The 245,759-nt window shown below is 38.4% G+C and overlaps 8 protein-coding genes across 17 annotated transcripts; 4 read left to right on the top strand and 4 right to left on the bottom strand.

The window, feature by feature from the left end:
- The first annotated feature begins 3,952 nt into the window (after window positions 1–3,952).
- vip (vasoactive intestinal peptide) lies at window positions 3,953–7,056 on the top strand. The gene is made up of 6 exons (XM_081351987.1): window positions 3,953–4,284; window positions 4,696–4,800; window positions 5,493–5,597; window positions 6,124–6,255; window positions 6,347–6,455; window positions 6,542–7,056. Coding segments are annotated over exons 1-6 (462 nt in total). The 5' UTR covers window positions 3,953–4,282; the 3' UTR covers window positions 6,551–7,056.
- Window positions 7,057–21,323: 14,267 nt separating this feature from the next.
- On the bottom strand, window positions 21,324–26,925 carry fbxo5 (F-box protein 5). The gene is made up of 5 exons (XM_081350417.1): window positions 26,711–26,925; window positions 24,937–25,598; window positions 24,753–24,843; window positions 24,103–24,279; window positions 21,324–21,906 (listed from the first exon to the last, which is right to left on the bottom strand). Exons 2-5 carry the CDS (start codon window positions 25,572–25,574, stop codon window positions 21,655–21,657), a joined length of 1,158 nt encoding a protein of 385 aa, XP_081206543.1. The 5' UTR covers window positions 25,575–25,598; window positions 26,711–26,925; the 3' UTR covers window positions 21,324–21,654.
- A 1,139-nt stretch (window positions 26,926–28,064) lies between these two features.
- Window positions 28,065–32,374, bottom strand: mtrf1l (mitochondrial translational release factor 1-like). The gene is made up of 7 exons (XM_081350514.1): window positions 31,790–32,374; window positions 31,631–31,710; window positions 30,723–30,906; window positions 30,424–30,587; window positions 30,002–30,119; window positions 28,661–28,797; window positions 28,065–28,315 (listed from the first exon to the last, which is right to left on the bottom strand). The coding sequence occupies exons 1-7, from the start codon at window positions 32,199–32,201 to the stop codon at window positions 28,106–28,108; spliced, it is 1,305 nt and encodes a 434-aa protein (XP_081206640.1). The 5' UTR covers window positions 32,202–32,374; the 3' UTR covers window positions 28,065–28,105.
- Window positions 32,375–37,252: 4,878 nt separating this feature from the next.
- On the top strand, window positions 37,253–92,902 carry slc29a1a (solute carrier family 29 member 1a). Of its 2 annotated transcripts, none has more exons than XM_081350813.1 (13): window positions 37,253–37,384; window positions 79,651–79,732; window positions 79,817–79,898; window positions 80,794–80,963; window positions 81,608–81,747; window positions 82,075–82,209; window positions 83,626–83,723; window positions 83,841–83,922; window positions 84,908–84,993; window positions 85,093–85,201; window positions 85,284–85,369; window positions 90,408–90,607; window positions 91,392–92,902. In XM_081350813.1, the coding sequence occupies exons 2-13, from the start codon at window positions 79,704–79,706 to the stop codon at window positions 91,501–91,503; spliced, it is 1,329 nt and encodes a 442-aa protein (XP_081206939.1). In that variant the 5' UTR covers window positions 37,253–37,384; window positions 79,651–79,703; the 3' UTR covers window positions 91,504–92,902. The 2 variants fall into 2 exon arrangements, with proteins under 2 accessions (XP_081206939.1, XP_081206938.1); XM_081350812.1 differs by lacking the exon at window positions 37,253–37,384 and adding an exon at window positions 59,599–59,662.
- Window positions 92,903–94,599: 1,697 nt separating this feature from the next.
- Window positions 94,600–96,312, top strand: LOC308682135 (uncharacterized protein; the record flags this gene model as incomplete). The annotated part of the gene is made up of 1 exon (XM_081351625.1): window positions 94,600–96,312. One exon carries the CDS (start codon window positions 94,600–94,602, stop codon window positions 96,310–96,312), a length of 1,713 nt encoding a protein of 570 aa, XP_081207751.1.
- Window positions 96,313–97,271: 959 nt separating this feature from the next.
- On the bottom strand, window positions 97,272–104,787 carry LOC308681767 (zinc transporter ZIP9). 2 transcript variants are annotated; one of them, XM_081350883.1, is made up of 8 exons: window positions 104,529–104,787; window positions 103,501–103,674; window positions 102,858–102,963; window positions 102,510–102,683; window positions 100,835–100,903; window positions 100,369–100,454; window positions 99,749–99,883; window positions 97,272–98,007 (listed from the first exon to the last, which is right to left on the bottom strand). In XM_081350883.1, the coding sequence occupies exons 2-8, from the start codon at window positions 103,594–103,596 to the stop codon at window positions 97,747–97,749; spliced, it is 927 nt and encodes a 308-aa protein (XP_081207009.1). In that variant the 5' UTR covers window positions 103,597–103,674; window positions 104,529–104,787; the 3' UTR covers window positions 97,272–97,746. The 2 variants fall into 2 exon arrangements, with proteins under 2 accessions (XP_081207009.1, XP_081207008.1); XM_081350882.1 differs by lacking the exon at window positions 104,529–104,787 and having other exon boundaries at window positions 103,501–103,813.
- A 474-nt stretch (window positions 104,788–105,261) lies between these two features.
- Window positions 105,262–146,825, bottom strand: tmem63ba (transmembrane protein 63Ba). Of its 3 annotated transcripts, none has more exons than XM_081351032.1 (24): window positions 146,577–146,825; window positions 136,072–136,296; window positions 127,681–127,760; window positions 126,124–126,162; window positions 123,352–123,442; window positions 119,705–119,742; window positions 118,545–118,687; window positions 118,355–118,406; window positions 118,159–118,267; window positions 117,022–117,092; window positions 115,950–116,030; window positions 115,517–115,640; window positions 114,722–114,855; window positions 114,454–114,591; window positions 113,393–113,546; window positions 113,178–113,284; window positions 112,979–113,065; window positions 112,466–112,531; window positions 112,182–112,344; window positions 111,901–112,006; window positions 111,607–111,774; window positions 109,393–109,508; window positions 109,232–109,294; window positions 105,262–108,232 (listed from the first exon to the last, which is right to left on the bottom strand). In XM_081351032.1, the coding sequence occupies exons 2-24, from the start codon at window positions 136,264–136,266 to the stop codon at window positions 108,086–108,088; spliced, it is 2,472 nt and encodes an 823-aa protein (XP_081207158.1). In that variant the 5' UTR covers window positions 136,267–136,296; window positions 146,577–146,825; the 3' UTR covers window positions 105,262–108,085. The 3 variants fall into 3 exon arrangements, with proteins under 3 accessions (XP_081207158.1, XP_081207159.1, XP_081207157.1); XM_081351031.1 differs by having other exon boundaries at window positions 105,274–108,229; window positions 146,577–146,812; XM_081351033.1 differs by lacking the exon at window positions 126,124–126,162 and having other exon boundaries at window positions 146,577–146,812.
- A 764-nt stretch (window positions 146,826–147,589) lies between these two features.
- On the top strand, window positions 147,590–238,804 carry ate1 (arginyltransferase 1). 6 transcript variants are annotated; one of them, XR_014029084.1, is made up of 14 exons: window positions 149,167–149,303; window positions 155,383–155,446; window positions 156,050–156,112; window positions 156,662–156,777; window positions 158,450–158,635; window positions 168,638–168,843; window positions 173,048–173,176; window positions 183,381–183,413; window positions 190,508–190,689; window positions 194,530–194,629; window positions 215,117–215,237; window positions 227,105–227,327; window positions 235,459–235,595; window positions 237,951–238,804. XR_014029084.1 is itself a non-coding variant. In XM_081351206.1 (13 exons), the coding sequence occupies exons 1-12, from the start codon at window positions 149,204–149,206 to the stop codon at window positions 227,281–227,283; spliced, it is 1,479 nt and encodes a 492-aa protein (XP_081207332.1). In that variant the 5' UTR covers window positions 149,167–149,203; the 3' UTR covers window positions 227,284–227,327; window positions 229,739–230,606. The 6 variants fall into 6 exon arrangements, 5 of the variants coding, with proteins under 5 accessions (XP_081207333.1, XP_081207334.1, XP_081207332.1 ...); XM_081351206.1 differs by lacking the exons at window positions 173,048–173,176; window positions 235,459–235,595; window positions 237,951–238,804 and adding exons at window positions 176,156–176,284; window positions 229,739–230,606; XM_081351207.1 differs by lacking the exons at window positions 149,167–149,303; window positions 235,459–235,595; window positions 237,951–238,804 and adding an exon at window positions 147,590–148,014 and having other exon boundaries at window positions 227,105–228,604.
- Window positions 238,805–245,759: the final 6,955 nt, after the last annotated feature.

Raw genomic sequence — 245,759 nt, 5'->3', positions numbered from 1 at the left:
CAGATCAATGAGGCCTACAATCAATCAGTTCCAAAAAGAAATACAAAACCTGTGCTAATTGAAAGAAAAGAAGTTGACAAAAAGATTGAATCCAATAATTGGTGATAATATGGCATAACGAGCGATTTTCAAGCAATTTTTTAAGAGGCCGGTCATTTTTGACTGGAAGCATCACAGGTGTTACAGGGTTTTCAACACAGCGTAAGGGTTAACATACTAATAGGCTATATTAGAGCAGATTTAGCAGTTTAATTAGTTAAATCTTTCATATTTTTTTAAGTGTTCAATGTGTTTTTAAGACATTTTGAGCCCTCATTGGAAGTTTACTACCCTATAATAGCCCACACGTCCGTATGAGTGCCTGTATAAAGACATTCATGTAAACACGGGACAGCACAGATATTGATTTATTTTTAATGCACTGATGATTACACTTCTCATGTTACTGCCTCTTAGGATTAATAACGACTATGTTGTTGTATTCTTCATTTGTAAGTTGATTCGGATAAAAGCGTATGCTAAATGAATTAAAGTAAAAGTTTCTTTCTGATGTTCAGAAAGTTCAAATGTTCAAATCTGCTTTACAGCTAAATGATAATGACAAAAGATTTTGTATGTAATGTTGATAAAATAATAAATATTTTCATTGTATAGCTATGATTTTGAATACCACCCATATTTATTCTCTGAATATTGGTGATTTCTTAATCATGAACAAAATAACTGCATAGCAACAAGCACACTAAAACCTAAAGCCACAGATTATTAATAACACTTTTCTATTAGCTCTCCAAGGCTGCAGGTCTTAATAAGTTGAATTTGAATTCTCATGGCTCAGAAGAACAAGGTAGTGACTATGGAGCCCTGAGACAATGAGATATGAGATATGTATGCTTGGAAAATCAATTTTTAGAAAACTTGCTTGGCATTTGATGCAAGCATTGTACTGGATTTTATACATGCTGTATAAAAGCTATTCATATTTTGATATGTATATTTGTTTTGCAATCAACAGAAAAATCGATTCTGTTTGAGTGAAACCAATAGAGGTTCTGAGGTGGTATTGAATTTCAGGCATTTTATTTCCCATAAACTCTGACACAATAGAGATGGATGTGTTGAGATCAATATGAATTCAATAGAGACGGAATAAAGGTTGCACGCTTCCTCTATAGACTTGCAGAGATTCTTAATGTAGATAGTGTGTTCCTGAATGAATGTGTCGATTATTTTTCAATAAAACTCCTCCCTCTCACACATATGGGAAGCATCACCTCAGACTGTTTCTGTGTATTACTAAACCCAAGTCTTTCCACTGCGTGCACAACTAAACTTCAGCTAGTTAAATTGGCAATATCGAATGCAGAACTTCACAATATGTCGTGCAAAGAAAATATTTCGCCAAAGACTAAGAGCTGTCACATCCATGTCTGAGTCGAGAGCATATACATGGGCAATGGGAAGAAACTGCATGATACTCGTGTGTGAGATGACGTACGGAAAACAGTCAGTGTGCAAAGATGAAACTATTAGTCATAGGACAACACACAGGCTTGAAATATTCTAGGCAATCATCATTAATTATGGAGTTGTGCATAAATGTGTTTGTGTACAATATTTTTAAATTCTAGATAGATAGATAGATAGATAGATAGATAGATAGATAGATAGATAGATAGATAGATAGATAGATAGATAGATAGATAGATAGATAGATAGATAGATAGATAGATAGATAGATAGATAGATAGATAGATAGATAGATAGATAGATAGATAGATAGATAGATAGATTTTTTAAATGCATTTCTAAAATAAATATAATTTAGATTGAAATGGATGTGCTACGCTAAATAAACCCCCTAATGCGATTGGCCGAGTGGAGTGACGTCTCGGGAGGATGATGCTGTTGTCTTTAGCTTTGATTACAGATCTAATGATGCTCTGATGGCATTATTGAAGCTAATGTCCTCCGTGTGGCCAGATATACAGATGTATTTACTGGATTAATCTGGATGCACTTAAGGGTTTGTCTAACTGATCCGTCACAGGGTTTTTGGGCCGCAGTATAAAGATATTGACAGATCAGAACTTCCTCTATGAATTTCAAGACAAATGAATAAACTAAATATTACAAACCTAACATCAACATTTTGATTCATTTTAAATGTTTTAAAACTCTCTCAGTTTGTTAGAGCTCCTTAAAGACATTATATTCATTTTGTTTTGACAGTTTATTGAGAAGTAACGACTTGAACCTGCAGCTTGTTAAGTCAAGCATCTTTATTTCTATTGCTCATATTTGGTGTTTCAGATTTGAACAACTCCCTAACACTTTATTAAACTTCATCATCTAATTGATCCAGATAAAGGAAATCTCAAGCTTAGATTCTGTCTAGATGCTACGGAGTGAACACAGCACAGAGACTGAAATTGTTTTTGTCGACTTGATTTATTGGCATCACGTCTGCAATCTGCTTCCCTCATTAATCACTTCATCCACAAGGATCCAGTCCCAGAAAACAGCCTTCCAGATCAAATCATTAGAATGCTGTTCAGGTCACAGGTCGAGTGGTCTCTGTTACTGCAGAGAAATGTGTAAACCAGGACTCTTCGACTTCGTTCCAACTATGAGGACAGTCCTAATGCCAGGCCAACGGCTAACATAATATTACTGAGAATAAATGACGACTTTTCAAGTGAGTGATCAGGACAACCATCTCTAGGGTCTTAGTGGACACTTATGCATATAAACATTTCCTGTGTTGATGCTTTAAAAGAGTCTGGTTTATGTCACTATAGCGGCTCTCCACGACTGAACATGTTTGTTCATTACTTTGGCAGTGATGTATTTAATGCAGAGAATGATCCTGTTAGCAAAGGGATTGAACCGGGGTTAAGATGAGGGTAGACTACAGCTGTGCAAAGATATCCTTAATCATATCCATTCACTTATGTTTGTTTAAAATAATCTTTCTGTCTATCTATCTATCTATCTATCTATCTATCTATCTATCTATCTATCTATCTATCTATCTATCTATCTATCTATCTATCTATCTATCTATCTATCTATCTATCTATCTATCTATCTATCTATCTATCTATCTATCTATCTTTCTTTCTTTCTTTCTTTCTCTGTCCATCATTCTGTCGTTATATTTATCCATTGTTCTGTCTATCATTTATCTATCTATCTATCTATCTATCTATCTATCTATCTATCTATCTATCTATCTATCTATCTATCTATCTATCTATCTATCTATCTATCTATCTATCTATCTATCTATCTATCTATCTATCTATCTATCATTCTATCTATCATATATCTATTGTTCTGTCTATCATCTATATATCTGTCTGTCTATATCTATCTATCTATCTATCTATCTATCTATCTATCTATCTATCTATCTATCTATCTATCTATCTATCTATCTATCTATCTATCTATCTATCTATCTATCTATCTATGCATCTATAATTCTATCCATTGTTCTGTCTGTCTGTCTGTCTGTCTGTCTGTCTGTCTGTCTGTCTGTCTGTCTATCTATCTATCTATCTATCTATCTATCTATCTATCTATCTATCTATCTATCTATCTATCGTTCTATCGTTCTATCGTTCTATCGTTCTATCTGTCCATTGTTCTGTCTATCATCTATCTATCTATAAAAAAAATTGTGTAGAAATCCATATAATATTCCCTTTAATGTTTTTTTGATCAGTTCCAAATTTAGGGGAAAATTGACAAAAGGAATTTTGTGCAGGAATTATTCTTTTACCTTGGGAAGTCCTGCTAGGTTTATTGTTTCATGTTTCATGCTCGCATCTCTTCTTTGACCAAAAAATGCATCCATGCAAACAAATATCCAAAGAATGAATCACCAATGACAAAAAAACATTCTGAGCAATCACAAACTTGATTTCACCAGTGTGTGTGTGTGTGTGTGTGTGTGTGTGTGTGTGTGTGTGTGTGTGTGTGTGTGTGTGTGTGTGTGTGTGTGTGTGTGTGTGTGTGTGAAGTGTGCCTGCCGACCAATGACGAACACATCCATCCCAATGGGACTTTCTTCGTGACGTATTAACACAAATCAAATCTGATTGTCTTCCTCTCTGATGGAAAGTATTCAGACATATAAAACGGGGCGAGGGGTGAGACTATCAAAGAGACACAAGACCGCGAAAAGGAACTTTAAAAACCACCTGGTCACTTTGGGAGATTTGACTGGAGGCATTTCAGGACCCCTATCAGCGCGCGGATCACATCACCATAGCACATGTAAGTTCCTTTGATTTTAATATTTGAACATTTACCATAGTCACTTTTTACTTCTGTGCATGTTACATTCATTTAGACTAGTTTATTTTACAAACTCAAGAAATTGCATGACATATAGGCTACATTAATTTATGTCCACTGAAACAGTTTAAGTAATATTTAGTATTTTCAATACAAACTAATCATGGTTTTAGGCAAAGCAAAAAAATCTTATAATTAATCAAATAGAAATATCTTCTATAAAGAAGCCCCTTTTAATTATAATGTTTGCGAAAAGAGTGCACATTTTAAGTTAGTTTTTGCAAATGCATTCAAATGCCTTTACAATTGCATTCAAGCTATAAAAAGCATTTACATTTGATTGTTAATTAATGCAATGTTAAATTACAGTATGTATTCATGTATGCACAGGTTTAAAGCAATGCTCGTGAGGAACGGCTCTCAGATTTTGCTCTTCATAACTCTCTCCAGTGTTTTATATGCCCGGACCTTAAGTTTACCCTTCGCCTCCATGAGGTAAGAGCTTTATTCTATGAAAGCACACGAATTAAACATAATTCCTAACTCTTTTGTAAGGTTTTAAAGCATTTTATATATCAGAATACGAGCGCGCGCTGTCCGCGCCATCAGAGCTGTGCGCGCGCAGGTGACTGAATCGCACCAGAAAAGAAAACAAGAAAGACGATTTAAAATAAAAACACAGGGAAAGAAAGAGAAGAAAGTTATTTTTGTTGTCTTATTGGATATTTAAGTAGGTAGATTACAATTTTGATACGCTGTATGAACCGATCAATAGGGAAAATCCCGATTTAGTTTTCACACCGTTTCAGTGTAGCCTAATTTCAATAGGCTACCGAATTAAAATTGTCATTTAATTGTCATTGAGTTATTTTAATCACCTCCAAATGCTTGAAATCACAAACATGCAAAATGTACCATGTTAATCATAGTTTCCGGAAAAATAGTTCTTATTCTTATAGAATGTTAATACGAGTTCTTCTAGAAGCTTTTAGAATATTTACGTTTTTAGTTTAACTGGAATTTTGATGGAAACTGAGACAGACATTGCTCGAAATCTTAATTGAAACAAGCATCTTTTATTACAACTCAGTGCTATAAGAGCAACTGAAATAGACTGTCATTCACTGGTTTCTAGAGTAAAGTTGGTTATTTCAGTTGTGAAATGATTGGTTTCTGTGTCTGTGCAGAGATACAAGACACGCAGACGGGCTCTTCACAAGCGGATACAGTAAACTTCTCGGACAGTTATCTGCCAGACGGTACCTGGAGTCATTGATCGGAAAGCGAGTCAGGTAACCCTTTTTTTTTTATGCCAATGCATCCGGGTTTAGTGGCATTTGACAATCCGGCAGAGGTGAAATCCTTGACATGATCCATAGCCATGCTGGAACCAGCCTTGATGGTTTTCACTGGTCATCCAGGTGGTCCCAAAACCTTCTAAAACCATTAAACCAGACCTGAATAGTGGAAACCAACTTGGTGGCGAACTAAAACCATCAATTGTCTCAGACTGGTTTTAGAAGAGAGAGTTTTTAGATGTTTTATTAGGGAGAGGAGAAATCAGATCCTCTAATTAGGAGACAGATCAATTGAACTTGGTGTAACGGGGATTATATTTTGGTAATTTTAGATGCAAAGAAAGTTGTTTTCTGCTTCTTCCATATGCAGACTCTGATCAATCTCAAAATGTCCATAGGATTATACCGTATAATCTTATAATCCTGTAAGACTGGTCTGCCAAATGAATAAAAGTAAATGTTTAATGTCAAATGAACTGTTAGGAATGTATATCTGACGTGTTTGTTTGTGCAATTTTAGTGATGATTTGATGGAAGACCAGGCGCCGATGAAGCGTCATTCAGACGCAATATTCACAGACAACTACAGCCGCTTTCGCAAGCAGATGGCGGTGAAGAAATATCTTAACTCTGTTCTAACAGGGAAGAGAAGGTATAAAGCTTCACGTTCTTCACCAAAGAACATGTTTTGTGGTGTTAAACAATGAAAAAGGTATTTTACTGGTGTTTTTTCCTTTCTTCAGTCAAGAAGACCCACCCAGCATGCAGGAGGAATCGGCTGGCGGAGAGACCTCGTATCGGGAGAGCTACGATGACGTCACTGTAGACCGACTTCTGAATCATATACCGTTGGTAAGTTAGACGGAGACGTGCATGGCTTTGTATTTCCAACAGTCTGGTTTTCAAGCACATTTAAACACTGATCTTTTCTCTTCTAGCCGCTCTGAGGTGGGTTTGAAGGCAAGAAAACAACTCTCCTTGACCATCATAGGTTTTCCATTTACACAGTCTAGTATAGGACATCAGCATAATACTAAAAACAACGTGTTGAAGAAAAAGAAAACGTAAATGTTTGCACTGTACATAGAAATTAAACTTTGATGAGAGATGTTAGCTTTAAGATGCACATAGTGTGCTTTGGCCTTGGAACCGACACGTTTGCTTTGACATGTTTCCTGTAAATTGTAGATCAATAAATGCATTGAAACAAGCCCCGGACTGGTACAATAAGAGAACCACATATTTGGACCTGAAGACTGCTGATTGGACCCGTGAAATATCTCGAATGATGATGTATCTCCGTGCATTTTGTAAATTGAATTATTTTGTAAAATAATATTGATGTTGCTTCTGTGTGAATTCTAACTCTAGAGGGATCATTTGGGTTTGGGAGGGTCAGGCACTGGAAATCTTTATTTTTGCCATTCAAAGTATAATAAAAGGTTGAAGAGCCATACAATTCTTGAGTGCGCTCAATTTCAATGTTGCTCTTGGTCCGGCCACAAGCGTGAAACAAACTTTAACCATGAACTACAATTGATTCATGGTCATGTTTGGTTCCACCGACAGCCATTCAGAATAATGGGCCATTACTTTGAAGAATGTTCACACTGTCTCAATTATATTTCTGTGACTTATGACTGCCATATGTTTTCATCCCTGAAAATACAGATAAATTGGACTTAAGGAGCACAGGTGCAGAGCAAAACAAAAATGTTAAATATCGCATAGCACTCACTTTTTTAGAAAAATGTGGTAAATATACAGACAGCTGGAGTAATGATGTATGAGTGTCATAGGATGATGTGATTATGATGCAGTCTGAAGACAGATATATTCAGAAGGGTTTGTCCGCTCTCCATTCTTCCACCAAATCAAACAGCAAAAGGTGTGCGATCATTCATTCTTGTAATTCCAGAGAAAGGTCTCATTTTGTGAGTCTTATTTTGAGAACTTCCGAAAGGAAACGGTCATTAGTATTAGCCGGCCTGTGACTAAGCGTCTACAACGCATTAAAGGCAACTCTGGACATTGAATCATAAATGTCAGAGGATATGGAATGCCAAAGAAGCCGTTATATAAGATGACATGCACTGTAAGATGGGACTCTGGTCGCCAAAATTAGGCTTGTCTGTCAAATTAGATTTATTTTGAGTTGTCTTTTGGCCTGGAAATGTGGTTTGGTTTGTACCAATTAAACTATAACTGATATAAATATCTAAAAGAGAGACAGCTAAGTGGTCAGAGCTCAAAAATAAGGATGGTCCAGTGCCAGTGTGAGAGTGTTTGAGCCAGCAGATTAGTCAACAATGCGTTGTCACGAAATATTACGTTTGTTTTTCATGTGCATGTTTTTTTATGCATTGCAAGCCATTTATAGCTATGATGAAGGTTTGATATGTATATAATAAATAGGTTAATAGTATACATGCATATATATATATATATATATATATATATATATATATATATATATATATATATATATATATATTATATATAATAGTTAGGTTTGTGTTTTTCTGTTGGAAATACAAATGGAGTTAGGGTTAAAGTCAGGGTTAAAGTTAAGGTAACCCAAACGTTTGATTCTTAACAGCGTGGTTAAAGCTTAGTTAAGAATAGGTTATTATCAATGAGTGCCCTATTCTTTTGATTGGTCAGCCAGGTTGTTATTGTTGAAGTGTTCTACTTGGCTTAGGTAAGTGAAGAGGCTGTTATGTGTTCTTCTGTGGCCGTGCTTCTCTTAATGCATGTGTCATTTTAGCCTGTCATTTGTAATGTCAGTTGCACGTCCCATCTTTCCTGGAAATGCCAGAAATCAAACTGAATGGAAAAATAACAAACAATCAGAAAAAAACATGCACTAAATAGCATGTGTTTGGTCTTAATTTGTCACATTGGATTTATATCATTACAGCACTAAGTAGGAGGAAATGTAAAAACGGAGATGACTAATTGAAAATTACTCATGCACCAAAACTTTTATTTACGTAATATGCTCTATTTATATATGAACATTTATTGTTAGCAATGGGCTTTATATAGCCAAATGCTAGCAATAAATATTCATTTATCCATGTTAACTCCATTAAGAAACATTATGATTTTTCTAATTCTATTAAAGGGGTGGTTGATTATGATTTCACTTTTCTAACTTTAGTTAGTGAGTAATGTTGCTGTTTGAGCATAAACAACATCTGCAAAGTTACAACGCTCAAAGTTCAAAGCAAAGGGAGATATTTGCTTTTAAAGAAATTGCTTTTTAAGGACTATACAACAAACGACTGGTAGGGACTACACAACATTCCTCCCGTCCCTAAAATTTACATAAACCCCGCCCCTGGGAACGTGATTTATAGATTATCAAGACAGGATATGCTAATCAATGACTAGAAGATAACTACATAAATTCACCAACTAACCATTCAGAAAGGTTGTCTACATGTTATCACTTCTTCTTGAGTCTTTCAAACTCTCCATCTTTCTGACTTCGGTTTGAACATAAAAGGCTAAAAGTTTTTGAAATTTTCAGAGCATGTCTGTGAGGTAAAAGGACACAAGTTTTGAAGTTCCGACCCCTGTGCCGGGAGCAGCAGCTCATTTACATTTAAAGGAACAGACACAAAAACGGTCCATTTTTGCTCACCCTCAAAAATTGACAATTTTAACATGCGATATAAAAATATCTGTTGGGTATTTTGAGCTAAAACTTCACATACACACTCTTATTTTACACCTTGTGAAAAGGGCATTATACCACCCCTTTAACCCTGTAAAGCCTGAAATCTGAAATAATAGTAAAAAAATATTTGTATTATTTTTTGAAGAGGGACAGTTTATGTTGTGTGCTTTATGTTTTGTTTCATATTTGATACACATTTGAGTGGTGATACACTATTTTGTAATGTGTCGTCTTATTTGTGTGTAAGGCATCAGGCTTTTACAGTATATAGTATGGAGTAAAAAAAAAAAACTCAATTTTATTCAGAGGCCCAAACTGAGCAAATATTTGCAATTTTGTGCATAATATGCTGATATTTATGTACAGAAAGTATGGACTTCTGATAGCTTGTAATTTAATCAATGAGATCTTTATATCAGTAACTACTGACATAAAATGCATACAATTATAATTTGCTCAGTAAGTGTTCATCTTAAAATAGTATTAAAAGCTATTCTTGTGTTTTCTTTATAGAAATAAGATTTCACAGCAAAAAGACACGTGATCCAAGACCTGAAGGTGGAAATTTTACAATACTAAAAGGCCTTTCACTTGCAAAAAAAGGTCAACTTTCGATCAGATGACAGAAGGCATGTAGATTGTGCACAACAGATTTTTCAGCAACGATTTGATCATTTAGAGGCCTTAGAAATTTATATATCAAATATTATACAGTTGTCAAGATTACCTTGTTCTCATCAACTAATTTCTTTTGTCTTGTGCCTTCTTCCGTTCCTGTGTATTTAGTTGCTGTTTCCTTGGTCTCCATTGCTGTCTTATTAGTTTTATGCATCCGGAAACTTAAAAATGCTGCTTTCAGAGGTAAGAAGGCATCAAGGCACGTCCGAATCCAAAGTTAGCTTCAACTTGGATGTGTCCTTCGCTGCCTTTGATATCCCACAATCCTGTGCGTTCCATGACAGAAATAAAGATGGCGTCTGAAAGTTGCGGTTGCTGATCAGTTTGTGTGTAAATGTACATTTTTGCCCAACGTTTTCCACTTCTGATATTATATAGTGAGAAATTACAATTATAGTCATTAAATATTCACTTAGTTTTCAACAAAGCTCTCTGTATTTTGCTGTAGATCATTAAACCGTTACGCTTCCTAAGAAGTCTGTCTGAAATCAGTTTCATGAGGTCCCTTCAGGCAACAAGTCAGCTAGGTTTTCAGACATATTTACCCTGGTTAATCTCCAAGTCAACTAATCACCTCCCCCTGTTAGTCAGTGCATATCAGTCATCCTCTGTTCAGAGTCTGGTGTTACATTTAGTGCTGGTGGTTCCCGTTATTGTTCCTTGTGTTAAATGTGATTTCACCGTTCATCAAGCATCTTGAATCTGGATTTTCAAATCAAGGCACAAGTACATGACAACAGTAGGCTTTACACACACTCAAAAAAGGTACAAAAGCTGACACAGGGGCAGTACCTTTTCAAAAGTACACTTTTGTTCCTTTAAGGTACTAATATGTACCTTTAAGGTACCAATGTGCGCCCTTAAAGGATTAGTTCACCCAAAAATGAAAATTCTGTCAGTAATTACTCACCCTCATGTTGTTCCAACCCCATAAGACTTCCGTTCATCTTCGGAACACAAATTAAGATATTTCTGATTAAATCTGAGAGCTGTCTCACTCCTCCATAGGCTTCTATGTTACTGAAACTTGCTGGCCCAGAAAGTTAGTAAAGACAATGTTTAAAATAGTCCAAGTGACTACAGTGGCTCAACCATAAGTTTATCAAGCGACGAGAATACTTTTTGTGCTAAAGAACCCCCCAAAAAACATCTGAGTGAGTTCCAGTAGTGTTACAGCGCAGTGCTTCTGGGTTGAACGTCAGAACGTAGGCTCACTATTGGCCAGCATCACACACATGACCAGCGTCGGCCAATAGTGAGCCTACGTTCTGACCTTGCGATGCACTGTTACACTACATGAATTCACTCAGAGGCCCACACAGAAGAAAATGAATAGTTGAATAAAGTCGTTATTTTGGGAGGGGTTTGTGCACAAAAAGTATTCTCGCGGCTTGATAAACTTAAGGTTGACTAACTTTCTGGGCCGTCAAGTTTCAATTACAGAGAAGCCTATGGAGGAGTGATCCAGCTCTCAGATTTCATCAAACATATCTTAATTTGTGTTCTGAAGATGAATGAGATGGGTTGAAACAACATGAGGGTGAGTAATTACTGACAGAATTTTCATTTTTGGGTGAACTAACCCTTTAAGGAACAAAGTGCCTTTGTTCCGACACGCCCCAGTGTCAGCTTTTGTACCTTTTTCTGAGAGTGTACTATACCCTAACAACAGTATACCCTAACCTTAGGTTAATTCTGCTAAATAGGATGGTCAGTATAGAACAGACTAGTTGCTCTTTTCCTAAATCCCAATAGGCCTACAGATTTTCCTAAATGCAAAATATGAATTTCTCGATCTGATTCCACAGCTCGTGAATATTCAGGACACGTTTTTGAACGTAAACGCTTTTCCTTTGTGTTTTTCGCGCACAGACGACAACGTTTGCAAAATGGTCCCCTCAAAAACGACTAAAAACGCTGTATTCTGCTGCTAGGCCAGTAGTTGGCAAGGTCAAGAAACACCATACATACCAATAGATTGAACACGTGATTACGCATGCACATGATGTCATGCGTTTTTAGGCCCCCAAAACGTTGTTGTCTTGTAAATGAACGGCCAAAACGCATAAAAAGTTTTTAGCTGAAAACGGTGTATTGTAAATGGCCCCTGAGACTCCGGTGACCAGGCTTAATCTTTGGCTATTGAATTGTTGTGGTGCAAATCAGATGCTATGTGATTTGCCCAGGGCTGTGTGGAGAGGGCCAGCTCATTAGCTCTCATTACCGGATGGCTAAATGGGCCTGCTGACCACAGCAAGTAAAAATAGATGGATAGACTCTACACTGACCAGCTCCACTCTGATAATGGGTGCATTACCACTTAAAATGATTCAACATAGAAATGGCTGGCCAGGAACCACTTGTTTTGAGCATTAGTGAGCGTGTCTGTTTGTGCATTGCACTTTTCCCACATGCCACATTAGTCCTGTACACATTTGTAGGCAGTTTTGTTGCTCTAAGAATTCAGATAATACCATATACAGTGTTACTGAATTTTTACAATATTTAGATATTATGTTACTCCAAGGTTCTATAGGACATGTCCAAAAACACAAGACATTACCATGGTATCATGTCTAAAACATGGTACTTGCTCATATACTTGTTAGCAGGTAAGGATGATCTGAACACGCTTTCACAGGACATAAAGGAATTACATTCCCGTTCAAAAGTTTGGTGTTTTTGAAAGAAGTCTCTTATGTTCACCTAGGCTGCATTGATTTGATCTGAAATACAAACTGTGAATATTGTAAAAAAATTCTAATTGAATATATTTTAAAATGATCAAAGCTGAATTTTCAGCATCATTACTCCAGTCTTCAGTGTCACATGATCCTACAGAAATTATTCTATTATGATTATTTGCTGCTCAAGAAGCATTTCTGATTATTATCAGTGTTGAAAACAGTTGTGCTGCTACATATTTTTGGGGAAACCATGCTATATAAATATATACTATATATGTATGTATATGTATATATATATATATATACACACACACACACACACACACAGACGTGTGTGTGTGTGTGTGTGTGTGTGTGTGTGTGTGTGTGTGTGTGTGTGTTAGGATTCTTTGATGGATAAAATGTTCAAAAAACAGCATTTATTTTTGATAAATTTAATTGCATCCTTGCTCAATTAAATTATTATTTTCTTTCGCAAATATAAATATATATATATTTTATTGATCCCAAACAACAATACTAACCAAATTTTGGAAAAAGCATGATTTGTGTTTCTCCATTTTGATGAGAACAGAGCACTGCATCTTTAGAAAAAAATGAGAGGTTTCATTTTTTTAGTTATCATGCACAAAAACAAATCTTAACAGAATCATCCAGCCATGCAAGACAGTCAATCTATTAATCTCTACATGTTCCGCAAATCACGTTATGCTAATTTGGGGAGGAAAGGGACTGTAGCGATGAAATTTACGCTAGTGGATCACAACAATGAAGGACAATCGTTATTTCATATGGAAATGACTAATTTCTCACTTCAACATCTGTCCTGCATGCTCCTGACATCTTCTGCAGAGTGAATTTCTCAGTCTCACACTCTTCTGGATGAGTGAATGTGAGCATCAGAGCGGATCTGCTGTCCTTGGGGCCGGTGGCAGTGCGAGTTGAAGACCATCGCAGTGACAGGAGTCGACCTTTGGAGACCTGATGTAGTCATATGACAGATGCCAGTCATTCATAATAAACATCACACGTGCCCCTCACTTCACAGCTCCAATATAGGACACATGACACATTTAAGAAAACTGAAGGGCAGAAAATCTTATAGACGTACACTGTAAAAAGTGGCAGCCTGCCATTGTTACCATAAATAGCTATTTCCTGATTTAACCTATAAGAGTTAGATGTTACCATTTTTAGGTTATTATTTCTTCCAGTGTAGAGAAAAAGGGTGATATAACACAAGACAGCAATGATTCAAAAATAGGTCAACTTAATGATCAGAATAAACATTCTTCTGTCAGGTTATAATGTGGATTAGGTTGCAAATGAAAGTACAGTATTTTCAATCAAAAGTTTTGCAATGGTTTCGAAAATGACTAACAGAATTTATGAGGTGAACCAGAAACTGGCCAAGTAATAGTATACACACACATTTTGATCTCTAAAACTTTGCAGACCTTTTACATTCACAAACAGCTTTATTACACTCTGCATGAAAGGTAAGATTCTAATAATAGGGTTAGTTCACCCAAAAATGAAAATGCTGTAGTTTCACCCTCATGTCGTTCCAAACCCGGATCTTCGGAACACAAATGAAGATCTTTTTGATGAAATCTGAGAGTTTTTTTTGTCTCTCCATTGACAGCTACGCTACTGACAGTTTAAAGCTTCAAAAAGTTCATAAAGAGATCTCAAAACTAATCCGAATCAGGTGGTTTACTCTAAATTTTCTTAAGAGTCTCGATCACTTTATATCATGAACAGATTGAATTTAGGCTTTTATTCACATATAAACATTGATCAGAGAACATAAACAGAAGCTCAACCGAACCTGCTTCACACATGAGAACAAACCTCTTGCAGAAGCTCAAACGTGCTGTGAAACACGAGAATGAACCTCATTGGTTCTTGCTGAAGCTCAAACGTGATGCGTAACACGAGAATGAACCTCATTGGTTCTTGCTGAAGCTCAAACGTGCTGCGTAACATGAGAATGAACCTCATTGGTTCTTGCAGAAGCTCAAACGTGATGCGTAACATGAGAATGAGCCTCATTGGTTCTTGCTGAAGCTCAAATGTGATGCGTAACGTGAGAATGAACCTCATTGGTTCTTGCTGAAGCTCAAACGTGATGCGTAACACGAGAATGAACCTCATTGGTTCTTGCTGAAGCTCAAACGTGATGCGTAACACGAGAATGAACCTCATTGGTTCTTGCAGAAGCTCAAATGTGATGCGTAACATGAGAATGAACCTCATTGGTTCTTGCAGAAGCTCAAATGTGATGCGTAACATGAGAATGAACCTCATTGGTTCTTGCTGAAGCTCAAACGTGATGCGTAACATGAGAATGAACCTCATTGGTTCTTGCTGAAGCTCAAACGTGATGCGTAACATGAGAATGAACCTCATTGGTTCTTGCAGAAGCTCAAACGTGATGCGTAACATGAGAATGAACCTCATTGGTTCTTGCTGAAGCTCAAACGTGATGCGTAACACGAGAATGAACCTCATTGGTTCTTGCAGAAGCTCAAACGTGATGCGTAACACGAGAATGAACCTCACTGGTTCTTGCAGAAGCTCAAATGTGATGCGTAACATGAGAATGAACCTCATTGGTTCTTGCTGAAGCTCAAACGTGATGCGTAACATGAGAATGAACCTCATTGGTTCTTGCTGAAGCTCAAACGTGCTGCGTAACACGAGAATGAACCTCATTGGTTCTTGGTGAAGCTCAAACGTGATGCGTAACACGAGAATGAACCTCATTGGTTCTTGGTGAAGCTCAAACGTGCTTCGTAACACGAGAATGAACCTCATTGGTTCTTGCTGAAGCTCAAACGTGATGCGTAACACGGGAATGAACCTCATTGGTTCTTGCAGAAGCTCAAATGTGATGCGTAACATGAGAATGAACCTCATTGGTTCTTGCTGAAGCTCAAACGTGATGCGTAACACGAGAATGAACCTCATTGGTTCTTGCTGAAGCTCAAACGTGATGCGTAACATGAGAATGAACCTCATTGGTTCTTGCTGAAGCTCAAACGTGATGCGTAACATGAGAATGAACCTCATTGGTTCTTGCAGAAGCTCAAATGTGATGCGTAACATGAGAATGAACCTCATTGGTTCTTGCTGAAGCTCAAACGTGATGCGTAACACGAGAATGAACCTCATTGGTTCTTGCTGAAGCTCAAACGTGATGCGTAACATGAGAATGAACCTCATTGGTTCTTGCTGAAGCTCAAACGTGATGCGTAACATGAGAATGAACCTCATTGGTTCTTGCAGAAGCTCAAACGTGATGCGTAACATGAGAATGAACCTCATTGGTTCTTGCTGAAGCTCAAACGTGATGCGTAACACAAGAATGAACCTCATTGGTTCTTGCTGAAGCTCAAACGTGATGCGTAACATGAGAATGAACCTCATTGGTTCTTGCTGAAGCTCAAACGTGATGCGTAACACGAGAATGAACCTCATTGGTTCTTGCTGAAGCTCAAACGTGATGCGTAACATGAGAATGAACCTCATTGGTTCTTGCTGAAGCTCAAACGTGATGCGTAACATGAGAATGAACCTCATTGGTTCTTGCAGAAGCTCAAATGTGATGCGTAACATGAGAATGAACCTCATTGGTTCTTGCTGAAGCTCAAACGTGATGCGTAACACAAGAATGAACCTCATTGGTTCTTGCTGAAGCTCAAACGTGATGCGTAACATGAGAATGAACCTCATTGGTTCTTGCTGAAGCTCAAACGTGATGCATAACACCAGAATGAACCTCATTGATTTTCACACGTCAAGTGAACATGCTTGAGCTTCCGTTTATCATAAATGATGTGTGAGCTGATGAATGTTTATGTGAATAAAAGTCTAAATTCAATCTGTTCATCATATAAAGTTTGGACTAAACCGCTCAATTCATATTGATTAGTTTTACAATCTATTTATGAACTTTTTGGAGCGTCAACGTGTCAGTTGCGTATAGACTGTCAATGGAGGGACAGAAGATTTCATCAAAAAGATCTTCATTTGTGTTCCAAAGATCAATGAAAGTCTTCCGGGTTTGGAACGACATGAGGGAGAGTAATTACTGACAGAATTCTCATTTCTGGGTGAACTAACAGATTTATGATTCTAAGAAATTTGAATCTATGCATTTTGAAAATATATATTATTTTTAAGCCTAATATATGCAAATAGTTGATAAACGTATTCCTTGTTTTTTTTTTTTTTTAGTTTGACTGACAAAGTTTGTTTATGTTTAAACTGTGTAATCCAAATTGATGGACTTTTTATAGGCAATTCAAAAACATAAATCTTAAATTTAGGCCTAAATATATATTTTTTGAGTTGGGCCTAAAAGTAAGACATTTATGGTTAAAAAGCAAGTGTGCGTGCATTTGACAGTGAGTCAGAACTATCTGTTTTATAAGACAGATTTCATAATAATGCATTCCTTTAGAGCCAATAATCTACAGTCCACATTTCCAACGAACCCACATGCCCTTAATTCAAATTTAAACCCAGATGTGACTAAAATAATGTTAAAACATCACCCACCCACATACTCAGAGCGCTTTGCATCTAGTCTGAAAGGTTAATCACAGCAGAAAGCTTCCAACAGAAAAATTAGATTTGTATTCCCAAACAGAATGACTCATAATAAGCAATATGTTTTGTGTGTGCGTGCATGTGTGTTTCAGTGTAAACACCTGTTTTGCTCTCCGTATCCTCCGATGATTTGGAGCTTCATTTGTACAGGCTGTGGTTTAATAAATCAAATGGAAATACAATAATACACGCTCGCGCAGAGGTTTTCTCGTCCAGAAAGGTCAGCTCTGAGATTAATTATACTGAGAGGAAGACCTTAAAGGGACAGTTCACCCAAAAAAATTTAAATTTTGTCATCATTTAACTTACCCTCAAGTTTTTCTAAACGTATGAGTTTCTTTGTTCAGTTGAACACTAAAGAAGATATTTTGAAAAATGTTGGCAAGTGGCAACCAAACAGTTGCTGGACCCCATTGACTTCTGTATACATTCGCAATGGGGAAAAGTTTGGATGCCAAAAGTCTTTAAGTTGTTCTAAACTTGTAAGAAACTCATACAAATGACAGAATTCTCATTTTTGGGTGAATTATCCCTTTAATTATGGAATATTTCTCTAATATGACATAACCTTGCTTTTACGATCCCAATAATTCACTCCAAATCTGTCCTTTTTACAATTGCACATGCATGCAGGCTCCTATTTTTTGTCTTTGTGCATGCAGCGACTGCAACCCCAGTGTATGTGTGTTTACAGATGAAGGAATAAATGTAATGAGGAAAGCGGGGGTGTCGTTTAAGAGCCTCATTCAGCCTTGGGGAAATGGCCGCTCGTCACAAGAGTCTGTGGGACAGTGACAGCATCATCAACTACACACTGATGGTTCAGCCTTTAGAGTGAACAGACAGACAGGTCCCGTCTTGTCTGGTGGTTCTTTGTCAAGATTTACATTTGCTTTTATTCATTTAGCACATGCTTTTATCCACAGCGACATACAAATGAGAAAAAGCAATCAATTTATATCATAAGCTAAAAATATTAGCAATGGAGCCATAGTGCATTCCAAGAGTAAATCAGGAAAACTTCTAAACGAAACAGCAGAAGAGAGGAAATTCAATTTTATGGTTATGAATTAGCTGAATGCTGAGAAAGGATCAATAAAACATTAAAGCATTTAAAATGTTAAATGCTCAAAAACTTTAATGCTTTTCTTTTGCGGTTGTTAGCTTTTGTGAGTTTTGAAAAGTGTATTTAGTGTTAAATCTGTCACATTAACAAAAAGTATTAACATGTTTTTTTACATGGTACCATGGTAAACTGTATATCAAAATTACCATAGTCTGACATCTTCACTGTACCGTGGTATTATTTTAGTATAATTTTTATACTTTGTTTTATTTTCATTCTAGATAAAAGTTTTAGTAATTTTGTTGCATGTTTCATCATTAACAGGTTTTGTTTTTTAAGTAGGCCTATGTATAGTTTTGATGAATTCTTATTTCAGTTTTAGTTATTTTAGTACAATGAAAATGTGAAATGTTTTCTTGGCAACTAGCTGAAATAAAATACACTTAATTTTTTATATATATATTTTCAGATAACATTTATTTTGTTTCAAGAATAAAATTGCAAATATATTTCAAGTTTAAGTTGTGATTTTTTTTTTATATATTTTTTTTTTATAAAGGCATGCTTATGATTTTCATGGGTAAGAGAAAACAAATGTCTATCAGCATGCAGTGAAATCTATACTTATAATATTTCAATCAAACATTGACATGGTTTTTACTTGTCTACAGTTTGGTTTATATCCTCTCACAGCATTTTAAACAATATTCAGACTTCACAGTAATCAATCACATTTATATGGATGTTATATGGTTTAAATTTGTTAAATGGCATGTGAGGAAGCTGCATTATTGCATCACAAATAATAATAATTTTGTTATTCACATGTGGACCAAATATCTATCAAGAAAAAGTTTTACTTAGATGCTAAGGAGTACAAAACAACTGGGAAAAGAAACTCTTTGCCTATTATTGCAATCAGTGTTTTGTACTCTGAAAATACACACCTGAGTCCATATGGTTGAAACGTAATGGAAATGAGAAAAGTGGCCACATAATTTATATGTTCTGCTATAAATGAGATATTTTCTCTGGGGAGACACTAATTCAGATTCCAGCAAGTAGTGAGGTTAATTGTGTTTCAGGTTTAGCTCTGTTTTCTGTCTGTGAATCACATTAGACATTGAGTGATTGGTGTTAGTTCAGTGGAAACCCTTCGGTCTGAGATCTTCATCCGCTGCTCCTTAAGAAACACTATTGTGCTTGATACTGTAAAGCACACACACACACACACACACACACACACACACACACACACACACACACACACACACACACACACACACACAACACATAACTGAGTCTTTCACAGAATAAAATACATTAATTTTAGGTGGTGAAACTGTGGATTAAACAGCACAGGAGGAATAGGTGTCAATAGAAAAGCTCTCTGGTGCCATCTAGCTAAAAACAAAAACGCGTCAGAAGTTTCTGGTCTCCATTTTGCGTCTTCATCAGCCCACACTACTAACAGGAAACCTAATGATTGACCAGTTGTACACAAACTCAAACAGCTGATATGAGTCATGATGTCTTTATGAGTTCATGAGAGCAATATAGATGTTATGAAGAAATCAAAATAATGTCAAAATGGTTCATATACTGCCATACTATACGGAGCAGACCATAGCATGTTTATTGTGCTTAGTGTGTAGACTATCATTCTAAAGCTTGGGGTCAGTTTTAAAGATTTCAAATTAATATTTTTTTTTCAGCAAGGATGCATTAAATTGATCAAAAGTGACAGTAAAGACATTTATAATGTTACAAAAGATTTCTATTTCAAATAAATGCTGTCCTTTTAAAACTTTGTTCATCAAAGATTCTTGGAAACAATTATCAAGGTTTCCACAAAAAAGTTTTCAACACTGATTAGAAATGTTTCTTGAGCATCAAATCATCATATTAGAATGATTTCTGAAGGATCATGTGACACTGAAGACTGGAGTAATGATGCTGAAAATTCAGCTTTGATCACAGTAATACATTACATTTGATAATGTATTAAAATTGAAAAAATTGCCATTCTGCCGTTCATAAATCCTCTCCTGTGGCCTCATGGGATAGTAAAGTGTCCATCATATCAGAATCTCAGTGGAAGCAGTAGATCATCCGGAGACTGTTTGCCTGAGTACTAATTATACTTTTGTCACATGCTGTTTTTCACCTACTATAGAAGTATGCGATTTCAGCAGTGGACATTTCATAAAATGTGTACTGGGAATTGGATCCCATAATGCAATGCACTCAACCTGAAGTCATCTCAAGAATGCAGGGTTTCTGCAGGTATCTTCAAATTAAATTTAATGCCTTTTTTAATGGCATTTAAAAAACAAATGTATGCTGTACATGACCCATGACTAACCATGGAAATTATACATACATAATTGTTATAAAAAAAATATAGACATGTCCCAAATTCTGAATTGAAACCATTCAGTTTGACAATGATGTAACTATACCAAAATTACAATTACTAAACTGGTTCCGCATGTTTATCACACGAAAGTACATATTTTGTGACAGCAAATTAAAACATTATGAAGGCTATATTCAAATAAATTGATAAATTCTTCAAAACTTCAATTTTTAATGCCTATAGGATTAAAATCTAATGATTTTTAATGTCATTTAAGGCCTTAATTGTCACAAAATTCATTTAATGCTTTTTAATGTCCCTCAGAAACCCTGGTATGACTATTTCCAATACCCAGGGTTTGTTTGATTTGAAGCGTTGCTGCACACAGAGTACAGCGAGAGAGCAGATAGTTATATAAACACCTATAAAGTTAGCATGCACAAAGTCATGTGACAAATGAAGCACACTGCAAAAGTATGCAATAAGCAACTTTGGTTCTAATAGCCAATAAGGAATCTCAATAGTCAAGCATCAAGCAATTAAACTGAAAAAAAAAATAAATAAAAAAAAAAAAACCCTCCTACATATTTGGGAGCTCAATTAAATTGCCAGTCAATAAAGCATCAAAATGTAAAAATATACAGGCTTTTATTTAACCATTTAAATATGTACATTTGTGTGTGAAAATCTGTGAAAAGATAGACAAGAATGGTTCATTTCATCATAAAACATTCATAATTTTTTATAAAATCTTATAAAACAACATTTACAAAACAGAAGAGGCTGTTTAACCTCCTTGTTGAATCTTTTTGGCAAGGGATGATTGTAGGTATTCCTCTTTGTGCACAATTCACTTCACATTTTAGGAGGATAAAACATTTTAAAAAGTCTTTCAAAACAGTTAAGAACCCAAAGGCATTTTTTGTTAAAAGTTCTTGTAACATTTTCCCTTGTGGTGCTCAGAGGCGACGGACGTTTCTCTTGCTTCGAGCGGAGCCGGCGACGAGCGTCTTCTGGGAAGGGGTGAAGGCTCGGACTGATTTCCGGCACGGGTCAGAGTTGTGGAACGCCGACTGGCACAGTGTGCAAAACTCAAAGGCACAGCTGATGCGTGTGCACACGGCCTGCTGCATGTCTGAGTCGAAGCGTGCCGGAGAGCCACAGAGAACACACGATCGCAGAGACTCGTGCTGCTTGAGGGATCTGGCCGCCTGGAAGAAGAAAACCGCATTCACATCAGCTGCCAAACACACAACTAAACTCATGCATGCATCCGAAGAGAGACAAATTGACCCTGTTCTCATTCCCCAGGTTCTCAGAAGCTTAAGTCATATTTGGGGAAACCTCTATAGTGGTGAACAGAAACTACAAATAATTTGTGTTTTAATAGGTTTAATGGGGGGGGGGGGGGGGGGGGGGGCTGAAAACAACATTTGAAAACTGGTTTCAAGGTTCAAGTTTTTGAAACCAATACCATTAGTCTGTAAATAAAAAAAGAAGTGAAAACTGTGACATCATGTGCAGGTGTATTAGACTTAGGGCCAGATTTACTAAACAGGGCAAATTAGCGAGAGAGCAATTCCAAAAAAGCACCAATGTGATCTACAGATGACACGCAAATTAAAGAACAGACGCAGCCGGATCATTTCCAAAATGACCAACACAATCTACCAGTTAGGGTTTGGTTTAAGACGTGGGTTTTTGGGGTGGTAAATAATGGCGCAAACCTTAGTAAACCACCTTGTGTGATTAATTTAAATACTCTTCTCCAATAAATTTTGCATCTGAAAGGGAAACTCCTACAAGTGCGCATGATGTCAGCCGCAAAAACAACCCTGTTCAGCGCAAATTTATTAGTGCATGTCTTTAGGAAAGCCTGAGTTCAACACCAAAAGAGGGTTTGCACTGGCGCAAGCGGTTAGTAAATTAGCGATTGGTGTTTCTTTACAAAGTCACATCGCCAACTACTTGCCTGTCAGCAGAATACAATGCTTTTAATCATTTTTAGTACATCGTTGCCGTGAAAATGTACCATAAGAGGAAAAATTAGAGACAGTATGTTGCAGGGATGGAAATTAACTTTTTTGTCCACCGGCCACTGTGGCTGGTGGATTTCAAAATCTACCAGCCACTCAATGTTTTTACCAGCCACTTTCTTGTTTTTAACCGACAATGTGTAACTGCATGTGAAAATTAATACTACAAGATCTACAATACTTAAGCAGTTTATTTAATCTCAAGTCTCAATGAAATACTGACATTTTCTCTTTCTCTCTTATATATATTTATCTTTTTTACCTGGATGTGGCATTTGAATGATTCGTGGTCTTTTATGGCTTCCAGTTTTAGGTTTTTAGTCCCAACAATGAAACTATGGCTGGGCGATATGGACCAAAAGTCATATCCCGATTATTTAGACTGAATATCGATATACGATATCCCAATATTTTTTCCGCAAAGTGAGAGCAAATGTTCAGTCAAAGTCAAAGCCAAATATGACATGTCACAAGTAGTTTTATTGAAACCGGCTATTTCCACACACACAAGTACTGTCCCCCTTTACTTAACATGAATTGTAAGAATATGACTAATGGTAAAGACTAGTACTAATAAATAAACATTAGGCCTATGCTAAAGATATTAAATAGCAGTCCCAAACTAGTTTTTGTTAATACAATGTTGGTATGAGCCACTACAGTCATTTAAAAATATAAAAAATAACACAAAGAAAAATAAAGTGGCATTTTGGGGTTAATATGGAAACGACAGTTACCATGGTGAATACACAATATTAACAATAACTGTTAATGAACCATGGAAACTGCTCCTGGTGAATAGTATGAAAATCATCCCTGCATTACTTTTATTTTGTGTAATTTACAACGTAACGGCGTTGCATGCTCGTAGTTTATTTAGCACTTTATACAGTGAGGGGATACACAGCGCGCGCCGCCGGATGCGCGTGCAATTGAAGAGTGTTCGCTACGAGAACAGGATAACGGCTGACGTGACAGGACAAGAAAGTCCGTTTTTCTGAGGTGAAAGACTTTATTTCAGCGTACACTTATGTCCTCTAAAAGTGTCCGCCGTCTGTGTGAAACAGTATATTTTTATTTACCCGCCACGGTGGCCGGTAGGTGAAGCGAGTTTACCCGCCACAACACAAAATCACCCGCATTTGGCTGGTGGCGGGTGCTAATTTCCATCCCTGGTATGTTGGTCAGAAGAAAGACAAATTCATCCCTCCCTCGGCCAATCATGCAACAGTACTGATATCTTCTGTCGTTTCATGCCAAAGTATTATAGTATTATAAAAGTACACTTAAAAAAAAAAAAAAAAAAACACATCACAGTGTGTGAAAAGGATCCATAATTTAGTGTTATTGGAGGATTTTTTTTAAATTTACCTCTTGAAACTGTTGGAAGCGACTTGATTTGGAGGAGTTTTGCGCTCCACCCGTCTGGCACTGCGACTTCTTAACAGTCTTGTGAACGGGCGTCGAGGCGACGGTCTGCATGCAGGAGAACACCACCCTGCTCAAGGTGAAGTCTCGTGATAATGATCCCATGGGGCGGCCCGAGTCCTGCAATCAAAAAACAAACAATTAGAACTGGAAGATAGCAAAACAACAATTCTGAAGGCTGTAATCATGTTCGAACCACAAATATTCACACTTTAAGCGAAACTTAAGTTTGGAAGTTGTTTTGACACAAACGGCAATTTGGTTTGAGTATTGAGGGTTTTAGTGTGTGTGAATACAAGATTGAAACTAAACTCTTGTTGTGACTCTTTAGTAAAAGAAAACCCTAACATTCAAATCAAAGCATTGTGGAAAGAAAAAATGCTTTTTTGTGTGTAACTGGTGGTTTTTGCTTTGAGCTATCTAGAGGTAGTTATTTGACAAACTTAATTCTGTTTGGCGCCTGAATTAACCAAATCAAGTTTATTTAATTTAGCTAAAAACTAAACCATTACAATGTGAACTTTGCATTATATAAATGTTAATAAAACAGCACATGGGTGAATCAGTCCAGTCGTCATCTGAATGTCTCTTACCCTTCGCGTTCTTTCGGCTTTTTCGCAGCGCTGAAGGGCCACATGATCCTGGGAAATGATTTTCCGCCACGTCCGGCTCACTTTTTTACAGCTGCAATAGACCAAACAGACAGTCAGTCAATCAGATCCACATCAGTGTTGGATCAAGCCACAGGAAAAATAACGAAACTAAACAGGACTTTACCTTACTAAGTCGCAATCTCCCAGCAGGCCCAAGATCCTGGCGAGAATGTGCCTCATGTCTTTCTTCAACAGGTCACAAAGGATGTCCACAAACTGAAGTCCCATCTTCCCACCGATCACATTATGCAGCCCGAAATTCACAGCAACCTTATTGACGACGGTCCAGTCGTAACTTCTGCTCTTTTTATAGCTTTTGACCAGTTCTCTGCACACCTCCTCCTGGAAATTCAGCACGGGCAGACAGGTCGCAGAATGACACTCTGCGTCCAAGGATTTAGAGGACACATTTTCCACTTTGCTCCTCTCCAATGAGTCGACACCACCCACGTCCCCGTGATCCACCCGGCTGTTTTGGAGGGAAAGGTACCCACTGTCCTCAGTTAGGCCACAACCGCTGATAATCACCTCGTCGTCGGACGCCACCTCCAGAGAATGACGCTTATTCTGGTAGTTTTCTTTATTGTGCGGGCCTTTGCTTTTGGCCTCTATTGGGGTGGAGATGATGGCCTTCACCGGTGAGCTTGGGGCGGAGGTTTTCCGTGGAGAAACGGTGTGGCGCTTCATCTCACCGAGGTCCAATTTAGCTTTCTCCATGTGGCTTAAAACAGTACAATCGTCACTGTAGCTTGGACACTTCATACTGAGGCCGATTCAGACCGCAAACTAGAGGAAATGAGAAACAAGACACGTTAAAGTATGTTGGACAAATTGTTATATGTCATTACTAACCCAATAACGTGAACATTTTATAAATCCACATTAGCCAAACTACTAGTTTGACATTTACAAACAGTAAAAGTAAATATAAGTATTAAGTACACACAGGAAAAATTATTTTTCCCCTCTTATCTCCTAATAAGAAGTTCTAAACACTCATGACGGCTCGAACACTCTTAAATCAAGATACATTTGAGATGCTAAACATAAGGTATGAAGCCTTTTTTCCCTCCTTTTTGCTAAAAACAAGAAAAAAAAATGTATTTTTCCATTTGAATTAAGTTCTCATTTCTAACCTAATTGGCAGATTTGACTTGTTTTCGGCAAAAACTAACTTCATTTTAAAAAATATTCCCAGAACACATGACTTAGCATCACATTAACACTCACTTAAGAAGCTTAGATACACAAATACCTAATATGGAAGTCATTTTTTACAAAGTAGGCCTATATTGGAACTGCATTAACTAATTGCAGATCATATTGATTTGTTATATGTCCAATACTTTTATATAAAGAGTTACATAAACTCATGTAGAAACACAAAACACAAGGTCCCTCCTTTTTTAGGCTCAAATGGAAGCACATTAGCCTGGCTCTCACGTCTTAAACATTACAGCCTTAATATTAAAACTACATTGATAATGCATGTTAAAATAACGTTACATCATTCTGGTTGCTTGATATTTAATGTGTTCAGATGTTATACAGGGGATGCGCTTATTTGTACTTTTAATTTTGCGCGCCTAAGTGCATGCATCCCTGACGTGGCTCCTCATGATGCACACTACTGAGGCCACATACTAGCTTTAGGACAACTAACAATCGATGTTCTTAAGCGAAAATGCTCATAAGATGTCTTTGAACAGTCTCTATAATACAAATAGATAAATTGCATTTTACAAAAATACAATACTAGCAACTCAAATCTGAGACCATCACATTGAGGGACCGCAAAAATGGCCGGACAACTAACAACAATTTGTTCAAAATCCTATTTAAAGGCTTATATTTTCACGAAACTACAAAAATATAACATTAAAGTAGTCATCTCTTACCTCTAAAAGATAAAATCACGTTTGTATAGTCCTCATATGTCGTTACAAACACGTCCTGGTCGCTATTGCAGTGGCAGTGCAAGCATTTAAGCGGCAACACAATGGTTAGTGAGTTTCAGGAAAAAGCGCCACTTGCAAATGCATTTGAAATTTGGCGAAAAAACCTCTGGCCAATCAGAGCGCAGTGGAATACCTTTAAATGACCCGCAGCCAATGAAAGCGCTCGGCGGACGACTGAAGTGATGTCATGACGCAGATAGATCCTAAACGTCAACATGCATAAAGAGCGCCACCCAATCAAAGGCTCGCCTGAGGAAAAAAACGCTTTTAAAACAATAAATAAATAAAGTGGACTTTTAAAATGTTTATTATTATTATTATTTTTTTATTGTTGGTTTAACAGAGATTATATCGGGCGAACGTTTGGAAACATTAAGGTTTTTTAATGTTTTTAAAAGTAGTCTCTTAATCTAACCAAGGCTGCAAAAAATAAGTAATTTTGTGAAATATGATTATAATTTAAATGAACTGGTTTCTGTGATCAAGGCTGAATTTTCAGCATCATTGCTCCAGCCTTAAATGTCACATGAATGATCCTTCAGAAATCATTCTAATTTGCTGATTTGCTGCTCAAAAAACATTTATGATTATTATTCATGTTAAACACTGTTGTGCTGCGTAGTATTTTTGTGGAAACTGATTTTTAAGGATTCTTTGATGGATAGAAAGTTCAAAAGAACAGCATGTATTAAAAATAGACCTTTTTTTCCTAATATTTATCAATTTCATTAATGTCTTTACAGTATTTTTTTTAATCATTTTAATGTGCCTTGGCTAAATAAAAGTACTAATTTCTTTTTCTTTTTAAATCTTACTTACCCCAAACTTTTAAATGGCAGTGTATTATGTTTTTAAAAAATAAATAAAAATGTGATAGTAAGAAATTATCTTAGAATAATTTCTGAAAGATCATGTGACACTGAAGACTGGAGTAATGAAGCTGAAAATTCAGCTTTGATCACAGGAATAAATTACATTTGAAACTATATTACATCAACTTTTATATAAAAGTCCTGTGGAAATGTATGTTATACTCAGCTCTACATATTATTTTATGTGCTAGAAATGGCTCTTTGTGAGTTAAATCTCTACAAAATTATTTTTAGAAATCTCAAACAACTGTAAAAGTCAAACTGGCTGTAATTAGTCACCTCACCAAAGCATTTCACAGCGCTGTGTGAACTTCAAGAGAAAGCACAGAGTGTGTGTGAAGCTCCTCAGAGTGATGGTGAGATATACTGCGCTCTTTTCCTTAGACCAGACGGCTCTGCTCACAATTCAATCTGACACCCATGAAGCCAAACTTTTACACATTATCTTTATTGCCACAAATAACTACTGATTCTGATCACTGTCCTCGAGAACGTCCATGAGGGATTCCTGTTCAGAAAACTGTTGCAAAAACACAATCATCTCCTCTAGCAGTTCCTCTCCTTGTAAAAATCCACGCACGTCATGAATGGTTTTTCCAATCCTGTGATCAGTGATCCGGTCCTGTGAGAAGTTATACGTCCTGATTTTCTCTGATCGGCCTTTGGTGCCAATCTGTAATAAGAGAATTAACATAAATCAACTAAACCAATCATATCTGATACTAGATAGTCACTTATACATCAACACTGACAATTCTACAGTAGCCTTATTCTGTGCATTAATAAAGTTAAATTCAATTTGAATTGATGTTTGCAACTGTTAATGCAATGTACTTCCAGGTAAAACAGGATATTCAGAGAAACTAAACGTAGGGCGGGAATTTATTGGATCATGAAATGTGTGAGTTACATGCCAGAATACCAAATTGATGTGGCTAAAACAGCAAGATTATGAAGTTTTTTTTCTTCTTCTTTTGAATAACGTGCACTGATGAATGACTGTCAGGTTTTCATGTACCTGGAGTTTGCGAGCCTGGTATCTCTTGCTGGTCTCCTCCTCCAGCCGGGCGCTGTAGAGTTTGGCTCGCAGGAGGGTCATCGCCGTCTCTTTGTTCTTGATCTGGGAGCGCTCCTGCTGGCACTCAGACACTGTGCCTGAAATCAGGACAAATTATGAATAAATTGTGAAAGTATTACAATCTAAAAGAACTGTTAAAATGCTATTTATTCCTGTGATGCAAAGCTGAATTTTCAGCATCATTACTCCAGTCTTCAGTGTCACATGATGCTTAGTATTTTTGTGGAAACCGTTATATCTATTATTTATGATATTTATTATGGTTATTATGACATTTATTATTATCATCTGACACTGAAGACTGGAGTGATGATGCTGAAAATTTAGCTTTGCGTCACAGGAATAAATTACATTTTAAAATGCATTCAAATAGATTTTTTTTAACAAATATTTCACAATATTACTGTTAATATACACAATACAGTAAATATATAATAACAACATATTATATATGTTGGGGACATAAAAGCACTTTTGACTGCAATTTCATGTCATCTAAAGCCTTAATTTATAGATATGGTAGTCAACCCACTCATAACTCATAACATAATTTTGATTATGTAAACCAACAACATTACAATTTAGCTTTCTGTACTTCATGATAGAATATTTAGACAAGCATACATTCATATCAGCAAAAAACATTATTCAGGGATTGACATTAATGTTTTTAGTCTGTATTGACTTCAATTATGTATGTAATGTTATAAGTTAAAGGTAATGATGCAAGGAGACTTTTACTTGACTCTGTCCATAATGCAATCGTCAACATCTCTCATACATTAACATAATCAGTAAATATTGCATAATGTATATAGAGCACTTTCTGCGAATTACACAGTGTTTTTTTGTTTCTTGATGACACTGCGCATCACTTTATTTTAATATCAAAAATGAACTAAACCGATGACTCTGAAAGAAAACGCGTAGAAACACACAACTTCTACATGCATCTCATTAACGGCACGCTCTTATTTTAGTGTTGTTTTTAACTTTAGCTTTGTACATTCAGTTTAACACATTAAGTTAAAGAGGGTAAACTTTACCATTCAACTGAACTGTGCACATACTTACTAAATATATAAGTACCTAAAATACAACTTGAAGTTTTCAAGCGTATTTACTTTGACTTCTCAGATGTGGCCAAAATTACAACAACAGTGGTTACATAAAAATATTTGTTTAATTGTTTGATCAAACTTATTGATAGGCTGGATATTGGTAGGGACATGTCCCTAGCGTCTCTACTAAACTCTACACCCTAATCTCCATCCTGCTGACCTGTGGGTAGATGGACGATCCTCACAGCGCTGTCGGTGGTGTTGACGTGCTGTCCTCCTGCTCCACTGGCTCTCTTCGTCTCTATCCTCAGATCTTTGGGGTTGATGGTAAATGAGATCTGTGAGGGTAAAGAGAAAGTCAACAATGCAATAAGATGAATAACCACTTATACCTGAGTACTGCTCAAAGAACAAGGCTTTCTCATGAAATACCGATTCTATTTTTTAATAATAACACCTAATTTACACATGCACTTACTTCGTGCATGTGTATAAAGCAACACATCTGATGTGTAATCAGATAATTTACTTGTAACGTTATGGACTTTTATTTTGAAAAAAGAAAAATCACCCAGAAAAAGAAGCTTCGTACAACTGATTTACACATCTGAATTGCCATTAGAGCTGACGTTTTGTGTGTACCTCAGTGGGTTGAGGAAGTATGGCCACGGTCATCGTGCTGGTGTGTATGCGACCTTTACTTTCTGTTTTCGGGACCCTCTGGACACGATGGACACCAGCTTCAAACTTTAGCTTTTTATAGCTGAGTGGACCACTGATACTGGCTGCTGCATGTCTGATGCCCCCTAAACAAGCCAAAAACACCACTGGACATGAGCGTTCAGGGCACATGATAACAAAAACACAATCACTGACACAAATTATTAAGAGTTTATAGAGTCTTTGCCTATGACAGGATAGAAGTAGACGAATGTGTCAACCTAGTTCACTAGACATGACCTCCAGGATTCCAAAGTCCCAGCCATGGAAAGCAGCGAAAGACTGATACATATCGAAGATCTCTGCGGTAAAGAGCATAGCTTCTTGACCTCCGACCCCCATAGTGACCTCTAGGACCAGGTCACTCATGTCTGAGTCCTCTTCTGGGATCAGCAGAGATAAAATCTGGAACACAGAACATTAAGTATTGAGTGTCTGTTTACATTATGTTTATAACTTGTTGTTTTTACAGCATTTTTACTTGGTTTGACTTATTATCAAGTCATGCTATTAATGTTATTTGTATATTCACTGGTTATATATATTATAACTGGGTGTTATTTATTTATTTTTAAACAATACAGTGAATGTACACTATAAATGAATTAATATATATATATATATATATATATAATTTTACATATTTATGTATTCATTTCTAATTTGTTTACTGGATACATTCACTGTATTGTTTAAAATTGCATAAATTATTAGCTTGTACATTTACTTATACATATGTATATATATATATATATATATATATATATATATATATATATATATATATATATATATATATATACACACACACACACATACATGCAGTATATAATATTTTCAATTAAATATTAAATTAGTTCCATATATTCATTTCTAGTTCATGTACATTTACTGATAATGTATAATAATATTGTGATAATAACATAATAAAGCAGGGTTAATCTTTTTATAAATATATATAAAACTTGTGAGACCCATAAGGTCTGTAAGTGTTTACATGTCCTCCATCTCATTCCTTGGTATACTTTAAAAAAGATCTGTGACTGTGCAAAGACTGTATGACAATCAATAAGGGTAATTTATTTAATAAAGGAGACTGACATGTTAATGAGAGGATTTCACACCTCACCTTTTGTTTGAGATCTTGAATGGCTGCCAGACAGGTTTCCTTCTCAGACTCGGCAAGCTCATGTAATTCTGGGTCATTGTCTGAAATGAGATGCAGATGCAAATGAAATGGCACTCTAGAAAGCTCTTCAATTTAAGTACATCTTTCACAGTTCACTACCTTTCAGCAAGTCCTGTGTTTCCTCCAACTCCTTCTGTTTTTCCTCCAATTCCTTGATTTTTTGTACCAGAGGCGCTAGTGCAGAGAGATTAGTCCTTTTAATTTTTATATTATCATCATCCAGTGCTTGGTTTTCAATGCTGATGGAGTCCAACCATGTGTTATACTCCATTTCCTTCTTCCTCAGATAGGCATGTAAAGACTTCTTGTTGAAGATCTCATCCACAGACAGTATCTTAGTGACCAGCACAGACTGGGATGTATGAAAGTCTCTTTGAGTGTGTGGTATTGTGCTTTTAACAGTCCTGTGAATGGCTGGACATCTGCATACTGCTCTTCTAATGACTCCTGCACTCCTGAACAGTGACACATTCAGCAGCTGAAGACTCTTACTAAAGCAAACGACTGCCATCTCCACTCAAGTGCCGTATTTAAAGGAGGATAAAAGCATTTACCATTCAAATAGTTTTCCAAACACAACTTTATTGCAGCCTTCAGTTGACATCTATGAACCACAACATTCACATGTACTGTACGATGCTTCTTTTTCCGGGTGATTTTTCATTTTTCAAAATAAAAGTCCGTAACGTTACAAACATACTGGAAATATATAGATTCAGGACGTTCTGACATTTATGTATTAAAAACATTTAGTAACATTATGTAAAAATAAATGTACACAGATTTTAAATCAAAATTAAAGTTCATCACGATAGTTCGTCAACATAGTTCGTGTTTATTGGAATCTAGAGCACATTACTATTTAATTTGTTTTATTTATTTTAATCATTTTAATTACTAAATTTTATTAATTAAAATTAATATTGTTTATAAAGGCTTTTTATTTAGGCAGAATTGCCAGCGTTGTTTATTTTAGGTAAACATCACATTACATTTAATCTATATTATGTTTACATTAACGCGTTTTGTATAAGCATTATATTAATATAATAGCCTATTTTAAAATCGGGACGATCTACTATTTATAAAATAAGATAATTATTCTTAATAATGAATTGGATAATGTAGAAATACTACAATAAATTCCAAATCGTGTAAAAAACAGTACCACATTAAACCAGGAGATGGTAGTATTGGCAGGGTTATTAATAATATTATGTATTTATATTTTTTACACACACACACACACACACACACACACACACACACACACACACACACACACACACACACACACACACACACACACACACACACACACACACACACACACACACACACACACACACACACACAACAACAACAACAACAACAATACTTTATTTATAATAAAGAGCACACTATAATAAATTACTATAACAAAATTTAGAAGAACCAACGACAGTATAACCAATAACCAATAGATGGCAGTATTAGCAAAGTTATTTATACATAACATTTATAAATGTAGATAATCAGTTTTATTTAATTTTAAATTTGCATAATTGTGTTGTTTTACGTTTTGTTTCTGTTTAGTTGATATTTAGTTTAGTCTATGTTACTATGTAACATACATATATAATGCATAATATATATATAGTCAGACAATATATAATGACTGATATATTTTTTTATTAGACCACAATATTCACTCAAGTGATTCATGAATTCAGTTTGATCATATACACACATTTGCCATTTACTGCAGAGATTTTCAATTTTTTACACAGATATCATATATTTCCAAACATTTTTACAACATTTTGCACCTCATTAAACAGGTCTAAATTGATGCTTTACCCGAAGAAATTCTACAACAACAGTCCAACACAAATTCCAGAGCGGTTTAGAAATGTCAAGTTAGTACATGTGGCTGCAAATGTTGTCTCTAAAATGAATGTTCTGTTAGATCTAATCTTTGCATTCTTTAAAAGTGTTATGTGAACATGGACTAATACAGTTTTTGCCCGTTGCTTGAACACTATAGACCCATGCTTAGACTAAAGTAACACAACTTGAAGCTTTTGTTACCATACCTCAAACACATGTACCCATACCTTAAACAAAAGCGCTGCTTTGCACTCTAGTTGCAATTCTGCAACACACTTACTCCTTTATGCAACACACTTGGTCCTGCATACTACACTCTATTTCATACATAAGACACTTAGTTCAAAAATGAAATCCCAGGGTGCCATTTGGAAAACACATGTATCCAAAATACAAAACACATCGGGTAATTGCAACCACTCAAATACACACCTGAAGACACTTTCTTGCAAAACTGAACACCAATCAGCCAGCTACAAAAAGCCCTCAGTTTAGCCATTTCAAGAACTTTGCAAGCATGGATGGAGGGAGAGCAAGAGCAAGAGGAAGAGGAAGATGAGGAGGACGAGGAGGACGAGGAGGATGAGGATGACGAGGAGGACGAGGAGGACGAGGAGGATGAGGAGGATGAGGAGGATGAGGAGGACGAAGAGGACAAGGTCAAGGTCGAAGAGGCCATGCACGGACCCCTATTTCTGATGATATAAGAGCAGCTTTGGTGGACCATGTCATCAACCATGGCCTGACTATGAGGCTGGGCAGAGAGTCCACCCACATCTAAGCCGCTTCACAGTGGCATCTGTAAGAACATTCTGACTAGAAAACAGGTATGTCTTCACCTCTCTACCTTCTACTCTACTCAGATGGTATTTACAGCACTGTACTACAGTATATCACATTACCACATCATGTAAAACAACAGGGTATTGCAGGGTGCTAATGCTCCTTTTGCAGCCAAAGTGGTAGTTTTTGTGAAACATACCATGATTACTTATATTGAGATGTTTCAGTACAGTGGATGATACAGTATACAGTAAAGTACTGTAAGAAAAAGAAGCAAACCGATGACAATTTGTGGTTGTATTTCTCTAGAATGACTAGAAGACCTTCTGGGGGAGGACGCCAACGCCTGTTCACACAACAGCAGGAACTTGCCGTTGTGGACCTAGTGAGGGCAGACAATGCCATCCGTCTCCACCAGATACGACAGAAAATACTTGCAGACAGGCAAGTGTTCAACAACATAAACCCTGTGAGCATCACCACCATCAGACACATCTTGGGAAAACACAACATCACCATGAAGCAGCTCTACAGTGTCCTATTTGAGAGGAACAGTGTCAGGGTCAAAGGACTTCGAGCTGAATATGTACGGGCAAGTGTAACGGTCCTTTACATTTACAATACATTATTGGTGAAATCCAGTAGCAGCTGAATATGTACCATATCAGTACCACATGGATCCATTCGGAGAGCTACACGGGTACCTGTGTGATGGGGTGAGGGTTCTGTATGTGTACTGTAGTACAGTAATATGTTTTTTTTTTTGTTACAGAGAATCTTGGCCATGGATGGAGCTGCACAGCCTCATGAATTCATTTTCATTGATGAAGCTGAATTCGACCTGGGCAAAACAAGACGACGGGGTCGTAATGTAATTGGCCAAAGGGCAATTGTAGACAATTTTTTTTTTTGCACAATTTTTGGTTGTTTGAAAATGTGCCTCCTGAAAATATGCCTTCTGAATAAACAGTGAAAATCAAAGACTGCAGTGTTTTATATAAAGTAGACTAGTGTATTCCCCCTTATCTGAAAGTGTATGCATATGATGCAAGTATGTGTCATTTTGTCATCAGAGTTAAATTTTGGCAAGTGAATGTTAGGTTTTGATAGCAGAGTTTAGGTTTTGATAGTAGAGTTTCAATGTGACACAGATGTGAATGGTATATTTCCCAGTGTTGTGTCATGTTTACTTGTGTGTAGAGTTTTGGCACAATGAGCGAAATTTTGCAAAATGTGTTCAAGCAACGGGCAAAAACTGTAAAACAGAGCCATGTGGATTGTGTAATTCTCACTGGAGGCCGAGATTTGACATTATGTGGCCCAGAGAAAGAGAGAAGGGTTATAAAAAGTTTAATCCTCTGCAAAGGATTCAAATTTCACAAATCAAAGATTGGGTGTGCAGGGGGACAATGAGTATACGTCATTTCTAACCACAATTTCACATCCAAATAAGAAACATATTAAATTCAAGAGCTCTTTGTTATTGTAGTTATGACTCCAATCTGTCTGCAAATAATAAAAATATCCTTGCATGCCCCTGAATAGGAGAAGTGAACAAAAACACTCGGTGAACAGCTGGAAACCCCTGCCAATGAAGTTTGTCTTCGTTAAGAAGATACTAACGGACAATATCAATATCCATTTGTTAGACAAGCACTCCAGTGGCTATTGTCTTCGGCTACATTGTTCTCTGATTAGTTCAGATTGCACATAACACACACCCTCAAACGTCAGACAACCTCTGAGACCCCAAAGATGCAATTAAGATTTATAAGTGACGAGAAACACTTTTTAATTGTGTTTCAAAAAAGTTTCTCAAGAATGCTCTTATTTATCCAGAATATAACCTATAATAATTATGTTATAGAGCATCCACACTATTTAGGCTAGAATAACACGCATAATATTTATAAATATCAATATAACCCTATAGCAATGAGTAAGAACGTTTGCTAACATTTCCTTTAAGTAATGAAAACCTTATTTCTGAATTGTCCCTGAATGTTCAAAGCTTTTTAAAGTTTGATTTTTATTTTGGCCATTAAAGGTATACTTCACCCATAAATTATAATTATGTCATCATTCACTCACCCTCATGTTGTTCCAAACCTGTATGGGTTTCTTTCTTCTGTTGAACACAAAAGAAGATATTTTGAAGAAATATAACAAGTTGATGGTAGCCATTGATTCCATAGTATTTTTTTCCCTATATGGAAGTCATTAGGGTCAACAGAACTAAGAAACTCATCCAGGTTTGGAACAACATGAGGTTGAGTAAACGATGACAGAATGTTCATTTTTGGGTGAACTGTCCCTTTAAGGGAACATTCTATTCTATAATTTTGGGAATGTTACATTTGGAACATTATGTTACATAAGTAATAGTAACATTTAAAAAGAAAAGAAAAGAAAAAGAAAAGACACATAGAGGGACGTCCAAATAAAACGTTTCAGGAAAACGTTTAATGAACAAAGTATAAATAATGTTTTTCTGCCAACATTTTAAGAACATTTCTAAAAACCAGAACCATCAACATTACTGAATGAACGTATAACTTTGAGAGAACCTTGTCAGAAAGTTCTGAGAACGTGAGCTGGAAAGGCATTTTTATTTTGCTTAGCAAAGCCAGTTTAATGAGCTCAGATTGAACGACTGAATTATTTCACAATCACAGCACACTTATTAATTTATATAAATTTAATTAAAAAAAAATACATATATATCCATGTTATTTTTTCATCCACTCGCACGGATTGTTACAACCTCCTGCACTGATGCGTTGTAATTCTTTACTTGTCTAAAATGTATCAGTTGTAATGACGTGTTTCTGACGATTTTTAATCCAAACGGATAATGATGTAAAGCATGCAGCGCTTAACCAGGCTGAAATCCACTGACATAGCCATTGATTCAGAGAGGAATTTGGAGCAACTTCAACTGACGCAGTCATCACATTCAGAGCTGTGACAACAATCACAGAGCACATTCTGCAAACTTGCGCGATGACATGCAGGACGTTTCAGGAAAACGCGAAGAACCATGTAAGTAATAACACTGCAGCACTGTAGAACGCTTGTCAATGTCAATGACAGTATAATCCAGCTGTGCACGCGCGCAGGAACACTGTCTGCGTCACGACCTGGACTGTTTGAAAACGAACACGGTCGAACTTCTAATTGGATTTCTGCATACTGTATATATACACTACTGAACATTTTTGTACATTTGATTTTTTTTTTTTGGTACAATAATGCGTTACATTTAAATAATAATACATTTAAATACATTTATGCTAATTATAATAAATACAATTAAGAAAAGACTAACGGTAAGTGCTTTGTCAGATTTTGAATAAATTAAGCGACTGAATAAGAACACTTGTCTGTTGAATGTGGGCGGATTTGTACGCAGGACACATGCTGATTCAGGTCAGACCTCCTCAGGCAATCCCGTGAGAAAATCCCAAAAATATCTGGCAGGCAGATTCTCATGAATGTGTTGTTAAAGCTTCATTCGATGCAGTGTATTGAAATGCAAAGAAACGAAATAGCAGTGTTTCACTGGTGCCAGAGAACGTGACCTCAGATTCCCCAGTGGTTATCAATGCCAAAACCAGAGTTCTGAATGAAGCCAACTTCTTAAATACATACCAGCACGTCTTCTGTCAGACTCAGCCATCTGCATTCACAAGCAGAGCCTGGGTTAGAAGATGATGTGGATTATACTGCACACATTTATGATACTTATGGTGCTTTTGCTGTTTTTTTGGAGTGTTAAAGCCGGCATGCAACAGAAGTTGCGATATATTCTTCCATATTGTCTTCTCAAACAAGAAGAAATGTTGGGCGGGACTTGATTTTGTCCTTGAGGAATTGATTGGATGGTTGTGGTTTGCTATTGGTCAATCTCATGTGAGTGACAGTTGCCCCGCCCTCATGCCAGTAAACAGAAGAAAAGAGATGTCACTGCAAGAGGGAGGGGAAGTTATTTTAAGTGAAGATTAGAGAGAGCACATGCATTAAAAAAATAATGATATGCATGAATAAATCATTTTATATTATAAATAGTGCAATATTCCATAAAAAATTCATCATGGGCTGTGTCCGAAATTGCCCCCTTTACTCTTAAATAGGGGATTTTTTGAAGGGAAAGCCATTTGTTGTGGTGTACGAAACCATAGTGGACGTTATGGAGTGCACTCTTTCAATCCCACAATGCACCGCGATAACGAGTGTGCAACCGATGTACGCTCAACTGAATACCCATAATGCACTGTGAATGCACTGACCATAAGATAAATCATTCATCCATCCATTTTCACAAACCGCTGGTCCAATGTGGCTACAGCGTAATATCATACAAGTATAAAATCCTTTTTAATTGATTATTTAATTGTTTAATTAAGTTTTGCATGCTATTTTCTGACAAAGTTAAAGATAAATCTTTTCATTACTGGAGCTGCCAGTTTGCTATAAGTTTCAAATGATTATTAAAATATAAGCTCAAACTATGCATAAGCGACACTCAGTGTCGTTTTCATTCACTCCTTCAAGTGAACTATATTAGTGGAGTAATGTAGGGAATAGTGAATGAGGGTAAAAGAGGCGATTTTAAAACACAGCTAGGTGACTTTAAAGCATCTGTCCTCAATCACTTTCATTGCGGGTTTGGTTACACTAATATTGACTTTAAACTGTCAATCAAGCATGGGCATTGTTTGCTGTGGCTTATGATTAGAGACCTGTTTGTTATTGTTTGCATAAGTGCTGCATAGATTTTACGCTTCACCTTTAAATTTGCCCACCAATATTAGTGGAGGCCCACCCAAACAGTAAATCCTGCCTTCGCCCACGAGGTTGAGGCATGTAACACATGATGCAGAGATAACCTTCCACTGCCAATAGCCTAAAATGAATTAGCTAGACATTCTTAACCTCCTCTGACCTCAGTTATCCCACTCCTCCCAATGCACTTTGTTCTTCGAGTGTTGAGAAGACACACATGACCCGTGTCTTTTCTCTGGGAACGAGCCAGGAGACCCCATTGCCTGGCTGTTAAGTGTTGGAGGGATGAGAGGAATTAATCGTCTTAAGGAACGGGCCTTAACGGGCGAAAACAAGGATAAACCCTGCAAATATTTGATGAATGACGGCTATGCAATTCATTTTTGACTCTCTCTAGAATAATAAGCAGGGGTGTGTTTTGATAGATAAATGAGGCCTGCAGGAATACGAGGTTCAAATAAACTTCATCTCAGAAAGTTTGCTGTTGGAAAGTTAAGTGCTCAGGTTTCAGTCAGAGAAGAAACAGTGAATAGTTATTGGGTTTACCAAGGCAAACATCGCTGTTGTTTTTTGCGTGAGATGTGCAAATCCATCCATCCTGAATTTATTTTCGTTTCATTTACACCTCCTTACATTCAAATTGGAATTGCAATTATTAGGCTATTTAATTCAGTTAATTCATACACATTCAACAGTGCTTGATTTAATCCACATTTGGCATTTACTGTGTTAATTTTAGACCCTGAACATAAGAACATAAGAACATACATTTCCTTCGCAAGATAAAAATGGCCTTTTTGGGTTCCGCAGTATACAAAGATTTCTGAACATCCGTGTTTATAGAAAACCGTCTCACATAGAGCGGTACCTACTGTTTTGATTCCCATCGCTCACTGGGGGTTACGAAAACATGACGTGACAGAGTGAAAACTACAGAGCGACTGAGAGTTCAGGGCCGAGGAAGCCGAGCATGTGAAGGAAGCGCCGAAAAGCTGCAGATTCCACAACTGGGCCTTTATAAAAACATCTGAAATGTCCAGCGGAGACTCCAGACCAGTGAGCAGAGGAACGGAAGAACAGATGGAAAAACATTGTCATTCCTTATAACTATAGCATCAGGAAAACACCAGACAATGTTAAATAAACAAAACATTTTAGTTCACTTTAAACATATGGATACAAAAAGTCAAAACACCATAGAATCAAAGCAAAGAACAAAGCAACATAGTTCATGCTTGTGTGAGAAAGAATGAGCATGCATCAGGAGAGCCGCCTGAAGAAACTCATGTACCTGCGTTTATAGATCACTTGATTGAACAAAAATATATAGATTTTGAAGAACAGATAGAACAGTAAAAGAGGCCCTTTATGTGAAACTCATGATGTTGAGTCTCATGATGTTGAGCTGTGATGTTTAACCCTTGAGTAAGAGTTAGTGTTTTACCCATTTTCACAAGTGTGTGTGTACCGGTATATACATTATATATATTTATATGCAAATATCTTATTAGCCGATCACATGGCAGCAGCTCAATGCATTTAGGCATGTAGACATGGTCAAGACGATGCGCTGAAGTTGAAACTGAGCAACAGAATGAGGAAGAAACGTGATTTAAGGGACTTGGAGCGTGTCATGGTTGTTGTTGCCAGACGGGCTGTTCACGGAGTGTTTCAGAAACTGCTGATCTACTGGGATTTTCACACAACTATTTGTTTACAGAGAATGGTCTGAAAAAGAGAAATATCCAGCGAGCGGCAGTTCTGTGGGAGAAAATGCCTTGTTGATGCGGAGGTCAGAGGAGAATGACCAGACTGGTTCGGCAACAGTAACTGAAATAAGCACTCGATACAACCGAGCTCTGCAGAAGAGCGTCTCTGAACGCTCAACATGTCCAACACTGAAGCAGAAGAGCTACAGCAGAAGGAGACACACACCTGTGACACTTCTGTCAGATAACAACAGCAAACTGAGACTACAATTCACACGGACTCACCAAAACTGGACAATAGAAGATTGAGAAAACGTTGCCTGGTTTGATGAGTCTCGATTTCTGCAGCAACATTCAGATAGTCGGGTCAGAATTTGGCGTAACAACATGAAAGCATGGATCCATCCTGCCTTATATCACCAGTTCAGGCTGCTGGAGGTGTAATGGTGTGTTATATATTTTCTTGGCACACTCTCAGTACCAGCTGAGCATCATTTAAACACTACAGTCTACCTGAGTATTGTTGCTGAGCATGTCCATCTCTTTATGACCAGTGTATCATGTTCTGATGGATCCTTCAGCAGGATAACATGCCGTCACAAAGCTCAAATCATCTCAGACTGGCTTCTTGATCATGACAGTGAGTCACTAAACTCAAACGTCTCCACAGTCACCAGATCTCAGTCCAGTAGAGCAGATTTGGGATTTGCTGGAACGGGAGATTCGCATCATGGATGTGCAGCCGACGAATCTGCAGCAACTGTGTGATGCCATCATGTCAATATAGATCAAAATCTCTGCCACCCACAAAGAATTAAGGCATGTAGTACACACATACAGTATACACATTATATTTCTCTCTCTGCCGCACCACAATGTGACAGCACTCAGAGATGCATCATGGGACTGAATCCCTGCACAATAACAGACAAAAGGGTAAAGCAATGTCAGTGACAATGCCAAAATTAGCAGCAACAGATATTCCCTGGGCCAGTAAATCATAGCAGAGACGCACAACATCACATAACACAGTAACATCTGGAAGAAGAAACTATCAGGGCGTCTCCTTCACTAACCTGCAAGATGAGATCGTGTTGAGGTGGATTCATGCGTGTATATATTCCACTGAATGATGGGTATATATATATGCACCTGCTCAGATTTCATGTGTATTCATGTCTTTAATAATGTCAAGCACTCAAGCCAAAGATCAGGATACAGAACAACGCCAGAGGTTAAAGAGTGTTACACAAATTAACTTGCAAAATAAAATAAATGTCTCTGCAGCGTCCAACCATATAAATAAAAAACACTTTTAAATGAGATAAAGACGCACAATAAAAGTAACTTGTACACATAATAAAAGTGGCGATCACTTTATGCAACTTCCAATGTTAGTGAAGACAGTGGCGGACAACTGTCAAATGTGGATATGGATAAAAATAGAAATTTATTTGAAATTGGTTGTTTGACATGAAATATGTTTGCAATGTTGATATGTCCTGTGGTGTGTGTGTGTGTGTGTGTGTCATTCAAATCCATGCAAAACTATTTTAAGAAGCATTTTGCTGATTATTATGCATGCATCTTTTAAGAACTCATTAATTGAAAGACTACATGGAAAAGTTCATTTGTCACACCGCAGGACAATTTAAAATGAACGGATGAAGGCAGAAATAGGATTAAATGGGACCTAAAATGTATTTTCCCTCATGTAAACCTGAACAAGTTGGCAAAACTAAAAAAAAAAAAAAAGACTAATCGGTTACATCAAAATGTTTAAGAAATTCAAAGTCTAGGTAAGCGGAACTGTCGGAAGATCTTTATTTTGTACTCACACATTTTAATTGCTCTTAACTTGAAATATTTGAGTAAGCTTATTTGTACATTTAATCTAAATTTAAATCTAAATGTAATTCCAACTAAAATATTTTTCAGGAGTGGAACTGGAAACTTGGCTATCTTAAACTAGCTAATTTGATGATAAACTTTGATGATAAACGACAAATATAATCAACTACAAAGCAAAACAAACTAAACCCAAAATCCCCCTCCAACATGGCAGCACATGGTATGGCTTACAGTAATTGGCAGGCCACAGGATATCGCAGTCCTCCACCCTTGGCCACGCATTTCTTTCCCCAGGACAGACCGCTCTCCAACATGGTAACAAAGAAACAATGATTAATAGAACAGAAAATGGTTTACATAACCCTACAATGTAAAAATGTGTGCACTCCATTTAAACAGTGTATGGTTAAAGCAAATAAATGTATATTATACCTGAAATAAACTGTGATCTGTGTATTCAAATCATGAATTGTTGGCTAACTGCAAAAATAACTTTACCTGTGTACCTGAGCACCTTTACCTGGTATAGGCTTGTATGCGGTATTACCATTGCTGGCTGTTACCCTGCCTTGCCTGTTATTCATCCTGTGTGGTTTGGGCCATCACACTATGTTAATTTAGAAACTCTTCTAAATTAACATAGCTAAACATTAAACGCTACTAATGCCTCGTTTCCACCGAAGGGTATGGCACTGTGTATTGTTAGTATAGTTTTGTTCAGTGTTTGTTCAGCAATTTTTGCTGTTTCCATTGTCAGACGTTGTGAATGGTAGTCTGAATTCCGAACCGTACCGTACCACTTTTTTTGGGGGGATCTGCTGAAATGGGAGATATATATATATATATATATATATATATATATATATATATATATATATATATATATATATATATATATATGTGTGTGTGTGTGTGTGTGTATAAAGTACACAGTACACCCATAATATAAAATAAAATATAACACTAGCTGCAGAAAGTGTGGAAAAATATAATCATAGCCTCAAGAAGTGAAAAATGCATGATGCATTTTATGTTATTTTTAACGCATTCAACCACCAGTGTTAACTGCAGAATACGTGCTACTTTTCCCCAGCTCTATAATATAAACCCAAAAATATTTGACATTTTTTTAAATGTATCATGCCTTTAAATATTGAACTGATAAGAAAGTAAATGTGTACCTTGAAATGCAATGTAAGTCGCTTCTGCCAAATGCATAAATGTAAATATAAATATCACATATTGTTCTCTAATGCGTCTTTTATTCATAATACACTTAAAGGCTTTTTTGCTTAAGTTGGATTTTTAGTTTCATTGTAACAAGATTTTCTTTAGGAACATCAATGGGGCTCATATTTGACCCAAAGTGGGGGGTCTTGTCAGTAATTCATACCATCCCACAACTAATTAAATAAAAGCCAGATGCTCCTGAATACATCTCTGCACGATTTTCCAAAGTGTCGTTTCTAATGAGTTTCAGAACAGCCGGCACACTGTGTCCAGTCATGAGGCAAAGAGCACGCTTCTGAATAAAGGTCTGTAAAAGTTTCCAAAGTTTGTGTAGGCCTTGTTTCTTAGGTCATCTGGACTGCCAACAGTGCGGACAGGGCAACTAGTCCAGATTAACATAAGGATGACGATACAAATTTGCATCAAATTTTCATTAGTGTACAATGTTTTTAAATTATAATAATATTAAACATTGATGTTTCAAGCAAACTGCACTACAAAACCAGCATGTGCTTTCCATTTTGAACAAAGTTTATCTGAGGTTTTATTACAAAGTGTGTTTTTTTTCTTCTAATAATCTCACATAATCTCAATGTCAATCAAGATTGGTGCTGATCCCTCTTACTGACAAAATCCATGAAAAGATGATTTGAGACATTGCATTTCATTCAAACTAAGGTTTTAGGTTTTCAATCACCTTTCAAACTCATTTGCAACGAAGCAACACAGTTTATGCGTAATTGTGTGAGAAAGAGTGAGCCGTCTGAAGAAACTCATGAGCATCTAGAATGTGTTCAAACTGAGCATGAGAATGTGTCATGGTTGTTGTTGCCAGACGGATCAGTGAGATCAGTGTTTCAGAAACGGCTGATCTACTGGGATTTTCACACACAAATATCTGTTTAATGTTCCGAAAAAGGGCAAATATCAAGTTCTGTGGGTGAAAATGCCTTGTTGTTGCCAGAGTTCAGAGGAGAATCAGAGAAAACCATAGTTAGGTTCTGACTGAAGACACTGACTCATATTATTGTACAACACCCCCTTCATCTGCAGTGGATGCAACTTTAAAAGCATCTTCACTATGTCAATACGGATGTTGCATGAAGAATGTTTAATCATTTCTGACGTGGGTGGTTTAAATGGAAGGTCATAAGACTAACCTAAGAGTCAGGCTGTTGTGTTTCTCTGGTGAATTGGCCTAAAGGGCAAAAGTCATGTGATCTATTGACGTTAGACTTAAAGTCAATGATGTTGTGTGTTTATCATGCCTTATTTGCAACTTGATTCTGCATGTGATTTTACTGCTGAGACCTTATTTCTACCACTTTATCTCCCCATTTTGCCTTGTCTAGTCTGTATTACGTCAGAACTCAAATCAAATCATCCTTTCCCATCATCTTTTCTTATAAGCTGCATAGAGGAAAGCAGATATGAAGCTATAGTTTTGTTTTTACCTCACAAAGGTCTTTCTAATATCGACACTAATCAAGGAATGGAGGTTAGCAGAAGTATTGCTGCAAAAAAAAAAAAAAAATTTTATGACAAAAAGTTCTAAAACATTTTAGGCTGCTCTGTCTCAGCCGATCTAACAGTGCTCGTCGATGTCAAAATGATAGAGATGGCCAATCAAATCAAAGAAAGCGGGCTTTACTGTTGATAAATGCGAAGTCAAATGTGATGCTTTATTTTTAATGGTGAAAGTGTGCATGGTAAGATGTAAGTAACTAAACATTTAATATTTGCCAGCTGTTCTACGAAGGAAATGTTAAACGACCCGCAGTAATATCCAGTGATGAAAACTATTGAACTTTATCAAATGTTGCCATTTTAAAGTGAAAATATGGTATCATACACATGATTCATGCAATGCATAACTGAATGTAAAGTGACCAGAAACGTTTTGTTTTTGACATATTAGACATACGAATAAGATTGCATGTGTGCATATTTTAAAATAAAATATTATTTACAAATAGTTTAAATTGATTAGTTCACACCTATTAGACCTATAACTCATCCGTTTCTTCTTTATTCCCTTAAATCCTTTTTACAGTTTTTCTCGATTGCTTAAACACATTTCTTGAAACTATGCCTCGTATTCTCAAAACTATAAACACAAATCCATAACGTCTCACCCAATTCCCCAAACATCCTATTTTCAGGTCAAAATGAAGCTCTACACTCAAAACCATTCACTCTTGCTGAAAAACCAAACTTTGCCCTCAGACAGGACACACAAGCCCTCAAAATCACACACACTACAACATAGTCTAACACACTGGTGCAATAAATTCAAAACAACATTTCCAAAACTGGTAAGTTATGTTGCTTGTAGTTCCCCCCTCACAAACCTTTTCACATGATGAACACAAAAGACACAACCAGTGGATACATTGGCACATTTTTATTCATACACAGAAAACACACACACAAAAATATTTTTTTTTACTGGTTTACTCTTTTTTTTTTTTTACTCTTTTTTTTACTCTCTCCTCTATTTTTTTTATTTATATTTACTTACAGTAAGATGTGTGTGACCAACATATGACAGTAAAAGAGCACACACAAACCATATTCTAATATGGAATTCGAATTGTTTTGGACTGGTAAAGAGTGTTGGACGTGACAGGAGGGCCTCCACTCAAGGATACAATATGATGAACACGTCTATGAATGTTCCACATATGGTTGAAATACCATCATTTGCCTAGAAAGATAACATTCTGGTAGTCAAGACTATAAAGGAGAAAGGATGCCCTCCCTTCACTGTCACACTCTGCAGCCACACTGTGTGACTGTATGACTGCTGGCCTTTTCTTGCAAGAAAATACACCTCATCAAAGACTATTGGAAATGTTTGTCTCTTATTCAGTGATTTTGTTTGCCACCACTCCTCCCTGAAGGCTCTCGAGGCGACGGTAAAGCGACTCAAATTTGGCCTTACTCGTAGCCCAGCCTCCCTCATAGTCAAACCATTGATAAAGACATGGGCAACTAGAGTGGCTTGAATTTCATCTGAGACTGCTTGTCTTCTTGTCCTTGCCCTTCCTCCTCCTCATTCTTATCCCTCTTCCTTCATGTCTTTCTGGATCCATTGTTCCAAAACGCAATAAACTGATTTGGGCCCTTTTATCTATTGAAGGTTCTGATTGATGTGTGTTAAATTTTGACTCTTAGTGTTTCCACCTGGGTAATTGTGTGCTAACTGAGCTGAAGCTGTGCTGACTTGAGTGAACAATATTGAATGCTAGTGCTTTATACATGACAACATGGTCAAGGCAATGAGAAATTAAGGGATTTGTGTGTAGAGTTTTGCAGTGAAAGTTCGTCAAATCTGACTCATGTGTCAAAACAGGGAATAGTGTTTATAGTTTAGTGAAATGGGTGTGCTTTTTGATAAATGGCGTTATGGTTTTGAAATTTTTGTTCAAAAGCCTGGTTATAGTGTTTAAGCAATCGAGAAAAACTGTAATTCTTTTAATCCACCCCCCAAAAAAAGAACCTCACCCCACCAATGTTCAAGGCATAAACACGCTTAATTTTGTATACTCTTTTATGAGTTGCATACTGTGAATTTGGACATAGTTCTTTTGTCACATACACCTGTCAACATTTGGGTACCAAAATACAGGAGACCTGGGGGGGTTTCAGTTCTACCACATGCGGTTTCATGTCATCTATGCATTACACACCCCATCGCCAAATCATAGAAAAAATTCAGTTAAGACAGTTGTATTCATCTTAACAATACACAACAAATCAATATACAGAAAAAAAGATTTCTAAAATAAGGTATAGGCCACAAATCTGTGAGTAGGCTACAGTTTTCAAAACTGAACAGGTAATGTTGTGTAATATTCAGTTACTGTAAGAAACTGTTCCAGCGGGTGGAGTTTACTGATAGGCCTACTGAATATTACACATCACCTGTGTATAGCCTACTCCATTAACTGGAACAGGTTTTCACTGGAACTGAATATTACATCCAAATATTGTTAATCAATCAGTATATTGTTGTGTAACTTCACCTATTGGAACAGTATTTCAAAAATTTTAACAGTAACTGAATATTACATACAAGTATTGCGAAAGAACGATTTACAAAACAACGTCTGCGAAAGCGTGCACGGATCGTGAATTTGTTCACTGTCACCATTGTACGTGTTTTTTTTTTGTTTTTTTTTTCTGTATAGTTCTATTTTGTTAATACATTTTGCATTCTATTTTGGCTTTCTCGTGTGTCCCTATTTTTGTTGTGTCCCTTTTGAGCCACGGGGCGAAACGGGTATGGATTGAAAAACCAAAGCAACTGTAGGCCTATAGCCTACGGTTTACAAATCTGAGCACAGCTGAGAGTTTTTCTCTGGTAGCCTAGCCTACTTTTGGCGTAGGATATTTACTTCCGTCAAGGTCAGGCTACAATGTCAAATGTATTCCCAGGAATGAGTGATGCGCTTTCCGCTTTTAAAATTTTATAAAATAAGTAGCCTAGCCTAAGATATGGCTTGAATGGTTTAAAAGCATTAGCATAAATAAAAGCGCATCGTATAATGTAACGCCATGCAGCCAAAGGATAACAGAAAAAAATGGATGCTGCGTTAATTGAGTTAAATATTTACTTAACACGCAGTCTTTTCCCATTTCTACCAGTAACGCTTATTCAACTTCCCGCGTCTACTACCTGCGCAGATATCGACGGCACAACTGGGTTGTAGGTTGCCAGGTTGAGCTCACAAATGGGTTGAAATTTGTATGACGTGATTGCGCGAGTAGGATGGGTTTCATACAAGATCTGGCAACTGGACAACCTTGGAATAATATATTGATGTGATTATTCATATAACGACGTTTGGGCGATACAAATAACGGGAGTTTCACGGGAGAAATAACAAAACGGGAGGGGGGCGGGAGATGGGTGTGAAATACGGGAGACTCCCGGGGAAAACGGGAGTGTTGACAGGTATAGGGAAGTGTGATTTTGGATGCAGCCTTGATATTTTATGTTATTTTGCTTTTCAAGTAAACGTGTGAAACAAAACAAAATATGTTGCTTTTCATGTTAAAGTCTTTGTTTTGATTTAAGAATGTTTAGATATTTGTATTGGAAAACAAGATAAAAATACTGAGGAGGAAAATATATATTTTTTTGTAGAGAGAACTGGACGTGAATGGACATGAGTTTGTGTTTTTTGATGAAGTCATCAGGCCATATTTTAATGATCTAAGCGCATTGTCTAAAGCTCACGACGCAAGTGCACTTAGGCCGTGTCCGAATCCACTTTTGCTAGCTTAGCGACGGGAAAAATGGTCGGCGCTCCCGGTGCATGGTCTAAAAGGGTTGTTCCTATTCTCTTAATGAGTAATGGGTGTGTTTTGGGCGTAACGTGCAATAAACCAATCAGAGTCTCATCTCACATTCCCTTTAAAAGCCAGTTGCACTCACGCCATGGCAGATTCGCTATTTACAGGGTGGAATTTGCAAGTGGAAAGACTGAACGGAAGAGAGGAAACTCGTGCGCGAGGTTAAAGAGCGCAAGCAGACTATCTACGGGACAAGCCGGATTCCACCATATCTTTATGTACACAATATTAATCTTTTACATTGTAATCCTTTTATTTTTAATATTTGGCTAGTCTTGTGTGCTGTTGCGCGTCCCTGTGTGTGTAATAAGCAGAGTGTACTGCGTTGTGGACCCACCTATAGGCGCACATTACTAACGCGCTCTTTAAATAAAAATAAAAATTCTGCGCCATTGACTTTAGACCAGATTTCAGTCGGTTTCAAAATAGCAACGCGCCAACAATGCGCCTGAACACACCTCGTTCTCAGACCAGCAATCCCATGGGCGCACAAATGGGTGCAAATGCATTTGCTATTTAAACAACGTGATGCAGGACGTGAAAATGATAACTGCGTCGGGCTGAAACTAGCAAAAAACTCTTGCGTCGCGCCTGGCGCTGCATTGCACCGGTGTATGATAGGGCCCATGGTGCGAAAGAGGAGTGCTGATTCTTTTCTAAACGATTTGATGTCTGATTTTTGATTTTATCAGATGGCCCAGTAGGTTCTTTGAGCCTGGATGATATGTTGTCCGCTGGTTCACCAGGCTGTCTGAGCATGGGTCAGTGGGTTGTTGCACCAAGTTTCCTCTTGTTGTCTTTGGCTGCTGTGCCTCAGGTGATAGTGGGATGAGGACAATGGAGCATGGTGTGTTTTGAGTGGATGTAAGGATACTCCTCCCTCAGAAGGTTCAGCAGGAAGACCCTGGTCATGCCTGGAGATAACAATCATTGATGTAGGAATGGTCCGCTTCATGCTTGTGTGCTTTCTCCTATATGTGAGATCTGTGAGATCTGCTAGTTTTACTAATCTTGTCTGAGTAAACATTTTTATCTGACAATGCTTTCGTTCCGGTTTGTAAATTTCTGTTGACATTCTGGATTTAATCAGATTTTACAAATACCTGTCCAGAACTATTAATCAATTACATTTCAATGCTATTAAATTCAAATGAATGCAAATTTTAATAGATAATTTAATAATTGCACCACAAATTCTATCTGATCATTTAGAATTGTGTTAATAATTTTGTGCTACAGCATGAAGTAACTCTGAAGTAAAAAAGTACAAACAGCATAATAGAAGTAGGAATAACATGGTCAGCGAGCAGGCACTACACATTTAGGCTATAAATCTAGGAAAACAATGTCTCATGACCGAAACTTGTAAGCTATAGCAGTGAGCTGGATTCATCTAGTTTTATTAGATAATTTGTTTATTTATTCCTAGGCACCTGCTGGATTTATGATGAGCTGCAATGTCATTTAATTTATAATTGAACTATAAATCTTGAAAATGGTAACATTATAACATGCAAATTTTCTCTTTCTCTTTATCTGCAAATACAAATCAACTATGAACGCACCACCTAAACCTGTTTTACACACCTTTATATTCCTAGCAAGCAATCAGCTCAAACTCCTTCTTATATGAGCACAACCACAAAGCATGCTGGGTAAACAGCAGTACCACAGTATGAATGTTTGTTACATTTTCTCAAGAAAATGTGAGTGGTATTGTGGTCAGTTAGGTTGGCAGGTTTTGATATGCATTTCCTAGAGTTTGTAAGATGTTTGGGGTGTCTCCAAGATCTTTTTAGAGTTGCTAAGGCATTTTTAACGCATTGTCATTCAGGCGTAGTGTGTTCTGGTTTAAATATGTCCTCTAAGTAGACACAGGCCGAGGGGTGACCGAGCGGCTCTGATTTCATTTCGCATGACACAGAGACTGCTGCCCTGCCATGTGCTCAGCTCCTGTTCCTCTGTCCTGCCAGGTATATACGTCACGATTCAATGTGCCTTTGGGCACGTAAGAGCTCCACATCCAAAGTCAGAAATTCATTTACAACTCCTAAACAAAGCTCCATGCATGGCACAGATATTCAAAAGATGTAATTTTGGGGTGAATGACTATATATACACAGTACTGTGCAAAAGTCTTAGGCATGTTTATATCCCCCCAATTTTTTTTTTAAGTCAGTTATTTATATCTTTTGCTGTAGTGTGTCAGTAGGAAATATCAGTTTACATTTCCAAACATTCTTTTTGAATGTCTTTTTTAACTGTAATAATCCAGTGAGATTTGTGTATGCACAAGGAGTCTGACAACAGCCGGTATGATCTGATCTCACCATCATCGAGTCCGTCTGTGATTACATGAAGAAACAGAAGAAACTGAGACAGACTAAATCCAGAAGAACTGCGGGAACGTCTCCGAGACGCTTGAAGAAACCTTCGCTTCCTGAAGAACTATATGCGTAAGTGTACCTGGACAAAAGCCGTTTTAAACGCAAAGGGTCGTTACACCATATATTGATTTGAATTAGTTAATAGAAGTTAAATCATAAATAAATTCAATTTGTGATTTTATTTTTGAAAGCATTCTCACTTTACAGCATTTTAACACAAGTGCCAGTACTTTTCACAGTACTGTAGCTTTGCAGGAAGGTTTCTTCAAGCGTCTCAGAGATGTTCCCGCAGTTCTTCTGGATTTATTTTACACAAATCTCACTGGATTATTACAATTAATGGCAAAATTAATGTTTGGAAATGTGAACTGATATTTCCTACTGACACACTACAGCAAAAGATATAAATAACTGACTTAAAACATTTTTTTTATGGGGGGGGGGGGGGGGGGTATTAACATGCCTAGACTTTTGCACAGTACTGTATATATATATATATATATATACACACACACAGTGGGTATGGAAAAGAATCACCCCCCATTAAAATAATCTAATTGTGTTGCTTTGAAGCCTGAAATGAAGACAGTTTTTTTTATAGCTGTATTCATTCAGTGCAAATTATAACATAAAAGTGAAAGATATAACACCAACATGCCAGAAAAAAATAAAATAAAATATAAAAACAGAATCATTGAGTTGGAAAAAGGATTATCCCATTTAGTTGGGGGCCTTAAGCACATAAATAGGTAATTTCGTGCAAATTCATCTAAAAGCGCCAAATTTGGCACAGATGTAGCTCAGGTCATACCGAAATGATTTAGCTAGGGCGCCGGAGCCAGCGACCTTTGGGGCCAAGATGGCGGCCAAATCCAATATGGCCGCCGCCCGAAAAGGGTTCCGGCTTTAACTTTTGAACCACATGAGTTACAAATACAAACTTGATATGTTTTTCAGCTTAATTGATCATGAGAAACACATAGGAATGTTTATATTTATGACCCAGTATATCTGTACCCCTCGATCCTCCAATTCCAATATGGCCACTGTCCAAAAAAGCAGTTTGGGCTGTAGTATGGGGCCTTACACACCATTGTTCGCGCAAATGCATCTACAAGCACCAAATTTGGCGCAGATGTAGCTGAGGGGATACTGAAATGATTTAGCCAGGGCGCCCGAGCCAATGGTCCCTGAGACCAAGATGGCGGCCAAATCCAATATGGCCGCCGCCTGAAAGGGTTTCGGCTATAGCTTTTGAGCCAGATGAGATACAAATACAAACTTGATGTCTATTTTACCTTCTTTGGCCATGGGAAACCCATAGGAATACTTACATTTATGATTGGGTATATCAGGACCCCCCAAATTCCCTAAATTCAATATGGCTGCTGTCCGAAAAACGGTTTTGGCTACAAATTTTGAACCAAATGCGCTACAAATGAGGATGTGGTGTCTATTTTATGTTTATTGACCACAGGAAGTCCATTGGCATATTTATATTTATGCTTGTGTAAGTCTGGAACCTGTATTCTTTTCAAGACTGGTTGAAAATCCTTTTTTTTTACCACAACTTTGAAGGTTATTCTCAATGTTGATTCATTTCCTTATAAAAGTGAAATGGTTTTCAGTTTACCACAGGTGAATACATTTCAAAGTGTAATCATATAAGAAAGAATAAGACAAGTATTATTGCAAGGCAATATTTATATTATATCAAATTGTTAAAATAATAATATAGTCAATTTTTCCAAAACTCTTTTGCTTCCAAAAGGTTTGCTTAGCATAACAAAAAAAAAACAGCAATAAAAAAAAAAAAAACAACAGTCTCTCACATGAATTATCATTTCACTCACAATCACTGGATCTCTCATTGTCTTCACCATCATTGTTTGTACAAGCACCCTCACATGCACATATAGAAGTGCAACGAACTCCGGCTTTACAGCACTTACAGTGCCCTCTACATGCTGTCTTGCAGCCACAGTGGAGGAGAATGGTGCAGGCTTTACTGGCGTCGCCGAGATTAGTCCAGTAAGGTTCCCAAGTCTTGCTCGTAGAGTCCCGATACCATCCCCATTCATTGAACTCTAGGATATCTTGCTGGACAGCGGTTGCCTGATTCCAGTAGAAGCTGGCCTGCAGCAGTGCTCTTTTGATGTGCTGAATCAATGCAGCTTGGGTGGGTGGCAGGTTCTCGAGAGACTTGGTACCATTCGAGAAAAGGTGATGTCTAGCTTCATCTACACGGCTGGAACCACAGCTCTTGCTGTACATGATGACGACCATACGCTCCAGTCTTTGGACATGGACGTCATTGTTGATCTGTTCAGGCTCCAAGGTGAGGGTAACCAGAGATTCTGTGAGATCTGGTGTTGCCTCCCAAGCTACCCATGCACTCTTTTTCCCATGGCACAGGAAGGCTGAGGTTGTGTCACAGCCTGTTAAAGCGTGGAAGAGTGGTAAGGCTAGTGACTTCTGGGGACCAAGATCCTTGCTGATTTCATGAGCAGGAATGTCCCTATAGTTTTTTCCACCTGCAAAGCCGATCCAGAGCTCTGTGAGGCCGAGTGTGTTGAAGAAGCGGATGGCAAGGATGACAACATCGCTGTCGACAGTCTGGACAAATGCCTTTTTATGGCCATTGGCCCCAGCATGTGCAAGATGCAGGATTATTCTAGTGCTTCTGGATGATTACAAGGCTGAAGGGCAGACATGTCATACCCTGGTCTGTTGGAGAGTACAGCATCTTTCTTGGTGGAAAGGAGGAGTTTACCTGACATGTAATGCTTGGTTATCTCTTCACTGATTTATCCAAATAGTTAGATATATAACAATATATCCAGTATATAATGTATATAATAGATATATCCAGTTACGTTTTGGAATTGGAGTTCTCCTATGTACTTTAGTTCTTGATCCGGTTCCTCTGCGTTGGTGAGTTTGTGTTTTGAGGTTCTCCTCTGGATATGTGTCAAACACAATATCCAATCACGTGACAGATTCATAGCTCATGTGTGACCTCACAAACCCAGCAATACTGGTGTTAACGTAGTATGGAATGTTTTTTCAGTAGTTGGCCGGACCATTTGGACCATGAGCTATGAATCTGTCACATGAGCTCATCATGTACAGCAAGACCTGTGGTTCCAGCCGTGTAGATGAAGCTAGACATCACCCTTTCTCGAATGGTACCAAGTCTCTCGAAAACCTGCCACCCACCCAAGCTGCATTGATTCAGCACATCAAAAGAGCACTGCTGAAGGCCAGCTTCTACTGGAATCAGGCAACCGCTGTCCAGCAAGATATCCCAGAGTTTAATGCATGGGGATGGTTTCGGGACTCTACGAGCAAGACTTGGGAACCTTACTGGACTAATCTCGGCGACGCCAGTAAAGCCTGCACCATTCTCCTCCACTGTGGCTGCAAGACAGCATGTAGAGGGCACTGTAAGTGCTGTAAAGCTGGAGTTCGTTGCATTTCTATATGTGCATGTGAGGGTGCTTGTACAAACAATGATGGTGAAGACAATGAGAGATCCGGTGATTGTGAGTGATAATGATAATTCACTGTTTATGTTATTGCTGTTTTTTTGTTATGCTAAGCAAACCTTTAAGAGTTTTGGAAAAATTGACTATATTATTATTTTAATATTGCCTTGCAATAATAATTGTGTCTTATTCTTTCTTATATGATTACACTTTGAAATGTATTCACCTGTGGAAAACTGAAAACCATTTACTTTTATAAGGAAATGAATCAACATTTAGAATAACCTTCAAAGTTGTGGTAAAAAAAAGGATTTTCAACCACAGTCTTGAAAAGAATACAGGTTCCAGACTTACACAAGCATAAATATAAATATGCCAATGGACTTCCTGTGGTCAATAAACATAAAATAGACACCACATCCTCATTTGTAGCGCATTTTGTTCAAAATTTGTAGCCAAAACCGTTTTTCGGACAGCAGCCATATTGAATTTAGGGAATTTGGGGGGTCCTGATATACCCAATCATAAATGTAAGTATTCCTATGGGTTTCCCATGGCCAAAGAAGGTAAAATAGACATCAAGTTTGTATTTGTATCTCATCTGGCTCAAAAGCTATAGCCGAAACCCTTTCAGGCGGCGGCCATATTGGATTTGGCCGCCATCTTGGTCTCAGGGACCATTGGCTCGGGCGCCCTGGCTAAATCATTTCAGTATCCCCTCAGCTACATCTGTGCCAAATTTGGTGCTTGTAGATGCATTTGCGCGAACAATGGTGTGTAAGGCCCCATACTACAGCCCAAACTGCTTTTTTGGACAGTGGCCATATTGGAATTGGAGGATCGAGGGGTACAGATATACTGGGTCATAAATATAAACATTCCTATGTGTTTCTCATGATCAATTAAGCTGAAAAACATATCAAGTTTGTATTTGTAACTCATGTGGTTCAAAAGTTAAAGCCGGAACCCTTTTCGGGCGGCGGCCATATTGGATTTGGCCGCCATCTTGGCCCCGAGGGTCGCTGGCTCCGGCGCCCTAGCTAAATCATTTCAGTATGACCTGAGCTACATCTGTGCCAAATTTGGCGCTTTTAGATGAATTTGCGCGAAAATGTGCTTAAGGCCCCCAACTAATTGTGTCAGTATTTTGTTGAACCACTTTTTGCTCTAATTACAGCCTTTAATCTGTTGGTATATGTCGTATATGGTATACGCACATCTAGACTCTCTTCTTCACAGAACGGCTCAAGTTCAGTTCAATTTGATGGTGACCGTTTGTGGACTTTTTCCAACTCAGTGATTCTGTTCTGTTTTTTTTCTGACATGTTGGTGTTATATCTTTCACTTGGATGTTATAAGTTGAGTAAATACAGCTGGATAAAACAAAAACTGTGTCCGTCTGCGTCTTTATTTCAGGCTGCAAAGCAACAAAACGTGATTGTTTTAAAGCTGGGTGATTCTTTATCATGATATACTTTTTAATGATTGAATCCAGCTTTCTTTTGCAGCACCCCTCTTTCCAGATCAACTGACCTTAGAAAAATAGTGTCAGTAATTTTATTTCATAAAGATGATGACTCATATTTATCCTTAAAACATTCTATTTTCTTTCATAACAATTGCTTGTTTTTTAACAGATTATTTCCATCCAAAGTGACTTACATTATTTGAATTTCCCTAACACTCATCCTGGAGCAAACAGAGCTTATGATCCCAGTGAACGGCACAATCACGGAGTCATTTCATTCACCCTTCATCTCCTGGATCGGTGTGAATTGATCTGGTACACGTGGATTCCACACGCACCAGATGTGGGCCGGATCTGGGCCGACACATGTGTTGTCGCTGTCTGGGTTATGACTGAATGGAGGCAGTGTATAGCGGTGAAGCCTCTTTGCCATCAGTCTAAATGCGACAAGTTTGTTGCACTCATTTTAAAGCCGATGGTATCAAACAGTTGTCCTTCTGAGTTTTATTGCCCAAGAAGTGCTTGTTTTTGTCTCCTCTCACTTTCTCTGGATGTTTACTTGTTAAACCTCATATCCATGGAGGGACTGTCTCACTCAAACCACGGCTGGTTTTAGACTAGACAGGGTGTAGGTGGAAGCGGTCGGGCTGTATAAGTGCAAACAGAGTCTAACCTTGTGGTTACATTCAAGCGGCAGCCCAAAAGAATACAAAACGCTTGCCAGTTCTATTTTAAACATACAAATTCTTCTGACACAAGACCCAACCTACAGACGTAAACAAGACAGAATGCATTTAAAGTGCTTTGAGAATGAACACCAACTTGTTTACTGGACTCGTCTGTTAAATTGTATTTTAATTACACAGTGGGTCTAAAACATGAAACTGCATTGCGTAAATCCCTGTATTTTTGCACATTTAGAATTGAGTGTATCATGAAAAGTTCCTGTTTGTAAACAAGAATGGAGCCAGACCTCATAGTGATTTTATTAAAACGGTGACTAAATTTAATCAACGTTACGTTGTTGAAAGATTATGTCAAACACTCTCTTTACAATAATATCCACTGAGGAATCATGCAAAATAAGACCATGAATGTGTATTGAGTGTAAAAATATCAGTATTGAAGTCATGTTGATTTCAAATGGACATTTGCAGCATAGGTCATGGAATTCTTCCATATTATGTCATGCGTTATTCACGTAGGAAGACTTTTAGTTTTAAATAATGCTTGCCGTATTTTTAGTGCCAGGGTGCAAAGATAAAATAATAGCAATTATTGAACATGTAATTTTGCAATCTGAGTTCAGTTTTGAAAACTTCAAACTTCTTCAGCACATGATAGTGGCAGAAAACTAAAACTGTAGCACAAAACATGTCCTTGAAAATTAGACATTGTGAGCTCCTCTGGCAAAGTCTGTAAGTGCAGCTGTGTTCTGATGGGAGCTGTGGAATCTCACATGGAAGGAGTGCATGTCCACACTACAACAAACAGCAGATGTTTGTCACTGTCAACTCATTCATGATGAGAGAGAGAGAGAGAGAGAGAGAGAGAGAGAGAGAGAGAGAGAGAGAGAGAGAGAGAGAGAGGGTAGATGTCTAAAGAAACACATTGCTTTCAGTTCGCTGAGAGATAGAAACACATCTAGATTTTACAGAAGAATGTATTTAATGAATATCTGGATTTCATATTTGTGTGCAAATGTGCAGTTTGTATTTCACTTCAGTTAACAGATGATCAGTATCTGATAGGAAGGAATAATTATTTGTGTTCAGAGATTTAGTCACCATGAAATCATTATTTTGACAGTTTGTATTTTTATGGAATATTGCATTATTTATTATAAATTATTTTTTGACATAATTTTTATTCATGGGCCCTCATAATCTTGAATCAAAATAACTTCCCCTCTCTCTTGCAGTGACATCTCTTCTCTTCTCTGTTTACTGGCGCCCTTCTTGTTCGACAAGCCGTTTCAAGCCGACTTTAACTTATACACACTTAAATGTTGTACATATGTAATCATTTAGAAATAATAAAGTCAATTAAACTGAAATAACATTAAAAAACTCAAATGTAAGAGAGTTTTGAATCTGTGTAGATTTCAGGAATGAGTTCTCTCAATGAACCTCATTGGATGCTTTATTATCAGTCATATATTCTGGACACTTGCGCTGCTTTTTAGTTGCTATCTTCAATCTCCATTCCAACTCAGGCATTTATTTATTTATAAATAATCTGTTACAGAACAGGGCATTGATTTCATAAACGTACACCAGGACTTAAAGCATGTTTATCAGGCATTTTGAGAGACACAAGAAGTGATAGGGAAAGAATTTATATATCAATATTCTTAAATATCAGGTATTATTATGAAATTGTTGCCAATTATTACTCCCATTATTAGTTATTTTTTCATGTTGCCCCAAGAACACATTAATATGCAATTAGATGAATATAATTGAATGGGATTACCCATTTATTGCCATTTTACCCATATATTGCATAAAATATGTTATCAATTAATTCCTTTGTATCTTTCTTAACATAGTTGAAAATCATCTTCATACAAAGTTTGATAAAAAAAATCCTGAAACCTAAAAATTGATTGGTGAATAAAAAACAAACCCCATTGTTTTTGTCTATACATGTCATTTTTTAACAACTTGCAGAGGACATAGCATAACATATGAAAAAAATATAGGTTTTTTTTTCAAAAATGTTTTCTTTTTTCATTTGTTTCTTATGCTCGAAACAATTTAATGGCATGAAAAAAATAATACAGTAAAAAAAAACTTTTTTTCTGGGTCTCAGGAAGATAAAAAGTTTTAGTCCTATTCCTTAAAATTTAAATAATAAAAATGGTAAGGAAGTACTATTAAAAGTGTTGTACTCTCACCATCATAAGAGAGACTGCGTGACTGCGTGACTGCGTGCTCCTCTCTCTCTCTCTCTCTCTCTCTCTCTCTCTCTCTCTCTCTCTCTCTCTCTCTCTCTCTCAGTTTCAGTCACACAATCTTCTACTCTGCGCACGTGAAGAGGTAAGTGCTTGATTTTGTACTCCAACTTACTTCACGTATCTGACGGTAACTTACACGTGTATTACTTGAGTTACTGTTGTTATAGTTCTCGTTTGAATCCTGTATTTTCAAAAACCGACAGTAAAAAGTCTGCGGTGTTTTTAGGCGCAATTTTCAAGCTCACGCACATGGGTTTACAGCATTGTATTGTTTTAGACTTTTTTTGCGCGGGAGAATTAAAATGTATTAATTTTAGCGCCAATGTATTCACGACACTACATTGGGAATATTCTTAGCGAAACTTTTTGTTTTAGTGGTTGGTTGCCACGTGTGTCGGGCATGATGTATTTGGCGTGGGCATCATTCATAAGTTAGTAGCCTAGCCTGTTCTTGTCTGTTCTGTTGAATATGTTTAGTGTAAGGTGAAATGTAAATTGGTCTGACTGTGACTTGAAATGTACATAGAGCCAAGTGAAATGATGCTATGATGTTTACATGATTCTTTGACAGTTTTTTCAGACGCGCCTTTTGCCGCCATATATAGGCTACAAAGGGAAAACAAGTAGTACAGGATGACGTCATGTCGCTTTGAAGCATCGTCCGAATACCACGTGTGCCAATTTTTATTTATTTATTCTGTTTTAATAATAGCCTAGTTATTGTTATGTGTAAAGAAGAACTGAGATCAGTTGTTCGTTACTGAAGAAACTACAATAGCGTTGTGCTTGTTTCACTTCTATATGACATACAGTAAATATTTGTTACCCTCATGTCACGCATGCTGTTAGTTTTGGGGCCAAGCCCTGAAAGGGCGCGGGCACCTCTTGAAATCTTTGGCGTTCTTATTATTCTTCTGTTTTTTTCTGAAAAGTTATGAAGTTTGGCACACTGATAGAGGACAGTCTGAACTGTCACCATAGCAAATTTGGAGTCTCTAACTCAATCCCTCTAGCGCCACCAACTGTCCAAAGCAGGGACGCAGCTACCCAGTGTCAGAGGGGTATGCAGCAACAATTACCCCCCCCCCATATATATATATATATATATATATATATATATATATATATATATATATATATATATATATATATATATATATATATATATAATTTTTTTTTAAACAGTGTTAACAAATAGTAAACAGTTGCAAATTGGCAAACATTATCATTATAACCAATGCGACATAATGCCTTAAAATGCAAAAGTAAGCCTACAAAGATCCTTTAGAACCCTCTCTGTTAACTATAATGTAGTTTATGTAACAATTAGGGTTGGGCATCGTTTTGATTGTAACAATTCTGATTCCAATTCAGATTCTCATTCTTCCTTTTGATTCCGGTTCTGAACGATTCTCGATTCTGATTATTTGAGTGGTGGAGTTGAAACGCATCACATGCTTATTTCACAGATAAGAGTAACATTTTATTTTGATTTAATGGTTATTTAAAGTTTCACCGGGCTTTTTCAGCCACACTTTAGAGCGCTGCTTACTGTGCTCTCCATGGCTGTAACACAACAAGTGCCTGGACCCTATGCGGAAACCAAAGCTTCCGCGTGTTAAATTTGGAACAGATGATCAGATTCCAATAAAGAAACATCCTACATGTTGCCTTTCACCATCCACTTATTTAGCTGCTTTTGCATCCCTTGACATGCCATCTCCTTTTCCATTTTCCCTCTTTCTTTTTCTATTTTTAGCCCCCGGCAGCTTTTTTGCTTTATCCATATTTTTTGACGACAACTCACTACTCACCTCGCACTACTCGCTCAGCGCTCACGGCGCCCCGCCCACCCGCCCCCATGTCAAAATTCTATGATTGAATCTTATGAGGGTGCCTACTCTAGCCTGTTAGTCCTCTAAAATGTTATATAACATTGAGGAAATTCAGAAATGATTTAGAAACGCACAACAGCAGCTACAGAAAATACCCAAAAAATAATTTCAATTTTTTTTTCAATTTTTTTTACCATCGCTTTGGCGCCCTTATGGTGCTACGTCCCTATGCGCTGCATATAGCGCATACCCACTTTTCATACCCAGCGCCACTGGTTCAAAGTTTCTCTCATGTTTATGTTAATACCTTTTGAACAAAAATCTTGCTTCCTCTGATTACGTGGATCAAGCCGATTCGATTGCACCCTATGACGTAGGGCTGCACGATTAATAGCAATTATTTAATGCGATTATTTTGAAGCGCAGTAGGGCTGTCAAACGATTAATCGTGATTAATCGCATCCAAAATAAAAGTTTGTTTTTACATAATACATGTCTGTGTACGCAGTATAATTATTTTCTATATATAAATACACACACATGCATATATATATTTAAGAAAATGTGTTATTTATATATACAATATTTTTATATAATATAAATTATATATAATATAAATATATATACACAGTATATAGTATACATGCAAATATTTCTTAAATATAAACATGCATGTGTGTTTATTTATATATAGAAAATAATTATACACCATACACACACATGTATTATGTAAAAACAAACTTTTATTTTGGATGCGATTAATCGCGATTAACCGTTTGACAGCCCTAGTGCGCAGCTTGTCAGTGGAGTGCGGCTGACTGGTAGTAAATACTGCCCCATTTGAATGCCAGAGGGCGCTCTCACGCAAACATGCTAAATATGCCCTGCTGCAGAAGTACAATAATGTGCATCAATCCATTAAATCCATCTCGCTGTAGCTGAATAAACAGAAGATTGAAACGCTTGGATTAAAAATGACTTATAAATACACGACTGCCTTATTCTGTGTAAGAAGCACATCATCTCACAGCAGGAGGAGCTCAGCTGTCGTTATGAAGTGAGTTTGGAGTAAATGCATGTTATTAAATGTTGCATGTTATTAAAAAGAGGTTCATAAATGCTTCTCATGTTTTGGAAAGATGTTTGACGCGTATTGTTTTTTTCAAATGCACGTTATAAGTGACTCAAACCCACAGTGCTTTCAGATGGAGCAGCGTTTACAGAGCCGTACATCAATGACAAACTGCGCATAAGCAGCCTTTGCGATTTGAAAATCGTGATAAGCCATCTCGATTTAAGTGCGATTACATGTAAATTGCAATTAATCGTGCAGCCCTACTATGACGTCATTTTCTCTTATGGAAATCTTTCCGCCATTTATAATTTTCAGAAAAACCTACTTTTTCAAACTCCTCCTAGACGGTTGCTCCGATTTTCACGAAAATTGAACCAGATCATCTTCAGACCATGCCAACAAGAATTCAAGTTGATTCGTCGAACCGTTCTCGAATACCGTGCAAACTAATTTTACGTAGCGCTTGTGAAAACAGACTTTAGGCTGTATTGTCCGCAAAGCTTTATCGTATTCAGACAAAACTTGGTACATGTCATCACAAGCATGACCTGAGGCGACATGCTGCGTTTCGGCGCAGCGCCACCTACTGGTCCGGAGATACGAAAAAGGGCTATTTTTGCTTATAACTTCTGAACGACTTGTTCAAAAATCATAAAAGTGGTCTCGTTAGATTCAGGGCATCATGCCGAGTCGACTAATATCTAATTTTTTCATATCAGCCATGTTGGACGTCGGCCATTTTTAATTTTGTACTAAAATACTGTATTTTATGAACACATTCTTTATCGTTACGAAACTCGATATGGGTCATCAATGAGATTCCCTGAAGGAGCCTGAGAAGTTTTGAACCAGCGCCACCTAGTGGTAAAATTTATTTTTCAAATGCTTATATCTCTAGGTGCGGTTGACTTATTTTAACGCAAGTCATCTCCTTAGGTTCCTGAATCCTTGCCGAGTCCAACGACATCAAACATGCTAGCTTTCGCCTTACTGTTTGTGTAGCGTTGTGATTTAGCGCTTAAAAAACATTTGCCAATATCTTCGAAACTGCTAGACAGATCGAGATGAAACCACCGTAGGAAGTTTAGAAACATAGGCCATTGGCTAAATGCTAATACTCAAATTAGCAAATTAAAATTAGTTTAGTTTAGTCAAAAATTTATAGTAAGTGGCAAAAAAATCCAATCAAAGTCGTCCATGGGTCATTTTTTTATGCTCTCATGTCTATAACTCAACAAAATGAGATATTTTCACCAAATTTGACACACACATGAATGGACTCACTCTGAGAACACGATGAAACTGCACCATTTGGTGGCGCTATAATAGAACAAAACAATGACATTGCCATTAATTACAATATAATATCATGATTTTAAATGCTACACTTTACTACAAAAGCATCATCTGTATCTCATTCTCTAATCCTGTGTATTCAAACTGCTGCAATGAAGTGGCATTTGCAAACAAATTATGCGAGTTGACTTTTAAAGACCCATGAAATCAAAATAAGAGATTTGACGTTTGGTCTATGTCAACTCTAACTTTGTGGTCATCTATGAGCTAGTTAATGCTTCTTGGGACTAAAGTTTTGTTGTTCTTTGTGAAATGTAATTTAGCCAATAAAAGATAACTAGTTTTGATTTTGCCACATTTACACACCAGTAGGAAAGGGTTAGTTGTTGATGTTTGGGTCCTGATGGGGAATGTTTAAGATTAAAAGAAAGCACCTGCTTTGACTCAGTTTTAATGACAGTCTTGCTTTCTGTGGTGTTTTGTTGAATTTCCTTCAAGTGTCATGGTGCTGATGCATTTGCTCGTCGTTTGGACAGAAGATGTTCCTGCACTTCTCATGCACTCTCACAGATCTTTAGATGAGATTCATGTGAGCTGTATCATGGATCGAGACAGTGAGCTCTCAGTACTAGGCTATAGCCGGAAAATGTTTTTAATTTAACTCATGTGCCGTGCGTGCATGGCATGCAACTCTGGCCACACTCTCGCACTGTGCAAAAAAAAAAAAGATCAAAATCTAGTTTTGATTTCCTAAGTGGTATTTCAGCTGCCTGATGCATTAAAAAAGGTCAGCACAAGGTAATTCTCTGTAAATATTGTCTGTTTTACCAGTAAGAAAACTTCTCTTTAAAGTCAACCAAATCAAAAATGACCCAGTATAATTTATCAATGCACAATCCTGTTTTTATTGTAAATGATTCTACAGGGTGGGCCATTTATATGGATACACCGTAATAACATGGGAATGGTTGGTGATATTAAAGTCCTGTTTGTGGCACATTAGTATATGTCATGGTCACCACTAGGGCTGGGTATCGTTCAGAATCTTTCGATCCGGTGCCAATTTCGATACCTCAGTTTCGATACCAATTCCTAACGATACTTTTTTCGATACCATAGCCATAATATGTTTTAAAATTAATTTCAACATCAACAAAAATACATTAAACACAAAGCTTTTATTTTCCACCTTAATTGTGAATCAAAACAGTTATCAAAATAAAAAAAATTCTGGTAAAACTGCTCACTCAGTAAGGCCATAATAGCCTACGTTTTCGTTTGAAAATTATATATTTTATTATATATATATATATATATATTTATATATTTATTATAAATATAAAAATCATATATTTTTCTCTCCGTTTTGGCCTTACGTCCACACTAAAAACCATTATGTGACGCATATTGTAGGCCTACCATTATACCAGTATTGTGCCTGTTTTGTGCTATTAACTTTTACACTGTTGCTAACTTATACGGTATTAAAATATTCTACATTGCACACTCTTCATATCAGAGTCCTGCAAAGATGACAGAATTTAGGCTACTCACATGCTGTCCTGCGGCAATACATGAGAGCAGTTGCGTTTTAGACCAACATGGTGGCTGCGTGCGACCTGGACCGCATCAGTGAATGGTGAGATATTTTACTAAATAAAATTATCCTGTCAGAAGAATTGCGCGATAACTTAGGTTTCAGGCATGCGCTGTAAGGTGAATTTGACGTTCTCTTACGAGAGTCCTCTCGTACTGCGTTTTATCAAAACGCTACGGGAAAAGTCTCTTTTCACGAAACACTGAAGCAAAAAATTATCCTTTAATTTTCATATATGTAAAACGCGTTGCGGCAGCAGCAGACAGCTATGGCGAGACGGCTTGCTCGCTCATTGGCTGCTCTGCGGCAACTGCTTAAGCCTATCGAGCGAGGCCTGGGATGACATCAGGCCAAAGAGGGCGCTTCGCGCCCTCCTCGCCACTTCCCGCCGAAACGGGCGTGGCTTACCTCTATAAAAGGAGCTCGAGAAGGCTGACTCACTTGATTTTAATCTCTTAAGCGAAGCGCACGCATCGCTGGATCACGGAAGCAGCGTCGTTGAAGCAAGCACATCAGCGGGACGAGCCCTCGAAGCCGCTGGCCAACGCCGCCTTCTACAGCCGTACCTGCTGCGCTTTCCGACGCCTATATCCTTTCATACTATTGCTTTTCTGTGTGTGTGTGTTCTCTGCAACACTCACCCCTAAAAGAGCTGCGTCTTTTTAAAGATGCCTTCCTGCGGCTCGTGCCGAGCCCCACTCACCGAGGGAGACAAGCACGTCATCTGTGTTTCCTGCCTGGGTGAGGACCATGCAGCGCTCGCGCTCGCTGACGGCGGATGCCCTCACTGCGAGCTTTCGCCGATGGTGACTCTGAGGACTCGCCTGGCATCCTTTTCCAAGCCTGCATTCACCGCCGCGATGCCGCGTCGTAAGAAGCGCCACTCGCAGCGGGTCCCGGAACCCGCTCCAGCCCGACCAAGCTCGCCGGTTCGCCCGCCAGCTTCACCGGCCTCTCTCGAATCACTTCCTGATGCCCAGCGCCCGCAGTCTGCCGCCGCTTAATCAGAGGAAGTCGGTTCAGAGGCCGCGTCGGGGGAGAAGGATTCCTGCTCTCTGCTAGCTTCAGGCAGCGAGGATTGGGCGAGCTTTGAGGATCTCGCTCCTCCTGCCCGCAAGCCCTCAATGAGAGCCAACATAGAGACGGAGCTCATGCGGGTACTCGCGCTGGCCGCGGCGAGCCTCGGCCTCGAGTGGTCTGCACCGGAGCCCCCCTCTCGAACCCGGCTGGATGGTAGCTTCCTCCCTGGTGAGCGCACTTCTCCGGAATCTAAGCCCGCTCCTTTTCTTCCTGAGTTACATGAAGAAGTTGCGAAGGCTTGGAACGCGCCCTACTCTGCGCGGACGCGCTCATCTGTGTCACCCGCATTTTCCTCTCTGGATAATGCCAGTGACCGAGGCTACCTCTCTCTTCCGCCGGTGGAACAGGCGATAGCGACCCACCTTTGCCCGCCCTCTGCTGGACGGCGGACTAAACCGGTGTTGCCTTCCAAAGCCTGCCGCATGACGTCGACGCTGCTCGCGCGAATCTTCTCCGCCGCTGGGCAGGCCGCGTCATCGCTACACACCATGGCTACGCTGCAGATTTACCAGGGTGATCTCCTCCGTAAGCTGGACGAGATGGGACCTGACGCTATCTGCATCGCGGATTTAAGGAGCGCTTCAGATCTCACGCTCCGAGCTACTAAAGCCGCCGCACAAGCCATGGGACGGTGTATGGCTTCCGCCACTGTCGCTGAGAGGCACTTATGGCTGACGCTCACGGAGATGGCCGATTCCGAGCGCACTGCGTTTCTCGATGCCCCGCTGTCTTCCACCGGCCTTTTTGGTTCTTCTCTCTCCGAGTTCGTGGAGAGATTTACCGAGGCCCAGAAAGCGTCTCAAGCCTTCAAGCACTTCCTGCCGAAGCGCTCCGGTTCTGCAGCGGTTCGTGACAAACGGAGTCCGCGGAGCTCTCAGCCTCAGCCCCCGCCTTCGGCCGCCTCTTCGCAGCAGCCACAACAGCGCAGCTCGAGGCCCCGCTCTCGGTCCAGCGCCCGGCGCCCCTCTTCGCGCGGGCCGCGATCGAGGGTTGTGGTAAAACCGGAAGTGCCGAAGAAGTCCTAGCAAGCCTGGGAAAGCGCAGGTGTGTGAGTCCCGTTGCGGCCGGCCTCCCACCCAAGCGCCCCGCTGTTTCAGTCCCAAGGTTCGCGACTGTTCCAGTGTTTTCTGCAGAGAGCAAGCCTGCACTGCCGCCCGCTTGCCTGCACACAAAAGCCGTTCTCACGGCTACCCAGATAAATCTCAAAAAGAGTGTATTTTCTGGTGTCCCGGCCACGGCCGATGGTGCTATAAATGTAGTCTCGATGCCCACTCCTCAGTGCCCATCACTACACATAAGCACAGCCCTACACGTAGGGCCCGCGCACATAAAATCGACTCAGGTCGGTTGCGCTTCCAGCATAGTGAGAGTGCCCACTTCCCAGTGCCCACGAACACTATGTCTAACACATCACAGGCTCTCTGTAAAAACGAGATCTGTGAGCGCGCGCTCTGCTCAGGCAGACGCCGCGCCCAAAGCAGTAAATGTGCCCGCTCCCAGCCCACATCTACTCGCTCACATGGGTCCTATGAGACTTTCTCAGTCCTCCCTCACTCAGCTAAGCACTGTAGTAAGGTCGAGGACGAGCGTCTCGCCCGCTGTATTAAGCGCGCGCCCCGCCTCAAATGCCACAGGCATAACGCCTATGTTTGTATCCCCCGAAGCGCCTCTGTCGCACGGCGATTAGAGCGCGCTCCGTATCCAGCCCCTAGCCAGCCATGCAGAAGCATGGGCAGCGCTCCCAGGGGTTTCGGACTGGGTGCTAGGCATTATAAAGAGAGGCTTCTCGCTACAGTTTTGTCGACGCCCTCCCCGCTTCATAGCGCGCGTCGAAACTACGGTCTCGTCGGAAGTAGCTCACCTACTTCGAGCCGAAATATCAAAACTGATAAGCAAAGGGGCGATAGAGCGCGTTCCCCCAGCTCTAAGCGAAGGGGGACTGTACAGCAGATACTTTCTAGTCCCCAAAAAGGACGGCGGTATCAGACCCATACTGGATCTAAGACGGTTGAACAGAGTATTGGTGAAACGCAGTTTCAAAATGCTCACAACCAGCAAAATTCTCGCGCATGTTCGCCGAGAAGACTGGTTCATGTCAATAGATCTGAAGGACGCGTATTTTCAAATACAAATAGCGTCACACCACAGGCGATACTTGAGATTCGCCTTCGAGGGTCAGACATACCAGTATACAGTCCTGCCATTCGGCTTGTCCCTAGCACCCCGTACATTTACGAAATGCATGGACGCAGCGCTCGCTCCTCTCAGACTCAGAGGCATGCGAGTGCTGAACTATTTGGACGACTGGTTGATCCTAGCTCAATCACGATCACAGCTCGTGGAGCACAGAACCATTTTACTCGATCACCTCGAGAATCTTGGTATCACAGTCAACTGGACAAAGAGTTCATTGAACCCCAGTCAAACGATTTTGTTTCTGGGCGTCGTTCTGGACTCACAGTCTATGACAGCGCGGCTGTCACCACAGCGCGTGTTGATCATTCAGCGCGCGGCGAGGTCTTTCCGCCGCGGCGCTGTCACCCCGCTCAGGAAGTTTCAAAAGATGCTGGGTCTCATGGCTTCAGCATCGTCAGTTCTCCGGATGGGCTTGCTCCGCATGCGCCCGCTGCAGTTCTGGTTGAAAACGCGGGTACCGCGCAGAGCGTGGGCGACCGGTCGATTACGCCTCAAGGTCGATCAGAGCTGTGTTTCAGCCCTGGCGCCTTGGACGGGGGACGACTGGTACCAATCAGGTGTAAGCCTGGGGACTTCCTCGAGAGTGAGGATGGTGTCGACAGACGCATCCACCTCGGGATGGGGAGCTCTGCTCGAGGGCAGACCGTTCTTCGGCCTGTGGTCGGAACGAGAAAAGCTCCTACACATAAACTGCCTAGAAATGCTGGCAGTGCACAACGCGATGACGCGTTTTTGTCCCCACATCAAGGACGAACACGTCATAGTCCGTTCGGACAATATGGCTGTGGTGTCCTACATAAATCGCCAGGGCGGTCTGAAATCCATATCCCTGTACAGGCTGGCGAAACGCCTCCTATTATGGGCTCAGCACAACTTACGCTCGCTGAGAGCAGTGCATGTACCTGGGCTTCAGAATGTGGGCCCAGACAGACTGTCCAGGAACAATGTTCCCCCGGGCGAATGGTCTCTACACCCACAAACAGTCCGGCTGTTGTGGGAGAGATTCGGCAGAGCGGAGATGGACCTTTTCGCGTCCCGCGAAAACGCGCACTGCCCCGCGTTCTTTTCAAAAACCGACAGCGCGCTGTCCCGGAGGTGGCCGCGCTGCCCGTTATACGCTTTTCCCCCCGTCTCCCTCCTGCCACAGGTGCTGGAACGGGTCAGGGAGACGAAATGCCCAGTCCTGCTTGTAGCTCCGTTCTGGGAGAACCAGATATGGTTCCCAGTTCTGATGCAGTTGGCAGATATCGCTCCATGGCCACTGCCGTTGAGGAGAGATCTCCTCTCGCAGGCCGGGGGCTCGATTTGGCACCCACACCCGGAACTGTGGTCCCTTCATGTGTGGGTGCTCAACGGATACCCGTTGGTCTCACAGAGGGAGTCGTGAATACCATCACTCAGGCTAGAGCACCGTCGACACGGCGGCTTTATGCTTCGAAGTGGTCGGTTTTCTCCGGCTGGTGTACAGCTCGGAGCATTTCACCCCTCGAATGTGAGGTAACGGAGGTTCTCTCCTTCCTACAAGAGCTGTTGGATAAGGGCAGATCCCCTTCCACGCTCAAAGTGTATGTGGCGGCTATTTCAGCGTTCTTTGGTTCAACGCTGGGTCAGTCGCTGGGAAGGAATGATTTAGTCATCCGCTTCCTCAGGGGAGCTAGGAGACTGAATCCGCCCAGACCTCCTTCAGTTCCTTTGTGGGACCTTTCTACGGTCCTAGCGGCCATGAAAGGTGCCCCTTTCGAGCCTATCCAGTCTATTAGCCTCAAACATTTGTCTTTCAAAACAGTGTTTTTGATGGCTCTCCCTTCAGTGAAGCGCATAGGCGACCTGCACGCGCTCTCTGTGAGCCCGGCGTGCTTGGAGTTTGGTCCTAATGACTCTAAAGTCATACTCAAACCTAAGCATGGCTATGTGCCGAAATCCCTCAACACGCCTTTTCGGGCTCAGGTCATATCCCTGGCTGCCCTGCCGGCATCGAGTGAGGAAGGGGACTCGAGTTTTCTTTGCCCTGTTAGGGCTTTAAGAGCTTATATGTCCCGCTCTGCTGTCTTCAGACAGACAGAGCAGCTCTTTGTCTCGTTCAGCGGACGTTCCAAAGGAATGGCTGTTTCGAAACAAAGTCTATCCAGATGGATAGTTGATGCCATAGCGCTGGCTTATACTGCCAAGGGCATTCCATGCCCGTTGGGAGTCAGAGCGCACTCTACGAGAAGCGTTGCTTCTTCGTGGGCTTGGTCCAGCGGGATTTCCCTACAGGATATATGTACGGCGGCAGGCTGGGCCTCGCCGTCTACATTTATCAGGTTTTATAACCTAGAGGTTCCCGCCTTGCAGGCTAAGCTTTTGTCGGTGTAATCTGTTCGGCCGTCTAGTCAGACCGCTGAAACTCATGCGCTATGCGCTACCGACTCTCTTGGGCAGAACTGTGTAAGACCCACATTTTCCGCATTAGTTCAGGTTCCCTACCCTGTCTATGTGATGATTATACTTGCGTCTGTGGACATGTTTATTCTACGACGCTAAAGTTTAGGGAATTAAGGCTCTCACCCTTATTCCCTGACTCTGTGTGAGTCAATCTGGTGATTATGCTCTGTATGCCTGAAAAAGCTTCCGGTGATCAGTGTTTTTTTATCCCAGCACGCACGGCGTTTTGCAAGGGGTTCCCGTAGCGTTTTGATAAAACGCAGTACGAGAGGACTCTCGTAAGAGAACGTACTCTGTTACTAACGTAACCTCGGTTCTCTCTAGAAGAGGGAACGAGTACTGCGTTCTCTGCCGTGCGTACGGTTCACTCTGGTTCGCTTCGGCGATCAAAATCAAGTGAGTCAGCCTTCTCGAGCTCCTTTTATAGAGGTAAGCCACGCCCGTTTCGGCGGGAAGTGGCGAGGAGGGCGCGAAGCGCCCTCATTGGCCTGATGTCATCCCAGGCCTCGCTCGATAGGCTTAAGCAGTTGCCGCAGAGCAGCCAATGAGCGAGCAAGCCGTCTCGCCATAGCTGTCTGCTGCTGCCGCAACGCGTTTTACATATATGAAAATTAAAGGATAATTTTTTGCTTCAGTGTTTCGTGAAGAGACTTTTCCCGTAGCGTTTTGATAAAACGCAGTACTCGTTCCCTCTTCTAGAGAGAACCGAGGTTACGTTAGTAACCGAGTACGTTTCTCAAAAGTTTTTCATCCACACTGAAACGTCCGAAAACGCTAGTGTGGACGGAGAGCGTTTATAAATGAAAACGCCATTTTCAAATGTATCCGGATTAATGTAGACGTCGCCAAACATTAATAAAATGACTGCCTGTCAGTCAGTCAGTCGGTCATCAGGGCAGAGAAACCACCATTGTGGCTGCTTGTCTAGTAGTCGAAGAGGAAGTGTAACGTCAACAGCACCGTGACCGCTTTCGGCTCATATCGCAGCAAACGCTGTCTGCGTGAAGTTTTAAAAAAAATGTTACCACACTTGAGACCAACCGTGACTCTCTGTGACTTCAACAAAACTGCAACAGTTTGATCCGTCCGCACCTCTCCGTGTGTGTGTGGGTCGGAGCTCCGCTCTTTGTCAATATAGGCTACAGAGAGGACAGATAAGCTTGCGTGCTCAGATGCTTTTGGAACCGAAATTTGGCACCGAAAAATAAAGAATTTTTCGATACTCATAGGATCGAAATATTTTTTTCGATACCATAAAAGTATCGACGTTCGGTACCCAGCCCTAGTCACCACCCATCTTGAGGAGTTTGCCCCCTCACATATACTAATGTGCCACACTGCCACAAACAGGACTTTAATATCACCAACCATTCCCATGTTATTACAGTGTATCCATATAAATGGCCCACCCTGTACATTATTCCAAACGGAAAAAAAATGTAGTTGTCTTTCTAAACTTAAATCATATTGCATTAACCCTTACATGGCTTTCCTTTTCTTCTGACAACACAAAAAACACTTCCAAACCTTCACCTCCAACCACCTGTGTTCACAATCCAATAACGTCCTGGGGCCGGTTTCACAAAGATAGACTTTGACTATGGCTTAGATATAGTAGATAGTCAGACTTCAGATAGACATCTAAATCAGACCGTTGCACAAAGCACTTAAGACTCTGACTATCTTAAGTAGGACTACACTGCAATGCATTCTGGGTAAAATAAGACACTTTTCAAAACAAAAAACATGGCGGATCGAGTAAGTGCATTCAACTGCTCAGTGTAGTTTACCCCAGCGGAAAACGTGTTTGTTGGAGGAGTATAACAGTTACAAGGACATTTTACTTGGGAAAATTAGCGGAGAATGTAGTAACAAGAAGAAATGTTTAATTTGGAAAAAGATTGCTACGACAGTTAACAGCGTTAATCCAACCGTTGAGCAGAGCGTTAAAGACGTACAGAAAATATATAAAAACATGGTACAAGATGCCAAAAAAGAAATATTTAAGAGGAAATATTCCCTTCTCATAGCTCTCTCCATAACGTCGTCAGCAAACCACAAATTATGAGCCATTTTCTCTTTTCTTTTGGCTGTAGGTAACAGAGTCTTAGACCTAAGTTAGCCTGGGGGTAAGGTGTCTAATTTTTTTGGTCTAAATTAAGTCAGTCTTCATTTTTGTGAAACAGTCTAATTTGTATTAGACTAGTCTATGAACAAATTTTAGACTTGTCTAACACTAATGGACCGGTCTAAAATAGCTTTGTGAAACCGGCCCCTGTACTTTTATTATCATTGAATATCCTGTCTAACTCAGAAATGCATCATATTAAGGAAGTAAAGTGGGTCGTGAAAGTTGTTTAAAGCAAACTAGAGCTGTGGATTTCAAGAGATTGGAGTGGTTTTATAGAGTTCTGCTTTTGCAGGAAACATGGCACAAATAAGCCAGCATGTGTTTATTTCAATTGCACTTAGTCAAACTCATGTCTTTCTTGCTTTCATAATAAATTCCTTGCGGATGAGAATATAGGGTGAATTAAATGGCCTTATGCCTTAGCCAATAGGAACTTTCTGACTCCTGAATGTTATGCAGAAGAGAAAGCAGGCCTGCCGTCCAGCTGCCTTGAGGCGATTTGAAATGAGTTAGGGAAAATAAATGTAATCGTGGTCTGCTGTTTTTCTGTGACCGCCTTAAACCCATGAGTTTCTTATTGTTTGGCACAGCCAGGTTTTACAAAGAGGCTTTGATTAAGATTATGCATTTTTATGGTGCTCATAGTAACAATTGTGAAATTTTTCCAGGTCTTGGTTGAGGAACTGGGAACGGTTTCTTATTCTCAACTTAGAATTGTTCAAATAAAAACAAATGAACAATTGCAGCACAATTATATACAATAGAATAAAGAGACAAATAAAATAAACATGGCTTTAAGTTTTTTTAGGTGAGTCTAACAGTATTCAGGTTAGAAATACTGCACAAATGAAAGTAATCAGATGTAAAATAACACTGGATAGTTTTCATTGTAAAAATTAAATACGGATTAATGCTTATAATTAAAGTTACAAAACAAGATCAGCGAGTGATTTTCTCTTTGTCATTTGTTCTTTGATTAACATGAAAGACAGCGGTAGGTTTATTAGGCTGCTGTCACTTTAAGAGCTTATGCACGGATCCAATATAGAGACAAAGCGCAACGCGTCATAATCTGAAGACCACGCCCACCCAGGGGGAAAACAAACCAACCGTCTCCATTGACCTTGCATTGCGAGAGGCTGCCTCCTTGTCATTTCTTGCTTCTAACAAAAGACAGAAAAATGCCTAAAAGCTGATGTGTGACAAGGTGTACAGCAAACAAGCTAAGGAACCCAGAAATAAATTTTCATAAGCTGTCGACCCCAAAAAACGAGCGTTTGAGGACATAAAAGTGGATACAGGCTGGAACAAATGGGTAAATTGTGGGATCCTGACACTCAGTATGCACTAAAAATACACTACGTGTGCAGTAAGTTAAACATTTGGTCACTGGTGAGTCAAATATCCAAATGTCTGTTTTATATATTATCTTACAGAAATATAAACTATCCTGTGTTGCCGATTACGGTCTCCTCCAGCAGGCGTACGTTAGTTCTCAGAGTAATGAGACACGTGACGCTCTGTCTCAACTGCCTGTATCCACTTTTATGTCCTAAACACTCGTTTTTGGGGGTCGACAGCTTATGAAAACTTATTTCTGGGTTCCTTAGCTTGTTTGCTGTACACCTTGTCACACAGCAGCTTTTAGGCATTTTTCTGTCTCTTGTTAGAAGCAAGAAATGACAAGGAGGCAGCCTCTCGCAATGCAAAGTCAATGGGGACGGTTGGTTTGTTTTCCCCCTGGGTGTGGGCGTGGCCTAAATGCGCTCTGTCTCTATACTGTTAAACGCACAATATGCGTTTTCTCTCAAATATTACTGATACACTATAACTGAATACTCATCAAGATTTTGAAATCATTTTCTATGTTTTTGACCGTCTAATTGCAATAAGCCACAAAAACTAAGTCAATTTAGTGCTCTCGATCTGTTTGAGGCGGCTTTATGGGAGCACCAGTATATAGATCAGTGGTGCGCACGCTTTTGGTGAGAGCTCAAGAGTCAAAACCTGCGGGAATTACTGAAATTATGCGCAATACAAGCACTATTCAACCGGAGTGTATGAGATGAGTGAGTGACAGGAGGCGGGGTGTGTGTCAGCTCGCCGTCGGAGAGAAGATAGAGAGAACGTGCAGCTGGTATCGGTGTATCAATACTGCAGAAAAGGAGTATTACTGTTTCGGGTATTTCAGTATCGATATGTTTGAAAACACTATCAGCCTCCTACGTTTATCCTACACATGTTGTTAAAAAGAAAGCATCTGTATTGCAAACCCCTCCATGTTGCTCTGTTGTTGTTGTTTTTGGTGTATACCTACCAATGCCATTGCCATATGCAACCAATGCAGATGTTCTAGAAAACGAAAGAGCACCATGGGACACACAAATCGGATCTGGGGTGCGTTTCCCAAAAGCATCGTTAGCCAACTTTGGTCGCGAGTTCCATTAAACTCTATTGGCAACGACGGAACTAGTTTTGACCATAGTTGGCTTTGGGAAACGCACCCCTGAATGGTTGCAAAACACAATGTGGACAGTCAATAATTTTACAAATACACAAACAATCAGATTTGGACTGTCAGTGTGAATGAAGCCTTGGAGGATTGATTGACCCAAACCTTTCATTGCTTCCTTAATGGTACTGAAAGAATTGTGATGAGAAAGGATCATTAAGTGGAATTGGAATCTGCACCAGAATGATTAAATTCTGATTTCCATCCATATTCATATTCATATTCATATTATAGTCTTCTTATTCTTGTGTTGTGAAGCTATACGGCTAGAATTGGTTCACAGTGCCTCTTGACTTAAACACAAATCTGCTCCGAGCTTATTCTTGGATGCATTGCTGATGTTCTCAGGTTTCAGGCCCCTTGCTGAAGCTGAACCTCTCAACACCCCAACTGACAGACTATTTCAGGACACTGGGTTTCCCAATGCTGCCTTGCACGCAGCACGATTTTATTCACGCTGCTAGGCAGCCTGGACACCATGGACCAGATTTTCCCCTCAAAAAGGGAACCAATCACAGAACGGGGAGGGAGCAGCAAGACTATGACGACGTCAATGCAACACACCGAAGCAGTTTGTTTATATAGATCCAACATGGCATCAGACGCGAAGTTACCTTTCGATGCCGCCTTAGATAGTGTTCTAAGAACGCAAGTTTATTTCGTCGTCTTCCTCGTCGAATTTTCTGTCGCTTTACATACGTCATCTGGTATAATTGAAACGATTGGCTATGAGCTACGTACAGGCGCATTTGATAGACATTCGTATCGCCCAATAAACGGCTCTGGGCATTCGTAAACCCCGCCTCAAATACGAGAAAATTAACATATGGTTCCCAGACCACGTCTCAATGAGAAAGAGGTCTGACGTTAGCCAGTTTAGGACCCTGCAGCTTCGTTGTGAAATATTGCGCCTCTGAGGGACCTTTTAGAAGCACAGTCCCAGGAAGCAAAGTCAGAGGACCGTCCGGAAAAACCTGCCAAAGGGCTTTTTCAGGACGGGAGGTGAACCAAATCACCTGAGTGATTGTAGGCTGCTGGGATTAATTTGTGGAGTGCGGCTGACTGTGACTGTGTACCTTGGCTCATGTAGAAATGGGAGATTTGGATGATATCTTTCAGATTTGGCCCATGAGCTGATCTGGGAGTGATTGTACATTGTAAATTAGAGACGTTATTGAGAAAGACTTGTAAGAAAAAATGTAAGAACTGGATGTTAATTGTTGGCATATAAGATATTTCAACAATTATACAGGCTTTTAATAAATAAAGATTGATGACTTTCAAATATTGCTATACATATGAAAATAATTACACTAGACTTAAAAAACACTTCAATAAAATGACATGGTTTAAAATGCATATACTTTCAATATATTTCAGGTTCGATACGATTTTTTTAAAGTAAAATATTACTTATATTCAGCAAGGGTGCATTAAATTGATCAAAAGGGTCAGTATGATTATTTATTTCAAATTAATGAACTTTGTAATGGTTTCCACAAACACAGCAGCACAACTATTTTTCAACATTGAAAATAATCAGAAATGTTTCTTGAGCAGCAAATCATCATTAGAATGATTTCTGAAGGATCATGTGACACTGAAGACTGGAGTAATGATGCTGAAAATTCAGCTTTGATCACAGGAATAAATTACAGCTTAAAATATATTAACATAGAAAACAGTTATTTTAAATTGTAAAAATATTTAACAATATTACTGTTTTTACTGTATTTTTCATTAAATAAATGCAGCTTTGGTGAGCATAAGATTGAAAAAATCTTCTGGAAACCCAAAACTTCTAAATGGTAGTGTGCACACATGTACAATAATTTTTAATATATGCAAGCTTGCAAAACACTTTTTTGTTTAATGCACTTCATCAATAACCAGGTTTATTGTAATTCTGAGACTAGTGTTATCACACCATGTCGTGTTGGCATGCCTGTGTATACAGTGCTAATCTGTCCATTCCTGGAGTTCCACAGACTCTCTCACGCCTGCCAACCTTAGGGCAGATAAGTCCGGTCAAGGTGGATATGCTTTGTTTGGTTTCAGCCGTTATCAACTAACCATGGCATTTATTGCTTCAACTAAATTAATGGTCCTGTTTATACCCTTTTAACTTTGAAGTAAAATATTGAGTTTCTACAGCTGAATGTCAGAGGTCATCTTGACCTGGTTCAAGTGGTAAGATGTTTACTGTGGTTGTTTTATGAAAGAATAAAGCGGATGTATTGATAAGAGATGATTGTTTCTGTTTTAGACTATAGTGACAGTACTTGGGTCATGTGAACAAAGGAGTTTGGTCAATCAGACTAAAATAAAATCAGATTCCCTCAACGAGACTGAGATTTCCAGTGGTCGTAACACAATTTGGCCAAATCAGATCAATTGTGTCAAGTGGCTGATTTAAAGGTCTTGTGCAACTGGCCCGTTCATTCATGATGATGTATTGAAAATGCATATGGATTTGTGTTGAAATCACAGACAGCTGGAATACTATTTAAAATGGTGAATTTGTAAGTATGTGTTACAGAAGAATCAGCTTTTATAGTTGTTGTATTCAAAATGTCTATAGAAAGTAAGTTTTTTTTTTTAAACCTGTTTGCCACGGTCTGATTATTTAATTACTGTGCAGGTTTTCTAAAATAAAGTGAAATAATTACTTTTCTTCATTTCCAGAAGAGAATAGACGGGAAAAAGTGTGTTTTAGTTTCTTTGGAAAATACTGTTTACTTTATCTTAGTGAATACTGCAAGAGCGATGGAGCATGAAAACCTTCATTATTTGTTATTGTTTTCAAGAAATGGTAGAACATAATATGAAATGCTACTTTGAAATTTCTTTCAAATTAAATTTCTCCATGAGGAATATTTTTAGCATACAAAAGAAACCATAAAACACATAAAAAGGACTGATAATATGGCGAACCAATAAATCTCTTAACTAAGAGGACTGTTTTGCATATCCTGACAGTTGTTTGAATGTGTGTATAGAGTTGTGCTTTATTGGACTGCTGAAAGTAAACTTTTTGGAAAAGGATAATACATCAGGATCAGTATGTTTTCAAGCTCATTGTTGTCAGCACCATAAACAGCATATTACAGTCTGCCATTATCATCTTAGTTTTTAAACAGTTTATCCAAAACCTCTTACAGTGATTTGTTGCCTCTGAAGCTCCTCATTTAAGAGCAACATAATCCATTTCCAAGCCTTAAAAGTATAAAGCACTATGCAGGTTCACTACATTTAAAAATTGATTTCACAGGTATCAATAATATCAATGGAAAACCCAGTATTAGTAAGACAGAGGATGTCTGTCCTGGAGTCCATTAAGTTTCTCATTCACTGTGTATGTTTATTCTCAAAGGACTGCAGAATTAATCAATATATTTTGCCATTTCTTGAGTGCAGAGGATTTTGTGATTCATTCCTTAAGCTGTCGCTTGAGCTCAGGAAATTATTTTTTTGTTATTTTATAAACTCTATACCCAAGGCTTAATAAAGCACAGTATGTGATCTATTCAAAAACATTGGTTTAGAGATGTAGGCTAATTGCAAGCACATGTAAAATGACGTTTGTTTAGATATTTTAATGTTTATGTTGCTGCTGCCAAAATATCCATTGGGAGAATCATATTTTTGAACGAAATGCAGTAATAATGAGGGATGTTTACACAGTAAATACCAAAACCCTCAAGTGTCCTCAAAAAACATTTAGACATTAAGCCACACTTAAAAATGTCTGAATATCATTACATTAGCTAAGAGAATTTCAAAACATAGATTTTAAAGAAAGACAGCATAAATATACTTCTCAAGCTGAATGTTTCTCATCAGTTTCTCATCATTCAGTTTTTTTATTGGGTTTGAAATGATAGTTCTTCGTTGATGGTTGTTTCCATGTGATTGTAATTTCAGATTTGATGCCAGATTGTGAAACTGCTCAGTGACAGATCCGTCAGACAGACACCATGACAGCCGTGAACGCCCCACGAGACAGGTAAATGTGTGAGCGTAACCTCCTCACAGGACGACAAAGGCTCAATAGTGAAACTGCACGTGGATAAAATGACATGTCTTCCAGGTACAATGCTGTATGGATCATATTCTTCATCCTGGGACTGGGAACTCTCCTACCATGGAATTTCTTCATGACTGCAACCATGGTAAAAATCGTCTCATTGAGTTTTAATGACAAGCATTGAGACTGACGTTTATAACAGTCTTTATTGGCACATTAGGAGTACACATTTTTTTTTTAAGAGGATCTATTTGCATTTTTACATTTAAAAATTCTTTAGTGTGTAATGTTCCTGTTTTGAGCATTAAAAAGGTCTGTAAAGTCCCTCCAGTGGGAGTTCTTCTGTATATCAGTGTCACTGTTTCTGAACTCCCTGAAACGCCTCCATTGTAGTCTTGAGTTTCTTCTGGAAACGTAACAATATTCCTAATTTAAATAATCCATAAGCAGAATAAAGGGGCGGGGCATGGTTGACTTAGTAGTGTGTTGAAACTGGCGGTTATGGTAAGGGGCGGGACATTTCCCAAACACATTCGAAGCACTTGACCAATCACAACACACCGGTTTAGCTGACCAATCAGAGCACATTAAGCTTTTCAGAAGGAGGGGCGTCATAGAGACAGGAATTGAACAGAGTGTTACTGACAGACTGGGAAGAGAGGTGCTGCAAAAATGTACAATATGTGAATTATTTTTTTTTTTTACATTTAAGCATGAAATCGTCTTCTAGTAGAGTCTTGAAACAGTCTTGAAAAGGGCTTAATAGGTCCTCCTTAAGTTTCCTACAGTAGCTTTAAATGCTTTAGTAGAAATCTCTTCATTACTCTATATTGTTATATTAGCATAAACAATGATTAAATGTCAATCTTGTGTTTATTTAGTGAAAAATAGTAGAATCAATAGAAAAAACATCTTAAGATTTACTGTATTTTAGGTCTTGCATTAAGCATGATTGATTTACAAATTACTCTTTGATGTTTAATGTAACGTCACTTTCACATAAATTGCCGCTCAACATCTGACTTCTCCTTGTTCTGCAGTATTTCACCCAACGTCTGAAGGACCCACCAATCAATGGAGAACACAATCAGACAGCCAATGAGACGGATGGTCGTAACGTCCTAGAGTCAAAGTTCAACAATGTGATGACGCTGTGCGCCATGGTACCGCTGCTCATTTTCACTTGCCTCAACTCCTTCATCCATCAGAGGTGAGACAAACTCTGAAATTACATGTAAGAGGGATTTACAAATGTACATAGATTAGAGCTGCCACCAATTTAACTTAAAAGATAAAATATGTAATGAACACACAACTAAATTGACCTAACCAGACATTGAAACTCACTGAAATTCTGTTCTGTGATTTTAAGGATATGTGATGAACTTCTTTACAAATTACAATTTATGGATGAATTGGACCAAATAATGAAGGAAGAACATCCCTCGTGACTTAACACACTCCTATGCTCCACTTGTTTCATAGTTTTGTTGACTTGACTGTTATTCTACAATGTGGGAAATCAGTTGTAATAGAGAGTGATACTAAATAACATTTGTGACCCTGCCTGGACCACAAAAAAAGTCACATGGGTAGATTTTTGGAAAATGAGATGTGTACATCATCTGAAAGCTGAATAAATAAGCTTTCCATTGATTTATGGTTTGTTATCATATGACCATATTTGGATACGATTATATATACAATTGCTATTCCCCAAATATACCCGTGCGACTTGTGACTGGTTTTGTGATCCAGGGTCACATTTGAGATTACCAGGAATCTTCCTAATAACCACTCATGAAACCCAGGAGAGTTGACCTTGTGTGATTTTCTGCTGCTCATTTCTCCCAGGATTCCTCAGAAGTTGAGGATCTCAGGCAGTCTGTTTGTCATTCTGGTGGTGTTTGTCATCACAGCGGTGCTGGTGAAGGTGGAGATGGCCCCCCTGCCATTCTTCGCATTCACTATGATCAAAATCATCTGCATCAACTGTGAGTACCACATCATCATCTATTCCAGGCCTCTTTGACCTCAGTGCAGTGGTCTTCTCTCCTCTGGGTCAGGTCACAAGGTTCAGTTTCATAATGAGCAAAAGATGGCTTGAGTTCAGACACATGATCCTTTGATGCTGATATTAATACACAATATGTTGTGAAAATCAAGCTGGGAAAGGTCCTACTTGAAAGAGCAGATCTGAAAGTAGTGAACTCTCATAAATGTTTCATTATGTTCTGTGTTGTCATGACCTTTATGACTTTCCATGTGCGCTATCTCAAGTCTTAACTAACGTTTTTCTTCTTCTCAAACTGTTTTTGCAGCATTTGGAGCAATTCTGCAAGGGAGTCTGTTTGGTTTGGCCGGAATGCTCCCAGCATCCTACACTGCGCCCATCATGAGCGGCCAAGGGCTTGCAGGAGCGTTTGCTGCCTTCTCCATGATCTGTGCGCTCGCCTGTACGTATTCCTCCTCCGTATCGCTCTCTTTACGTTCTTCTTTTCCAAAGCGGAGGAACCAGAATTTGGACCAAACCAGAATAAAGCTGTTAAAATACAGTAGTGAACATTTGAAGTGGATGAAAACCTTTCATCAAAGTTATACTGTACATGAATTTTAAATACCCGTTCAAAGACAACTTTGATGAACATTTTTGATTCACTTCAAATGTTGCCTACTGTAGTTTCTGTAAATTGAAATAAAGCTGAGATCAAATAAAATATAAATATTGTATGAAAAACAAAAAAAAAAAAAACTTGAATGAAAAATTAGAAATGTTTAATTTAAATAAAATAAGTTGAAGAACTAAAAAAATAAATCAAAATAAAGCTAAATAGAAAAAAAAACAAAGCTAATAAAAATGAAAAACACATAACAAAATAAAAAATTAAAATGAAAGATATTAATAAGTACTATTATCATACAGTATATAAATAATACTAAATACTAATACACAAATAAATAATGAGTAATATTAATTCACAACATGTTCTTTAGAGTGTTATGGTTGGTGTTAATTACTTAGTAGTAATTTACAGTTATTATTATAGTAAGTACATGCAGTAACGTGTAAGTATTTCAACTCAGAATAAAGTGATTCCCAAAATTACAAAAATAAACAAAACTATCAATAAATACTATAATAGTATAAAAAAAATATTAAAATAACACTGGACCAAACAGATTCAAAGTAGATGTTAAATGTCAGAACTAAAATGCTACTTTACACTAGTTGATAGTTGTTTATTTATGTGCCAATAACACAATTCCACTGCGACTTTCATGAGTAATTTTAAATGATTGAATATATGTTTTTTAGCAGATTTATTTTGTGGAAATGTTCGTTTATTTCTAGATTAGGGTTGTCAAATGTAACGGTACTATCGGTACCAGTCGGTACTAAATAATTTTTTTATTGTACCAATATTTCTGCAAACACTCACGTTCATGTTAGTTTCTATTTCCAGCACAGAAGAGGTTCTAGTCAGTAATTTCACTGAACAATTATGACAGCTTTTATTTATCATAACAGGGGTATTGGTGAGAGCGCAGAGTTCAGTGAACTTGCTCTTTAGAGATCGACAGCCTTAGTGACTGTAAATGGAGGCTCTGCTCTTGCTTTCTGTTTATTACCCATTCACAATCTGAATACAAGTTTTTAAATGCGCAGAAAACTACGATGATTGACAGTGATAACCAATGGGTGAGACAAAATGACACAAATTTTTAAAATACTAAATTCAACAGTTTTTGCTCTGGTACCGAGAACTGCAAAATTTTCCTGGTTTTGGCACTGACTTCTGACATTTTGGTACAATGATGCCAACCCTACTCCAGGTGCTTCCAGGTTTTGACCTTCGTCTTGTGTTTTCCAGCGGGCTTTGCTTTACAGGACAGCGCTTTCGGCTACTTCATCATTGCCTGCGTCGTTATTCTCCTGGCCATGGTTTCTTACTTCGCCCTGCCCAAATTGGTAAGATGTAAAGCCCTGACTCTTGAGATTCACATCTGTGTCCCATTTCCTCTAATCAATGCAGAGAATTATGATTTGATGTTTACATTTTGAAGACTAAAACTATTTGTTCTGCAGGAGTTTTTCCAGTATTACTCTGAGAGCAATGGCTCTCGGTCCATCGCAGACGAGGAAAACAAGATGGATTTGCTGAAACCAGGTAATGCCCAGCGTTCCATATTTAGCAAAATGTCAGTGACATCTGATGCTCCGTCATACACTCATGAACAAATATATGGGACTACTGGAATATATATATAAGACCACTGAGAAAATGTGCAGAACTTTACTGCCCGGCTTCACAGACAAGGCTTTAATCTAGTCTTGGACTAAAATGCATGTTTGAGCTGGTTTAACTGAAACTTTAATTGAACTAAGGCCTAATCCTGACTTGATCTAAGCCCTGTTTGTGAAACTGGACATAATATGGCAAATTCTCTGAAGGTTACAAATCAACAATTAACTGAATTAATATTGAGACCAAATACAGATGTCTCCGGTCAAGACTGTGAGGTAATTTATTTGTACCTCAGAAAATCTGTACTTTTTTTTTTATTTTGTTTTGTTTACGTTTATTGCATTTTGTTTTGTTTTATTATATTTGATAGCATTTTTTGTTTTATTTTATAGCATTTTGTTTTATTTTATATCTTTTTTTATTTTATAGCATTTTGTTTTATTTTATAGCATTTTATTTTATAGCATTTTGTTTTATTTTATAGCATTTTATTTTAATTTATAGCGTTTTGTTTTATTTTATAGCATTTTTTTATTTTATAGCATTTTATTTTATAGCATTTTATTTCATAGCATTTTGTTTTATTTTATAGCATTTTATTTTATAGCATTTTATTTTATAGCATTTTATTTTATAGCATTTTGTTTTGTTTTATTTTATAGCATTTTATTTTATAGCATTTTGTTTTATTTTACTTAAAATGCTATAAAATAAAACATTATGCTATAAAATAAAATAAAACATTATGCTATAAAATAAAATAAAACAAAATAAAACGCTATAAAATAAAATAAAACAAAATGCTGCTAAATGACAAATACAGCTTTATGACATTGTGTCTGACTCATATCACCTGTGATTCCCTGCATAGAGAAATTGATTGTGTATTTTTGTTCTTGGCTTGCAGAAAGTGTAGCAGAGAAGAGGCCCGTCCTGAGTCTGACTGATGAAGAGACCAGACCCGAAGTGTCAGTGTTTGCCATCTTTAAAAAAGTATGAACTTCTGCTCACATCTCTTTTCTCAGTTCTCAGTTTTTCAGTTCTGGAGAACTGAAGGCCTCAGTTTATAATAACACTTGTCTCCTGACTTAGATCTGGGTGATGGCTCTTTCTGTATGCTTTGTTTTTACCGTCACCATTGGTATTTTCCCTGCTGTCACTGTTGAGGTCAAGTCCACTATTGCTGAAGGGAGTGCATGGGGTGAGTGTGTTTGCATGTGTGATGTTTCACTGTATTGATGTTCTCTACAGAAATGTCACAGCTGTCCTGTCTCTTTTCACAGAAAAGTATTTCATCCCTGTGTCATGCTTCCTCCTGTTCAATTTGATGGACTGGGCCGGTAGGAGCCTGACTGCTGTTTGTATGTGGGTACGTATGTATGTGTGTTAGTCGGCGCATACGGGGACTCTTCAAACACGTGCTCTGAATGCTTTATTAGGGCTTCAATCAAATGGAGCATCTGCTTTTTCTATTTGACCTTCCCCTTCTGGTGTTTTCAAGGTATTCCTATGAAGATGTTCTTTCTGAAAAAACTCAAGAGCCTGTTTATTGTGTAAATGTTCCAGAAATTATCATAACAGGGACAACAATAAAAAAATTCTCTGGAATATCTTACATCATGTCAAACAGATAGTTCAGCCAGAAATGAAAATCTGTTCCAAAACATATGACTTACTTTCTTGGACAAAAAAAAAAAAAGTACTAGAAAATGATCATTAAAGTTGTCCAAAAGTGGTTTTGCTTTAGTAAGTTTCATATTAAATCTAAAAGGGGAATCTATTAGACTGTGACTCTCAAATGTGGTTTTGCCAAGTTCAACGGCTCTGGCCGTGACATAAACTTAACGGTATTGGCTATTTAAAAAAAGGGGGAGGAGCTGTTCGATATGCCCCGCCCTGTCTTCCTGTTTCAGTGGAAATAAGGTCAACACATTGAATAACGCTGCTCGCTTCAAGGCACTTCAGTGAGACAGAGTCTCCATGCAGTTTTCCACTTAAATAAAAGCTCAATTGTTTAACTTTTGAAAATACGCATCTTTTTCGGCAGCACTTGATCCAGTAATACTAACACTTTCTCTTCTATTCATTTTTTTTTAATACAAAAAAATACAAAAAAGACATGCACTGCATTAGATTAAACTGAGAAGGGTCATAGCACTTGCATATTGTCGTCCTACTGTTAGTTTAACTGCTTCTATTGTTCTCATTTGTAAGTCGCTTAGGATAAAATCGTCTGCTAAATGAATAAATGTAAATGTTAATACTAACATTAAGGCTACCATTAATGTTAGTGTTGTTATTTCACTGTTGTTCTGTAAAATAAAATTCATGTTGATTATTAAATACTCGATTTTATAATTTTACAGTACAATAGTATGTATTGCAGTATCTTTTTTAAGTTTGAGAAAATATATATTCTTTAATAATAATAATTGCTGGTTGGTGTGGTTATGTTTGATCACATGCCCACTGGAAGCCCGTCTGGTGTGCAGTCAGCTGTCTGACGCTCATGTGACCACAGTCAATGTAACGCTTGTTTCTGATGCGCTTGAGGATACTTATAGTTTGACTCGATTATAGCGTCCATCTGAATGAGAGATTTGAGCATCATGGGAGAAACTTGGCTGCAGTACATCAACTTGTTCTGGGGTAAATGGAGACGGAGATGGTGGATGAACTGAAATGTCACGTCCAGGCAATCGCTTTAAATTCGCTGTATTTAGATTTGGTATTATCATGGGGTTTGAGTATTTTAGAGGCGAAACCACGTTCACATGATCCCAGAATGTATTCAAGATGCCAAAGTCCTGTTCTACGTCTTTCTCATGCACTGATTGGCTGTTTAAGCAAAGGGATTGCAGTAGTTGACCAGCAAGGGTTTTATAATGACCGATGCCGTCCTGATTGACCTTGGTAGTTTATTTGATGATAATGACAGCTTTATTGTTTTATAATATAATACAAAATTAAGATTTGACATTTGACAGATTTGAAGATGTGACATTATGATACTAAATTGATTGAAACATTTACACAATATTTGTATTAATATTCATAAATGTTTTACTTATTCGTTTCAGTGTTTAGTGTTATTCATAGTATTGAATTATCTATTGTATTTATTAATATTTTGAATGAGCTTTTATTTTTATATTTATAATTTTTATTTTCAGTTTAGTTTTAACTTGTTTAATTTTATGTTTTTATATTTCTATTTAGCTTTATTTTATTTCAGATGTAGGTTTAGTAATTATTTAGTACTTGCATTTATTTTATTTCGGTTAGTTACCATGTTGCCAATGTAATATTTATATTTATTATATTTTATTTCAGTGAATGAAAACAGTTTTTAATTCTTTTAGTAAACAAAACTATGCATTTTATTTATTTGCAAACACTATTGATCAATTTTGAAATTGACAACAAACAGTTAAAATACACTTGACAATAGTTAATAGTAGTTAATAGTAGTAATATAATATAGTTATTTGATGATAATGACAGCTAACTGTGTATTATAATACAAAATTAAGATTGAATACAGATGTGACATACTAAATTGATTGAGACATTTACACAATATTTTTATTAATATTCATAAATGTTTTACTTATTTGTTTCAGTGTTTAGTGTTATTCAGTTTTGAATTATCTATTGTATTAATATTTTGAATGAGCTTTTATTTTTATATATTTAATTTTTATTTTCAATTTATTTAACTTGTTTAATTTTATGTTTAGCTTTATTTTATTTCAGTTGTAGTTTTAGTAATTATTTAGTACCCATGTTGCCAATCTAATATTTATTTTTTATTTTATTTCAGTGAACAAAAACAAGTTTTTAATTGTTTTAGTAAATAATAATAAAAAAAACTATGCATTTTATCTATTTGCAAAACTATTGATCAATTTTGAAATTGACAACAAAGAGCTTTGAGTTAATAGTAGTAATATAATATAATCTGACCAATACATCAATCTCTCACTAATAGTGTCTACAGCAGGGGTCGGGAACCTTTTTTGACCAAAGAGCCATTTTTTCATTTTTGGATAATGCATTTTTCCAAAAGAGCCACAGTAGGAAAAAAAATTGCCTATATATATATATATTATTAAAGTTAATATTAAAGACGTGCTTTTTTCAATAAAAAATTCAACCGTAGTAATTATTATTAATATTATTTAATTATTAATATTATTAACAAATATTCAGCAAACAATAAGTTGGAATATGGAATTAATTCTGCAGGGCTTTCACTGTGAGGTTGAGTACCAAGTGATGAGCATATACCATTTTGTGTGCGTGTGAGAGAGAATGAATGCACACAGTACTATCTGCTGTGTTTACGTGAATACTCGACTTAGCATTTTGATATATTTCTGTGTTTATTTGGCCGTTTAGGCGCGCAACCGAAGACAAAGGCTGCTTGTCCGTGTTGCGCTCGGAGCGCGCGCACAGTATCCTGTCAGTTCTCTTTCGCGACTTATCGCACTTTTAATATTTCTTTTCAATATAAAGCACATCCTGTTCTTTTCTTTCTCATTCATTCATGTTTTGTTTTTAATAACTTTAAACAGAATCGTCAACTGAAATCTGCGCGGATTATCAAAAACAGGGCCGGCGCTAGCCATTTGGGTGCCCTAAGCACAAATGCTTGGTGGTGCCCCCCCCCACCCACCAAGGGAATAACAACCATTCAGAATTTCTTAGTTAGGTTCTCTTTACTTCCAAAATAACGGCTGCAAATAAATAATTTTACATTAACAATGGCACCAAACATGAAAAGAAATAAATAATATAAAGGTTAAAATTATAAATACCAAATACCACCACAATTACTAAAAACACAGATTTGGAACTGAACAATGTAAACACAGAAAGTTAAAAGTGCAAAGGTCAGGCACAATATAATAATTCTGTACATAATTTGACAACTCTGTGAATATGAAAATATACAAACACTGAGATTGTGGGGTTTTTTTTATTCTAATTGCAGTTTCAAAGTAAAAAAAAAAAAAAGAAAAGATTTTAGCCATGCAGGGCTAAAGCCTCGGATCTTTTGCACTACAATAGCGACGCCCCTGGACATGCATACGCATAGGCGTAATTTGCGGGTAGGACATGTCCCCACCACTTTTGAAACATCTCGCGGCACGAATGTACCAATACAAACAAACAAAACATCTCCAGTTAACCAGCAGAGCATTCATTTCATTCGTTTTTTAAATAAGAGTCGATTTAGCGCTGAAATGTGTTGTTTTTTTAAATCAACTGATCAAAGTGCTCGTTGCCGAGCGATCAGTGGCGCGGATACTATGTTTGTTTCTGGCTCGCGCACAGCCTTCACTCAGACGCGCGTTTCAATCCGTTGTGGAGAGACTCTCTATTCGCTCCGGTACAATTAGAAAACAAAAAGCACAAAAAGTGTCCCTGCCTGATATACAACCACTAAAAAACATAATCGGTTTTGATGAGAAAAAAAAAAAAAAACTATATGAGTGCGGATTAGAACTCAGAACCTCTGACACGCTTGGCAAAAATTCTACCACTGGACCACTTAAATACACACATAATTTTCGTCGGATCAACATATAATAGGCCTCATTGAACGACCACTTAAACCCAATATTAACATGTTTTAGACATATTTTATTTGTTATTTATACTAGTACCCTATTGTGATGATTTTTCACGACCCAGATTTTTTGGTGCCCCCCCAAGCACTTGGTGCCCTACGCGCAGTGCGTGATGTGTGTGTGCGGAGCGCCGGCCCTGATCAAAAATACGACACATTTATAGGACATAAAGGGTCTCTGCGGCAAAAGTGAATGTAGCCTACCAGCGGGTGAAATGTCTCTATGCGCAGCAAAGCACCCGTTTCAATAAAATGTTATATTAAAGTTTATAAAGTCTACTTTTACATTTTTGCTGCTGTTCTAGAATGGTTTTCGCCAGCTTGAATCCCAGTGCAGGAGCTGTAGGTTACCACAGAAACGTAAGCGGTTAGTTGATTGCTGTGGTGACTCGTGACACTCACGAACAGCACTGAACACGCACTTTTGCCGGTACAACTTTAATATTATTATTATCATAAACTTTTCATTAACTTCAGTAGGCTGTACTACAACAAGGGAATTGTAATTGGTTGCTTTTTCTGCAGAGAGCCGATCTCTGTTGATGTGTTTTAATTGTTTTTCATCGATGGTTTGTTGGTAAAGGGTTAGAGACCTCGCGAGCCACATGATTTTTGCCAAAGAGCCAGATGTGGCTCGCGAGCCATAGGTTCCCGACCTCTGGTCTACAGTGTGTATTGACTAATGAAAGGTCATTAATTTCTCTTTAGTTTTGGGTGATGATGATGATGATGGATTGATGAATGTCTTGTCATGTGACCTCTCTCTGTTCAGCCCGGTAAAGACAGCGTCTGGCTGCCCATCCTGGTCATCGCTCGCGTGGTGTTCATCCCTCTCTTCCTCCTCTGCAACGTTCAGCCCAGACACATCCTGCCTGTGTTGTTCTCTCACGACTCCTGGTACATCGTTTTCATGATCCTCTTCTCCTTTAGCAACGGATACCTGGCCAGTCTCTGCATGTGCTTCGGACCAAAGTACGTATAAACAACTACATCAACGTGTGTGCAAAATATAGTGCATATGTGACCCTGGATCACAAAACCAGTCACATGTCACACGGGTATATCTGTGGCAATAGCCAACAATACATTGTATGGATCAAAATGATCGATTTTTCTTTTATGCCAAAAATCATTAGGATATGAAGTAAAGATCATGATCCGTGAAGATATTTTTTAAATTTCCTACCGTAAATATATAAAACATTTATTTTTGTGAGTGAATGCTGCACAATCGTGAACATAAATGAACAACTTTAAAGGAGATTTTCTCAATGTTTCGATTTTTTTGCATCCTCAGATTCCAGATTTTCATATAGTTGTATCTCGGCCAAATATTGTCCTATCCTAACAAACCATACATCAATGGAAAGCTTATCTATTCAGCTTTTATCAGTTTATAAATCTCAATTTAAGAAAATTGACCTATGTGACTGGTTTTGTGGTCCAGGGTCACATATTAGACTTTATATTGGTCTGCTAGAAAAATAATAGTCTTTATAAATTCATGGTGTTTTCTCAGTTCATCATTATCTGGTGTTGTTTGTGTGATCCAAGCTCTTCTGTTTGGATTATGCACTTTTTTTGGTTAAATAAACACACTGCATTTAAGATCCTCTGTGCCTCATCATCATCATCTGTCCATGACAGAAGAATCATTAGTTACATCTCATCTGTACACACTGAACATTGTCCTGATGATGTTCATCTAACAGTTCAGTCAAAGTTCTTCACGTCCTCAATTTGTGTGTTCCCTCAGGAAAGTCTCCCAGCATGAAGCGGAAACTGCAGGAGCCATCATGGCATTTTTCCTCTCTCTCGGCTTGGCTTTGGGAGCCGCGTTATCCTTCGGCTTCCGGGCCATGATCTAGTTCTCAGTATGAAGACGAGGAACTTTAACCCTAGTTGTAGACAGAGCCAGAGAGAAAGTTTTCATACTGCACATATAACCATTTGTCCCTCTTGTGTCTCCTGAAGAACTGCATGTGGCATCTGGAATAGACTAGATTCACACGGGGATAAAAAGATCATCATGATGTCAATGGCGGCATCATCATCATCATCAAGCCAAAAACTGTCTGCATTGTGTACTTCTATATTGTGCCAATTTAGTATTTAGCAATAATGTATAGTTAAGGTTAACACCTTACTGTTTTAGTTTTTAAAATGTTTTTGTAGGTATTAACAGTTTTAATTGCCGTTTTAGTTTTGTTTAGTGAGACTTGCAGCTATTAGGGCAGTAGTTTACTGCAAACAAAGATTTTCTTGCTTAGTATTTTTGCCTTTTCCATTAAAAATTGAAATCAGGATGAATTTATTTGAGAAGGTATATTGCTTAAGCTTTAAAGTCCCCCTGTAGGCAATCATTTTATCCCTTAAAACTCATTGTTGTTGTGAAAAATTACATATTTTAAAGTTTTAGTTTTTTAAAGTCTTAAAATAGCTTGAATGTAACTCTACAACCATGCCTCATTTAGTAAACGTGGTTCTGTGAATATGTAAATGAGCCCCGCCTCCACTCACTCACACCAGCTCATAGATCCACACGTTGACGATCACACGTTGACCAGATTGGTTGCAAGGTAGTTTGTGACGTCAGAAACACCAGCGAGACAGACATATAAACTTTAAAAACTTGATTTCCACCATGGGGACTTTAAGTCTTGTTTTCTAATGAATTCATCAAAAGTAAGTTTATGCTTTTTCCCCATGAATTAAGTTTATTTTTCTGATACCATTGGCAGATATTCTTTTTTAGTTTTAAGCATGAACTCAATTAATTTTGATAGATCTTTCAGAAAACAAGACTTTTTATAAATGCATCTTGATTTAAGAATGTTTAGATATTTCTTCTTGAAAACAAGACAAAAATACTGTAAGAAAATCACATTTTGCAGTGGTTCTAGATCAACCGTACTGTATCACACATTAAAGGGCCCCAAATGAAGTTTATAGTGGCATTTTGAATGTTAAAAGAAGTTCAGATGTCTGCTGTTCATTTTGTCAGCTGCATGTATTTGATGTGAATGTTTTCAAAGAGTGAAGGCCTAAAATTGTTACATTTGTTATTATTTATACCATTGTTTTTTAACAGCTTTTTGTATTCTATATTTTAATGCAGCCTATTGATAAATTCTAACATTGTTAATGCATAACTTGCTTTTTGAATGAGATGTTTTCCAAAAAATTGGCAAAATGGAAATGTTTGGCGAGGGGGTGGGTCTGTGACTGGACGGGGTAAAAATAAACACACTTCTGTTTGTAATTTGATGATGATGTCTGTTCACTACGTGAGCTGGAGCAGAAGCACAACAGCCCTGTCACTCAGCGGTCTCATAATGGAGGGTTGTCAGGAGAAACTGTGTGTAATCACAGGAAGTTTGCTTGGTTAGTGGCGTCATTCCTGTGGCAAACCAAGAAGCCTTCTCATTAATGCTCGACGCAACAAACAAGACTTTAAGTCATTTAGCCTCTCAAGTAAATGTATTTTGATTTAAGAATGTTTAGATTTTTTTTCCTGGAAAATAAGACAAAAATACTGAGTTTATGCAGTGAGCTAATACTGAATCCTTTTTATTAACTGAATATGTTGTTTTTGCTTATTCAAGGGTGGAAATCTTCTTTATTCATGCATATTCTGTTTTATGTCATACGTATGAGGTTCCGATTGTGCCAAAATTATGTCGACATGCTATCTGTCTATGCTATGTGTTGTCTTCCATGTCTATGTGTCTGTTAACTGTCTATGTCTATGTGATTGCCCACATGACTCAACTTCTGTCTTTGTTAACTCAACTTACTCCTGTCATCTGTCCTTGTCGTTTGGCTGTGTCGTCTTGCTGTGTCATGACTGTGTGTTGTGTCACTGTCGTTGCTATGCGTCATTTCCCTCTGTCATTACCATGGTCGTTACTATGTGTCGTCTTCTCTCTCTTGCTTCATATTGTTGCTTTGTGTCGTTGCTATGCGTCATCGACAAAAGTTGAGTCATGTGGGCAATCACATAGACATAGACAGTTAACAGACACATAGACATGGAAGACACATAGCATAGACAGACAGACATGGACATAAACAGTGAACAGACACATAGACATGGAAGACGACACACAGCATAGACAGATAGCATGTCGACATAATTTTGGCACAAATGGAACCCCATAGATACGAGCCAATGCTTTCATTGCAATTTGATATACTTTATAAGAGTGTGTGTGTATATATATATATATATATATAATGTATGTATATGTGTGTGTGTGTGTGTATATATATGTATATACTCTTAAAAAGTATATAACATTTTCTATATTAAAATAACCTCTTATATAAAATATATATTATATATAGTATATATGATATGTATATTATATATATTTTATAAGAGTTTATTTGAATATTGCATTAGACAAAATATCGACGCAAATGTGCAAACAAATGCTTGCAGTTTCTCTAGAGATTTGCTGTTTTAGTAACACGGTAATTTTGTTTTAGTAACACGGTACTCCTCAAGATCACACAGGTATCAGGAGTAGTTATCAACATGTTCCACTATAACACCTTTGTCTTCATTTTCAACACTTTATCTATTGTTTTGTAATTTACAACCAAACAAACGTACGGTATTTGCTTGAAAAGTCCCGGTTCTGTTGCTGAATGTCGTGGCAATATAGATGCCTGGCCAGCAGATGGCGCTGTTTTGAATTTGAATTCCCATAGGCTTGAACACGGCCTGTTCCTGTGACGTGCCTGCGCTGCTATGGTGATCCGAGAAGCGTCCGTTGTTTTGAAGAGCAGTTTCAGGCGCCAATAAGTATTACAAAAATCAAAAACGTAACGTTAGACAAAACATGTATTAAAACACGGTTTTATTTTTGTCTGTCAACCGGGGGATTAGTATGACGGATTAGTAAACCAGCTGTATTCTCGATCAAATGCACTCATTATATTATTAAACACGGGTGTTAATGGAGCATATCAGATCAATTTCACCGATCCAGCATTTGGATTTGAATAATTTTAACTCTCCCGAAGCTAAAGACAGCAGATATGTTCTGACAAGTCCACGTTCACTTGAATCCTGTGCCAGACTGGGAGTGAAACCTGTTGATCTGCTGTTCAGATCCCTCACAGATGTCATTGATGAAAACCTGGAGTCCTCTTTGGAGGAAGTGACAGCATTATATGAGGAGTACGAGAGAGGAAGAAGAGAACGACTGCGCTTGTGTCGAGAGGAGAGAGAGCGGATCATACAAGAGGGCTGGAATAGAAAGTCATCTGTAAAACCCTTCACGGCCCTGGAAACCGTCCCAGAACAAAAAGCTGAGAGTCAAAGCACTGACTCCAAAGCCAAAAGTCCCAGTGGTCCACGGTTCACAGATGACCGTGTTCATTCAAAGTCTGCGGTCACCATCTCAGACAGGTTTACGACCACGTGCGCTCAGAAGTTCCCCTACAGTTTCAGTCTGGCCGACCTCAGACGCTCTCCTGCGACGGAGCGCCGACTAAAAAGCCTCTCGCAGGAGATCAGTCGCAAACTATGCATCACAATCCCGGAAAAAGATCATAAGATTGCCGCGTTGATGCTGGCCAAGCATGAAGAGGAGCAGTTTCGTTTACGGCAGAGCACTTTCGAGGAGAAAAATCGTGAGGAGGAGAAGAGGCGTGAGGAGGCGCGGAGAGCTCGCTTGGAGCTAAAGAAGCGAAAAGAGCTTCTACGACAAATCCGTCGCTGGCATGAGGACTTGGAGGAGCGAAGGAGGTATCGAGAGGAAGAGGAGGCCGTTCTGACGGAGCAACGCAAACGAGAGATGCTCCAACAGGAGGAGCGCTGGAGGAGACTCGCAGAGGAGCAACAAACTCAACGCAGGGTCAAGCATAACGCGGCAAACAGGGAAGCGAAAGAACGCAAGCGCTACCAGGAGAGGCTCCTGCAGGAGAAGGAGCGCGATGAGGAGGCGCAGCGAGAGAAGGAGGTGCAGGCGGCGCGTGATAAAGAGCAGCATGCGATGAGGAGCAAGCGAACGCAGGAAAAGAGAGAACTGAGGAGAATCAAGCAAGAGAATGAGAGGGAGCTTCTCAAGCACCTCCTCCTAAAAAAGGAGGCAGAGGAGCAGGAGCACGCGGAGAAGGAGATGAAGAGAAACGGACTAGAGCGGAAGCTGCGACGCTCCTGGGAGAACCGGGAAGTGCTCGTGGAAGCGCGCGTGCAGGAGATGCGACTGCGCGCGATGAAGGAGGAGGAGCAGATGCGGGTGGCGCAGGAGCGGGTGGAGAGGGAGAACAGGGATTGGCTGGAGCAGAAGCAAACGCTGGTGAAGCGGTGCCAGGTGAGGATGGAGAACGCCGTGCGCCAGGCGCAGGAGCAGCGGAGTCGCAGAGCTCAACGTGTCCGACGAGAAAACCAGGAAAAGGAAATGAATCATCGCAGACTACAAGACCGAGTCCTGGAGGAGGAGAAAGCACAGTGGGAGCAGAGATACGAGGCCGTGACGCAAAAGGACGAGCGCAGGGAGAAGCTGCAGAGAGAGAGAGCCGAGGTCATGGAGAGGAGCCGAAAAGTGGCTCACGCCTCCTGCTACATGCGGGACAGGGTGAGGGAGCAGACGTCCCGGCGCACCTTTGACCAGATGGCTCGAGAAGCCGAGCTGAACGCTCTCATGGGTCGCCTGAAACCATGAAGAGTGCTACTAAAATAGTCAAATTACAATAGTATTAATGCAGCCAAACAATAGACACAAATCATAAGCACATTTGAAATGTAAATCCAGCTTCCAGCAGAAGTATTAACTAGTTGTATGAATGTTTTTTCATACACGAGGTGCTGATAAATGTATTTATCAAGTCAAAAGACGATTAATACGCTTAGACTTCACCAAAGACAGGCCATGTATTTATTATATAGAGAATTTATTTATTTATTGACTTTTATTTGAACAAATAATGTGATTTCTGAATGCTTTATTAACCAATAAAGTTTTGGAATATTTCACAATATTTCTCAATTTTTTATTTATTATATAGACTTGTGTTGCAAGTTGAGACCAAGTTGGTTAGAAATAGTGCTGTCAAATCAATTAATTGCATCTAACATAAAAGTTTGTTTACATAATGTGTGTGTACATGTACATATACATATATATATATATATATATATAGCCTATATATATCCTCACAGGCACACACACACACACACACACACACACATATATATATATATATAAACAAACTTCTATGTTAGATGCGATTAATCGATTTGACAGCATTAGTTAGAAACCTTCACAATGTGCTTGGCCAGTACTATTGTTAATTGTAAATCGGCATTCTTGTGTCAAGTTACTAAAAAGATCATCCCTAAAATGGCAGGTTTAAGATTAATATAGTCTGTTGCACATGTATTGGTGTCTCAATTGCTATTTATCAGCAACAAACCTTTTAAACAAGTTCATCTTTGTTGATCCTGGAACAACATTCCAATCAACCAATCAGATTTGAGGGTTTTTGTCAAGTTTAGGCTTACAACCAGGGTTAGGTTACGTAAGATACGGGTAGGGTTAAGTTTAGGGCTAGGGCTGTTTTTGGACAGGAATGTTGATCCACACAAAAGATTTGCAAAACACAAAAAATGCACACAAACAGTGGCTTTAAATGGCTTTTAATAGATTGTCACGTACCATAGAGACTGTCGTGCCATCTCAAGATTGCACTGGATTGTAATTCTAAACATAAATATTGGTTTATACTAATATAAGGCATTCTTGGTTTAATACAAAATGTAAAAAAAATAAGCAACTCATTAGAAAAAGAGCACTAAATTATTGCAACTTTATGTCTGTGAGAAAAAATTACTTCAGCTGTAATACAAAATAAAATTTGATTATAGGTATAAGAACGTAAATATAAATCTTTTTGTCTTTGATTCAATATGACAGTGTGGAGGCGACAAATGACCCAGAGCCGGATCCTAACTGCACATAAATACCACCGGCTTGTGTTTTGTTTCCCGGCAAAAAACAAACCAAACAAAACTCAAAAGAGCATCTTTATAAAAATATAAACATTTCAAAATGAATCATTACACGTCACATATCTGGCTGTTGGATTGTTTTTACAGATTAATCATCCGGCAGTCCGAGGGCCAACAGCACGGGAAGTCCCATGCCCAGGATGAAAGTGAGGCTCTCAGTGATGGTCAGACCGCCCGGATGCTGGTAGGATCCAGATCCTGCATGATGGTAGAGGTGAGTGGAGCTCTGCTGTCCTCTGCTGTTGATTTCAGGAAGAACATGGACTGTGGCCACATACAAGAAAGTCCCAGCTGAGAACAGCATTCCAATGCCTGTGGCGCTCAGACGGCTCTGGGACGAGCCATTAGACTGCAAAAGATAAAAAAGTATCTATTACTTATTATAAAACGGATAGTTCCGGTCATTGATTCTGATTGGTTGAGCCGCGTTCGAAGCCGTTGTAAATTACTCAACAAACACACACCTGAGACCGCATTACATTAGTATTACTGCGCAACTGTGAGGCTGCATGTGTTGCTTGGCAACCTCTTTGGAACTACATTGCTTGGCGGAAGATTAAATGTGTTATAATGTTCTATTTATTGTTGCTGGTGTTTATTTTATGAATAAAATCACTGGTGTAGTGCAGGGTATATGCAGGTATATGACGTATACCCACTTCTTTTTCAGTCGGCATTGCGTAGCCTACTTCTAAATCCCCTCTTATATGCATCATTTAGTAGCTAATCCAATCACACGTGAATAAAAAACACCCAGTAAAGACAGTGATCCCTTGAATAGTTGTCCAATTTTCATGTGTGGATGGACTAAGGAATATTCACTCAAAATTCATAATTACTTAGTTGTCTCTTCCTATAGTCTGTGGGCCAGAATAAATTGCAAAAACTGCACCTCTTCTGTGGCTAATATTAATTTCATAATGATCCTTTCTCTGTTAAGTCATGCAGCAAAAGTTAAGTGAGAATGTGCAAATACTACTGGCCCATTTTGGGGTGAACTATGCAAGGCTAGTCTTACATGTCACTGTTTATAACATAGAGCATTCATCATTTGCTGGGACGCTTAAATATTGGGGCATAAATTAAGAGTATACCCACTTCTCTAGGCACCACTACATCACTGAATAAAATAAATATTAAAATGAATATTTTTTTACGGAGTAACCGTTTTATAAAAGCAATAAGCCCCTTGAAGTCGTGTTCATAGACTCCGCGTCGTGCCTAACGACACCCCTTAGCTGTTCTAAATTCACGGCTTCGCGGGGCTTATTGCTTTATTTTAGATCAGTCCAAAATAAATAACAACAGAAGAATTAAATAGAAAATATGGAACATCAGTTGCACTACTGTAACGTTCAGAACATACATTCTCTCTCCATGACACACTCACACCCCAAACGTTCTTATCTAGAAACAACCATAACAGCTTAAAAAATTCAGATTCATAAACAGGGTCTAAAACGTTTAGAGTTTGTCCACTTTCGACCTCTTCCAGAGGTAGTCAGAGGTAGCACAACTCGTCTTTTGTAGCTGTTCGACCGCATGTACGTTTACACTATGAAAGCAATCCGGTCGAATGTGTCTGAACAGCCACAAAAGATGCTTACTCTCCGCCAACTGACCTAATGAGTAAACATTATGGGAAGGGTCTAGCCAGAGGGGTTTTAAACTGTCGGCTGGAGACCCAAGTTTGGTTTGAAGACGAAAAACATACCAAACACAATGTTTTCTCACCATTCCTGATTTCTAACACACACACACAGCGTTCGGCTGGTCTTGTGGCTGTAAGAGTAGAAACTAAAGCTGATGCTCTCCGTGTATTTCTGTTGTTTCTGGTCGCGTTCATATGTAAATTGCGTGAGCTTATTTTGTCCATTAGCACACATTTACCCGCCCATAGACCCTCCCCTCGAAGAAATCAGGACAGAAGTGGTTAAAGTGGACAAAAGAGACAGATTAAAACACCAGGTGTAAATGGGAATGTGTCTCCCTCGCCTACTTGTGATCCGAGAAACCAAAACACATCTTAATGCCAGGTGAAAACAGAGCCTAAGTTTCAAAGAATGAATAAAGAGAACAGGGTCTCTCACCGCACTAAGGATGAAGTAAGTGCTGATGGCCATCAGTGGCGCAGCAGCAGAAAACGCCAGTAAATGAGTCTGAATAGTCTTCCTCTCCAGACCTGCATGCATGAGGAAAGACACAAGACCAAACGCGGCTGGAGCCTAGAGAGAGAGAGAGAGAGAGAGAGAGAGAGAGAAAGAGAGTTGTGAGTTGTTCAAAATCTTTCTTTTTAGTAAACTCTGTGTACACAAACAATGTTCTTAATGCTGGAGTTCATGTGTAGAGCCCCTGGTGATAGTTCGAGCAAAGTTTCATGTTGTGTCGAGCATGTAGTGTTTAAAAAACAGTGATTTTGATGCTATCAAAGTCGTGTCCCAAGCACTCCCATTCAAAAGGCAATTTGACCGAAAACAAAAATACGGTCAATCTTAAAAGTGGCGTTTCCATTCTAATTATGCTTTTATATGAAAGTTTGCCTCGGGTAGATTAACAAAAGACTCTAGGTTGCATTTTGGAGAGAGTTACGCTTTAAGGAATAGATTTAATCAGTTCATGCTGGGAATCAAACCCATAATCTTGGTGTTACTAGGGTCACTTGACTCAGCAGTGTTATTACAGAAAGACTATCATACCATTGAAGTCTCACCTTGTGCAAAATGACAGCAAAAAACACGACAACCTGCACGGACACCTGCGATGAGGCGGCAGCTGCACCCAGAGCGACACCATCAACTGAAGAGAGAGAAACAATGTGAATGTCATGCAGATAAGTTCCTCACAAGCTGTGGGCATCTCTTCACACCTGATAAAACACTGCAACCAAACGATCTGAGGCATCATTATTCACTTTGTGTGAAAACAGAAATGCAACACTAGCCATGAAGTGTTGCATTGCCAGACAATGAGTTCAGTCTGTTTTTAGTCCCTAGTTGTGTCCCTTTTTGGTAATTATAGGACAGATGCTGTGATAAACACATAATGGAAGATTATTTAGAAACCCATTGTTCACTGACTTGAATAATCATCCTCAGGACAAGCACTACTGGCATGATTCACTGTAATGTAATCTGTTTTATCTGGGAACACAATAGTGGCACTGAGGCCCTTGTTACCTGCGGCGTGAATAAGCAGACCCAGGGTGGCAGTGACACTGTTTCCACTGTGCATGCGCACTCGGGGTTCTGGGAAACAAGACAAACAGACATGTTCTCAAGAGAGCATTCGACAGCATTTCACACTGGGTTGTCTTTCCGCAGACTTTATTGTGTCTGTGTGCGGCCAAGTGGAATACATTAAATTCATGATGCATGCTTGCAGTTGTGCTTTATATTTTCAATAATATACTAAGAATTTAATTTGACACATTACATTGAACTACTGAGAATTGAAGACTTGTGCGAATACAAGACTTGTGCTTGATGCACATGCAAAAGATGTTAAAGGGATAATTCACCTAAAAATTACAATTCAGTAATTAAAAGTGCTCTAAGCGATGTCACACGTTTTTTAGGCTGAAACGTTAATTGTCACATACAGCAAACATCTCCTCGCTATCCGCTAGCTGCCTGTCCCCTGAACACACTGTAAAAAAAAGCGGTCTCTGTAGACAGCCCAGGCTCCACAAACGGCAACAAAAACAAACTGGCCCAACCTGGACCACGAAACATAACAAACAGTGTTCCAGCCAATAGCCGAGAAGAATGATTTGGGGGTGGGGGTTGAGGGAAGCATGAGGAGGGAAGTTAGCTAGAGGAGAGATGTCCTAGACAACGACAACGACTAACGTTAGAATTATATTCTCTTGAATTTTGATATGGCCGACACACGACCAAAGAGACGACGTTCCGATGAACAGATAACAAAGAAGAGGGAAAAGGAGAAGGAACGCACAAAGTCCTGAATTTACATCGGAAAAGCGTTCAAAAGGTGGTGAGAACTCCACCGCAGTAGGGCTTCCGATCCGACATTCAGGCGGCTCTGGTTTTGCTGGACCGGTGTGTAATCCAGTTTGGTTTTTCTAAATGGTTCATGACTGTTTCAGGAAGCACGGAAGGGAGGGAGAGGGGACAGGATGAGGAGGGGGGAGGGTCGAGCTAGCCTCCGATTTGTTTGACAATACTTCGAACGTCAACAAGAAGTGACTTCACCCAGCATCGCTTAGAGCGCCTTTAATTACCCTCATGTCATTCCAAACCAGTAATTGTTTTCATCTTCAGAACACAAATGAAGATCTTTTTGACGAAATCTCTGAGCTTTATATTATTTTTATGATCTCTTTGAAGCGTCAAAGTGGTAGTTGCGTAGCTGTCAATGGAGGGACAGAAATCTCTCAGATTTCGTCAAAAAGATCTTCATTTGAGCTCCGAAGATGAACGACATGAGGGGGGGTAATTAATGACAGAATTTCATTTTTGGGTGAACTAACCCTTTAATCAGCTCTAAAAAAATAGGCCTAATCTTTATGCAAAGTGCAATTTCTTATAATTCTGTTTTGATTTCAAGGTGAAATATGACCTAGATATTTCTCAAATTTTTTCAAGAGTCACCCCAAAAGTTAGGATATTTTGTTTTACAAAGAAGTTGGATAATGTTTTATATCTAACATGATAACTCATGAATTAAACAATACATCATTCTACAGTTTGAAATCTTTTGTTGTAAATGATTAAAAACAATATAAGGGAACCTACACTATACATTTCTATTCCGAACACAGCCTATGTTTGGAAGAAGTGAGTATATAATCATAGAACTGTGTTTATGATGATAAGTTTATGATTGAGGTACCGTTCATGGAGCAGTAGTTGGCAATCTGATCCGCCACAAACATGAGCATAAAGCCCAAGACGAGAGAGACTCCTATGAAGAAATGAGGACGCAGACCTTTTTTTTCGACTAGATGAAGTGTTGAATTTGATCCAGATATATTTTGATTCCATTCCATTGTGGAGCAATACCAGTCTGTATGTGGAGAAGGAGAAACATGTATTCTCAAACATGGAACTGCTGAGTATGGGGTTACCATTTAAATGACTTTACATAAAAGTAAACAAAGACAAAAGGTGTGCATGACTCTACATATCCATTCCCTGATAGAGAAGTGAATGAATAAAACAGGAAGATGGCCAGTCTTACCTTTCCATGACTCCTGCACTAACTCCACCCCCTCTGGGATGATGATTGACAGGGCAGTGCCACATAGAAGCCCCGCCCCCAACACAGTAATCAACTGCAGCTTGTGCTGTAAGGGTGGAGAAAATGTCTTAAAACAACTTTAAACTTGTATTTCAATGTCAAAACACACAGTTACTGCATTAGCCGTTAATAGTCATGGACTTACATGGTTTATAGTATGACACTGACAAAAAGTGCCAGAGTGTTGCAATGTTTACCATGGTAATATTTGAAATACCACATGGACGTGGTAATCTTGCCATATACCACAGTATCGTTACGTTTTTTTGTACGATGATATTCAACTCAAATATATAAAGTTGAGCTGTTTGCCACAGCACAGAGAGATTTTTTAGATCTAAATATCACGTGCAGAAAAACCAGCTAACGTTACGTGACTGAACGCAAATCCACAGGTTAAAGTACAAGGTATAGTAAAAACCTTAATGATTCAGCTTAACTTCATTTATAATTCCTGCAACAATGTACATATAGTGTATTTAAAACTTTGTTTGTATCTGCATTTGATATATTGCTTTATCGTCTGTAACGTTATGTATCCCGTTATGCATAAACAACACTTGTTGAATGTGGATCATCTTACCTCTGATAAATTGATCAATAGTGGAATTATCCCGAGCGCGAAACATCCCACGAACATTGCCAGAGAAATGAGAATAACACCCCAAGCTCCGTCCATGCTTGCTTCTGTTATTCAGCCCTTCCGATTAAACCTCTTAACGCACATTCAAGCTGCATCACGTGTAACTTAAACACCCTAAAATACAAAAGGATGACACAATATCCTCTTTGAACACTCAGTGAAAGGCATAGTGGAGAGTTCTCCACGTCTAAACACCCTCCATAGCCTTCCACAACCCTAAACAACACCCCTAGAGTTTGAGAAACTGAATTACATGAAACTAATGCTTAGAACATGTAAAAAGGCTCAGAAGAGAGTTCGATTCATTTGAGAGAATCGGTTCTTTTCGGTGAACTGATTCGACATCACCCAGAAGTGTCCTCAGTCGGTTTATTTTTCATTACGTTTTATTTCTGTAGTAAAATTGCTGTTTATTGGTATGTTATCACTATTATGTTATGAAGATACACGTCTAAATTACCTCAAACCATTTAAAATATCTTTTGATCGACTACATTTTGTGTATATAACCACAATACAACGTTTGTGGAGCATTATTTGCTTACGTTAGGGGGAAAAAAACTTGAAAAGACTTATTTTCAACTGCCAAGAAAGTCACTTAAGTATACTGTAAATATTCATATCATTTAAATTTTGTGAACATTATTAGACATGGGCACGCGCAAAAGCCGTTGAACTAATTGGAGAGCGCGCGCGCACCGCTAGAGCGTCTGAGGTAAGAGTCTTTTCCCTCACGACGAATTACTTCAATAACTTTTAAAATACATGAAAATATTCTGTGAGAGTATTGTAATAAGAAGATTCAGGTTATATAGGTAATGCGAATTTTAAAATAACACGACTAGAGCGCTGTTAAAATGGTTATCATATCAGCTTCATCATGCCGACAATTTGAATTCAGAACGGCGAGTTCATTACTATAGCTATATAAATATAGAAATATAACAATGGAGTCTAATATACTTGACCTCTATGTTATCTCTTTGTCCCTTCAATATTATTGTTGGTAAACAATCGCTCAATCGCCTTGCCGAGGTCAAATGCAGTCGAATGATTCGACTTTACTATTGAAAAGAATCGGTTCAGATGAAAGATTCGGTAGTGAATCAAACACCAGAGACAACGTGAAAGCTTATGACTCTCAGTTCCTGTTTTTTCTTGTCTGGAGACATATCACAAGACTCCGCCATAAGACCATGACAGGTCAAAGATTGTACTCACTGTTTCGTGTGCAGAGGGAAGTAAGCTGCCATAAAACAATATCATGACTCCTCATAGGAGATAAAGAGCACTTTAAAACAATATTATTTAAACTTTAAAATTATTTTTTTTCTTATAAAGGGTGCACAATTGTTTGTTTTAAGTTAATTCACTCAATAGTTGAAGTCATTAGTGTTCATCAACAACACAGAGTCAGTAATTAAACACATTTGGTCAGAAAGGGAATGGAACATTGCTTTAACATCATACCTTTTCATTTCTGTAGCCTATAAGCACAAAATACTAACTCAATTCTGATATATTAATATAAATAATCATACTATTCACTGTAATCTAAACTACGCTGCTTTCTTACACTAAATTATGTTTTAAATAAGTAGAAAGAGTCAGTAAAGTGAAACAATTCACAAGTGCATTTCTTCGTATAATTTATAAATGACGTGTCCACAAAGTAATAAAGAATTTCTTCACACTTGATATGGTTTTGTCAGTAAATGTCTATTTTATTGTTCAAAGACATGTAAGAGATTGAAGATGACACTGTACAAAAGATCATTTGAGGGGAGGTTGAGATACAAAACTATTAAAAACAGCAATCGCAAGCATAGTATGATCTTAAGGGAAATCTGAATGGACAAAAAGCAAACAATTCATGGTCGACTGTACATGGTTTTGCTGTCTAAGCTGTACAAATGTAAATACAGTTTAGTTTTCCAAGAGCAGCGCAATGCTTCTATTTACAAAAATATTACACCGATTTAACCTCTTCATTCCAGTTCAACAGCCAGTTAATTCATAAGATGGAAAAATAATAGACAAATGAAATAAATACTGTGGACAACATCTGTAACAAACAGGAAAAGTCATAAAGATGCATAAATAAATTATTGCCACTGCATCATGCTTCAAAACAGTGTTTTTCCTTAAACAGATCCAGGATGCAGTCATACGGACATCACCTACAGTATCTAAGCAGCAAGAGCGTCAGACGTACAAAGCACCGCAGTTACTCGTTGTCCAAACAAGATCAATTAAAAAAAAAAAAAAAAAAAAGAAAATGGCTTGAAATTGTTACATACACCATGATAATGTTACATATTTCACACAAAGTGCATAGCCTACAGTGTTATTTGCATTTAAAAGTTACAAAGCTCCTCAGTGATTGATAGATTAGTGTGATATACATAAATTAACTAAAAATCTCACTGATTAGCTTCCTAATGTTCTAATTCACAAGCTTACATACTGTACACCCGACGACTGTTTCAAGTCAACATTTGTTGCAGAAAATGACAGTTTAAACACTGCATTGCTATTCGTGTAAACAAATGACACAATGAGAACTATTTAGGTCCACTAGCAGGAAAGACTAACAAATTAAGGGCTGGACAGAGAAAATAAAATGATGTTAAAGCAAGTACTCGGGCACAGCCTTTGTCTGCTCCAATAACTTTCTTAAAAAATATTTCATTTCCAGTTCTGACTTGCATTTCAACAATGCACAGAGAGCAAAAATGCAATATGTATATAATGGACAAAGTAGCAAAAATGTCTGAATATGGCGACGACTAGATATAAAGAGTGTAGTTGTCAAAAAAACTAAACGTTTTAATAGTGGTCAATAAATAGTGGTCATTGTACTAGTTTTTGTATTCTTTTTTTCAGACTTCAACCACTAAATGATGCATAAACCCAGTCAAATGATCTCAGAACTGCAAGTGTCAGTGAACAGCTTGTAAATGCACACAGGTAAGAAGAACCATAGCATGGATTCTGTTATTTCCAGTTCTCTTGTAAAAATGCAAAGGAACACACCACAATAGCAACAAAGTAGGCCATATGAAAGACGCATATGTTTATATGACCCAGTGAGATTTAGCTATCATCATTACCCAATTTTTATGGTGTTCAGGGATTCTGGGCATGTTTCAATGCACTTTTTTTTTTTTATACAGTAATTTATAAGTAGTAAAATATGTTTAATGGTTAATGTCTACATCATCATTTGTTAGCGCCAATAAAAAATAAAAAATAATCTGATGAAACCATCATTTCATACCCATGCATAATAAAAAGAAAAATTCCACCTTAAGGTCCAAATAGGGAATCTGCTGTGCGTTTAAGTTCAATTTGTTACAGTATCAGTTTATTGACAGAACATTCCACAGTAGAGCAACACAAAGTTGGTCCATTTGATGCCTGATTCAGAAAGTAGTGTCATATCACGCATAGCGCAAGTATGGATTAGTAATGCAAAGGTTTACATTTAAACTCTTTGAATCATTGGATGGACCTTGAATGGTTACAGGGATAGCGAATTGCCTTCGAGTCTGTTAGTCTGAAAGTGGCTTTTCCAGTTGAGACAATTAGTGTTCGGTGACTGTTTTCCTCACAATCCGTTAATTCAGCAGGCTTGTGTGAGTTTTCCACTACTAATGGCCTTTGTGTTAAATACATTCACTTTGGTAGAGAAGAATGGAAAGTTGCGTGAATTAGGCTAATCTGCATGTCTTAAATATATTGTGCTATAGTGCCATTTCAGCAGGGCCAAGAAAATAATATTTGATTCTCTTGCCAAACTCAAAACTTCAACTCAACAGTCTGTCATTCTGATTGATGTTTATTCAACAAGCTTTTCGAAGATATGTTCGAAGATAAATTATCAAATCCACCTTCACTGAAATGTTTTGGGCCTCAGATAGTAAACATGGAGAAATTGGTATTGTAGATCATTGCCATATACGTCTTTTTTTGTACTTAACAGTTGCCAAACTGTATTAATTGACCATTATCCTATGCAACCAATGAAGAAATATCCAGATTTGGGGGTAAAATTTGACCTGTCTTTGTGAAATCCGCCCTTATATACAATTTTACTGCCCACCTGAGATAGCACTATAGCGGTTTCAATTCATCATAACATAGGTGAATTAAAATTTGAAATGGCAAATTAGTGATCATTACTATTTTTGGTATTATTTACTTGACATGCGCTTGCAAGGGCAAGAAATTTGGTACTGACCAAATGCTGTACGAACAGGGCAAACGATGCAAAGACGAATTATGAAACTATGATGAGCCAGTTTCTTATAGGTGGAGTACAATCACAAGCCACTTCAGATTCTTGACAATTGGCCATCCTGTCTCCAAGCCTTAATAATAAAGGAGTGTTTTAGCTGTCAGCTGTGATGGATTCACACACACACACACACACGCTCACACACACAAGTGTAGTGTAGTGAGGTGTAGTGGATCTCCTGCTAGTTTCTCTTAAGTTCAGTACATGGTGTGGCCCTGGCATGGGTCACTGATGCACCTCGTTCTCAATAAGGCTGTCCTCTCCGGACTGGAAATCGCCCTCCGTCACCACTTCCTCATCCTGTGAGGACGCCTGGCCCTCGTCCTCGCCAGTGCTCTTCTCGTCCTGTAAGACTTGAGCGACGTACGTCTGCTGATAATAGAAAGAATGTGAAGATGTAAAGCTGAGAAAATAATCAGAGCTGACAATATAGCAATACATCAATGCCATATGAACAACTACTACATAACTACTGTTGACAGTAAAAACTGTATTTGTATACAAACATTAAAATTACGCAAAGACGTTTTTCATAATAATACATTTATAATAACTTTTTAATGACATAATTACGTTGTTTCTACTCTTTCCTTTTTTGAAATATATAATTTTATATATTTAAACTTGTTTCATGACGAATTTATTCAAATATACACTAAATATTGAAAAACAGGTTAAGTAAAAATATAATGAATATGTAATATAGTGCATATATTAACAAAATACACCTCTCTAAAGCAAATTGTTCCAGCTGACTAAAGAGTTAATGGTCCCTGAATGGCTTTTCTGAGGTAAACATAACATCACGTGACATTGTTTACAAGCTGTTTTATTGAAGTGTTTCCGCGGTTGAACACTGAGCGATTGCATGAGACATCATGATACGTATTTGTACTGTATCTTTCAACATACCTTCAGATGTTCATTCATGCTTATTTTGAGCTTAAACTAGTAGTAAAGCAGAAGAGATGATCAGTTCAAGTGCCGCTCGAATTGAGGAGTCTACAGTATTTTGTCACACCACATTAAAGTGTGCCAAAGCAATATTTATTGTTTGAATTTTGTAGAAAAAAAAAGACAGAATTTAAAAGCTGAGACTTTCTTTTATATCAAAACTAACAAAACACAAAGCTTTTTGCGATTTATTGGATGGGAGGTGCTACAAAGTTTTGTTCATTAATGAAAACAGCATAGACTAAAATAATTGATTCTTGGAATTTAAGAATCGATATCATCGGTTCATCAAAATGAGAATTGATTAAATTCAATAATTTTTTTAACCCAGCCCTGCTAAAATCTAGGGATGCAAAAATTCTTTCTTGCTCAATATGATGTGACACAGATACAGCTTTCATGATTATGAAAACTTACCACAGACTTGACAGGTGGGGATGAACCTGGTGGTCGTCCATTGTCCACACCGTCCATGTCAACCTGTTGTGAATACAGGAAGATCACTTTGCTGATTAGAGAAAATGTTCTAGGCTAGACTGTGTATGAAAACTGAAAAATTAGATAAAATGGTTTCTGACCTTATAATTATGCGCACTGAGGTATTTGAAATGACCGAAGACGACATGGCAGAGGCAAATGATGATGGTGATGATCAGAACCACAAAAGTAAACATTGACGTTGGAGCGCTAAAGCCTTTAAAATTTAAAAAGCAAGAGAGAAAAAACATGTTAGAGACATGACAATCTTTGTGCAATTAATCTGGAGTAGTTTCTAAAGCCCTATTTCAATAGTAATCCTTTCTGACCACTGAAATGCACCACATGGTAACTGTTGCACTTTGTGGTAATGTGCACACATTTTAAATACGGACACTTTTATTACTGAAATGCTGGAAACTGTTTACAAGAATAATATTACATTCACCACTCCAATACTGTTAGTACTGTATATATATTATATACATTAAATTATTTAATTATATAGATAAATGAGGGCTTTTTTTTTATCTAATTAGTTAGACAAATTTGACTGAGAAATTACCCCCAAAGATAATTTAAAGCCATTATTGTGTACAAAAAGTAGCTTTATCATTTTTTATTTGATTCAACATTTATTACACATAATCTTTTATGCATCAACGGCCATGAGGGTGAGTAAATGACAGAATTTTCATTTTTGGATGAACTATACCTTTAATGGATTTTTATTAATATTATGGATTTTTTACATTTTTTTATGAAATGATACTCTAAATAAGAACCTAAATTGCCAGTAGGTGGTGGTAAATATCTAAATGAGTAAGTCATTGGGCCCTATCATACACTGGTGCAATGCAGCGCCAGGCGTGACGCAAGTGTTTTTTGCTAGTTTCAGCCCGACGCAGTTATCATTTTCACGTCCTGCATCACAATGCTTAAATGGCAAATGCATTTGTGCCCATCTGTTCGCCCATGGGATTGCTGGTCTGAGAATGAGGTGTGTTCAGGCGCATTGTTGGTGTGTTGCTATTTTGAGGCAACAGAAATAGACTGCGAAATATTTTTTTTGTTATTTAAAGAGCGCTTTAGTAATGTGCACCTATAGGCGGGTCCACAACGCAGTACACTCTGCCTATTAAACACACAGGGATGCACAGCAGCACACAAACTAGCCAAATATTACTAATAAAAGAATTACAATGTAAAAGATTAATATTGTGTACATAAAGATATGGTGGAATCCGGCTTGTCCCGTAGATAGTCTGCTTGCGCTCTTTAACCTCGCGCACGAGTTTCCTCTCTTCCGTTCAGTCTTTCCACTTGCAAATTCCACCCTGTAAATAGCGAATCTGCCATGGCGTGAGTGCAACTGGCTTTTAAAGGGAATGTGAGATGAGACTCTGATTGGTTTATTGCACGTTATGCCCAAAACACACCCATTACTCATTAAGAGAATAGGAACAACCCTTTTAGACCATGCCGACCATGTTTCCCGTCGTTAAACTAGCAAAAGTGGATTCGGACACGGCCTAAGTGCACTTGCGCCGTGCGCTTTAGACCATGCGCTTAAATCGTTAAAATAAGGCCCACTGAGTCATTAAATTTATTCAAATGGCTGATTCATTCAGGAATTAAGTAAATGGCTTTCTTTATGAATGGGCCATTTAATCATTGATTCACCCGATTGATTCGCTCAAAACACAGATTCATTTAGAAAGTACAACAGTTCTGCTCTGGCTTTATAGGTAATATTTTCATAAGCAAAATTGAGCAAACGCAGACAATATTGTGTCTAAACTATAACACAATATTAACTTAGTTATTGAACGGTTGTATAAAATCACATTTGCTATTCGGGACAAAAACCTCACTCGCGTGATATTGCGCTGCATCCATCATTTTGAGAGATAAAGTGCAAGATAGAAAACCATTTAAACTATAGCGTGTCAATTTTACAGATTTTTTCAAATGGGATATTTTAATAAAAAAATAAATAGGAAATGATTTTCCTATTATTAAATATGATTTTATTCATCGTCAAATATGATTATATTCTGACGATCACATGACTGATCACATAAACAGCAAGCGTTCCCGGGTTTGTAGAATCACAGAACTTGTTCCTCCGCCGTGAATAAATCACCATCCGAATGCACAAGTTTTGTCACTGAGGTGCCATGCAAATTTATTTTTACAGACGTCCCCATGAGAAACAACTACTATCCGAATAGGACTTTTTACACCTAACAAGGCTGTGTAGGAAGGCAGCTCATTAGTGTTTAAAACAGAGCCACTGTTTGGCGGTGTCTTACTTGTACGGACAGTAGAGAAGAAGAGCAGCCAGAAGAGGCAGAGGATGGGTGCTGCCACCACTTGGTTGACAGCTCCAGAGTGGATTTTCTTATCCAGTTTGGAGGGCAGGTAGGCATAATACATGTTATACCTGTCCACCAGGTGCTTCAGTAGCATATACATCAGGCCTGCAGACAAAATTAAAGTCAGACTGGTTTTAACACTGTTTGAAGATGATGTGAGTGGTGTTTGCCTGTGGAGAAACCACCACCACAATGCAGGAATTCTTCTTCAGTTAGTAATGCGCCACTCACCAAATGGTACAATAATTGGACAGGTGATGCTGTAGGTCATGACCACAGTGAAGACGTTCATCATCCAGGCATAAGCAGCTCCAAACTGGAACTCATAAGCTTGATGCTGTAACAAAACACAACCACACGTGAATCACAACATACGAGTTATTGAGCATAATGAGAGGAATTCAGAAAACAAAGGATTAAATACATTAATGGATGAGATATATTGAGTAATCATGTTTATATGGTTATAATAGTAAGGCTGATTATCGTTTACACTTGCAAACTACACAGACCTTCTTCACGTTGCGCCTCTCGGCAGCTGAACGTGCCAGGCACAGTCGGATCATGTACATGAGAAAATAAGGAATGCGTAACAGGTCCATGGCGTTACCGATGAAAGCAGACGCGATAACATAGTTCACAAAGAAAGCTCCGTTATCTGGAAGGAAGACACACCTAAAGGAAAAGAAATCAAGCCTTAAAAACTTGTATCTGCAATCTCAAAATGTATGTGCATAAACCAAATGTTTTGTAAATCCTTTAATCAAAACAGGATGTTAGAACTGCAAACCCTTACTCGAATCGGACTTTTGCCTGGTCAAGAAATGTCTTGTCAAAGAGCCACCGGAAGAAAACATCCAAACTGCATTTAGGAAAAGATCATATGAAATGTTTAATGCAAATGAAAAGCAGGTCAGTCCAAAATTACCTGGATCAAACAGTGTTTTTTTTTTTTTTTTTTTTTTTTTCACAAAAAGGCAATATTTGTATTTGAAAAATAATTTTCAGAATATACAAATTACTATAATTTCAAATTGAAATATACATATCATTATAAATTAGCACAAATTTGCATGCATCAATAACTCTGTCAAAATGTTGTTTATTCAGGATAATGTTGCAAAATACAAAATTGGGGCTCAGTTGCTATTGTGAAACATTGTTGAAGGATACAGTCAGTGTTCTTTAAAGTTATATGAAAACTTACACTAAAAAGTAACTGTATTTGGGATAACTGGGATAACTGTATTTTCTCATCATAACATCTGTAGTTCTAACTTTTCAATGTAAACCAGGTATGATAAAATACCTGCTTAAGCCCAGAGATGGCAGCAGCAGAACCATAAAGATGAGGAAGGTGTAGCATTTGTGCATGGTGGTTCTGTTCTCTCCAGATCTGAGAAGCAAAGGTCACATACTCTCTGAGTCCACCATAATATTTAGCTTAGCATCTATAAATGATGAAAGCATTAAAAAAATACATTGATATACAGGGTTTGGCATTGTACCGTGTCCAGTGGGCCTCAAAGAAGGCAGAGTAGTAGACGATGGTGGGGAGAAGGGCCGAGAAGCACCACAACAGCAGGGTGGGGAAGAACTGAGTGATGATGGGGTTCTGGAGGAACAGACACAGAGGGAAAGGAGGGAGGTGATGAGTGACAGAGTCATGACCCCCATAGTCACACTGCATTGTGATGTGCATGATGTTTAACAGTCTCCTTACATTTAGGTACTCCACGGGTTTGGTGACGTTGAACTTGTCCATGGTGGAGATGATGATGGCAGGGGTGGTGAGGAAGAAGAGCAAGATGAAGAGAAAGCAGTTGATGACAAGGCAGCGGAGCCACCAGTTGAGGCCACCAGTGGACAAATGCTCCCTGTGGAGAACAAAGTACAGGGTACTTACAAGATATATAACAATTTATACAACTACTATAAGTATATCCAACCTTACCTTGATGCATACAGTACATTTACGTTAAGCAGCATTTTCTATATAGAAAATCTGACCTACTTGATATTGTCAAAAAATTTAACTATATTATTGCCCAGTGATGTATATAAAAAGTTGGATAAATAGTACAACCTACTATTGTAATATTGAATATATTACATCCAACTTTATTCTCTTACATACAATACACTTCCAAAAAGGGATGTATACTACAGTATATAGCAATTCTCAGCTGCCTTGATTTTTTTTATTTCTTTGCAAAATGTAATTATATCCTTGGCCAGCTCTTTTAATAAAAGTGGATATACAAGTATGTCCAAATACATACAGCATATCTCAACTGCTCCATTGCTTGTATTGTCGCAAAATGTAAACTGTAAAAATGTATATTGTTGCCCAGCTCTAATCTGATAGATGCGACTACAGGGCATGAAGATATTAAAATATTATGAACATTAACATCATATTTGTAAAGCTGCTTTAAAACTATGTGTATTGTAAAAGTGCTATACAAATAAATTTGACTTAACAATACTGTCCAAAAATAGCCTAGTTACATAGTGCATATTAAAAATGGCAAGCCCTAGTCAATATCATATAAGTAATAATAAAATTAATAATTATATGCTTTATGCAACTTCCAGTCCGCAATGAAATATTGTTGTATCATCGATTTCAGATTTTCCTGCATGTAAAACAAATAGATGTACGGTTTATTCTGGCTAAGAACCGCCTATTAACACAGGAAGAAACTGACCAAAGTGGATCCTGTCTAGCACTTTGAAACTACAATCATAATAAATTCATGAGATTCAAGATGAGGATGTTACCAGTAAACATTCTGTGGATTTGGAGCATATGTGACTGTCCAGTTGAATGTGTTGAGCCCGTTGCTGTGGGGGGAGGACTTCGGCTCTCGTCGACAGTGGCAGCCATGACACTGACACGCATTAAAATCTTTCAGGATGCTGGGAAAGGAAAACACCAAACAAACAGATATTATGGTACCTCAAAGAATACAATGGTACTACCATAATCATTTTCAGTACTTTGGTAAGTGTCAACACACACAGATACCAAAATGTCTATTAGACTTACAGGGCTGTCATGGCTTCATTCTGGAAGGTAACAAAAGCCATTCCCAGAGGTTTACTGTTGACTTTCTCACGTTCTTTTCTGTATTCTTCCTTTAGTTTGGCCTCAAGGTTAGTGTAGTAGTTGACAGCCTCTTCCTGCAGGGATGGATTAACATTACAAGAGTTAGACATCACTACTAAAATACTTTTTGTTGTAAAGACCCCATGAAATAAAAATATATATGATATGATATTCTGGTCTCTAGATATGGCACAGGTCCCATCCTCAATGCAATGTGATTTTCTGGCCTGTTTGATCAACTGACATTGCATTTTTGCGCAAAAGGAAAGGTGCTTTAAAGGGAAAAATGTCCTCCCTGTAACTTACTAGAGAGGCATTACAGTCATCGTCCAGAAGGGGGGGATGTGTGCTATGGAAAAATGTCTCTTGTGATAAACTGTAAGTCTGCTTATCTAATGAGGACACTTGGGAGCTGCTTAATACACCCGCGCTGATGTTGAACATGTCTCACAGCAGCAGAGCGTACATCATCCTGACTAATATGACTGTAAATACAATGAAGCGGAATTACAGGCAGCAAGACAGCGGCTCTGACATCCTGACTGCGTGTCTAATGGGGAAAGGTTATGCATTCATGATTTACATTTGAATGTGAAGTGAAATGCATGATGGTTCATATACTAATACGAGATCTAGATACCCGCTGCTATTCAGAACACTTTGGGCAGAGTGACTGGAGAGGTTATACATTTATGTGACATGTGAAACTCCCATGAGCCTCAGGGTGACACTGACCTGCTCGCAGCCATTGATGATGCAGCAGCAGAGGTGGCCGCAGGGTTTGGGGTTAATCATAGTGGGAATGTGCTCCTTGGCCTTCAGGTCCGTGTAGAACTTTTTGCTGCGTTCCGCCTTTTTCCTGTAGCAATTTACATTAAAACATGATAATGTAAACAAATAAAATAAAAATTTCAAAGAAACAAACACATAAATAACTGAATTATGAACCTGACTGGGCAAGAGGCCTAATTTACCTGTCATTTACTATCTATCCAGTACATATCAATGCCATTTGATGCTGTCATTTTTATGCTAATTTTCTTTTATTTATAAAAAAAACGAAAAAGGAATGGACACAATTCGGCACCTTATTTATATAAAGTTCCTTGTGAACAATACTTAAAATAGTGACTGAAACTTGTCTCAACTCAGCTTGTAAAATTTTTACCTTTCAGACTCCAGAGACATAAGCTTGGCAACATCGTAACAAATGCGAGCATCCAGAACTATGCAGTTTTCATATGCTTTCCTGGATATTAAAACAAAGAGATAAAAAAGTGAGAACGTGTAAGAGACATAAAAATAAAATAAAAAATTCACACGAGGGGGACAGAAAGTATTTCTACTATTTCCCACTTTCTCATTTTAACGTGGCACTTGAACACAATGTTGATAGTGTTGCAGGAGCCAGACTTCACTATTGTCTGGCGCTCACTGTAGTTTCTGCTAGCCAAGAATTGCTCACTTAGTCAGAAAGCGACTGACCACCAAGTAAAATGAAGCCACTGCTTTTTTATGTGATGCACAGAGGCGAGTAAATCTAAAATCAATGATACCAAAATAAAAGACTGGCATGCAACAAATTGGTAGGCTTTTCAAATAATGACACAGCAGACTCTGTGAGACGATGTACATGCTGAAGACAGGAGTGGTACATTTGTACACTATGAAGTCAAAATTTCCATCAGTTGTATGGGAGTTCTATGATTTTTTTTCCCAGTTGGCTGCAGTAGGGCAGATTGCAATATGCTTTGAGATGCCTGTGAGACTAATGCTTAGGTATCAGTTCTACTTTATTATGTGTTTGTTCTACACATCCTCTTTATCCTCCATCTACACATCCTGCCTTCTATCTCTCTCTTTCTCACTCGGTCTGGTGGTCTGGACCCCATCTGTGTTTTCCCAGAAATCCTTGACATAGACACTGAAAAAGACATGTATTGTCCTGACACATTCTTCAGCAGTAAATGAGATTAGATAAACCGAGTGGATGGACACACTGAACGTCTTGTAGCCACATGACCACTTTCGAACAATTAAAACAGTTAAGGTTGTAATTTTCTTACATGTCTCAGGACTAAGCCTAGGCATCTTAGTGTGCTTGAATTTAGTGTGGGTTGGGATAGTTCACACCAAAAATGTAACAAATTATAATTACACACTTCATCTTTACTGATAATGAGAAGGTAGATCCTAATTTGTGTTGAGACATAAAATTTGTGTTTTCAGCAAGAACTTACTCAAAATGCTGCTTTATATCATTCTCTTCTGCATATTTTGCGATCCCGTTAATGAATAAAGTGCGTTTCACCTGTGAAAGGAGACAATGTGGAGACATCAGAGTACAGTTTGTTATCATTAGAAATATTATTTCAACCATAATATTGATTGATGCTCTATGTTGATCTCCATTAAGAGAGCAATTTCATGCAGCACTAAACTATAGACCTTAATCAGGATATACATATTTAATTTGATACAAAGGACAGCGAGTCTGTGAAGGGACATTTATCTGTTCTTATCATATCTGTTCACTTTGTTAAAAATCAACATGAAATGGCCAACCAAGTTTACATTCTTTGATGATTCATCTGTGCACATTATAATCATGTATTTTCATCATTCATGTCATTTTTCATCAAAACATAATATGCCTGTGAAACGACTTAATTGCCAAGCTCTCTTATTTTCAAACTCCTTTTTCACATTTTTCAAATTCCTAATGGATAAAACCAAGTCCCACCCTTCATTATTTTCAGGTTGAATATCCCGTTTCAAAAAATGTGCCAGATTACGCAAGAAAAGTGGGTTGCAATGGGCTATTTACCCTGATTTAGCTCATAACTCTCTCTCAGGGAAAGTGAAATATTTGAGTAATGAGGGTTTATGCCAAAATAAAATCTGAAAATAAAGAAATGTCCCTGGCTCAATTAAAATGGTTGTTACCGTAAGTAACTGAATTAAAACGTTAAAATTGGCCAGTGTTCTTCAGGGTTTAAAAGCAGAAATGTGACGCTTATAAGTTATGAGTTATGTTACAATTATTTTATGTGGTACAGAACATTATTGCTAAATATGCTGTGTAGGCTATCATTTACTATTATAGTTTTTATTTATATTTTGAATAGTTTTTATATTTTTATTTGAGTAGATCAAGTTAAACTAAATGAAAATGAGAAATGTTGCCTTGGCAACTAGCTGAAATAAAAAAATATATATATTTTTAAATCATTTTTATTTTATTATTAACGTTTACCTTATTTCAAGTAACGAAAATGTTGTTGTAATTAACTTTAATAACCCTGGCTGTAAATAGAAACTTGTACTGAACCCAGAGCATTTCTTTGAAGTGTTTTGTGTAAGTTGTCTCTGCTCACCAAGTCATCCTCTTTGTAGTGCATCTTTGATGTGTGTCGTCTCATGCTGTACACAGTCAGTAACAGATATAAGCAGGCAAATGTAGTGTGCAACCATAGCAGGTTATTACTGAAACAGAGAGAAAAAAAGAGCTGATGCATTCATCAACAATCTTTCAAAGGTCAAGTAAGTGCCACAGATAATACCCGCGCTTACTCAGAATATAAGTTGGCTATTGTAGTTCGCCCAAAACTGTAGGCATTATTTTCTGGAGGAAGAAAAGACAAGAAACAGGTTATAGGGTGTCTTTGGTCATATACACTCTAAAGGAAGAGAAACTCGAATGGCTGCATTCAGACACGCTGTATAATCCCAGATGACTCACTCTTAAACTTTCCTGACTCACCTAATAGGTCTCCTGAGAAGTTAACGGGCAGGACAATGCCCACAGAGAGCACGCCCACCACCACCAACAGACCAATGATGTGCCGTTGGAATGAGAGGTAGTGGACGGCATCCTCGCCACACTTCTCCCTGATCTCGTCATCTCTGGAAGGGTGAGAGAGATGTGTTAGTATACCATTACCATTTTTATTCATAATTGTACTGATAATTAAATTAACAATAAAATAATAATAATAATAATAATAATAATAAAATCTATACATTGTACAGCTGAAAAAGTAAACTAGACATGTTTAACAAGATTTCATCTTTAATATTAATTAGTTTGTCTGAATTTTTCATAGTTTTTTCTTCCATTTCTTCCAGTTCCATTTATTTGGTGCTTTGTTCAATCTCAAACCATTATTTTTATTTTTATTATTAAGATGTCTGGACAAGAGTTAACTGTAATCTGGGCAAACATTAAACTTTGCTGAAATTAAACATCTCACTTTGGTCTACACTTTAAGTGTTATGTTTGCTCTGCTAAACTATAATTACTAAAACTAAAACTGAAACTAAATAAAACAAAAACTAAATAGACGGCATCCTCGCCACTCTTCTCCCTGATCTCGTCATCTCTGGAAGGGTGAGAGGATGTGTTAGTATACCATTACGATTTTTATTCATAATTGTACTGATAATTAAATAGTTAACAATAAAATAATAATAAAATCTATAATTTATTAATATTATTTTTAATAAACAAGCACAATATTTAGTTCACGATATAAACAAAATAGCACTATATTAATAAAATATTTGAAAACATTTGATACACTACATTGAAGTATTTGACATTACAGTGCATTACAGTTACAGACATTACATTTGACATAATATAATATAATTTTGGCTAATCTTGTTATATACTTGTTATAACTGGAATAATTGGACTAATCTTTTTCTGGTGTATCGTTCCTACTTCCTAATTTCCTCTACTTCTAATTTGAAAAGGACCATAGACACTGCTGGAGTTTTGTGATAAAAAAATCACACTATTTTGGATAGTTTTTGCAGCATAGTTGCTATAGTTAGTAAGTTTTCACATTTCGAAGTTACAGTATGTTGAAATAAACAGAAATACAGTATGTTCATAAAGTAAAAGCAGAAAGGACTCACTTTATCCTGAAGATGGCAGTTAGCCAGGAACAGAGACCCTACAAACAAAGAACATCAAATTCAATGTACTCTCTCTAACTATTGTCGGTCAATCACCTCAACATTCAGAGACATTGACAATGTCTCCAATGCAGTTTCAGGAGTTGTTAGAGGCTGCCTGGGTGCACGTGACACCTGTTTACATAAATGCAGTTATTCCAGATCCCAGCAGGGAAGGGAGAGGCAAACAAATGGCTGTCAAAAGGCATATGTGCGCCATTATGAAACCCACAGGTGTGTGTGCATTAAGAGATAGAGCTGTGGTAGATGGCAAGAAATACTGCCTGAACTGTGTGAACATTAGCATGAGAGAGTGCATATAGAGAGTGAGCAAGGAAGACAAAGGGATTGTTCAGAATGGCAAACTTTTATTGCAGGTTTACTACTTTTTTCATTATGCGGTATGAATACTGTGAACAGTATGCAAATTTTGCACAGAAAACCGGATGATCATCTGCTTTCGAGAGTGAACCGTTTCAAATGACTCATGCCAGGGCTTGCACCTCTCAACATGTGTCATGTGCTACTTTGAAGAATCAAAAATACAAAACTGGTATGCACATCCCAAACACCGAGATTGGGCTCAGCTGCAGGACATCAAAATAACATTCTACTCAAACTACTCAAGATAAATTTATTAAAAGCACAACGTTTTGAGATGAAGACCTGATGGTCGAAACGTTGTGCTTTTAATAAATTTATCTTGAGTAGCATGCAGTGTGCGGACTTCACTCTTCTTTTTTTGTTCATGTGCTACTTTGACCTTCACAAAAAGCATTGCACATAAAATCGTATTTTATTTATAAGTAACAATAATGTTTATTTTTATGCTTTTATTTTTAGCTTTAACTATTGTTGTAGTTAACGATACTAACCCTAATAAAGACACATAGGAACAATATTGCTGAAATCACTTTCAGAACGGCTTTCTCTAGCTGATGAACGAAAAATATTGACAGTCTGAGCCAATCAGAATTAAAGAACTCAAGCATTATGCAGTGTACACTTGCAATAAACAGAAAATTATTGGTCATTGGTGGACGCTAATGTAGTTATCGTTATACAACCCCATTTCCAGAATGGTTGGGACATTTTGTAAAATGCAATAAAATCAAGAATCTGTGATTTGTTAATTCTCTCGAACCTTTATTTAACTGACAAATGTGCAAAGAAAATATTTCCAGTGTTTTCACTGACCAACTTAATTTTATTTTGTAAATATAAACACACTCCACAAGGGTGGGACAGAGGTATGTTTACCACTGTGTCACTCCACCTTTCATTTTAACTACACTTTTTAATAATTTGGGAATTGAGCATACTAATTGTTGCAGTTTTGCAAGTGGGAATATTTGCTCAATCTTTTCTGATACAAGACAGCTACTCAACAGTCCATGGACGTCATTATCTGATTCTCCTCTTCATGATGGGTCATACATTTTCAATAAGAGACAGATCTGTCTCGCAGGCAGACAGTCAGGCACATCCCTTCTGTGGTGCAGAGTGTCTAGAAACCACTCAGATTTAGCATGTGCAGAACGAGGCCTGGCATTGTCTTGCTTCCCAGGGATTGTCTTGCTTCCCATAAACTGATAGCAGTTTATGTCTCTGTACAATCCAAATATATGCCTCCATGTCAGTGATACCTTCACACAAATACAAATCACCCATATCAATTGCACTGATGCACCCCAGTACCAGGACAGATGTTTGCTTTTGCACCCGTCACTGATGAAAGTCTGGTTGGTCCCTTTTGTCTTTGGGACTGAGAACTCGATGTCTGTTTTTCCCCAAAACAAGCTGAAACATGGACTCATCTGACCACAGCACACACTTTCACTGTCTTCTAGACCATCTGAGATGAGCTCGGGCCCAGAGAACTCACCGGCATCTCCGCATAGAACTGATGTATAGCTTTTTCCTTGCGTAACAGAGATTCTTTATGCAGCGTCAGACTGTTAAGTGAAATTGGTTTTCTAAAGTACTCCTGAGCACATGTGGCTGTATGATGGTTTCTCATGCAATGCTGTCTGAGGGCTCAAAGGTCACGCACATTCAACGGAGGTATCTGGATCGGAAATTTCTCTGGATTCCCTGAATTTATGTGTGGTAGATGGTGAAAGACATAAATTCTTTGCAATCTTGCATTGAGATAGTGTTTTTTTAATTGTTTGACAATTCTCTCATGATATTTGGCACAAAGTGGTGAGCCATGACCCATCTTTGCTTGCAAAGACTGAGAAGCTCCTCTTTCACCCAAACATAATACCCTCACCTATTACCAATTCACCTACTCATTGTGGACTGTTTCAAAAGAGTTGGATAATCTAACCTTTATAATCTTTTCACTTTTATTTTGCCCTTTGTCCCAACTTGTGTTGCAGCCATCAATATAAAAATTCAAATTTAAAAAACTTTATCTATCAACCAGTGATAGATATATGTCTTAGATTAAAAGGCTCACATATACACAGTACAATCACACACATCACAAAACACAATTAATCCAAAGAAAGTACCTTACAAATATGTCAATTATTAGATGCCTGTTTGATTACTCTGGATAATTTTTTCTTGTTTTAAAGCAGAAAGAAAATTAAACCAGGATGCAATATTAAAGGTCATAGAAATGCAATATTAAAGGTCATAGAAATAAGCACTGTTGAGCCTTCTTATAGACGCCATTCCCATGCTGAGGAAAGGATAGATGCCTATCGATCTCAGTGCCCGAATATGTGAAGGTCTCAACTTGTCCCTCTACCTGCCCCCCCAGCCTAAGTGGTTCAGATAGTGAATGTAAGGTATTTGATGAACGAAACCTCCCACAACACAACTCCTTTGTACTAATATTCAACTCCAGAAAACTTTCTTGGAACCTTTGGACCATAGAATCAACATATTGTCTATATGTGACCAGGGATTGCTCATCTGTTATGCAAGCCACCAAAGCCATGTCATCAGCATATTTCAAAAGTGACACACCATTAATATCACACTTGATTTCATTCGTATATACAGAAAATAAAATAGGCGATAATAACACGCAGCCCAGAGGAACCCCCGTATTACCAATAATACTATTAGATTTAAAACCATACATTCTGACATGTTGGGGTCTATCTTTTAAAAAGTCCTTAATCCATAGAACAAGAGTTTAGTTAACTTGTAGTCTCTGTGTTTATATTTACAAAATACAATTATGTTGGTCAGTGAAAACATTGGAAAACTTTTCTTAGTACTTTTGTCAGGTAAAAAAAGGTTCAAGAGAATTAACAAATCACAGATTGTGAATTTTATTGCATTTTACAAAATATCCCAACTATTCTGGAAATGGGGTTGTAGTTATCGCTCTTAGTGTGAATGGAATGCAAATTTACACAGAATAATTATATTATTTATTAATGTGCATAGAATACCGCATAGCGCTTCATTCATAAATCCGTAAGATGAAAATTCAAACCGGAAGACAGAACATGAGCGCAGCGCTGAAAAAGGACTGGCCTACACAATGTACGCTGTCTATACAGGATTATACTGTGCAGTATGCTAGTATTCCATTCTGAACATAGCCATAAGCATTCACAAAGATGACATTGCAAGCTACTTACGTTGTCCCTTTGGTCAAAGTCGACCGAGCTGGACACAGAGGTGAGACGCTCGTATCGGGAGTCGGCAGGCGTCTGCATGGCGGAGGCCACACTGAACACAAACACACATTATCAAACACATGCCCTCTCTGAGCACTGAACTCAAGCTAACATATAAGTGCACGGTCACTTAAAGGCATGCCACTTCATTCAGCAGTTATTACAATAATGATTAGATTGATGTTGATAATGGAAGATCTGTAATATAAAGTGCTATGATCATTTTAAAGGACTAGTTCAACCCAAAACTAATCATTCACTGAAAATCTTCCTCTCCGCTGCAGTTCTCATTTCTCAGTTAAATTAAAAAATAAAATTATGAGGATTGTCACAATTAATAATGACGAGACAAACCCGGTGTTACGCACTTTGATACATTATTTAAAATTAATCAATACAAATGAACAAGATTTCTACACATAAGATTTGGGAACTAATATTTCCAGCAAATAACACATGCTAATTCGTTAATAATTTTATGTTTTTTTTGACAGTCAAGTCAAGATAAATTTATCTGTATAGTATATTCTGTATATTCACAATACACATTGTTTCAAAGTATCTTTACAGAAAATCATGATGTTAATTTTTATAGTATATTAATATCTTCATGCCTTATAGTCACATTTAGCAAATTAGAGCTGGGAGAGTATACTATATGTATGGGGATACAGTTGGACATACTTATATATGCAACTTTATATAAAGAGTTGGATGATAATATAGTTACATTTTGCGTCAAAATACATAAAATCACGCAGTTGAGATTTGCTATATATAGTACATATCGCTTTATGTGAGTGTACTGTATATGTTTGCGGATAAAAATGCATACAACGGATAAAAGTGGATTATATTAGATATTATATTATCTAACTTAATATACACTTTACATTTCGTGATGATATAAACAATCACACAGCCCAAATTTACTATAAAGTATATATTACTTTATGCAAGTATATGTATGCAGGTAAGTAGGATGTACTAAATATCCCAATTTTTCTATGTCTTGTCTTAATCCAGTGGTGATACATTTTTTAAAGCTGTTTATATGTCTATGTGGTGTTTTTAATATGCTTTAGCACCCTCAAGCGCCCCTGTAGAACCGAGCCTGTCTGTAGAATTACTTTTCTTCTAAAATCTGTTTCGGGTTCAAACATATATGGCTGAATATTTCCACTTGCCATTGTGTAGCGTTTACTATAGTTGACCGAGTGGATTAGGTTGTTCAAGCTGAAGTGCGAGGTGGAGACTAATTTGCACATTCATGGCCCCACGTATACTAAAAGCAAGGGTATAGTTTTACTTAAGCTATTTTAAGGCATGAAGAAATTATTTTCACAGGAAAAAAAAACATTTAAATATGTCATTGTAATTATCAAAGATTAGGTTTAAGGGATAAAATTATTGACCCCAGGTGGATTTTAAGTGATGGGCATGGCTATGCCTTCCAGGCTCAGATTACCCCAGCTCCATCAGGGCATATCAAGGCTAACCACATGTTGGGCATGCAGCAATAAGTGACTGTGCACATACAAACGCAAACACAGAATTAGCATCAGAGGCTCAGGGGCATTACACACAGATTGTTCACAAAGAGACTGCAGTAAACCTATAAAGGAGATGAACATGCAGAGAGGAGCATACATTTGATTTGAGGCAGAGCGTGTTAAACAGAGATACACAAAGACACTACTTTAACATAGATACAATGACCTCAAAAAGCCTTCAGAGCATTAAATAAAATATCCTAGAAAGCTGCAAACGTATTTAGCTGCCTGTCTTTAAAATAAACATTCTGTTTGATAATTTGCAATCTAATTCATTATGCAAGTGTGCCTTAAATATCAAAATAGTTTTTGGGGCCAGTGTATGTGTCATTCTCTGGCTACAATATCCACAAACATTTGGACTGATTCTATAGGATAACTTCTATAGGGCCCTTCTAATAAGTGTCAGTGCTTATTGCTTGTCAATGACAAAAACGATCAAACAACCGGACAAATCACAGATATTCATCAAAACAAGGTCTTCCAGTCACACAGGGGTTTTCTATGACATCACAGGATTTTTTTTACCTCTCCCTGTAATCCTCTTCCCTGTGGGACCTATAGGGTGCAAAGACCCTGGCCAGAATGTTCACGCTTACAAGAACGAAAACATATCATTTAATGGTGAAGTGTGTAGTTTTTGCAATGTTACAGAGAGGAACTGAGTAAACCATTTGTAGTCTGACTTCCTGTAAGTTCAAGACTGTTGCGCTTACAGAACATTGCTCTGTTTTTTTGAGCTGTTATGTAAACAACTTCTGTGAGTTTGAAAAGGGACTGACTACCTGTTTAGCAGAACAATGGAAGACAGAGATGAGAGAATGTAGTAGGAGAGTTTAGGAATTTGTTTGGAAACAATTATTTATGCAGTTTCATTTGGTGAATTACACACTTCGCCTTTAAAAGACACAAATCCACAAGAGACACATATTGATTAGCTCAGGTAAATGTGATGATTATCTTGAGAAACCCTCAACCAATGGACTCTAGGAAAGAAGTAAATTAAAAAGGACAAGAGAAAGAAGTGAAAAGTGTTATTAGGAAACAGATACACAGCGAACAAATTCACCCCAAATCCACCCGATAGACACACAGCAGAGGAAATGCCAGAGAGCAAATTCAGAAAGCAGACACAAGGTGTCCTTGGAAGAGAGAGCTGAAGTGTAAAAACAACACATACTATTCCTCGTCCAGACGTTGATAGTGCTGATTCCGCCTACTGATGAGGGAAAAGAAGTTATTCAAGTTCATGCCTGACAGAAACTTGTCAAAATGTGAGATCATTCAGTCAGAGGAAGAAGATTGTATTACTCAGCTGAGATGCACTAACTGAGATGACACTAATTAAAAATTTTCTTTGACTCTGTGATGCAAGTTATGTAATCAGAACAAATCTTTGAGGAATTTCTTCATTATTGGTTTTAGATGTCATGAAACATATCTTTTATTATAAAATAAAATAGTAAAGTAAATATATAAGAATAAAACCATTCTAAAAAAAAGTATTTAAACAAACTATATTAAAAATACCACAAAATTGTTTTGATTGTTTTGATTCACAAAATTCCTTGATTCTGATTGGATTGCATTTTTCTTGAGATAACTGCACGTATCTCCAGTTTTAGTTGGCAGCTTTACAGTTCCACATCACTTCACCACAGGGCACTTTCAAACTAGTAATGGTGGCTTGACCTGTTTGTAAGCAAGATACTAAATCTGTGACAAAAGGAAACTGGAAAAATGTCTTGGGACAAACATATGTACACATGTGGTCACCATGATACAAGTGCAGTATGAATTATTTATTAAAAATGTAATGCATAGCCAAGTTGTAACATGCATTCAGCTTCATGATCTGACTTTTCAGGATTTCACTTGACCCCAAGCAACATTTATAACATTTAAATTGATGACTGGAAAGTCGTAATGTAGGTGTTGCAATTCAGGGAAATGTTTATGGAACCAAATGTTCAAAATAGATCAATGAATGCTGGGTGCACACAAAATAAACCATTCCATTTATTTAATTGTTGACACTTCTTAAAAAAAAAAAAACTGACTCAAAATACTGAATCATGACTTTGTTAAAATTAATGTGCTAGCCTGAAACATGGAGGGAAGGTTCTGACATCAGAGTAGTTTAATGTGACTATGGGATCTGACTGGACAAAAATTTGAGATGCCCAGAATATAATCTGATCTCCCATAAACACAATCTCTAATGCACTTGCGTGCTGCTCAAACCAGTTTCCAGATCGCTAGATGCGAGTGTGATTGAAAGGCAGGGTCATATTACTAATAGAATAAGACTAGCTGAGCTGTCTGAACAACCAATCCATTGGATAAACCCATTAAGCAGCAGCTGAGAGCATGCTGTTGTCTTACAGCATTCAATGCATTCCTGCAAAAGGCATTTTCTCTTCAATTTTGACAAATCAAAGGTCTACATCATGATTGATGAATCGAGTGTCCAGCTGTATATATTTAGTCTGGCAGAAAATGCCAGAAAATGTTACTCAATGTTGGAAAGATGAGTGTTTGTTTGGGGTTAGATTGGGGCCAAGAGCATGCTGTGAACGCAGCCAGCTGAGGCCGCAGTATGAGTCGCTGAAACAGGACCGTACAAATGCTGTCTTCATTTTTTTTTTTTGTACAATGAAAATGACGTCTGCACATTTGAAAGAATCAGGGCAACATTTATTTTTGTCTATTATTGTTGGAATATAATAGTTATTACCTGTCGGCATCAGAGACCAATGCGAGACGGCCATAATCCCACGCCACCTTCCTCAAGAGAGAGAACACACATAGCAGCACCTGGAGACCCAGAACATATATGTTTAACAATCAAATTCACATCTCATTCCACAAATGCATTCAAACACAAATTCTCGTTCACAATGCCGCAAATATGCAAATTGAACATAATTAGGACACACATTCCTGAAGTGAATACATTTAGAACCACAGCAAAACTAGAACATGTTACACTACATAACTGTAGTGTGGATTATAAAGGCCCACAGAATTCCACAGAATTCAAAGCATTTTTACACACTCCCAGTCACTTTAATTAAAGTGCAAACAAGAAAATGGCTTTCATTACCCATTTTACTTCTACATACTGTACTTTTATCCATAGGGAATTGATTGGATAATGAAAAGTGGGCGTTCCATACCAGAACTGACATGTTTGTGAATTTGCAATTAACCGAACAATGAACAATTCATTTGTCGGCTCCTCCTCTTGAAACACCACTGGCACCCACTTATGAGGACGCATTTTGACTGAGACGTGGAGGCTAAAAGTCACGTTCACTCTTGAGAGCATCTGGATGCAAGTTAACACTTCTTTTTAAATCTATGATTATTTGCTATTACTACTTTACCACTAGGCAACATTAAATGATGGATGAAATGGAAAATGCAGTGACATACATTCGAGTGTAATGGATTATCGAAAAAGAGAAAAAAATGTAGGGCTTGGTTCTATCCATCAGTTGTTGATTAGAATTTGAGATGTGGGCGTTGCTTTTAAAAATGAATGCAAAATTGCCTTCTGATTGTGGAGAGGTGGCGTTTAGAGGTGAAGTGAACCCATGATTGGCATACATATAGATAGTCTTGCGTAGCCAGAGACTTCAGACTGACGGCAGAAGGTCTGGACTCTATCGCAGCTCTCATTGGCCAAGGACTGCCCAAGAGGATGTTTGACTAACATGTAACGCAACCAATGACAGTTCGTTTGTTCCGCGTCATGTTTAGGGGCGTGGAAATGTAAAGTTTCCCTAAAATAACAGCCCGGCATGTGTCTAATAAATGATTAATTCAAGAACGTTGTGCAAATTTACTGCAACAGTGGAGTCGTGACAATCTAGCTTTTAGTTGATACTGGTAAGCGCTTATTATCACAGTCGTAACCATGATGGCTTTCTTCCTCCACGAGGGGTTCTCTTACGAGAGGTTCTCTCGTATTGCGTAAGTAGCTTACGCATCGGGAAAGTCTTCTTTCTTCGAGATCTGAAGCCAAAAAATTATCCTTAATTTTGTATTCATTGTCAACGCAGTGCAGCAGCCGACAGACCTAGGCAGGCTGTATAAGCGTGCTCATTGGCTGCTCGGCTGCAACTGCTTAAGCCTATCGGTGAGCGCTCTGAACGCGGCAACCAATGAGGGCGCTTCGCGCCCTCCACACCCTTCTAACCGTCAGAATGGGCGTGGCCAGCGTGTATATATTCAGCGCTCACAGGTTAAAATTCTGATTTTCTTGTCTTCAGCGAAGCTCTTCGCATCGCTGGATCTGGAGAAGCCGCCGCCGTTGAAACCAGCGACCAGCAAGCCTAGGACAGCGCCTGAAGAAGCCGGCCGCCTTCGCCGCCTTCAGCCTTCCGTGCCTGCTACGCTATCCGGCGTCATATCCTTTTTCACTGCTGTGTGTTCGCCTACTGCAACACACCCTCTTCTCTAAAAGAGCACGGGGCGTTTTTATAAAAATGCCCCGTTTTTCTTGCGGCTCGTGCCACGCCCCGCTCAGCGACGGAGACCGCCATCACATCTGCGCTCTCTGCCTGGGCCGCGATCACGCCGCCACCGCACTCTCCACGGGCGGCTGCCCCGAGTGCGAGGAACTTTCAATGTCGACCCTGCGGGCTCGGCTTGAAGTTTTCGATCAGCATGTCTCCCCGCCCGTCCCTGCTGGGCCGCGCAAGAAGAAGCGCCGCTCACAGCGACCGCCGGAGACCAACCAGGCGCACAGAAGCTCGCCGGAGTCTCTCCCTCGAGCTTCTCCCTCGCCTTCCCCGCCCCCCCTCTCGGCCGCGCAGCCGCCGGCTCTCGCCCGCGCCTCCGCTGCTTCAGGGGATGAGGCGGATGACTTTGGTGAACGCGCCGCGGACAGCTGTTCTCTCCTGGCCTCTGACAGTGAGGAATGGTCCACTGCCTCCTCGTCAGTCCAGGATTCAGGCCGATCTCGAGCGGGCGAGGACGCGGAACTTTTACGCCTCCTCACGCGAGCTGTCGAACAGCTGGGCCTTGACTGGTCTTCCCCGGAAGAGCCAGCCCCGAACAGACTCGACGGCTGCTTCCTTCACCACCGCCGCCGACAGCCGGCGTCCAGAAAAGCACCCTTCCTGCCGGAGCTTCACAGCGAGCTCTCGAAGTCATGGAATGCTCCATTCTCCGCGAGAGTGTCTTCACATGCCTCATCGACGCTCTCACAGGTTGACGGCGCCGCTGAGAAGGGGTATAATTCCATCCCCCCTGTGGAGGAGGCGGTCGCAGCGCACCTTTGCCCGCCCTCTCGTTGGCGCTCAAAGGCTGCCCTCCCGTCCAAAGCATGCAGGACCACTTCAGCCCTCGTCGGCCGCGCTTTCGCCGCCGCGGGGCAGGCCGCATCAGCACTCCACTCTATGGCAGTACTGCAGATTCTCCAGGCTAACCTCCTCCGTGATCTGGACGAGAAGCGCTCGGAGCCTGCTTCCCTTACGGATTTGAGGAGCGCGACGGACCTTTCCCTTCGCGCCACGAAATCCGCTGCCCAGGCCATTGGAAGGTGCATGGCCTCTCTGTCAGTTACAGAGAGGCATCTCTGGCTCACGCTCGCGGACATGAGGGAGTCTGAGCGCGCGGTGTTTCTCAACGCCCCCCTCTCCCCCACCGGCCTGTTCGGCCCAGCGGTTAGCGGGATCGTCGACCGCTTTTCGGAGGTGAAAAAGACTTCTGAGGCAATGAATTTGTTTCTGCCTCGACGCTCCAGACCCGCTGCACGCCGTCCTTCGGACCAGCCTGCACAAAGCTCTGCCCAGCGTCCAGCTCGACCTCCGTCCTCGCAGCGACGACAGGGCGGCCGCCCTCGCTCTCGCTCGACCAGCCGCGCTAGACCGCCGCCTCCCCGGGGACCCCGGCAGAGGATCGCGGTGAAGCCTGAGCCTCCAAAATCCTCCTAGCCCGAGGAGAGAAGCGACGATTGGGTCCCGCCGCGGCCGGACCGTCGTCAAAGCTTCAAGCTCTGTCAGTCCCCGTTGCCACGGTTACTGCATACACTCATTTCGCAGCCAACGAGCCGGTGAACTCACCCTCTCGCCTGCACACAACCGCCGTTTTCACGGCGACCCAGAGAAATCTCAAAGAGAGTATTATGCCTGGTCGCGCGCCTCGCGCTGTAAGGGTTTCAAATGCAGTAAATGTGCCCACTTATCTGTGTTCACCTCTGCACACAAGCACTGTAAACCCCGTGTCTCTCTCAGAGCCCACTCGCATAAAGCTGGCACAAGCCGCTCGAGTGTCAAAAGTAGGTCATGTGTCCACCCCGCTGTGCCCACACCTACCCACTGCCCGCTCTGTTACACAACCCCTCTGTACCGGTCAGGTTATAAACACGGATGCTGTGCCCGCTTCTACGCGCTCACACATCCGCTCTCTTACTTCGCCGCCGACGCCGCCTTCGAGCGTCATGCTTCACACTGTATGTTCCCCGTCAAAAGCCACCGGGACGCTGTGTGTAAAACGGCCGGTCACCGCTGTGAGCGACCCGCCGTATCTAAGCACCTAGAGCGCGCGCATCACGCCCGCCCCTCCGTTTCGAGCTCTCGAGCCCGCGATCAGCGGCGATCAGAGCCCGGAGGCTATTCTGCCCCTGGCCGCACACGCGAAAGCGTGGGAAGCTATTCCAGGCGCGTCAGAATGGGTGCTGAGCACAGTAAAACGAGGCTATACTCTGCAGTTCGCTCGCCGCCCTCCGCGCTTTCAAGCGCGCGTCGAGACCAGAGTGAATGGGGAAGTAGCACATCTACTTCGAGCAGAAATAGCCACACTTCTGTGCAAAAGGGCAATAGAACCGGTTTCCCCTTCCATGAGCGAGTCGGGCTTTTACAGCCGTTATTTCCTCGTTCCCAAGAAGGACGGAGCTCTCAGACCAATTCTAGATCTGAGACGTTTGAACAAGGCTCTTATGAAAAGACCGTTCAAAATGCTCACAACCAGACAAATCCTCGCGCAAATTCGCCCGAGGGACTGGTTTATATCTCTCGATCTGAAAGACGCATACTTTCAGATCCAGATAATACCCCGTCACAGGCCATTCTTGAGATTCGCCTTCGACGGTCAGGTATATCAGTACACCGTCCTGCCGTTCGGCCTGTCTTTGGCACCTCGCACATTCCCGAAGTGCATGGACACGGCTCTCGCTCCCCTGAGGGGTCGGGGAATGCGAATTTTGAACTACTTGGACGACTGGCTGATCCTAGCACAGTCAGAGGCCGAACTCATCGCCCACAGAACAGTGCTTTTAAGCCATCTGGACAGCCTGGGGCTTACGGTCAACTGGACCAAGAGCTCGCTCGTGCCCAGTCAATCAACCTCTTTTCTGGGTTTGGATCTGGACACTGTAGCGATGACGGCCCGCCTGTCGACACAGCGCGCGCGCTGCATTCAACGCCTGGCCGCGTCCCTCCGGCCGGGCAGCACCGTACCTCTCAAAACATTTCAGAGGCTACTGGGTTGTATGGCCTCAGCCGCAGCAGTGCTTCGGCTGGGTCTTTTACGAATGCGCCCGCTACAACGCTGGCTGAATGCCCGAGTGCCTCACAGAGCATGGGCTTCCGGCGGTATTCGCATCAGAGTGACTCAGAGCTGCGTTTCAGCTCTGAAGCCCTGGTTAGCGGCCGACTGGTACCAGCGGGGAGTGACAATGGGAGCTATCTCACACCGCAAAGTTATCTCGACGGACGCTTCCACCTCAGGCTGGGGCGCTCTGTTCGAGGGCAAACCGGCTTTTGGCCTATGGTCAGACCGGGAAAGATGCCTCCACATAAACTGTTTGGAGATGATAGCGGTCGAGAACGCGCTCAGGCGCTTCCTCCCATTCATACGGTGATCACCATGTGCTAGTCCGCTCGGACAACATGTCCGTGGTATCCTATGTGAACCGACAGGGCGGTGTCAGATCCAGGAACCTGTGCAGGCTGACAGAACGCCTCCTCGTGTGGGCTTACCGCTCGCTGCGCTCGCTGAGAGCCGCGCACGTGCCGGGCCACCTGAATGTCGGTCCAGACAGACTGTCCAGGGACAACATTCCCCCGGGAGAATGGTCTCTGCACCCCCAGACAGTCCAGTTTCTCTGGCGCCTATTCGGCAGAGCGGAAATCGACCTCTTTGCGTCGAAAGACAATGCTCAATGCCCGAAGTTTTACTCGAAGAGCGAGGACGCGCTGTCCCAGACATGGCCCAGCCTCCCGCTGTATGCTTTTCCTCCAATCTCCCTGTTGCCACAGGTCATTTCGAGGATCAGAGAAACGCACCACTCAGTGCTGCTTATAGCCCCGCGATGGGAAAACCAAACTTGGTACCCAGAGCTAGTGAGGCTGTCGCACTCACCCCCATGGCCGATCCCGGTGAGAAAGGATCTCCTCTCCCAAGCCGCTGGATCGATCTGGCATCCCCATCCAGAGCGCTGGTCGCTGCATGCATGGGTGATCAACGGATACCCGTTGACCTGTCAGAAGGGGTCGTGAAAACGATCACGCAGTCTAGAGCCCCCTCCACGAGACGGCTCTACGCGTCTAAATGGTCGGTGTTTTCTAAATGGTGCGCTACTCAAAACCTGGATCCGCGCGCATGCGGGGTTCCGCGGGTGCTCTCCTTCTTGCAAGAGCTGTTGGAAAAGGGCAGATCCCCTTCCACGCTCAAAGTATATGTGGCCGCTATTACAGCGTTCGCTGAGACGACGCTCGGCCGGGCAATGGGAAGGAATGAGCTCATTATCCGCTTCCTCAGAGGAGCTAGACGGATGAACCCCCCGCGGCCCCCCTCGGTTCCCTCGTGGGATCTGTCCTTGGTCCTGGCGGCCCTAAAGGCTTTTCCCTTTGAACCGCTTGAATCCGCGGATCTAAAGTATCTGTCGCTTAAAACCGTTTTTCTGATAGCTTTGTCTTCAGTCAAACGAGTGGGTGATTTGCACGCGCTATCTGCTAGCCCTGCATGTCTCGAGTTCGGGCCGAATGACTCGAAAGTCATTCTCAGACCGAGGCACGGTTACATCCCCAAAGCGATTGGAACCCCGTTTAGGGCACAAGTTATTTCCCTCTCGGCTCTGCCAGCATCCGATGGTGGGGACAGTGATAACCTCCTATGCCCTGTCCGGGCGCTGAGAGTTTACATCACGCGCTCCGCCGCTTTCAGGCGTTCAGAGCAGCTCTTTGTTTCCTTCGGCGGACGCACCAAGGGTCTTGCCGCCTCGAAGCAGAGCTTGTCCAGGTGGATAGTGGACGCGATAGCAGCAGCTTATGCCTCCAAACACCTGCAGTGCCCTCTGGGCATCAGAGCCCATTCCACTAGAGGCATGGCCTCGTCGTGGGCCTGGTCCAGCGGAATTTCTATCCACGACATTTGTATGGCGGCGGGCTGGGCCTCCCCGTCTACATTCGTGAGGTTTTATAACCTGGAAGTTCCTGCCCTACAGGCAAAAATATTGTCGGTATAAGTGACATGTACGCTCTGCCCAGCTCCCGTGTGCAGACTACGTTCATATGCTGGCGCTATTCTGGTAACTACTCAGGGTGAAGTGTTTGACTCAGACCGGCTGATCCGTTCTGTTTCCTATTTCCCGTTACGCGCTGTTATCGGTGCTGGCCCGCGCTGCTGGCCGCCCGCATTATTTTCTGCCGCACGGGAATTTTTCTCTTCATGTGAGACCGACTATTTCGTTTTCTCCTACCCTTATGAGTGCTTATGTACTGTATGGGCTCGCTCCGCCGGCCCTACTGTTGTACTGCTATGTTTATAGACCGGCCGCGCCGCTCTATTTCATATGCTGCATGAAGTGCATGTACTACGCTGGCCCGTCTCTCGACCGGCCACATTTTCCAGCAGAGTGTTTCCCCGGTTCCCCTGGGATTCATGGGCTGGATGCTCGGCGCACACGGCGTTGACAAAGGGTTCCCGATGCGTAAGCTACTTACGCAATACGAGAGAACCTCTCGTAAGAGAACGTACTCGGTTACTAACGTAACCTCGGTTCTCTCTAGAAGAGGGAACGAGTATTGCGTAACCTGCCGTGTCGCGCCACGAGCTTTTGCGCTTCAGACTGCGAAAACCAGAATTTTAGCCTGTGAGCGCTGAATATATACACGCTGGCCACGCCCATTCTGACGGTTAGAAGGGTGTGGAGGGCGCGAAGCGCCCTCATTGGTTGCCGCGTTCAGAGCGCTCACCGATAGGCTTAAGCAGTTGCAGCCGAGCAGCCAATGAGCACGCTTATACAGCCTGCCTAGGTCTGTCGGCTGCTGCACTGCGTTGACAATGAATACAAAATTAAGGATAATTTTTTGGCTTCAGATCTCGAAGAAAGAAGACTTTCCCGATGCGTAAGCTACTTACGCAATACTCGTTCCCTCTTCTAGAGAGAACCGAGGTTACGTTAGTAACCGAGTACGTTTTGCGTCACAAAGGCTTTGTTTCCAGGCAATGAACAATAAACTGGGTTAAGATAATGTATTTTAAAGTCGACATGAAATCAAAATTGACCCTATTTACTTTGTTAGCGCATATTACTAGTCTTGTGGTAAACAATTAATCCGTTCAAGTTAATACACAGAATTTTTTTTTTTTCGTGGTAATCTTTAATCAAAACCTGAAAAGTTACTTCCAGTCTGGAATGGCGTTCCTTTTCTGATGATGTCAGTTTGATGGCTTGGGTTGAAAACGCTAAACCACTCCCCTCACACCGTTAGTCTGCTATGAGCAGAGATGGAGAGGAGGAGTGCTAAAGTAAAACCCTGCCCTCTGTTCAATATTCTGTTTCACTTAAAAATACATCACAACACTAGAGAAAAGTCATTTGCAACTTCCAGTTCACGGGGACTTTAACATAAAAAAATCTTACATCACCTTTAAGTGGTCAAAATGACTGGAGAATTCCGGCACATACCACCAGAGAAAAGTTTTTCACTTTCACCGGAAGATTGAGTTTACAATAAAATCTATAACATGCATTTCCAAAACAGTGCGCAACAAGACCGGGAATGTGTGTTAAGAAAGTGAACAGGGTCAAGATAAATTTCATGTTGACTTTGAATGACTAACTCATGGAAAATTAACAGAAACGGAAAATTGTAGGGTTTGTGATGCGCACCAAGAAGCACATGAAGTCAAGGGCGAGTACGGTGGGCACTCCTCCGAAGGGCAGGCCCTGGAGCACCGTGCTGCGGATCCGGCCCGTATAGCAGTAGTCCTTGGAGCTGTTGGAGCTGGAGCAGTTGTGCTGGCCTGTGCAGACCTCAGCTTCACTGCTCACAGCCATCGTGAGCAAAACTAAGACAATCAGCATCCTCAGTACTGCTGCATCCTGAAACTCCACCTGTTAGGAGACAAGAGGAAGAGCGTTATGAATAACTATGTAGATGTAGACCCAAAGCTAACAGAAATCGACAAAACGCTCTAATACTGATCACCTGGGGTCTTTAAAGGGATAGTTATGGAAAAACAAAGGAAAAATAGTCAACATCACAGGGCTTGAATTTCGGTGCGGGATTGCGGGTATTGCGCATATTTTTTATCATTCCCGCAGGTCTCCCATTTATAATGCGGGAAATTCCCGCAAACATTGATTCACTTTAGCATGTAGGTTCAGGTTGTATTAGTAAATTAATCCACGCAGATGGAAAATCAAATCAGTCATTTTAAAACTGTCTGCGAGACGCAATTTCACAAACAGCGTGAGTGATTCAGCGGCGCTGCGTCTTCTATCTCGCGTCTCTCAAAATGGGTTGCACAATGCAATCGTTAAGCGCGCAGCAGGCGGCGGAAATACACTCTCGCGTTTCGGGAGTCGATCGGGCCAGCATTGCATCACGAGTAACTAAAGTTTACCATTTGCACGTCTTTTCAAGTCTCACCAGTTTAAACAGTCACGCGATTTTAAACTCTTCGGTACTTGCGCGCTGTCTGAGAGATGCTTTTTTCTCTGCACACATACATAGAGTAAAGCAGCCTCACAAACAGCTCGCGGGTAACAAAAGTTATTTTTCGTGGATTATAAATCGCTTTAACAGTCAAAAACATAAGAAAATGATGTCAATTTCGGTCTTGGAGAGTATCCTCTAATCTAAACACAGTCGGTTATGTCTTAAATAAGCATAAATCGCACGTGACCGTATAATGAAAACAGGATCCGTGCACTAGCTCTTAAAGGGACAGCAGCCATATGTGTCTGTCATTAATTTGTTTGTCAAAACAACAAAACATAGCTTTCATTTTAAGGAATCAGGATTAATAGCCTATGAATTTAATTTAGTCAGGACTAAAATACTACCCAGTGTTATTTTACATTTGATTAGGCTACTTTATTCAGTCTCTGTAGTATTTCTGAATAGCCTACTAGTTTTAGACCTAAGCAAAAACTTTTCTCTTTATTTCTCTTTATTGATATCTTTATTCTATTGTATTTATTTGTGCTACTTTTTTCAATTTAATTCAAAGATTGAAATCAAGCTTCCTTGAGTTGTGTAAATTCTTAAGAACAAAATGACCCCATTGTAAAAATGCAATGAGTAGGCTAAGCATACATTTAGGCGAGATAAATGTAATTAAAAAAAAAGTCTAAACTCCCCCCTCAAATTAAAAATTCCCCCCCATAAGAATCACCTAAGGGGGGATTTCCCCCCCATTTTCCAAAATGAAATTCAGGCCCTGCATCAACTTGAGTGATGAGTCTGTCATCCTGCCTGACATCTTTCATGTTTTACAAAAGAGAGAAATTTTGAACAACACGAGAGTTTTTTGGGGGGGTTAACTAATCCTTTAAGAACTGGCATTGAAGAATTAGGCCTAATTATCTGAACACATTTAAAGATCGAAAGGCTGAAATAATGGTAAACAATGAAAGCAAAGAGAACGGTTTTGCAAAGTATCTTACAGGAAAGACTGGTTCTGTAACGCTCAATATCATAAATCTGCTTCGTGTCTATGACGTCTAAAGGTGCAACTTATGTAACTGCATGAAAGCTTTGCTGTGAGTGACTGACAACACATCTCTACATTAAGAGATCTGTGGAGCTCCAAGGCTGTGCATGCTGTGCTCTGGCATGCTACCGCTGGCTCAACACAGACACATCTATATTCCTCCTACAGTGAGATCAGCCACTAAACCACTTGACAATGGACAAACAGGCCGAGCCATCTCTCTGAGGCAAAATGCACCAACTGTACCAAGTTCTTCCTGAGGGAACACTGTCTAAAATTGCCAGCCAGGAATATACATTTCAAATACTAAGGAATATTTCACAGTAATTAAAAATGTTTTTCTTTCTTCTGTGGAACACAATAGGATGCTTTTTGATGAATATATGCACAGCTTTTTTTTTTTTTTTTACCAAAAAAGCACCAATTTTGTGTGAACTATTCCTTTAATTTGATAAATTGTCAAGTTTAGATTAGATTAAACATTTTCGTTAGGCCTACTTGAAATAAAATAAAGGTTAACTAAAATAAAATGCATGCATATATATATATATATATATATATATATAAACAACCTTTAATATTTATTTTTTCAGATAGCTAAAATAAAATACTGAAATAAAATTAAAATAAAATTAATAAAAACTATAGACATTTAAAACCATAGTAACTAATATAAATGACAAAAACGCACAACAAACTTACTAAAACTTTAAAAATGAAATGAAAACAGAAAATATAAAAATATTCAAAATATGAATAACTATAATAGTATCTTAATGATACTAAAATAATACTGCTTTTTAATATGCAATAACGTGGGGTTAATTTGAGCGGATTGGCACCCATCGCCTAGGTGAGTGCGTTTAACAAATATTACCATTTAATCTGCTGGTCATTTGATAATTTATTGTTCAAAGGATGCAAGGAATCTACTAAAGCAACAACATACACACACATTGGCTGTCCAGTGTGAATTAATGTCAGAACCAAAGTTATGTTAACCGTGACAGCAGGACTCTGACTTTTCCAATGGAAAATAAATACAGCATATAAGGGTGATGGGGGAGAGAAAGTCACACGCTGCGTTTCATAACAAACCAAACTCTGTGCCAAGCCAGCTCAAGGTGAGGTTAGTCATCAGCATATCATCTTTGACACCAATTCACTTCCAAATTCCAATACTTTATAAGGAAAGGGAAAACTTTTTAAATAATTGTTTAATAGCAGAGTTCCTGGTTTATAAAACAAACAATGTTAACCTTGATTCTTCAAAGAAATCTCCACCAATCAGAGAATCGCGACCAGCAATTAGCGCCAAAAAAACACTTTAGCGCCCATCCACTCCCATTAGACTGCAAATAATCTAATAGTCTCCCTATGTTCTCAAACTACTTAAATATGTGCATATTTTGCAATAAACATAATTATTTTATTATAGTAGTTCTTTCCCATCATTAAAGCTGTTAAGTATATATTCCTGTACTTTGTCTTTTTGTTTCAAATAGTTTATAATGTTGCGATTTGCCTTGTAGCTGTTTGGTTTATGGCTTGTAACTCTTAAATGAAGGCTTTTAGACATATACACTTTTATATATGTATATATATGGGCAAAATACTTCAGAAACCAATACTGCTGAAAAAGTGGGCAGTCTCTATTGCACTCTACAGTCAGTGTTCGGGGTTTGTTCAAACTTCTGCAATTGTTACTGGCGCTAATTATTCACACAGAACAGAATGAAACAGTTTAAAGGCCAGATTAGATTGATGATTTAACTGCATTAAATTGAACGTATTGAATTAATCGCAAATGTAAACAGCAAACGCATTGCCTTTGGCAGATTTAGAACAGTTCCTTTGGGACAGATGGCTGGGACATCCACCCCGCTGCTGTTCTTCTGAACTCAACGCTAATGCCGAGTCATGAAAACAAACAGCGCATGACAGCAAACGTTACAAGCTTGTGACAGCCAAGCTCTAATAAAAGCATCAGGTTGCAAATGATCCATATTACAGACTTATTCACTGACTGACTGCCTTTACTTATGTTCAATTAAGCCTGCTGTCACACAGACCGGTCTTGTGATTTCCTGGCATCAGCATGCTCAAAACACACACTGCTGAGTCTGACAGCCACAAGTCTGAATATAACAGTCTCATCTTGACGAACCAAGGCCTTATGTGGACATCCTCCTGATGTCGTAAGGTCGAGCGCTGATTGATTCCTGTTTTTCAGACATCTGAAAAAGTGGTCAACAGATCAATAAGAGAACTGATTCTGAACAGTTCAATGGAAACTACAACAAAGCATTCGCCTTCCCGAAACATGCTGACACTTGTTAAGTTCTGAACTAAAAGTTCTGACCTCAACAAGTTTGACAACGTTACAAATCACTGCTGATTTGTTTGTTGAATTCAATTATTTATCTAGCTCACAAACTTGCGTTCATATCATCGATCAAGCCTTGCTTCAAATGAAGAGAAGTTATAGGCTACTCCAAGTCTATGTTGATAAGGAAACTTTAAAGCAGATGATAGAATATCAGACAGAAAAAATATGATGTAACATGTCTCCAGTGCTGCTGAAACATTTAATCTATAGCACAGCTTCTCTGACCTCGTTCGTGCAAGTCTCATTACACTGGGCTCAGCAAAACTCACATGATCTTTAACAGTAAAGGTCATCATCTCAGGCCAACGGGTCACATTAGAGTATTGATCTGTACAAGTTCACAACACCTGCAGCATTCACTAATATCAAACTTGGGCAAAATTGAGAATTTAAAAACTGGCTCCCATTCGAATCATGAGTGTGAATTTGAATCGAATGTCAGATCACATGATGCTGAACTGGAATCACAGGAAAAGCAGTCCCTCCAGGATTTTGAGATTCTGCAATTGCAGAATTGAATGCAAAACCAAACAAATTCTGTGATATTCAGGGCTTGCGATTTTTCTAAATTGCTGCAGATTTCCCACATATTTTGGGCCTAGACGCATCGTATGACGTCACTGAAACACGCATTCAGCCAAAACCACTTCGAAACGATCGTTAGACTTCTGTTTGCACTATTGCTTCGGCAATGCATCTGTCAATCCCAGTGAGTCAACCACCACAATCCTGCTCCCACTGTAAACACACACACACACACACACACACACACACACACACACACACACACACACACACACACACACACACACACACACACACACACACACACACACACACACACACACACTCTGAGTGACATCTTTTCAATCAACCGGTTCAATTTATCAACACTGAAGGTGATGATACACAGGGCAACTTTTTGAGCAATGTTGCTGGGCAATGTTGCCGTTAATGGGCAACCAGATGAGACACAAGGCCCACCACCGATCTAAATTATCCAGATAGAAATTTATTGCCCATTTTCAATGGGAAAGTGCCAAAGCAACAATCGCTCTGCAAGATTGCCCAGCAACATTGCTAAAAAAATTGCCCTGTGTATCATCACCTTTACTGTATGCTGTGTAAAACAGTCTCACGCACTCTGTGTGAACAATCCCACTAGAACTAGGAAAGGAGATGCTAAATAAAAATGTAAATTCACTCTCTGACAGTAGATGACGCCTATGGAACAGCCGTGATACATCGAGGCCCAAACTGAGCAAAAATAACAATTTGGTGCAGTTATTATTATTTATATGGCCAAAAATATAAATTAATGAGATTTATATAGCAGCAGATTAATGACATAAAATGCATAATATAATTTGGCATTCTATATTTCCAAATAACATGTCTTAGTAAGATGATATTTAAATATACATTTTAACACAGTTTTTCTAATGCTAATGATTTTGCTCGTAATATCATCTAATGTTTCTTGAGATGTGTGTATGGTAATGTTTTGTGAGATTCATACTGACAAATGAAATGTTCATGAAATGTTATGAATTTATATAAAAAAATAATAATTATAATTCTGCATTCAATTTCATGGTATTCGTAATATAATTCTGAATGTTGCACAACCGTGAAAAATACATTATCATTTCTACTTTTTCAATTGAGAGTTGCAGCAAGTGACCTTGGATCAGCTGAAACAACTGCTATTGCCTGTAAAATCCTAATTAACAAACAAACGAGTGATTTCTACACCCAAAACACTATCATTCTGCAATGTTAACATATAATAACCTTTTATGTACTGTTGGACTACAGTTTGGCTTTCATGAGAAACACAAGACAAATCAAATTGCTTTGGATAAGAATGTGCCGTTCACATAATCTGTTCTTTCGGGTTGTTGGCCTCAAGGTGAAAGGAAATAGTCGCTCATTAACCACATTACAAGAGTGAAGTAGTACTGGCACCATTTCATGTGCTAACAGCAGAGCTGTAAATAACATATTACAACATCATATCCAAGGTCAAAGTGATTCCACTTCACAAACACTATCAGCAGTCTTAAAGGGATACTAGAATACTTTTGTTTCACTGGACTGTAACAACAATTAATCCGCCACTCTTTTACTGTGGTATCACTGACTGTCTGCTACTAAATTTCATCACCTGTATCTACCAATGAAATATATATTACCTGATCAAGTGCTGAACACTTTTGCCACTTTATTTTTAATGTGTATTTTCATATACCTTTATGTCTGAATGCAATTATCGAGTGTCTCCTGATTCAGCAAACTTGAGTCTCATCACAAGTATTGTCATCATGTCCAGTGACAGGATTTAAAGAGGTCCTATTATGCTTTTCCACTTTTTCAACTTTAGTTAGTGTGTAATGCTGCTGTTTGAGCATAAAAAAAGATCTGCAAGGTTACAAAATTCAAAGTCCACTCCAAAGGGAGATATTTTATTTAACAGAATTCCCTTTTCAAGAACTACAACAAACGGCTCGTTTGGACTACAACACGATTTTTCTGGATCTTATGAAATCCGCACCCACAGAAGTTGAGCTGCATTAGAGAAGACAGTGTTGGACGCTATGTCAAAGAGACAACGTTTCCAAAACTCCTTTGTTTGACCTTCCTAAGGCTGATGAACTTAAGAGTGGTTAAAAAGTATTTTATTTTTAAACTCTGTTCCTGAACATGATTACCCCATCGTTCATCTATGCTCTGCACATTTTATGGAGAACAGCTTGTTTTCTGTTTGCTATTGTAAGCTCTCTCTTTTGTAAGATGGTTCACCGCTCCTTAGAAAAATTAACCATGGTTTTATGATCGATTACTGTTTGTATTACCTCCGTTTTCTGACAAATATCACGATTAAATGGTGGATAACATCGTATATAATGTATAAGATAATTCCAAAAAACACACCACCCTGAAACATCCTGTGAAATCCGTGCTCGCAAAGTGGTTCTGGATGCTGCTCGTTCGTTAACATTGTCAGGGTCTGAATCGGGCTCGAATTGGTTTGAAATAACCTTAATATTTACACCAGAGAAGAACGCAGTTATGGAGGGGCGGGACATTTAAGCAACAGCAAAGAGGACGGTGTGGGGATAATTTAATCAGCTGACAAAATGCAAAAAAAAAGTGATTTGATTTTAAAAAGCAAGAGAAGGGTTACTTTTGGCATTTAATGATATACAGAAACAATTACAATGCCACATAACCTAACACATAACATTAACTTTCTTAATCTGTCACGTAGTAATGACTACGACAAATCAGCTGTTCTGATTACAGTAGATTACAGTAGAACTTCGCGAAGTAGCAGTTAAAGTCGCGCATGCGCAATGGAACGACAGAATGCCGTTGCCGTATTTCCCTATTTCCCGAACACTCGCTAAGGCTGCCAATCACAACACACAGGGCCAGCTAACCAATCACAGCACATTTTGTATTCCGGAAGGAGGGGCTTCATCGAAACCGGCATGTTCGAGCCAGACTGGGGAGAGAGGTGCTGTAATAATGTAAAATATGTGAAAATAATGAATTTTTTGAACAATCAAGCATGAAAACATTATAGTACACCCCAAAAACTAAATCAAGACTTTGTAAAAGGGCATAATAGGACCCCTTTAAAAGATGACAACTGATAGCTGTGCAGATATCCCGCACACCCTGAAAATATTATAAAACACAAATATAACAAAAAACATTTTTCAGTTAAATTCTGATTAGTAAAACCTTCAGCATGCACAAACAAGATTATTTTTTTCATTAGAGACTCATAGAGATGTGTATTTTTAGCGCAATTTTCCAACGGACAAAATTGCGATTGTTAACTCATGATTTCTGTTCTGTCTGTGCGCACCAATCTTGCACTTCTATCTCCTCCTCAACCAGACCACCTAGAGACTTTGGGTTTTCGGCATTATGTTAAGGAAGGTCTAATCTCGGGAACGCACAAAAAAAAAAAAAACATAAAAAGATTTACTATCTCTTAGTGTTGTGATCCCATGACGTCAGAAAATTGCGCTAAAACACTCACTGAGTTTTTATTACTTGTTTCTGAAACGTTGCCCAGTGAAGAGCAGTGATAGGCCGAAATATTGGCCAGGCTGATACATGTGCTGAATTTAGCCATTTGAAAATTATCCATTGAAAAAAAAAACCACTCTTTTCAAAAGTGTTAATTCACCCTTGTGCCAGAAAGTGCCAAAACTAACCACCAGCCTTTCCAGTGTTTATTAAACTACACTCTAAGAATCTGTGAAATGTATGGTTAAAAAACAGCACTTGTGGTTGACAGTCAGCCAAGGTTTTTGGATTGAAATTATTTTACAGCAAAAATTATATTTCATTAACTGATATAATGTTAATAAACCAAAGTACTTAAATCTGTGTATTACCTTTATAATACTGACAACCATCATAAATACACAGGTGGTAAGAAATAAAGCCACATGATAAATGAAACCATCAGATTCTGGGAACTCGGATTAGATCTATTACAGTTTTTCACTGTATATTGGCAATTAACAGGATTTTAACATAGCATTTCAGTCTTTTACTGTTAAAATTATGATAATTTATGTTCCAAAAAAGTTTATTCTAAGCCAACATTGTATAAAATAAGTGTTTATTTTGTGTCAGCAAATAGAGCATGGTCAGTCTTTCACCCTGGGCTCTCAATATCATTATCGCCCACTGAAAACCGGTCAACCACTTATAAAGCACACCAAAGTCTGAGGGCAACATTACTAAGGCTCATGTGGAGGATAGCACATTTGAATCTGGTTTGCTGTATATACCATGCAAACTGTATATTTGAGTCAGTGAGAAGAAAGGATATGTGGTGTGACATATGGAACATATGGTGAGCCCCAGGAGCAGTTGTTGCTTTGCTGAACAAGACCTGAAAGGAGCTTTGTAAGATATGAAATTCTCCTCAGTTTTATCAAACTCAGCCAAGCCCAAGGGGTAAACTGCATTCCGACTCCTGAGACAATATTAAACTTGGAGTGAAGCGTTCATCTGTTTTGAAATGCACTGAAATGGTTTTAAAACTGTATCCAATTTCTTGAAGCCATCTCTAAGACACCAAAGAGCTCAATTTATTGATTTCGTTGCACTAAGCTCTGTGCCAGAGGCCAAATGCAAATGCAAGGATCAACCAACTGCTGCTACAAACAGAACTGAGTGATTTGCCACAGGATAATCAAACTTGGCAGGCTGAAAGTTTTGTACTTTTAATATCACAAAATCATTGGGATACCAATAAACAACTAGTTAAACTCAATGGACATGAGAAAATGAAAGTCAAAGTAACTAATTAGTGCACAAAACAAACAATAAACCTCATAATCTTATTCCTCATATAACTACAAAATCATGCGATTCTAATTTCTAGATCAGGGGTTTCAATATTTATACGCCACAGAAACCACTATGGTCATTGTTGTGCAAGGGACACCAATGCTAAAATGTCAAATGTAGCGTTAACTTTTCGTGTATAAAGAAAGACCCAATTAATAATGTAAATATGTTTATTAAAAATATGTGGAAAATATTTTTACTATGTATTAAGTAAAAAAAAAATCTGCTCACTATATGCCTGTACTGTTAAATGTATGACTTGTTTAAATCAAATGTATTGGTATATTTGTAAATGTACTTACTTAGTTAATTTCTATAGTTTAATTACATTTACTTAAAAAAGAAATGTAATGGACAAATGTTTCTCTTTCATACAGGACTAGCCATATTCTAGTCAGATGGATCAGAATATGTGTCACTAGAGTACATCATAATCTGCTGATACTGGTGAGGATTGACACTAATCATCAGATTAGCTATGCTACAGATCACCTCACTCAAAAATAAACACAGAATTTATTTATTTATTAACATTAAATAGACTTTAAGAAAAACAGTTGATGAGGCTAATCAATCCATGCCATAATATAACGTCAACATGTTAGCTATAGACTGCTTGTGAGTGAGACCACTATATTTAGTCATTATAGATAAATGACAGTGAATTATGTACCGATCCACCTTAAGAATAATTACTAATAAAGTTAAATACTTGTATAGTTAGCTACAGCTAATGTGCCTAGCCGAACTGTTAGCCACTTTGTTGTGATTTCTCACCAGCTGGTTTAAATTACTTAACATTCGTATAGGTTTACTTCTACTAAAACTAAGCATCACAATGATCAGACTGACACCGCTCAAACTAGTTAGTTAAGGTGGTAACGCTAGAAGTTAAGTTAACTCACCTGGCCGGATTGGTCAAAGCCAAAGTAGCTCTCGGTTAGCTACTGCTGTGATGTCTCAAAATAACCGCAATAGTATCAAAATTCCAGTTCAGGATTTCCTCGGAAAGGTTTAATAGTGTTCGGAAAAACAAAATGCTGAGGATTAGGCCATTTTTCAGTTAGTGTCTCATCTACGACACTGACACACAACAAGCCCTAGCATGGCTGTAATGGATCGGGCCGGTGACGATGTATGTGCGGTTGATAGGCAACCCACGAACTGTTTCCCAGCTGGGGCGTCGTCCATGTTCGGGTCTTTTCGGATGATCTCGGTCACATTCGACTCCGCTTCGAATCCTGTTGCTTACGTTCGGTTGGTGTTCGTTTTTAGTCGGATTTGCTCGGAATTGTTCGGTTTTAAATGGCGTTGTCACCTGGTGGCAGTTGTTACGCACAAAATATACCACCCAAAAATTGCTTGGAATTTATAGTTAAAGTTATAAATACTGAAAGAAACGTCTCTTTCAACACGTATTCAATGCACTTTTTTCAATTTAAAGAACTTCATGATGAAGACTGACTTCTGATTATGTTTACGTATAACATTGCTAAAGCATTAATCACAAAACAAGTAATGACAAGAAAAATGAATGTACAACATTACAACAATAACTAACGATAAAATAGGAAGGGATAGTTAGAATTTTTTTTTTGTCATTACTCATCCACCCTCAAATTGTTCCAAACCTGTAGGAGTTTAACGTCTTTTAAACACACAAAAGAAGATATTTTGAAGAATGTTGGTAACCAGACAGTTTGTTGGTTCCCATTGACTTCCATTGTAGGAATAAAATACTATGGAAGCCAATTGGTGCCGTCGACTGTCTGCTTACCAACATTCTTCAAAATATCTTAAAAAGAAACTCAGGTTTACAGGCTTGGAACAACTTGAAGGCGAGTAAATTATGACAACACTTTTGGGTGAACTATCCCTTTAATAAACAATATTTGTGAATGGAGTTGTTATTCTGTCCACAACAGGGCATGTACTGCCATCTAATGGCCGACTATGTAAACGTTTGAATCCTTCGAACATGTTCTTATTTCAGCATGGCAGCTGTCGTATCTTGACCATTTCCGTCCTTTATGAATATTTCGTTTTTATTTAGATAATTTTGGTTTAATTTATAACACACACAAGTGAACCAAACTTCACATTAGCTTACATGTAGCCTGATGTTTTGAAATGCACCATCACCGGCTGCACATAAACAAATGACCACCGTTTTTGGATAGGGGGATTTTACAGTTTACATTTTTATTACTACAGACTCAAGTTTTGCATGGAACATACTTTAAAGGATCCCTTGGGAAATGTACACCATAGTGGAGATCAGAGGAGTCCGTTGTGGATATCGCTGTGGCTACTGTAGGAATGAAGGAGGTAAAGCTTCATACGGTAAGTGAAGTTTGCATTATTTTGGATGAGGGAAGTATTTGCACAAAACAAAAGAAATATTACAACACAACACAATAACCTTCACACTTTCGTGTACAGTGCAAATTGTTTTTGTGGAAATGAACAAAGCAAGTTGCACCATTTTGTTAGGTAAGTAGCTTTCAAAACGATAGTTTTTTTTTAATAATTGGCCTAAATATTTTATTGCTTGTAGGGCTTTTATACCACTACAGGAAATGTGCGGTGAATCTGTGCTTTACTTCTGGGTCACAAAGCGCTCGGATCCTACTATGGTGAATGTATTTTGTTCCCCTTTGACGTTGATTGCTTATGGCAAGCCGCTTTAACCTTCATTCATTCCCAGGATATTCTTGATATCAACAATTGAATTTCCACTAGTACAAATGTGAATTATTGATGTCAGCAATGACATCATCACTCGCAGAAATACGAATTATTGATATTAAGAATAAGTTTAAACTGTAATTCTTGATATCTGTATTTGTATTTCACTAGTTTAATGTCACCATAGGCTGCCATTCAAATTCTATTGTTGATATCAATCATTGATTTCTTACTAGTTGAAATTCCAATTTAACGTAGGCTATCAGAAATACAATTCTTACTAGTAAAAATTATAATTGTATACATCAATACTTACTTTGTTACTTGTGCAAATGTCTGTTCTTGATATCAACGATTGAATTTGAATGGCAGCCTATGGTGACATTTAACTAGATAAAATAGCCTACAATTACAGATTTCAAGAAATATAGTTTTTACTGAAATTTAATTATCGATATCAAGAATTTGTATTTCTGCGAGTAATTGTTGATATCATGAATTCACATAAAAAAAAGTAAAAAATTCACATAAAAAACTAATAGAACTATAATCCCTGATATCGAGAGTTAGTATGTTAACTAGTGAAAATTTAATTGTTGCTATTCATATCCTGGGAATGAATTAAAGTGAAAACGGCTTGCCATAGTTTGCTTGCTTTTTTTGGGACGTCCCGTCACGGTAACCTCATTCATATGAATAATTGCTCACTTACTAACGGCGGTTTTTCAGAAAATCAGACCAATCAGACAGCGCGCTGGACGAACGTCATGCAGCGTAATTAATATTCATGAACCTGTCCTTACCAATAGTAGGGTTCGTTAATCGTACCTGGGCGAGCGTGGAAATGGCAGCGGGTGGATCTTACAGTATAGTGGAGTATTTTGGGGGAGATGACGGCTATCGCTGCGGTTACTGTAAACATGAAAATGGCAATTTCTCACACGGTGAGTGGGCATTACTCTGTTTCTAATGGTTTGTGGTCAATATATCAGTGAATCGACAGAACGTTTGAGGGAAGCCGGGTTGGACCTCTCTGTTTTGATTAGCGATGACTGTTTCGACAAGGGATGACTCTTTCATGAACTGATTAGCATGGTTTGTCAAATGTTTAAACGCTTTATTAATATTATAGTATTAATTATATAGTTCCAAACGAACTTCATTGTCAAGTTAATTATAAACTGTAAGATGGTGTCATAATCTTTGTTTGTGGTGGATAGTGAAGAGCTTGTCAGCTGTCAGCCAAATGTTCTCTTGCCATTGACATGTCAGTTTTAAAGTGTATTTTTAAAAACAGAGAATATAGAAATCATTTCCTGATGTGAGGGAATAGCAGAGGCCTGTTCATCTTTGTCCACCCCTGTCTGGACCTTAAAGTCATTTACTTCTATGTGCCATTCTTGTTTTTGCAATAAGTTTTACAGTTCAGATCTTTATAAAAAGAGTGTCCTGGATTCTAACTGTTTATTCATCTCATAATAACGCGAAGTCTAATAAATAGGCTTAAGTGTCTATGTTGTGTAATCTAGGCAGACAGGGTCACTGAGTTTATAAAATAATACATTTACTCTACTATTTACTGTATATCATGTATTTTAGATGTCACAGATCATATATGAGGGGCCCTAAAGCTTGAAAGGCATATTTTTTAGTATAAAGACCCAATTTATTCTGTGAAAAATATGTTTCTATTAAGTTACATTATTATGTTTTCTATTCATTATAGTATTTACTAATTGTAAGATTATAAATTATATTTATTATATTTTATCTTATTTAATCCTATTTTATTAATTAAGTAGGCCTAATAATTATTAATATTTTAAATTTGTACTTTTTTTTTTGCACTTATACCTTCTAGCACTTTCTTTTATTACAGTTAGAGATAGAAGTCTTCTCTCAATTTTAGAAAATGTATCATAGTTTTTATAGTTCATGGTTCCCATCATTCTGGAAAATGGTCCAGGGAATTGCCAAAGATTGATGGCCAATGGTTTATTATATTTACTGCATGATCTGACAGTTTTTTTTTTTTTTGTACTACAGCCACCAGAGAATTCACATCGAAATGTTTTTTGATTTACCTTTATGATGATGATGATGTTGACAAATGGTGTTAAAAGTGGTGACACAAGCAAATCAACAAGGATTGTGAGGAAGCGGTGTTGTAATAGCAGTAGTAATAGTGGTGCTAAAGATAATCTGATCCTAATCTGCCCTATGCTACATAATGTGGAAGCCATTAGGACGGGAAAGTTCAGAGACGGGTTTACTTTGATTTAGCAGATATTATCCTAAGCAACATGCTTTATTACCTAGGGCTATGCGTAATGCCTCAGTAACTCTTGATATCTCCATCTTCCACTGATTTATAGGCCGTCATCACACTTTTATAGTCTAGCCATGCAGGAGAATAGAGTTTAATTGATTGCTTTCACTTTCAAGAATTTGAAAGTGAAAGTAAGGACCCGAACCTTTCAAAGTCAAAATGAAATTCTGTTTGCTACACATTTTACTTTTATGATTTGATGCATTTCCTATCTAAACTGGATATTCAATGAGAAATAATGTTGGACAGGACTCTAATTTAGTAATTGCAAATTCATTTGGGAAAATTGGTTGTTACCAGAATGGAGCTGAGGCGTTGAAATATACTGTACAAGAGGGCTTGATGATGTCAGTTGAAAAGTAAAACAACTTGAAAAAAATGTAGAAAGTTAATATAAAACTATATGAAGATTAACTTTTTTTTTAATGTGCATCATGCACAATACTGTAAGTCCAAGATAATGCATTAAGAAAGTGACTGTGGTCAGTTTTGGTTTCATCTTGACTCTTCAGTTCCATTTTATCTCTTATTTGGAAGTTGAACTTTTCTTTGCGAAGTATAAGTTTATCAATTGACATAAATATCAGCACTAGTACAAATCCAGGAACAGCGGGTGCTGCGTGACTCTGAACTATCTTGAATGACTTGTCATAAACTTTTGACTTTATGCAAAGAGTTTGCATCATACCAGGCTAATGCTTAACCCAAAGGTGACATTATGTGCCATGACACAATGCCTGAACCCCTTGTGTGTTATAATAAGAAGCACACCTTCGTAGTTTCCTTTTAATTGTTTTACGTTGTTGTTGTGCAGACTGGGCCTGAACTGTTTTTTTATATATATATATAGATATATATATATATAGGCCTATATATTTTTTATGCCTTTTCAATCTTTTCAGGGCTTGTTACCTGATTTTTTTTAATCTGCCTCTGCCTAATCAGTGTCTATTGTGTTGTGTTCTGAAAAACCCGCCCCGTATGGGCTAGATTAATGGATAAGTCCGGTAAAAGCAAACCTCTTGTCTCTGTTGTTGCGGTGATCTGACTGATGTTGCTTAATGGATCTTTCTGGACTGTGTCATGTTCTGTGCTATTGAATCGTTTGTTTGTTTGTTTGTGCTCTGAAAACAATCGGCTTTGCCCGTAGACCTTAACAATGAGTGTCTGCTTTTCCTGGCCTGAATTCTGGAAGTTTTTTAATTATAATTATTTTGTTCAATTAGGGTTTTTAATCAAATTTTTTCCCCCTTAGTGTTTTAACTTGAGCCAGCTCCAAAATCAGTCCCAATTCCCAACATTAAAATTGATTTAAATCAAATCAATATTTGGCCCGGGGGGCCCACAGCCATTACATATTTAAAACAGTAATATTCTATACTAAACCTAAACGAATCTTGACAAACTATATAGCCAATCATTTGAAAGCTTACAATCTCTAGTTTTCATATTTGGTTTTCAAAATAAATAACAGAGGATCCGTAATTTATCAATTTGCAACAATAATATTTTCATACTCCTACGGCGTGTTCAGACCTTTATTTTGAAATAGCGATGAACATGAAAAATCATGAAAGAATGGTAGAAACCTCTTGTTTTCATGCTAAGAGTCCAAAAGATAACATCCATTCAATTTCTTTTAGAAAAAAAGGTCTGAAAATGTTTTAAATATAAAAGAAGAAAAAAATAATAGATTCACTATTTGTGATGTGGCAGCGAACTATAACGCACATACTTGTTCTTTGTATGTGTTTATTAGAGATTGAATTCCTATCAAAATCTGCCAAACTTCCCATACTTCTAGCATACTACATAGGATATCTACTTCATAAATTGTATGAAAATTGTGGAAATAAATGGTTCAGATCACTCAAACCACAAATGGAAATGGAGGTGCCCTTATATGGACGGTAATAGGCTGGATCCCAAATGGCACACTTCATGTGGACCTCTCATGTCTCGTGGCCTTAAATTGCGCGTGCTCGCCAAGTGTACGAGTCCGTAGGGTGTCCCATTCTACATTTCAGAATTCAAAATTCACATTCTGCCTTTGTGCCCTCGACTTCGGCGAAGCCCGCACTTTCGCACCCTCCACACGAGTTACCTACCCCGGAATCATTGCGAAGTTGCGAACGGCCAATCAGATAAATGAGGGGAGGAGTTTTGTGGCTGTTTGACTGTCGGTGGCTTGATGTCATCAAGCCTGTCCCAAAATACACTCTTGCATGCCCTCGTGGACTCGAGGCCAGCGCCCCTTAGGTTTGCACTTCTGACGTCACCAAGTGACAAGTGTGAACTCGAAGGAGATCCATAGGGATCCAGCCATGGAGTCTGGTTGTCACCAAGCGGCAACATTCTAATCTGAAAAATGAAGCCTACCCGGAAGTGCGAAAAACTGAAAATCCGTTAGAGGGAGGTCCCAAAAGGGAGCAAATGTCTATATACCACCATGTTAAAATGTCCGTTTTCACAGCATAAATTCATGTTTTTACAGGTTGGTCCCATGGACTTTTATTGTATTTTTCGATAGGTTCCGAGTGCCTGACAACTGTGAGGGGGGTGAATTTTTTTCTAACTCGTTAGTTTTTGGATCGTATTTAAATATAAAATGTATGACAAATAAGGGCGTGGTTAACTTTGATTGACAGCTTGATTGACAGCTGATAACGAGCATAGGCTGGGCCAAGGAGAATGACAACAAAAGAAGCGCCATTTTTTAACACAGTTAAAATATAATACTACTGTTTCTGTATTATGAAATAGTTTAAAGAGTTTTTCAGGTGAGAATATAGTTGTTTAAAGCTCAAATCTGTGGTTTATTTATAAAGATTTATGAAAATTTTATCCAGTTGTGAGATCCAGACGATCAGCGGACGCTCAACGCTCAACGCTCATGTACCCCGCCTGGAACAGCCTGTCCTCGGCTAGTCGTTCTGACGTTTGCCGCTGACTCTGGCGTCTCTGTAGTGGTTAAACCTGAGATATAATTCGTCTTGTCTATATCTAACGGGCGATTTTTGGTCTCGTGAATTTATAATTTGTTCCCTGGCCAATCGTTTTGGCTGAGGGGAAGTTTCATAACTTTATAAGCTATTTAGCTTTACCGTTGTATGGTTAGACTAGAGCGCTGACTTTGTATGTTTGACTGAATTGTTTGCTTTATTTGTATAGCTTCTTGTACCTTTTACTTATTATACTTTTATAATAGCTAATATTGATAAATCTGAAATTTAACAAAAAGAGACTGGGTTGAGTTTTGTCATTTTAAATTTTAATACAACGAAGATGATCTGTAATGTTGTTTACTGCAACATCTGTTGTTAGGTACAAATGCACATATTGCCTGGACCCTCAGAAAGTCTATGGGTGACGTCACAGACGCTTTGTCCATATTTTTTACAGTCTATGGTTGTCACATAGTGAAAAGGTTTGGTACTGCGCCCAAACCAAATCTTTTCAAAATCTTATCAATTTTTTTTAGATATTATCAACCTAAAATTTGGAACACAATTTTTGGCTTTGATTTTCTTGCAGTTTTAGAGTCCAACATGTTTTGAAAATATATATTTTATATAAAATATGAATAATTACATTTTTACATTGTACATTTTCATAATCTCAAACTTCTATAACTTTTTTTTCTATTTCACTTTCTTAATATATTTCACTTCTACAAAAATCTGCCAAATGTCTTCTTTAAAACAAGACCAATCTTATGTCTGGATATTCTAAAGCATACTTGAATTACAACCATTTTAGTTCGGAATGTGCATTTTCATGTCTAAAAAAAATAAATAAAATTCTCCACCTTTCTTATATGAATAAATCATGCTCTTAAAAAGGAAAGCGCTAGATTATGGAAATAATTAGTTCTGGCAAAAGTAATGCAAAACTTAAATAACATAATAAATATCAGATGATGTAGCCTACTGATATAATATCATACATTGTTATTGAAAGGTTTAGACTGTGTTATTGCTTAAAGTAAATATGGAGATTCTGAACATGAATTTTACTAGCTATATAAATCAGCTGATTGTTCTTCTTTGCCAGAGTAAAGGAGCATTAGCACCCCTTGTTTCAGTCCCGAAATCTACCAACAACCTAATCAGTCATTTCTGTTTTGAAATATTTTTTTTTTGTCAGCTTTGATTAAATATTATGTAAAAGATGTTCTAGCCTATTTCACATTTATATATCAGACATCCTGCCCTCTCGTTATTGTTATTGTTATTACCATTTCACATTGAGAAATGTTTATTGTTCACTCATTTTTATTTGTGTACATGTGTCATTGTTTAAATGTTTTGTCGGTATTGTGTGGTTTAATCTTTGTTTTTAGTCCACAAGAGGTGTTTGTATTCTCCTCAGTGTTTATGTTGATAGATTATGGCTCAATCTAGATAAAGAGACATCTTAACCCCACAGCCAAAAAAACTGAAAGAATTCTCAAAGCTTTGAGGACAGATGTCCTATACGTGTCCCTGTGTGGGAGCTTAATTCTCCATGACGTCAAAGGAAACTTTTTCCCTTCCTGAACTGTGTGTCCATTTGAGGCTCACTGTGTCTCAGAACACAAGGCTATAAGGATCAGATGCCCTCCTGTTCTCATGTTCATGCATGTCTTTATTTAAGAGGTTTAACTTGATAAGTTTGTGTTGTGTATGATCTAAATATCGGTGTTCTCTCTCTAGGCATGTGGTCCCATACTATGACAGTGCAGGACTACCAAGATCTCATCGACAGAGGCTGGAGAAGGTCCTGATATCAACTATTGTCTGACCTCTGAACTGTTAAATTCCTAATAATGAGTGTTTCATAATTCAATCTTCTTACTTGACTTTAAATCATGTGCTGCATGATTAGGATTTCTTGCGTAATGTCTTAGCAGGAAACACTTTTACACATTAACAGGATGCATTAGTCTGGGCAGTTTAATGAGCTTAACACAGTGACAGATTCAGAGATACTCCCTGAGCTCACACACTTCTTTGAACAAGACAAATGGTTCAATTCAACATGAAACCACTTTTTAATCTGGATATATTTGGCAAGAAAACTGTACATTTATTCATTTTGCAGACACTTACAAAGTGAGTTACAAATGTTGAAAATCAAAGTAGAGTCAGCAATATTCATAGTAAACAATGCCAGGTTTAGTAAAGAAAATAAATATAATTTATTTAAAATGTATGAGCATACATTTTAAATAAATTATATAACTTATTAAAATAACTGAATTTTTAACCATGATTTTATTATAATTGGTTTAATGAATCATTGGCTTATTGATGTATGGCTAAATAATTTTTTTATTATATTTAAATTGATCTCCCCTTTGTTCTTTTCCTGTTTTTTTAGAAGTGGCAAATATGTTTACAAGCCTATCATGAATAAGACATGCTGCCCACAGTACACCATCAGGTAAAAGCTTGCTTGTGTATATAGGATACTTTGTGATAAATTAAAATGAATATCTTATAGTTAAATTTGACTATTGAGTGATCTTCTTAAATGTGTATAAACATTCCATTCTTACGCATGCAAATGCATCAGACCGTAAAACGCAAGCTCATGCAAAGTTTTGCGTTTCGCTGTGTCCAAAGTTGGGTGAACTCTGACTTGCATCACGAATTTGCATCACGTGAAGACGTGTTAGCAGTAAAAGATCGATGCGTCACAGAGTGACCTCTTGGCTGAATTAAAAGAATTATATTTTTGCAGTAAAGTTAAGTAGATTGTATATTTTTACATTTTGAATGTATTACTATTTGTTATATATTTAATTCATGTTTATAAAGTCATATCACGACTATTGCAGTGTCCGAAGACATTTCGCATGCTTAAAGTCTAGTGTGACCACGGCTTGCTGGAAACAAATGGTGTATTTGATCTTTCTTTATACATTAATATGTTGAATGAGTGAGGCATTTATATAGAACTTTACTAGTTGTTGTGCTTACTGTTTGGCAGGTGCCATGCCTTGAACTTCCATCCGTCGAAGACTCACAAAAAGACCTTGAAGAGAGTGAACAAGTTTCTCTCCAAAGGAGAGATGCCAGTGGAGCGGTGTGATGAGGGACATGAAGGTGAGCGAGGAGCGAGTGCCACTTACTAGATCATTTGGCTTCTGATCGTGATCAGTCATGATCCACAACTTGGTATCATGAAGCTGGATGCTATGTTAAATGTTTATTTGATCTGTTTTGTTAAATAACTTGAAAACCTCTTCATTACATCTGAACATGAAAATAACATGAGGGTGTGATGCCACAAATCGAAGAGGCCTATTCAAACACATAATTTACTTTTTAACTTGGCGGCTCATAAATTAGAGCCTTTTGATTACATTCAGTATTTATATTTAGTTATGAAATTTCTCCGATATGGAGATTCGTTTTTCAAATGACACAAACCACCATTTCAACATTGAAAACAGATTCAAAATGAACAAGAGAATATTTAATAATTTATGATATGATATGATGACATCCACCTGCAGTACATTTGCATTATATTTATAATGAAACATGTTCATACACTATATGAGAAATGCCACTTAATGAATTGTGAAGATTAACATTTCTGAGTGACACAAACGTTTGGAATATAAAATGGACAGTTTGAAATGATTCACAATAAGTTTAAATCAAAGATTCTATAAAAATGTCTCTTATTTTCACAATGTTGTTTTAATATACATTCGCACAAAATCATATCTAAATATATCCGACTCAATATATAGCCCAGTCAGAAGAGTTGCATCCCCAAGGCATGTTTTCCACAGGTATAGCCTCTGTCTGTTTCTTATATCTTGTGGTCTGGTCTGATTTAATATGCCATCCCAGATGTTTTAGAAGAAATCAAAAGCCGTCTAAAGCCCATCTCTTCCATACTTCAGAGGACAGTGGCTATAGCTGCAGGAAAAACCCAGTCGTTTTTGTCAGGTGCGCTTTGTGCTGTTGGCCAGACATTAACCAGACTCCCCTCCATGTCACCCAGGCATCATGTGTTATCCCTCCCATATTTTGCTATTTTCTTCTCCTTTTCTACATGTCTTGTGTTTCTTGTGCTCAATTTGTTTGTGTGGTGTTGGGCATGACACATTTTCTTAGTGTTTATGAACTAAAATTGTGTTTGCAAGTACAAGATCCATTTCATACCATTTAGACATAAATTTATAGCTTGTTTGAGGGTGTTTAATTGTACGTTTAGTTCACCCAAATAAAAATTCTGTCATTAATTACTCATCCTCATGTCATTTCAAACCCGAAACCCATTCGTTCATCTTCAGAACACAAATGAAGATCTTTTTGATGAAATCTGAGCGCTTTCTGTCCCTCCATTGACAGCTACGCAACTGAAAGGTAGTAAAAACATAATTAAAGTAATACATGTGACTCCAGTAGTTTAATCTCAATTTTATGATGAATGAAGATGATGAATAAAAAGTCTTACGGGTTTGAAATGACAGGAGGATGAGTAATTAATGACAGAATTTAAATTTTTGGGTGAACTATCCCTTTAATGCACCCATTCCCAATTGTGGTTTTCTTTTCAAATGATTTGGGCTGCGTTTCCCAAAAGCACTGTAAGCGTAAGTAGATCGTAGAGTCCTTTGGTGCAGTTGGTTTACAACTTAGGCTCATCAATGCTTTTGGGAAACGTGGCCCTGCATAATTTGATAGTTCCAAGTGTAAGTGTGACATCATCACATTATCCATGATGGTCATCTTAAATTTAAATGTGTTGATTCTTTAGGAGAGCCCATGAACTCAGTGCATGAAGAAGATGTGCGACCCCCTCCTGAAGATCCACTGAAAATAGACCACGGTGAAATACAAGACATCACCACCAGCCTAGACACTGAGTCCTCCAACTCAACGCCCAGAGAAGATGCAGCGCCTGCTTCAGCAGAGAAAACCTCAAATGTTACGGCCAAGCCAGGTCAGTCTCTACACTCATTTAAGTCTCAAATAACACAGTTACAGTTCTTGGTTCTTTTCGTCCAAAGTAGCGATTGATTGATTGATTGAGTGATTGTTTCAGTCAGCCAGCAAGTGATTCATTGCCTGGCAAGCCAGACCTACATCAAGATGTTGGGTCTGGCACGGCTCAATCCGAGGGGCGGGATAAACGGTTGTCTTTCAAATTCCCCCTGCACGCAATAGGATAGCGCTACAACCAACCAGAGCGTTTGCCCACCAGCGGAGCTAGTTGATAGATTAAACTTTTGCGATATCTGGTCGGCAAAACTCCGAACACATCTTCCTTTTTTAAGAATGACTTCAGTGCCGTTCTTTGTTCTTTTCTCAAAGAAAAGCTTAACTCCAAGTCTTCCAGAGTCGCGGCCAAAGCCGATTCGAAAAGCCGCTGTTCGCCAGCAGCAGCAGCTCTTCTTTGTTTTCAAGTAGCAGGGAATTCACGCGGAATTCGCAACTCTGCCGTCATTATGTTAAGCCCGCCCACCGACTCTATACACGATTTGATTGGCCTGACTAGAGTTTGTTTTTTCCAGCTTGAAAGTCAACGGAGAGTTGCTAGACGACACTGGCTGCAAAATAATTTTTGCTTCCGCTAGGGTGTGTCTAGATTTCTAGGCTAAGTGATTCAGGCTTATAAATCTTTTTGACCATTTCATTAAAAAGAATTGGTTCATTTATCCTTGAATTGGTCTTACACTGGTCTTGCCGAATGTTTGCTGTTGTGTGCAACCAGTGAGGGCTTTGCGGTAGAAAGATGTGATGTCTTTATAGTGTCTTTGTGTAATGCCTTTCCAATCACATTTAGTTCACTATTTTTTTTTTAGCGATTACTACAAAAACAATTCCTTTGGTCTTATTTTTTTTTTCAAAATATTTTTTGAAAATTGAACTACGTTGATTCAGAGACTTTAAGGTTTAAGACTTTGATACTTCAACAATTAAGGCTTGACAATATTCGAAGGCCTAGTCACTTTTTTTTATTTTTTTTACTTACAATTTCTAAGTTATTTTTGGAACTTGGCATAACTAGTAAAATGCATATTCATTGTAAAATTGCTCATTTTGTTTCAATATTTTATGAATTCACATTAATTTTCCAGGTCTTGAATTCACACTTTTAAAATTAGGCTTCCACATATATCCACATTTATCAAGACCATCAGAACCCTGGTTCTCCAAAGAGAGAAAAAAACACCTGTTAACGGGGCTGATTTAAAATACAATTTTAGTTGTTTTAGCTTATTTTAATGCTTTTGTCTCATCCCAAATGACAATTTAAAATTCCCTGGTTGGGAACCACTACATTAAGGGAACCTAATGTTATTAAAATCATCTGGGTCCAAAAATAAAACCAGTTTGGAATAAGAACCAGTTGTCAGTTCCCAACTTGACTTGTGAGTAAGGATAAGTGTCTGATAAATGACTACTAGTAAGTAAGGATACATGTCTGATAAATGACTACTAGTAAGTAAGGATACATGTCTGATAAATGACTACTAGTAAGTAAGTATAAGTGTCTGATAAATGACTACTAGTAAGTAAGGATAAGTGTCTGATAAATAGGGCTGGGTACCGAGTTTCGATACTTTTTAGGTACCGATCGAATTGCCTCGATACCATCGAGTATCGAAAAATGACATGTTGTTCGGTACCAGATTTCGATACCTAAGGGGTTAACTCGTCAATGTCAGTGCTCAAATACATATGAAATGCACAACGACACACATAAAGTTGCTCACGCACATACATGTGTAGAGTTTGCGTAACTCTACACACACGAGAAGCGCGGAACTCTCCGCGCACATACTCATATGAGACGCGCGTGCACGCACAAACTCTCCACGCGCATACGAGACGCGAGCACGCACAAACTCTCCACGCGCATACGAGACGCGAGCACACACACAAAACTCGCGCACATACTCAATGAGACGCGAGCACACACACACAAACTCTCCGCGAACATATTCATGAGACGCGAGCACACACACATAATACCTTATAGATGTGGAAAAGTCGATCAAAAGTGTGGGTACATGATTTCTCCAGGCTCGATGCCAACAGCGCGCGATGCAGTGTTTGCGGTAAAATAATTGCTGCAAAGACCGGTACCACGATAAATATGATGAAGACCTTGACAGTGCACGGCCACGGAGTAAACATAATAGCAGAAAGTTGCTTCGCCTTCAACTCGTAAATGAAGAGGTACCTTGTTGATCACTCTGACAGTGTTTATATTGCAATAATAACCTACTGAGTGTACACAGCCGTTCAAAAATGTGTTGGTTAGTCAGAATTTTTTTTTTTCAGTAAGGGTGCATTAAAGTTATCAAAATTGACATTAAAACGTGTAATGTTACAAAATATTTCATTTTTAAATAAATGCTGTTCTTTTGACATTTTTATTCATAGAATCATGAAAAAAATGTATTATAGTTTCCAAAATATTAAGCAGCAAACTGTTTTCATATTTCTGAAGGATCATGTGACACTGAAGTAATGATTTTGAAAATTCAGCTTTGACATCACAGAAATAAATTACATTTTGAAATATATTCAAATAAGATTTTAAAATGTAATACTATTTCACAATATTACAAGTTTTACTGTATTTTTTATTTTTTTAAAAATCACTTTGGAGAGCATGAGCTCTTTATAAAACATTTTTTGTTCCTTTGTGCACTGGCTAAGGAGCATGAATCAAACTGAAAAAATAAAACCAACATTTTCTGAGGTAATGTGTTATGTAATCTTGTTAAAATGGATTTCATAAAATCGGTATCGAAAAAAGTATCGTTAGGAACCGGTATCGAAACTGAGGTATCGAAAATGGCACCGGATCGAAAGATTTTGAACGATACCCAGCCCTACTGATAAATGACTACTAGTAAGTAAGGATAAGTGTCTGATAAATGACTACTAGTAAGTAAGGATAAGTGTCTGATAAATGACTTCTAGTAAGTAAGTATAAGTGTCTGATAAATGACTACTAGTAAGTAAGGATACATGTCTGATAAATGACTACTAGTAAGTAAGGATACATGTCTGATAAATGACTACTAGTAAGTAAGTATAAGTGTCTGATAAATGACTACTAGTAAGTAAGGATACATGTCTGATAAATGACTACTAGTAAGTAAGGATAAGTGTCTGATAAATGACTACTAGTAAGTAAGGATAAGTGTCTGATAAATGACTACTTGCCTTGCCTCTAGAAACTTAGAATAGCAAAACAAGGGATTCCACTGAGGATCAATAGAGGGCAGCATATGCCAAGAAATAAATGTGGTGGCTCCCTTGGGAGATAAACTTTTTTCACATCATCTGTGTAAAATGATACTGCAAGTATTCCTGCAAGTGTCATTTCCTATGTTAAACAATTTCACCATCTTATCCTTTAGTTAAATGTAAAAAAATGTAATCTACTAGCTTTCCTCCGAGGGTCAAGTGTTGTGAGCCAAAACGTATAATAAATTCCCTGTAGACTTGAGGCACGAGGACCATACATCTTTGAATATGAATTTTAGCCAAATTAAAAATCCGATTCATCTACAAGCCCCTGGAATGAGCACCCCCACTGAACAGTCCGGAAATGGGAAGGATTTATAGAGGCTCCCAAAAGGAGGAGAGAACTCTCGCTCTCTCCATCTCCAAACGGAAACCACCTGGTGACAAATTTATTGCTCCTTGCTTTATGACCATCTTTACGTCTGAATTATGTCTGTTGTTAGCGTTGACACAGACGGAGCTAAATGACTGATTCCTCACTTGAGGTTAATGCTCCGGTTATAAACAACAGAATCTGTAAATGGTCTCTCTGGATATTTGAGCTGAATGAAGTGAAGCGAGAACACGTGAACAGCCTTAGAACTTCACTCATAATTCATGTTAATGAGAAACTAAGAAAGAACAATTAAAACTAGATTTGTTGTGATCTGAGCAGCGGTTCTGAGCAGTTTCTGAGGTGTTGAATGGTTGCACTAATAGACCAGGAATGTGTATTATGAAAGTACATTTTGATTTCATGCTGACTAAGTGGTTGAGCTTCTGCATCTGCATCTGACTTGTGTGTTTTGGTATTGACTGTGCCAGAAAAGGCTGGTCCAGGTAGTAAAAGTGTTTCTCTTCCCCACGTCCAACTGTTCTTCTTTCCATATGTTTTCCTTTCATAAAGGAGTGTGCCAGCTCTAATTCACCCAGCCCCGAGTCATCCCCGCACAGCAAATATACCTTACACTGTCCCCTCCGGGAGTCCGCATAAGTGTGTGTGTGTGTGTGTGTTTCTGCAGGAGTAGTACATACATCTGAAGGAATGTGTCTGTGAGTTGCTGCATGCACATGAGTGTGCGCAACTGTAAATGTGTGTCCATGAGTCCTCAAGGAAAGGCAGTTCTGGACTTTTTACGAACTGTTAACTGCTATAGAGGGAGAATGTGTCTTCCGCAGGAACGGATCTGTCAGAGTTTATCTCTCCCTTGCACACAACGGCCCGCTTGCAACACCACGTGTTTATTTGCTAAAGGTCTATCAGACCTCAGTACAATCCGATCAGTGTTTTCAAACATGGTAATATTCAGTGTTTGTTATTTATTTAGTTATTTATTTATTTATTTATCTTTAAAACTGTCCCAGTCAGAGGAATATGAGCTCTCAGAGTTAGATCTTGGTTCCTCCTCAGGTTTGATCTTAAAGGAATGATCGATCATTTACGCGCCATCATGTCTGTAAACCTATATGCATTTCTGGCCTCTGTGGAGCACAAAAGAAGATATTTTGAAAAGTGTGTGTGTGTGTTTTTTGTCCATACAGTACATGTTGTTTCGACCACAAACATTTTTCAAGATATCTTTTGTTTTCCACAGAAGAAAATAAGTCATATACATTATTTCAGAATTTTTTGGGTGAACTATCTCTTTAAGAAGATTTTCTTTGCTTTAGTTGCCTTGCTTGCTGGAGATTGTCATTGTCTTTTTTTTTTTTTTTTTGTAAAGCTGTTTTGGGAATAAAATGTTTTTTGAAAAGTGCTGTACTAATATTTTTAAGTGAGTTGAATTGCATTTACGTCATTAACATAACACTGTCGTAACCGGGCGGAAAGTGATAAAGTGACAAGTGATTAAAACTATCACTTCTATGTTGATCCTAAGCAGCTGTATTGCTTTCAAACCAATTGTGAATTGTCCTGGGGCCATGAACCCCCGTCAGCCGTGTTGAGGGGTTTTCTTGGTGTGTGTGCTTGAGTATAGTGTGATGATGAATTCATACAATACTCTACTGTATTATAACCAAACAGCACCACACCGGCTCCTATCCGCTCAGGATAGTTCAGTTAAACAGTGCAAGTAACAGAACGCAGGCTGTCTTCGACCTGGATCCGGCCCAGCATCTGCTCTAGCTCTTGTTCATGTTTACTCTGGTTTGGAAGAAAGCCATTCAACATCTCTATCATCCCTGTGCCGTATTTACAACCCTGGCCGGAAACATTCCCTCCTCTAAGTCAACTGGAGGTATTAACAGGAAAAGAGGGAAGAATGAGTGTTAAGAAAGGGCTAATTGTCTCGATGACTCTGGCTCTTTGTCGGAGGAAGTCACAGAGCAGCGCTCGGAGGTCCTGAAGGAGGTCCCGCGTCTCATGCGAAGCGTGTAAAGGCCAGATTTATTTGAGGAAAGTGTAAATAGTCTGTTATCAATGTGCTTTTTAAAGCCGGTCCAAATTTGTGCTTTGTATTGCAAGTGTAACTAACAAGTTGTATCCGGTTAATGCTGCACTCTTCTAACACAATTTTTTTGTAGCCTAAAATTAAAGTGAATTATGGGCGAATCCCTTGAAACATATCCAGAATATGTCCAGGCCATATTTCACTCCATTTTTGTTCAGGACTTTCTATATCAATCTATCGATTGAGAGAAGACAGGACTTTTTTGTTGTTGTATTGTGACATTATTTTAACGTCAATTAAGCTTATCGATCTAGCTATATATCTATGTATTTATATCTCGATATTTATATCTCTATAGACAATTAAGCACATTTTCCTGACCTTTCTAAATAAAGACAAAAAAGCCCAAAAATATAACTTAAGAAAAAGAAATTCTAATATGCTGATTTGCTGCTCTAAAAACATTTATTATTATTATAAATGGTGAAAAAAGCTGTGCTGCTTCATATTTTCGTTGAAACGTGATAATTTTTTCCTCATCATTTCTTGATAAATAGAAAGTTCAAAAGAACAGCATTTATTTGCAATAGAAATCTTTTGTAACATTATTAATGTCTTTACTGTCACTTTTGATCAGTTTAATTTAATGCATCTTAACTGAATAAAAGTATTAATTTTTTCCAAAAAACAAACAAACAACTTACTTCATGACTTTATGTCTTGTGGCCTTGATGCAGCAATGCAACAAATCATAATGGTTTTATAAATAGGCATCCTTTTTTATGCAGTATATAATTCCTTATTTTAATGAATTTTTATTTGATTTATACGATCCTGACAGGTTTTGTGAGATGTGATCTCTCTCTCTCTCTCTCTCTCTCTCTCTCTCTCTCTCTCTCTCTCTCTCTCTCTCTCTCTCTCTCTCTCTCTCTCTCTCTCTCTCTCTCTCTCTCTCTCTCTATCTATCTATCTATCTATCTATCTATCTATCTCTCTATCTCTCTCTCTATCTCTCTCTCTCTCTCTCTCTCTCTCTATCCATCTATCCATCTATCCATCTATCCATCTATCCATCTATCCATCTATCCATCTATCCATCTATCCATCTATCCATCTATCCATCTATCCATCTATCCATCCATCTATCCATCTATCTCTCTATCTCTCTATCTCTCTATCTCTCTCTCTCTAACCGGGTTGAAAGGGTTTGATGGCAGGCTGACGCTCGTCGACGGCTGGCACAGGGACAGGCAGGAAATGGCCCTGCTTTCCTTATTGCTCCAAACAGGATGTCGGCGTGTAAACTGTTGACATGGGATGCCGGGAGCACTCCGAGGGACTGGCCCCGGTCCAGAGAGATTGAGGGGGGGGCTCGAGAGAAAGAGAGGGAGTGAGCGGGTTATTGTACTGTATACACAGATATATACGGCCAAAGATTAATATACATTATCACACATAAACTGTTTTAGATTGCTCTGTCCAACAAATGGTTCTTGACCAGTAGGGCAGGATGTGAACCATTTAATGTGTCAAATATGTGTGTCTGTTTTCATAATTGCCAGTTAATCAGCTCAGAGTCGCCTAGAGCCGTGTCTAGAGACCAGAGTATCACAGAGACTTTGGCAAATGCGTTGTAATCCCCAGCCAAGCATCCTAAAATCAAATGAGCAAGTTTTGCGCCAGCAAACACCTCTTAAATGATCCTCGGAAATGTAATTATAGCTAGAAATGCCTCAGAATTATGAACATTTTTAGGTGAAATAAGGTTATTGAGTGGTTGACTGTTGTCAGAGATAAACTGCACTGCAAGTTCATGACTGGAGTGTGTGTCTGAGTGTTATCTTAGCATTACACCATTACTGTACACCGTAAAGCTCACTCTCTAATCTTTTCTCAGTAGTAAATGGATGGCTGACTGCCAGGGCTGCTGTTGCACACTCTGAAACCGTGACTGATTCAATGACCCTGTCCGTCCCCCCCTTTCCTGACCAGCCCTGCCTGTCATTCCCAATCTGGGATTACCACCTCCTTCAGTTTCCTTTAGGGAAAATGAACAACCATCTTGACACTTTCATTTAAACGTGCGAGTGGTCTGAACAATCCTCGCAAAAGCAGCGGGTGTCAACAAACAGAGCCCGTGTTGTTTTACAGCTGCGATGATGTCATGATGTCAGAGGAGCGCAAATGACTTCCATCTAAACGGGAGGACTCGGCCCTGCGTTTACTAATGCTAACTGGACGACTCATTGGAGCGCACACATCGTGCTCGTAACTCGCTCAAAGGATTGCTTTCACACACTCCTACGGTTAGCGAATGTGCCCGCGAGCCGCTAATGGAAACATGCTCTCACACCCAGCAAAACGGCTCCAAATGTGGGATGTACGCAAGACCTGTTATTGATTATACCTCTCCTGTAGTCTTCGCCCCTCTACCAGATATCACCAGCAACATGCCGCACAGTTTATGTGGTAGTCTGTAAATGGATGCTTAGTATTGTTTCATTGGGGATCTCGGCCCTCAGGTTTTTAGACTCCTGCTGCTGGTTTTCCTCTGCTCTTTTTGGAGATGTCAAGTTTTCCACTGTGCAGAACTATTTATTTGACATACTTTAGACACAGGGTGTGCCTCTGCTTGTGGGCATATGTTCTTAAAAATTACACATGCCACATGTAGCTAACCAAGTCAGTATGAAATCAAAATGGCCCCGGTTACTTCGCTGGTCTTAATGTGCACAATTCATCAGTACACATTTTTTCTAAATGTTAAAAGAAGAAAAAAGATGAATTACCTAAGTTGAATAACTTAGAACAACATAAAAACACCAACTTGACACCATTCAATAAATGAATAATGGATGAAATCAGTTCTCCACCTTTAATTTGCTCCTTTAATTATAAAACTAAAATGCAAATGCAGTATCATGTTCATTTTAAAGGGGTCATGACTTGGTTAATTTTATTATTTTAATATGTTCCTTGAGGTTCTCTTATAATGTTAAGTTGCACAAAATAAAGCAAAGAAACTAATATAGATATGTGGAAAAACAGTTATTTTCAACCTTCATTCTAACCCTCTGTCTGATCAGTTTTTAAGGGTCGGCTCCTTTTAAGGCTTGTCAGTAAACGAGTTATGATTGGCTAACGCCATTGCAAAGGAAAGAGTATCAACGGTCACTCGCTATAGATTGGTGCAGGTATGACGTCAGAACCTGAAAGTCTAATTTGCCACTGGTTTCTTCTAGATTTTCCTATGTTTTTATATTGAGTTTTTTTTTTTTTATGTGTCAAATAAATCCTGTGGTAAACATAACTTGATTATACATTGACATTGCATTCAGCGATGACAACATTAGTGATTTCTAATGGGTTCTATTTGCTTTTGACCCAATGTTTGCATCCAGTTTGGGCAAGTGTCAGGATGTTTTAATGGTACAAAGACCTTGTTTGTCATATTCAATCAAGGCAAATTTGATTTCTCATGTCATGACCCCTTTAACAAATGGACTGCATTTATATAGCGCTTTCACAGACCTATGGCCACCAAAGCGCTTTACATATTGCCTCACATTCACCCATTCATTCACTCATTCATACACCGACGGCGGTGTCAGCCAAGCAAGGCGCCATCCAGCTCGTCGGGAGCCGCTGGGGTTAGGTGTCTTACTCATGGACACCTCGACGCTTGGTCAGGTGGATTGAAACACCAACCTTCTGGTTTGTAGACAACCTACATGAACCACTGAGCCACTGCCGCCCCAAATAACAGATTTAGGGTTTTTATCAGTGATGGGAGTCTGGTCAGAAGTGACAAATAATTTATAGTGTATATAGTGGCAAATTGTCACAAAGTTTGTAAAGCATCAATAATAAAAATGAATTCTTCATCAATAAAGTTTTCCCTGTTGTGCTAAATATACACTACCATTTAAAAGTTTGTGGTCCGTAATATATATAAAAAAGAGAAAATAATACTTTTATTCAGCAAGGATGCATTAAATTCATAAAAAGTAATTAAAATAAGGACATTTATAATGTTACAAAAGATAAAGTTCCTTTTAATGTTCTCGGATAAAAAAAAATCTCGGTTTCCAGAAAAATATGAAACGGGACAACTGTTTTCAACATTGATAGTAAATGTTTCTTGTGCAGCAAATCATCATAGTAGAATGATTTCTGAAGGATCATGTGACACTGAAGACTGGACTAATGATGCTGAAAATTCAATGCAATAATGCTTGGCCTGTCATTAAGACCGTTAATCAACGTGAAAATATCTTCAATCATGGTTGTCTTCTTAATTCTAGGTAAGGGAGCCGACCCCAACAGGCCTCTGTGTCGGAAAGCTAAGGACATTAGGAAAGAGAAACGACTTCAGAAGGAGCAACTGAAGCAGCAAGAAACGGTTTCTTCTCCGAGTCCAGCCCCATCAAAATCTTCATCTAATCAGCCCAAATCATTGGAGGAATTCATTGCAGAGTACTTACCCAATGACCCGCTGCACCGTTTAGAGGTAAGTCATGAACTTTGCTTGTATGTAATACTACTTTGAGGTCAAGTAACTAAACTGGCCAAAGCAGGAGAAGATGCACCAATAAAAATGAACCCTGCACCAATCTCAAAACTGCAGCTATCTCACACAGTGGTTTCCCAGTATCCTGGGGAAATATTCCAGGCCATTCTCTTCACAAACAATCCTCTCCTGCTTTTGCTGTGATTGCTTGGGTGAAGTCAGCATGGGTAAACAGCCAGTGTTTTTGCGTTCTAAGCAAGTCTGTATGAAAGGCCATCTCATTCCCCAAACGTCATTGTCCCTGGAGACGGCACTGGGCGATTCATCCCTCAATTAGCTTGTTGACTGGATTGATTTGATTGACTTCAATATGTCATTCAATTATCTTAAGTGGATAGCAGTCAATGTCACTGTCATCTGAACAAGGTTAGTGGTTCACTTTAGAAACAATGCATGATAAAATCCTCTGCATTTGCAGACTAAAAGCAAACTGAACTCTTTTTTTTTTAACATTATGAACTTTCTCCTGCAAACAAACAATTTGTGCATTTATTTATTCAACAATGTAGTTTGCGTGTCAGACCCTTGTGTGGAAATATAAACCCTCAGAGTGTAGTTTGATGCTGGTTAAGCTCCGTCCTTGAAGTCTGTTTGTTACCACTTATCTCTCTGGCACATAATGAAAACGAATGCTATTAAAGCAGTGCGTGGAGTATCATACGTTTCCTTTCCAGACGTCACTTTATCTCTTGTGAAATAGGGGTGTTAGGGCTCATTTCTGTAAATCTCAGTTGTGGGGTCGTTAAGCCCTCGGAGAAGGACCTCAGAGACACCCAGCCTAATGAGATGTTTACATACAACCAATCAGACGCACGTGGAGTGCGTTTTATCATACACACTACAATCAAAGTGAAGCCCTCATTGTTTGACAGGGAAAAGATTACTTTAGGAAGCCTTGACACATTTTACTTCGAGCCTTACCTTGGGCTTTTGATGCTGAATTATGGGAATGTTCTGGGTTCAATACATGTTGAAAGAATGGTTTTCCCAAAAATGAAAAATGAAGAGCGCTTTTGTTTATTCTTTAACATGTAAAAGGGGATGCGAGCAATGTCTTTTTTTCCATACAATGATTTTTAAATGGCAATCTCCAAAAAAAGACTAAATACGGTAAGTACTTCAAATCACTTCAAATCTTCTGAAGTAACTTAAGTCAGTATTGACTGAAACTCCCCCTCTTTGCATCTACTTTTATAGTATGGAAAAAGACTGCATGGACATTTTGTCTAAAATTCTCTCCTTGTGTTTTGTGTAAAGAATAAAATAATACATCAAGGATGCATTAAATTGATCAAAATTGACATTTAGGCATTTATTATGTTACAAAAGATTTCTAATCGAATAAAAATATGAAGCAGCACAACTTTTTTCAACATTGATAATAATAAGAAATGATCCACGCATAAGGTACTTCTTTAAAAAACATAAAAATTTATATAGCACATTTCATACACTATGGCAATTCAAAGTGCTTTACATAGAAAAGGAATTAAAATAATCACACTATGGCAATTCAAAGTGCTTTGCATAGAAAATAAACACAAAATAAAAGCAAGGGAAATTAAAACAGTTATAAAAGGAATTAAAAAAGATAAATGATACCGTTATAAAATTAATTAGAGTAAAATGAATTAAAGTAGTAAAAAGATGATACAGAATAAACTTCTCATCTGGCAAAACGCCGATGTATCTTATTTTGTTTTACTCTGACACTGTGGTAGTGAATATTTGAAACTATATATATATGTTAAAGTTGCATTTTCCGTTTACTTCTATTGTAAGTGCTTGACTGTTACCCTGATTTTTGATTTACTGTAGTTAAAAAAAAACGATGAGTCAAAAGACTTTCTGTTGAAATCATTATTGTGCCACAATTGCTTTCACTCTAGGTTAACTTGTACTAGACCCAGAAAGTTGCTTTAAAAAGTATAGGTGCCTGTGTCTTCTCAAGATTAATTATGATTGAATATGGTTATCAAAATCCTCCAACTGCTCCTGCAGAGGGCAGTAAAGGTACATTATAACTTTTCAAACTTTTAAAATCCCAGTTAGTGAAGCCATTACTTCTGTCCTCTTTCACCTCCCATATAATTTGAAATCTCTGAGCTGTTTTGACAGCACTGCGCTCTCTTTGTCTTGGTTACTCCTTACACACTTAATCAAATATCCACATCTCAAGAGAATTGCCCAGCAGATTAAAAGACTTTACTTATGTTTACCTGAAACAAAAGTCGCAAATATCTTCATTAACTTGGCCAAGGAATAATAAGAGATATGCATTGAGGGCCAAATAAAATAAAAGCGAATCTAAATCCCCCATCATGCTCTTCTGGGGAACTTGTGAACCATAAGCACCTCGTCCAATGAAAATCTCTCAGTGAGAGGTCCTTTAATTAGGAACAGCTTTGCCAGTCAATTAAATGTTTTTTTTGGAGGATTGGATTTCGATTTGCCGCCTCAATTCTGAGGCCAGTTTGTCCTTGTGCAAACACTGATGATCCTGTTAGATGTCAAGCTCAGTTTTACTAATCAAACATTACATCTGATCCCACACAGTTAAACGTTTAAACTCATGTTAGACTTTTACACACTTATACAGCAAGTTGAATGAGGCTTCGTCTCACTTCGTCTTCAGACTGTCGCAGAATGACTGGTCTGTCGTGTAATTTAATGATTGTGACCTGCATTTTGTAAGTGCATATGCATATTTGATTTATTCACCATCACGTCGTTCCAATCCCATATGAGAATAAGTTATTAATTTAAATCACCCATTCATTTATATTTATAGCTACTGGTTGGATTCATTTATATAGCTACTTTAAAAAAACATTTTTTTTCTTTGAAATGTATATCATAAGCTAAAGTATTGGTCATTGTTATAGATTTTCATAATTTCCAGTGGTTGACTGTGGTTGCTAATGTGATAATGAAAGCCAGTTCAACTTTGCCTAGAAATTCAGGACGTTTCCTTTGTAACCGTATATAAGGAGACACTTTGAGACGGATTCACTGCAGGTCTGTGTTTAATCATTAGTGCAGGAAGTCATGTGTTCTCATCTTCTCTATAGTTTGCATTACTTGGAGGACCAGGAAGTGGTTCTTTATCAATGAACAGGTTTCTGGACACAGTAACATTCTTCTAAAATCTGTTGAGAAAATACACCACTATATGCACTTGATTTTTCTAAATTATATTATTGGGTGAATCATATTTAATATTTTGGGTCAAATATTATAATAAGTTCATAATTTGTTAATGCAAATATATGTTTTTCATTTTAATTTTAGGTTGAAATATGACCTGTTATGTTTTCACGAGAGTCACCCTTTCATATAATGTATAATCTTTTCTGGCTGAACTCATGCTGAATATCACCCAAACAAAGAAAGGCTGTAATATGATGAATATGTGTCTCTTTCATGTTTCTTTGTTGTTGTTTTTTTTTACATTCTCCTGTTTTCTTCATTTGTTGGGGCGTAAATAGCAGTAAGCATAAGGAACACTGATTTGCTGGTGTATGAGTCAATCTCATTCAAAATATATAATATGTTTGTCACATTTCTTTCAAATCACATAAATCACTTTTTTTTCTTTTTTTTTTCAAATACTAATTTCTATGCAGCTGGATAATTTAATTTTGTTATCCATTATTTTAATATTAATTTTGATCAGATTTCCATTACAGTAATAGTCTTTTTTTTATTTTTTATTAATGCTAACTGCATACTTTAAATGCACTACTACTAATTTATTATTTTTATACAATGTTTTTTTGCAGTTGCAAATGATATTTGGGTGTTAATTGTTTTCAATATAATGTCATAAAAATGGTCACAATGCAAAAATATTTAAATTGATACAAATTAGCTTTATTTACTTATATGACAAATAGGTTTTCATATTTCTTTATCATTATTGTTTTCCATTTTTTTTTTGTTGTAAATATTGGAACTGTTTCATTAGATTCACCCTTGTGCTATAAAGAAAACAGCATGTACAACTTTTTTATTCTGTTTCCATTCCAAATCATAAGATGTTCCTTTCTCACTGTTCTCTCACTGTACTATTACTTGGCTTGTTTCTTGGAAAGAATCTGTAATTTTTCTGTTTAACCCTCTGATGCTCATCCTCATGTTGAAGGTGAGGCTAGTGCGCTCCAGCCCTCCCAGTCCACAGTTCAAAGCTTCGTTTGATGCCTCATACCAAGTGTACAAACTCTACCAGATGGCCATTCACAAGGACCCGCCTGACAAGCCTACCGAGAGCCAGGTCAGGGGATCCAGAGCTGAGGGGCTTTCTCTTTCTAGCCATTGAGCACATTTGACATGGCCATGCTCCTACTTTGATCTCTGAACCAAATAATATTTTGAGGATTGTGACATCAGCTTACATTTGTGTATATAAGACATTCAACAAGAAAAGGGGAACGCATCTGTGATGCATGGGGCGGAAAGGGTCCAAGATGGGTGAAAAGCATGAGGTAGAAACGATGTTCACCTGGAAGCAAAAAGAAAATCACTGCACTGACTTTAATGAGCAGTGTTTTAAAACAGCAGTGAGAAGGAGGAAACTGAAAGCAAGCAGACAGGAAATGAGGAAAGGCTAAATAAATGGATGTAAGCCATGGAAACTCCGTGAAACCGTATGAATGTAATCCTGAAAAGAGGGCGAATGGCAAGGAAATGAGGAAAACGCTCCTATCCGCAGCACTGTGTGGGCAGTGTTTCTACAGGTGCTCGTGTAAAACGAGGAGTTTGTTGCTGTTAAGATTTTTGGGTTCTTACACAGTTATTTTACCTCCTCTTTCCTCTTCATAAGCCAAACTTGAAACTGCAATTTTAGTCAAACATCTTCTTCTAGGTAGTGAACCTTCATTCAGTGTGCTTTTGCTCATGATGTGCCCGTGTAATTTTCATACAGCCTCAGTTTTTTTCCCCACACAAAAATGTATTTAAAAATCTTGCTCTTATTACTATGTGGCATTTTACCACTGTTTATGTAAAGGGAAGGAAAATGGGAATGAGATCTTAAACCTTCGTCCCTCACATGAGCACCACAGCTTAATGCGTCAAAGCACATGAACCACGGCTCTGACCTTTCTGCAATTTTCTTTTCGAAGTTTGAGTAATTTGCTGACTAATGTGAGAAATTACAATCCATTAACATAATTTCTGTCATCATCAGTGTTTGCTGAATCAACAACACAACGGCTTAACAGTTTCATATTTCATGACTGGGCACTGTGGAATGCGTAATGAATTATGAATGAGATCGGTGCGCAAGCACATTGCTAGTTGCATGCTGTAACAAACATATGCTGTGATGTCTGTAATGAGTCGGTCAAACTGATTGCAAATCAGTCTGAATCCATTGGAGACATGTTTTTGTCATTCAAATACAAGCTAGGATTGTGACTGTAACACACATTTATAAAATGCAACTAGAAAAACACCTTAGCTTACTTGAACAGCTTTAAGTTAGTTATTTTACTATATTAGAGAACATATAGAAAGCTGCGTGTGGGAATTTTAGTTTTGAGTTGGATTGAATTGGTGTTATACAGTACTTCAATCTTTGACTTTTCTAAACATATGTGCTTTTTGCTCTAGCTTATTGACATTTCCAAGTTCTTGAATTGGGAGTGTGTGTGTGTGTGTGTGTGTGTGTGTGTGTGTACACTGAAGGATGCCATGTTATTGATGATATGTTTGCCTCAGATGATTTTTGTGCGGCTCATCACATTGGAAGAGGTAGAACAAGCTTTTTATTTTTTGTCAAGGGATCATTACTTATCCCCCAGCACCTTCAGCGTGAGATGTTAACCTGTAATTCTTCAGGTTCATTGATAGTCTAGGGAATATGATTTTAGATCTTGAGCAGAGCTTCACGGCCTCAGTGCACAAGCCTCACCTTCAGCCCCTTCCCTTTCCCTACATTTACCCTCAAACTCTGACTTGAATCAATAATGCACATTCCCTTTCCTGTCTTACTCCACACTGAAACACAGAAAGTTACTTTGTTGCTTGAATAATCTTTTTTTAATGTAGGACATGGCTTACTGGCTTTTAAACCATAAATATTTTGTACACAATGGCTGATAACATGCCAGTATGATGATCTACATGATATATTTGCATGTGCTGTATATCTGTACATGCTTCAATGTGTTTCAGGTGCAGATTAGCAACATTATAATATAAACTGTTTAACAGATCCCAAACTGTTCTCTTCTCTAAAAATCTAGATCAAGAGAAGATTACACTGTTTGAATTTTCTAAACTTTATCATATCATAATTATGCCTTAATTACTTCTAATATACCGATATTAACCAATATTGGTATGGTGACAGACATATTGTCCATCACTACAAAAAAAACCTTTCTTTAAATGGTTTGAAGCAATTATTAAATGCTTAAAAAAAAAAAAAAAAAGTAAAGTGTAAGACAGCTTGGGAATGCAGTTTTTTTTTTTACCGTTTTTTTTTGGGTTCATATTTATTTACTGTCTTTATTTAAGAAGATGCAATATCGATTCTAAGAATCTTCACGCAAATCAGTTTTTTTGGGTCTTATTGTGATCAGCACAAATCACATTGAATTTGATAAGTTTAATTTCTGAACCACTTTAATTTGACAAAAATGATGATGTGAACAATCAGAATTCATGTGATTTATATTTTTAACTATTCAATTGCTTATTTAATTTATTGTTGGATCATAAAACAATCAGTCAGTTGAACTGTATGAAGTTTCAGTCTGAAATGTGCAAAAATACAGGGGGAGACATGACAAACTACACTCTTAAAAATAAAGCTTCCAAAAGGGTGTTTTTGCAGTGATGTCATTGAAGAACCATTTTTTTCCCAGTTCCCAAAGAACCTTTAAGTGAAGAGTTCTTAAAAGAACATAATGAATCTAAATAAGACCTGCCAGTTCAGACCAGTGCCTGATATAGGTCACATTTCAAAGGTCTCATGAACAGAAAGTTGGAATGGGTACTTTGGCTTGCAATGTGAATATGAACCCAAAAAACACTGCATATGTGATGCATGTTGTTTAAATCATTTCATTGATATATTTGTATTAACCATTCCCCTTATCAACACATTTTTATTACCCTCCTCTCTTTTCCTTTCCCTCCAATCTCCCTATCCTATGTCCCATTTTTTTCAATTTCCCATTACCCTTCCGTCTCTCTTATTTGCCTGTCATCTCCTCCCTCTAATCATCCCTCCATCACTCTGAAGGTGAGGCTAGTGCCGGTCAGCTTTGAGGACCCGGACTTCCTGGCGTCGTACAAGCAGTCAGTGGCGCTGTACGCCCGCTACCAGATGACCGTTCATGGCGATGCTCCGTCCGAGTGCGGGGAGAGCGAGGTACACACTTCAACATGGCCCATTCACAACTGCATGAAACACACCGACTAACCTGAAGCTCTGCTCACTAACTCACAAATATATGCACACTTCTCTCAAATGCATTAGCTTTTTGCTAGACCTGCATAGAATCTATGCCTGCAAAGTGCTGACTGAACTTCCCCTAGTGAAAAAAACCTATACCAAAATACATTTATTTCATACTAAGTATACTACAGATCCATTAACATATTTACTGACATATCGCTTGAGACTTTATTGATAAATATTATATGTTACGTTCATATTTCAGTCCAGTCTTTTCAGCGGTCTTGGTCTGCTTGTTTGGTGCACACCAGGGTTCGGATAGCAGCGTTCACACTTATTCAACCGTGCTAACAGAGCAATCGCACTAGAATTTGTTTAAATCGAACCAAACCTGCCAAGTGTGAACTCAACCCAAAAGTTTTGTTTGTAACGTTGTGTCTATCTATATTCATTTGTGTCTGATGTCGTCAGTGAATAATATGTTGCATGTTGAAAAGATATAGTAGGCTACTTTGCAGAACTATTTTACAGCGGCCTCCAATCGAATTGGATTGGCAAATAATTCACCTGTGTTTTGGTAGAGAGTGAATTAGGACTGGGTGAATCTGCTGAGATGTAAGCGGTTAAAACTCTTGTATTGTGTTTTTTCAGTCTTAGACTGGGCTGGGCCGCATACACACACCCTGCCCTGTGAAACACAGCCATAACTTAATTACATGTCATAAAAGAAGTACATTCGCAGTCTGGGAGTTTGTAGGGAATCTTTACATTATTAAAACACTGTCGGGAGGACAAAGGGAGGCCAAGATAAATCTAATTTTATATAAAGAGTGATTTAAAAAAAAACTTTGATGATTTGGTGGTTCAGCTACACTGAACAATGTGTGGTTTCATCTTAAATGTAATTGAGTTTGGAGGGTTTTTGAGTATAAAGGGAAAGGGGTTGTTGTGTTAAGAATGAACCATATGTCTAAAGACACCAAGTCATATACATTCCTTGGTGCTTTAGAGGTGCTTTGGAGCTGAAAGAGTATCAAGCAAACGTCAGCGACAAATCTAGATTCATCCCATTGCAGTCACTGTAGCTTGATGATTAAGTCGATTGACAGGTTAAAGGGATGGTTCGGAGTAATTTCAACCTTGGGTCCTTTGCACCATGACCTCGAGCCAAACACCCCCCCAGAAGCCTTTTTTCCCTTGGTCGAACATTATTAAAGTTAGAGCTTATTTAGAGATATCAGCCGGATGGCTTAGTGCAGGCGCTAATGGATCCAAGGTTGTATCTGGTAAATTACCGCACTAATAATGCCCAGAATGACACCAAACTTCTACAGTAGTACAAATAGGTTCTGTACTCATAAAACGAGGCATTGGAAAGTTTGTAAGTACATCAGGAGTTTATTTAAATAACACTTGCCTGATGGCTAATGCTACCGCTAACCCGGACGTCGACGTCACTTCCGTGATTTGGGAAAAGCCCGTAAAAGTCCTGGCAGAAAGCAATGCATTTTTTATAATTTTTTCCGAAGTATTGACAACTTGGTGTTAACTAATAATTGTTGCAAACTGGTACTACCAAGTAAATATTAGTGCATTCCTTGAACCGGGCGTCGTTACACTACATCCTCATGCATCGCTTTCTGTCAGGACTTTTACGGGCTTTTCCCAAATCACGGAAGTGACGTCGACGTCCGGGTTAGCGGTAGCATGAGCCATCAGGAAAGTGTTATTTAAATAAACTCCTGAGGTCATGGTGCAAAGGACCCTAGGTTGAAATTACTCTGAACCATCCCTTTAATAGCTGATTGATCTGTGGTTTGTGTACATTTTGTTTGTACCGTTTCTTTTTTCTTGTATGTATGTTGTGTACTCTTCACAAATACCTAATTGTTCAAAAGTTTGGGTTGTAATTACATAAATATTTTGTTAATGTTTTTTTACTGTTCCTTTTGGCAGAGCAACAGTTTATCAAATACTATAACTGCTTCCCAGTTCATCAATGTTTATACTGTAGCTTGATAACATATTGATAACATATCTGAAAGAAACTCTGTCATCTTCTTGAAACCTCAAGGTTTGTTATCGCCACAGACTTGCATTGTGTTGATTGTGCATTAATAGAAGCTCTTTCTGGTGTTTGCTGTTAAGACGAGTTGGTACACAGATGCTGAGGGTGAACTGGACGTGTATCTACTTGATATTCCCTGTAACCTGAGAGAAGCCTTTGCCCCCCTTAGGCCTGGAAACTGGCCCGGCTCTGCCAACAGCAAATTAATTAATTCTCAGGAAATGAATGAAGTCGTCAGAGCCGTCAGTCTCCCAGATTCTTTCCTAGTGCCATAACAGAGCTCTATTTATAGTGCGGAAGGTGTTCGTATGTTTGCATTAGCACAGCCTCGTGAGCATTATAGCCGAGACATTGCACTCAGATATGAGACATTGGTCTGTGTGTTTAAATTGAGGTGGGGATTTCCTGAAGTCACTTGTCTCTCAGCCCATTCCTTCCCTTATTTTTCTTACTTCATACTTTACCTCCTCGTACTCTTTGGTGGTGGATCTGGCCCTGAAGAAAATGTGTTGCAAAGCTACTTCAGCAAGATTCATTTCCCTGTCTGTGTGAAATTACATTGTTTTTGTGATTTGATTTATGTGAACTTACACTATACCCTTGAAAGTCTCTTCTTTTCACCAAGGCTGCATTTATTTGATCAAAAATACATTAAAAACTGTAATATTGTGAAATATTATTACAATTTTAAATAACTGTTTTCTATTGGAATATATAGTAAAATGTAATTTATTCTTGTGATCAAAGCTGAATTTTCAGCATCATTACTCCAGTCTTCAGTGTCACATGATCCTTCAGAAATCATTCTAATATGCTGATTTGTTGCTCAGTAAACATTTCTTATTAATATCAATGTTGAAACCAGTTGTGTTGCTTCATATTTTTGTAGTAACCATGATACATTTTTTAGGATTCTTTGATAAATGGAAAGTTCAAAAGAACAGCATATATATGATAATAATATATGAAAATATATATGAAATATAAATCTTTTGTGATATTATAAATCTCATTACTGTCACTTTTGATCAGTTTAATGCATCCTTGCTGAATAAAAGTATTCATTTCTTTAATGAAACTTACTGACCCCAAACTTTTGAATGATATCTTAATAATTGAATGAATTCTTACATTAAAGTCAGCTTGAGATGGTGAAGTTATACTTTTGGATGTTAAAGTAAGTTCTCAAAATTTGTGGAGCAAGCTTGTGGGCTGATTATACAGTAACTAATTCCCCTCAAAATTTGTGGAAATGCAGGACTTATTGTGAGTGGAACACACACACACACGCACGCACGCAGGAATTTCTGTTGTAGTGAGGTGTGACTGATCTACATGTGGCACTGATTTTCAGCACAACAAATCCTGTAAATACTGAATTTATTTCTAATGGCACACTGACTAATTATTAGGAGTACCTCGGGGGAGGAGAGGAGGAACACAAATCTATTCATACCGTCTGTGTTTATTCTTACTAATGCCATCATCCTGTAGGGTCTCAGGCGTTCTATATTAATGTATTTTAATGCATGCATTTGAAGTTAAATGATGCATGCCATTTTCCAAAATTAGCAGTTTCTCTTCTTAAAACTCCCCATCACTTGAATAATTTCAATGTACAAGGATATTACATAGTTATATTAGCTCTCTGACAGACGTAGGTTGATCTAAACAGCAGATTTCATGGACCATTAATGACCAATCCCTAACGTTCACTATGTTCTGCTTAATTTCAAATCCCTGCTGATCCATTTCACTTCCTACTTTTGGTCAGAGTTCACCTTTTTGCTTTCACAAAAGGCCATTTTGGAGCGTCTCAGAACAACATATTTGAAGAAGGACTACAGAGAGAATAAAGCCATGGTGAAAGAAGCATGGATGCTTGTGTTTAACATTTGTCATGTAAGATATGGGTAGTTGACAAATAAGAGGTTTTCTTTTCAACATCAAGACATTCAAGGAGGGGGGAAAAAAAAGTAGAACAGAACTAGACTTTTTCCCACCAGGAATTGATTGAATTGTGAAAAGTGTCTGATATGGTTGGTGGTTGTAGGGGAGAGGTTGAGAAGTAAGAGAGCTTGGTGATGGAGCAAATTGATTTTCTTTTTCTTTTTCTTTCCCATTCTTTTCTTTTTCCTTTTGTGCATGTAAATGTGTGTGTGTGTATATATATATATATATATATATATATATATATATATATATATATATATATATATATATATATAAAAATATATAAATAAGAGTTCAGATGCAAAAGCCTCTAAGTGCCCTCTGACATTTTCTTCTAGAATGATCATTTTTATGAAGCTTGTATATTTAGGTTAAAGGAGAACTCGGCAACTCTAGCGAACTCTAGTCACTTCTTCGCTGATTTTCCCTTTTGTTGTCGCATGTTTTCCCCACGAGCTCCCCCTACAGCTGTGGGGGGGCGTATATGTCACAACACGGTCGTAAAAAACTCACTTGCGGCGGCCTCCTCCCCCTCTCTACCGCTGCTCATGTGCGTTTGTTTTGATCGGAGCAAGCCAACTGAATCGTGTGGAGCTTTGTCTACCGAGGTGGGTAATCTGGTAATACATCATACATGCGTGTGTGTTTATGTTGAATTACCGTAAAGCGATTCGTGTTTCGCGCTCGTTCTCGCTTCTCACGAGACTTCCAATTTCTATTTTGCCGGGACGGTAGTCCCCAAGTTGCAAGGTTGGTTTTCCGCCTGGGAACGCTGGGGGGAGCGGGGAAAGTCACCAATATCACCAGAACAGGTTGTTTAACCATCCAAATGATTTCTAGACAGTTTTATTAAGTTAAAAAAGTTACCAAGTTCTCCTTTAAGTAATTTCACTTAAATGACAATTAATAGGTAATTTGCATTGCCAACTAAGTGAAATTATTGAACTTAAATATACGAGCTTAAAAAAATGATCATTCTAGAAGAAAATTTCAGATTGCACTTAGAGGCTTTTGCATCTGAACTCTTCATATGTAAATCTGTGCATCCTCATCCTATCCAGTCTTAAGTTAATAACCAAGCAGGGTGTTGTTCACTGCCAGGCTCCAGGAGATCAGCAAGAAGACTAATGGAAACATGCATGGCTGCTTTGCCCGCATTGCCCTTTCTCATTGAGCTGTTACCCACGGACCCCCACTGTTGAGCTCCTGGCAGCACAGGAGAGAGTCTTTGCCAGGTTTTACCCCTAAGTGACTCACCACACCTCTCTCCCATATCCCATCTTTCTCACTTCCACTTTCCCAACAATACATTTCTCTTACACAACCGCCGCAAATTGAGCCTTATTGCAAAAGAGCCATTTGTTGATTTAAGTCGTATAGTTTTAAGTGTATGTAACACAGAAACAGTTCTCTGAAAATTGTATGTTCAAGAACATTTAATGGAAACAAAAATCATAAATTGTTTGATTTTAGAACCGTTGTTGATTTCAAACCCACATTCGCTGTTAGTTCTCTAAACATTGCAGATGCAAAAATCACCATATGGAGTTTGTAACTGCTGACTAATTCTCTCCAACCCTCTCGCTGTCCAATAAGCAAAGCTGCTCACTGTTGTTTTGCAGCATTTTAAACCACAGGAGCCTGGTTTTGCCAGATTACAACCAGACTGGCTGTGTGTGTGTTTGTTTGTCTGTATATTAGGAGGGGATGAAATGTGCATTTGTGTTAGTTCGTTATTGTCGTTTTTAGTTTGCATAAGCTGCCTCTCTCTTTCTCTCTCATTGGTTTATACTATTTCACCATTACAGCAGGGTATATTAGTACCACAGGCCTGTGGATAAGCCGTGACAACCAGCTAAAACAGCACACATGCTATTGAGAAAAGTGCCAATGATCGTGGACCGTTTAGTGGCTTTCATGCATTTCTGTGGTTTGTAAGTTTGTATGAAGATCTTTTATCTGATCAGTTTTGCATCACACTTCCTATTTGTTAGTTGTTAGTGACTATATAAGTATTTGAGGCATCAGGATTTTCATTACATTTACAGGGGGCAGCAACTACACAATTGAACGTCATTCATTTTCAATATTGATTTTTAGATGGCATGAGAGACAGACGTGACAAAGTTGAGCAAAGTTAACTTAATGCAAATAATGCAAGATGGAATTCACTTTTGTGTGCCCTGTGCATGGTTTTCATACGTTTTTTGTGTCCTAACACGTATTGTGCGTCTGTATGCATGCTCTATTGTCCTTAAGTCCGGTCCTTAAGTCCTGTTTGTGACCTAAACAAAGAAGTCCCGTAAGTCAGTCATCGATAAACAAACCAAGACCATGGCCACTTCAGCAAAGATAAAGTTGTTTAAAACCTCCTTAATAAACATTTAGCTTTTTCTCTCTTCACAATGCTAGCCAGTTACTTCCTCCTCACTTTTGCCAAAACAAACTAATGAGCGAACTGCTACTCATTTTGAAATTAAGTAAACGATATTAAATGTCTTACATCACTGTGATTGCAAAAGTTGCTATTGTGTGTGTTGTTAAAGAGCCAAGTTTATTTAAACGCTCTTAAATGAATTGAAAACAGTTGAAAGTCCAATTGAAGATTTAAAGCATAGATTTGTTTGTTTGGGCATTGCGACCAGCCCAACACTGCAAAATGTTGTTTGCAGATATGTTGTCATTAATCTTTTCTCACTTTGCTATAGTGCATGATTGTGTGTGAGACCAGGAATTTGGGATAATAGCTATTTAAGCCTAATCTGACATGAATGCACACCATAATATTGCCAGTGGGAAAACAAACTTGGTTTTTAAATGTGCAAAAAGTCTTGGAATGTGAGCTAGCTAACAACCTATTAATGGTGATGCAACAACCACAGGAGAGATATTTGAAAAAAAATGATATAAAAGGCCATATCAAATGTGTTCAACTGTATACAAGAGACTGCCTGCCAAGTATAACTATGTTAACTTGTGTATTTCATATTTTGTCATGCAGTTGAATTTAAAGTAACACTGTTCTTTTCTACTTCTTTCCCCTCACAGTTTAAGAGGTTCCTCTGTGACTCCCCTTTAGAGGTAAGTCTTTTTTATATTTCAAATGTACAATAAGATTTGCCTCTCTTGCCGAAGTCTTGACCAGTTTAGAGGATTTCTCTTTGAAATTGCACAGGTCCAGTATAGTCTCAAAGCAGATTTAATCATAATCATCAGTAGTTCCATACGGTTCATAATCATACACTTCTGGTTTCTACTGAAGTACACATACAGTTTCCATTGGCAGTCATAAAAGTTACTTAAAAATGATTTTGCACAGAATCTTTTTTATACAAAATGTCTTCTTTTTTTTGATTTTGAGGGAAATTTAACTTAGATTTTTGACAGGCATCATATTCATATAAAATCTTAGGGTAATACCACCTATGAGTATCAATGTTAATTTTACGCAGTGGTCTATAGGAGACTGATGTAGAGCCGCAGTGAGACAAACAACATGTGGAAATGGCTCTCTGCGTAGCAGTGTAATTGTTGGGTTGTTTGTTTGTCAAGAAACGATGGAAAAAGTGAAATGTGTTGTCCAGACCAGCCACATTTCTGTGCAGCATGGCATGGCCACACACACATGGGACTGGAACGCAAACAATGAGTTGACTGTGAAGTGAAATTGTCCCTGACAGATGATCATCTCTGTCGTGTCCAACTGCCATCATCAAGAGATCCCTTTGTGGTGTTTCCTTGATATCGAGGAGCAGAAGAGGCAAACGTTTGTTGATGTTTGGGATGTTAAATTGCAGTGAGGTTGAAAGACTTAGTTTTTCCATTCAGAATTTTTTTTTATTCCTTTACAAAAGAAGTGCTGTGGCATGGCACAAATATTCTTTCGTTTCATGTAAATGGTATATATATGATATATATAAAGTGTATGAAGTTTTTAACCCTTGATTTCCCCCCACCAACACCTTTTAACCCTCCATAACTTCACTCGTTATCTCATTACACCAGATTTATTAGGGAATTTAACATCTAGTCCTATTATTTAAAAAAAACTATGACACTGACACTGAACAACTAAAATATTTATTTACTGTGGTATTTATATAGTGTGGTTTTACCACGTCCAACAAAACAAGGTATTACCGTGGAGGGAAACATGTGCACTCTGCTTCCCCCTTTGTGCTAATGAAGATTGTTACCATTTACCAGAAACATGCTTTTATCACCTCGTCAAGGCTGTTAGCCAGACGCTCCGACATCAGTGCTGTTGATGCCGTATACTCACTCATACTTTTTATTTACATTCTTTTTCAAACTTCCATTTTTTACTTAGTTAGCAAAATATACACTACCTTTCAGAAGTTTTAGGCAAAAGCTGAATTTTCAGGATCATTACTCCAGTCTTCAGTGTCACATGATCCTTCAGAAATTATTCTAATGCTTATTTGCGGCTCAAGTCTCTTACTGTCTTGAATGGTGTTGTGATTTTCTCTTGTTTAGCTTGAGAAATGTTGTATTTAGATGCTGTAATTAGAGCATCAATTTGTCAGGTGTGGCTGTGGCTTGAAACCGATTAAGATGGGTTAAATTATTGCATTTTATTGCTATAGTACTATATGAAGGACTCTTTTTTTCATGCACTGATAAACTTGGGTTCTGCGTGCAGAAATCTTAAAGGGGCAATTGGCATCAGGTGCAGAACCGTGTGCGCTTGTGGCATATCCGTTCACTTAAAGATCCATGAACAATAACACTATTTGAACTTTGCCTGCAAAGTCAAAAGTAAACAAACATAATTGAAGATTTGCTGTTAGCATGTATTAGGCACATTCACCTGGTTGTATTTATCTAGGTGTGTGTGTGTATTTGTTCACGTGTGTGTCACATGGCGTGCGTGGCAGCGTGTTTTGCGTCACTGACATGCCCTTCTCCTGATGCACGCCTGTGTTGCATTTGTATGTCTGTTTCTGTTTGGCTTTTTTAAATGTCTTTTATTGACCTGAAATGTCTGTCCTAAGGGGAAATGCTCGTTAACAGCGGTGTTGTGTAATTAGTCGTCAAGGTTTTATAAACCTCAAACCCTGCCTTTGCACCATACTCTGGTTTTTCCACATGCATATACACACATACTTGGCATACACCACTCATGCCATAGTTTTCTTTTATTTTCTAATTCCAGTGACAAGCAAAACCAATTAGTCTTTAACTGTCCATATCTCGTCACCTTAAAAGACCAGCATGACACACATCCTTATCTGAAGGAAATGGCACAATGAAATCATTAGCACATTAATAAACACTTCCCCATAATGTAATCAGAGCTCCACATGCCTGCATATACCACGTACAGGCATTGCATCTGCGTCGCAGAGGGAGCCGCGTGCCACGCCATGCCGTGAGTGCCGGCTCTGAGAAATGGCAGCCGTAATCGAGCGCTGCTGTTTCCACGTGGGGTTAAATGAGCCGTCGCTGAGCGCTGCGTCTAATGAGCGCTGTGTGTTTAGAGTGCCTGTGTGACTCGAATAACATTTGAGCCCTGCTGCGTTCCCAGTGCTTCTCTAGGGCCCACATTTGAGAAATAATTATTTGACATTTAATGCTCTGAGGGAATAATCTCTGTAGTCAATAAATGGAAAGTAATATAATATAATGGGGGTATTTTATTTTCTATTGTACAATACTCAAGTCAGTTTTATTTGTATAGTGCTTTTCACAATGTACATTGTGAATATCTGTCTTGCTATATTATTACAGTCAGAATCCAGGAACGTTGGGCTGTATTCACCATATAATAGACCATATTCACAGCAGCAACTTTGATTTTTAACGGGAATTAAAAAAAAAAGCGAGACTGTGAGGGATAGGCATACATCTCTTCAGTGGGTTGTACTGTTATTTAATGTGTTTTTGGATTGTTCTGCTGACGAAACACTACAGAAATATCTTTCAGAGAAATTTCAGTAGACACAAAAACTCCAGACAATATTAGCTGTAGAAAATTAGAAGTGATCTAGCAGCTTTTTACAGCGGATGCCATTGACATCGAAGTCGAAAATCAATATAGAAGTCTATCCCTCACAGCCTCGCTTTCATACCTGTTATTGCACTGCTCTGAATTCCATCCATCCATCCATCCATCCATCCATCCATCCATCCATCCATCCATCCATCCATCCATCCATCCATCCATCCATCCATCCATCCATCCATCCATCCATCCATCCATCCATCCATCCATCCATCCATCCATCCATCCATCCATCCATCCATCCATCCATCCATCCATCCATCCATCCATCCATCCATCCATCCATCCATCCATCCATCCATCCATCCATCCATCCATCCATCCATCCATCCATCCATCCATCCATCCATCCATCCATCCATCCATCCATCCCATGCATAATTTGTACTCTCCTCTCCTCTCGTTGTTTGTACGCATAGAAGAGCCATTGTATCGTTCATGAAAGAGGAATGATAACTACCCCAGCGGCCTGACAAACAGCCTGTTGACGTCCCTTACGCCGACTGCAAACGTAGCACGCAACTACACGGCTGGAGGAAGCTGGCCAAACAAAGACTGACACAGGGCAGCATATGCTTGTGATTTGGGCCCCTGCCTTTATTGTTGGCTTCATCTCTGTTTTGCTTGCCTTCACAGTGGCACAGACGCAGTCATTAGGCTGTCCGGCGAGGTGATCCTGGGGTCAAGGTGACGCCATTTCCCTCACTCAGGTCATGGCTGCATAAACATGCCTGATACTTTCACTGTGAAATACTTCTGTGGAGGCTGTGTTTCATTAAAACAGAGCGAAAACGCAATCTAGAACATACCGTCAGATCATTATGGATGAAAGATGGGCGGCTGTCAGGTGGTGCTGAGAGCTTAACGTTCCTTTAGCGGCTCTCCGTTGCCTGAGGGCAGGTTAGCATGACATACGTTGGATTTGAGTCCAGTCTGGTTCTGACAGAAACGAGGCACAGCACATGTGGTGCCAAAAGCCAGGCTGAGAATGGGCTCTCAGTTTCACCGCAAGCCCTTAATCATCACCGCTAGCCGCGCTATGAAAGCACCTTCATCTTGAGCGGCTGTGTGTACTTAATACTGACAGCTAGTTTAAACCGCCAACCAACTGGACAAGCACGCTGAATGAAAATAAGTAAACTATACACATGGAATGTGGCCCTCGGCGGACAAAAATGAGGGGTTTACTGTAACACATCTCTAGGAAGTAGGGAGGGATGCTGTGAACCGTGCCAGTTTAGCGGCAGAGCAAAGATTATACTTTGAAAGATGCTGATTTAAAAGGCACTGAATAGCACTTAAATACAAATAAAAAAGTTTAATTTCACTAACTGATATAATGTTAATATTCCATCCTCCTAAAGTACTAAAATCTGTTTTGTGTCTGTATAATAAACTGATAACCACCATAATAATACAGGTGTTAAAAGAGACACATGATGAATCACAAATAACCTTTCCACAAGCTGAGCTATATACTAAAATATTCAGTTTAATTGAAGTTTATTTGTAGCTCTTTTAAAACATATGCCTTTTCTGTGAAGCTGTTTTGAAACAATGTTCGAGACTTCCGATTCATTATGTAAGTAACAGAAAAATAACAAAATGCAGTAAATGGTAAAACTATTTGTGCTGCAAACCAGTGTGTTTAAAGTCACGACAATACATTAAAATAATATAAAAACAAATATCAGTTTGCAGTATCAAGTAGTATAATGGACTGTTTTTGTACAGGTAAAATAATTGGAAGCAAATGACACAGAAAAGTTACAAATAGCCGCACCCGCTCTCACATTAAAAATAAAGTGGATAAAATGTCCCGTTAGAGGATGTTTTTCCACAGTATATAGTAAGGGACCTTGCCATTTTACTGTAGCATTTTTACAGTCTTCTACTGTTAAACATTACAAATATTTTTTACAAGTGAACATTGTGAGTAGCATATGTGATGTTTCTGTGTTGGTTTTAATTTGGAGGTGAGTGACCGTGGCGCAGCAGCGTCTAAAGCCTCTCGTACTGAACAGATTGTCCGAGCCGCTCCCCTGGTGTTGTGATAACGAGCCGCCTTCCTGCAGGGCTAACTGGACCCAGATGGGCCGCGGAGAGATCCCGTTACCCCCTCCCACCGAGCCGTTTCAAGTCTCATTGGTGGACTAGGGTGAATAAAGCGCCCTTCTCGATAAGCCACTTTGATTGAAAAAAGCCAGCATGAATGTTTGAGTGGGAAATATGATCTCGGGCAGGTAACGGTTCGGGGTTTTACAGCCGTCCAAAACAGCAGACGAATATTCAGAGACACAAGTGCATATATGTCACATGAAGGAATGTGGGCTTTTATCTTCAGACACAACAGTAGTTTTTTTTTGTGTGTGTGTGTGTGTGTGTGTGTATGGTTCCAATCACTGCCACCCCTGATTTACACACAGGGTAAAAACGGCTCCCCTATTCCCTCCTGCACAGGCTTTCAGTGTGGAGATTGATTTTTGCTCATGCAAGGATTTTTATTAAATCGCCTCTTGTAGTTTCTCGTAGTTCGTGTGTGCCTGGCATTGACTTCTACTCCACACACACACACACACACACACACACACACACACACACACACACACACACACACACACACCTCCACTCTCAGCCCACATGTGGGATCTATTAGTGAGCTACTGTACACCCTGTGTTCCTTTGCAAGCACAGACTTTCAAATTGCTTGAGCATTGATTGACTCGTTTTTACAGAGGGTCTCACACAGGAACACAAATGTTTTCAACAATTTGAATTGATTTGCATGATAATACTAGTTTGAAGATTCGACTTTGTTAAATTAGATGAAAATTTACCTTTTTTTAAAATGCACATCCTGCTCTTTGCGGATGATGTTGTCGTGTTGGCCTCATCAGACCAGGACCTCCAGCATGCACTGGGACGGTTTGCAGCCGAGTGTGAAGCGGCTGGGATGAAAATCAGCACCTCCAAGTCCGAGGCCATGGTTCTCAGTCGGAAAAGGGTGGCTTGCTCGCTTCAGGTTGGTGGAGAGCTCCTGCCTCATGTGGAGGAGTTCAAGTATCTTGGGGTCTTGTTCACGAGTGAGGGAAGGATGGAACGGGAGATTGACAGGCGGATCGGTGCAGCTTCTGCAGTAATGCGGTCCCTGTACCGGTCTGTCGTGGTGAAGAAGGAGCTGAGCCGCAAGGCGAAGCTCTCGATTTACCAGTCAATCTACGTTCCTACTCTCACCTATGGTCATGAGCTGTGGGTCATGACCGAAAGGACAAGATCCCGGATACAAGCGGCCGAAATGAGCTTTCTCCGCAGGGTGGCTGGGCGATCCCTTAGAGATAGGGTGAGAAGCTCGGTCACTCGGGAGGAGCTCAGATTAGAGCCGCTGCTCCTCCACATCGAGAGGGGTCAGTTGAGGTGGCTCGGGCATCTTTTCCGGATGCCTCCTGGACGCCTTCCCGGGAAGGTGTTCCGGGCATGTCCCACCGGGAGGAGACCCCGGGGAAGACCTAGGACACGCTGGAGAGACTATGTCTCCCGGCTGGCCTGGGAACGCCTCGGTGTCCCCCCGGAAGAGCTGGAGGAAGTGTCTAGGGAGAGGGAAGTCTGGGCATCCCTGCTTAGACTGCTGCCCCCGCGACCCGGCCCCGGATAAGCGGTAGAAGATGGATGGATGGCATTTTCCTGGTCTTATTCTGCACAATTCATCAGTACGCACACAAAAAAAGTTTGTCATTAAAATGCAAACTTGCTGTCAACCACCAGTCTTTTTTTTTTTCAGCCCCTCCCCTCCAACCATTTTCACCATCTAAACAAATCCTGATGCATAAAATCAAGTCCCATGTTTTTTTTTTCTAATGAATTATTCTGTTTCACTCTAAAGTATGCCACATGGATAAAATTGTAATGTTTCATGCTGACTAAAAACCTCCCTTTTTAATGTGCCCTTTATTATATTTCATTTTATTATGGCACCAAGTCAGACCAATATTGTCACTCAATTCGTCACAGAATTTCCTGTTCCTCACTCTAAATCCCCAGTTATTACCTGTTACTCTTGTCCAATGAAAAGAGATAAAAGCCTAAAAATAATACATTTCATTGTATAATATTGAAATCTTTATAATAATGATATTCCCTGTCCTTCTCCCAGGCTGAGACCGCTCCTGATGGTCCTGATGTGGGCTACGGCTCGTTCCATCAGCAGTACTGGTTAGATGGCAGAATAGTAGCAGTGGGCGTTCTGGACATCCTTCCCTCCTGTGTGTCGTCTGTGTACCTCTACTACCACCCCGACTTCTCCTCGCTCTCATTGGGCACATACTCTGCTCTCAGGTTTGTCTGTCTGTCTATAAATTCTCTCTAATCTTTGAGCGTTTTAGGCCGATTATGTTCAGACAGGTGTAAACATTTACTAATTAATAATTGGTCATTTATCTGACTTGAGATGAAGTGTGAATCTGCTCGGACATCTAGTTTGAGCCAACATCCTTTTAGTTGCTAGCTTAAACCTTTAACCACTAGGCTACACTACCTCCCTACAAAAGTTTAACAGCATTAATGTTGCAGATTTTTTTCATAGAATTATTTTATCCTTGAAGACGAAAAGCACATTAATGCATCTTGATCTGCCTGTCTTTCAGTGCAGAATCTTGTCTCTGAATGTGTTTCTGATGGTTTTGCTGGTAGAGTTTTAAATGCATCTTATTTTCAAAACAACCATACACACCCACGGTTACAGGTCTATATTTCTTTGTCACACACATGTGTTTAAATATTTCACATGGGAGGCTCACCTGATTAGGTTACACTTAACAGGAGATGCCAGATGTGTGTGTGTGTGTGTGTGTGTGTGTGTGTGTGTGTGTGTGTGTGTGTGTGTGTGTGTGTGTGTGTGTGTGTTCTGAGTTTTGGGTGTTTGGAGGCTTCGGGAGCCTTATTTCTCACCGAGAGAATAATAAAAAGAAGGCTCAGGGAGAGAAAGCGTGAGGGAGAAGTGGAGATTGTGCCGAGAGCAGCTGGTGTCAACCGCGGGGTCAGTGTCTTTGTGCTGTTGTGTGTCAGTGTGATTGAGTGAGACTGTCTGAGCGCAGGATGTGACACTGTTCAGTAATGTGTCTCCATGCTGCTCTGGACACTATAAATAATGATGAATGGCCAGCAAAGATAAACAAAATGTGTTTCCTCTGAGTTGAAACGTGCTGAAAATTAAGTTGCACTGTTAATTCTGTTGAAATCCTTGTGTGAATCTTAAGAAAATTTGTCCTTGGCATATTTTAACCCCTATAAGTCAGAATATGTAGCCTGGTTAAAACCAGACCCTTCTCAGTTGAAACTGAGTGTAGGGTCTGGCGAAGTTATGTAGACAAATCATTTCCAAAGGGGCGTCACCAACCGACGTAGCTCAAATTCCTCTGGGCGCAATTGGATAGTCTTAAAACCAATCAGATCGATGAAGGAGATGACTTATGCTTCGAGTGTTGTTCTTTGCTCCGGTTTTAACGAAACCGGTAAGTTTAAATCGCTCAAAACAGACGCGATAACTGATTCGTTTATATACTGTCTATGATTCGAACGAGTGATGTTCCACGGCGGCATCCGTCTTTGTAATGAAATCTCCTTCAGCGTCGCTGCGCTGTCGTCATCATGTAAATCCCTCCCCAAACGTTTCTGATTGGTGCTGCGATTTCGGCGGCACAGAAATGAGTTTGAATGGGCTCTTCTCCAGACTATCCTGGAGAGAGAATTAAAATTCGCCGGAAGTAGTCTGGGTTTTCCCAGGCTACAGAATATGTATAAATAAGAAATTATATTTTACAAAAATAAGGTTAATTCGATTTTTTTTAAAGGAATCAATTAGATGTTTTATTTTTTTATTATTTCCCCCCAAATTCTTATTACGGTTATTAGTCTGGACATTTTATCATGGTTTATTTGTAATTATTAATATCAATGGGGGAAAGAAATACAGCTATAATAATTTATGGTGAAAATATGCTAACACTTAATGGCCCTAAATGTAGCCCCTTAATTTTAAACTATATATATATATATATATATATATATATATATATATATATATGTATGTATCAATATGAATAATTTTTTGCCTTCTTTTTTTTCTGGGCTGAAATACCTTGACAAATTTAAATTCACCCTTCTAATCAGTATATATTTCTTGCTTTTTAGTAAAAAATATAATTAAAACATCCTTTAAAGAAGATACATTTACATTAATACCTTACAGTTAATTTTTTTTTAATAAACTTGTATATGTTGTGTTTCATTGACTGCTATTTTGTTTACATCTTCAAAAATAGTCAGACATTGTGTTGCTTAGATTCAGGAAATATGTTCCACACATCTCCTGCTCTCTCTGTGTGTGTGTGTGTGTGTGTGTGTGTGTGTGTGTGTGTGTGTGTGTGTGTGTGTGTGTGTGTGTGTGTGTGTGTGTGTGTGTGTGTGTGTGTGTGTGTGTGTGTGTGTGTGTGTGTGTGTGTGTGTGTGTGTGTGTGTGTGTGTGTGTGTGTGTGTGTGTGTGTGTGTGACATTAATATTAAGCAGACGTCTTGTCCGTGGTGAGCGCTTCTGCATAATTGGCTTGTGTGGGGGTGTCAGTCCGCTGAAGAGGAGATAATGGAGGCTTCAAACTGCTGCCAGCGCGAGCGGGTGGGGACTGGGGTTCAAATTGAGGAGTGGGGGGGACTGCCCTTTCTTTATGTCCCTCTTTCTTCTGTCCCTCTTTCTTTCTCCATCTTTTTTGTGAATGGGTTCCACAGCCTCTTCTTATCCGTCTCTCATTCATGGAGAGCCAGGCTTTGTCACCAGGGGATGGGAACCCGGGAACCTGGCAGCGACCGCATGACCTTCCAGCACCTCGCTGTTTGTCGTCGCTCCTTCTCCCTTCTCTGTTTTCCTCTTTCATTTTCCACTACTTTTATTTTGCTTTGGCTTCTCACTCTTCCTCTCTTTTTCCTGCAAAAAAAAAGAAAAGAAAAGATTTCTTCCCCTAATTTTTGAAAAGACAGAGAGTATGAGGTATACAAAATTGCAGAAGAAGAGAGAAGAAAGAGCAGGATTTATTTATGGAAAAGAGAAACATGTTTGTGCAGGGAATAAAGAGAGAACTGAAGAGAGAGAGAGAGAGAGAGAGAGAGAGAGAGAGAGAGAGAGAGGAAGTATAAATCTCCTCTATTTTTCCTCCTGTTTTTATTTTCTCAGCTCCCTTTTGTTTTTCTCCTCCGCTTCCTCTTTTTCAGCACTTCCAGATACACATTCAAATGGTTGTTTATGAGGGAAACAGTTGATCTGGTCCGTATGCAGCAAATCAGTTTATGTTTTATCTACTTTAAAGGGTTAGTGCACCCAAAAAAATGTAATTATGTCATTAATTACTCACCCTCATGTTGTTCCAAACCCGTAAGACCCTCGTTCATCTTCGGAACACAGACTGACACGGAAGAGAAGAAACTGTTGAATAAAGTTGTTATTTTTGTTTTGTTTTTGCCACAAAAAGTACTTGGACTATTTTAACGATGTCTTTATTACCTTTCTGTGCCTTGAAAGTGGTAATAACGTTGCAGTCTGGGGGTTCAGAATCAGAAAGCTCTCGGATTTCATCAAAAATGTCTTAAATTTGTGTTCTGAAAATGAACGAAAGTCTTATGGGTTTGTAACGACATGAGGGTGAGTAATTAATGACAGAATTTTAATGTTTGGGTGAACTATACCTTTAGGCATCATATCCTAATGCTACACATTGTATAGTATAATTAAGGACTGTTAACAGAGAATTATTAATCTTGTTTAAAAATCATGAATACAATTTTATTGTATTAAATTTGAAGTGTCATATCTCTAAATATCTCTAAAATCCCTAAAATTACATACTGTTACATAAATGGAAAGAAATCTGTCAAACTACATAGACTCTGCACGAGTGTCTTGTTTACCGGCCAATCAAAAAATGATTTTTATCAAGTAAACAATTGATAATTGAACAGTGGATATTTGTAGCATTAAAACAGCATTACATTCTCTGTCTAATGAGCACCATGTTGTTTCACGACTTGGACCACAATGCTCCTTATATCAAACTAACCGGAAAACGTGCCTGTTTCGTAGCATAAACCATATGCCTGTAAAATATGATTTCTACTCTCGTTCTCTCTGCAGGGAGATCGCTTTCACCAGGCAGTTGCAGAAGCAGTCGCCCAAACTCGCCTACTACTATCTGGGTTTCTACGTACACTCGTGTCCCAAGATGCGCTATAAGGTATGTCTCAACCTCATCAACTTCATCAACCTTCATTTCTGTTCATCTTCTGTTTGCCCTGGTTAGTATCATCTAACCTTGCTGGAATATGTACTGAGATGTCATACATTTTTGCAATGAAAGAAGACACCACATAGACGGGTGGCAGTATAGAGTCCATCCAGCATAGTGCACCTCTAACATGTGCGTCTACCTAAATTGGTTGCATAAATCCTCTGGCAAAATTCTAATGCAGGATCAGTTTTTCTACTTTGTTTATCACTTTCAAAAACCTTTTCCCTTGATTGCACTTTGCTGAATCTTAAAACAAGATGCATCAAAAACATGTAATTCTAGCAGGTGTAACCGTACACTTTCTTAAATATTTGATATGCGTGTATAGTCTCCATCACACTTTTAAGATGAGGCAGGCCACAGTGGTTGTATAATCGGCAGGGTGAAGCTGAAGTAGACACCTGTTAAAGGTGTTAATCCTCTATCGTCCGCCAGCATCACACCTCTCCGCTCGATCTGTTTCTCTCATTACTGCTCCCCAAAGACTCGTCCTGGAGTGAGCACAATGCCTCCGCCACAGGAAATATCTCTTCCCCGCTTCCTGTCAGATGGTACAGTAGATATAGGAAGATCAGGGTTATTTTAGTTTGATGCATATACTATTATAGTATTTTTTTAATATTTTGACTGAGCTTTTATTTTTATATTTTCATTTTTCATTTTAATAATTTTAGTACTTCAACATTTTTAATCATGAATCATTTTTATTAAACATTTTCATCAACTTTAAGTTTTTCATCTAATATTAATATTTTATTTTATTTATGCTTTAATTAGTTTAAATTTTTTGGTTTCCATTTTAGTTAACAATAACAACAATGGGGAGGATTGAGGAAATGCCATCGAAAACACCTTACCTCTTTCTTTCTCCTCTTTTTTCTCATTTAGTGTGCATTTGAAGCCTCTCAGTACTTATATAGCCATGAATGTCTTAGAATGTCATTCAAGAGGTGTTACTCATCAGTTTATATTGTTCACTTAGGTTTGAGACACCTGCAACTCAATTCATTTGTATGTAACCATTTTTGCCAACCATTTGCCAAAAATGCTACACTAGTAACACACCTTCATTTTATTTCCTCTTCCTTTTTGAGGACTTCCTTTTGGTGATAAAAGTTTAGTTTGAATGGATTGGCACACTATATATATAGCCACATACATTTCTTAAAGATGTCTCAAAATTCACGTACATCATTATTTTATTTTTAAATTCATGTGCACTTGTAATCTCTAATATAAAATGTTAACGTCCCCTCCCCCTCGAAACAACATCTCTTCATGACACATGTCTCGGCATATGTCTAAATATCCTCCACTACTGACTGCAAACTAGTATTCAGATCTGCCTCCATTTAGTTAGCAACGCCCAACTTCCTACGATCTAATTAATTCCGGAAAGGACAAAATCAAGAATCAACGAAATTACATTTTTCTCATTCCAGAAGCCGTTTCACTTGGATATATGTCACAATAGGGAAGAAAAGCCTTTGCAACTTCCGTTTCATGCTGACTTTTAAGTTCACTCACAATCGGATTTATTTGTATTTTATTTAGCTTTTTATTACATAATTTTAACATTGCCAACCTCAAGTTGTATGACAGCACAAAATGTTCTTAAATTTAGCTGGAACACTATTTTAAAACTACTCTGAATTGTGGAAAGCTAATATATTTGACATGCAGTGAACCCAGCGTCAGGCTGAACTGCAGAATTCATCAGCGCAATCTCAATATCACAATCGCATGCCTGCTTTTCAGCCCTTAAGCCTCTCGGTGCGGACAGGCCATGGAAAATGTTGAGGTATGCTTCAGATTTGGCTCTGTTGTGTAGCTTATTGAGTTTCTGACACCGTTAGCTGTTCCTGCGACGTGTTCCACAACCTCGCACTTGGCTCGTAGTGAGTTTTCAGCATCTTTTGCGAACAAGGGACTTGGAGCTGTGTTCGAGCTCGGCCACAGGACCGTGGAAGATGACGGTAAAGCGGTCCAGCGGGAACTCTGTGTAAGTGCTTGCACAGGTGTGGCTGAACGTAAAGCGTGTTGGCCGTCGTTCGACTGAGACGAGGGAGATGTTGGGCAACCGAACAGCTGATTCTTATACGATAGGCGGAGATTGTGAGAGAGGAAAAGAATGTAAATAAAAGTGACGGACTGGCCCAGAGCTGAAGACGAGGAAGAGGGAACATACAGTGTGCAGCTGTAGAAGCTATTAGCAGTTGAGGAAGAGGTCAGAGCTACTGTAGTTCACGGTGTCACCTGATAGTGTTATCGGAGAGGTAGACAACGCTCATCTTTATTTAAACATTCCTCCCTTTAAAGGAATTGGAAAAATTATAATTCTATAATCATTTACTCACCCATTGCTTTGAAATCTTATTCTTGCTTGTGTTCAGGTCAAATATGGCTCCTCAAGAGACGCAGCACAAAGTTTGATGTCACTGTCAAACCTGGCATGACATGCCTTGATGCAGCATATTTGAATTCTATGTGTTCAGAATATAGTCATATGGATCACTTTTATGGTCCTTTTTTGGAGATTCACAGCCTCGATCCCCATTATGAAAAAGATAATACATAACATGGGGGAAAAAGTGTTGAACTTGTCCATGAAGAGTTTTAGAAAGGCTGATCATTTCATTATGACTATTTATGTAATAGTTCATTTAAAGTAAAAATATTTAATTTGTCAAATATTTATATTTATTTATAAATGGCACCTATTTTGTAGATGAGCCATTATTATTTATCACAGCTCATTACTCATTATTTGAGATTTTTTGTTTTCATAGCTACAAAACGTATCTTTAAACATATCTATTAGCACTCTGTTCTATTAGAAACCATGGTATGATTTCCACATCTCAAACCTTTGAGCATCTCTGCAATGCGGCAGTGAGTGTAAAGCCTCTGGGTATCTTAATTCACTGTGTTTCTCTGCACTGCAGTATTAGTCTACTGAAACGTTCAACCTCAGGCTGGATCTGTAGTCCTGGAAGTTGTTTGTGCGTCTGTCTTTCTCTCCGTTTCTGTCTTTGTTGGACTCTCTCAGTGGAGCCGGTTTCTGCAGCGCTGTGCGTGTGGAATAGTGAATAGATCTCGGTTGGAGCCCAGCTCTCGCTCTCTCCCAGCATAACTCTCACATCAGAGGATGAGTGCCACTCACCCCTCTCATTCACCTCCTGCCATTGTGCGCTGAGAGATTAGTCTGGGGTTAGAAGGTTGTCTGTTTCTCACCTACATCCAGAACCCACTTTTCAAATCGCTTAATAAAGGAATAGTTCACATAAAAATGAAAACTCATGTCGTTCCAAATCCAAATGGCTTGCTTTCTTTCTGAAGGTGGAGCTTATTGGACTTTTCCATGCAATTTACAATAAAGGAGGACTGAAGCTTTCAAGCTTCAAAAAGGACACAAAAGCATCATAAAAGTATCGTCTGAACTTGTACGATAGCTTTGTGTAAAAATAATGGTGACGACCAAAAATACACAGATAATCATCCTCAATAGATAAGTTTAAATTAGTGCTGTCAAATCGATTAATCATGATTAATCGCATCTTACATAAAAGTTTTTGTTTACATAATATGTGTTTATATATTATTTTATTTATATATATATATATATGTGTGTGCATGGGTGTGTGTGTGTGTGTATATATGCACACACACACAGACATATAATTTTTGTCATTAAGAATGAATCCAGTCTGTTTAAATGAACTCTGAACGTTGCAATCGAATTCACATATTTGTTTACGTGTACATTACATGTATTCTTAACAAAACCAGGTATTTTTTTATCTGAACGAGAAAATAGTCTGATTCAAGTCATTTACATGCACCCTTTTAATCTGATCGAAACTTCATTCAAATCCACTGAAGTGTTTACATGAAGGCTTTTCAGTCTTTATTGAGCCATAAATCCGATTAAAAAACAGATTATTTGGGCGCATATAAACGTAGCTAATGAGTTGTGACCGGATCATTGAATCATTGAGTTAAACTTGACTAACAAATCAATCCGATTCACAAATGAATCATTGATTAAACAATGAACCGATTAATTTATAAGATTCAAAAGAGTGATTTGTTCATGAATCTTCTCTCATAAACTCCTATGAATGTGTTTTCAGTGATGTGTTTTCAACGTCTTAAATGTTTGGTCTATTTCTCAATCATAGAGTGATTGTATGACTTCAGAAGAGTTGTATAAACTGTTTTCAAGATGCTTTTATGATGTTTTTGCATTCTTTTTGAAGCTTGAAAGCCCCAGCCACCATTGTTGCAAAAGAGCATGGTAAAATGTTCTCTTTTTTGTGTTTTGCGGAAAGATTTGGAAAGAGGGTGAGGGTGAGTAAAAGATGCTAGAATGTTCCGTATTTCTTGAACACAAAGGCATATGGTATTATTGTGGCCGTCCTGGAATGTCTTCTTGAAATTCAGATCTCGGTGTGTTGTTTCAGAACGACCCCCTGCACCTCTGCTAAGAGCACAGCACCCGCTGCGTTTCGTCAAAGCTTCTGAGCTCTCTCATGCTTTGCCCTGCTTAGAGCTCAAATCCATCCCATTAGAGCAGCTTCCTTCTTTTCAGGCAGGGAACACTGTGTACCCCTCGCTGTGTCTACCGGGAAAGCACACCGACTGTGTGCTGATGCAGACATATGTGCTGGAGTCGATGCTTGTGTTTTGACTGTTGATGTGTATAATTGTTGGTTAAGTGCATTAGGCATGAAACATACTTTATGCACGTACGTATTTCTACATTGTCATCATTTACAATTTGAAAAAGATTACATGTTTTTTGGTAAGATTTTTTTTTCCAGAATTATTTGGTGAAAATATGTCTTAACTGTCACCTTTGATTTAAAGCATCCTTGTTATTAATTTATTTAAAAACATCTTACTGATCTCACACTTTTGAACAAGAATGTACAGTACTTTTCATGTTAGGTTATGGTAAGAGCACTTTTATCATACAGAATATATTATTTAGTTGTTTCGGAAGAAGGAAAGGAGCAGACTGTAAACCAAAACAACCAGACACAATGCCAAGAACTTTAACTGGCCTCCGCTTAAACTTCACTGGCCACAAAGGCAGTGGTCGGGGTCCTTTCGGGAGGCGGTACTCAGTGCCAGCTCCATTTCTCTTCTGCAGTCAAGCCAGACCGCCGTCCAGTTCGAGATGTGACTTCCTGGCCCTGCCGGGTCCATTCTGTGTCTGATCCTCTGATGGCTGTTTGGCCCTCGACTGTGCCCGAGCTTTCAGGCTTCTGAATGTGTCTAATGGGGTGGAATGAGCAGGTCTGTGGGGTTCTGGCGAGAGAAGCTTCCCCTCTCCACCCTCCCTTCACCTGTCTCCCTCTCCATCCACCAGGTGTTTCTCAAAGCTTCCTGTGAATTCCACATCCAGGCCAAAGGAAACAAGCGTCTGAGAACTCTTTATTGGGGTCGTCTTTGTATGTTTGTGTGCGGGCTGCCGGTCATCTGGAGAGGCTTTTCATTCGTCTTAAGAGCCCCTTGCTGCAAAGTCAATGTAGGAAACCTGAGGATTTTTCTGTGGGTGAAATGGATAATGCTTGCACTGTGCTCAGGCCAACCTTGAAGCAAATGTGGCACCATAAAGCATGCATACGAATTTCTGATATATACAGTGATTTTAATGTGACTTAAAACTTAAATGTTTCATTTAATTCGATTTTGCATGATTGGAAGACCCCAGACCCTATGAAAGGACCTATGTTTGGCAGGTATGTTTCTTACAGCTATGTATGGACTTCAGTGAAAGTCCCTCTAGTGTAGTCAAGAGGGATTGCGTTTATGCTCTCCTACACTTCTTTGGTTGACTGTAACCTTTCATCTGGGATAAATGTCTGGGCCAAGAGCTGACAGAACATTTAATGAGTTAATTATCATGCATTAACCTGATGAATGCATTATAAAGCAACTTACGTCAACAAAAAATTATTACAATAGTCAATGAATCAATTTAAAAAACTAAATGTTTCTAAGAATCAAAGCTAAATATAACACTGGAAAACATGAACAGATGTTGTCTTTTCTGGTTTAGCATGCTACAAATACAGCTACAGAGTAAACCAGAAAAGACAACATCTGTTCATGTTTTCCAGTGTTATATTTAGCTTTGATTCTTAGAAACATTTTGTTTTTTAAATTGATTGACTTTAGTCGGTGCCTCCCTTTTCCCCGTTCCCCTGCTTTGCGTGGGGTGATGTTTGTGATGTTGCACAACATTTTATTTAATGTTGTTTTCTTTGTATTTTAGGACCAAGAATGTTCCCAAGTGTCTGTTCTAGTTTTTCTTTGAGTTGAAGTGAGTTTCAGTGGCATTAAAGATATGTGTTATAAGTAGAAGGATGGTAAAGTTATGTAATTTAGGTTAACTGTGTGGTTATTATTTATTTTAAGGTTAATTCCTTTACCTAAAATAACAAGTACCTCCGTTTCCATTAAATAACAAGTAGAAATGGAGCAGGACAGAGTCTTAGAGCTGAAAAGAGGCATTGATTGTTTTGGACCAGAGACAATGAAGTAATGATGCTGAAAATTCAGCTTTGATCAGATATTTCAGATAGAAAAGATTTATTTTAAATTGTAATATTATTTCACAATATTACTGTTTTTCCTGTCATTTTGATCCAGTAAATGCAGCAGGTGAGCATAAGAGAATTCTTAGGATATTGTATAGTTATAGAGGATAGTGCAGTTGTAGTGGTGTCAGATCTTAAGAACAGTTTTGTACCTCCTTATGTAAAGTCTAGTGTTTTCAGCATGCTAAACCACATGACAGACTTTTACAACTCTTTTCCATGGAAAAGAGAATCATTACTTTTAAGGAATCAGGGTTCCCACCATCATGAAAAAGTTGAGATCTTCAGGTCGTGAAAATTCTTGTAAATTAAAATAAAAAAATTACAGCACAGATTTTCTAGTTATTCTCAGCGCTAAAATATTTAATCGGCTAGAATTGTCTAGTGAATACAATTATTGTTCTGTCCATATTTATTTTAGTCTATCTAGAAATCATGGAAATTGAGTGATCGAAAGGAGTGGGAACCCAGGAGATTGTGCATGTGGTGTTTGAGTCGTTGCATCGCAGCACAAAAGACCCTTCTCATCTAATCACTACATCTCTAATTTAGAGTCCTCATCCTGTTTGCTGTACGTGTTTCTATGTCTCGATCTCTCTGCTCTTGTATAAATCCTCAGGAATGCCGAGGCAAGTGGGAACAAGTGCTCTGTTTCTCGCTTTCTCGCTCTCTCGCTCTCGTCACCTCTACTGGAGTTGTACGTGTTTGCTTTGCTTGTACACACATGGTCACACATGTTTGTGTGTATTTTTGTCAAGCCATTGAATTAAATAAACTCAAAACCAAACTACAGTTCAGTTCATGTTGACAGAGATATCTCAAAAGAAACACAAAACGTTCACTTGGTGAGCTGCTTACAGCAATTTTGTTTGAATGCACTAGGAAAAACTCGGCCTAGGTTTCAAGAGACAGTCCTAGTATGATCCACTTTATCTTCAGCTGAAGCCTTTTTTCTCTATGCTTGCAGAACCCAACCCATTTCAACTTACATCATGCATGTAAACTCTCTTCAAACTCCTTTCTTTACCGTCTCTGTGCCCGTCCCATAAACCAAACCATCACGCCATCATGAAGCGCTAAATGAAACGATAGGAAATGAGGGCTTGAAATGAAAGAAAGTGGTCTGAGAGAAAAATAAACAATTACCACACATTTAGTTTGGCATGTTCTGTCCTTTCTCCTTTTTTCTCCTCTTCAAAGCGCCTTTGAAGCGTGCTCTACTCTGCAGCGTAATCTCTTTCACTTGTTTTTCTTTCATTAATAAGCCACGGCGCTGTGGAACTGTCAGTTAGCCGTTTAAATGTGGTCCGCACTTTCGTTACGTGCTGTTGAGATTGGATTTGTGATTGTGGTGCATGTCAGGACAGGGAAAAGACACAAAGATTCCAGCGTCAGGGTCTCACTGCCCGTCCGAAATCATTTCTTCAGGTTTCTGCAAGTGGGATCTTGTTAGCGTAGGGCTGAAATGTCAAAATACATGATCTATCGTAAACCGCCGATGTGCTAGCTCCTTTTTTTGTACATTTAGCTTGGACAGTTCACCCCAAAACCCATGGAGATTATTAAACAGATCCAAAAAGCATTTTTGGGTGATACTGCACTAATTTGGCAATTTAAAATGGCTGTTCATGAGCTCTATTCCCCTCTTCACTCTATTACCGTTTAAAAGGCAAAGTCGTGCACCCCTGAAGCACTAAACCACCTCAAGTGCCTTTTTTTACCTCTCACTTCTTCAGTAATGCTCATGAGTCCAGCGCCCTCCCTCTTCGCCTGATTTTCAGCCTTCTCCAAGTCCACTGTTGGCTGCCAACCTGACAGAAGTTGCTTTTTGATTTGGTTCAACTGAGACCACCAACAGTGAGGCGTATGAGGGGAAAAGTTTGTTTGAATTGGGGTTTGTTTCTTCTCTTTTCTCTCTCCCTTCTGTACGGTGTAAGTTTTGACATCAGTTGAAGCCAGCACGAGGGTCTTGTTCCAATTAGTACAAAAATTCTCACTCATCTAGCAAACTCTTTCTGTCTGTGTTGGTCTTTGTGGCGTGCACTACTGTATTCGCTATAAATGCTGTTCTTTTGAACTTTCTATTCATCAAATAAAAAAATATATATATCACGGTTTCCACAAAAATATGAAGCAGCACAACTGTTTTCAACATTGATAATAATCAGAAATGTTTCTTGAGCAGCAAATCATCATATCATAGAATGATTTCTGAAGGATCATGTGACACTGAAGACTGGAGTAATGATGCTGAAAATTCAGCTTTGATCACAGGAATAAATTACATTTTAAAATGTTAAAATAGAAAAAAGTTATTTAAAATTTGTATAATATTTCACAATAGTATAGTTTTTACTGTATTTTTGATCAACTAGTCTTTAAGGTCAACTAGTCTAGTCTTTAGAGTTTTTTTTTTCTTGTAAGTCTTGTAAAAGTTTTGACGAATCATTGCCATACAATAACTTGTGATTTAATGAGTTTATTTTTTTTGTTCATGTCCATTACAGTGTAAAAAGACCTTAATAACTCTTAAGAAGTTCATATCGAATGGATGTTTGATTTTCCCTTATGGTTTTGTAAACAAATATTGCACAAGGGTAGAATGACATGATTAATGTTAGTTACTAAAATATTTACAAGTGCTTAATATATTCCTCTTTTTGGCCTTGGTCCTCTTTGACTGTTTTTCTTAAGACCCCAGGCAACCTGAATATTATTTTAGAATAATATAAAACAAGGGTGCTTTGCTTTTTTAGCGCACAATAAGCCGTGTTTATGCTTTGGCTGGAGTGTGGCATGCATTCAGCAGTAGCTGCTCTTTGTGTGGTTTGTGGGTCTGTGATGTGGGTCGATGAGACACATGAGAGTTCACATAATGCACTTCTGCACTGGAAATGCATTAAAATGCACATTGCATTTGCTTAAATGAACTTATTTGAATGGCAATGTAAAATTTAAAGTGCACAATGATTGTGTTTTCTCAGATATCTGCGACAAGCTTAATCGCATGCATATTGTGCATCCCTAAATAATAAATAACCCACATTCATGATGTCCATTCGTTTAGCACGTTGACACAGTGTGGTAATAGAGGCGACGTGTTTTATGTGTTTACATTGAGGCCCTGATTCAGCGCACTTACCCCTGCTCCCCCCCATCAGGAGCGTTGACATGACGACAGACCTCCGGGGTCGGAGTTGAGAGGTCGGGTCAGACGATTTAGTCTCGGCAGTGAAAGAGAGAAACGATAGATGGCGGGGGAAGGGGGTTCGGTGAGGGAGGTGTGAAGGTCACAGGGCTCGAAAATGAGAGTTTAGATCTGATGTCAGGGTGAAAATAGCCAGAGTGGCCCAGCTGCCAGCGCACTGTGTTTGCCTTGCCATTAACTCGCCCTTGGTTTATTTTCAGAGCCTTGGATTCAGCCACTTTGTCTGAGGTGACAGGGCCTCCAGTCCTTATAACATATAGCACACTTTGATATATAGAGCGTGGAACAAAGAGCAAACAAAACGAATGGGCTATTTTTTCCTGTACGAGTATTGAAATGAAACATGGGATTCTTGTGATTTGCACATGACATGTTTTTTATAAATCATATTACTGTTATCATCACCTTCTAAATGTGTTCTTTTGTATACATTGTAGAGCCCTGCACGGGCCAAAAACTCCAGCCCTAACCCGGCCCTGGCCCGTGGTGTTCAAGCCCTACCCGGCCCCAGCCCGACAACGGCTGCAGTTTTTTCAGCCCGAACCCGACCCGACCCGAGACGTATCACTTTAAGCTCTCTCTGACGCGCGCTCTTTGATGCGCGCTGTCTCTGCTTCACGCACGGCACATCAAACGCTACTAAAAGGTAGACTTTTATTATTGGCCTGAAACATCACCAATCATGCCCACAAATATTGAACAGACTGTCCATTCGAGAGAAGCATAAGCATGCAGTAGAGAATATAGCGCCACGGGATCCAACCGCAAAAATAAGTAAATAAACGGCCTTTCTTTGCTTTTAAGAAAACTAAAGAACAATGTTCAAAAAACTCTTCGCCAACTGGCTAATGTTATATAATATTAATAAAAAATAAAATAAAAAATCCAACTTCTCCCTGATCCTCTGCATGGTCAACTGTCACCTGTTAATGCACGTGAGTGACGCGTGCGTATTTGCGACAATTTGTGTATTGCGCAATCCCGACGGTCCCGACGGGCTTGCAGACCTCTAATACATTGCCGTTCAAAAGTTTGGTTTCAGTAAGATTTTTAAGAAATTTCTACTTTTATTCAGCAAGGATGCATTAAATGGACCGAAAGTGACAGTGAAGACATTTATAACATTGCAAAATATTTGTATTTCAAATAAATGCTTTGCTTTTTAACTTTCTACTCATCAAAGAATCCTGAAAAAATGTTTTCAACATTGGTAATAAGAAATATTTTTTGAGCAGCTTATCAGCATATTACAATAGTGACAATGAAGACCGTAGTGTAACTTATAGATCTAACTTATTTTTGATCAAATGAAAGTAGCCTTTCTTTTTCCTCAATAAACCCATAATTACTGCTTATTAATAGTTAGTAAGGTAGTTGTTAAATTTAGGTATTGGGTAGGATTAAGAGATGTAGAATATGGCCATGCAGAATAAGGCATTAATATGTACTAATAAACAGCCAATATCCTAGTAATACCATGCTTATAAGTAACTAGTTAATAGTGAGATTTGGACCATAAACTAAAGTGTTACCGAAACTTATTTAAAAAATCTTACCAGCCCCAAACTTTTTCGAGTTTTGCACAAACACAACATTTTCTTCAGAAAATGTAAAAATCTGTTATTTATTCTGTTAGAGACTTTTTGTGTTGTAATAGCTTGTTTAAACAATATGCAACATTTGCGCTGTTTTTATTATCAAATTCCTGTCAGATCGTAAACTGTACTGCAGTTGTTGTTGTAGGAAAAAACGTGGCTCAAATGTAGGTCTAATTTCCATACCAGCTTTATATTTGGGCGTGCGTCTAGTAAGCCGGATCAAAGATGTCTGGAGTGAAAAGCACTTAAGGAAGGTGAGTGTTAAGGCTGTAAGACCACAGCGCTTAAGCCAACCCCGCCAATAAACGCCAGGAGAGATAGAGAGATAAAATGAGGCCCGGGAGGCTGTGCCTGTAAAACGCTGCCCTCCGAAACGTGATCCTGTAAAAATATTTTCCCATCATTAAGCTGTCATCCACAAACCCCTGATACACAGCTTGGCCAGGCACTACGAGTGAGCGTGTGTTTGTGTGTGTCTGTGGAGGCATTAGTTAGCAGTCGGGACGATGTATTTATTTGAATTCTGTCCCTTGGTAATGTGTCGAGTGAGGCGAAACGCCTCGCCCAACTTTGTGTGTTTAAACTGCAGGTTTGTGTAAATATCTGAATTTTGAATGTGGTCCGATGCTCTCCTGAGGACTGTCGGCCAGTGTGTATGGTACTATGTATGCATGCCATAGTTTAGTATGCAAAGAGAGGACGGATTCTTTATTTACACATGTCTGTCAGAGAGCACCTCTCCTCTGCCCATTTACAAAAGCCTTGTCGACCGCTGTTTGTGCGAGTGCATGTTTACACGTGTCATTCAGCGGCGTCTGCCCTGATGTCAGCTCTTACAGGGCGGTCTTGCCATCTGTGCAGCGTTAGTGAATGCCAGAGAAAGTTTAGATGAGGCAGAGATTAATAGAGAGTTAATAGAGGGTCAGTTTGAGGAAAAATAACAGGGTTTTCTTTCTATATATATAGTAAATGCACTAGTTGACTAACTGACCTTCATCTTAGTCCAGGACTAGGGTTGGGAATCGTAAGAAATTTTCCGGTTCCGCCTAAGAGATTCCAGTTCTGATTATGGTCCTGTTAAAATGATTAAACAACTAATAAAAAAATAGTGGTAAGTATCGTTTGCATTTTCACGGTTTCGATTCTGCTTATTGATTCCTAATTTCGATTCCAATAAGGTAAAGAAAAAAAAAAAAAAGCTGTAGCTGAATATACTAAAAACACTTACACAAGGAACTGTTGCCTATGGTTTGAAAATACCATAGCAAAAACAATTAGCATAGCTAAAATAAATTAAAGACAAGTAAACACTCAGTAATTAAAGGTGCATTGCGCAAGTCTCTGAGTTTTTGCAGAACTATGCCCCCTCTGGCGACAAGCGAAACTGCAACACTGCAACTGAACGCGCATGACGTCACGCCCAGTCTCAAATTCCGACCCGAATCCCTCTTATTTATTTTACTGTACAGTATTATAGAGGCAATCGCAGTGATCAGAGAAGGGCTCATTCAGCCCATCAGGCAATTGTTTAAGCATGTATGGGTTAGAAAAACGGGTATTTTTAACATGAAATGTTGCGCAATGCACCTTTAAAAAAGAACAAATAAAAAATTAGCAATCGCAATAAATAAAAACAACTGAACAAAGATACGATTTAAATACGTTTTTTAAGGTTTTCAGGTATTCTGGTTCAGAAACTGATCAAATGTAAAATGACACTGCACTTTATAAATAAAATTTACATTACAAATATAGTTACAAAAGTAATTCAGTCAAGAACGAGTTAATTTTCTCTTTGTCTTTTGTTGTTTGATTAGTGTTATTATAGAGGCGGCAGCAGGAATATTAGGCTGCTGTCACTTTAAGAGCTGCACGGATCCATTCAAGCGCGAGACGACTGCACACACACCCAAAGCGCGCTCACAAAAAAGAGATTTTAAACCAGTCGATACCCATCTTTATCCAGGACAGCCCCTTTTTTAGTGCTAGCTAGATTTGAAAAACCTTTTGCATTGATGAATTATTTTTGTAGGCCAATCCAGAAGTTACTGTAGCATCACCCTCGGCAAAGAAAAAAAAAAAAGGTTTTTCAACTTGCTGTTAAATTATTGCGGAAAATTAAATGTGAGCTACAAAATGATGATTTTCTACAATTTTTGATATTTTTTTTTTCTTTCGAATAAACAACTTTTATCAATTTTTAAGCTTAAATGTGTTCTCTGGAGGTGAACTTTTAAATCTGTTTTTTTGTCTACTGAAAGTTTTTTTTGGCGCTAGCCTGACCAAGGTCTATTCCCTACGCAAACACTTCTAGCTAGCTAAATTTCATGCATGCAGTTCCAAAATGTCTGAAACATGCAAGTGTGCATTGCTTTCTAAATGTTACTGCAAGACTCACTGTAGTGGGCATTAGCGCAAACTTTTGACATGGAAACATGGAAGCTGTCTGAATAGTAAGATAATGGTTATATGCAGTCATTTGAAAGGTACTCTATCGACCCCTTTGGCAGTAATGCAAAACAACAAGCTTGCTTTCTCGTAGGGTTTGACACCTGATTTCAATTCCGCCTCCTTTGCACTTTCTGACTCTATTTCAGATGTACTTATCAACTGTGTGTAACCTGCAATTTAAACAATAGGCACAACATGGCAACTGTGTTTGCTCTTTGTGTGTATCTAAAAAGCCAAGATAAGACACCAGTGGGTGAAAGCAAGTGTGCACTTGTGTCTGTCAATGCACAGGCCTGTCCTTGTTCCTGTGTTTGTTTGCCATTATGTAAAAAGGGATAGGCCAGGCATTGTTCGGGACTATAGAGCAGGAGGGACTGTGAACAGCATGGTAAATGTTTAGACAGGTTGCAGTTGGAATTCATGACTGCAGTGAACACACTTATTTTTTATTTTTTACTGTGTGTATTACTGTTACTATTGCTCATTCTCTGGGTTAGGGGTTTGTTCAGACACCCTAACATTGTGTCTGTGTCTTTTGCATGGTCTAACGCCACTCAGATTTTCTTCAGAAAAATACTGTATCTAGTTTCTCTCATTGTGTCTTTTCAGCCTGTAGGTGCCTATGAATACTTCTCAAAAAAAAAACTGAAATGGACCTCTACAGAGGAAATAGACCCCAGATGTGCATGAAATCCTAGTGAATGGCGAAAAGCCGACATCCCGCCTCTATTTAGACCCCCTCGGTTCGCAGTGGGAGGGTTTGGTTCCCTCCGTGGCCCACAATGGCCTTTAGGACCCAGTTTGTGGTTCGATCTGGATTTGACTTGTGTGTTTAACTACTTTTTGTGACAGATTTACACTACTGAACAAAGGTTTGAGATAATAATTTATGTCTTTTTTGAATACATTTTAAAATGCAATTTATTCCTGTGATAGCAAAGCCCAATTTATATAAAGAACAGCAGCAACAGATTTCAGAAGGATCATGTGACACTGAAGACTGGAGTAATGATGCTGACAATTCGCAGGAATAAATTAGATTTTAAAAATATATTACTGTTTCACCTGTAGTTTTTATAAAGTGAACACCGCCTTAGTGAGCACAAGGAAAACATTCCAAACTTTTGAGCGGTAGTGTACAGAAGAGCGGCTACTTGGCAGGGCTGCTTTGTCTGTTCTTCAATTTAAACTTTGAGAGCATAACATTTATCTTGGTACAAGAAGTTCTTAGAATATAGATTCATACAAAAAGCAGTCAAAGTGGATTGCATTAAAGTATTTGTAATGACTTTTAAGATCTGTAAAAAAATTGCTGTTTGTTTTCTGTAGGTCATGGCTGACTTTAAAGCAAGAGTGCTCTCCCCAGATCAGCTTGTGTAGATGTCTTCACTCCCCACAGCGAGAGTTGAGGTGTTGTCTTTCACAGAGATTCCTAGCCAGCAGTGAAGTTGAGGATTTATGCCCCTGATTAATTGCTTTCTAATAAATCTCAGGTATGGACCCTGTGGCGCGCCCCAGCCGGTGGGGTGGAGTTTTTTAGAGTACGTGGAAATTCGTTTTTTTCCACGTACTCTGGAAAAAAAAACTGACATTATATTACAGTGAGTGTTTTCACTTTATATAATATCTTTTGAGCATTCATAATTTTATGGTGGATTTACCTCAGAATGCACAGATATAAAAAAATATGGACTACACCAGTAGTCGATTAACTATTATAATGTTTGGTGGCCATATTTTAAATCCATAATTTTTACTTTTGGGTTCGTTTGAGGGTTTTTCCCCCGTTTTCAATACTTTCAAACTATGCTCTATCAAGCCAGCATTCAAAATGTGTCTTGACAGATGTTCCTTTACCAGTTAAACACTTTATTGCAGTATAATTCAATTAATTTCATGTTATTTTAATTCTACTTGAATTCAAATTGCAATTCTGCATCCGGTTTGCTTTCTCAATTCATATTCAGTTCAGGAATTAAATTTGAATTTATGTAGTATCTCTTGAGTAACTAGAACTTCACAGTAAAATGCAATAAAGTGATAATTATATATGATCGATTAGAAGAACCTTATACAATCATGATCAAAACATTATAATTTACAATTAAATTTTTTTATATTTGTTGTGGGAATACACAAGCCCCAGTCACAAATATACATTGTGCATCCTTAAATTGAACCAAAACATACCTGTATGTCCATGTTTCTTCTCCATCTTGGATGGTTTTGTTCTAATCCAGTCCTCCATGACGTTGCATCTGTCATTGCCACATGCTTTTGGAACTTTCTGATTTCATCTCTGATTTATTATTGTGTATTTGTTTTAAACGGCTATTCATGCAACATGACGAAAGGTGCTTCTCAAACACAGTTCTTGTTTTCTTTTCTTTATCCTCTGTATTCCTCACTATGGTGATGTCAATGAGCCTTAGCGAGTGTGGGCCGTCTGTCAACATTACCTTCATTGTCGTGTGAAAGCAGGTTGGCAGGAGGACTTGAAGACGGATGGTGCTGTGTTCATCGTGCCATTCTTTTTAAACAAACACTGGAGTGAGAATTGCAGACAGAAACACACGGATTAAATTGGTTTCAATTTGTCCTTTTAGCAGTCACAGTTCACTTCACTGTGCTTATGAACTGATGTTGGATCAGAGCTCGTACCCTCAGACTCTTAACCACATCCTGTCTCAGCAGAAGACAAAAGTGGCTTTGGATCAGCTGGAAAGAGTGGGACAGAGAGCATGTCTTTTCTTGCCATTTTTTTTCTTACCTGGCCTTCAGCCTGTGCTATCACATCCTCCTCTGATAGCACTTTGCTGAGCTAGCGGAACTGACAGATTTATGGATGCAAAGGTAAAAAAATATGTTCCACGTGGTTATTTTTTGCTCGTTTGGCTTTTTTAGTTGTTTTTTAGTCTTCAGCATCCCATGATACCCTCTGCTATCATTTTAGATACAGGCGTCAGCTAGATCAGTTTACCAGGAGATTACAAGAATTGATTTACAATAGATTTGGAAACCAAATCTTGATTTTCTAGACGTTCAGTTCTTTTAGTGGTTTATGGAACATCTGTTTTGTTCCGCAGATGTGGACAGAATATCTTAATAATAATAAAAAAATAATAATGTATTTAAAGCATTAGTGGCGTTGTCATGATAATAAGCACATGCTTTATTTTCTGTCAGCCATGTACAGTAAATGCACTTTTATATAATAACTTTTTACATAAATATATTAAAAGAAACAGTTATTTTGAATAATAATATTTCACAATTTTGCTGTTTCTGCTTTATTTTTGCTCCAATAAATGCAACCTTGGTGAGCATAAGAGACTAAAAAAGAGCCCCAAACTTTTGAACGGTAGATTATATTCTGTTGAATTAATGGGGACTGTAGTTTACAAGCCTCAAACAGAATGCAAAACATCATAAAAGTAGTCCGTATGACTACATCCGCCCTAGTTCTCCGTGAGTCATTTGAACTATTTGTGCATTACTTCTTTTATGTCCTTTTTGAAGTTTGAATGCTTCAGTTCTCATTCTTTGTAATTGCATGGAAAAGAGTGACAGAATCTTGTGACAAAATTGCTTGCCTTTGTGAACTATTCCTTTAAGAGATATATCAAACTAAATGCATTAAATGCAAACTTGCAGTGCATAAAGAATTTTTCAAACATTGTCCATTTATTCTTCCTCAAAATTACTTAAATAATGGGGATATTATAAATATTGGGGATATTTAATTGAATTAATCAATCAACGATACTATTGATCAGCATTACCAAACGTGGACGTTTCACTAGAAACAAACATTGATGTATTGTTTTAATTTATTACTGTGAAACTGCTTTGATACAATCTATGTTGTGAAAAGCGCTATATAAATAAACTTGACTTGACTTAAATACTGAACCGTTAAGGAACTGGAACTTCGGACATGTAATCATTTAATGTTCGAAAATCCCTTCCTTGATTTGAAAAGCAAAGTGATGGTTACATTTTGGTGTGTCTTTTAAACTGGCCATCTTTAGAGCAAGCACTTGCGTGCAAACACTGAATCTTTGAGAGTGATTTGGGGACAGGCTATGAGGAGAGAAGGCCTTTGGTACGGCGGTGAGCTCAGCCTCGGGACTCGTGGCCAACAGAGCCGTCAGGGAAGTGGAACAGACTCCGAGATAATGACCAGCCAGACTCCATCTCTCAGTCTCTTAACAGTCTCGTCTTAACTCTATGACAACCTTTATCCAAGTGTCTTCTGCATGAACCGTTCTGACTCCCCCGAGATCACAGGCTTCTGTAAGTATGTGCTAACTACAGTGTTTCCGTACCACGTTTCTACAGCGCCATGGTAAAATAAACATTTTTCCAGAGATGTAAGCTTGCAGTCTGAATTATGATGAGGTATCACATGTATCGTTACGTATCTCCATTGTCTTCACTGGCTGCACTCAAACAGTGTAGCCTGATTCATGAACAACATGATTCATTTAATGAATTTGTCAAATATACTGTAAATGTATACAAGATGCATTAAAAACACACATCAACTTTAGCCATCTAGCAGAAAATAAGCATGCAGTGCCATTTTTCCTGAACTGCTACTGTGAACTTGCTCCTACTATTCTGTTTCTACGGTCGTCAAAAGTGTCTGAGAATAATTTCCCCCATCGTATTCCGAGAAAAGGTTGGTTTCTCAATGGCTCCAGACCTGTTGGAACAGGCACAAAGTCCCTCATTGATGGCAGAAAGCATGTCCAGAGGGCAGTTACTGACATCAGCCCCTTATTGCACACTTATTCATCCCACCCCATCCATCTCTCTATTTACATGCAGTTGTTACAGGTAAAGTAGATTAATAATTCCTAGATCTGAATTCATTATATTTTAGAACAATTCACCAGGGAAGACTAATAGCCTTAAATACACTCTGATATAGAGTGCACCATACAGTGGGGAAATCAACCACATTAGACCAAATTTGCTTACAATTTTAATATTTACTTATTTGATCAGTAATGATATCTGCAATTAAGTCTGCTGCACAGATGAGTTTCTGGTGTGTGATCAGTGTCTCTTGCAATTAATTAATTAAATTATTATTTTTTTGCAATTATTTTACTGGTTTAAGACCATGTAAGGAATAATGTACATCCAGCTGGTTGTTAATGCAGAATAAACCAGAATAACACACCACTGGATGACGAGATTGACCAATCAGAATCAAGTATTCCACAGACCCGTGTAAAAAAAAAAAGAAAAAAAATCTTGATTTTTCTTGATTTTTAGCTTGACTTGTTAAATTTATCATCTGGTTGTTCTGGTGTTCCTGGCTTCCCCTAAAAATGGACGTTGCATCTTTGCAAAATCTCTTTACAGGCTCTTGCATGTACCAGCAGCCGAGATTCCCTTTCAGACCACGATCGCAAGCTGCACATTTAATGGCTGTGTGGATTTCACTCATCCAAAAATCTGTAGCACATCTTTCACATTAAAGGGGTCATCATATTTGTTGCATTTTATACCTTTCCCCCTGAAGTCTATTGTAATGTTATTTAAGGTTTCTTGCACCAGAACAGTTGTGATTTAGCTTTGCATGACCATTATCCACCTGCTCTTTGACCCTTTTTACTACTGTACCTTTAAGAATTTTCTATGCATAAGACCTTTGCGATTGACTAACCCCTGTATACCTGCACAGCCCTTTCGGTTTTCCATTCATTTCAAAAGAGAAAGAAAAATCCTGTTTTTCATTATGTATCCATCTATGAATACTACTATACTGTAATTGTTTTTTTTTACAATTACGTGGTGTTTTACATATTATGTTCCTATAGTGCAGTATTGTACACGTGCACACATCTGTCTGCAGGCTCGAAAGCAAACAAATACTCTTTCATTGCTCAGTGACCCTTGCTTGCTTGTCATCGGACTGCTCTGAAGAAGTCATCTCACTCTTTAGGGCTCTCCGTATAGTCTGCTGATGACAGAGTGATGAACACGAGTGTGAAAACCTTTCCCTCACTACCCATCGAGCATATCGCCACCCCTCCTTGCCTTGCCCAACAAAATGCCTTTTATTTTCACGTTCCAAAGGGTCCCTCGTTCCCATGCTGTCCATCTTGTTAAAACAGGACACATAGTTTCCACCGCGGGTTAATGAAAGACGAATCCTGTCGGTAATGGTGGGACTTTCACAAGGCTGCTTCTAGTTTGACCAAATACTGAACTAAACCCACATAATCTGCGCGGGCTTTAGTGTGTGATTGCGTGTCCGTAAGTTCGTGTCAGTGCACTTTTGCCTTCGCCAGAAATAGCTTAATTGTGTTTGAAGAAATGCAGAGATCTGCACTGAGGCGTTTGCTTGTTTACACTGCGGTCACAATGGTGTGTGTATATTTGTTTGGCTCTGTGTGACTATGCGTAGTCCCCTAAAAGACACGCAACTCAAGGCCTGAGAAGGACATCTGCTTTCCCCCTCTTTTTCTCTCCTTGTTTCCCTCTAATCTACAGCATTCAACATACCAATGCACTGACCGAGCTCCTCCTCTTCTTGTTTTTGCATTCATAGGGTCAGTACCGGCCTTCAGACCTCCTGTGCCCTGAAACGTACGCTTGGGTGTCCATCGAGAGATGCATTTCCCCCCTCGAGATCTCTGCCTACTCTCGTCTCAACGAGAACGCTCAAGCAGGTTAGCCTTCAGTGGGATTATAAAACACTTAACATCAAATCCATCTCACAAGAAAATGTCAGGTTGTTTTTTGAAGTTTTGGTGTTTTAATGGCACGTTTTCTCACCTAATTGTCATTACTGCATCTGGACGCTTTACTTTTGACTTTAATTCATTTTTTTTAACATCAATGAATTATTATATTATTATTTTTTTAAATACAGCATACAGGAAATTCAACAAATACCAAAATATATGGTTTATTTATATTTATTTACATATGTTTATAAATGTATGTTTTAATTACAATAATAAGAACTGTCCTTAATTTAAAAAAAATTTGTTTAACAAAAAATATTATTATTATGCCCTGTTTTAAGACTAAAATAAGCAAAATATAATTTCATATTTTCTTTTGATTTGGTATGAAATTTCAGCCTAAGTTTTACATTTTATATATAAATAACAATATATTAAAATCATATATAGTAAAAATTATATAGTAAAAAAAACAATAAAACAATAAACATTATATATTATAATATAGTAAAATGTTAATTTAATATATTATATATAATTTTGATTATGTTTTTGCTATATATATATATATATATATATATATATATATATATATATATATATATATATATATATATATATATATATATATGAAGAGTTCAGATGCAAAAGCCTCTAAGTGCCATCTGAAATTTTCTTCTAGAATGATCATTTTTATCAAGCTTTTACATTTAAGTTCAGTAATTTCACTTAAATGGCAATGAAGATTACCTATTAATTGTCATTTAAGTGAAATTACTGAACTTAAATGTATGAACTTGATAAAAATGACCATTCTTGAAGAAAATTTCAGATGGCACTTAGAGGCTTTTGCATCAGAACTCTTCATATATTTTAGCGATATATCATTAATTTATATATAATATTAATATTTATATCCTATTTTTGGTAATATATCATTAATTTATATATAATTTTAATGATATTTATATCATATTTTAAGTCTAAAATAGGCTTTATTTCAGTAAGCAAAATACAGTTCCTATTATTTTCACCCTGTCAGGTTTTTGGCATATTGTGAGGTTCACCCACTGTCACCTGTTCTGTTGCCCAAGTTCAAAAAGATCCCGTAGTTGAACCTCTAAACTCTCAAAACACATTGGCAGTTCTTCCCTTTTCCAGAGCCAATCTGACAAGACCTGACAAAGTTTTAGGTCCAGCCAACCTTTCCCTAACACAGCTGACTGCGCTTATCAAATGCTGTCTGTGTTTAGTGTCAAAATTGCATCAGGTTATTGGACTCTGGGTCAGATCGAGCGAGCTCTGATGGAGATCCATCACCACAAGTGGGTTCGGGAACCAGTCCATTTGACCACGTCATGACACTTTACTATCAGACTTGCTAATCAGTTTGACAGATCGGTGGAGTCTGTAGGGGCCAACTGTAAAATCAATATGTAACAGCAGTTCCCATGTCTGTAATTGCACAATAAACGTCATTTGTGTCAGCTTAATTACGGTAGCCATTCGCTCCTTGGATGCCATTGCTTTGGAGCTCAATTTATAAACCGTCAAGTGTGTTTATAGATTTCAGTTCTGTGAACTAAAGGAGGGGTGCATTGGTCCTGCGTTTTGTGTGTTGAAATAACAGGACTGGATCCAGGCATGGAGAACATCCAGGATTCTGTTGCGGCAGTCAAGCGGGTCAGTGCTGTGGTCTCGGCCCAGAACTCTGGGGTTGATGACGATGATAATAATAATAATAATGTCAGTACCGACAAGTAGACGCCATGCTTGGGCCAAAGAGGGAGGGTGAGGCGCTGATGAAGAAAAGAGCTCTTCTTATTTTTCTCTGCTTTTTCGTTTTTGTTTCTCTTTGCCCAACTTTTATGTACACTAGCAGTAAAATGTTTAGACACACCTCAGGACTGTTTTTCTCATTTTAGAATAATTGTAAAGTCTTGAACAATATGAAATAACACCAATGGAAATATGTAGTGGCCAAAATAATGCAATCTGACTCATATTTGAACTGCACATTTATTGGCATTCATAAACCATCTTCATGAAATGCATCCTGGGATGCTTTTTAGACTATATTGAAAGAGGAACATGTATACTGGGCAGTTTTGTATGGTGTTTCCTTCGCTGTCCGCTCCAAACATCCATTTAAAATATCGTTTAATACAGAAATTCAAACATAGGAATGATTTGTATTTGTTTACAAAACCATCAAAAGGTTATCAAAATCAGTTATCAGTTGAAATCAGTAGTATCACTTGTAGGTCATTTACTTTTTACTGTTTCTTGTGCTTAATTAAATTGTTTTGATTGTGAAAAGTGGGCGTTACAGTACATACCAGAATGGAGTCAAGTGGTTGGAGGAATTGAGAAGTAAGAGGGATTCGTCACGTCGAAATAAAAAAACTGAATATTTTTTTTACTTTGAACAAACTGCGAAGATGAATCGTCTACATAAGACCAGAAATGTGTATTAAGGCAGTAAATAGGTTAAGTAAGAACATTTATGATGTATATAGTATGCCTTCTTCAATCCTATGGAATCTTTGCCCACAGAACTTCTTTGTGTAAATTGTTTGTTTGATAAATATTTTGCCTAATTTGATTATTCACCTATCAGCATAAACATAACTCGTTCCGCAGAATTCCTTTTCCACTACCAGGAAATGTTGGGCGAAAATTCAATCTAAACTTGTTTTTGACAAACAGTGTTATTTAATTTTAAAGTGTGTCTCACTTGTAGCACAGAGAACACATTGCTGATGTACTTATGTAATTTGAGAGTCTCCGTTGTTTATATTGCCCAGTTAAATCAGGATGTGCCACTCGAGCCCACAGCAGAGGTGTGCTGACGTGAGTCTCTGCGCAAAGATCACACAGATAGTTTTTCACTATTTAAAGAACATGGTTTATAGAGGCGTATCTGTTATTCTGTCAACATTGTGAATTCATATTTAATGCTGGGTGATACAGGCAGATAAAGGAAGGATTGCTTTTAGGATGCCACAGACACGTCCACCCCGGACAGACAACAATGCATTTATTTTTCCTTCTCGTCGTGATCTTTATCCAGCCATACCCTCATGTGTTTTTAATGTCAGACGTCCCTCTTCACCCAAAAATGATAATCCTGTCATTATTTACTCACCCTCATATCATTCCAAACCTGTATGGTGTTATTTCTACAAAACAAAACAAAACAAAAAATTGTAATAAAAAAAAAAAAAAAAAACATATCCACTACTGTTCAAGTTTGTGGTCAGTAAGATTTTTTTTATGTGAAAGAAATCTCTTATTTTCACCAGGGCAAAAATACAGTAAAAACAGTTATTACAATTTAAAGTTTTATTGAAAAATCTAATTTATACCTGACTGTGGTGGCAAAGCTGAAAGTTTCAAATTTGCTGCTCAGGAAATGTTTCCTATTATTATCAATGTGGAAAAACGGTTGAGCTGCTTAATATTTTGTAGAAGTTGTAATGGAATTTTTTCTGGATTATTTGAAAGAAGGTTATAAAAAAACAGCTTTTATTTGAAATATACTTTTTTTTTTTTTTTTTTTTACAATTTTAAAATGACTGTAATTTTGGATTAATTTAATACTATATATTCACCAAGGATGCAACAAATAAGTATACTTTTTTTTTTTTACTTTTGAACCCCAAACTTTTTAATTACTTTTAACAAGTTTTTCGTACTTATTGTACTGTAGCTCAGCAGTCACTGGTCATTATGACAAATGTGATGATTCATAAACATAAAAAATAAATAAAAATCTGGGTTTGGAACAACATGAGCAACATAATCTTTCATTTATGGGTGAATTTTTCCCTATAAGGAACAATAGCAGTTCTTTCAGAAATTGATCTCACCCGTCTGATCATGGCTGTGAACACACTTCCCTTCATCAGGTTCATTTGTCTCACATTCGACCCTGTCGGCCCTGTAAACACACTGGGGCAAGTGCAAGTGTGCCTGTACTTCTCTTGTGTGTAAATATTTAAGTTATAGCTGAGCGTTTGGATGTTTAAATGGAGTGAGGGTTGAGGTAAGGGTCAAGGAGAGATTACGTTCACGGTCAGCAGATCCTCACAGCAATATGTGGCGTTTGAACTCGTCTCTGAAGCCGCTGATGAAGAGGGTGTAAGAACTCTATGATCCTCATGGAATTGTCATGGAAGTGAGTGATACCATTTCCGTTTGGACACAAAATTTAGTACGAAGTAGAGCTGCACAATTCTTGATTAAATTGATTTTTTTTTATAGAGATCACGATTCCGAATGGATAACGAAACAAAGTAACATGTAATTTACCAGAGGTTTTGAAAAAATGTTAGTTGCTTCAGTCTTTTTAAAAATATTAATCAATTAAATTTGTTTTGGAGTCAGTTTGAATGAATGATTCAATGACTCGCCTATAAAGACTTAACTTGTTTCGTCACTGGATGAATCAGCATTTTTGAATGAATCTCTTGAGTGAATGATTGAATGTCAAATACATGTTTAAGTCACTTGTCGCCACCTACTGGTGTAACAATGTAATTGATATAATCTTTATTTGAAGTGTCAAGTTACTTTCAAAAGGTGATTAGTCTATTTTGACCATTTGCCTGGTTAGGACACACATTAGGATTACCGTTTTTTAAATCAAAAACGCAACAGTTATATTGTCAAGTCTATAAATTATATACAGTAGTTAAGGAAAATTATTTTAATATCTTTTTTTTTTTTTTTTTTTTTTGAGTGAATGATGCCAATAAGAATGACCTCATTGCAGTCCTTATAGCTTCCCACACATTTTGTACTGGTTTTGATTGCAGAGTTTGGGAGGCCCTTGGTCTTGTTTGACCTACCTCCGTGCTGACTGGCAACCAGACACGGGCCTTCATTTCCCCCAGTGTTTTTAAACCGTTCTTGTGGTGCCTCCAGTCCTACATGACCTGTTGTTCTTGGCCTGACAAACCAACTATTTCAGGCCTGTTTCTCAGCAGAGCTCAAGGCCAGCGGTCTGACGGTTGGTTACAAGGTCGATGTTTAGATTCTAGCTAAACCACATTGGAGCCACATTAGGAAACTAATGTAGAAATGTCTGCGTTATAAACTACATGCCCTCTTTCGAAAACTGAGAGAAATATGATGCTTTTTATTAACAGTTTATTCGGAACTATGAAATTGTCCTAAGCTAAGGTTAAGCTCACCCTGTTTAAGAGATAAAATGATGGACGAATTCTCACCCTCATGTTGTTTCAAACCTATATTGACATTCTTCTGTAGAACATAAAAGAAGATATTTTAGTAAATGTTTTTTTTTTGGACATACAATGGAAGTCTTTGGGTTCCCGTGTTGCTTGGTTCCTAACATCTTCACAATATCTTTTTTTTATGTTCCAAGTCAATTCAAGTCACCTTTATTTATATAGTGCTTTTACAATACATATTGTATCAAAGCAGCTTCACAGTGATAACATGAAAATAATACAACAAAGTTTGTTTCTGGAAGAAAATTGTGTCATGGTCCACCTTAAGTAAGGCAGATCAATAATATTGTTGAATATTAAATGTCCCCAACTAAGCAAGCCAAAAGCCAAGGCAACACACAAAAAAGTCATCTTTCACAGTGAAGTCACATTTACTTTCTTTTGTGGAAACAGGTTTAGATGATGATGTGAGAGTAATTAAATAACATTTCATTTTTTTATTTAAATGTCATTTGTGCATGAGCATTTTCAAACTTGGCCACATCAAGATGTGAAACGCCAAGTTTGATGTCATTGGCACTAAACATTGTTTCTCGTGTCTCATAACAATTACAATGATTTTAAATGACTTTATTTAAAAAGTCTTTAAAACTGATTTGTTTTAAATTCTTTCCCCTTTTTTTCCCCCCGAAAGATTTTAAATCAATTGGCATTTTCCGGTCAATTGTTACTTGAATTTTTCATTGTCATCTACACAAAGCAGTATGAATCTGACCCCCCTAAAAAACACATGGTTTGCGGTTCAGACTAGTTCTTCTCTTTGTAGTTATATGTGATTTTAGTCCTGGTGACCTATCTGACATAATGTATATTTGTACTGAACTAACAGACCTTGATTGATTGATTTAATTAGGTGTGTGAGTTCAGAGTTAAAACAGAAACATTCTGCCAGACACTACAGAGTCATGGCAATGAATGATCAATCCAGAGGAGGGAGCTCATTTTAATGAGGTGCTTGTGGAGCACGTTTACTCTCATACTGTTGAACTCTTCAATCCTGATGAGGTAAATCTGGCTATGAGACCGTATTGTGTTTTTCTGGCAACATCCAGTGTCAGAGTACCAAACTGACCTCATGAGCTTCTCCTGACTGACAGGATTCAGGTCATTTTAGAAGAATTATATTTACAGTGCGAGATGAGCACCACAAAATTGTTGTGAAAATGTTTGGCTTTTTGGCTCGTTTACACTGCTACATTCAACAGATTTGTTTTTCAGATTTGATATTAAGGACTGATAGTCTGGGCTAAATCTATGGCGCCATTGCAAAATAAACTAAATCGTGTGATATGTGAGTTTGAGTTCTGAATTAAATGTGATGAGGAAAAAAACAAATAATTTTTTATTGTGTTGTATTCGCTGCCAACACACAAAGCCATCAGTTTGAATTAGTCCAACGAATTATTTGCTGAATCTGTCAGAGCGGTTACTGAATTAATGTTACTCACTGATTGAGTGGATATTTATATCATAATGTATAGTTAAAGATATAGTACATATGCACAGAAAAGTTGAATTAAACATAGTTCTGTAGGAAACTTCTGCAGTTGCTCCAGACCTCCTCCTCTTTCTCTTCGAGGAGCGTGCCGGGGTGTCAGCCCGACTCTCATTCCAGAGAAAGTCCGATCTATCACCTTTGACCTCTGACCCCAGATAGATCTGGCCCTAAAGCAGCGTGTCGGTGAACCTCCGGTGCGGCTGATTGAGAAAGTCTGATGCCGCTTGACAGGAGTGTTAATCGAGTCAAAGGATGGATGAATGGAGTAAGAATGGGTCGGGGGAAGGAGTGTTTATATACAGAGCGGATGTTTGGATTGACTGAAAAGAGCCCAACTGTCGTGACGGCTCTGTACAGTGTTATTGTTGTGCTTAATTGAGCAGCTAAAAGCTTTCATTCTGCAATGTTTATTGCTGTTTGATATCTCGACACCGTTTTCATTTTCTTTTACTTTCCTTTAAATGAGTCTTTTGTCTTTGCTAAATGTCACAAAATGTACAGAACCACGTTGTTTACATATAAATTCATTAAAAAACGTTTATTGGTTATACCGTTTCAAATTGATAACGTTTCATTTGTGATTCATTGAAACAATCGCACATGTTCGTGAATCAGACTACTCTTGTCGTGCTGTATGTTTGTTTTTGTATGCAGCCAGTGAAGACAACAATATAGAAATTTGTGTTCTCTGTATTATATTCCAATACTTAATCTCATGAAATTGTGTTAAATACAGATTATTTTGCTGTAGATTCATAGCTAGTGTAACGGAGCCCAGCTAGTGAGAGCTATGCAGGTAAACCTCACTCCCCTGATCTCAAGAGGCGCACTAGCGACAGCGATCTTTAGTGTCCTTATTAGCGCGCGCCTCCTATGACAGCGACCCGGGTTCGAGGCCTGCACAGAGCGGGGCGAGTAGGACCTGAGGGGTTACACTAGATCCCATTTAGTATAGATCACTTCACCCACTGGGTACCTCTGAATTTTTTTCCTTTGTAAAGTATGCAATAAAGTTGTATAATACCATGCTGAGCAGCATACATTCTACCGCATTTTAGACACATTGACTTGGATTGTCTCTTTAAAGTGCTAATGTATTACGCAACCTGTTTACCCTGGAGGACCACAGCCCTTAGTTCTGTATTCAAGGTATCACATTTGTGCTGATTTAGAATTTTGACTTCCACTTGAATTTTAAACTTAAAAGCTTATTTTATTCAAGGAGCTACAGTTTGCAAGCAAAAAAAAAAGTGCCAGTGGATGAATTAATAAAGATATGCAGTATAAAAGTATAAAGTAAGCTTTCATTTTCCTCTAACGGGGTAGTTGCAGTACCTTACTGGGACAGAACCCTAGTATTGAGCGCCTGAAGGGGTTTTCCAGGGAATGTTTTTTCTTCTTTTTGAGTGGAAATAATAAAGCTCTCAGTGTTTGGTTTGGGGGTGTAGGCAGGGACTTCATACAGTTATGAGAGAACGTCCAGAACTTGCTGTTCACGGGTCTCGTCTGCTCTTCATTTATCATAATTTATTGGATGTAGTATGATGGACTGCCAGCTACCTCTCTTTTTCCTCTCTCCATTTTTTTCCCCTCTTGCTCACTCTTTTGCTGTCTGTCTTCCTTGCACTCGATTTATTCTGCTTTATCTGTCTGCACACAGCTATCGTCTTACAGTCTGGAGTAGCTAGCAAATTTCTTCATTGCAGACCAGGATCAGGACAAATCAGATACAGAACATATAGATATTCATACATTTGCAAGGCCTCTTCAGCTACAGAGACCTCAACATGCATTTTGACATTTAAAAAGGTCTGAATTTCATTGAATCAGACAACAAAATATTATATTTTAATATATTATTTCATTTATTTGAAAGAAAGATGCACAAAGATTTTTCAAGGAAACGATAGATTTATTGTTACATAATAAAAATATTCTGACTCTTTGTGATTGAGACATGTTTTGTTTGCAGATTTTAGAATTTTTGGTGTTTTTTAAGTGTTCAAATACTCTCTGGGACCATTGTACACCAAAAGTAAGAGTGCTTCTAATCCATCTTGTTTTTTTTTTATTTTCTCCAACTTCACAGCTTAAAAGAAGATCTTTGCCAAGGGTGGAATTTACTACTATTTCAGGCTGGTTTATGTTGGTTAGTGTTGCTCTGGTGCTGGACAAATGATCTGGAAGAACACCAGCATCAATAACACAACATATGCAGGTCTTTTCATCAGCGTTCTCTCTTTTTTTTATCAGCATGTGAGAACAATGTGGGCACTGTAGTTGTGCTCAAGTTTTATATTTCATTTCTCTTTCACTTCTCTTTTCTCATACCCCTCAATCTCCCACAAAACTCAGGCCAAGTTTGAACAGTGCCTGTGTGGCGGATGGGTTCTACTGGATATATTACAGGGAAACGGTGTAAATTAAACCCCCTATGTGTGTGAAATGATGAGGACTAATTTACATTACCCAGCATCCCCCATGAAATCTCAGTCAGCTGGCTTCCAGATGAGGCGCTTCACAGAGCGAGAGCCATGAGCTGGTGTCAGATCTGTTAATAACAATCATAACTTTCACTAAGAAGAATCGCTAGAGCAATCTATTGTTACTCATCTGTCACTGTTGGCCTGGAGTTTTGCATATCCCTGTGTTTATTTTCTCTTCTGTTTCTCCAGCTCTGTTTAAGGCTAGTGGCCTATAGTTTGTATATTTCTGTCACTTTTTGTTATGGAAAAGCACATTTGCAATATTCTGTTATTTTCTCAGCACTTTCTGCCTTTATATAAATGTATGGCACTACCAAATATATATACATATAGATGCCTCATTAGCGGCTATCTCTATGGGCCACTATATGCAAGCTGTCCGCCGTATTGGAATGGTCAAAGCTACCATCGTTTAGAAACCTGTAATATTGAGTTAATACATTTGAAAACAAACCAGCACATTTTCACCTGTGACATGTTATCCTAGCCTGGGAAAACCCAGACAACTTCCGGCAAATTTAGATTTGCTCTGCAAGTAGTCTGGCTCAGCATTCAAGCCCATTTCTAATCCGTCGAAATCGCGGCACCAATCAGAAACGTTGGGGCGGGCTTTACACAATGACGATCGCTCTGATTGGTTTTAGGTCTATCCAATTGCGCCCAGAGGCATTTGAGCGACGTCCATTGGTGAAGCGAGCAACTTTTAAATGCATTATTATATTCAAATTGCAAACACATGAGGACAGTCTCTATGAAAGACCCACTGACAGATGAACGTGCTACTACATTTCTCTCCGAAACTGTAGGAAATTAAATTAGATTCAATAGAGGATTTTAACTGTGACATGATGATTGACAGGGCAGTTTACGTGACAGGACGCACGCGATAAAGATGACGAAGTAGTCTGTCCCAAAGCTTGCCTACTTTTTTGCTACACATTCAAAAGTAAATACATTTTCTTCACAAAAAGAGTACATACTTTTATGGCGTAGTGTAACTTAGGCGAATTGGGACGCAGCATATGGCTTTACACGATGACGATCGCTCTGATTGGTTTTAGGTCTATCCAATTGCGCCCAGAGGCATTTGAGCGACGTCCGTTGGTGACGCCCCTTTGGAAATAAGTTATTAATGAAGCTTTGCCAGACCATAACTCAGTTACTACTGAGAATGGTCTGGTTTTAACCAGGCTAATGTTATCCCATTTCTTTGGGAATTTAAATATTGGTGGTTTTTACAACCAGAGGCTGCACAATGTTGTGGCATCTTGGAAAACTCATTGATTTTAACTCCGAGTGATGACAGCATCTGAAATGTTGATCACTCCAAGATGGCGGACTCGTTGACGTGTCTGAAGCAGTCAAATGTGGCATCTATGTACACATATCAAAGTCCCTTTAAGGCAAGTAATTTCACCCAGCGACCATCTCTGAATCTCTTTCAGTCATGCAAGTACAGCTCTCTTTGAGTGGGGAAACATCAAATTCTCCAAAGCTGTTCACCAAACTTTTCATATTTGTATTCACCAATTAAGTCTGACAATAACTGTCTCATACATTTTGTTTCTTATGCTCACATGGCATTAAAAAAAGCTTATTTTTTAGACCAGCTAATGCGCACCAGCAGAGCTTCTAACGCCAGCTGCAGTGACGCGATGACTTTATCAATCGACGATTGGCTCTTTTATTTAGAAGGCGGGGCTTACTCCGCCATATTGCGCGTTGCACTTTCTCTCATTCATAATTAATATGAGTATTGTACATATTTGTATATCTAAATTCTTTGTATCTATGATTGCAACATTCAAAACGTTGCTTTTTCAGTTAAAAATGACGTTGAGTTGACGTTGTAATTCTTCAATTGGGTTAGTCAGCCTGGCCTAGAAAGTTTATTCTCCCCTTTTTAACCTCCCGCTGCCTTGGAGGGCCATTTTCAGGCTTCTACAAATGACTGCATTCTTTTTTTGCAGCAATTCTTGTTTTAACAGCTCATGGGGGAAGGTGTTGGCTTCTTGACTGAATACGCAATGTGTGTCTGAATTTTGGCTTGCCGGAGTGGAGTGAAGTCCTATAAACAAATGAGAACCGACCAAGCTGTTCCTTCACTGAAGGAGTCATTGTTACACGTCTCTGGCTGCTCTTCTGTGCTCTGAGCCGCTGGTTCTGGAACGATTCTGCTTCTATGTTTGTGACGATTGAGGTCAAGCTGTAGTAACCCTGGCTGACCTGGTGTTGTTGCCTAAGGGTGGAGAGATCATTTTTCATCATCATCATACCTGGGTAATTGTTAGTTGGAATCTGCACCTGACCCTCATTTGAACCTATGAGGTTGAATTAAGACCACTGATGTTTATCCCTCCACCCAGTGACTTAACCACACTCTGTTTCAGTCATGAATGTAAAAAGTAGCTTTGTGTCTTGGTGAGCTGCCTACCTAGCCAATACTTTTAGGCAAAAGTGAAAATGTGCATGTTGCGGTTGCCTACCTGTGTGATGCCACATGGCTGTAAGGGTGTTTTGGGTAGTTGCTAATTTGTAATGATCCTGCAGCTCTTTAGTTTCTCAGGATTTGTCTAACTTTTCTCCTCTTTTTGTGTCCTTCTGTAGGGGATGCTCTTGCGCTGAAGGATCTGGGCCGGGCGTTAGTGCTCCACAGGAGGACGGTGATGCCCTATGCGGCCTACGCCCGTAAGCGGAAGGGTTCGAACGACGAGAAAGAAGTGGAGCAATACGCTAGTCTGGTGGGCCAGTCGTGTGCAGAGAGAATTCTCCTCTACAGAGCTTAGAGCCCCTTTAAACCTTACAAGCATCTGTCTGTCTTTCCAAACATGTAAGTGTTTGTACGCTTGTCTGTTTATTGTCTCCCTGATTGTATATTTGTCTGCTGTTCTTCTTGTTTTTGTCATTTTCCTCCCCCTGAAGTATTTTCCCCATCTGTTTGCTTTCTTTTTTTGTACTGCAGTGAATTGCTTCGCTCACCCTGTCTTTCGTAATCTCTTTGAACTCTACTTTTGTATTATCTCGCCAGCAGCGCTTTGCAATAATCCCACTCGCACACATGCAACACGCAACACCCTGGCACATATGTTGTCTCACAATGTATCCCAGATATTACTCATTTACAACTCACCAATCACATCTTAACTAGCTACAGTATATATAACGAGAATTGATGTGCGACCCTAATTGTCATGTCTGGGTGGTATTTCTAGACTGCGGTTGCCCTGAAACATTTGGCCTTTTGTGACATAATCACTGCTTTCCCAAAGTGTTTAATGTTCCAGATATTTATATTCTTCTAAAGCAACTAATACCATTCAAAGCAGGTGCTATGACACAATGTAGGTTATACAGCAGACGACTTGTTATTGGCTTTGCTGGATAGTTGAATTGATTCATTATCCTGTGGAACAGATTTTTCTTTTCTCACTTTGTCTTTCAGTTGAAGTAACTCGAGTGCTTTTATTTTAATATTTTTGTTTTGTTTCAAGTGAAATAAAAAAAATTATATAATAACAACTGGTTTGGTCTCGATTTGTTGAAATTTGTGGGACTCAACACCATTTTTTTATTGTTGTATTCAAGCCCTATAACGTCTCCTCTGCAGCTGTCTGGGCCAAACTCCAGTCCTCGTTCCTGTGCTTCAGTCAGATCTAAAGACTAACGTGTGAGTGCTGATGCAGAGCTGACTCACGCACGTCTGGCCGGGGACGGTGTGTTTTGTCGGCAGAACGGGCTCTGTTGAGAAGGGTGGCTGGCCTTGGTGTTGAACCAGGAGCGAGAGCCAGCTGTAGATCGAGGAAACATGCTAAATGAATCACGAGACTTCGGCAGGAGTCACCTGACATCTGATGCAATTCATTCTGTCTTTGAATAGACACATGAATATAACTCTTAGTCGATAGTCAGAAGTTGAGATTATCTCAGCCTTTTCCTTTTCAAGAACAGCCCACTTACACAGAAATAGATTGTTTGACTGAAAAGTAAATTGACCAATCACAGTTCTTCTTTTACATGCGGTTTTTAAAAGATGGGTTTATCAGTTTACACTGCCATAATAGGTTTATGCGGTGTCTTTACATGAGTGGTGTACATTTCTGTCAAGCCAAAAAAAAAAAAAAAATTTAAGTATTGGTAATTTCACAGATTTGAATAGTCTCCATTTATTTAATCAAAAACAGTAAAAATTGTGTATTAAAAAAAAAAAACTTTGATCAAAGCTGAATTTTCAGCATCATTACTCCAGTCTTCAGTGTCACATGATCCTCCAGAAATCATTCAAATATGATGATTTGATGCTCAAGAAACATTTATGATTATTATCAATGTTGAAAACAGTTGTGCTGCTTCACATTCTTGTGGAAAAACATGATGCATTTTATCATTTCAGTATTCTTTGATGAATGGAAAGTTCAAAAGAACAGGATTTAAAAAAACATGTAAAGCAACATACAGTAAAACAAAAAAAGTTACATTTTCCTTTAAAAACCAGGATTTATTTGAAATAGAATTTGTAACACTTTAAATGACTTTACTGCCAATCAATTTAATGTGTCCCTTCTGAATAAACGTATTAATTTCCTTTAAAAAATACTTTTGAATGGTAGTTTATTTCAACAGGTCAACATTTAGTTTATCACACAATGACTAAACACATTTAGTCAAGTGTTTGTCGTAAACATGACTTTATTTCCAGGTAGACTGGTTCTATCCTGTACACCCTTAAATCTGGAAGTCACATCACTGAAGCAAGTGCCGTTTTTCTATGCAGTGTGCATCTGTGGGTGTGTGTGTCGTCTACATGCCTAACTTTACCAAACTATACCATACTATACCATGCCATACATAACTGTGTTTTCTCTTTCTCTTCTAGTGTCTCGATTCTCTGTTGGCGCTGCCACACTGTGTTAGTGTCTCTGTGCTGTGAATGCGGACTCTGCCAGCGGACTGTAAAAACACCAGGCATCACTTTACTATTATAGAAGATTTGGCTATGATACGTTTAACAGGGCTGTGAGCCACAAGCTATTTGAGATGACTGGCAAAATGATTTAGTTTGTCCTAAATCACCGAGTCCTGCTTTAGCATCCTCATTAAATCCTATCAGCCTCTCACAGTCACATTATCTCATTAACTGCTTACCATTTCACCATTCAATTTCAATTCGTTTAGATTTTTTCTACCAGCTAAAATTGACTTATTTCATTTGCTCCTTTACAGTAGAAGCCTTTGTTTCTGCAGGATTGTGGATGGATGGTGAAGGATATATCTACCCTGGCATCTAAAATGAACCACATGAAGTCATACGAGTAGAAAGGATCTCATGCAGACATTGGATTCAGACGTGCCTTCTTTCCTCTGTATATTGCTTGCAAAGGGATAATTTTGCAGGTTTCGGGACTCATCGAAGATCGTTTCCATCCACTGTAATCCACTCCGATGCTGCATTCCGCTTAATCTAGCTTATTTCAGTAGAAGTAAACTCTCTGATATTGTTTAAAGCATGTTCAAACACACAAACTTTGGTAAATCCCCTCTACTGAGCTCATAGTGCACAGTTTAATTTGAAGAAGTTTGGTACCATCGAGTGGCGACCACAGGACAGAAACACTGGTTGCTTTGTGGCGCTGGTGAAGATTTTTCTCTGCTCTCAGACTCTCTTCAAGTTTCATGGAATTAACCGCTGGGTTTCCGCACGGATAGGCCACATGAACCAAAGGGAAGCGAAGAAAAGGAAAACGGTAAACATGGAATGAGATGAGAGGATGTAATGTAACCTCTTGTCATGATTCTGCCGTCATCCCACTCAATCCACTGCCATTGGGTTCAATGAATCAGATTATTTAGATGACTTGAGCATGGTGAGGTTAGCTTTCTGTTATTTGAACGGTCTTGATTAAAGTTTTATATAAAAACTATATTATGATGCTAAGACCATGATATTCTTTGCATTTCTACTCAAATAAAATACTAGCATTTTGCATAAAATACTAGGCGATATAAATGTGGCACTCAAACAGCACTAATGAACTACTGTATAAAGTTTTGGGTTTTATTTTATTTTATTATATTATTAAAGACGTGGTATAATGCCCTTTTCACAAGATGTAAAATAAGTCTTTGATGTCCCCAGAGTGTGTTTGTGAAGTTTTAGCTCAAAATACCCCACAGATATTTTATATAGCATGTTAAAATTGTCACTTTTTGAGGGTGAGCAAAAACGCACCGTTTTGTGTCTGTTCCTTTAAATGCAAATGAGCTGCTGCTCCCGGTACAGGGGGCGGAGCTTCAAGAGCTTGTGTCCTTTTACCTCACACAGACATGCTCTGAAAATTTCAAAAACTTTTAGCCTTTTATGTTCAAACCGAAGTCAGACAATGATGGAGAGACTCTAGAAGAAGCGCCAACATGTAGAAGCAACAGGACATTTCTGAATGGTTAGTTGATGAATTTATGTAGCTTATGTGTAGTTATCTTCTAGCCGTTGATTAGCATATTCTGTCTTGATAATCTATAAATCGTGTTCAGGGGGCGGGGTTTATGTAAATTTTAGGGTTGGTGATGTCACTAACCCGGGAGGAATGTGGTGTAGTCTCTACCAGCCGTTTGTTGTAGTCCTTAAAAAGAGATTTATTTAAAAGCAAATATCTCCCTTTGCTTTGAACTTTGAGAGTTGTAACTTTGCAGATGTTTTTTATGTTCAAACAGCAACATTACACACTAAAGTTAGAAATGTGAAATCATAATCAACCACCGCTTTAAAATAAATCAATTTTATGTAACGTAGGTGCATTAAATTGATAAAAAGTGACAGTAAATACATTTAGACGATTTCTGTTTCAAAGAAATGCTGTTTTTTTAAATCAAAATTTACACAAAAATATGAAGCAGCAAAACTGTTAATCATAGATGTTCCTTAAGCATCAAATCATCATATTAGAATGATTTCTGAAGGATCATGTGACACTGAAGACTGGAGTAATGATGCTGAAAATTCAGCTTTGATCACAGGAATAAATTACATTTTACAATATATTCACATAGAAAACAGATATTTTGAATTGTAATAATATTTCACAATTTTTACAGTATTTTTGATCGAATAAATGCAGACTTGGCGAGTACCATAGTATAACCTTTTGTTACTGTGGTACCATTTATTTTTGTCTTCCCATCTAATCAAATGTCAGATCTGGGTTGAATCATGGATTTGAAATGTTTCGGCTGTTGGTGCATCAGAATAAACGTGACACACAGGCACGTCCCCTGTCCACATTATCTCTCCTCTGCGCTCCTTTATCTGTCCGTTCAGAGAAGCTTGTTTTCCTCTCCATCTAAACACTCACAATGCCCACCAGTGTGTGTGTTTGTGATACGTACGTGCTCTTTATACATGTTTGTGCTGGCACGGACACAAGAAAGAGTACGAGTGTCTCTTCTCTGGACTCGTATGAGGGCTGTCTCCTGGCAGGAGGGGTCAACTTTCTAATTTTGTGGTTTTATTTTTGTGCTTTTGACTTGTTCTTTTGGATGCATCTTGTTTAGTTTGGCAGCCGGATGAGCGGTGCAACTCTATCAGATATTCTTTATATCGCTCAATCAGCTGTGATGAACGCATGGAAGCTTTACGTGAATCTCTGCTCAAGTTTGATTCGTTGAAACCATCCATATGTCGTAGTTTCCTAACCTCTCTTTCTCTTTGTGTTTTTCATGGCACCGGACGGGCCCTGAGCGGAAGCGCAGTGGCCAGAGGAAGATCTGGAGTGTATTGTGAACAGGGGCCCTGGATTAAGTGTACCAGGGCCTAAATGCAGGGCTTTTCTCTGAGGGATTAGGCCTGGGGTCTGTGGGTCTGTGGGACGCCCGCCTTCCCTTTGGCTCTGTCAGGAAAGTTCATCTGCTTTCAACCGTGATGCTTTTGCACGTCTGCTGGCGGCCGTATTATATAATAGTGCCCAACTGCCCATATTATGATCATTTACAAGTTTATAGTTTTATTTCTGGGGTCTGCTAATAAAGGGCTTTTCAATCTTTTAGATGACGCAGACCCCCCCCATCCTAAATTTCTTTAACTTTTATAAACACCACTGAAAAAAATATTATAAATCTAAAATTAGTTTCTGTTAAGTTACATTATCTGCTTGTCTACTCACTATAGTAATGTATTGTTAAATATATTATTTATTTATTTATATTAATAAATATATAAACCATTTTTTATTTTAATCTCATTTTTAATTTTTATTTCATTTTCTTGACTTTTCCACGGACCCCCTGTCACTCCCTTTTGTATCTTCTGCCTGAAACACTGTTTTAGTTTTAGTTTAGTAAAGCCTGCCTTTCCAAAAAGCCCAGTCTGCTCTGATTGGTCAGCTGGCCCAGTCTTTTGTGATTGGTCAACCGCTTAGAGCATGTGTCAGAAATGTAACAGCTGTAAACATGATTGTATCTATGGTAACTATGGTGTCGGGACATAGACAGTATATAAACGTGTCGGTATTGGACGTCCATTGTTGTTTACACTCGCAGCAAATAAAAAAGTGTCTCCTCAACTTCAAATCTACAATTTAATTCAAACACATTATTTGTCCCCAAGGGGCAATTTACGAGGTCATGTAGAGTAACATAAACAATATAGTGTACGTATGGAGCCCCACACATGATATTCAGGAGACAATATTTATATTGTTGCCTCGAATTAACAAATCATTCCCACAACTTAATACGTCAGCACATTTTACTCATTCATTCCCTTGTTTTAAAGGGATAGTTCACCCAGAAATGAAAATTCTGTCATCATTTACACTCTCTCAAGTTGTTCCAAACATGTATGAAGTTCTTTCTTCTGCTGAACACAAAAGAAGATGATATGAAGAATATGGGTAACCAAACAGTTGATCGCCCTCCATAATATGGAAGAACTTGAGGGTGAGTAAAAGATGACAGAATTTTAATTTTTTGGGTGAACTATCCCTTTAAACAAATTGTTTGCATGATATAATAATTCAATCCCTTGTTTTAATTCAATCAAAACATTATTACAACTTGCCCACTATTTACTAAATCGAGGAAACAAAGTATGATATCGTGTGCACTCTGCACGATTTAGTAAAAGAGAGAACAAATGATTATATCATGCGCGCGATTTACTTAAAACGAGGGGCAAATTCTTAATAAATATATATTTGTGTCCACATGTCATGTGCAGGACTCAACTGTTCTTACCACTTCCCCAAAGGAGCTAACAGACGGACATTATGCACATGATGACGTAGATAAGTCACGGAAATAGTGGCAGGACTACATTCTGTGTCAGTGATGTCTAGGTAAGCTCACTACATTTTAAAGCAGAGCTGTGGAAAATAAGCGTTCTCTCTCACTGTCCTCAGAACCTCAGGTGAAGTGAATGGGGTTTATATTTGAAGCACTCTTGTTCTTGCACCTTTATGAATGCGGTTGTTGTTCTCCCAGTCTTGGCATTGGCATTGAAACCCCGCTGTGTCTCAGGGAGAGTTGGCCTGGCCGTGCGCGACAGCAGAAAAATGCTTGAAGATTTACTATTATAAAATCCGGTTGGGCCACGTTTGTTTTTCTTCTAATTTTATTCAATATATGTTTGTCTTTGCTTTGGTAGTGTCGTAACACAGACTCGTTCCAGTGTGGTTCTCCTCAGGAGGTGTTCTCACCTGGCGTCTGTCATGGATAAATGCGTCCATGCGATTAAAGCAACAAGCGTGCTACTGTTCGCTCTCATAAAGCTGATTTTTTTCTGCTAAAGATGTGACTCCTTCACTCTCCTTGTCTGTTTCTCAGCTCTTCACACCTCATTTGATGCTGTAAATGCCTTTGGCTCGGCTCTTCGTCTAGTAAATATTACTTCTGCTCATTAATAGTCTATAATCGCCCATTATTCCAAGAACTGCTATTGTTTTGTGGGTTCATTTTCCAACTCTGTCTTTATTTATTTATTTTATTCCCAGTAGATGTTGTTATGAGACTCATATTGGTTAATTTGGTTCCAGTTGCATTTTTTTATTCTGAGAAACTTAAGTATAATGATTCATGGTAAGGTATTGAAATGAAGTTGATGTAAATGTGATGGACTGCCAGAAAAGCGTCCAGCTTTGGGTTCGGAAAATATTGATCCAATGTTGTTCAATAAAAAAAGAAGTCGTCATTTACTCACCCTCATGTTGATTCAAACATGCATTATTATTTTTTTATTTTATTTTTTCTGTGGAACACAAAAGAAGAATGTCTTTTTTTGTTCACACTGTGACATCCCATGTTGTTTTGGACCCCATTGACTTCAATTATATGGACTAAAACAATATTATTTTGTGTTTCACAGAAGAAATAAACTCACACATGTTTGGAACAGGTTTTTGACCATGAGAGTGAATAATAAATAATCAAATAATAATAAATCTTTTTTTTTTTTTTTGGAACTGTCCCTTTAAGAGTCATCCGTCAATCAATGACAGCAGAGCATGTTTACAGTTTAATATGAACAAGATGAACCGTGAAGCGGTGACATAACGTCTCACTGCTGGTTAGTAGATGTGCTCTATATCTACAGTGTCTTTGTTCCTGAACGTTTGTGGTCGAGCCTAAAGCATGTTTGCTGCGTCCTCGTTGTGTGTAAATCACAGATACAGAGACATTTACTGCCCTTCCTGATTTAACACACATTTCAGCAATGTCAGAAATGTTTCAAGCATTACATCCTCCTAAATCCCGCATTTATTTTACATCTAAAAACAAACAGATGTGCTGCTCTACTGAACACTTACTACATACTTAGCTGTCATGATGAAACGCTTGATGGGTTGTGATATGGCACACGTCAAAATATATATTTCAGGTCCGTTTTGAAGTGGATCTATTCTTGACTGTGTAAGCCTGTTGGTCTGTACCTTCCAGAAGATGGGTGGAGTAACTGTTTGCCTTTTTCCATGCAGTTGTCCAAAACTCTGTAACCGGACTGCTTGACCACAGACTCATCAGTGCCCATGGATGGATGAACTGCTGATTTGGAGAAACATTCAGAAGTATAAAAGTTTTTTCCTCCAAAAATCCTCCAAATCATCAAATCACAGTAAGCAATCCATGGTTTGACACTTTTCTGATTGGATTCATATTCGTCCATGACCACCACCTGCAAATATTCTGCAGTCAGCGTTATGGGCTGATCTGATTAGTGCTGTAAAGTGCATACTGTATTACACACACACACACACACACACACACACACACACACACACACACACACACACACACACTGTGCAAATACATATGTTTATATGTACAGTATATATAACACACACACACACACACACACACTGTGCAAATACATGTTTATATATATGTACAGTATATATAACACACACACACACACACACACACATATATATATATGTATGTATGTATGTATAACTGATATAACATTATACATTACATTTAGAATATAAAATTAATCCTGCATACAGTATGTAGGCTTTAAAAATATATATTTTCTTTGCCACTGTCCAAATAATGATTGTAGTAATAATAAAAAATGAAACAATAATAATAATAATAATATTATTATTATAATAATAATAAAATCTGTAAACTGGCTCAGGTCTAATGTTTTGATTTTAATTATCTAAAAAAGGTTTTGTTTTGTTTTTTGAAAAAAATTTTATGTATCATATCATGCTTACTATATATATATATATATATATATATATATATATATATATATATATATATATATATTTATTTATATATATATATATAAAAGCTTGTATGTTTATGTTCAGTTATTTCACTTTAATGGCAACGAATTGTCATTAAAGTGAAATTACTGAACCTATATATACGAGCTTGATAAAAATGCTAATTTTAGAAGAAAATTTCAGATGGCACTTAGAGGCTTTTGCATCTGAAGTCTATATATCTATATATGAAGAGTTCAAATGCAAAAGCCTCTAAGTGCCATCTTCTAGAATGATCATTTTTATCAAGCTTGTATATTTAAGTTCAGTAATTTCACTTACATGGCAATGAAAATTACCTATGAATTGTCATTTAAGTGAAATTACTGAACTTAAATATACGAGCTTGATAAAAAGGATCATTCTAGAAGAAAATTTCAGATGGCACTTAGAGGCTTTTGCATCTGAACTCTTCATATATATATATATACATAAACATTAAATAAGTACGATACCAAATAAAAGTTTTTTTTTATATCAAGCATATTTTCATTCAGGTTATTTCTCATTATAGTTGTTGGTCCTTAATTGAACTGATATTTCCCCATGCTGGTTTCTAATTGTGCTGTCAGCTTCTTCACATGATCCTGCATCTAAACGAGTCTTCGGCTGATTTACATGTCAGTCAAACGCTCTCGTCCTGTTAAAGTGGGCAGTTTTTGGTGACAGCTCAAAAGTCTGTATAATCTGGCTCTCGGGTCGAATGTTTTCAGACACTGGTTTCTCACTCACTGTCTTGGCTGAGGTGGTTTAACTGAGTGGGAATAGAAATTATAGTGGTTTTAATTAATGGTCATTAGAGAGCAGAGAGGAGACATGCTTCATTAAAGCCCAGGAGCTCGAGCCTGAGGGAAACTAGCGGAAAATCACACACTGCTTCTTCACTTACCGATGAAGACGTATAACAGTACCGTAACTACAGTAGTCAACATTTGGATCATGAATTCATGAATATTCATGAATTTTGAACAATACCCGTTCTTGTCTTAGGACAACTTTGATTCACTTGATCCACTACAAATATTGACTACTGTATTTCGTCTCTAGGTGTGTGAGCATTAAGATAAGGTTGTTTTTTTAGTCTTTTTAGTAAGTGAAGCGTTCTGGCCATTTTAATTTCTTATCATATGCCAAAGAACACTTGCCAGGCACAAACTATTAAAGTTCTCATCCAGTTTTCTGAAGAATTGTTCTCATTATTTTATGCTTGTAAAACACATTGTTATTCTGGCCTCTGACTGGACACAACACCAGGTATGTTGTAGTCATTTCTTCATGTTTATAAAAATAGTAAGTGGTGAAATAACATTTAATAATAATAATAATAATAATTATACATTTTGTTAGCAGAACATTGACCGATTACATGCAAATACTGACATTTGAAAGCTTTTCATCATCTTTCAAAGCAGAATGTCCAAACTGCTTATCTCAATGCATTTTCTAAATTAATTTTAAGGTTCTTATTTGCCTTTTTGCAGCTTGATAGTGTTAATATTCATCCACTTTCATTGTATGGAAAATAAGTGTTCAAAATATACTGCACAGTATCTCCTTTTGAGAACGAAAGTCATGTTTGGAACAACACAAGGGTGAGTAAATGATGACTGGATTTTTCCCTTTAATGCTGATTTATGCAACTTCAGGTTATTGTTTTCTAACTTGAAAGCAATGTTCTGTTCTTCCATGTAAAGGACCCTGAGTCTGCTGAGCGTGCCGGACCTCGCCAAGCTTCTGTGATGCAGAACCCAATCCATAAACCATAAATCCAACCATATATGGAGTCCTTCACCAAGATGAGTTTCTTCAGGAACGCAGCGTATGTTCTGCAGGGCTCATGTACTCTTAACCCGTGGCTTTGAGAGGCAGATTATTCTCTCTCCGTCTGGCCACAGAGCCTCTGTGTGCGTGAGTGAACCGTCTTAAGGAGTCTTGCAGCAGCTCAGCTGCTCTTACACACACACACACACACACACACACACACGCTCACACACGCACTGTGTGTTCCAGAGCAAAGCCTCACACCTGCCTTGCCAAACGCAACAGAGCCACGTCTGGACACTCGCCCTCCCTCCATTGTGTCTCGGCTGCCGTCTCTCAATGTTATACATCAACTTTGGCTGCCGTCCATTTGTTCTTGCATTTCTGTTGCAATGTCCAGGTCCAGTTTAATCCAGAAACTTCAAAAAGTCTATTTATATACAGTAAGGCCATTATGTTTTTAACATTATTACAACATTTTCATGACAATTAAGCTCCAATATTCTCTCAAAAACTCTCAAATTATTAGTACACACCCGCTGCATTTGGACTTTGAGTGGATGGCCCTGGGGCGACGTCTAAGGGCAATTAAATGTTCTACAAATCGCTATAAATTTACTTTTATGCCTGAAGCAATACGTTTATGGAATAAACTTAGGTGTTTTTTTTATTTTTTTAAGTATTTATGTATTTAAATGTATGTGATCAGTGTTTTATGTGAGGCACCATGTAGGCTTAAACTAATTGCTCCATGGGGATTAATAAAGCTCTAAACTAATGCATCTGGATATTTCACTGTTGAGTTTTTTTTTCTAATGCTCAATGTTGATTCTTAATAGATTCTCTAATCTCGAATACAATTAATTTAATCATCTTAAATTAAAGCCAATTTAACAACCATCTACCACAAATATTTGATTAGTTTTCAGTAATGAGAATCGAGGGGGAATCTGTGCGTATTTATGGGTTTCATGCCCAGGTTTCATATCTAACGTCCATGTCTTAAATCCTCCCAAAGTTTTTATGAATAAATAATGATTTTGTATATATTAAATGAGGCTTCTTTAGGACCATTAACTTTTTTTTGCATTACAACTTTTGTCATTACAGTTAAGTTTTCTCAATGCTTCTCATTACTTTGGCCATTTATTTGTAATTTTATTATTTTCATAGTGATTGTCATTGGATTCTCATTACTGACATTTTTAACAGCATATGAAAATATGCTTAATTAGCAAGAAATCTCAATGCTTTGTCTTCCAGCGGTCCAAATTATTATGATTTTTTTTTTTTTTTTCATTTTCATGACAAATTGTGTGAGATGCATTCTTGTTTTTGTCTGAAAAATCTTGAAAATTGAACATATATATATATATATATATATGCTGATCAGTTGTATCCATCTTCCAAAGACTCAGCTGTGTGAGAAGTCAAAAGAGCAGTGTGTAAAATCAGTCGTGATAGTGTTTTAGAGTTTATTGATCTGTATCGACTGTATGTCGAGTCCCTGAAGAACAACACACACTACAGAGGTTTTATTTTTCCAAAGCCTTCTTATTGTCTGTACACTAAAAAACTATTTACGAAGGTCAGCGTTTAAGACCACAGCTCAGAAACTTTGTTGGCCGATGCATTTTCTCAGAAAATATTCCCCACTCCGACTGGAGGACGACGAGCCACAAATCCCAGTCCTGGCCCGAGTGTTTGCTGAATGTGCAAAAAAGTTAAAAAAGAGGGAACGGTGGGCTGCCATGCAAATTAAGTGCAGATTCTTTCTATATATGATTTTTTTTGGAGTACTCTATGTGTGTAATAAGAGAAAAAAGAGAAGGGTGAAAAATGGAGAGAAATAAATAGAGAGAAGCTGGCAGAGGTGATTGTTTGAGTTGGCTGAGAGCGGCGCTGTACGGTTTCAGCCCAGTCATTATCCTGGAATCCTGAGCAGAGGAGGATAAAACCTTGACGCCTCTCTTTCTCGCTCTTTCTCCTTTCCCTCCTTCATATCTAGGGCTAGAAGTAATTTAAAGAGAATCTGAATTCTATTACAAAACCCCAAAGAATTGTGACATGCGGCCAAGAGGAACCATTTCAGGGGATTTGTGGCACTAGCGGTGTTCAGACCCCAAGAATCCAGGAGCAAATTTTGGGTAAAAACAAAAAAAAAGGAAGATTTATTAATGTCAATACTTTGATGCTCTGGCCAGGAGGAGAGGAAGTGTTTAGTTGTGGTTGTGTAACTATGAAGATTGTGTTTGTACAGTATATTTCAGGCTGGTTGATGGGAATGCTGGGAGCTGAAGGGTGATGAAGGCCTGTGGTTCTCACTGGTAAACGAGGAAAAGATCAGTTGAGGAGCTGAAGAGAAAAACCAGTAATGAAATCAAAAATAGATGGCATGGTACGGATGAATGTCTTCAGGACTGCAGTGCCAGAGAGGTCAGAGGCTAATAAAGCTAGCATTTATACTACTTTTGTTAATGTCAATGCAGACGGAGTTCTTGTTCATGCCTCATTTAAGTTTTAACTTCCTCTCAGGTGCTTGTCTGAATCTTCATTAGGACAATACATGATTCAATAGTTTACATTTTATACTTTTGGAGAAAAAGTTATATTTTAAAAGTCGAGAAACATGGGGTTCTCTCACAAAAGCACTGCAATGTCGTTTTTTCCTATTCATATTATTTTCATCACCAGTTTTGTGTTTCTTGGGTGAACACAAAACTTTTGGGAGCAAACGCAAAGTTTCTAGAGAAAAAAAAAAGTTTTGCAAGCTAATGCAAAGTTTCTTGGCTGAACGCAAAGCTTTTGTGAGTGAGATATGTGTGATTATTGGGTGCCTTTTTCTCCAGGAGAAACATCTGAGAAGGAGCGATTCGTGGAGATTTGTGAACTGCTGACATGTGGTCATGACAGGTCACTTGCTAGAGGGACTTTCAGTGATATTTAGGAATCTATTTTACATATTCAGTATTCGCTTTCCTATGGAAGCTTGTTTCCGCCGTGGAATAAAACAATTTAAAAGATCATTTCAACTTTAAATCTCACAATTCAGACTTTTTTCTCACAATTGCGTGTTTATATCCTACAATTCTGACTTTTTTTCCTCACAGGTCTGACTTTATTTCTCACAATTTTGACTTTATTTCTCGCAATTGTGAGCTTATATCCTGAAATTCTGAATTTCAGAACTATGCGAAATAAAGTCAGAATTGCAAGAAAAAAAAGTCAGAAGTGTGAGATACAACATTTTTCTTGCTATTGCAAGTTATAAAGTCCAATTCTGAGGACATTTTTTCTCAGAATTGCAAGTTTATATCTTGCAAATCTGTCTTTATATCTCGCAATTCTGACTTTATATCAGGCAATTGTGAGAAAAAAAGTCAGAATTGTGAGATAAAAAGTCTTAATTACCTTTTTTTTTTTTCAATGGTGGAAACAAACTCCATACTTTCCCAAGCACCTCAAGCAAATAACTTCTCGAAATATCTTTTAAATACTGTCACACTTTGGAGAATAATAATCAATGGACATCTCATCTGTTGATGTCATTCTTTTCAGAATGAAAGCTTGAAGTTTTGTTAGTATTAGCTCAGAACTGATGGTTAATTTGTAGTAAATGGATCCAATAGGAGACGTTTGCTCTCGTCTGACAGTGGAAACTCAAGATCAGTCAAAAGCTCTGAACCCACATCCAGAATGACACTGCGAGGAGTAAAGCTAACCCCTCTTGTAAATTAGACGAGATTAGCTCATCTTCTCTTAGGCTCTCGTAAGCCAGGCGATCACTTAGCGGGGTCTTAATGGATGTGCAGTGTGACAGTGCAATTCCATTTGGAAAGAACGTGAGTCCTGGACTCTTCCCAGACGAGACGGTGAAGAGCATCTGGACAACACCCACGTCTCCCTCCTTTGTCTGACCACATTAAATCTTCAGCTTATGATGCTCTCACCTAAAAAATAGAGCTTGCATAGTCTACATAGTCACTGAATCTTTTTCAAAGAGAACGACCTTATGTGCGATTCACCTCATCGACTCTGCGGGCGGGACCGGATGGTGTAATCGATTGGTACTTTGGTTTTAAATTGACATTGAGCAGCTCGGTTACATCATGAAATTTGAGTTCTTTTTTACTTGACTCTTGATGCAATTGGAATGAAAGAATGTGTTTTGTTTGAACAGCCCCTTAAACTTTTTTAGTTTATACTTTTTTTAACCCCTTCATTTTTGAGGCAAAGCATTTTTTTTTTTAAATCTTATTTAAATTATCTTTTTGTTTCTATCTGTATGTGTAAATACAGTTAAACAGCAGGGTTGTGAATTCCAGAATTAAATTCAGAAGGCCTTTTAAATTTCTGATTTTGAATGTGAATTGAGATGAAATACAGGATGCAGAATTGCAATTTAAATGTAAAGTTAAATGCAAATTAATTGCAATTCAAAGATATTCATATTATTATCTAAGAATTCATAGAAAGACAGACAGACAGACAGACAGACAGATAGATAGATAGATAGATAGATAGATAGATAGATAGATAGATAGATAGATAGATAGTAGATAGATGGATGGACGGACGGACGGACGCACGGACGGACGGACGGACGGACGGACGGACGGACGGACGGACGGACGGACGGACGGACGGACGGACAGACAGACAGACAGACAGACAGACAGACAGACAGACAGATAGACAGATAGATAGATAGATAGATAGATAGATAGATAGATAGATAGATAGATAGAACAATGGATAGATAGATAGATAGATAGATAGATAGATAGATAGATAGATAGATAGATAGATAGATAGATAGATAGACAGACAGACAGACAGACAGACAGACAGACAGACAGACAGATAGACAGATAGACAGATAGATAGATAGATAGATAGATAGATAGATAGATAGATAGATAGATAGATAGATAGAACAATGGATAGATAGATAGATAGATAGATAGATAGATAGATAGATAGATAGATAGATAGATAGATAGATAGATAGATAGATAGATAGATAGATAGATAGATAGATAGATAGATAGATAGATAGATAGATAGATAGATAGATAGATAGACAGATAGATAGACAGATAGATTGACAGATAGATTGACAGATAGATATGCAGAACAATAGATAGATAGATAGATAGATAGATAGATAGATAGATAGATAGATAGATAGATAGATAGATAGATAGATAGATAGATAGATAGATAGACAGATAGACAGATAGATTGACAGATAGATTGACAGATAGATATACAGAACGATAGATAGATAGATAGATAGATAGATAGATAGATAGATAGATAGATAGATAGATAGATAGATAGATAGATAGATAGATAGATAGATAGATAGATAGATAGATAGATAGATAGATAGATAGATAGATAGATAGATAGATAGATAGATAGATAGATAGATAGATAGATAGATAGATAGATGCTTTTGTGATGTCAAAAATTAAGCACATATAAATCATATGAAAACTTTTGCACCTTTAATGTAAAACATGCAGTGCCACTGGAAACCAAATGAACACATTTCAGGGAGAGAAAATAACTTGGAATAGTAACTGCATAAGTGTGCACACCCTTTTATACTTGTGTATGTGATTATGTTCAGAAATAACCAATCATATATATATGTCCTCAAGCTCACAGCTGATTGGTCCGTTCTGCTCTTTCTGAGGTGACATGAGGCTTCGACTGGCGCTTGCAGTGCAGACACCGTATTAATCATAGCAGGATAGATTGGGCTCTGAGTTTAGTTTGAGATTAAAGTTCAGTTGTTGGTTGGCACTCATGCCATCTCTTCCCCCATCCAATGCCTTTCTGCATCAGAATGAGAGGACAGGAACTGTTGTTTACCCACCCAGGACGAATCTCTTTATAACACTGGACTCCATGTGCCAAGAGTCTGTAGCACCAGCTCGACTCCATTCATCTGCCCGTCTGCCGGAGAAAGCTCATTCTCTTGCTGCATTCTTCCCTTTCAGTGGCGCTTTCAGACGGACAGTGTGATGGGCCTCTGGTTTTGTTGGGCGTCTGACACACAGGAGGTTATAGAGCAGAAAACAGGCTTTGTGTCCGCTGACTGTGATGAGTTACAGTGGGTAGAGCAGGAGTTTAAAGGAGTGTGTCCAGTTAACACTGAACTTTCACATCTGTTGCTTTAGAACACAAATGCTATCGTCATTCTTAATTGACTGTTGAGTTGCATGAGGTGGACGTGGGTTTTTTTTTGGTTTCAATTATGGGTGGTTGCCAGAACTTTCCTATGCCGTTGCAAATCTCTTCTGAGGACATATGGGGTTGCTAGGGTGTTCTGTGTTTTATGTAAGTTTGTTGCAATGTGGTTGCAAGACATATTGGGCCCTATCTTACACCCGGCGCAATGCAGCGCCAGGCGCGACACGAGTGTTTTTTGCTAGTTTCAGCCCGACGCAGTTATCATTTTCATGTCTTGCACATTGTTTAAATAGCAAATGCATTTGTGCGCCCATGGGCTGCTGGTCTGAGAATGAGGTGTGTTCAGGCACGTTGCTTTTTTGAGGCGATTGAAATAGACTGCTAGCCTAGAAATCTAGACGCACCCTAGCGGCAGCAAAATGTATTTCGCAGCCAGGTACGTCTAGCAACTCTCAATAAACCTTCTCGCTGCAAAAACCCAGATTGGGTCAGGCCAATCACGTTGTGTATAGAGTAGGCGGGGCGGGCTTAACATATGACGACAGAGTTGCGACGGTTACCTGGCTGCTGCTACTTGAAAACAAAGAATGGCGGCTGCTGATGGAGAACAATGGTCTTTCGAATCGGCTTTGGCCGCGACTCTGGAGGACTTGGAGTTAAGTTTTTCTTTGAGAAAAGAACAAAGAACGGCACTTAAGTCATTCTTAAATAAAGGAAGATGTGTTCGTCGTTTTGCCAGCCAGATATGGCAAAAGTTGAATCTATCAACTAAGCTCCGCTGTTGGGAAAACGTTCTGGTTGGTTGAATGAATGAATGAATGAATGAATGAGGCATTTATATAGCGCTTTCATATGTACTACTGTACACCCCAAAGCGCTTTACAATCATATCAGGGGTCTCTCCTCAACCACCACCAGTGTGCAGCATCCACTTGGATGATGCGACGGCAGCCACAGAACAACGGCGCCAGTGCGCTCACCACACACCAGCTATAGGTGGAGAGAGGAGAGAGAGTGATGGAGCCATCCTTTTATTTGTAATACTTGGCTAGTCTGTGTGCTGTTGCGCGTCCATGTGTGTGTAATAAGCATCAAGATGTTAGGTCTGTCCTATTGAAGCGCTGTCCTATTGCGTGCAGAGGGAATTTGAAAGACAGCCGTTTATCCCGCCCCTCGGATTGAGCCGTGACTATGGTGAGTTTCCAGACCTAACATCTTGATGTAGGTCTGGCTTGCCAGGCTAATAGACTGCGCCATTGACCAATTGAAACCTAAAGTCAATGGCGCAGTATTTTTTTAGTTATTTAAAGAGCGCGTTAGTAATGTGCACCTATAGGCGGGTCCACAACGCAGTACACTCTGCTTATTACACACACATGGACGCGCAACAGCACACAGACTAGCCAAGTATTACAAATAAAAGGATTACACTGTAAAAGATTAATATTGTGTACATAAACTAAAGATATGGTGGAATCCGGCTTGTCCCGTAGATGGTCTGTTTGCGATTAAACCTTGCACACGAGCAGATCCGTTTC

The sequence above is a fragment of the Scardinius erythrophthalmus genome (assembly GCF_964197995.2).
Source record: "Scardinius erythrophthalmus genome assembly, chromosome: 21".
In the NCBI taxonomy this organism is placed as follows: domain Eukaryota; kingdom Metazoa; phylum Chordata; class Actinopteri; order Cypriniformes; family Leuciscidae; genus Scardinius; species Scardinius erythrophthalmus.
This window is presented reverse-complemented; position numbering and strand designations above follow the sequence as displayed.

Excerpts from the sequence above, each read along its gene's own strand:
- vip (XM_081351987.1), top strand. Across the intron at positions 5,598-6,123 it reads TTGATCGGAAAGCGAGTCAG|TGATGATTTGATGGAAGACC; the intron begins GTAACCCTTTTT and ends GTGCAATTTTAG. Across the intron at positions 6,256-6,346 it reads GTTCTAACAGGGAAGAGAAG|TCAAGAAGACCCACCCAGCA; the intron begins GTATAAAGCTTC and ends TCCTTTCTTCAG.
- fbxo5 (XM_081350417.1), bottom strand. The coding sequence starts at position 25,574 with ATGAAGTGTCCAAGCTACAGTGACGATTGTACTGTTTTAAGCCACATG. Across the intron at positions 24,844-24,936 it reads GGAGATTGCGACTTAGTAAG|CTGTAAAAAAGTGAGCCGGA; the intron begins GTAAAGTCCTGT and ends GGTCTATTGCAG. Across the intron at positions 21,907-24,102 it reads GCTTCCAACAGTTTCAAGAG|GCGGCCAGATCCCTCAAGCA; the intron begins GTAAATTTAAAA and ends TTCTTCTTCCAG.
- mtrf1l (XM_081350514.1), bottom strand. The coding sequence starts at position 32,201 with ATGGCAGTCGTTTGCTTTAGTAAGAGTCTTCAGCTGCTGAATGTGTCA. Across the intron at positions 30,588-30,722 it reads GGTCATGTCTAGTGAACTAG|GGGGCATCAGACATGCAGCA; the intron begins GTTGACACATTC and ends TGGCTTGTTTAG. Across the intron at positions 28,798-30,001 it reads GATCGTCCATCTACCCACAG|GCACAGTGTCTGAGTGCCAG; the intron begins GTCAGCAGGATG and ends TCCTGATTTCAG.
- slc29a1a (XM_081350813.1), top strand. The coding sequence starts at position 79,704 with ATGACAGCCGTGAACGCCCCACGAGACAG. Across the intron at positions 82,210-83,625 it reads CATGATCTGTGCGCTCGCCT|CGGGCTTTGCTTTACAGGAC; the intron begins GTACGTATTCCT and ends TGTGTTTTCCAG. Across the intron at positions 85,202-85,283 it reads TGCTGAAGGGAGTGCATGGG|AAAAGTATTTCATCCCTGTG; the intron begins GTGAGTGTGTTT and ends CTCTTTTCACAG.
- LOC308681767 (XM_081350883.1), bottom strand. The coding sequence starts at position 103,596 with ATGGACGGAGCTTGGGGTGTTATTCTCATTTCTCTGGCAATGTTCGTG. Across the intron at positions 100,904-102,509 it reads CAACTACTGCTCCATGAACG|AACCCCGAGTGCGCATGCAC; the intron begins GTACCTCAATCA and ends CTTGTTTCCCAG. Across the intron at positions 99,884-100,368 it reads TTGCTGTCATTTTGCACAAG|GCTCCAGCCGCGTTTGGTCT; the intron begins GTGAGACTTCAA and ends CTCTCTCTCTAG.
- tmem63ba (XM_081351032.1), bottom strand. The coding sequence starts at position 136,266 with ATGCTGATTGTCTTAGTTTTGCTCACGATGGCTGTGAGCAGTGAAGCT. Across the intron at positions 118,268-118,354 it reads ATAGCCAACTTATATTCTGA|TAATAACCTGCTATGGTTGC; the intron begins GTAAGCGCGGGT and ends TCTCTGTTTCAG. Across the intron at positions 117,093-118,158 it reads ACTACAAAGAGGATGACTTG|GTGAAACGCACTTTATTCAT; the intron begins GTGAGCAGAGAC and ends CTCCTTTCACAG.
- ate1 (XM_081351206.1), top strand. The coding sequence starts at position 149,204 with ATGGCAGCGGGTGGATCTTACAGTATAGTGGAGTATTTTGGGGGAGAT. Across the intron at positions 149,304-155,382 it reads AAATGGCAATTTCTCACACG|GCATGTGGTCCCATACTATG; the intron begins GTGAGTGGGCAT and ends TTCTCTCTCTAG. Across the intron at positions 156,778-158,449 it reads GTGTGATGAGGGACATGAAG|GAGAGCCCATGAACTCAGTG; the intron begins GTGAGCGAGGAG and ends TTGATTCTTTAG.